The 275,790-nt window shown below is 54.0% G+C and overlaps 11 protein-coding genes and 4 long non-coding RNA genes across 56 annotated transcripts; 9 read left to right on the plus strand and 6 right to left on the minus strand.

The window, feature by feature from the left end:
- Window positions 1–3,617: 3,617 nt before the first annotated feature.
- LOC140611016 (uncharacterized) lies at window positions 3,618–10,130 on the minus strand. 2 transcript variants are annotated; one of them, XR_012012403.1, is made up of 4 exons: window positions 9,953–10,130; window positions 8,697–9,695; window positions 8,004–8,101; window positions 3,618–6,622 (listed from the first exon to the last, which is right to left on the minus strand). It is a non-coding gene; the product is annotated as an uncharacterized lncRNA (long non-coding RNA). The 2 variants fall into 2 exon arrangements; XR_012012402.1 differs by having other exon boundaries at window positions 3,618–6,626.
- On the plus strand, window positions 4,104–9,731 carry DUS3L (dihydrouridine synthase 3 like). Of its 3 annotated transcripts, none has more exons than XM_072787682.1 (13): window positions 4,104–4,247; window positions 5,382–5,655; window positions 5,893–6,405; window positions 6,949–6,990; window positions 7,093–7,245; window positions 7,531–7,647; window positions 7,868–7,933; window positions 8,021–8,131; window positions 8,376–8,472; window positions 8,662–8,737; window positions 9,093–9,281; window positions 9,359–9,487; window positions 9,579–9,731. In XM_072787682.1, the coding sequence occupies exons 2-13, from the start codon at window positions 5,605–5,607 to the stop codon at window positions 9,649–9,651; spliced, it is 1,617 nt and encodes a 538-aa protein (XP_072643783.1). In that variant the 5' UTR covers window positions 4,104–4,247; window positions 5,382–5,604; the 3' UTR covers window positions 9,652–9,731. The 3 variants fall into 3 exon arrangements, with proteins under 3 accessions (XP_072643783.1, XP_072643784.1, XP_072643782.1); XM_072787683.1 differs by having other exon boundaries at window positions 4,151–4,274; XM_072787681.1 differs by lacking the exon at window positions 4,104–4,247 and adding an exon at window positions 4,505–4,717.
- Window positions 9,874–12,091, plus strand: PRR22 (proline rich 22). 2 transcript variants are annotated; one of them, XM_072787684.1, is made up of 3 exons: window positions 9,874–10,432; window positions 10,535–10,597; window positions 10,904–12,091. In XM_072787684.1, exons 1-3 carry the CDS (start codon window positions 10,325–10,327, stop codon window positions 12,071–12,073), a joined length of 1,341 nt encoding a protein of 446 aa, XP_072643785.1. In that variant the 5' UTR covers window positions 9,874–10,324; the 3' UTR covers window positions 12,074–12,091. The 2 variants fall into 2 exon arrangements, with proteins under 2 accessions (XP_072643785.1, XP_072643786.1); XM_072787685.1 differs by having other exon boundaries at window positions 10,950–12,091.
- A 1,673-nt stretch (window positions 12,092–13,764) lies between these two features.
- On the minus strand, window positions 13,765–66,253 carry CATSPERD (cation channel sperm associated auxiliary subunit delta). 9 transcript variants are annotated; one of them, XM_072787674.1, is made up of 23 exons: window positions 65,675–65,830; window positions 63,842–63,896; window positions 62,926–63,002; window positions 55,761–55,833; window positions 54,905–55,019; window positions 51,840–51,907; window positions 50,607–50,720; window positions 47,278–47,361; window positions 45,246–45,396; window positions 44,250–44,345; window positions 41,136–41,218; window positions 38,512–38,688; window positions 33,660–33,773; window positions 32,923–33,012; window positions 32,726–32,782; window positions 32,094–32,152; window positions 28,439–28,517; window positions 26,188–26,240; window positions 24,070–24,144; window positions 22,698–22,826; window positions 21,440–21,623; window positions 15,200–15,357; window positions 13,765–14,043 (listed from the first exon to the last, which is right to left on the minus strand). In XM_072787674.1, the coding sequence occupies exons 1-23, from the start codon at window positions 65,746–65,748 to the stop codon at window positions 13,815–13,817; spliced, it is 2,394 nt and encodes a 797-aa protein (XP_072643775.1). In that variant the 5' UTR covers window positions 65,749–65,830; the 3' UTR covers window positions 13,765–13,814. The 9 variants fall into 9 exon arrangements, with proteins under 9 accessions (XP_072643775.1, XP_072643773.1, XP_072643779.1 ...); XM_072787672.1 differs by having other exon boundaries at window positions 65,612–65,824; XM_072787678.1 differs by lacking the exon at window positions 65,675–65,830 and adding an exon at window positions 64,162–64,515.
- On the plus strand, window positions 26,135–35,604 carry LOC140611017 (uncharacterized). The gene is made up of 3 exons (XR_012012404.1): window positions 26,135–26,351; window positions 34,695–34,799; window positions 35,366–35,604. It is a non-coding gene; the product is annotated as an uncharacterized lncRNA (long non-coding RNA).
- A 149-nt stretch (window positions 66,254–66,402) lies between the features above and the next one.
- LONP1 (lon peptidase 1, mitochondrial) lies at window positions 66,403–87,599 on the plus strand. The gene is made up of 18 exons (XM_072787686.1): window positions 66,403–66,849; window positions 70,250–70,338; window positions 70,918–71,037; window positions 72,769–73,000; window positions 74,667–74,728; window positions 75,287–75,416; window positions 75,853–75,936; window positions 77,403–77,623; window positions 78,401–78,539; window positions 79,237–79,415; window positions 81,515–81,602; window positions 82,014–82,136; window positions 82,215–82,331; window positions 84,625–84,765; window positions 85,158–85,323; window positions 85,990–86,207; window positions 86,302–86,466; window positions 87,246–87,599. Exons 1-18 carry the CDS (start codon window positions 66,418–66,420, stop codon window positions 87,420–87,422), a joined length of 2,883 nt encoding a protein of 960 aa, XP_072643787.1. The 5' UTR covers window positions 66,403–66,417; the 3' UTR covers window positions 87,423–87,599.
- An 86-nt stretch (window positions 87,600–87,685) lies between these two features.
- Window positions 87,686–88,524, minus strand: RPL36 (ribosomal protein L36). The gene is made up of 4 exons (XM_072787687.1): window positions 88,392–88,524; window positions 88,119–88,223; window positions 87,899–88,033; window positions 87,686–87,815 (listed from the first exon to the last, which is right to left on the minus strand). The coding sequence occupies exons 2-4, from the start codon at window positions 88,209–88,211 to the stop codon at window positions 87,726–87,728; spliced, it is 318 nt and encodes a 105-aa protein (XP_072643788.1). The 5' UTR covers window positions 88,212–88,223; window positions 88,392–88,524; the 3' UTR covers window positions 87,686–87,725.
- A 1,294-nt stretch (window positions 88,525–89,818) lies between these two features.
- Window positions 89,819–95,610, minus strand: HSD11B1L (hydroxysteroid 11-beta dehydrogenase 1 like). Of its 11 annotated transcripts, none has more exons than XM_072787709.1 (9): window positions 94,611–94,869; window positions 93,494–93,945; window positions 92,827–92,922; window positions 92,613–92,739; window positions 91,882–91,993; window positions 91,439–91,530; window positions 90,942–91,035; window positions 90,669–90,834; window positions 89,819–90,589 (listed from the first exon to the last, which is right to left on the minus strand). In XM_072787709.1, exons 3-9 carry the CDS (start codon window positions 92,842–92,844, stop codon window positions 90,299–90,301), a joined length of 900 nt encoding a protein of 299 aa, XP_072643810.1. In that variant the 5' UTR covers window positions 92,845–92,922; window positions 93,494–93,945; window positions 94,611–94,869; the 3' UTR covers window positions 89,819–90,298. The 11 variants fall into 11 exon arrangements, with proteins under 11 accessions (XP_072643810.1, XP_072643808.1, XP_072643805.1 ...); XM_072787707.1 differs by having other exon boundaries at window positions 92,613–92,743; window positions 94,611–94,866; XM_072787704.1 differs by having other exon boundaries at window positions 89,819–90,426; window positions 92,613–92,743; window positions 93,494–93,675; window positions 94,611–94,860.
- On the plus strand, window positions 94,973–96,974 carry MICOS13 (mitochondrial contact site and cristae organizing system subunit 13). The gene is made up of 4 exons (XM_072787712.1): window positions 94,973–95,459; window positions 96,026–96,203; window positions 96,323–96,374; window positions 96,742–96,974. Exons 1-4 carry the CDS (start codon window positions 95,431–95,433, stop codon window positions 96,837–96,839), a joined length of 357 nt encoding a protein of 118 aa, XP_072643813.1. The 5' UTR covers window positions 94,973–95,430; the 3' UTR covers window positions 96,840–96,974.
- Window positions 96,975–99,512: 2,538 nt separating this feature from the next.
- On the minus strand, window positions 99,513–134,525 carry SAFB (scaffold attachment factor B). Of its 4 annotated transcripts, none has more exons than XM_072787692.1 (22): window positions 134,145–134,486; window positions 131,973–132,122; window positions 131,191–131,275; window positions 121,832–121,896; window positions 121,546–121,752; window positions 118,379–118,441; window positions 115,684–115,711; window positions 114,232–114,742; window positions 113,759–113,808; window positions 112,840–112,934; window positions 110,979–111,128; window positions 110,815–110,897; window positions 110,341–110,480; window positions 110,084–110,172; window positions 108,065–108,171; window positions 105,626–105,916; window positions 104,218–104,355; window positions 103,957–103,999; window positions 100,950–101,068; window positions 100,542–100,642; window positions 100,059–100,125; window positions 99,513–99,851 (listed from the first exon to the last, which is right to left on the minus strand). In XM_072787692.1, exons 1-22 carry the CDS (start codon window positions 134,331–134,333, stop codon window positions 99,722–99,724), a joined length of 2,901 nt encoding a protein of 966 aa, XP_072643793.1. In that variant the 5' UTR covers window positions 134,334–134,486; the 3' UTR covers window positions 99,513–99,721. The 4 variants fall into 4 exon arrangements, with proteins under 4 accessions (XP_072643793.1, XP_072643792.1, XP_072643795.1 ...); XM_072787691.1 differs by having other exon boundaries at window positions 100,542–100,648; XM_072787694.1 differs by lacking the exon at window positions 131,973–132,122 and having other exon boundaries at window positions 134,145–134,525.
- A 179-nt stretch (window positions 134,526–134,704) lies between these two features.
- SAFB2 (scaffold attachment factor B2) lies at window positions 134,705–167,841 on the plus strand. Of its 7 annotated transcripts, none has more exons than XM_072787697.1 (22): window positions 134,706–135,001; window positions 136,127–136,214; window positions 139,584–139,648; window positions 139,729–139,932; window positions 142,078–142,140; window positions 143,061–143,088; window positions 144,002–144,512; window positions 144,938–144,987; window positions 145,490–145,593; window positions 150,642–150,791; window positions 150,881–150,993; window positions 155,719–155,849; window positions 156,898–156,989; window positions 159,523–159,659; window positions 160,997–161,287; window positions 162,297–162,437; window positions 163,742–163,804; window positions 163,936–163,978; window positions 165,222–165,352; window positions 166,829–166,941; window positions 167,082–167,148; window positions 167,449–167,841. In XM_072787697.1, the coding sequence occupies exons 1-22, from the start codon at window positions 134,816–134,818 to the stop codon at window positions 167,603–167,605; spliced, it is 2,928 nt and encodes a 975-aa protein (XP_072643798.1). In that variant the 5' UTR covers window positions 134,706–134,815; the 3' UTR covers window positions 167,606–167,841. The 7 variants fall into 7 exon arrangements, 6 of the variants coding, with proteins under 6 accessions (XP_072643800.1, XP_072643798.1, XP_072643799.1 ...); XM_072787698.1 differs by having other exon boundaries at window positions 145,493–145,593; XM_072787700.1 differs by lacking the exon at window positions 134,706–135,001 and adding an exon at window positions 135,259–135,316.
- Window positions 167,842–174,283: 6,442 nt separating this feature from the next.
- LOC140611386 (uncharacterized) lies at window positions 174,284–180,469 on the plus strand. The gene is made up of 2 exons (XR_012012622.1): window positions 174,284–174,723; window positions 178,742–180,469. It is a non-coding gene; the product is annotated as an uncharacterized lncRNA (long non-coding RNA).
- Window positions 180,470–182,121: 1,652 nt separating this feature from the next.
- On the plus strand, window positions 182,122–202,411 carry TINCR (TINCR ubiquitin domain containing). Of its 2 annotated transcripts, none has more exons than XM_072787689.1 (3): window positions 182,122–182,686; window positions 185,378–185,491; window positions 202,062–202,411. In XM_072787689.1, exons 1-2 carry the CDS (start codon window positions 182,427–182,429, stop codon window positions 185,379–185,381), a joined length of 264 nt encoding a protein of 87 aa, XP_072643790.1. In that variant the 5' UTR covers window positions 182,122–182,426; the 3' UTR covers window positions 185,382–185,491; window positions 202,062–202,411. The 2 variants fall into 2 exon arrangements, with proteins under 2 accessions (XP_072643790.1, XP_072643789.1); XM_072787688.1 differs by lacking the exon at window positions 202,062–202,411 and adding an exon at window positions 186,334–189,071 and having other exon boundaries at window positions 182,126–182,686.
- A 44,522-nt stretch (window positions 202,412–246,933) lies between these two features.
- On the minus strand, window positions 246,934–251,511 carry LOC140611022 (uncharacterized). Of its 10 annotated transcripts, none has more exons than XR_012012413.1 (6): window positions 251,255–251,511; window positions 249,826–250,194; window positions 248,840–249,063; window positions 248,462–248,746; window positions 248,177–248,269; window positions 246,934–248,076 (listed from the first exon to the last, which is right to left on the minus strand). It is a non-coding gene; the product is annotated as an uncharacterized lncRNA (long non-coding RNA). The 10 variants fall into 10 exon arrangements; XR_012012412.1 differs by having other exon boundaries at window positions 249,826–250,277; XR_012012407.1 differs by having other exon boundaries at window positions 249,826–250,418.
- Window positions 251,512–251,602: 91 nt separating this feature from the next.
- Window positions 251,603–253,047, plus strand: ZNRF4 (zinc and ring finger 4). Its single transcript, XM_072787690.1, has one exon. It carries the CDS (start codon window positions 251,861–251,863, stop codon window positions 252,950–252,952), a length of 1,092 nt encoding a protein of 363 aa, XP_072643791.1. The 5' UTR covers window positions 251,603–251,860; the 3' UTR covers window positions 252,953–253,047.
- The last annotated feature ends 22,743 nt before the right edge of the window (window positions 253,048–275,790 follow it).

A 275,790-nucleotide genomic window follows, 5' to 3' on the forward strand; every position in this document is an offset into this window, starting at 1 on the left:
CAGGTGCACCCAGAACCCAGGCCCTGTCACCTGCCCGCCCTCCGCGGTGTTTGCCTGGCAATTAGTTCCGCTCCCTCGTCGCCTCCTCGGATGCCCCCCACCCCCACCCCCCACCAAGGTAGTTCCGGGCGATGCCCCCGCCCCCGAGTGGCACTGTGCTCACTTGGCAGTTGTGAAACCTGGAGATCAGAGTAGCCCAGACGCTGGCCCGAGGTCACACAGTAGGGAAGAGGCTCAAACCTGGGGCTGGATGATTCTGGAACATTCAGCCACTGCCTTGGCCGCTCCCCCCACCCCTGACCCCCGAGGCTGGCCCCCTGCCCTTCCTGCGCGGTCACTGCTCCCAAGGGGAATGCTCCGTTCACTGGTGGAGGCCCAGGCCGAGGTTCTGGGAGGCCAGCGGCTGCTGGCCAAGGCATGGACTTGGCTGGTGGAGAAGTTTCCATCTTAGCACCAGGAGCTGGTCCAGGCCCTGCGGGCCCAGGGCTGTACCTCACGACCCCCAGGAACCAGCGCTGCAGGGGTGGAGGTGGCCCGGAGCCCTCCGTGGCTTCTCTCTCCCGCCACCCCCAGCTGGAGCAGCTCCAGACCTTCAGCGTGCCCCCCCTTTTGTGAGCTGGTAACGGAGATTGCCGGGCCTCAGTTTACTCATCTGTGAAATTGCTCCCACATTCTTTCTGTGCCCAGTGCAGACCCTCAGGGAGTGGCAGTGTCGCTGTCACTGAAGTGAGAGGGCTTGCCGGGGGGTCCCTGGGACAGCACAGAGCTGCCCATGGCTAGCCAAGAGGCTCCCCGAAACTAGACTTCGGGGTTCTTAACGTGACAGTAGTCATCCTTGCCCCCAAGCTGGACCACGCTGAATGGAGAGGGGCCTCAGCCCTGACAGGGGACACAGCCCAGGGGCAGAGCGAGGGCCCTGGGGGCCAGGAGGAGCTGGTGGCCTTGGCCAGAAGGGGCCTCTGAGGCCCGTGGGCGGCAGGAAGATGCTGGCCGGTTCCAGGCAAGGGAGGATGGGAAAAGCAGGGCTGGCGGCCGTCCCTGTAGGGCCATTTGCAGCCACAGGCCACAGGCCAGGGGCCTTGTCCCCAAGGGCCGCAGGTCAGCAAGGCGGGAAAGCCATCAGGCCAGCCCAAGGGAGCCAGGGCAGGCGGCCGGGTGGGGCCTGGGCCTGGGGTTGCGCGGGCACCCGTGGGGCAGGGCCGAGGCTCACAGAGGCACACGCTCACACACGTGCACAAAAAGCCACAAATGTGTACACACCGTCACACAAACGAGAAACACAGACACGCACTCACAGACACACACACTCCCCCACACTCAGAAGCAACCGTATTCACCGACACCCCCAGTCACACACAATCTCCAGGCACAGCTGCAGATGTGTGTACACCATCACACAGGCAAAAGCCATAAATGGCACAAAGTGTCACACGAACACATCCGCTCACATGTGCAGCAGTCCCAGCTGCCAAGGCTTGAGGGTGCCCTGCGGCACACACCCCCCCCAGCACCCTGGCTCTTGCCACCCGGCCGCCCAACCCTGCTGTCTCGCGTCCTTGGCCTGGGCTGCCCTAATCCCTGTCTCGTGTCCTGAAGCCAGAAGATAAGGGGCAGCTGCAGCCCCAGATAAAGGAGGCGCAGCCGCAAATCCGGGGTGGCCCCAGCTGAAACGGGCACTGAGCCCGGGGCCGCACCTGCCCTGCTGCTGCCACCCCATCCGGCCTGGCTAAGAGGGACAGGGAAAGGGTGAGGGAGAGACACAGGGAGGGAGCAGGGAGCCAGGGAAGAGGGACTCAGAGAGAGAGAGAGACAGAGAGAGACAGAGAGAGACAGAGAGAGACAGAGAGGTAGAGAAAAGCAGAAGAAGAGAGGGAGACGGAGACCAACAGACAGAGGGGGAGAGCGAGTGCACGCAGCGCACACAGCGCCTGGTCAGAAGGCCAGCTCCGCCTTCGCCAGGCCCTGCCTCCCCCCATCTGAGTGCCTCAGTGTCCCCATCTATAAGAGGCCCCTGTGCCACCTGCCTCCTTTCTGCTTCTCTAAATAGGTCAAGGCAGGGGATTCAGAGTTCGACTCAGGCCTGGTTCAGGGTAGGAGGGACATCTTCCTGAGTGTCCCCCGCACTCTCCAGGGTGACACCTGGGAAGGTCTCATCCCCCCGCCACAGCCTCAGTGAAGGCAGGACCCTCTAGAGCAGGTCTTGGCCCCTCTGTGCCTCAATCTCCCAGCCACAAGAAGATCCACTCACTCAGCAAATGTTCGTTGGGCACCTACTGTGTGCTGGGCCTGGTGCTGGGTGCTGGGGACACGGAGTGACTGCGGTGGACCCAACTCCCACCCTCTCTGAGCTAATAGTACAGTGGGGAAGATGGCATGTGGCCAGGTGGCACCAGGATGCTGAGGGCCATGATTCCCCGGGGCGAGGGGGGGGGGTGATGCTCAGATAGCTGCAGAGCCTGAAGGGGGCAGTATCCCCAGCGGGGGAGTTAGAGAGGCTTCTGGAGGAGGGGGGAGGAGGGACAGGGAGGGGGAAAGGAGGAGAGAACTAGAGGGTGAGTGGAATGAACAAGGTGGTTGGGAGCAGGGAAGAGACTTCCTGCAAAAGGGAACAGCACATGCAGAGGCTGAGAGGTCCGACTGGCTCACGGGAGGTCTGGAATGAAATTGGTGCTTGAGTTTAGGGAGTCAGGGGGTGATGAGGAATGAAACTGGGGAAGGCAGCAGGGGCTGGGTCCTGTAGGAACTTGGGGGCTCTGGGACAGGGCTGGGGCAGTAGGGAGACATGGAAGGATTGGGAGCAGGGCCTTGGTCAGATTTGTGGCTGGGAGGTGGGGCTTTGGGGGTAAGATGGAAGAATGAGGCCCTGAAGTGGGGGGCGGGGCAGTGATGGGAGAGGGGATGGACTAGAGAGAGGCTCTGGAGGACAGGGGGCAGGACACAGGAACCCACGGGGTATGCGGGGAGAGGCAGGGGGGGGACGTTGATGACCTGGTCTCTGGCTCAGGGCAGTGGGGTGGTCCCTGTCCAGGGACCTCTGGGACCCATGGATTCAGGTGGATTTGGGATGAATGCCTGTTCCCTCTGCACAAGGTCAGAGAGTAGAATAAGTGAGTTAATGCCAGAAAAGGGCTTAGGGGGGGTACGCCTGGGTGGCTCAGCCATTGAGCGTCTGCCTTTGGCTCAGGGTGTGACCCTGGAGACCCGGGATCGAGTCCCACGTCGGTCGGGCTCCCTGCATGGAGCCTGCTTCTCCCTCTGCCTGTGTCTCTGCCTCTCTGTGTCTCATGCATAAATAGAAAATCTTTAAAAAGGGGGGGGGGTGCTTAAGGGATGCCTGGTTGGCTCAGCGGTTGAGCATCTGCCTTCGGATCAGAGTGTGACCCTGGGGTGTCAGGATCGAGTCCCACGTCGGGCTCCCTGCATGGAGCCTGCTTCTCCCTCCGCCTCTCTCTCTGACTCTCATGAATAAAATATTTATTTACAAAAAAAGGGCTTAGAAGTAAATGTTGAGTAATTGTCGAGCTACTGGCAAACGATTTAAACCATATCGTCATACCGAGCAGTTAACATTACATTATTAATTTTAATTTTGTTGTCAACGGCCAGTCCACACACACACGCCCACCCCCCGCTTACAGGAAGCCCTCCTTGATTGCCACATACAGAAAGCACAGGCCATTGCAAGGCAGAGAGCCGGGGAGCCCTTGGAGGCCCAGAGAGGGGAGGCTACGTTCAGACAGCCCTCTGTGGGCCTCAGTTTCCCCACCCATCCCACTGCCTCCCCAGAGTGGCCGGGGATGCCTGTGGGACGGTGGGAGGAGACCCCTGGTGGAACCTCAGAGGGCTGCGGGGCGGGCACCTCGGGAGGGGACGTCTGGGGAGGGACGAGCGAGCTCCGTGGGTGGAGGTGCGCGAGCACAGCTGGCCAGCGGGGCCTCGTCCCCAGGCCGTCCTGCAGGGGGCAGCCGAGGCCCGCGACGGGAGCCGCCCCGCCCCGCCCCGCCCCTCGCGACCTCTCAGGGGCACGACCGGCCGCCGCAGGCACAGCTGCACGTCCGGCCTCGAGGGCGGCCTCCGGCACGCGGACAGACGCTCAACTAGGCATCTGCCGTTAATGCCTCGCGTCCGGTCGTCGGGGGTCCGTCTTTTTAAAGCTTGTAGAATACTCTCGTGGGCCGGCGGCGGCCGGTAGGGGGAGCCACTGAGCACCTGCGCGGCCCGCGGGCAGCTCCGCAGCGCTACCCTAGGTGCGACCCGCGGCTCCGTTCCCGTAGGTAGGAGGTAGCTCCGCAGCGCTACCCTAGGCGGGTCCCGAGGCTCCACCCCGCGGGCCGCTCCGCAGCGCTACCCTTGGCGGGACCCGAGGCTCCGCCCCGTACCCTAAGCGGGACCCGAGGCTGCACCCCGCGGGCCGCTCCGCCCCGTACCCTAAGCGGGACCCGAGGCTCCGCCCCCGCAGGCTCCGCCCCCGCAGGCCCCGCCCCCTCACGTCGACGCGCGTACAATGGCGTCCGCTGGAGCGCCCCAGGCATGCGCGTTTCCCCGGCACGACCGGGAAATCGCACTCGCGACCCGGAAGCCCTTCCCGCCGCACTCCAGAGCGGGCGTGAGGGGGGCTGATGGCGGAGGGAGCGGCGGAGGCCCCGGCAGAAAGTGGTGGCGGCGGCGACGCGGCGGCTGGCGCGCCGGAACGGGGCGTGGCGCCCATTAAGCCTCAGTGAGTCGCCGAGGCCGGGGAGACCCTCACGAGGCCTCCCCGGCACCTACAGGCGGTGCATGCGGGGCGGCGGGGCGGCGGCCCGGCGGGCAGCTCGCGGGCTCTTCAGTCCGGGCCGTTCCTGCGTCCGCGGAGTCGGAGCGGACGGCGCACGTTGGGGGCTGTCACGTGTGCGAAGGACACCGCGGTGCCCGCGGGGGCGGGCATGTTGGAGGCTCGGGCCGCAGTGCATGCTGGGGACTGTAGTCTCCGCCCTGGCGGGAGTAGCCTTGTGCACCTGCTGCCAGCCTCAGCGGCGGGCGGGGACTTGTGACCGAAGCGAGGGCCGTGGGGCACGCTGGGGAATGTGGCGGCCGTGGGCCCATTGCAAGGCATGCCGGGACATGTAGTTTTCTCTAGCCGGATGTGGCCAGGAATGTTCATGCCTGTTAGTAGCTTGGCTCAACCCCCTGGGCAGGGGGACACAGGGACAAAATAGGCTCTGCCTGTGGCCTTGAGGTGTGCCCTGGCTGGAGCTGGCCGTTCTCAGTATTTGCGGTACCCATCAGCAGAGGCACGGAAGCAGGGCCGGTGTTCTCAGCCCCTTCCCCCAGCATCCGTTGCATCTGAGCTGGAAAAAGGACTCCCTCCTCCAGCCCGGCTCCTTCTGCCTCTGTGCCGGCAGGTACCTCACCACCAAGGAGCAGTTCCACGAATTCCTGGAAGCCAAAGGGCAGGAGAAACCCAGCCAGGAAATCGAGGCCGGAGAGCCCGGTGGCAATGACCTGGCTGAGCCTGAGGCCAAGCGGATCCGACTGGAAGATGGGCAGGCGGGGGAGGCGGCCGAACTGGGGGAGCGGCCACAGGTTCAGAAGAGAGCCCGGGGCCAGAACAAGGGCCGGCCCCACATGAAACCCACCCACTACGACAAGAATAGGCTCTGCCCCTCCCTGGTCCAGGTGAGTGGAACTGCCGCTTGGAAGTCCTAGAGTCGGAGTCTCTGTGCCCCCGGACTCAGTGCTCAGGAAGCTGTGATGTGTTATTGTTCCCCTCTCCCAGATGAAGACACTCAGACTTGCTGGGTGCCTGACCTGCACACGCAGGACACGGAGGAGTGGGGGGAGGAGTTTGAGGTTCACACTCAGGCTGCCTGGCCTCTCCCTGCCCCCCCTCATGGCCCCGTGGTTCCCTCTCAGGAATCAGCTGCAAAGTGTTTCTTTGGCGACCGCTGCCGTTTCCTGCACGACGTGGGCCGCTACCTGGAGACCAAGCCATCGGACCTGGGCCCCCGCTGTGTGCTTTTCGAGACTTTTGGCAGATGCCCCTACGGCGTGACCTGCCGCTTTGCTGGGGCCCACCTGGGGCCCGAAGGGCAGAACCTGGTGCGGGAAGAGCGGGTGCAGGCCCCGCCAGTCCGCAACGGCCTGGACAGAGCCCTGCAGCAGCAACTGCGGAAGCGCCAGGTCCGCTTCGAGCGCGCTGAGCAGGCCCTACGCCAGCTGAGCAGGGGCCCCGGCACAGGCCCTTCCCCTGCTGCTGCCACCCCTGAGGTTTCAGGGACTGAAGGGGCCCCGGGGCAGGATGGTGGTGACACCCAGCAGGCCCTCCTGGAGCCAGGCGCTGGTGCCCTTGCCAGCAGCTCGGTGCAGACCTGTGGGCCCCTGACGGATGAGGATATAGTGAGGCTGCGGCCTTGTGAGAAGAGAAAGGTACGTGGTCAGGGCTCCCTGCTGAGCCCACTGGAATTATGGGGGCAGAAGAACTGCATGGGGACACCTGGGTGGCTCAGTTGGTTTAGCGTCTGCCTTTGGCTCAGGTCAGGATCCCGGCATCCTGGGATTGAGTCCCACATCGGGCTCCCTGCTCAGTGGGGACCTTGCTTTCTTCTTTTGTCTGCTGCTCCTTTTGCTTGTGCTTTCTCTATCTCTGTCTGACAAATAAGATCTTTTAGAAAAGAAAAAGCTGGACACCCCCTCCCCAGCCCCAGGGAGTCAGGGCGGGGGGTGGAGAGGGTGAAGGAGGGGCACCAGGACCGTGGTTTTGCCTGTTGGGTGGAAGCTGTGCTGCGGAGGAGAGCACGGGGAACAGAACAGTCCTCACACAGGGAGTCGCCGCCTGGTGCGGAGGCCCCGAGGTGCAGGAGGCTGGAGAGGCCGGGCAGGGCGGGACAAAGCACGTCCTGGCCTGGGGCGAGGGGAGGCCCGTGAGCCAGGGCCGAAGGGCGAACCTCACTGGGTTTCATTTGCCTCCAGCTGGACATCGGTGGCAAGCTGTACCTGGCCCCCCTCACCACGGTAGGTCGGCCTGGTGCCCAGTGTCTGCCCCCGCCTGGTGGGTGGTGCCGGGGGTCCCTGCCTGCTGCACCCTCACATGTGCGTGTCTCCTGCTGCCCCCAGTGCGGGAACCTGCCCTTCCGGCGGATCTGTAAACGCTTCGGGGCCGACGTGACGTGCGGGGAGATGGCCGTGTGCACCAATCTGCTGCAGGGCCAGACGTCTGAGTGGGCCCTGCTCCGACGCCACCCATGCGAGGACGTCTTTGGCGTCCAGGTTGGTGCCTCCCCGAGGGAGGGAGGTGGGAAGGGCAGAGGGGTCTTGGCTGCCTGGCTTTGGGGCACGTTCAGGGTCAGATCTCCCCAACCCCAGGCCTGACTCAGTCACTCCCAGACCCTTCTTGCCTCAGCCGTGGGCCCGAGGGCTGACCCGATGCCCCCTTGAGGGCTGCTGGCCGTGGCGCAGGGCCACTTGGGGGAGTCAGGGCCACCAGCTTGATCCCCATAGTGGGCAGGGGCTGTCTGGACCAGCCCCTCAGCCCCTGCCCGCCACCTGCCGCAGCTCGAGGGCGCCTTCCCTGACACCATGACCAAGTGTGCCGAGCTGCTCAACCGTACCATCGAGGTGGATTTCGTGGACATCAACGTCGGGTGCCCTATTGACCTTGTGTACAAGAAGGTAGTGGCCACGTGGCCCTGGGCCTCTACACTGTGGGGGGGGGACAGAAGCCTGGGACCTGGCCTTGCTCCCGCTTGTGGCTCTGGGGACCCGTGGGAGCCACTGTGCCTTGGTTTCCTCATCTGGACAGTGAAGGCAGAGAAGGGGGTCAGGGCCAGCCTGCGTCCTGCCCTCTGTTGCTCCAGCCCACCCCACCCCACCCCACCCCCGTTTCTCCCAGGGCGGGGGCTGTGCCCTCATGAACCGCTCGGCCAAGTTCCAGCAGATTGTCCGCGGCATGAACCAGGTACGTGCTTGGACGCCCTCCCCGACACTGCCCCCTACGCCCTCCCCACCTGGCCCCAGGGCCCACTGACCCCAGTCACCACCGCAGGTGCTGGACGTGCCGCTGACAGTGAAGATCCGCACGGGCGTCCAGGAGCGCGTGAACCTGGCACACCGCTTGCTCCCCGAGCTGCGAGAGTGGGGTGCAGCCCTGGTCACGGTGGGTCTCGGGGCACCGAGGGTGTGGGGGCCTCGGGAGTGCTCGGCAGCCCTCCCTAACGGTGTCTCTCCCCCGGCCCCTCCCTCCTGCTCTCTTGGCTCCCCCTCTGTCTCTGTCTGTCTCTTTGTCTCCCTGTCTCTCCCTCTCAGCCTGTCCCTCTTGATCTCTCTGGGTCTCTCTCTCTGTGTCTGATCCTCCGCCTCCTGGATCCTCTCTCCCTCCCCGTGCTTGGCTTCCCCTTCAGCTCCACGGTCGCTCTCGGGAGCAGCGCTACACCAAGCTGGCCGACTGGCAGTACATCGAGCAGTGTGTGACGGCAGCCAGTCCCATGCCCCTGTTCGGTGGGTCCCCTGCCACTCCACTCCAACCTCCCACCGGCCCTGCTCTCAGGGGCCGCGTGCCTGGGCCACCTCCCCCTGCCCTGGGACCCTGCCCTGCACCGCCCCACTGGGAGCCACTGGGCTGGCGAGAACTCCCCTGGAGCTCCTGCCTGCACACGGCTCCCTGAGACCCCAGCCTCTGTCCCTCAGGAAACGGGGACATCTTGTCGTACGAGGATGCCAACCGTGCCATGCAGACTGGCGTCGCCGGGGTGATGATTGCCCGGTAAGTGTGCTCTGTGCCATGGGGGGTGGCTATAGAGAACCAGCCGGAGCCACCGCCGAGCGCCCGGCCTGCGGTGTGGGCAAAGGTGAGGGTGCATCTGAGTCTTGTCCCGGCAGCCGCTGCTGAGCCCCAGCCTGTCTGCTTCCCTCTCCCTTGCGCTTTGTCCCTAGCAGGTGGCTCTGCCAGGATGGGGGGCAGAGAGACAATCATAGCCACTGGAGCAGAGGGGACCGGACACACGTGCACTTGTGGGTTGGAACTCTTGGGGTTAGAAAGTTGGCTGAGCACAGTGGGGAGGCAGGGACCGGGGCTCCAACTGCCAGGCCGCTGATGCCACCCTGCCCCGCCCTCCCAGGGGTGCCCTGCTGAAGCCGTGGCTGTTCACGGAGATCAAGGAGCAGCGCCACTGGGACATCTCGTCGTCCGAGCGCCTGGCCATCCTGCAGGACTTCACCCGATACGGCCTGGAGCACTGGGGCTCCGACACGCAGGGCGTGGAGAAGACCCGCCGCTTCCTCCTCGAGTGGCTTTCCTTCCTGTGCAGGTGGCTGCTGGAGGCCATGCGGGTGGAGGTGGAGGGTGGGGGCGCCTTGGCCTGACCGCGTGCCCGCCGTCCCGCAGGTACGTGCCCGTGGGCCTCCTGGAGAGGCTCCCGCAGAGGATCAACGAGCGGCCGCCCTACTACCTGGGCCGAGACTACCTGGAGACGCTCATGGCCAGTCAGAAGGCGGCCGACTGGATCCGGATCAGGTGCCAGGAAACCGAAGTCTGCGGGTGCGGGAGGCCGAGGGGCCGGTGGGCCTGACCCCAGGCCTGACCCTGTTCCCTGCCCTCTTCACAGTGAGATGCTGCTGGGACCTGTGCCGCCCAACTTCGTCTTTCTGCCAAAGCACAAGGCCAACGCGTACAAGTAGTCACCGGGCGGGAGGGGGCGTCCGAGGGCCAGCAGGGCTTCTTGCTGCACGAGAAGACAATAAATTTTATTCTTTTAAAACCCTGGCCTTTCTGTGACCCCTGAGCTGTCCCCTTCCTGCTCTGGGGAGCCTGGTCTCCACACTGGGCTGGCCCTGTCGCCGGCAGTTACTTTTCCTTTCTCGTTGACGAGTCTCCCAGCTGCCCCCATGGGCCCAGCCCTGTGCCTCCACTACTGTGGCCCAGAGAGGTTTTAGCCACTAAGAAACCACTAGGGCCCACGAGGCAGGGGCCTTGGCCTACGTGGGTGTGGATCAGGGCAGGCTACCGGGAGGAAGCAGCCCTGGAGCTGTCCAGAGCACTGCTGGCAAGGGCAGGAGGGAGCAGACTGAGTCCGGGCCTGCCCCGCCCTGTGTGAGGCCTATCCATGGCTGCCTTGGTTTCTCCATCTGCTCTCTGCCCACCCCGCCCCACCCCCCGCCTCCTGATACTCGGAATCCCGACCAGTGGGCGGGCCGCAGCCTGGAACCCGCCGCCCAGAGTAACCAGGCAAACAGAACTCTGTAGGACTCGGAACCTGTTGTCCGGGTGGGCTGCCTGTGCTCCCACCTGCTGCCCTCCTGGCCTCCCCAGGCCGGGCCCCCTGCCTCCCCATGCAGCACCCCAAACCCTTCTATGCGCCTACAGCTCCCCAAGAAGGCTTCAGCCCCCAGGGCCTGGATGGCACCGAGGGGCGAGGCAGCCAGCCCGCTCCCGCCTGCACGGAGCCTCTTCCTACTGTGGGTACGCGTTGGAGGATGTTGGTGTGAGGCGGGTGGGGGATGCCTGACGGGGTGGGGGCCCAGGGCTCAGGACCCCCACCCACCCACCTGCTTTCGTCCACAGGTTCCTCCAACCTGTATCAGCCCCCAAACCTGGATAAAGAGATCTTTCCAGCCCCTCCGGCAGGTACCAGCCTCCCCTCAACCCTTGATGCGACTCGGGTGGCTTAGAGGGATCTGGGCCTCTCTTGCCCATGCCCCTGGCCCTAGGAGGCCCCAAGAGGGTAAGGCCTGTGTCTCCTGTCCCTTAAACAGGTCTTCAAGGGCCCAGCTTGTACCTCCCATTCACTAGAAAGGTCCCCAAAATGATGCCGAGGGCCTCTGACACCTAGATGGGTCCCCAAAGGCAGAATTTCTGTCCCCATCCCACAGATGGGTCCCGGAGGTTTGGGCTGTGCCCCTCACCCCCTCCACCCTGTACTCCTTCCCCCAGGTGGGTCCCAGAGCTCCTCTCAGGGCTGCCCCTCCCTGGCCTGCAGGTTTTCAGATGGCACCCTGCGGGTGCTTCTTTGACCCTCGCATCTACCGAATCGAGTGGGCCACCACCGACTTCGGCCAGTCGTCCCTGTACAAGCTGACAGCAGTGGGCGGTGGGGGACCGCCCGGGGCTCCGGCTGGGGGCCCCGCCTCGCCAGGCACCTACCTCCTAGAGCCCCAGCACTACCTCAAGGCCCCCGTGGCAGCGCCCCCACCCCCGCCGTACCCCCACTACCAGCCGGCGCCCGGGGGCCCCCAGTACTTCCTGCCCTACTTCCCACCTGAGGGGCCTGGGCCAGAGGCCCTGGGCTTTGTGGGGGATGGGGGGCCCCCTGCCTACATGGAGCTGCCTCCACCCCTGCTCAAGGAAGGCCTGGGGCCGCCGCCCCCACCACCTGTCCCCAAGGATAACAAGTTACCTTCCCTGCTCATCACGCTCCCCACTGAGGCCACGCTGCCCCCCGGCGCCTATGGCCACCTCAAGGGCCGCCTCAGTCAGTTCCACGGGCCCAGTGAGCCCCTGGCCTTCCCCTCCAAGGAGCTGCAGGGTGGTGGGGCCGGGTCGGCCCTGCTGTACCCGCCGGGCGCCGCGGAGCCCAAGGTGGCTGAGGCAGAGGCAGCCCCACTGGGGGCGGGCGAGGCCAGGACCCCCGAGGCAGCCAGGGCCTTCGTGCTGCCTGAGAAGGTGCTTCTGGAAGATGCCATGAAGCTCTTCGACTGCTTGCCGGGCAACGCCGAGCCCGAGGGGTTCCCGCGCAAGGCCCCGGGGCCTGCCCTGCCGGACAGCAGGGGCGGCGGGGACGACTCGTCCAGTGACATCCGCTCGTTGCACCTGCCGGACGAGCTGCTGTCCTTTGACTACAGCGTGCCCGAGATCCTGGACACCGTGTCCAACGTGGACTGCTTTTTCAACTTCAAAGCCCTTGATGAGGAGCCGCCGCCCCGCCCGGGGCCTCCAGCCGCCAACATGGTGGCCCCCGTGGTGCGACCTGAGCTTCCCAAGAGGAAGGCCGGCTCCTCATCCAGCAAGAAGGGGAGGCAGGGAGGCAAGGGCAAGCAGGCTGTGGGCCTGGCCGGCGCCGCCCCCTCGGGGCCCAGGCAGGACCTGGGAGCCCCCCCCCATTAAAATGGATTTCACCTCTCAGCTCACTGTCCACTTGGTGGCATCAGGGCCCGGGGCCCGGGGACAGTGGGCTGAGGCTGGACATGGAGGACGATCCCCTCCTCCGCCCTGGCACAGTGGGCCGGGGTCACGGGGTAAGGCCCAGCAGGGTAAGGCCCTCCTGGGGGATGGACTTCCAGAGCTGAGCTGGGGAGCCCGGCCGTCACAGTTCTGAATCCCTCCTCTCCCAGCCCCAGAAAATTGGGAGTCAGCCTGCAGGGGTGTGGGTGGGGGCTGCTTCTGGAAGGTCGGGAGTCGCCATCCGGACTGCACTGTAAGGATCTCTTGCCCGCGTGTTTGGTGGAGAAAGGGCTGCCGGGAGAGGGACAGGAAGTTTCCTGGAGATGAGGCCTACCCTCCCCACCCCCAGCCCCACCCGTACTGCCACCTGCTGCTTTCCCCTGCAGAGGAGGAAGGGCCTCCTGCCCCAGGCCCTGGGCTGGGTCTCCAGGGCCCTGGTGGTCAGTCCATCGGGCTCTGCTGGGGCAGCCCGGGGACTGTGGGGGGGTGGCTGGTGTGGGGAGGCGGGCTTGGTAGCTGAACCATGAGCCTGCTGGGCTCACCTCCCCAAACCCTCACTCCAGAGCTCCCTAGAGAGACGGGCAGAGCCTGCGCTGACCCGCACCCGGTCCCCTGATCTGTGCCCAGAGAAGCCTGGAGCCCACTTCCCTCAGCTTCCTCCTGAGCCCCCTCTACCCGCAGCCACATTTGGGGTATTTTTGAGACTAAAGCCAAGTGCACACGTGGTTTCCTTGAAGGTTAATGTGAGGGTCTGCCTCGAGGGGAGGCTGGATGGGACAGGGATGCGCTCCGGGAGGGCGGGGTAACTGTCCCGGCACTGCCTGCGCCTAGAGGTTCTCCAGTCGGTTGGGATGACATCAGACCACTGAAGAGGGCTGTGGCGTATACTTGATAGCTTAAGACTAGTCGGGAAAGTCACAGGATCACCCTTAGGCCTCACCTAAGGTGAGGCGGCCGTCCCGTGCCACCTGGGATTCAGAGTGAGCTGTTGGTGGCGAGGGAACCCACCGAAAGCATGGGTAGAGTATACATATCCGTGTAAGCTGTATATACAGGCACACGTGTGTGCATGCACTCAAATGTGCGCACATGTGCACACGTATGTACAAGCTAGTTGTATTGCGTACATAGGTATGCATATCTATAGGCGTGTATATGTGTGTTCACGTCATAGGTAAATACACATGGGTGTGCATACATTAGGCGAATGCATGCACCTGCATGTATACATACACCTGTGCGTGTGCATCCATACTGTGCTTGCATGCATACGTGTGTGTGGGCACACGTACTTGTGCATGTGTGTAGCTATGGCCACACGTATGGACATGTGCATACACGTCTGCATGCCTCCACGTGTTTCTCCGTGTCTGTAGCAGAACATGCATGTACGTGCGTGTGTGTACACGTGAGGGTTTATACCCCAGAAATGGAATCCCGCTGCAGACCCCTCCCTGCTTCTCTAACAGGACACGTTGCAGCGTCTTAGGCTTTTCAGAGACTCGCCTCCTACCCCACGGGCTGCCCCGCACCCCCGTCGCAGCCGGCGTGGATGCCGCAGTGCCAAGAAGCTCTGATGTGACGAGGTCGCGGGAGGCGGAGGCCGGAGGACAGAACACGCTGCACGTGGCCACTGGCTGTTTGCCCAAACGCTTTATGACTGCCCTGCGCTCCCCTGTTGCGCTCAGTTCCCGCCTCGGAAACACGCCTTTCTGCACCTCCTGCACAGGTGAGCCCAGAAGCTCTTGAACCTGAGGCCTTTCTCAGTGTGCAGCAGTTTGGGGATCGCGTAGACCAGCCACACGGACAGCAGCATGACCACGAGCGGGATGATGATGACCGCCGTGGGGATGACGGACAGTGGGAAGGCCCCGTAGACGTAGACGCTGAAGGTCGTTTCCAAGTGGCAGTAGCTGCAAAGGGGCATTTGGTGAGAGGCCATGGGGCACTGCCTTTGGGGCCCTACCCTCCACCCCAGTAAGTGTGTTAAAACCCAGAGATAGGAGAGCCGGCCCCCAGGTGGTGAGTTGGGACACCAAGTCCCAGTTCCATCTGCTTCAATTCCTACCCAGTCTGAGTCTGCTGTCCTGTCTTCTGGCAACAGTCCTGTTTCCCCCCAAACCCCCCACCATGTTCCCCATGGTACCCTCCTCTGGGGACAGGGTGTCCCCCTGACTCCATGCCCAGGCTCAATCTAGAAGGCAAACAAACCATCCCATTGCCGAGTGGAAGCAGAGGGCGGGCATCCATGAGGTGGGCAGGAAGCGTCAGGTGTAGCAAGCCGCTACATCCCAGGAGAGGGGACCAGGGTATAGGGGAACCTACTGGGGCTCTGCTGGAAGCCATGCAGAGAGAGAGGCTGATGGGCCCTCTCCTAGGGGGTGCCACCCTGTGCCTTCCACCCATGGCCATCCCAGAGCTGGCCCCCTTAGGTCAGGGTGAGGGGTCTCAAGGGCAGGCAGGGTCTCCATGTGCTTTTGGGGTGAACTTTGGAGGGAATAGATGATGGGGGGGGAGGACATTGTCCCGTGTTCCCCCTTCCAGGGGGAGACCTTCGTAATGTAGGCCAGCACACCTAGAAACCTCTTCAAGCACGGGGGTAACTATTCCACAACCAGCTCTAAGGGGAAAGGCCGAATTTGTAGGTCGTGCCAACTCCCAGGGTGTAAAGTCTCCCGCCGTGGCTGCTTTCAAGCTACCAGTGGAAAGACGGCTTGCAAAATCCCTGGAAATTGAAGAGTCGCTCGTGCACACCACCAATGAGATGCGGCTTGAGAGGGTGATTCTGGTCCCCGAGGGCAGGGACGTGGCTGCTGCTCATGGCTATTTCCCCAGCAACCAGCACGGGCTCTGAATCAGGACTTATTTTAGTGAGTGAACAAATGTCATCTAGAACTTAAATAGCACTCTTCCCAGGGACAGTCTGGGCCGCTGGGAAAATTGATGTTTATCCAGCACCTGCCAAGGGGAGGGAGAAAAGTGGGGGCCCCTCCCATGCATGTGACCTGCCCCAGGAGGCCCATCCATCCCCCCGAGGCCTCTGGCACAGGGCGATGCCCCCCTGCTCACCTGTAGTACGGGTCCACGATAGAAATGTAGAAGATGTAGATTCCGTTCCTCTGCTCAAAAATAACCTTGTTTGCCGTCGGGCCTCCCAAGATCTGATAGGGGACATCTGGCCACATCAAGGGCGCGTTGTTGTCGGGGTCATGGCAGCTGACGTAGTTCTGGGGAGAAGGACAGAAGCATGTCCAGGGGCTGGGGAGGCCGTGCTGGCGCCCACAGATGCACCCCCCCTGCGTGCACGATCCCACCTGCAACACTTCTTGCCAAACACCCACAGCTGTGCGTCCAGGACCAAGTGCCTGGTGGGCTGGTGGTTTGTGACCTTCGTGGGGGACACTGACGGCTGCTCAGCCTTTACCCTGCCCTCCTGCGCCCGGGCCTTCCCACACGTCAGGGGCTAGTGGGCTTAGCCACTCCGCTCGCCAGGATCCCTTACAGCCCCGCGTCCTGGGTGTGAATCCCACGCTGCTGGTTTCTCATACGCTTGGTGGTGTGGGCTGAGGCATCCCCACCGCCAGTGAGAGGCTGGAGTCCTAACCCTTGGAATGTGACTTTATTCGGGAGAGGGTCTTTTTCAGTTAAAATGAGTTCATTAGGGTGGGTCCTGATCCAATATGTCTGGTGTCCTTTTTATAAGTGTCCTTATAAAAAGGGGGAGATTTGGGGGACCTGGGTGACTCAGTGGTGGAGCATCTGCCTTCGGCTCAGGGCATGATCCCGGGGTCCTGGGATCAAGTCCCACATCAGGCTCCCTGCAGGGAGCCTGCTTCTCCCTCTGCCTATGTCTCTGCCTCTCTTCTCTGTATAAAATCTTTAATTAATTAATTAATTAATATATATAAATATATAAAATAAATAAAATCTTTGTTAAAGGGGGAGGGGATCTGGACACGGACACACACAGAGAGAACGTCCTGTGATGACATGGGCAGAGATTGGGGTGTAGGTCTACAACCAAAGAACACCAGAGATGGCCAGCAAACCACCAGAACCTGGGACAGCCTGGAACAGATCTGCGCTCACTCTCAGAAGGAACCAACTCGGGACGCCCAGGTGGCTCAGTGGTGGAGCATCTGCCTTCGGGTCAGGGCGTGACCCCAGAGTCCTGGGATGGAGTCCTGCATCAGGCTCCCTGCAGGAAGCCTGCTTTTCCCTCTGCCTGTGTCTCTGTGCCTCTCTCTCTCTCTGTCTGTCTCTCATGAATAAATAATAATCTTTAAAAAATGCCAACATTGGGATCCCTGGGTGGCGCAGCGGGTTAGCGCCTGCCTTTGGCCCAGGGCGCGATCCTGGAGACCCGGGATCGAATCCCACGTCAGGCTCCCGGTGCATGGACCCTGCTTCTCCCTCTGCCTGTGTCTCTGCCTCTCTCTCTGTCTCTGTGTGACTATCATAAATAAATAAAAATTAAAAAAAAATGCCAACACTTTGGTCTCAGACTTCTGGCTTCCAGAACCGGGAACAGAGAAATCTCAGGCATTTAAGCTGCCCGGTGTGTGGTGTTCTTGTGACGACAGCCCTAGCTAATCGACATGCCCGAGAAATTCGAAGCCGGAAATGAAACAGAGCCACCTTCTTCATTGGCGCTGCCACCGACCATGGTCGTGGCGTCAAGAGGGTGTCAGGTGGTGGCAGCAGCTTTTCCAGCCCACCTCCGGATCCCAGGATTTCATACAAAGGGGGAACATCCTTGGGCTCAACGGTTTGCCCTGAACCAGGCCATCATGCTGCTACCCTGAGCCGAGTACTTTGCTCTTCTGAGCTATTTGCTGGGGGACTTAGAAGGGGAGGCGATGTAAAAGCAAGAAAAGTCAAAATGATGGTGAACCCAGCAACATAAAAAAATGAAGGGCTCCTTGTGCATGGTGTAAGCCAAAACCCAAAAGACACAACCGACCAACTGAGGGAGGTATTTGCAAACTGTCTTGCAATAAAGGATTAATCTCTCAGCACTATGGAGCATTCTAGAAGAGTGAGGACATCTGAAACCCCAGGAGAAATATGGGCATGGGCCATGAATGTGAACCCCAGGATAAAGGAGTGAAAGTGGCCCTCAAACAGGAAAAAGACTCAGCTTGGCCCATAGCAGAAGACAGGCACACGGACAATTTTGTCCCGGGGTGGTACACCTAGCTGGTGTGCCGTGAACATGGGCACGTGGTGGGAGGCACATGGTGCCCTCCCATGGAGGGGACCTTAGTGACCTCTCCCCAAACTGTGCATGCCTTGGCCTAGAACTCAGCCATCTCTTCCCTGCCTGCTGGCAGCCCCGCAGAACAAAGTGCCTCACACAGATGGATGGAAGTGAGGGACTGGGAACGGCCCAGGCCCATCAGGGGGGGCAGCTGAACAACCCCGGAGCACCCACTCAGTCAAAGGAAGAATCTCTCCATGCCTCCGCCCTGTGTGGAGCTGTGCCTCCTCCCCCTGTGTGGACACAGTTCTTTCCATCAGGAGGTGGGGTCTAGGTGGGCCCTGCAATCTGCTTCTGGCCAGTAGAATGTGGGGATGGGTGGCCTGAGCCTGGGCCTCCCGGGATCTGGAAGCTTCCACTCTTGGAACCCTGAGACCATGCTGTAAGGGAGCCCAAGCTACCCTGCTGGGGAGAGAGGCACATGGACAGCCCAGTTCCTGGCTACCAGAAGCCCCACATAAAAGAGCCTTCTCTGACCTCCCAGCTGAGTGCCCCTGCGGGGGCGGCCCCGGCCGAGGCCTCCGGTCTGACGTGCTGAACCACGAGAAACAATCCTGCTGAGTTGGGGGTGATGGTTCTGCAGCACTCGGGAATGGCTAGCCTTCCATCTTACTGCTCTTTTGGCTTTTCTGGGGGTTCTAAAGTTCTCAGAATTAAAAAACAACGTAAATGCAGAAGCAATGTCCACAGTGAGGATGGCCACCTGGGCGCACGCTGCCCATCCCCAGGCCCTGCCTCCGGGTCGAGGGATGGAGTGACGGCAGACACCTGATTTCAGCTGTGCCCTGACGCCAAGCTGCCCCTCAGATCTCAGCCCCCTGGGTGTTGGCCACAACAGGGCTTCCCGCTTGTCAGCGGCTCCCCATGGGGTGGATCTACACAGTGTCCCACAAAGCACCCCTTCTCTGGTCTCCCCAGCACAGTCCTCCAGTCACCCTGGCCCTTCCCCTGGCTTCACTGGCAGATGCATCCTTAAGTTAGCACCTCAACAGAGCTGGTTCTCAAACTCATGCCAGCCCTGACTTGTCCTTGGTGGCCCATGTTTCATTAGCCACGGGGCTCCTCCGTGCACCCGAGTCTCCCATGTGCAAACAGAGCTCTGCATTTCCTTCCGCTGCCTGCTTCATCCCTATGATGTAAGTGGCCCAAGCATCCACCCGCCTCCCGTTTCCACATGTTCAAGCTGGAAACGAGGGCAATGCTGGACTCTGCTCCTCTCATGTCATCTAGTCCCTCACCATGCCCTGTTGGTTGTTTTATTTTTTTAATCTTTAAAAAAAATTATTTATTCATGAGAGACACACAGAGAGAGGCAGAGACATAGGCAGAGGGAGAACCAGGCTCCCCTCAGAGAGCCCGATGTGGGACTCGATCCCTGAACTCCAGGATCACGCCCTGAGCTGAAAGCAGAGTCCAACCGCTGAGCCATCCAGGCATCCCGGCCCTGTTGGTTGTGTCCCTGTTAGGCACTGATGTGTCCCACCCCAAATTCATATGTTGGAGCCCTAGCCCACAATGGGTGGGTCCTCTAGGAGGTCATTAGGTTTAGATGAGGTCCTGAGGGTGGAGACCCTAGGATATTAGTGCTCTCCAAAGAAGAGACACCAGAGAACTGAAAGCAGAGTCTCAAGGCCGTATTTGTATATCTGTGTTCATAGCAGCATTAGCCACAACGCCCAGAAGGTAGAATGACCCATGTCCAGTGGCAGGTGAATGAGTGGTGTCCATCCACACACTGGAATATTATTCAGCCTTAGAAAGGAAGGACATCCTGACACCTGCCCCCACGTGGACGGACCCCAAGGATGCCAGGCTCAGGGAGGGGACCCAGACCCAGAAGGACACCTCCTGCAGGACCCCACTCCCAGGAGGTCCCCAGAGGAGGCCCATCCACAGAGACAGAGAGGAGGTGGTGGGAGCCAGGAGTGGGGCAGGGGGTGGGGGTCAGTGCTTTCTGGGGATGGGGTCTCTGTGTGGGGAGATAGATGGAAGGTTCTGGAGATGGAATGTGGGGTGAGTGCATGATGATGTAAGTGTGCTCCATGCCGCTGAGCTGTGCACTTAAAAATAATTACGAGGGTAGATTTTATGTTGCATATTTTACCACAATTGAAAAAACTTTTAAGAATCCTTAATTTAAAAAAAAAGAATCCTTAATTTTTAAGAGGAGTAAGGGGTGCCTGACTGGCTGAGTAGACCATGCAACTCTTGATCTCAGGGTTGTGAGTTCAAGCCCCACTTTGGGTATAGAGGTTACTTTTAAAAAATCCTTCAGGGGGTGCCTGGGTGGCTCAGTGGGTTAAGCATCTGACTTTTTTGGTTTCAGCTCAGGTTTCAGCTCAGGTCTTGATCTCAGGGTAGTGAGTTCAAGCCCCACATTGGCTCCATGCTGGGCGTGGAGCCTGCTTAAAGCAAAACTAAAAACCACCACCTTCGGGACAGTTCATCCAGTGACTACGCTGAAAATGCAGGCATTGTGGCTCCAACATGAAAGAAAAACCCTCACATCCAAAATTGCCACTCGCCGGGACTGATGGAAAAAACAAAACAAAACAAAACAGTAACGCAACAATCTCTTAAACGCACCCTTGCATCCTACTTTGAATGAGAGAGCTACTAAGAATGCAACACTACGTATGGACACACTCCGAAAATAATAAACGCAAATTACACATGTGTGGCTTTCTCCTAAAAAAAAAAAAAAAAAAAAAAGACCGGGGATCCCTGGGTGGCGCAGCGGTTTGGTGCCTGCCTTTGGCCCAGGGGGGGATCCTGGAGACCCGGGATTGAGTCCCGCGTCGGGCTCCTGGCATGGAGCCTGCTTCTCCCTCTGCCTGTGTCTCTGCCTCTCTCTCTCTCTCTCTCTCTCTCTCTCTCTCTCTCTCATGTCTACCATAAATAAATAAAAATAAATCTTTAAAAAAAAAAGATCAGGGATGTGATGCTTGCGCAGCATTGTGAATGCACGAAAGGCGTGAGTTTTGCATTTTAAAAGGGTTGGTTATACGTTAGGTTAATTTCTCCTCAGATTGGAAAGAAAAAAAAACATCGTCAGTTAACAAAATAAATGATCAAACTCAGGAGGAGTGTGAGAAAGCTTCGAAGGTGCCGACTAAGACAGGAAGCCCCAAAAAAGGAGCCAAGTGTCCGCACTTGGGAATGGGCTTCAGGTGTGGGGAGCGAGCGCCACCTGCTGGCGGCATCGCTGTGCTGCGCTGCGCTCGCGCCCCTGACACTGGGAGACTGAGGAGCCGCACCCAGTGAACCCCATGGCTCGCAGCAGGACCGGCGGCTTCCCTTCCTTACACGGACACCGTGCCCTGGTTTCCCCACGGTGCGCGAACCCGGGTGCACGATAGGAACGTGCCCGCGGCAGGAAAGACCATGACTTTTATCAGCCCCAAGACTGATAGGCATCTGGATGCTTCTGGAATTTTGCACATTGTGAGAATGCACCACCATCCACCCCGGATGCCTCGGTGCCGACATCCCCCGTCACTTGGCCACTTCCCGTGGGAGAGATTCCCGAAGGACTTGCTCACCTCCCATGCCCAGATGCGGTCACCCTTTGGCCCCCGGTGTCCTCGTGTGTGGTCCCACCCCCTTGCTGTGAACTGAGCCTTCATGTCCTCCCAAATCCATATGCTGAAACTTACCCCCTAAAAGAGATGGTAGGGGAGGTGGGGCCTTAGGTCATGAGCGGGGGAGCCCCATGAATGGGATGAGCACCCTCTGAGAGGCCCCAGAAGGCTCCCTGTCTCCCCCGCCCTGTGAGCACCTGGGGACAGGACAGTGGGCAGTGACCCAGGAAGAGGCCCTCACCAGACACTGAGTCAGCTAGTGCTTTCTTTGACCCTGGACTCCCAGCCTCCAGAGCCGTGAGAAATAAATGTCCTTTGTCCTAAGCCATCCAGCATGTGCTGTGTTCTAGCAGCCACCGCCCCCCAAGCACTGAGACAACCCCCAAGCCCCCACCCCGGCGTGGCCGGTCTGACCGGTGACCCACAGCGTGTTGCTCGGACCTGTTTGGGGAAAAGAGGAAGCGCTACCTCTCGGTTCCAGGAGAAGAGCCCTTTGTCGCCGGCGTCACTCATGATGGTGGTCCAGTTCTGCGGCTGCGACCTGCAGAGCGCCGTGTTTGCGGTCAGTGAGTACGTGTATGTGAACAGCCCGTTCACCTCCAGCAGGACGAACTCCGCCTGGATCACCTCCTGGAACTTCCCTTCCCGCCACCTGGAGGGACACGCACAGGGCTTGGCTGCAGGGGCCGCAGCCGTGCTGGGGGCGGCGGGGCGGGGAGCGAGGCGCGGGTCCTCCTCGTGTGGCCTCAGCAGGCTGACACCTCGCAGACGGCCCACCCCCAGATTATTAATCAGTTGCCATTAAGTAAAACAGAAAAGCCACTTCCTCGGCAGGGAGGATGGAACGTGTCTGTCACTCAGAAAGTTCTACTGGGCAGTGCTGGGCTGGTAGGAGGTAGCTGCTCCCCAGAGTGGTGTGGTTTGGCCCCACGGGCCGGTGCTTCAGGCCTCCCTCCCACCCATGGAAGTGTAGAAACCACACGCACAGTGGGGTGCGGGGGGCTGTGATGAAGAAGGCAGTAGAATCCCCGAAGGGGGCAAAGTGAGCGCTCTGGGCTAAGCTGTGTCCCCCCCGACTGGCTCCCAGTGTGACTGTGTTGGGGCATGCGGCCTTTAAAGAAGTGGCTGAGGTTGAGTGAGGTCGTAAGGGTGGCCCCGATCCCACAGGAGGGGACGGATCGGTGTCCTCCCTCCGCCACGGCCACCCGAGCACCCAGGGGGAAGGGGGCCGCCCATAAGCCAAGCAGGGAGCCTCAGGGAAACCCACCTTGCCGGCACTCTGACCTTGGACCCCGGGCCCCAGGACTGTGAGGAAACCAGCGTCTGTTAGTTAAGCCCTTTGTGGGGGGAATCGTTATGGCCGAGTCAGGTGAGACCTCACGAAAGAGGGGGTGCCTGGGTGGGTGACTGACTCTTGGTTTCAGCTCAGGTCATGATCTTAGAGCGGTGAGATCGAGCCCTGCATCGGGCTCCATGCTCAGTCTGCCTCTCTCTCTCTCTCTCTCTCTCTCTGTCCCTCCCCCCACTCACACTCTCTAAAATTAAAAAAAAAAAGAAAGAAAGAAAGAAAAAAAGACATTGCAGGGAGAGGGCACAGCATGGGCAGGGCCCAGAGTGAGGGGCGGCTGGGGGTCCAGGGTGTGCAGAGAGGGGTGGGGAGGGCGGCGGGGAGGAGGGAGCGCGTTCGGAGGCAATGGGGTGCTAAAGGGCCCGGCTGGGGACTTACAGCTCCACCACGGGCTTCCACGGGGTGTTGTAGTAGACGAGGTGGGGGCAGCCCAGCTTCTCGTAGTGGTAATGCACCACCAGGTCCTCACTGGCCTTCTGCCCCTGGAAGTTGGGGTCGTAGGCGTCCCTGGGGCAGAGATGGGGGTAGGCAGCGGGAGAGGGGTTGTGTTCAGAGCGGGGGTCAGCAGGACCCAGGGCCCCCTGTGATGGGTCACATCGCGGGCCCGCTGTGTGGTCAGCCGCGACTCTGGATGTCACTGTGTGGGCGCCGGTGGGTGAGACTGACATTCGAATCCGTGGGCTTGGAGTAGAGCGGAGGGTCCTCCCCGACGTGGGCGCGTGTGAAGGCCGCACAGAACGAGGACCGACTCCGGCAAGCCAGAAGGCCAGCACGCGGCCTCTGGACCGGAACGGCGACGCCCCGCTGCGCCCCAGCCTCCCCCATCAGACGGCGGATGTGCCAAACCTGTGCAGTTCTGTGAACCAATTCCTTACGATCTCTGCCTCTCTCTCTGTCTCTCTGTCCCTTGTTCTCTGTCTCTGTGTATCTCTCCACGTGCATCCTGTCACTCCTCTTTCCCGGAGGCCCTGGCTCTTGCCCCCACGCGGTCTGACTGCAGGCCTATAGGTCAGCAGGCCCAGCAGCCCCAGGTTGGGCCTTGGCCGTGAGTGTGGACAGGGGGCTGACCCCTGCCTGGTATCCAAGGGGCTGTGGTGTGTAAAACACACATGTGTCTTCCCGTGCTGGGGGTCGGGGGCTCCCTGTGCCCAGGGTGCCAAGACAGGCCAAGTCCCATCCACCCCATGGCACCTCAGTGGCCCTCGGGACCAGCCACCCTGCACAGAGGGCCGCCCTAGCCCTCACCCCCTCCTGCCGGGGCTGGCAGTGTCTGGCTAACTCTGCTAGCTCAGGCGAGCAGGTGCCCAGGCTCCAAGAGCTGGTGGCAGGCTGGCAAGATGGCAGAAGGGTGGCCTGGTAGGGGGCAGACCTGGGCCAGGGGCCCAGCCATGTCACAGTGGCTCCCTGCAGACCCAGCACCAACCCTCCCTGTCTTCTCCCTGCCTTCAGAATCCCCACTGTCCAGATATCAATTTAAAAATGGTTTTTGGGGGCACCTGGGGGGCACGGTCAGTGAAGCAACTGCCTTCGGCTCAGGTCATGACCCTGGGGTCCCAGGATTGAGCCCCACAAGCTCAGCAGGGAGTCTGCTTCTCCCTCTCCCTCCCTCTGCTCCTCCCCCTGCTTGTGCTCCCTCTCTCTCCTTCCCTCTCTCTCAAATAAATAAAAAGAATAAAAATTATTTCTGATTCGCCTTTGGGGCTCAGGGGCCGTCATGGGAGGGAGGGCGTGAAGGGAAACCCAGGCTCACCTCTCAATGACGTAGCTATAATTGTCCTGTAGGCCCACAGGGTCCAGGATGCCGTTGTAACAGGCTGAGATTTCGCTGCAAGTGACAAAAGGTGGTGAGAAGCCCCCCGCCCCCATGTGGCACCAAAGAACCGTGAATTCTTCCCTTGGACACGTATACTCCGCGCCGGTTTCATTTTTGAGAACTTTCCTACTTCCAGGCTCACCTTCCATCTTCCCCGCCAGGCCCAGAATCTCCCAGGAGCCCGAGTTCATGGGGGAGAATGATGATCAGAGGCCCAGACCTGGGCGCTGGGTGTCCTGACTCCTGAGACAATAATTTCCTGGACTTTCTTTGAAGGGTTAAATCTGTGCATGCTTCCTTAGGCGACGTGGTTCCTCTCTGCATGATTTGGGGTTTTAAAGCCTAGAATGGGGGTACCCGGTGGCTCAGCGGTTGAGCATCTGCCTTCGGCTCAGGGCGTGATCCCAGGGTCCTGGGATCGAGTCCCGCATCGGGCTCCCTGCAGGGAGCCTGCATCTCCCTTTGCCTGTGTCTCTGCCTCTCTGATAGTTGGATGCATCTGGCCACCGCACCTGTTTGTCCATCCTCCTGTCAATGGATTCGAGCTGGCTTGCTTCCAGCCAGGAGCTATTAGGAATAATACCGCCGAGAACACTCTGGAACCCTCGCCAATGTCCATGTACGTGATTGGAATTGCTGAGTCAAAAGATGCGTTCTCTAGAGCAGCTGAAAAACATACAGCCCCACTCGCGAAGTCTGTGCGCCCCGAAGGCCGCCAGGGGCTCCCCGTGCTTCCCAGTACTTGCCACTGGCCAGGCTTTGTCAATGTTACCACGCTGGTGGCGGAATAATGGCCTCTAAGGAAAGTTTTCGTTTTCCCTGTTAAATAAGTGAGGTTGGTCACGTTTTCAGCACTTTTTCATGGTTACCAGCCATGGGAGTTTCTTTCTTTTTTTCTTTTTTAGAAATGCCACTTCAAGACTTTTGCCCTTTTCTAAAAAAAAAAAAAAAAAAAAAAAAAAATTGTCCTAGGGCACGTGGGACAATTGAGGCAGTGGTTGAGCATCTGCCTCTGGCTCAGGTTGTGATCCCGGAGTCCTGGAATCGACTCCTGCATCGGGCTCCCCACAGGGAGCCTACTTCTCCCTCCACCTGTGTCTCTGCCTCTCTGTGTCTCTCATGAATAAATAAATAAAATCTTAAAAAAAATAAAATAAAAATAAAAATTTTAAAATTGTCAAAAAATTCTTAATTTGTAGGGATTCTTGATAAAGTCTGGACACGAGTCCTTTGTTGGTTGCACATGTGGCCAATTGGCCCACTCTCTTTGTGGCCAGAGCTATTTGTATATTGTTTAGAAAATGTTCCCCCCACACATGTCCTAAATATATAATTTATTGACTCAACAAAATGTTTCCATTTGGAGGGAAATGCGGTAAAATCGCCTGAGTTTATTATTGCCCTTGAGAGTGGAGCGATAGCTGGCCCCAGCCAGCTCCCTAGAGCCAAGCCTTAAATCTTCCAGAATTTTGCGGGCCAGCGGATCATTCACGTTGGTGCTTGACATGGACAGGGAGGGCGACTTCACACCACAGGAACTGGCACGTGCGAGGACCCAGGCCTCCCCCCCAAGGGTGGGAGATACATTTACCAGCACGCCACTGCCAGAAGGGGAAAAGTATGGCAATTTGGCCAGTCTCCTGGCTTCTTTCTTTTTTAATTTGGATTCTCATGGCTGCATTCCCTGGAGGGTAACTAACTGGATACCAGCGGCAAAGCTCCCCCCAAATGTCAGCAGCCAATTAAAACCAGAAACCCTAAGCAATTTCAATCAAAATGAGGAATTTGGGGACTCATAAAAGACAGAGAACAAAGAAACAATTGGGGAAGAAGAGAAAAAGTGTAAACGTCACCAAATTGGTAAAGGAGGGGAGGTTCACTGTGCCAGGAACACAAACTTAACCTATTAGTATTTGTTATTTAACAATCTATTATGGAAATGTTAAATATATGCACAAGTAGACAGGATGATGTCACTTGATTCTAACAGTCGTGAAGCAATTGTGACCAGGCTTGGCCCGTCCCCAGCCCCCACCCCGACATCAACACACTTACTTCTGAATGACGATCTTTTTCTCCTGGTCACAACCCACTGAAATGAGCGCCGTCTGCGGAGGAGAGAGGCAGGGATGCTGACCTGGGTCGGTGAGGGCCACTGATGGCTCAGCCACAGCAAAAATTCACATGGGGACACTGATACCCAGGAGAGACTGGACACGGTGCGCCCGGATGGTGACACAGTGACCTGGGTTCCTGGGGTTTCCTGTTGCCGAGCCTGGCCCCACAGAGCTCAAGCCCTAAGAGCCCGCCTCAGCTATGGGGTCCAGCTAAGTGTCCCCCATCACTGGCCTACGTCTTAGCTCAACCTGAAACCAATTTAGAAATGCAGAACGAGGGGCACCTGGGGGGCTCAGTGGTTGAGCATCTGCCTTTGGCTCAGGGTGTGATCCCCGGGTCCTGGGATCGAGTCTTGCATCAGGCTCCCTATGGGGAGCCTGCTTCTCCCTCTGCCTGTGTCTCTGCCTCCCTCTGTGCATCTCTCATGAATAAATAAATCTTTAAAAAAAAAAAAGGAAATGCAGAACAATACTTGGCATATAGAAGGCAGGGGAAGAGAATCAATGAGTGGACGGGCTTCGATAAATAAACAGAAAGGAGAAAAGAGAAAAAGCTATTTGGGGTTAGCCTGACAGTCTTGGGACATTGTTCTAAAACTGGAATATGGGGGCACCCTCAGGGATATAAAAGGGAGTCTAGGGGCGCCTGGATGGTCCCATTGCTTAAGGGTCTGTCTTTGGCTCGGATCGTGATCTGGGGTCCTGGGATGGAGCCCCCCACATGGGGCTCTCTGCTCATGAGGAGCTTGCTTCTCCCTCTCCCTCTACCCCTCCCCCTGCTTGTCCACTCTCTAAATTAAATAAAAATAATAAAAATATTTTTATTTATTTATTATTTATTTAATACAATCTTTTTATTTATTTATTTATTTAATAAAATATTTTATTTATTATTTATTTATTTAATAAAATATTTTATTTATTATTTATTTAAGAAAATATTTTATTTATTTATTATTTATTTAAGAAAATATTTTATTATTTATTTAATAAAATATTTTATTTATTATTTATTTATTTAATAAAATATTTTATTTATTATTTATTTAAGAAAATATTTTATTTATTTATTATTTATTTAAGAAAATATTTTATTTATTTATTATTTATTTAAGATTTTATTTATTTATTCATGAGAGACAGAGAGAGAGAGAGAGGCAGAGACACAGGCAGAGGGAGAAGCAGGCAGAGGGAGAAGCAGGCATCATACAGAGAGCCTGATGTGGGACTCAATCCAGGGTCTCCAGGATCACGCCCTGGGCTGCCGGCAGCGCTAAACCGCTGCACCACCGGGGCCGCCCTAAAATCTTTTTTTAAAAAAGTAAAAAGAGCTTTACATTAAGACAACACAGATTTACCGTGGTACAGAATGCAAGATTTGTATCAATTTTACAAAAATTGTAGTAGAATATGCATAACATAAAATTCACCATCTTAACTGTCTCTAGGCGCACAGCTCAGGGCGCGGAACACACTCACCGCACCGTGTACCCCCCTACCGTCTCCAGAACCTTCCATCTCCCCACACGGAGACCCTGTCCCCAGGAAGCACTGACCCCCCTACCCCCTGCCCCACCCCTGGCTCCCACCACCTCCTCTGTCTCTGTGGACAGGCTTCCTCTGGGGACCTCCTGGGAGTGGGGTCCTGCAGGAGGTGTCCTTCTGGGTCTGGGTCCCCTCCCTGAGCCCAGTGTCCTCGGGGTCTGTCCATGTGGGGGCAGGTGTCAGGGTGTCCCTTCCTTTTTTTTTTTTTTTTTAAAGATTTTATATTTTTATTCATGAGAGACACAGAGAGAGGCAGAGACACAGGCAGAGGGAGAAGCAGGCTCCCTGATGTGGGACTTGATCCTGGACCTGGGGATCACGCTCTGAGCCAAAGGCAGATGCTCAACCGCTGAGCCACCCAGGTGTCCCTGTCCCTTCCTTTTTTAAAAATTTTTATTTATTTATGATAGTCACATACACACACACACACACACACACACACACACACAGAGGCAGAGACACAGGCAGAGGGAGAAGCAGGCTCCATGCTGGGAGCCCGATGTGGGACTCGATCCCAGGACTCGAGGATCACACCCTGAGCCGAAGGCAGGCGCTAAACCGCTGAGCCACCCAGGGATCCCATGACACCACTACTCTTAACACTAACAACAATGAATATGGGACAGCAAGAATTAGGGACTTACCAGTGGCTTGAGGTCCACACACGAAATTTCTTTGTTGGCTATGTCCAGAGTGATGGTAGAGCTTGTGGGTCTCTTTATGCTGCAAGGCAATGGGAATGTGTGTTATCGCACATTCATGTCACAAGTAATGTCAGTGTTAAAAATAATCTCTGACCCATCGATTTATTTATCCATCCATCCATCCATCCATCCATCTCTCCATTTGTCCATCTGTCCATCCATCTGTGTCTGTGTCTGCTCATCCATCCTTCTGTTTTTTTTTGTTTTTTTTTTTTTTTTTTTTTTTTAGAGAAAGAGAGAATGAGAAGCGGGCAGGGGCAGAGGGAGAGAGAGAGAGAAACAGACTCCCTGCTGAGCAGGAAGCCCGATGTGGGGCTCGATCCCAGGGTCCAGGGTGTGATCAGGATGTGATCCCGGGGTCCAGGACCGAGTCCCACATCGGGCTCCCTGCAGGGAGCCTGCTTCTCCCTCTGCCTGTGTCTCTGCCTCTCTCTCTCTTTCCCTCTCTCTCTGTGTCTCTCATGAATAAAAAAAAATCTTTTTTTTTAAATAAAATCCTTCCTTCTTTTCTAAAAAAGAAAAAAAAAGATCTATCCATGTTGTCACCAATTGGCAAAATTTCATTCCTTTTATGGCTGAGCAACATTCCTTTGTGCATATACACCCTGTCTTCTTTACACATTCCCCTATGGATGGACACTTAGGTTGCTTCCTTCCATAATTCGGCTACTGTAAACAATGCCTCTATAAACATAGGGGTGCATATATCTTTTCGAATTAGTGGTTTTGTCTTCTTCAAATAAACATCCAGAAGTGGAATTGCTGGATTGTATGGTGGGTCTACGAATAACTTTTTGAGGAAACTCCCTACTGTTCTCCAGAGTGGCTGCACCAGTTGGCATCCCCCCAACAGTGCAACAGGGCTCCCCTTTCTCCGTGTCCTTGCCAACATCTGTTGTTTCCTGAGTTGTTGATTTTAGCCATTCTGACAGGGGTGAGGTGGTCTCTCACTGTCGTTTTGATTTGCATTTCCCTGACGATGAGCGCCCTTGAGCGTCTTTTCACGCACCGTTGGCCATCTGGACGTCTTCTTTGGAAAAACGTCTACTCAGACCTTCTCCTCGTGGTTTGATCAGATTGTTGCTGTTGCAATTGAGTTGTGTGTGCTCTTTATATATTGTGGAGATCGGCCCCAGTATCTTCTCCCCGTCAGCGGGTCGCCTTTTCATCTTGCTGGTGGTTTCCTTCACCGGGCGGGAGCTTTTGGGTTTAAGGAAGTCTCTCCCACTATTCTTTCCATCGCTCCGATGTCCATACTTTTCATTTTCCATTCCCATTGTTCATTTCAATTCTCTCTCTCTCCTCCTTTGTCAGGATTGCGGGGTCTCACCTAGTGAACTGCTCTTCTGAAGAACCAGCCTTACGCCTTACTGTGACTTTTTAAATATTTTTTTATTTGTCAAACAGAGAGAGAGAGAGCACAAGCAGGGGGAGCTTGTCAAACAGAGGCAGAGGGAGAGGGAGAGGGAGAAGCAGACTCCCCGCTGAGCAGAGAGACCGATGTGGGGCTCGATCCCAGGCCCCCAAGATCATGACCTGAGCCAAAGGCACATGCTTAACCCACTGAGCCACCCAGGCGCCACCTTTTGCTTTCTTTTTGTTTAATACATTTCGGATTGTACCATTGTTAATTCCCTTCTTTTTTTTTTTAAGATTTATTTATTTATTCATTCAGAGACAGCGAAGAGAGAGGCAGAGACACAGGCAGAGGGAGAAGCAGGCTCCATGCAGGGAGCCCGATGTGGGACTCGATTCTGGGTCCCCAGGATCACACCCCGGGCCGCAGGCGGCACTAAACCGCTGCGCCACCGGGGCTGCCCTGTGAATTCCCTTCTTTTTGTGGTTTCTGTTAGTCCTTTAAGTTAAATATTCAGTTCATGCATCTTTAGTTCCTGTCTCCCCTTAATAATAAAAGTGCTCAGGGTACATATTTTCCTCTGAGTATCCTCTAGCTGTCTTCCATGGATTGTAAGATTCAAGGACTATTTAGAAAAATGTTTCTTGGGCAGCCCTGGTGGCGCAGCGGTTTAGCGCTGCCTGCAGCCCGGGGTTTGATCCTGGGGACCCTGGATCGAGTCCCACATCAGGCTCCCTGCATGGAGCTTGCTTGTGCCTCTGCCCCTGCTCCCCCCCCCCCCCGTGTCTCTGTGAATAAATAAATAAAGTCATTTAAAAAAAAAGAAAAATGTTTCTCAATTTCGAAGGGGCTTTTTGTTGTTGGTTTTGCTTTTCTGTCTGTTCAATTCTAGTTTTGTTGGATTAAAGTCTGAGCATGTGGTCTCAAAATCTCTCCTGGGAGATCTGATGATCCTAATGGCCAAGTACAAAAAAAAAATTGAGTGATTTTTAAATAAATTCAACATAAGTGTGAGAGAGGAGCACATATTCTGTATTAATAACATACAGCGTACTTCTTTTTTAACCTTTCATTTCCATTTTTCAGCTTTACTGAGGTATAACTGATAAATTATAAGGCCACTAAAGTATAAAACGTAATTATTTGGTGTATGTACATATTGTAAAAGGATCTCCCTCCATGGAGTTAATTAACACATCCATCCCCTCACATATTTACTTTTGGTGGGGGAGGCTGAGAATATATAGGTTCTACTTTTTTTTTAGATTTTATTTATTTATTCATGAGAGAGAGAGGCAGAGACACAGGCAGAGGGAGAAGCAGGCTCCCTGCAGGGAACCCGATGTAGGACTTGATCCCAGGACCCTAGGATGACACCCTAAGCCAAAGGCAGATGCTCAACCACTGAGCCACCCAGTGTCCCTAAGTTCTACTTTCTTTTAAAAATATTTTTATTTATTTATTTGAGAGAGAGAGAGAGAGAGAGTGAAAGAGAGGGAGAATGAGCAAGGGGAGGGGCAGAGGGAGAAGCAGACTCCCCTCTGAGCGGGGAGCCCAATGTGGGGCTGGATCCCAGGACTCCAGGATCATGACCTGAGCTGAAAGCAGATGCTTGACCAACTGAGCCACCCAGGTGCCCCTCAAGTTCTACTTTCTTAGCAAATTTCAATTATATGATACAGTGGCGCAAAACTCTGTATCTAGAACTAAAACTTGTTGCTGAAATATATATACCCTGGGGACCTCCTGGGAGTGGGGTCCTGCAGGAGGTGTCCTTCTGGGTCTGGCTCCTCTCCCTGAGCCCAGTGTCCTCAACTGGTTTGTCCATGTGGTGGCAGGTGGCAGGATGTGTTGCTTTCTAAGGCTGAATCATATCCCAGTGTGTGGACAGACCGCGTTGTGTTCATGCACTCGTCTGTCTGTGCACACGGGGTGGCTTCCGTGTGTTGGTGATTGTAAATCATGCTGCTGTGGACACGGTGGTGCAAGTACCTGAGTCCCTGCTTTCCATTCTCTCGAGTGTAGATAGGAAGCAGGATTGCTTGATCAGATAATAATTCTATGTTAAATTTTTTTGAGGAACCCACTGCTTAGAAAGTGTTTTCAATTGTTCTGACCTCACTGAACTTGGAGGGAGGGAGTCTGGATCTGTGCCCCATGTTCCCAGACCCTGTTAAGGGAACCCCATAGACAGCCTGGGCTGCCCCCTCCCCAACTCCGGTAGAGGCGACCACGGACCTGGAGGTGAAGTTGGGGTCGGCTCTGCCCCAGTGGTGCTGCTGCCTCAGGGAAATGTTCTGTGGAATCAAGAGCAAAGAGAGGGCCGAGCCCAGTCAGGGCTCAAGGGAGATGGAGGCAGGGCTATGGGCATAGGGAGGATGACCCTGGAAAGTATCCAGGCCTCTCCTGATTCTAATTGTGCCACCACCAGCGACCAAAGACTTCTAGAAGCTCATGGAAATGACCACCCCAAGCTCCTTCATTTCCTTGCTGCCATTGTCTGGGGGACCTGGAGTGAGGGGTGACTTTGTTTCCCCTCTTCTTTCAGAGGTGGCAGGGACTGGTCCACAGACCCTGTTGTGGTGGACTGATGCCTTGTCCCTGTCTGTCTCCCAACCCCGCCCTAGGCTTCTGGGATCAAGTGCAAACCTTATAGTGCGGCCGTGAGGCCTGGCTTCACCCTACAGATCCCCCAGACTCCTGTTTGGCCAAGCCCCTCCTGGTCTCCCTAGTTCACCTCCATCCTGATGCCTCCGTTTACCCAACCACCCCCATTTCCCTAGAGCCGTCTTGGGCTCTCTGCCGTAGCCTCTGTGCTTATCCCCTGTGACACTGTAATGACCTCACTTGTCTGGGTGACAGCTACCTGCCTGGGGGGAGGGCCAGGGCCATGTCCTCTCCGGATTCTCCAGCACCTGAGGCCGCAGCTGCCAGGTGCAAGAAAGGAAAGGAGGGAGGAAGGTCAGGTCGAGGAGGACTCTAAGGTGGCCAGACCCAGTCAAGGCTGTGCCCTACATCCTGCAGACCTGGGCCTGGGGCAGGGGTGGGGGTGGGGGGCGCAGCTCACCAGTCTGTGTCTGGTGTTCCCGTCATAAGTGTAGCCATCCTCGTAGATGACGGCCTGCAGCCCCAGGGAGTGCGGGTTGCTCACCATTGCCTGGGGGGGCGGGGAGGAGAAGCACAAGATGTACTGGGCCAGCAGACATAAAGGGAAGCCACTGGGGTCTCACCCATAGGTGACCCCCATGCACCTTCACACTGAAACCCGAACTTGCTCTGCAAAGGCAGGGACCACTCCAATCCCCAAACGCGCCCCCCAGCCCTCACCCACCCCCAGCTGTGGCCTCTGAGCCCCGTGCTGCAAGGCAGCCTGGAGCTGCACAGCTGAAGGACCCAGACCCATCCCTGGTTGCATGGGGAGGCTCAGAAGAGAGCCCGGGATAAGAGGGAGCCAGCCTGGCTGCCCCCCTTGCAGGTGCAGGTCCCTGCTGGCTGGACTTCATCCCCTGGCCTTATATCAGTCATGCCCCACCTCGTTTTCAGATGGGGTCTGGCTGGGCTAAGGGGAGGAGGAGCTTGTGGGGAGCACGGGGCAGCCCGGCAGAAGGGTGGAGAAGGAGGCCCACGGGCTGTGGGAAAGGAGGCCAGACAGGCAGAGGCTCACCAAAGAGCAGGACCTGGTGTGTCTATGAAGCATCAGGGGCGAGGTCTCTCCCCGGGAGATCCCAGGGGACTCTCCGAGCCTGGCACACCGGGGAGTGCCCCGTATCAGGAGCGCCTGTCAAACGCAGGAGGTGGCCTTACCAGCGGGACCAGGGACATGCCCGGCCGTGGTATCATCAGGGCAGTCAGCTCCAACTCGCTGTTCATGTCAATGGTGTACATTTTGTTGTCAAATTCTCCTTGCAGAAGCTCTACCTAGGTAGAAACACCAAACCATCGATTAATTAAATCAGGCTCCCGTTCCCAAAACAGAATGGGGGCAGGTGTGAGGCCTTCAGGGGTCTGATGGATGGAACTTGTCAGTCTTTAGCTCACCCCTTGGTCTTTCCTGCTAGATCCTGCAGCCCCCAGAAGACCCTTGAGGTCCACCCATCACCCCGTCGCAGGCCCTCCTCTCTCCAGAAGTGCACCCCTGACACCCACCCACCTGACTTTTACCATCATTGCTTCTTTGCCCCGTGGGCATCCCTAGGTGATGAGACTTTACTTCTGTCCATTTTAAAATGTTGTTTTGATTAAACCTTTCAATTCCCAGGCTCCCCCTTCATCCCTTTCTTTTATTTTTTTTTCATTCCTTTCTTTTATATTCTCTTTATCTTTGAAGCACCCAGGTCACTGGATCTATAGTTCCCTTCAGCTTGGATTTTCCTGGTGCAGGTGGGCGCATTCCTCCCTGCCCTGAGTTTCTGGCAGGTCAATGGCGGCTGGATCCATCAGTTTGGGTTGGGTCATGGGTGGTTGATCTACCATCAGCAGCACCTAGGGCTGGCTATCCCTCTTTTTTATTTATTTGTTTGTTTGTTTATTTATTTATTTATTTATTTATTTATTTATTTATGATAGTCACAGAGAGAGAGAGAGAGAGAGAGGCAGAGACACAGGCAGAGGGAGAAGCAGGCTCCATGCACCGGGAGCCCGACGTGGGACTCGATCCCGGGTCTCCAGGATCGCGCCCTGGGCCAAAGGCAGGCGCTAAACCGCTGTGCCACCCAGGGATCCCTATCCCTCTTTTTTGATATTGGGGTTGTCACATGGCCATATTCTATCATTCTGTTTTCACGCATTTGCTGGGATAATCTCATAGACACTTTCCCTCTTCTATGTTTTTGCTCGTAGAACAGTTGGAAGGGACGATGGGATAAACGATGCCCAGCCTGCCCTGATGCCTGACATGGTGCCTGCCAGGTCTCTACACGACCAAGACTTTCCAGACTGTTCTTTGTAAGTGTGTGACTAAGTGACTAAGACCAGCCCACCCTCAGGCAGGGTGTTAAACTTCTCCTCCCGGAGGGAGAGTATCAAGGTATATCACTCGGAGTCATTCTGTAGGGGGAACATGTCTCCGCTCCCTTTATTGATTCAATCACTTATTTATATCCCAGTGGACTCGTATTATCCAATCAATTGTCCCAGCTTTTATCTATGGATATTTTTGTGTGTGTGTATGTGTTGTTGTTTTTTTATAGTAGACTGTGTGTCCCAACATCGGGCTTGAACTCACAATCCCAAGATCAAGAGTTGCAGGCTCTTCTTCTCTCCTGACTGAGCTGGCCAGGTGTTCCATCATTCATGGGTTTTTGTTATGCTATGTAGTTGCTGTTTTGGTGTTTTTTTTTTGTTTTGTTTTGTTTTTTTGTTTTGTTTTGCTTTGCTGTTGTTTTAGGTGGGATTTTGGAAAACTACTCGCTAGTGGCTCAACCATCTTCCTCAGAAGAGTTCAAGGAGCCAAACATTTGCACAAAAGCCTTATTCCTGCTCACTCTCACTCTCTCTTTTTCTGCTCCAAGTGTGCCTAAGTCAGGAATTTCCAGACATGTGATTTCAAGGACACGCAAGAAAATCCCCATGGTGGGAGATGGATATTTTATCATGGCAAGTCAAGAAAATAAGAAATTAAAACACTACCATTCATTGGCACCATTGTTTCATAAAAAGGTATCTTAATAAACCAATATACTCATATAAGGCACAGAGACTTTTATTTTCTCATATCACTAAATGCCATGGATCCAAAGGCTATTTGGCAATGGACACCCTAAAATCTTTATTTTTTTGTAGCCCTCCAGAAGGGAAGTGGCCCAGCAGACACATAACATTGAGTCTGCCCGGACTCCGTGGAGAATAGCACTGAGCTTATTTATGATTTCATGGATTTCAGAGCATTGAGAGATAAGCTTCTCCCTCTGCCAATGTCTCTGCCTCTATCTCTGTCTCTCATGAATAAATAAAATTTTAAAAAATTAAAAATATAGCTACCATATGACCTAGCAATCCCACTTCCGGGTGTGTATCTATAGGAAATGAGAATCACCATCTTAAAGAGATATTTGTACTCCGGTGTTTACTACATCATTATTCACAGTGTCCATGAATGGGTGGATGGATTAAAACATGTGATATAAAAAATAAAATAAAATATGTGATATATACTATGGAATATTATTCAGCCATAAAAAAGATGGAAATCCTGCAATTGTGACAACATGGGTGGATTTGAAGACATCGTGCTACATGAGATAAGCCAGACAGGGAGAGATACATAACATTTGAGCTCACTTTTTAAAAAGATTTTTATTTATTTATTCATGAGAGACACACACACAGAGGCAGAGACATAGGCAGAGGGAGAAGCAGGCTCCCTGCAGGGAGCCCAATATGGGACTCGATCCCAGAACCCTGGGATCACGCCCTGGGCCAAAGGTAGACTCTAAACCACTGAGCCACCCAGGTGCCCCCAAATGAGCTCACTTATATGTGGAATCTAGAAAAGCCAAACTCATAGATACTGAGAACAGACTGGTGGTTGCCAGCAGCAGGGGTAGACTGGGTGGGGGTGGAGGCAGGCAAAATGGGTGAAGTTGTTCAAAAGGTACAAACATTCAATTATAAATCAGTCCTGGGAGTGTCAAGTCCAGCAGGGTGATTACAATTAAACAACACCGTCTGTGTATTTGGAAGTGCTAAGAGAGGAGGTCGTAAAAGTTTTTTTTTTTTTTTAAGATTTTTAAAAATTTATTCATGAGAGACACAGGCAGAGGGAGAAGCAGGCTCCATGCAGGAAGCCTGACGTGGGACTCGATCCCGGAGAATCCAGGATCACGCCCTGAGCGGAAGGCAGACGCTAAACCACTGAGCCACCCAGGCATCCCTAAAAGTTCCTATCACTAGAAAGAACCAATCTGTAATTACGGAAAGTGAAGGATGTTAAAGAGATGGATTGTGGTGATCATTTTGCAATATTATACATCATTACACTATACACCTTAAGCGAAATAGGAAATAGGGCGCCTGGATGGCTCAGTTGGTTGAGCGTCTGCCTTCTGCTCAGGTCATGATATCAGGGTCCCGGGATCAAGCCCCACGTTGGGCTCCCTGCTCAGTGGGTAGTTTGCTTCTCCCTCTGCCTCTGCCTCTCCCCCTGCTCTCTGGTCTCTCTCTCTCTCTCTCAAATAATTAATTAATTAATTAATTAATTAAAAAATTTTTTTAAAATAAAAGGAATGGCGTTCTTTTGCACTTCTGATCATGTGATTGCCAGGGCCTGCAGGAGTGGACTGTGGACCGGCCCAGAGAAGATATTTTACTGCGTCTGTCCAGCAGCTGGTCCCCTTTCCCGAGGGTATCCTCGATCTCCTTTGGCCTATCAGCCCCTTTGCACATCCTTGGGCAGATGGCCTGGTGAGTCGACCTGATGACTCTCGAAGGACTGACTGGACTCTCATCGGCTCAACTCCAGCCATGTGATTGGTGCAGGCGTGGATAAGGTGGATGACATCAATCCCTCTGAGCCAATGAGATGTGGAAGACCCTGCAGGAGGAGGGATTCCTCTTGGCTTCTGCAGAACTGCGATGAGAGACCCTCTCTTGCCTGGGACACTGGGGAGGATGCCAGTCTGCACAGGCAGCTGCCAGCTCGCTGCCAAGATACCAGAACCCAGGGCTTCGCAGAGGCATCTAGATGGCTCTTCAAGGATGAAGCCTGGAGCACCCCAGCAGGCAGAGTGGACAGACGGACAGAACCCAGCTCCTTGCTGGCATGACCTGAGTCACTAAATCAAGCCTCACCTGAAGTGCCCTTTCAAGACTTCTTGGCTGCATGAGCCAACAGTTGTTTATCCGGCTCAAGCTCATTTGAGTTGAACTTTCCGTTACTCACAAAACGATGAATCAAAAGTGGTGCACATGTGTGTTTCCATCATCTTTCTATCATTTCCCCCCTCTTGGATCGGCTCATGTGGTGGGGGTCAAGGCTGACCCCCAAGGCTCAGGAGAAGCCTTGAGCCCAATCGGCTCTCTCTCTCCAGAGCTCTCCAGGTAAGATTCTTTTTTTTTTTTTTTTAAGATTTTATTTGAGAGAGATGGAGAGTGGGGGGAGGGGCAGAGGACAGGGAGAGAGAGAGAATCTCAAGCAGACTCCACACTGAGTGTGGAGCCTGATGTGGGGCTTGATCTCATGGTCCTGAGATCATGACCTGAGCCAAAGAGCCCAGCACTTAACCAGCTGAGCCAGCCAGGCAGCCCGTCTCTGGGTGATTGTGTAGAATGCTCGCTGATGGTTCGCTTGACTGCTTGAGGAGGGAGCAGTCCTGGCCAGCACACCCTTTGCTTTATTCTCCCCCAAACCATTGCAAGGATTGACCGGCTTCCTTGTTACAAAGAGAGTCTAACAACGTGATACATGTTTCTGTCTGAAATAAGGGGCATGAAACCATCTGAGGGTACCAGCCTTTGGGGCAGTTGGTGGCTGGGTGTCAGATTGAGCCAATTACATGCAATTCAAGTATAGCTGCTCATCCCTTATTTTGCCCGACAACCCCCCTTGGAGCCCTCATGCCTGGTTGTTGGTGACAAATGCCCAGCACTGGGTCTGTGTGATTTGTCTTTTTTAGAAAGAATGCCCGGAACGTTGACCGAAACAGTGACGATCACATACTTTGCAAACGTCAACTTGGAGTTGAGGATCCATGAGAATCGCCTGGATGTTGACGGGGCACTTCTCGAAATCGAATGCTGGAAACACCGGGTCGGACAGCGGGACCAGTATCTCCACCCTCCCCACGTCAGTGAACATGAGGGCTGCCTCTTGGGACCAGATGTTTTGGCCTGTAAACTAAAGGGAAAGCAGTTTCGGAGATCAGGTCATTCTTTTTTTTTTTAAGATTTTATTTACCTATTCATGAGAAATACAGAGAGAGAGGCAGAGACATAGCCAGAGGGAGAAGCAGGCTCCCCTCAGGGAGCCCGATGTGGGACTCGATCCTAGGACCCCGGGATCACTCCCTGGGCTGAAGACAGATGCTCAACCACTGAGCCACCCAGGCGCCCTGAGATCAGGTTTTGGGGATGTCAGTTTTACCTTACGCTTCAGGTTGAATGAAGGTAGGCCAAACAATCAGAGGCACCAGTACACTGGTGGAGATACCTACCCTTCAGCTGCATTCACTCGTTGGTGATCAATAATGGAAGCTCCATCTTTCCTCATCAGAGAGGATACGCAGGAAGTAGTCTAGACTTATGCACGGGTCCTGGACTGCCCTCGAGACTCAGACGAAGACTACAGACCCTCACCCAGAAAACGCCCTGGTCGCCAGAATGTCAGGGTGAAGCCTTCAACGATATGGTCCTGTTCCCCATCCTACCCTATTTCCATGCCAGGCAGCCTTCCAGAACATTGGCAGCTGCAGATCTAGCAGCAAAAGCACGGAGGGAGCGATCGGCATGCCTGGGGGGCTTTTCGGGCTCAGCTGCTAGTGAGTTATTGGGCCTTGGGAAAGAGGCAGATTTGAACTTCGGTTTTTCCTCCCTTGTAAAAGTTGGATGATATGATCTCCTTCCTGGGGCTTTGTGAGGATGAAATAAGATCAGAAATGACCTCTACCTACCACCACTTCTTACCTCTCCATGCCTCAGCTTTTCTGTCTGTCCAATGGGGACAATATAAGACTCTACTTTTGTTTTGGGTGTTTTTTTTTTTTTTTAGAGATTTTATTTATTTATTTGACAGAGACGGGGGTGAGAGAACAGAAGTAGGAGGGAGGGGCAGAGGGAGAGGAAGAAGCAGACTCCCCACCGAGCAGGGAGCCCAACATGGGGCTCAATCCCAGGACCCCTAGATCACGACCTAAGCCCTTCTTTCTGTTTATTTTTTTTAAGTTTATTTATTTATTTGGGGCACCTGGGTGGTTCAGTGGTTGAGCATCTGCCTTTGGCTCAGGGTGTGATCCCCGGGTCCAGGATCGAGTTCCACATCAGGGAGTCTGCTTCTCCCTCTGCCTGTGTCTCTGCCTCTCTCTGTGTGCCTCTCATGAATAAATAAAATATTTTTTTAAAGTTTGTTTTATTTATTTTTAGTAATCTCTATGCTCAACGTGGGGCTCAAACTCACGACCCTGAGATCAAGAGTCACAAGCTCTTCTGACTGAGCCAGCTAGCCCCCCCAAAGTTCCCCTTCTGAAGGTGGTGGTCGGGATTAAATGAGGTGACAGATGGAAAACACTCAGACCAGCACCTGCCATATTCTGAGTGCTCAGGAAATTTTAGCAGCTGTTGTCATAACTTTCATAACTACTAAAATCACTTATTTTTTCCAAAATTAATTAATTCAATAGTAATTAAAATTAACATTAAATTATTACTATTGTTGGGATGCCTGGGTGGCTTGGCGGTTTAACACCTGCCTTCACCTAGGGTATGATCCTGGAGACCTGGGATCAAGTCCTGCGTCGGGCTCCCTGCATGGGGCCAGCTTCTCCCCTCTCTGACTGTGTCTCTGCCTCTCTCTCTCTCTCTCTCGTGAATAAATAAATAACATATTAAAAAATAAATTATTACTATTGTTATTGAAGTACTACTACTATTTTAATAACCAAAGCAATTTCTAGCCTTCAGATAAAGGATCAGAAGTTTGAGAACAGGGATCCCTGGGTGGCTCAGCAGTTTAGCACCTGCCTTTGGCCCAGGGCGTGATACTGGAGTCCCAGGATTGAGTCCCATGTTGGGCTCCCTGCATGGAGCCTGCTTCTCCCTCTCCCTATGTCTCTGCCTCGCTCTCTCTGTGTCTCTGATGAATACATTTTTTTAAATCTTTTTTTAAAGATTTTATTAATTTATTCATAGAGATACAGAGAGAAAGAGAGAGGCAGAGACACAGGCAGAGGGAGAAGCAGGCTCCATGCAGAGAGCCCGACGTGGGACTCGATCCAGTGTCTCCAGGATCATGCCCTGGGCTGCAGGCGGCGCTAAACAGCTGTGCCACTGGGGCTACCCCCCCACCCTTTAAAAAAAAAAAGTTTGAGAACAATGCAGTGCCTGGTGGCTCAGTTGGTTAAGTGTCCAACTCTTGACTTGGGCTCAGGTCATGATCTCAGGGTTAAGGAATTAAGTCCTGTGTTGGGCTCCAAGTTGAGTGCGGAGCCTCCTCAAAATTCTCTCTTCCTCTCCCTCTGCCCTGTCTACTGCTTGCTCTCTCTCAAAAAAAAAAAAAAAAAAAAAAAAGTTTGAGAACAAGACCATTATACCTTACCAACAGGGTAATGACGCTACTTCAAATTTACCTACTTTGATTAGAGAAGTTGACAGGATTCCCAGGCTGCCATAATACAAATTGTTCTCCCGAGTTAAAACTGCCAGTTCATATTCATCTAGGAAAAAAAACGAACAACACAGAACAACATTGAAATGAGGGTCATTTCAATGGACAAAAGTATAAAAAGTATAGAAAGCTTAACAAAAAATTACCCCAGATTCCACCATATGGACCAGGGGTCAGCAAACATCTTCTGTAAAGGACCAGATGGTAAATATTTTCTGCTCTTCTGGTCATGTGATATGTTTATAATGTTTAACTCTGTGAAAACAGCTAGAGACAACTTGTAAATGAATGGGCGTGATTTTGTTCCAATAAAACTTTATTTACAAAAACAGGTGGTGGGCCACATTTGGCCCTTGGGCCATGGTTTGCTGACCTCTGACTTAGATAACCCCGGTTAAATGTTTTAGGAAACATCTTTTCTGGTAGTCTTGTATTCGTGGCATCATATTCTGGAACTCTCTCAAGCTTTCTAAGAAAAAAACTTAATTGTCTTCTTTTGTGTGTATGAATGTACCCCAACGGGACTATAACTGATTTACCCAGTCCTCCATGGATGGACATTGAGGTTGTTTTTGGTCTTTGGGGACACAAAGTTTCAAGGAACATGGGACACCATTAAAAGTTTCTGTGAAAAGGTCAACCGAATCCAGTGCATATTTTAATTATTTAAAAAAAAGAAGGGAAGCTTTCAGAAAGAGCAAGGCTTAAGTTGAAACTTGGGGAAAGCATCTGGTGTAGAAAAGCAGAAGTGTGTTTGCAGAGCAAGGAGCTAATGAACCCAGCTCAGGGCTTCCCAACCTTGGCCTGAGGTTTGGGACCAGATTCTTCTTTCGGGGGTGTTGGGGGGCGCCCCGTGTTATTGTAGGATGCTGGGCAGCATCCTGGGCCGCCACCCAGTGGCTGCTGATAGCTCATCCCCAGATCAGACAACCACAGTTGTCCCAGGTTGAGGAAATGTGGGGTTGCTATTCAACAGGTATAACGTTTCAGGGGTGCAGGATGAGTCCGTTCTAGAGCTCGGCTGTGTGTCATGTCTGTAGTTAATACTGCACCGGACACTTCACGATTTGTTAAGAAGGCAGATCTCCTGTTAACGTGTTCTCACCACAGTGGAATAGAACATGAGGTGTAGTGGAAGAGGTGGATGACAGAGGGAGTCACACTGTGACAGGACGCCACTTACGTACAAGCAAATGATCTGTGCGATGCTATGTTCTCAGCAGGTCCATATTTAGTACATGCTGTGTGTCTTTCAACGGGGTGTCTTTCTCCCCGAATTCCTAACCAGGTTTACCTCCAGGGAGCCAAAGAGGACCTGGGTTTAGGGAGCCACTCCAAGGGACTTTATTTTTTCTATTTTTATTATATATATATCTTTTTTTTTTAATTTATTTATGATAGTTACAGAGAGAGAGAGAGAGGCAGAGACACAGGCAGAGGGAGAAGCAGGCTCCATGCACCGGGAGCCCGACGTGGGATTCGATCCCGGGCCTCCAGGATCGCGCCCTGGGCCAAAGGCAGGTGCCAAACCGCTGCGCCACCCAGGGATCCCAATTATATATATTTCTTAAGAGACAGAGAGTGAGCAGGGTCGGGGGGACAGAGGGAGAGGGAGAGAATGACTCTCATGCAGATAGTGGAGTCTGATGTGGGTCTCGATCTCACATCCCCGAGATCATGACCTAAGCCAAAATCAAGAGGCAGGTGCGTAACAGGTGCGTAACTGACTAAACCACCCAGGAGTCCCAAGGGATTTTAACTGTACTTGTGATATTAAAAAATAACAATAATAATTTAAAGGGCCATGCACTACTAGTTTTAATTATAAGAACATTTTATATCATGAATTTCTGTAACTCTAAGTTCATTTTAAGATTTTTTAAAAAATTTATTTATTCATGAGAGACACAGAGAGAGAGGCAGAGACACAGGTAGAGAGAGAAGCAGGTTTCACGCAGGAAGCCCAACGTGGGACTCGATCCCGGGTCCCCAGGATCACACCCTGGGCTGAAGGCAGCACTAAACCGCTGAGCCACCCAGGCTGCCCTCTAAGTTCATTTTAAACAGCTACAGGGACATAGTTGGGAGGATATAACATGATGATCAGCAAACAGGGGAGACACTGACTTAGCACCCAAGTGACACCCCCGACCCCCCGCCCTCAGTGTGTCTCACTATTTGCCTCTAAGTTTCCAACTTGGGAGCTGCCGGGGGAGAAATATTAGTCTGGTGAAGTTCATCTTTCAGGACAGCAGCAGGACATTTTAGTACCAAAGAAAGCCTGAGATGCCGGCGCCTGTGGGGGCTCAGTCGGTTAAGCATCTGCTTTCAGCTCAGGTCGTGATCGTGTGGTCCTGGGACTGAGCCCCATGTTGGGCTCCCTGCTCCCCGGGGAGCCTGCTTCTCCCTCTCCCTTTGCCTCTCCCCTGCTTATGCTCGCTCTCTATGTCAACTATTTATTTATTTAAATAAAATCTTTAAAAAAAAAAAAGAAAAGAAATCCTGAGATGCCATCTGTTATAGGTTGAAATGTCCTCTCCAAAAAAGATCCTAACCCCCAGGACCTCAGAAGGTGACTGTATTTGGAGATCAGCTCTTTACAGAGATGATTCAGTTAAAACGAGGTAATCAAAGTACTTCCTAACCCAGGATGACTGGTGTCTTTGTAAAAAGGGGGTTGTTTGGACACAGCTGTGCACAGAGGGAGCACATGGTGGTGAGGACAGCCGCCTGGAAGCCAGGGAAACAGGCCTGGGGCAGATCCTTCCCTGGAGCCTATGCAGGGAGCACAGCCCTGCTGACAACCTTGACTTCAGACTTCTGGCTTCCAGAACCATAACAGTTTGGGGGCATTTGTTGTAGTGGCCCCAGAAAGCCAACACCCAATTCATATTTCACTTCATGGTGAAAAGGTACAAAAGTTTATGCCAAGAGTTTTCCTCAAATGTGAGACAATCACATTTTGGTTCAGGTCTTGTTTGGTGTGGTTTGGTTTTGGCTGGACTGGATCTAGCAGGTCAGTGGTTAGTAAGCCCGGTATAAGGCACTTCTAGAAAGCTACCCATAGGTTGGGCACGCACTGGCAGCCACGCTGTAGATGGTGACGTTGGCCTCAGAAATGGAAGAGAGCAAGGTGTGGGGTTCTTCTTTCACCTGGACAGGGTAAACCAGCTGACCTGTGAGACAATAGGGCAGAGTCGTGAGCAAAGGGACCCTCACTGCTGAAAGGCTGAGCAATCCCCGCCGCCTGCCCCAACCCTTAGTGCATGACTCACACGATGCAGAATGGAGGGAAACACAGCACCAAGGTGCTCGGCTGTAAGAGCATCGTGCAGAATGAGCTTGGGTTCGAGAAAACCAACCCTGTGTGCCCCATGGGACAGGAATGCAGCACATCGTTGGCTGCAGGGTTCACAGAAAATGCTGTCTTGCACAGCATGGAATGCCTTTTGCTATATGGGCAGCGTGTAAGGAATAAGAGCTTCCCTTCTCAAATGAGCTCCCCAAATGGAGGGGAGCCCTGAGCCCTTCTCTTGCACGGGGCATGGGGCATGGTGTTCAAGTGGCCTGGCTGGTGCTCTTGCAGCCACACCTGTGTCCAAGGGCCTCCCTGGTGGTATCCCTTCCCTGGGCAGGGTGGAGGGGCTGCTGTTTGCTTCTCATCTCGTGCTGGCTGGCGGGCAGGGGCTCACGCAGTGTGGGCGTTGCCCCGATTCCTCAGCGAGGCAGCCAGAGGTGCTGTGCCATTTCCCGAGTTCTCTCTGGCCAGGGGAAGTCCAAGTGGGCAGCCCCGAGTGACGTCCCAGAGTTGCTAACCTTGGCACCCAAACAAGACCTGTGGTTCCTGGAGGGGAGACTTGGGGCTCTGCCCTGGGTGACTGGAGGGTGACTTTCAGAACCTGCCCACGCGGCCCTAAAGACTCCAGGAAGTGGAAACTGGGGCAGGGAGAGAGATGGATGCAGTGAGGGCCCCGAGAGTGAGAACGGGCTGGTCCCCATCTGCTCGAGGCAGGGGAGAGACAAACCAGCTGTGCTCTCCCCGCCCAGAGGGGGACCTGGGCTTGGGTCTCACTCACCTGAGTTTCTGGAAAGCAACAGGCTCCTCTCAAACCAGAAGATCAGGATGCCCTTCTGGCCGGGGGTGATGAGGATGTTAAGGGTCCCGTTGTAGTCAAAAGGCAGCCCGAAACTGAAGTTCAGGGGGTGTTCTGAGTAGCTGAACCTAGCCTAAGAGGAAAAGCCCCCGCATCTGGGCCCGAGAAAGAATCTGGGCTCAGCAGTAGCAGGGGGCTGCGTGCTTTGCTACTGGATATCCTGCAAACATTATCTGGGCCAGTGGGTCTCAGTTTGGGGTGATGCTGCCCCCAGGGGATGCTGGGCAGTGTCCGGGGACATGTGGGGCCATCAGAACTGGGGGTGCCCCTGGCAGGGAGTGGGTGAGGCCAGGGGTGCTGCTCTATACCCCACGGTGCCCAGGATGGCCCCAAAGAACTATTCCTCCCACAACATGCACAGTTCCCTGGGCTGGGGAGCCAGAGACCCAGCGCCCAGGGCAGGATGGATGGTGCCCCCAGCTCAGGCTGTGTCATGCACCTGCTGCCTCCGGTCCCCTGTCTTGAGGGGCTGAGCCACCTGGTGGCAGAGTAGCCAACTGAGGTGACATGCCCAACATGAAGGAGGGCAGCCTTGGATCGCTGACAGGTGAGGCCAGAGAAAGCGCTGAGCCGGAGAAAGCGTCCCTCCTCAAGGCTGCTGGGTCTGGTGTGGGACGCAGCTCACTGCAGAGGGAGCCCCAAACCAAAGGCTCCACCAGTTTCAGGCACTAGGGGGCCGAAAGTAAAGGGAGACTGGGAGTGGAAAAGTACTGGGTACTGAGCTCCACACAGAGAGAAACCTGCCCTGCAGCTCTCCTCCTCTGTGAGAAGGCGGAGGCACCTCAACGGGCCCTAAGAATGCAAAAGTGCAGGGAGTGAGCCTCGAGGGACACTGCAGTGCATCGACACCCACCCCATCTCTGGAGTATGGAGACCTGCCAGCCAAAGCCTGTGGGCAGGCTGGGAAATCATGCATAGCCTGCAACCCTGGACGCTGCGGTCACTCCGGAGCAGGGCAAGGCCCCGGGCACTTCAGGCAAATGAGGGCACTCTGGGCAGGGACAGGACCTAGCAGAGGGTGGGGGCTTCAGCCATGCAGGTCAGCCCAGCATCTTCCTGACTGCAGGGCTCCCCGAAACTCCAGAGCTGCACATCCTACCTGGGTGCTGACCGTACTTAATCTTTTTCTGCCTTAATCATTTTTATTCAAATGTGGTTTACGTGGACTGACTCGTCTTCTTAACTTAGTCTTATTCTAAATGATATCTGTGAGGTCACAAGTTTCATGTACTGATTTTCTGAATACACATGAAAATAATCACTAAACAAAGACTTCAACACGAAGCATTTACAGCCATCTTGTCAGCGATATGTGCATCAAACTTTGTATTTTATCCCTAGTGTTCAGCACAGTGCTTAGCACCTCCTAGACACTACGTAAATATTGCCAAGTGCATGACTGTATCAGCAAATGAGAGGGGGAGGGGAGTGGTGGGTGTGTGAGTGGGTAGATGGGTGCATGGATGAACAGGTAGGTGCACAGGTGGGTGGATGAATGGATGGATAAGTAGGTAAATGGATGGATGGAAGGATGAAGGATGGATGGATGGATGGATGGTTGGATAAGTAGCTAAGATATATGGATGGGTGGATGGATGGTAGGATGGATAGATGGATGAATAAATGGATACATGAATGGATAGATGAAAACCTAGATGGATTTCAGATATGAAAATCCAAGTGTGTAACATAAAGACTCCTAACTCTGGGAAACGAACTAGGGGTGGTGGAAGGGGAGGAGGGCGGGGGGTGGGGGTGAATGGGTGACGGGCACTGAGGGGGGCACTTGACGGGATGAGCACTGGGTGTTATTCTGTATGTTGGCAAATTGAACACCAATAAAAAATAAATTTATTATAAAAAAAAAAGAAAATCCAAGTGTGTGACTCTTAACAAAAACCTGGCTTGGGGCAAAGGTCACTTAAACCTTTCTTCCCAGTCCAAAGTTACTCACCTTCCCTTGATCAATGAGAAGCAGCCCAACCTGTGACAAGGAGTGAAAGTAGAAGATCCCACCCAAAGACCCGACTAGTTCTGCCTGTGAAACAAACAAAAAACATCACATATGAATAAACCATTAAGGAGTTTGATTTAAACTCCAAATTACCTCATAAGCCAGAATGAGGGAAAGTCTTTTTAGTTACGATCTATTTCCCCTCTATGGAAATGTAGCATGTAGGACAGAACCTTGAATGAAAATACCTTGGTTTGGGGATGTTGGGAGGAAGTGGTGTGACCTCAGACTGCTAGACGCCTGCTTAAAGCCTTCACTCCTGCTGAGATTCCTTATTTTTGGTGGGTCTGCAAAGTGCCCAGAAGCCAAGTTGGAGCATGAGGCCACAGGCCCTATTCTAGGGACAGTGGGCTAGCCCAGCTGGCTGCCTCCAGACATCTTTCAGGTAAGAGGGAGAAAGACTGCTGTTTTAAGCCTCTTGGGTTCCTAGGGGGAGTTTTCCATCATAAACAGTGTTGTGGACTGAATTGCGTCTTCCCCCAATGTTCATATGTTCAAGTCCTAACACCTGCCTTAGTCCATGTTGGCTGCTCTCACAAAGTGCCACAGACAGAGTAGCTTAGAGACAATACAAGTTCGTTGCTCACAGTTGTGGAGGGCTGGAAATCTGAGATCAAGGTGCCAGCACAGCCAAGAGAGGGCCTGCTTCTGGGTTATGTTCTTCTTACTGTGTTCCCACATGGCAGAAGGAGGCTAGCAAACTCTCCATGGCTCCCTCTTTCAGAAGGGCACTGGTCCCATTCACTGGGACTCCATCTTCATACTCTAAACACTCCTGGGGCACCTGGATGGCTCAGTGGTTGAGCCTTTGCCTTCAGCTCAGGGCGTGATCCCAGGGTCCTAGGACTGAGTCCAACATCAGGGTCCCCTCAGGGAGTCTGCTTCTCCCTCTGCCTATGTCTCTGCCTCTCTGTCTCTCATGAATAAATTAATAAAATTTTTAAAAAATAAATAAACATGCCCAAAGGCTCCAACTCCTAATACAATCACATCAGGCATTAGAATGGCAACATATAAATTTGAGAGGGGGAGACAAACATTCAAATTAGCCCCCCGTGGGATGGCCCTTGGGGGTGGGGCCTGTGGGAACTACGTAGGTTTAGATGAAGTCATGAGGGTGGGGCCCCAATGATGAGGTTAGTGCCTTTATAAGAAGAGACACCTGGAGCCCCTGGGTGGCTCAGTGGCTGAGTGTCTGCTTTCAGTTCAGATCACAAGCCGGGGTCCTGGGATGGAGCCCTGTATCAGGCTCCCTGCTCAGTGGGGAGTCTGCTTCTCCCTCTCCATCTGCTCCAGCTATCTCTCTCAAATAAAGAAAATATATTAAAAGGAAGACGAGATACCAAGCATTCTCTCTTCGTCAGGTGAGGACACAGTAAGAAGGTGGCCATTTGCAAGCCAGGAAGAGAGCCCTTACCAGGAGCTAAATCCCCTATTATCTTGATCTTGGACTTTCCAGCCTCCAGAACTATGAGAAATAAATTTCCATTGTTTAAGTCACCCAGATCGTGGCATCTGTTACGGTGGCACAAGCTGACCAAGACATATGGTCAATCCATCCCAGCTGGCATGGGTTGCTGGGCTTCCCAGTGGCCTGCTCATCACCTCCCCAGCAGACACCCCAACTCCTTCCCTGCTGGTGGAACTCCAAGGGGATGAATCATGACTACTCAGGAGTCTCAACCCTCTGGCCTCGAAAACAACAATAACCCCACGTACGTGCACACACACGTACACATTCGCACACACAGCAGATAGACTGTTGTATTTATAACTGGTGTTTGAGTGAGAGGACATCAAGGAGAAGAGTAAACTTCACACAGGAGGAATGCCTTTTCAGTTGTACTGAGGACGGTTGGATTGTGTTGGGTGGAATTATGGCCTTGTTAGTGTCTTTATTTGGAGAGTATGGTTGAAGGAGATGCGGATGGCTGCCACAGCAACAAGGGGTGGACTTGTGTTGGTTCATTTTGTGTGTCAGCTGGACTGAGCTAAGGGATGTCCAGGTAGCTGGTAAGACATTATTTCTGTGTGTGTTTGTGAGGGTGACTCTGGAAGAATCATTTGATTCAGTAGACCCAGTGAAGATCACTCTCACTGGTGTGGGCGGGCATCACTCAATCCACTGGGGTCCTGCATAGAAGGAAGAAGGGGAGGTAAGGTGTGAATCTGAGATCTCTCACATTGAGCTGGGATGCCCACGTCCTCCTGCCCTCAGACATCAGAGCTTCTGTTCTTGGGCCTTCAGATGCCAGGACTTACACCAGTGGTTCCCTGGTCCTTCAGCCTTTGTACTTAAAGGGAACTATGGAACCAGACTTTCTGGTTCTCCAGCCCACATATGGCAGATTGTGCGGCTTCTCTGTCCCTTAACCACGTGAATCAATTCCTATCACCTATTTGTCTATCTACCTACCTACCACCTATCAGTTTTTTTAGCCATGATTGTTTTCAACTAAGCGCACATGTTAACTCTGAGTCCTAGGCCTAATTTGGATGAAAATATGTGGTCACTTAGGTTCTAGGCTCCCTTGGGCCTCCTGGGCAGGGCAGAGAACCTGCATTTGGGACACTATGAATGCTCAAGAGCAGAGCAGACTCTTTCTGCTTTCCTTTACACATCCCTCCCAAGTGTTTGGGGACTCCGGACTCTCCCTGCATTAGAATAAAACTTTTTCATCTCTTTGAGCTCCCAAGGATCTCGTCCACTTCAGCATGTCCTCTCCCTCTTCTAAGGATACCAGTTGTTGGATTTAGGACCTGCTTTGATCCAGTATGATCTCCAGTATGATCAACGCAGTATGATCTCTGCGTTGGGCATGCAACCCACTATAAACCCATTTTGTCAATCTGCAAAGACCCTATTTCCAAGTAAGGTTACACTCTGTGCTTCTGGATGAGTATAATTTGGGGAGGGTGGGAACTGACCCAGGACAGTTCTCTCATCTGTGTAATTAGAATGATGATGGCACCTGATGGTACTGATCTTTGGCTGGGCCTGGGGTTAACTGAAGACTTTACCGTGGCACCAGGTTTATTTACATAAGTACTCCTTCTTTTTTTTTTTTTTTACACATAAGTACTCCCAAAAAACCTCCTATGACCTAGAATTTTCCCTACTCTCCCAGCGCCTTAGGCTCCTAAAGAGAGAAGAGCTCTTGTTCACACAGTGATAGCTAATTATTCCTACCATGCAGATTACTCCTACCATGCAGAAGATAAACATATATTTGTTTTTGTTGTTCACTTTTTTATCAAATTGAACATACCTGTTTTTCATAGGCAAACTTCTGATATCTGAATCCCCCATTGTTTGAGAAATATATGTTGGTCTGAGATATTTGATCTCCATGCAAATAAGCAAAAACTGAGTTACTTATATCCTGGAATAACACACACAGAGAACAGTCTCTTTAAAAGGAGATACAGGGTTAGAGGGGTTGGGGAAATATTATCTAAGGGTACAAGCTCGCAACCGGTAGATAAATAAGTTCGAGAGATCTAATGCACAGCATAGTGATTACAGATAACAATACCATATTAATACATTTCAATGTTGCTAAGAGATTCATCTTAATTGTTCTCATCACAAAAAGGCAATGATGATCATGTGATGGAGGTTTAAGTAATACTATGGTGGTCATCATATTGTGGCCTATAAATGTATCAAATCAACACACTGTACACCTTAAATTTATACATGGTTGTATCTCAATTATATCTCAACTGAAAATAAAGGAGATAGAGGCCCATGATCACACTCCTGGGCATTTATCCCAGAGATGAAAACTTATGTGCAGACAAAAATGAATGTTCATAGCAGCTTTATTAGTAATAACCAAAAAGTGGGAACAACCAAACCCACTCCGTGGAATATTATTTGATAAGAAGAGGGAATGGATTAGTTACACGCTATTGGTGGGTTGAGTCTCCAGAGCATTTTGTGAGAAAAGCTAATCCCCAGAGTTCGATATTGTACGATCCCATGTATAGATAGAACATTCTTGAAATGATGAGATTATAGAGATGGAAAATAGATTAGTGTATGCCAGGGGTTAGGGACAGCAGGGCAGGGATGTAAGGAGAGCTTTGGGGTCATTGAACAGTCTAGTGTTTTGAGGGCAGTAGTACTTCTGTGACTTCACACATGTGATAAATAACACAGAATTAGATCCACCCATTATTTCCAGGTCAGCTTCCCAGTTTCAGTTTTTTATTATAGTTACATAAGACAGAACCATTGGTGAAGGGGGTGTGGGACTTCCTGTACGGTCTATAAATATTTCATAATAACAAGTTTAAAAAAGGAAGGTAGGTGGATATATTCCTAATGTGTCAGCCAGGTGATCCCATTATCTCAGGTCCTCTTCTGAACCCTGAGGAAGGGACACTGCCCAGGTCCATCAAGGAACCTGATGCTCCAGCCTTCATGGATTACTCTGTCCATGTTTTCATTCATTATCTATGTTTAAAATAGAGTAAAAAATTGACGGTCTACTCACCACGCAAAAGGGATGTCCACTATAACAACAGTTGTCACCAGAAACATGTGAAACAGGGTGTTCTATACCTAAAAGGACAAGATCATTGTAAAAAACATGAGTTTCCAGGACACCTGGCTGGCTCAGTCAGTGGAGCATGTGACCTTTCATCTTGGGGTCAGGAGTGCAAGCCCTATGTTGGGCATGCAACCCACTATAAACAAACCAACCAACCAGCCAACAAACCATGAGTTCCCTAAATTTCAGGGGAAAATATAAAGCAGGGTTTCTCGACCTTGACACTACTGACATTTGCGTCCAGATTGTTGTTGGTTGAGGGGCTGTCCTGTGTGCACTATACTATGTCTCTGCTAACTGGATGCCAGAAGCATCCTCCCCCAGTCTTAACAACTAAAGATATCTCCAGATATTGCCAGGTATCATCTGGAGGGCATTCCTGTCACAGTTGAGATCCAATGGTTTTGTGGGAACTCTTAGGACTCTGCCAAAATGGCAGGAAGGGCTCCTTTCTCTTAGGGAGGCATTCTTTTTTAATTCTATTGTAAAAGCAGAAGCTTCAGCTCCAAATAAAATATACACGTGGCCAACAAGACAGGAAAAGATGCTCTCAACATCACTGATCATCTCTGATCAGTCACCCATCTCTGTGGGTGGCCCCCCACAGAGAATGACCTGGCCTTACAGGTCAGCAGTGGTGGGGTTGAGAAACCTTGAACTGACTCCTTTCTTTTATTTTTTAGGTTTTTTAAAAATTATGATTTTATTTATTTAAGAAGGAGGGGGCCTTAAAAAGTAACGAGCTGCTGACACACACTAAAATGGGGAGGAAGCTCCAAAACACGATGCTCAGCAAGAGAAGCCAGCACAAAAAAAGTCACAGAGTGTGTGATTCCACGTGTGTGAGATGTCCAGACAGGCTCATCCAGATAGACAGGAAGAGGGTGTGTGGTTGTCAGGGGCTGGGAAGGGGGTGGGATATGACTGTTGATGGGGATGGTCTTTCTTCTTGGGGTGATGGAATGTTCTGGAACTAGATAGTGGTGATAGTTGCACAACACTGTGAATGTACTAAATGCCGCTGAATTGTACACTTTAAAATGGTTAAAATGGTCAGTTTTATGTGAGTGTTATACCCTCCCCCAAAAAAGGAAAAAGAGGCATGAAGTGTGAGAGAGAAAAGAACTGACGTGGAGGTCAGGAGGGGGATGGAGGACTGGACAGCAAAGCAAGAGCAAGCTCATGGGTGAATTTTGGAGGGAGGGATAGAGAGGGAGGAAGTTGGGAGGGCTAGGAGGCAGTTTGGCTGAGGGGGGTCGGTTCTGCTGAGAATGGATGGACTCGAGGTTTGGAGGCAGCTGCACGTTTGGTGTGGATGTGACAATTGAAGACATGGCCCCCAGATCGGTCAGAGCAGGTGTCTGTGGCTTGTTACTACAGACCCCAACAGGGATCCCTGGGTGGTGCAGCGGTTTGGCGTCTGCCTTTGGCCCAGAGCGCGATCCTGGAGCCCCGGGATCGAATCCCACGTTGGGCTCCCGGTGCATGGAGCCTGCTTCTCCCTCTGCCTGTGTCTCTGCCTCTCTCTCTCTCTCTTTCTCTCTGTGTGTGTGTGACTATCATAGATAAATAAAAATTAAAAAAAAACTACAGACCCCAACAGAAGCCCTGGGGGCCCACTCCACCTGGGTTAGGTACCTTCTCTACCTGCCCACCTGACACTGCACTTGTGCCCAGTTCCCGCACCCCCTACCTCCCACCCCAGGCACCATTCACTCAGCATCATCCGGTCACTTGGTTGTTGAGAGTCATGTCCAAACTAAGGTGTGGCTCCTCTGCTGTGCTTCTCTGTCCCTCCTGGGGACTGTCAGCCCCTCACCTGCCAGGGTTCAGCAAGCACCTGGCAGGGAGGGCACTGGCTGGGCAAGGTTCCCCTTCCTGGGATCCACAATCTTTCGCCAAAACCAATGTAAGTGAAGCAAAAGAATAAGGAACGAATTGCCAGATGGTGATCGACTAACCCTTGTGGCTCTCGACTGAGGAGATTTTGGCTCCCAGTGAACACTGGGTGACATCTGGGCACATTTGTGGTGTTAGGATGCAGTGGGAGAGAGGTGCTCCTGGCAGGGGGGTGGATGGGGCCAGGGCTGCTGCCCCGCATCCCTACAGTGACCAGGGAGGCCCCCCACAGAGAATGACCTAGCCCTAAATGTCAGGGCTGGGGTTGAGAAACCTTGAACTGACCCCTTTCTTTTCTTTTCTGGTTTAAAAAAATTTTTTAAGATTTTATTTATTTAAGAAGGAGGGGGCAGGAACAGAGGGAGAGAAACAGGCAGACTCCACTGACAGCAGAACCTGGTGGGGGGCTCAATCTCATGACCCTGAAATCACAACCAGGGCTGAAATCAAGAGTCAGACGCCCAACCGTCTGAGCCCCCCTCAGGTGCCCCAAACTGACCCCTTTCTCATCACAATGGGTACCCGAACATCCTTTTCTAAAGAATGGCACCTCCCTTGTCTTCATTCTCGACCTCATCCCCTTGCCTCCTAGTGAGGCTCCTCTTCTTTCACTCTCTTCATGCGGCTTATCTTCTCTCCTATTCCCTGTCCCTAACGGGCAGTAGGTGAGACCGAATATTCTTATCTCTCAGCCTTGTCACCAAGCTTGTATGAGTCATTCCCGGCCTTCCTCCGTCCTCTCTGGCATCCACTCCAACGCAATTCTCATCAATGTCCTTGACTTACTCCAGTCACATCAGAGCAGGCTTTTGTGGTTTGTAACTACAGTCCCTGACACTAGGTTCCCTACAACCCTATATTCATTTGAGCCCTACGTTCAGCCCTACAACCAATATTCATTTGAATGAATATTGAATTCATTCATATTGAATGAATATTGAATTCATATTGAACTCATTCAATATTCATTTTGAATTTTAAAGGACGAGGCAGTGTCTTGGGGCACTACATCCAAGTAGTGGCATTGTTTGCATTTCGAAAATGAATAACCTGTTCTTGGATGTTGGCGGGTTGCAAAAAATATTTTTAAAAATACAAAACACATGTACCTATAGATGTGTTCCAGTAATTGGCTTCATAATTGTAAATATAGACTTTTCGACTGACTACTAACAGCAGTACTGAGCCAGCGATGTGTGCCGATGTTACTTCCGGTAGGCCAGCCTAGAAATAATGACACACAGAGTATCAGCAAGTGCATCCTTTCAGACAATTCGGGAAGTAAGACATTGAGATGCAGATTTAAGAAACCTGTGTGCCAGCAAGAGCTGTTTGGTTCCTAGGTGTTGGGAACTGAATATTTGGGGTCAGCTGGAACAGAAACTGAGAGCCTGGAATTGGTGTTTGGTGCCCTCGGATACCTCCTCCTTCCTTATCGATTCTCCTTCTTCCTTATCAAAACTTTCTCTGAGGATAAAGCCTAAAGTGTAAATCATGGACGATGAAAATACATGATAAGCGTGTTGCTTATAAGAGAAACCTTGGCATTTGAATAGATGGCAAAGCCTTCTTTAGTGTAGGGGCCAGTGGTATAATTTTTCAAGATGTTACTGAGAGAGTAAATAAAGGTTTTTCTGTTTTTGTTTAGGACAATTTAGGGAGGCCCTGAGATTAGTGCACCTAATCTATCCATTCACAACACACAAACCATTACAAGGAGCATTTCCAACAACTCTTCTTTGGGGGGAGGGGGGAGCCTATCTTAGTAATAAGAGCAGAATAGAATCAACCCTTCTGGCTTAGAAATTGCTCTCAATGTCTTTACTTTGTAATGTAATATACTTTACATTGTAATATAAGCCCTCAAACTAACAAAAATGGACTAGTGTGATATTTCTAAACTGTATCTTCCACCAAATCTTACTTATGTTGAGAATCCTTCATATGATCCAGTAAAATAACTACCTTCATTGATGTAGGGATGGAAAGTGGAAGGAGACTACTTCTGAAATTATCTCTTGTGAAAAAAAGTCGTCTTCTGAAACAGACAATAAAAAGTTAAATTAGAACAATTTCACACAAGAAAAAAAGATGACATCAGGCATGCTAAAATGGTCTACTCAAACAAAATTCCTTTTTAAAAAACATTTATTTTAGGAGGGGTGCACATAGGAGCAGGAGAGAGAGGCAGAGGGAGAGAGAGCCCCATGTTTGGCTCCCCACTGAGCACGGAGCCAGACATGGGGTTCAATCTCATTACCCTGAGATGACAACCTGAGCCGAAATCAAGAGTCAGATGCCCAACTGAATGAACCACTCACGTGCCCTCCCTCCACCTTTTTAAAAATGAAATTTAGGGAACGCCTGGGTGGCTCAGCAGTTGAGCATCTGCCTTTAGCTTAGGGTGTGATCTCAGGATCTGGGATCGAGTCCCACATCAGGCTCCTTGCATGGAGTCTGCTTCTCCCTCTGCCTATGTCTCTGCCTCTTTCTCTCTGTGTCTCTCATGAATAAGTAAATAAAATCTTTTGAAAAAAACGACATTTAGGGCAGCCCCAGTGGCACAGTGGTTTAGCGCCACCTGCAGCTCAGGGTGTGATCTTGGAGACCTGGGATCGAGTCCCATGTCAGGTTCACTGCATGGAGCCTGCTTCTCCCTCTGCCTGTGTCTCTGTCTCTCATGAATAAATAAATAAAATATTTAAAAAATAAAAATAAAATAAAAAAATAAAAATGAGATTAGGTTAGGTTCTATCTATGTATTCAACTATCTATCATCTTTCATCTTTGCATGAATAAATCTCTATAGACCGGGTGTTTGACTTCTTGAAATAACATTTTTAAAAAGTCATGTCACTTGACCATGTCACATACAAAATTACATAAAATGTACATTAAGTGACAGCTTGCCTTACATAGGATGCACTCCACTTTTGTCACTTATACGGTTCTGATCCCACTAAAGTAAAAGGTTTCAGACCAGGAATGTGTATGCGTGAAAGAAACAATGTGTTCCCTCAGGCAGAAAACGTTTAAGAAGTGAAAGGCCATCCATGAACATGGTATATTGCTTCCTTCTCCAGATCTCTTTCTCCTGCTCCCTCCAGCAGAGTTTTATGGTTTTAGACAGAAAGGAATTGCTGAGTTAATTCTTATGCATCTTAAAGGTTTTGTTGCTATTCGGAATGATGCTTTTTCCTAACTGCCTTTTCTGAGCATCCATGGCTAGTTTATAAGAGAGGTGTTGATGTTTTCAATGTCTGTGCTGTATTTGGCCATCTTGCTACACTCAGTTGTTCCTTCTGGTAGCTGATACTCTTGGATTTGGCAAATGTTGTCTCTTCCTTTCCAATGTGTTTTACATTTCAAGTTTTTCTCCTGTCATATTGCACTGGCTGGGACCTTTGATATAAAGTTGAATGAAAATGATAGAATTCTCTGTTATTTTTACCTTTATTTTTTAAATTTTTTAAAAATTTTTATTTATTTATGATAGTCACAGAGAGAGAGAGAGAGAGGCAGAGACATAGTCAGAGGGAGAAGCAGGCTCCATGCACCGGGAGCCCGATGTGGGATTCGATCCCGGGTCTCCAGGATCGCGCCCTGGGCCAAAGGCAGGCGCCAAACCACTGCACCACCCAGGGATCCCTATTTTTACCTTTATATTGTCTCTTTTACAGGGTTGAACGCCTTCAGCAAGTATCCAGTTGACATCAAAATCAATAACACATTGGAGGCGAAAGGAACACTGAAGCATAAACTGTGGAATATTTTTTTACCTGTTTACTTATTTTTGGGTTTTATTTCTTTTTCTTTCTCTCTCTTTTTTTTAATAGGCACTATGTCCCACATGGAGCCCAATGTGGAGCTTGAACTCATGACCCTGAGATTGAGACTTGAGCTGAAATCAAGAGTCAGATGCTTAATGGCCTGAGCCAGCCAGGTGCCCTTGGGTTTTGTTTCTGTTTTAGAATCTGTCATTGAGGTGAGTTGTTTCTTCTTCTTCTTTCTTCTTTCTTCTTCTTTTCTTCTTCAAAGAGAGAAAGAGAGCATGTGTGTGCACAAGCTAGGGATATGGGGGTTGGTGGGATGGAAGGGCAGAGGGAGAGGAAGACAGAGAATCTCAAACAAGCTCCATGCCCAGCATGGAGCCCAATGCAGGGCTCCATCTTATGATCCTGAAATATGACCTGAGCCAAAATCTAGAGTCAGGTGTTTAACCAACTGAACCACCTAGGCACCCCTGAGGTGAGTATTCTGAACAAGAGTTTTCAGAACTACTACAAGGTTTTCACCTATTTTGATCTTTAAAAAAAGAACCAAAACCACTAATTCATTCATGCATCTGGCAAACTTTTATTGGATACCAGGCTCTGGGGACATAAAGATGACCAAGCCTTGCTTCTGCCCTACAAGACCTTCTTTAGTTCACTAGGAAAAAAAAAATACAAAGAAACAAGTTTGGGGTTGAAATCAATATATAGTGGCTCAGTTTTCCAGGAACTGGAGCTATTAGAAACTTAATTAAGAATCCAGAAGTAAAAAAAAGAAAAAAAAATCCAGAAGTAAGTAACGACAAACTTTAGAACACGCAAAACCAACACTATGTTGTTCGCAGGCTAAAGGTCAAATGCCTCACTAATATGCTTTCCTCCAAGGTTTATGTGGTCTGGATTTAGACACAACTTTAAAACAGTAAATTAGAGGGGCACCTGGGTGGCTCAGCTGGTTAAACATCTGACTCTTGGTTTTGACTCCGGTCAGGATGTCAGAGTTGTAAGATTGACCCCTGTGTCAGGCTCTGTGCTTCTCTCTCTGTCATATAAATAAATTAATTAATAAAATTAATTAATTAATTTAAAAATGTTTGAAACAGTGAATTAGAAAGTAGGGGACTCTCGTGCCAGTCTTGCAGAAGATGGCATGCTGACAGCACAATAGGATGTCTATAAACAAGGGAAAGAAAACGGGAAACATGTTTAAATTAGACATATGATATTATAGCAAAAAATAACTGTCAATTCCAAAGGCAGTGGCTGCTGGCATCAATCAGAAATCAGAAATGCTCCCACTCAGAAATCTTGAGGGGCTACCTATATCCTGTAGGATCGCAGGCAAGACATCTTAACTGGTCTACAGGGTGGTCCATGATCTGAGCTCTACCTGTGTCCCTACCCCAGGGCTCCCTGGCCTTGGCGCGGCTGACATTGGGACCACATGACTCTCACAAGGGGCAGTTCTTTGCACTGTAGGAGGCTGAGCAGCATCCCTGGCCTCTGCCCACCAGATGCCAGTAGCACCCCCAGTTGTGACAACCACCAATGCTTCCCACTGTTGTGCAACCTCTCCTGGGGGGGCAAGCCCAGAATCCTCCCCTCTCACTACCTTAGACTTCAGTTTTACACTCCAGCCTCACACATATTGCGTCCCTCTTTCACGCCACCTGATATGGCCTATGCCCCCTCAAAGCCAACTTGTATTCATCCTGGGAGGCACTCCGTCCTTACGCTGAAAGAGAGGAGGCCAACTCTTAGCCAAGTAGAGCTCTGTGTCCTTCTCTGGGCTGATGCCCCACTGTTTCTCCCCAGCCAAGGTTCCACAACTCAATTCATTGCGTAACTGATGCCCTTTCCTCCATGCAGCCTTCCTTGATTCCCTTCCAGACCCTTCCTCCTCTGAACCACTAGATTTCATGTACTACTTTCCTACCACTGTCTCCCTCCAATGCTGCCTCCCTGGTTTCTCACTAGACCACAGCCTCAGCCCCTCACTTGCATCCTGCTGCCATCTCCCCTCTCTGCTTCCTCTTTGTCACCCAACAATTAGTGGCTCTCTAGAAGAGACATCAGATTGCGCCACTCCCTTCCATACCCTCTGGTGGCTTCCCCCTAAAATCCAAATTTGTCACCACACCTTACAAAGTCCCATGTGATCTGATACTGTTGACATCTCCTTTTGCTCCTCCCCCAATCACTGCACTTGAGCTGTTCCTCCCAACAATTCAAGCCAGGTCCTGCCTTGGGGGCATTTGCACACGTTGCCCCTGCCACTTGGGATGCTCTTCCCCCTGACTGCAAGAAGAAAGGACATTCTAGGGAGAGGTTCCAGGTGGGACAAAGGTCTCAGGAAGCATACACATGAGCAACATAAACAAGTTACAAATTTAGGTTAACTGCCAAGAAATGGGATTTTTGTGTCTGAGAACATGTTCAACATTTTGACAGATTCTCCAAAACTGCCCAGATACACTTAGCCTCATCCCCGTTTGCCCTCATCCTCACCAACACTGTAGGTGAAAAGTAACATTTTCACCATTTTATTGGGCATTACAGAATGTGTCATTTCCAGAAGCTGTTGGAATCAGAATTTGTCTCACTCCAATGTGTTCTGGGTATCTCATTTAAGGATGTTATGCTCTAAACAGGGGGTCTGGCAAACTTTTTCTGTAAAAGGATAGATAGGAAATATTTTAGGGGCCACATGGCCTCTGTCTTGACCACTCAACTCTGCTATTGTAGCACAAAAGCTGCCATGGACAATATGCAACCCCTTGGATGTGGCTGCGTACCAATAAAACTTTACTATGGACATTGGGATTTGAGTTTTTTTGTTTGTTTAAAGATTTTATTTATTCACGAGATCCACAGAGAGAGAGAGAGGGAGAGAGAGAAGCAGAGACACAGGCAGAGGGAGAAGCAGGCTCCATGCAGGGAGCCCGACATGGGACTCGATCCCAGGACCCCAGGATCACACCCTGGACTGAAGGCAGGTGCCAAACTGCTGAGCCACCCAGGGATCTCGGGATTTGAGTTTCATATCATTTCACATGCCGCAGAATATGGTTCTACTTTTGATTTTTTTTTCAATGTAAAGTGTAAAGACTATTCTTTTTTTTTTTTTTTAAAGATTTATTTATTTATTCATGATAGACATAGAGAGAGAGAAAGAGGCAGAGACACAGGAGGAGGGAGAAGCAGGCTCCATGCACCGGGAGCCTGATATGGGATTTGATCCCGGGTCTCCAGGATCGCGCCCTGGGCCAAAGGCAGGCGCCAAACCGCTGCGCCACCCAGGGATCCCTGTAAAGACTATTCTTAACTCAGCAGCCATACAAAATCAGGTGGCGGGCTGAATTTGGCCGGGGGTGGGGGCATCATCTGTGACTCCTGCTCTAAAGCAGGTGTGATGATGGAAACACTCTGTTTCTGAACTGTCCGAGGTGGCTGAGTGCTTGAAACATGGTTAGTTTGTGTGGATTTTTCACTGTATTTAATTTAATTTAATTTAATTTAATTTAATTTAATTTAATTTAATTTAATTTTTTTTTATTTATTTATGATAGTCACAGAGAGAGAGAGAGAGGCAGAGACACAGGCAGAGGGAGAAGCAGGCTCCATGCACCGGGAGCCCGACGTGGGATCCGATCCCGGGTCTCCAGGATCGCGCCCTGGGCCAAAGGCAGGCGCCAAACCGCTGCGCCACCCAGGGATCCCTGTATTTAATTTTAATTAATTAAAAATGTTTTTAAATTGCAGTAAAACTACACAATATAAAGTGTGTATTTCACAATTTGTGAAAAAATTCATAAAATACATCATTATAATCATTTTTAAAGTGTCCATTTGGTGACATGAAACACCCGCCGTGCACCCACCCCCACCAGTGTCTCCAGAACCTTCCATCTCCCTATACAGAGACCCTGTCTCCAGAAAGTACTCACCCTTTGCCCCCTGCCCCACCCCCGGCTCCCACCATCTCTTGTCTGTCTCTGTGGACGGGCCTCCTCTGGGGACTTCCTGGGAGTGGAGTCACATAGGAGGTGTCCTTCTGGGTCTGGCTTATTTCAAATGAGCATAATATCCTCCAGGTTCATCCACATTGTGGCAGGAACTGGAATGTCTTGGCTTCTGGAGAGAGTGACATAAGCCTTGGGACCTCCGTGTCCCTGCTCTCTCTCCCATCTGCCCCACTGCTTTGTTGGCTGCTTCCCCACCGATGTGTCCTGCCTTTTCTGTGACATCCCTCCTCCCGGGCTCCTGCCCTCCTCAGCTTCTAGGTCTCCTGCTTTCCAATTTCTCTTTCTCTTCTCCCACCTGCTGTATAAAAATCAAGATTCACCAGAACCTATGGCTGCTGAACATGTGATCCCTGTGTGACTGCCCACAGCCAGAACCACCACTGACGTACAGATGATGACCTTGTGTTCCCGTCTCTGGCCTCCTGTGTCCTCGGTGTCTTGCAGGCAGCAAGCCATCACAAGCTGCCACCTCTCGCCCCCCTCCCTCCCACGTTCCTTCCACCAGAAATTTGAGAGCCATCGTAAACTGCTTGCTCACCTCCATCCTCCACACCTCAGGAGAATTGACAAGTTCTGCTAAGCTCCCTCCTGCTCTTCTGTATGGCCTTGCCTTCTGTTTAGGCTTTTTCTTTGGGGGGTGGGGGGGTGTTGGCTTTTTGTTGTTCTTTTTTTTTTTAATTTTTAAATATTTATGCTAGTCACACACAGAGAGAGAGAGAGGCAGAGACACCGGCAGAGGGAGAAGCAGGCTCCATGCACCGGGAGCCCGACGTGGGATTCGGTCGTGGGTCTCCAGGATCGCGCCCTGGGCCAAAGGCAGGCGCCAAACTGCTGCGCCACCCAGGGATCCCGGTTTTTTGTTGTTCTTGTTTAGGTTTTAGCATGTTGTTTTGTTTTTGTTTTGGCCTGGGCTTTTGAAATCCTCCTGAACACAAACTGTGTGGCCCCAAACCCTCCACCGCCCTTAGGTTTAAGGGTGAACATTTCAGTATGGTTTGCACACCTGTTGTTCTACCCCTTGCACAGTGATGATCCCAAGTGCACCCTGGGCATGGTGTTCCCAGTCCTTTGAATGCCCCCCGCCCCTGCTTCCACAATGATTAATTATATCCAGGATCTGTGACAGGTGGTACCATACTATTCACTCGTGATTTTATTTGCTGGTTTCTTCATTTCCCTTCCTCTGACCCCCACCTTGACTATGAACTCCCTACAGGCCAACAAGCAGCAACCCAGGACAGAGCCACCTTCCTTAATGTCTGTTGAATGAATGAGGGCAAATCTAATGCTTTAATAAAAGGGAAGGTAACAGTACATAAAATGGTCACTTACCCTAGATACAGGGCTATGTTTTTCTTGCAAGGATGCTTAATCAAGTGTGATGTCATAGACGAAAAATACAGTTGGTCCTAGAGAGATAGACAAATCTTAATTTCAATAATAACAAACAGCTGAGACAATTTCCTAACATATAATACTGAAAATGTAAAGATGAAATTGAGGTAGGTGGATAAGAGGAATGTAATGTGATTCTCCTATTTTCCTAGTACACTCTGGTGGCATCAGAGGTCAAAGGGGTGGGAGAAGCTGGGTGAAGGGTACCTGAGACACCTCTGTGCTATATTTGCAATTTGCTGTGTATCTATAATTACATCAAAATTTAAAAATGAAGATTCACAAGATAATTATTGATATCACATTCATTCCTTGTACAGGTTACTGCTTATTTGCAAATCATTAGTTATTTGAAAGAGACGCCAGAGGACGAGGAATTGTAAAGCTAACATGTTAGGGACCAGGCGCTTGGAGGGGATTTAGAAATGCAGATATCACTTCTGAAATAATGCCATGTCAACGGAAATACATTTTAAAAGGTGAAATATTCCTCCCTGTATTTTAGACACACATGGGGTGGGGAAGAAAAAAAAAAACGTTCCCTCTTGCAGGATGTCATGTGAGCAAAGGAACTCATGTGCTTCATGTTACTCCAGAGCTACAATGCAGCAAATGAACGCTGGAAAAAGGGAGCTGCGTTCTAAACCCACTTCCATCTCCTGGCTTCCTTCATGTTATGTGATCACTTCCAATTAGTTTTTTAGTGAAGTGGGAAAGATTAAGCCTGCTTCAAAGCGCAATGGTAGGGATTAGATAATGTTTTATGCCTGACACAAAACTGACACCTGAGAAATACTGGCAAGTGTTAGTTCCGAAAGCGAAGAGCGAGAGGGAGGTATATGGAGCCACGTACCCCTTGAATTTGCTGTCTGACATGAAACACCTTTCCTGTCCTCACCATGTGAGTACTAGAGGTAAGTGATGAGAGAGACCATCTGTCATTTTTTATTGAATATTCAACATGACTCCTACCAGGGTACCCCTGAGTTAATGCTCAAGTACCTGTTTTGATGCTTTAGGGTAACGGGAGCCCTGGGAAAATCTGATGACACTGTGGGCCTTCCTCTCCCTCTCTCTCTCTCACACACACACACACAAATATGCAAAAATGGAGATTTAATTCCTGAGAGCTCATAAAGGCTCATTTGCAGACCCCAGATTAGGAACTCTTACTCCAAGGATTTGTCTTTCTCTCTTTAGCTGTGGCCAGGCACAGGGAGGTGGATGGTATTGGTGGCTAGAGAGTGTTGGTAGTTTATAGCTTAGAGCAGAGATTCTCCATCTTGACATGTGTCAGAAGCACCTGGAGGCTTGATAAACTGTTGATCGCTGGGCCCCACCTCCAAGTCTCTGATACAGTAGATCCGAGGATCGCAAGTCTAACAAATTCCCAGGTGCTGCTGCTGGCGGTGGTGGTCTAGCACCATGCTTGGAGAACCCATGTGAAGATATGGGATAATTGGATATGACCAATATTTCCAAACTTTGAGACAAATCTCATTGGTAAATCTTACTGGAAAACTTTTTGCTTACTAGCTAGGTCTTTAAGCCAATGAGTAATTCCACTGGGTCTGTTTTCACATCTATAAGACACGGTTAAGGAATCACTGAACTGTTGTAAAGATCAAGTTAGGCCATGCACCGCAAGTGCACATTTACTATTTCATGGGCCAACGGGGGCCCTGCTGAGTATGACAGCTTACTCCAGGCAGCAGTTCCCTGAGGGATAAACCCTGTTAGCATTTATCTGTTTACCCCCCTTGGCACCTATTATACAGTATTCACTAATATTTACTGAGATTTAAAAATGTTCTGTACACAGTGAGATAAATACTCCACATCCTCGTGTAGCTAATCTACTGACAGCACTAGACAAAAAAAAGGGGTCAAAACAGTAACAGAAGTCAGTGACAGGAAAAAAGCCATTATGGGAATTGGGGCGCTTTAAATAAAGAGACGTGCTACTTAAGTCAGGATCAGAATGACTTAAACCAGGATCGGGAACCAGCCATGGAGAAATCTGGAAGCAAAGTGTGCCAGGCAGAGGGTGTAGCAAGTGCCATCTCCCCTGTCCCCAAGGCTGGCCGGAGTTGGGCTTGTTCAAGGGATGGGGTGACTGGAGCATTGACTCAGGGGTGGGCAGGTGCCAGATCCGTGCTTCTCAAATTTCCAAGGGACAGTTGGCAGTGCCTAACTAGAGACATTTCTGATGGATTTTCAAGCCTGGGGGAGGAAGGACTACTGGCATCTATAGCGAGTGGAGGCCAGGGATGCTGCCCCACCCCAGAGTGTCCTGAGTGCCAGACCGCGTGGGGAAATGCAGGCTGTGCCAGGAGCTTGGGTTTTATCCCTGGCGCCACACACAAACGGCCGGGGCATGTCCCATCGGATTCGTTTACACACGATCCCTCCGGCTGCAGGAGTGGGTCGGAGAAGAGCCCTCGGCTAGGGTGGCGGCGGCGCACGAGGCTCCGAGGGCGGGAATCGGGGCCAAGCTCTGAACGGCAATGGGGGATCCGGTGATGGGCTGGAGCAGTTGGGGTGAAAGAACGGGAAACACCGAGTGCAACTTCTCCAACAGGAAGCTAAGAAGCCTTAACGAGGTTGCGGAGGCTCTGCTCACGGTCGAGCTGGCGCCCGCTCCCCGACCCGGGGCAGCACCCCTCCCCGGGGAGGGCAGCCCCACCGGCACAGCTGCCGAGCGCTGGCAAACAAGCAGGGCTGCAGGGTCGTCGCCGCCACCAGCATCAACACCAGCATCTTGTCGGAAGAACCAACGCCACCCAAGCGCTTCAACCGCCGCTGGGCGCCGCCTCCCGTCTGAGCATGCGCAGACTGGAACCTGAGCACGTGGCCCGCACGCGGGAGGCCTGGCGTCTGCGCATGCGCACCTCATCTCCTGGGGACCCCCTCCTCGAGCGCCTGGCTGTGCGCGCGGTGACGCTCGCGCTCTCTCCAGTCGGAGCGTGCGTTGCGTTCATCGTCTCGCGAACCCTCCAGCGGGCCTCCGACTGGCGCACACGGCCCCCCGTGGACGGGCTAGGTTGGGCATGTGCACAGCGTGTCCCGGGAAACGCTGCTCAACCAACCGGGTCGCGCTCCAGAGCGTGAGCGCACGTCGCCCGCGCGCCTAAGCCCAAGTGTAAGCACCGGGCTGCTTATGCGTCCTCGCAACCGCGCTTGCAGCACCAGCGGCTCGCTTTCCAGGAGCCCTGGAGCTCGCCCACAGCCCTCCACGTGAGCCAGAGGCGCTTTCGGCGCGCCGGAAGCGCAACCCCGCCCCCACGCCCCTGTAAGCCCCACCCCCGCCGCGTTCCGTTCCGGGTCACGCCCCCCGCGGGCCCCTGGGTACGCGCGGGGCCTCACGTGCGCACCAGCCGGGCGAGGGGAAGTGACGCAAGTCCTGTGCGTCGCCAGGATGGCCGGGCCATGGCGGCGGGCACAGGCTACGTGCGGCTGTGGGGTGCTGCGCGATGTTGGGCGCTGCGGCGGCCGCTGCTGGCCGCTGCCTGGGGGCGGGTTCCGACTGCCGCCGAAACGTGGTTGCCCCGCGGCCGGCGGGCCTGCGACGCCTCCCCTCCCTGGGCGCTGTGGGGCCGAGGCCCGGTTGCCGCGGGCCAGTGGCGGGGACTTTGGGAGGCGAACAGCCGCGGCGGCAGTGGTGCGTTCTCCAGCGGCGAGGATGCCTCCGAGGGCGGCGCGGAGGATGGGTCCGCGGGCGCGGGGGGCAGCGCGGGGGGCGGGGAGGGCCCCATCATAACGGCGCTGACGCCTATGACTATTCCGGACGTATTCCCGCACCTGCCGCTCATCGCCGTCACCCGCAACCCGGTGTTTCCGCGCTTCATCAAGATCATCGAGGTAATGCGCAACCCCCGCCGTGGCCGCCAATTTCCCCGGCTCTGCAGGCAGCGGGTTGGACCGAGGGATCCTTGAGCACTCTCGTGTCACAACGTTTTCCAGGCATGAAGCTTCTTAAAAGTTGGATTTCGAGTTCCTGTCTTCTCACTAATTTGGTGAACTGGAGCCGGATCGCTCCCCCTTTCAGATCCCTGTTGAACCCAGTGAGCTTCGGACTGCCCAGTTAGAGTCCTGGTCATAGACCTCTCCGATGCTGGGAAGGACCATAACGGTCTTGAGGCCCAGTTACTTTTTTTTTTTTTTTTTAAGATTTTATTTATTCATTCATAGAGACACACACAGAGAGAGGCAGAGACACAGGCAGAGGGAGAAGCAGGCTCCATGCAGGGAGCCCGACATGGGACTCCATCCCGGGTCTCCAGGATCACGCCCTGGGCCGAAGGCGGGGCTAAACCGCTGAGCCACCGGGGCTGCCCCCAGTTACTTTTTATGTGGGTTTTGGTAGATGTTTCATAACACAGTCACCCGGGGCGGTCTGCAGTCTGATGGCCAGCCCATTTGGAATCAGGATGCATTCCTTCCCTAAACATTTCTTGACTGCTTACCAGGTGCCAGGTACAGTTCTTGGAGACACAGCAATAGCGAACAACACTGATAAAAATTTCTGCTTTTGGAGCTTACATCCTAGCAGGTTATAAGAAGCAGTGAGCAAGATTAGTAAGTCAGTTATGCATTGGAAGGCCGTGACTACTATAGGGATAATAGAGTCAGAAACTAGAGTACAGCAGACTTAGGAGGAAGGTAGGGGGGAAAGGATGTTCTCAGAGGGCTGCAACCGTGGTCTATTCATTCAGAGTGTTCTTGACCTCCTGCCACATATGTAGCAGGCACTGGGGATTGATTTAGCAGCAAATAAGTCACATGCACTCCCTGTGCCTAAGAAACTTGTATGTTGGTGGAAGAGACAGGAAGCAAGATCGTTTCAGACTAAGAGCCAAGGGGTGGGGAGATGGACCGGGGTGATGTAATAGAAAGCAACATGAGTGCAAGGAACTTGAGGTTTTTTTTTTTTTTTTTTAAGACTTTATTTATTTATTAATGAGAGACAGAGTGGCAGAGACACAGAGCGAGAAGCAGGCTCCACGCAGGGAGCCCGATGTGGGAGTCGATCCTGGGTCTCCAGGGTCAGGCCCTGAGCTGAAGGCAGATGCTCAACCGCTGAGCCACCCAGGCTGCCCAAACTTGAGTTTTTAGAGTAGGAAAGACCCAAATGCCTGCCTTCTTCCCTACATGTCTTTTTCTTTTTCTTTTTTTTTTTTTAATGATGTGGAAATGAGAGGCCACGGTGAAAGGTTATCTGTTAACTGAGCAAGGTCATATGATGAGTCAGCCTCTGCATTCACTGCAGCCTCTCACTCATACTCTAGTCTCTGCTAAACAAATCTGAGGCCTGAAGGATTCGCTTCCGTCTCCTTGCCCACCTGCTGATTGTATGTGTCTGGGCTACTCTTCCAAGGGCCTTCCTTGGTTTGGAGTAGTGGTTACTTAGAGGCCCGAGAGCCTGTAGGTTCCTATCTTGGCTCCACCACCCATACATAGCTTCTTCACCTTCAGAAAGCTGTTCCTCTGGGCCTCCAATTTCTCGTCAGCAAAATGGGCATCATAATCATACTTCAGTTCTTAGAGCTGGTCAAAGAGGTGAGTTCCCCTGTGTCAGGGATATAGCCTCCTACCTCAATCGGAAGCTGCTGCTGTTTCCTATGTGGTGGCTCTTGATGTTTCAGAAGCTTGCCCTGGAGCCTTTTTCCTGTCTTTGACCCCAGCCGGCCTCTGGGGTCAGGAGTGCTCAGGCACGGTCCCCTCAGCCCTGCAAAGTGGCAGGTGCCTCTTGTCCCCCGTGCCCAGAGAGATTATTGCTCCAGCAAATTCTGTCTGCCTACCCAGAGTTGGGAGAGTGAAATGAATCACTGTGGAAAGTGTGAGACTGGCACACGGTACGCACTTTGTTTCTGTTGTTACCACGTAAATGATGACAAGGAATCCTGCCAAAGAGAGGGGACAAGTTCAGGGATGGCAGCAGTCAGCTGTTCTCAGAGAGGAATTAGGGAAACTTCTATGGCACCGGGTAAAGGTTTCTGAACCTGTTAGCAAAGCTCTCTTGACTGGATCCTGTGGCGGACATTGCTTGCGGCTAACCTGCCCCAGTAGTTTCTCCCCTTGAGTGGCCTCTCAGTATAGATCAGTAGCTCTTAATTTTTGGTGGTCTTATAGCACTCCTGGTGGCTGTGTTGGACCTTTTCTCTGGGAAAGATACGTCTGTGGGGTCAGAAATACCTGGACCATAAGTTAAGAGCCCCTCTTTTTTTTTTTTTTTTAATTTTTTTATGATAGTCACAGAGAGAGAGAGAGAGGCAGAGACACAGACAGAGGGAGAAGCAGGCTCCATGCACTGGGAGCCTGATGTGGGATTCGATCCCGGGTCTCCAGGATTGCGCCCTGGGCCAAAGGCAGGCGCCAAACCGCTGCGCCACCCAGGGATCCCGTTAAGAGCCCCTCTTAAGGGAAGAGTTAGAACACTGGTTCTCAGAAGTGGTGCCGAACCCTGGGAGCATCACTTGGGAGCTCGTTTGAAATGCAGATTCTCAGGCCCACTCCAGACCGCCTCTGTCAGGAAATTCCAGGGCTGGAACCCAGCCATCTACGTTAGCAAGTCCTCCAGGTTAATTCCAATGCTTGCTGAAGTTTGAGGGCCCTGAAGTGTAATCAGGGCCTGGGGTGGGAATGAATGCCTGCTGGAAGGAAACCAGTGGAGCCTTATGTACATCTGTGCTCCTGCCCCCATCACAGGTTCCCTAGAAGATGTTAGCTGTCTCCCTGCCATTGAAATGACATCAGGATAATAGTTGTCATCCCAGGGCTTTCAGTCCTTGATGAAAAGGGTATAGATGTGATTGGGAAATACTTTCAACGCAAGTTGGAGCAAGTTTCCAGCCTGTGAGACGGGCCACTGTTGAATTACGCACATCTGTGTTGTCCTTCTGACATTGATAAATTAGAATAGCCTAGATTTTCAAATAGGACATTTCACCTCTGAAACAGCTCTTGAAATTGGATGTTACGAAAGATTTCTTGGTTCTGACCTTTGGTCTACTACTTTGGGTTTTCTTTCGGAAGGGGGGAACCACCAAGGAATGCAGCCCTGTCAACCTGCCCCACTACATTCTCTACATCTGTTGGGGGCGGGGGCCAGTGAGGGCTTGCTTCCTGGGCTGTGTTGATTAGTGTCCTGGATCAGGTTAGCATATCCTCCAGCATCGTAATAGAAAATGTTAGAGCTCTTGTCAAAACGTCAGCTAGAAAACCTGCCTTGTGTTTCACTTTGGGGTCCTTGTCATGCTAGGTTAAAAATAAGAAGTTGGTTGAGCTGCTAAGAAGGAAAGTCCGTCTTGCCCAGCCCTATGCTGGCGTCTTTCTGAAGAGAGATGACAAGTAAGTGTAACTTTACCTTCACTCCTTCGTTGAAGTTGCCCTGGAGTGTAGCTCACCACAAGTCCTGCCCCGTAGAGTAGTCTGGACCTTCGACCCGAAATCAAGCAACACCTGCCGAGCACAAGGCCAAGAGCCGAGCGTGCTTTTTTAGTCTGGGCTGAAGACTTGGCTCAGCTTCATGTGTTTTTAGGTTGTGGCGGGGGTGGGGGGTGGGGCAGATATTAACCTCCAATGTTAAACCCACCTGTGAGACCACTTCAGCGCAGAGCTTGGTAGGCAGATAGTACAGCTTCAGGTACACACCCACCTTGACTGCAGGGAGGAATCAGTCTGAGCAGGAAGGTACATTCTGAGCAGGCTCTGTAGTGGGAGGCGTGGATGAAATCCATTCTGTCCAATCAGGTCCTTGCAGCTGACTTAGCCAGGAGCTTCTCACCTGTGGGAGCAAGGAGGTTGCCCTTGGTTTTCATTGGAGGTTGGCAGGGGTGTTTCTCTTCTCTTCCTCCTCCTTCTTCACCTGAGACCTCCCACTGAGAATCAGGGCCTGTGATGATGTACCTTTGTGTCCCTGTCCCTCAGCAACGAGTCTGACGTGGTTGAGAGCCTGGATGAGGTCTACCACACGGGCACGTTTGTCCAGATCCACGAGATGCAAGACCTTGGGGACAAGCTGCGCATGATCGTCATGGGACACAGAAGGTGTGGGGCCCTGAGTGTGTGGGATGGGGCGGGAGGAGAGCCCCTGAGTGTCCCCAGGTTCTGGTACTGCCCATCCTTCTTGGTCAGCTGTACTGCCTTGTCACTGCAGGGGCTAGCCCGAAGCTGGAGGTGGCTGAGACAGGCCACCTCTGGGTCCTTGTTAGAGTGGCAGTATGGGTGGTTAGTGACCGGTTGTACTTCTTAAGCACGCTATTCACAAAAGCAATCACAAATATAGTGGGTTGCCTTATATCCCAAGTTTAGGTGTGTCTAGATGTCAGCTGTTCCAAGTGCCCTTGTCTGTGTCTGCCAGCAGACCGTGCTGGATATCCTGCTTGGCACCACAGTTTTTCACTCAACTGGACACATTTCCTTGTTGGTCTGTGTAGTTTCTATCTCCACTCCGCCAAAGGGCTCCATGCAGCCTGTGAGCTCAGTTGAAATACTTATCCTTTCACACTTATGAAAAATTTGCAAGAACAGCTGGGTTGAAGCTTTCCAGCTTTTCATGTGTGTTCCAAGAAATGTTGGTCCTCAGGGTGCTTGTCAAGAGTGCCACGATCACATCCACATGGGAAGCATTTCTGAGTCCTGAGCCATAACGTAGTAGATGTTGTGAATAGCCCCTCATCAGACATGCTCGTTGGCACTCACTGAAGCTAGAGTTCTCTGTCCTTCCCTTCCTGGAGCTCCATTCTGGTATCAGCAGGCAGCACCCCCAGAATACAGGGGAAATGGGGTAGGCCGGGCATTGGTTCTCTGAAACCCCAGTGGCCTTCCCACTCCATGAATCCCCCACACCCATCTTCCTCTGTTTGCATTAGAGGCTGTTTGTAGGAAAGAGGCTGCTGCTCTGCCTCCTGGGGGTGCCTCATGGGCTGGAGGGACTGGAAGGTGCAGACCAAAGAATGAAAACATCAGTGGCTACCAAGTGTTGGTCTAGCCTCTGAGGTGCTTTATGGAAGGAGTCTTCCTGGCTTCCAGATGCCAGGCCTACTTTTTCTGTGCAGCTTGTTTGTCATGGCCAGGCACTAGGTCCTAGTCCCTCTGGGGAGGGTGGCAGGCCGTTACCCTGTGGGGCGGGAGCCAGGTGATGTGGCATGTTTGCAATCACTTGGCCCCTCATGTCTGCAGGGTACTTGGGTGAGGGCAGAGAAACAGGCCAGGGGCCCGCACCCCACCCCCAGGAGGGGAGGACATAAGCCTCAAAACAGGTCACAAGCTGAATTCTGACGGTGGTGGGAGCTTTGGGGGGAAGCCAGGATGGACAGGGTGATGAGTAGGCATAGATGGGGGCAGGACCTCACATCAGAGGTCTGAGAGGAGTGGTCAGAGAGGGCCTCTTTGTGGAGGTGCCCTTCATTTGAAGCCTGAACAACACAAAGGAGCTACAGTCTGGTGAGCCCGAGGCTGAGGGAGGGACAGATGGAGTCCTCAAGTCAGGCTGTGCTTGGTTGAGCCCACAGCTTGTGATGGGCCCCAGAGCTGGTTACCACTGACTTACCCATCACACTTCAGATGTTTCTGGGTGACAGTGGGGTGTTGGCTTGGAACATGGAATGGCTGGGTCAGCTGGAGGCCAACAGTGCTGGGGGAGAATGTGCTAGTCATGGGGTCCTGAGCAGCAGCTCGGTCTCCAGTTCCCGGACCTCTGGCCCCGGTGCCCAGCGAGACCCTTTGTCATCAGCACCGGAAGCCCTGGCAGCTTCACCTCTGTGTTTCTGCCTTCAGGATTCACATCAGCAGACAGCTGGAGGTGGAGCTGGAGGAGGCCGAAGCTGAAAACAAGCAGAAGCCTCGCAGGAAGACGAAGCGGGGCAAGAAGGAGGTGGAGGAGGACCTGGGTGCCGGGCACCCGATGGAAATGGTGGTGGAGCCTGCTTCGGGGTCCCCCGGCGAGGTGCTCATGGTGGAAGTTGAGAACGTTGTCCACGAGGACTTCCAGGTCACGGAAGAAGTGAAAGTAAGTCTCTGCAGCTGCCCAGGGAGCTCCCTGGGTACGGGTACGGGTTCACAGAAGCTCTATCTAGCCTGTTATGGCTGTCAGGTTCTCGTGGAATGCAAAATGTGCTTTCACCCCAAAAGTCCTAGAAGAAACGGGCATCCAGAAGGCCAAGGAAACGTGCTGGGCCCCTTAGCTCCCGTGAAGGAGGCAGGGGTTGAACCTGGGTCCAGCCCCAGCCTGTGGCCACTGCACTGGAGCCCCCTGCCTTCTTTCCTTGCTGGCTCCTTCCCCTCCAGTCCGGGGAGGATGGGAGCAGGGCCTGCTCACCATTACCAGTGGCATCGAAGCCACAAAGCAGCAGCCTTCTGGCCCCCTGGACCCCAGAGGCAGGCTTGCCTGCTTCCTTCACAGCTTGCGAGCCATCTGTCAAGGTGGTGGGAGATGCCCTTTGCCCATTCTCCTAGTGTAAATTAGAGGCAGGGGCCCTGCTTCCAGTGGGTAGGGGTGAAGTCAGGCAAAGGCAAAGCTCCTTGCTTGAGCACCGACTGGCATTGTAGGCCTTCCTGAGGCCAGTGAGTGGTCTGCAGCTCGATCCAATCCTGTGGCGCTGTGCTGAACGGAGTTCTGGGGCTTCTGAGCTTGGTGGGCAGGAGTCCTGCCGTCTGTTATAACATCTGCCCCGGGGGCTGGGAGGGGCTTGGCTGCTTTTGCCACGGGCCCAGGCCAGCAGCCACACCCATGGGACTACACTGTCCAGGAGGACTGCTGCGCTGGTGGAAATGTTCTCTGGTTCTGCACCATTAGCCCCGCCGGTTATCAAGCACTCGATCTCTGGCTGCTACAACTGAGGAACAAAATATTTGATTTTGTCACGGTTCTAATTTATTTGTGCATAGCTGCCAATGGCTGCTGGATGGGGCAGCAGAGCTTTAGAGTTTCCTGTGAGGATCACGTAGTGGGAGAAAGACCAGTGAAATTCATAAATGGTGCAGGGAAAAGAATAGGGAGACTTGAGGAGGCTGTATGCTCGGGCTGGTCTGTGCAAGCACCATGGGGTCTCTACAGATTCCTTCTGGAAGGTCAGCCCTGTCATTTCAGGGGCGAACCCGCTAACCAGAGGCTGGGTGCTTGCGGTGAAGGAATGCATGGCAGTTGCTTTCTCTGCCCACCTGTGCCCTCACTGGGGTGTGGTATGTGGGGAGCTGCCTTCTGGAAATCATGAGGTTCCGGTGGTTATGCCATAAACTGTCCGTGGTCCCACCAGCATTACTGTCCTTGCTGTGGCCATGATACCCATGGTAGCCACAGCAGAGGGGGTCCTCCACTCCTCGGGGAGCCTGGGCCTGAGGTTCTGGAAGGGGACAGGCTGAAATCCCTGCTGACTCGTAGGCATATCCCCAGAGGAGAATTCAAACCAGGGTGTGCTGAGGTTGAGACAGTGTTGGTTGTGAGACACATGCTTGAAATAAAGGAGCCCCCTGTTACCCCCCTTGTCCTGGAAATGGCTCATTCTGAGGTCAAGTTTCAGAGTGGTACAGGGAGGTAGGTGTTGGTTTTCGTTTTTACTGTCTTGATCCTGAGTCCCCATGACTGGGGGAATTGGCCTGTGCTCCTGGGCGTCTGACACCAGGCCAGAGGGGCTCCTCGGGCCCCAGGGACTGACGTCATCCTCCTTGTTTGCCAGGCCCTGACCGCTGAGATTGTGAAGACCATCCGTGACATCATTGCCTTGAACCCGCTCTACAGGTTGGTCCCTGGCGCCACGCCCCAGTCCCTGTGTGTGGTCCACCCTCTGTGAGGCCAGGCTGGGGTCTGTCTGCCTCTTTCTGCAACTGGGTTGGTGGGAGGCTTTCTCATAGCGTCATCCTGATGGAAAACCTTGCCAGGGGCAGATATCCAGGGTCCAGGGCCCAGCCCTGTGAGTAAACCCTGTTTCTGTTGTGGCAGAGGGGCCCTGTGGTGGGAGGTTGGAGGGACATAGCTTGCCCAGTGCAGGTTCTTTGCCCAGTTCGTACTAACATGGGCTTGGGTTTGGCTGGAAGCCTTTTTGTCATCAGCTGGGGTGGAAGGAGGGAATCTCACAGAGGGGGGCACTGGAGGGGGTTTGTGTGTGGCCCTGGGGTCGTTAGTTTTGTGGCTCTAGGACGGGTGTCCCCACTGGCCCTGCACCTGGCTCTCTGCGGGCATCCCAGGGCCTGGACCCTCACTGCTGGGGAAAGACATAAGCCAGTGCTCCTGCCTGCGCCCAGCCCCTGCTGCTGCAGCACCCCTGTGCCTCTGGCAGCATCGCTCTGTCCCTTCCAGGGAGTCTGTGCTGCAAATGATGCAGGCGGGCCAGAGGGTGGTGGACAACCCTATCTACTTGAGTGACATGGGCGCTGCCCTGACCGGAGCCGAGTCCCACGAGCTGCAGGACGTCCTGGAGGAAACCAATGTGAGTGTGCCCCAGCCCTGGTGCTGATTTGCATGGCGGGCAGCCTCCCAGCCTGGCTGCTTGTCCGCCACTCCTTTTTGTGATTTCATTTCACATTAGCCCTGGCCCGTCAGGCCGCGCATAGCTCCCTGTTCTCTGTCGAGGCTGCATGGCGTTCCTCCAGGAGGTGACTTTTGGTTAATGGGTGGTGTATTTGGCTTGCGAGCAGCCTTTTGCTGTTATAAACAACAACACTCAGAATGTCCTCGACCATGGCTTGCAGACGTCCAGGAGTTTATCTGTCTGTGGGACGTGTTTGTAGAACTGGGCTTACTGGTCAGAGGTGGTGGCGTGCCTCCAGTGGTGACGCATGGCCAGGTCGATCTGCCCTGTTTGTGCTCCCCGACACCCGAGAGATGCCGACTTCTGACTAACCGCATCTTCCCTTTCTTGGCAGATTCCCAAGCGGCTGTATAAGGCCCTCTCCCTCCTCAAGAAGGAGTTTGAACTGAGCAAGCTGCAGCAGCGCCTGGGGCGTGAGGTGAGCCTGGGCTGAGGATACGCCTCTGTAGGGAGGGTGGCATGCAGGTGTCACTCTCATTTGGGGCTGGGAAGCTCTGCACCACAACACTTAAAGCTGGTCCCAGCACTGAGCCCAGAGCCCGCGGTCTGGGGATGGCCTCCATTGGGGCAGAGCTTGCTCTACCTTCGGGATCGTGGGGAAATGCTGCAAATTGCGAACCAGCCCTATAGGGTTGAAAAGACTACTCTTTGTGGCCTGCCTTCCTGATTGTGGGCAAAGCCATGGGCTACCTGGATTGTCAGTTGATTACCAGTCATGTTTTTCAAATTTGACTCAGTTTTTCCATTTAGCTTTATTTTATTTTAAGATTTTATTTATTTATTTGTGAGAGACACAGGGAGAGGCAGAGACATAGGCCGAGGGAGAAGCAGGCTCCATGCAGGGAGCCCAATGTGAGACTCCATCCTGGATCCCGGGATCACTCCCTGAGCCAAAGGTAGATGCTCAACCACTGTGCCACCCAGGTGTCCATTTAGCTTTATTTTAATTTATTTATTTTTTATTTTTTTTTTAAAGATTTATTTTTATTTATTTATGATAGACACAGAGAGAGAGAGAGAGGCAGAGACACAGGCAGAGGGAGAAGCAGGCTCCATGCAGGGAGCTCGACGCGGGACTCGATCCCGGGACTCCAGGATCGCGCCCTGGGCCAAAGGCAGGCGCTAAATCGCTGAGCCACCCAGGGATCCCCCATTTAGCTTTATTTTAAAAAGAAGTTTCACATTACATTTTTAACTGGAAAATATTTAATGCTTAGTTATTAGCTCAAGGCAACTCTTTTTTTTTTAACTTAAGAAATAGCACTAGGTGGGGAAGACAAAGGGAAAGGGACAAGCAGACTCCCTGCTGAATGGGGAGCCCAACGTGGGGCTTGATCCCAGGATCCTGAGATCATGACCTGAGCTGAAGGCAGATACTTAACTGATTGAGCCAGCCAGGCACACTGCTCCTCACTTTTAGTATTTATGTTATGTCTGCTCACAATGTGGGGCTCCGACTTACAACGCCAAGATCAGGAGTCGCATGCTGCAGTGACTGAGCCCTGCAGGTGCCCCAGCACAAGGTACTTCTTTCTTAATGCACCCCGGACGGGACGCAGGAGTGGGGGTGTAAGCGGCAGTGGTCTTGGTTGGCCTCTGAGCCCTTGCCTGCGGCCTTGTCGGTCCAGGGGAGCTCCGTGCCCATGGGAGGCACCCTGGCATCAGGCGAGCTTCACCTGGCTGAGTTCAGGACCAAGAGCGAATCCCCTCCTCACCTGGAACTCTGCATGGTTTGTTTCCAGGCCCCACTGCTCAGGGAGCCACGGTCAGAGGGGAGGGAGCTGGAGGTGGCCACACGGTCTCTCCTCTCCCTATGTCCGCAGGAGGCCACTCCCTATGTGACCCCCTGTGACCCTGTGTGACCATGGCCTCATGGCCCTACAGGTGGAGGAGAAGATCAAGCAGACGCACCGCAAGTACCTCCTGCAGGAGCAGCTGAAGATCATCAAGAAGGAGTTGGGCCTAGAGAAGGACGACAAGGACGCCATTGAGGAGAAGTTCCGTGAGCGGCTCAAGGAGCTTGTGGTCCCCAAGCATGTCATGGACGTGGTGGACGAGGAGCTGAGCAAGCTGGGGCTGCTGGACAACCACTCGTCAGAGTTCAAGTAAGCGCCCTGGAGGCTGTGCCCCGGTGGCCCCCCTCCCTCTCGTGCCCGGCCTCAGCCAAGCCTGGTGGGGTCTGGGAGGCTGGGTCCCCTGGACACTCTGGTCACGCTGGGGCCCTGAGAAGCACCTGGCCTGGGACGGTCCTCTCTGGGCGCCCCTGTGCAGAACACACTTTTCTTTGTCACCCATTTTCCAGGGAGAGTGTGTGTCACCCATTGCCTCAGTGTGGAGGGTTCAGAGAAGTCAAGTCAGGGAACAGGGTCTCCAAGCTGGTACAGGGATTTGAACCCAGGGATGTCTGGCTTTAAGCAGTGCTTCCAGCCGGGACGCTTGCCCTGCCTTCTTTGCGTGGCTTTGAGAGCCTGGAAGTCAACACGTCTTCCTGGGGGCCCATACTTGCCCAGCGAGTGTGCGGCTCCCTCTCTGGGGTCGCTTGGGGCAGTGCTGACCTGTCACCAGCCAGGCTGGTTTCACATGTGCCCTGGGGAGGTCGTCTCCCGTCTGCACCCCTGCCACCCCCGTGGTATAGGATTTGAGCAGTTCCTGTGTTCGCCACATCTGATCCCGGAAATAGGCTGAACACCTGTGCTGGGAGCTATGCCAGTTCCCACAGTGTGGCCTTTACCCAGATGGCTGATCGAGGCAGTTCCCAGCTCCTCCAGCCGCGATGTGGTTCGTGCTTCAGGCTCAGTGGGTGTCGGCAACGTGAGTTTGTAACAGCAGCACTGGGCAGCTGGCTGGGCCCCACTCACTGGCTCCTGTCTGTCCTGTGGCAGCGTCACGCGTAACTACCTGGACTGGCTGACGTCCATCCCGTGGGGCAAGTACAGCAACGAGAACTTGGACCTGGCCCGGGCCCAGGCAGTGCTGGAGGAGGACCACTATGGGATGGAGGATGTCAAGAAGCGCATCCTGGTGCGGCCCTTGCACCCCTCCCCTGGGTCCTATCCGCCCCCCCCCCCCATCCCATTGAGTTTCTCTGCACCCTTCCTGTAGGTCCTTGGGCACAGGCTGCTCTAAGCCTCCCCTGGTCACTTGTTCCATGCTCCCAGGGTGGGCAGAGAGAGGCAAGGTTTGTCATCTGGATTTGGGCACAGGTGGTGGGTGCCCCAGAGCCTGGCACCCAGGCTTCCCCCATACTGGGGTAAGGGGGGGTTCCTAGAGGAGCCCCTTGGGGAATTTCTGGTCTATGGTGTGGGAGGGCCTTGGCTGAGACAGGGCTGTGGGGATCAGCAGAGGCTGAGGAAGGAGGGGGAAGGGTTCCCAGTGGGGGGACTGGCATTGGAGCAGCTCAGGGGTGGTGGCAAGGGCAGCCTGGGCCAACCTGCCTTCTCCGGGGGCCTCAGGTTTCCAAGGATTATCGATATGGCCCAGAACGTGGGAGGAAGGGGTTACTACAGCTTGGGGTCATGGTCACCCACAGTCGGCCACTGCCCTTCTTGGTGCCAGTGACCCTTCTAGTCAGCGCAGGCCCTCTGGGATATACCTTGTCCCTTCCACGCCCCCAGAAACCTGAAAGGCAGCGTGCCAGTGGCGAGCCTTGCATCAGGCCGGGCCCTGGCCCCACAGAAAGGGTGGCGCGTGTCTCATGGGAACCCACCTCGGTCCGCAGGAGTTCATCGCTGTCAGCCAGCTCCGAGGCTCCACCCAGGGCAAGATCCTCTGCTTCTACGGTCCCCCTGGCGTGGGCAAGACCAGCATTGCTCGCTCCATTGCCCGTGCCCTGAACCGAGAGTACTTCCGCTTCAGCGTCGGGGGCATGACTGATGTGGCTGAGATCAAAGGGCACAGGTAGGCTTGGCCTGTCTCAACCCATGGTTCACCCACCTCCTGTCGGGCTTCATTCCGGCTCCGTCCTGTGCTCGTTAGAGGGGTGTCCTCGGTGCGCGGTGATCTGTGCTCACTCTGGGGTTCGTGACTGACAAGCCCCGGTGTCCACGGACTCCAGGCCGACTGCAGCTAGCACTCAAACGTTGGCTCAAAACCTTGGCCTCTCAACCAGCAGGAACATTTCTTCGCCAGGCCATTGGCAGATGGTCTCCACTACTTCAGTTCCCGTCTCCCCAGCTCAGCAACCCCGGCGCTGTGGCCAGGGTTCCGGGCCAAGGTGGTTTCCCCACTGAGAACGGGGTGGCGTGCCGTTGAAGCCCTCAGCAGCTCTCCTGGTTCTTCAAGCTCTTGCCAGGCCCAAGCAGAGGCTGCTGCCCTGTGTCCAGGGTCTGAAAACCGCCTGGCTGTGCATATGGCACCCTGACGTTGGGGCATTCATAATGAGCTCTCTTGGGGCTTCTTGCCACACGGCCCCTGCTTGGGGTGCTGCTTTGGGTGGCTTTGGTGAGACACAAGTGTATTAGGCACGCAGGTGTCTTGTGAGCTCCAGATCAGAGGCGGCACCTGGAATGTGGCAGGGCCGTGGGGCCAGAGGTGGACGAGGCTTCCATGGTGTCAGGTGAGGAGCCTCCAGGCTGGAGTGGTGCCAGGCACCCAGGCGGTGTGGGGCCTGCTCAGAGGGCAGCGGGGCAGGACAGGCGTGTGGGTTCTTGGCTCCCGGCTGGAGGATGAAGGTGGGGAAAGCAGAGGCAGGTCCTAGCGACCTCCGGGCTCCTGGCTCAGAGAATGCCCAAGAGTGTGGCCAAACCCCACTCATCCAGGCCAAGAAGAGGCACTGGGTGAGTTTGTTAACAAGTACACGTCCGTGACTTTGGAGGCTGTCATCAAGGGAGAGGGGCCCAGGAGGGCAGGGACAGGTGTTCTGTGCTGATGTTGCGCTGGGCTCCCCGACAAGGATAAGAACAGGGAACTTCCTGCTCTTACCCTGTTGGTAACAGTGAAACCCTCCTCTGCCCACAGCCCTCAGGGCTCCCTCCTTCCTTGGGGTAAAAGCCCAGATCCACACTGAGGCCTGCAAGGCCTGGCATACTCCACCCTTTTCACTCCTTCCCCTCTTCTCTTCTCGTTACTCCCTCTGCTCCAGCCAGATGGGCTTCCAGCACACCAGGCCTGGTCCTGCCCCTGCCCCAGGACCTTTGCATAGGCTGTTCCCCTGACTCAGAAAACCCTCTTCCTTTGAATACCCAAACGGTTGCCTCTTCACTTGTTTTGCTCAGGGCCTCTCCCCAAGACATTCCCTGTCCTCCCACTTAGTGCCCCGGAAATGGCGTTTTAAATCCCCTATCCTTATTTTTATAGCATATAAAGTTTATCTTACAATTTTCTCCCCCATTTGACATACTGTCTGCTCACCCCGCTGGGCCTTAGCTCAGGGGCACAACACTGGTGTCTGCTTTATGCTCTGTGAGTGCCAGACACCCGCAGCTGAGCTGGGACAGTAGAGCAAGGTCATCAAGAGACACTCCAGCAAGTGCCAGCTGGGTCCAGGCCCTGGGCCCAGTGGCCCCGAGGCCTGGTAGGCCACACTGTGCCTGGGAGGACCTGGGTGGGGGGAGCATTTCTGCTGCCAGCCCCGGGCTGCTCCTGAGCTTCCTTGTTCTGTTAGGTTGGGCAGTGCGGGCTGGGTTTCACCGTCTGGATAGGAGGTGCTGGCTCGGGGGACAGGTCTGAGTGAGACCTGGTTCTGCATCTGTTCCCCTGCCTCGAGTCTGAGTGGGGGGACAATGCCCACATTCTCATTGTCGGAGAGCACAGGCCACTGGGGTGATGGTGCCCCGCAGACTCGCACAGTCGGCAGCTACCAGCATCTGTGCCGCCTGCACCAGGGCCGCTCTGTGTGCGTCTCGCCGTTGCCGCCCCTTGGCAGCCCTGGAGGGTGTGCGTGGGTTCCCTGGGGTCCTGGTGCTGCCTGCGAGCTGGGCCTGTGGGTGCTGGGGTGCTGGCATGGCCAGCTGCAGACAGGTGAGGAGCCGCCGCTCCTGCTGTGCTCTGCCCTCCAGGCGGACGTATGTGGGTGCTATGCCAGGAAAGATCATCCAGTGCCTGAAGAAGACCAAGACGGAGAATCCCTTGATCCTGATAGATGAGGTGCGCATGGACGGAGGGCTGGGCGTGGGGCCGGCCTCGGAGCTGACAAGGCAGCACGGCTCTGTCCCTAGCACCCTTCCCCGAGGTTAGACACGGTCCCTTGGGCCTTCCTAGGTCAGAGCTTTGGCAGATTATGTATCCAAGATGAGACCTGTGTTCCCTGCCATTTTGGTTGTCCCCAGTCACTGGGTGGCCTCACTGCAGCGTCTCTCCTGCCTCAGCAGATCCCCTGTGTGCCCTTGCACCCCTCGCTCAGGGCTTGCCTGGTCCCCCTTCCCATCCCTGCACCCCACCACCCTGGTGCTGGTGATATCTGGTCCCACCCAGCCACCTCCCACCAGGAGTGTCTGGCAGGCAGACGTGAGGAGCGGGCAAGGTACCCAAACTACCTGCCTTCTGCTGCCCCTTCAGGTGGACAAGATAGGCCGAGGCTACCAGGGGGACCCCTCGTCAGCACTGCTCGAGCTGCTGGACCCCGAGCAGAACGCCAACTTTCTGGATCATTACCTGGACGTGCCTGTGGACTTGTCCAAGGTGTGTGTCCTGCCGGGAGCTGGGCCCAGTGGGGAGGGGCAGGGTGGCCAGGCCATACCTCCCTGCCGCCTTCCCCAGGTGCTGTTCATCTGCACGGCCAATGTCACCGAGACCATCCCAGAGCCACTGAGGGACCGGATGGAGATGATCAACGTGTCTGGCTATGTGGCCCAGGAGAAGCTCGCCATCGCAGAGGTGAGGGCAGGACCCTCACCCCAGCTCTAGACAGAAGAGGGTACCCCCAGCAGTGGGGGCTGGAGGCATGTTTGAGCACCCCCAAGTGCCAGGCTCCTAAGCAGAGCTGGGGTTTGGGAGGGGGGGCAGTCCACAGTGGCCCTGCTCGGAGAGGGGATGGCCAGGCTCTGCCCACTTCTGTAGCCTGAGCATCGCCAAGAGCAGAGGTGAGCCTGCTGTGAACCATGTACCAGCACAGCTCTGACTCCAGCGCGGGTGTCCCACCCTGCCTACCTCTCTGCCTGGGTGTCCAGGAGCTCAGAGTCCGGTCCTGCCTGGAGTTGGCATCAGACCCTGCAGGCGGACGGCTCAGGACCACCCGGCTGCCCCTGCCTCAGATGCCAGTTGCGCATCCCGGGGCTTCCTTTCCTCTGCCCTGCTGGCTGTGGGTGGGGCTTTCCCACAACCTCCTCTTGGGGTTTGATGGCTTACTGTAACAGCTTCTGGAACTTAGGTCACGTAGTTACTAGTTTATCATGAAGGCTACAACTAGGGAACAGCTGAAAAAGCTGTATCAAGCCCAGCAAGGGGGCAGGGGCTTCTGTGCGCTCCCTGGGTGCGCCACCCAGCACCTCCGCTTTCTCCCAGCTCCACAGCCTACGAAGTTTATAGAGGCTTCATTCCATGTGCATTGTTGAGTAAATTCTAGGCACTGGTGACTGGCTCCCCCTCCAGCCCTCCTCTCTCCCTGGGGGTCAGGGGTGAGGCTGAAGGTTCCATCCCTTTGACCATCGAAGCCCTGGTCCAGGAGCTGCCTCACTGTGCAGGCTCAGGTGTGGTGGGGAGGGGCCGTAGCTACCAGCAGCCGCCCCGCTCTCCCTGCCTCTCAGAGAACTCCAGGGTCTCGGGGCTCTGGTGTCAGGACCTGGGGTCAAAGTCCCACCCAGTACAGATTTCTGCCACCCCATTCTCCCGGGGCCCAGAACAGGAACAAGGGAGAGACTGCCCCCAAACGTGACAGAGAGAACAGTCTTTCCTGGGCTTTCAGGGTTCAGGCCTACCTGTGCACTGCTGGGGACTGTGTGCTCAGCCCTGATCGTCACCTGCCCCATCAGCACATCACCCCCGTCCCGCAGCACATGTGTCGCTGGGGTGGCCCTGGGGTGGGGGGCCCTGGGGCTGGGCGGCCGGGTTCAGTGCAGGCACACCTGCCCCCATTTTCCCACCAGCCGTGGGTGCCCGAGTTCTGTGACCGCATAACATGTGTCCTAGGCTGAGGCTCACCCGGGATTCAGGTGTCTGTGTTTCCTAGACGTCCGTGATCTCCCTAGGCTGGGGGCTGGATTTCTACCCTGAAGGATGCTAAGCAGAGCAGAGCAGATTCCTTCCAGAGGAAAGGGAACGTGTTTCTAACCCAGTGTTTCTGTAAAGGGTTGAGCACTTTCTCCCTGAGCTCGGGTGCTGGGTCCCAGCCCTTGGGGCTTGACAGTGGCTTTTGTCCCCTGGGTTGGGTGGGGAGCCAGGTGAGCTCTAGGTGGATGTAGTTACAGGGGTTCTGGGACCTCCCCACCTGGCCAAGGAGGGGCGGGCTTGGGGACCTGGACAGGGGACTTTTAAACCTTTAAAATGATGACAAGAAGAACACGGACTCCCAGAGGCTTCAGGGCCAGGCCATGTCAGCCGCCCCATGTACTGGCGTGCATGGTCGTGCCCCTCGTGTCTCAGGTGCCCTCCGCCCCCAGTTAGTGCTCAGGACTGTCTGTCCCTTGACTGTCCCTTGACTGCCGTGTGGCAGGAGTTGGGCTGGACTGTGGGTGTGACCTTGGAGCCTCTAGTGACCTTCCCATTCTTGGCAGCCGCTTACCCTGACTCAGATCCTTAGTGGGAATGGGCTGAGCCCAGGGATCAGGGGAGACCTTCCTGGAGGAGGGGTGTCTCAGGAAGGGCAGGAATGGAATCTGGGCAGTCGATGCAGCAGGAGCAGAGGCCTGGGAGCTTCTGGAAGAGGCAGGCTGGGCACGTGTGCATTCACTATGGGGCGTCCTGGCACCTGCCGTGCTCTGTGCCCAGACCCCCTGCCTCCCTCCTTGCCTTGCTGGTTCCTTACCCTTGGGTCTCAGCTTTGGTGTCACCTCCTGGGGCAGCCTTCCCCTGGCTCACCCCCACCCAGGGGGCTGGGTCGAGCTCCCTACAGGCAGGTGCTGGGCCCACCTCCATGGTCTTAGCCAGCCAGAGGTCTTGGGAAGGTGTGGTGGTAAGTGGGGCCATGGAAGAGGCCCCGGGGTCCCAATGGCAGCATTCTCCTCCCTGCCAGCGGTACCTGGTGCCTCAGGCCCGTGCCCTGTGTGGCTTGGATGAGAGCAAGGCCAAGCTGTCATCAGACGTGCTGACCCTCCTCATCAAGCAGTACTGCCGGGAGAGTGGTGTGCGCAACCTGCAGAAGCAGGTGGAGAAGGTGAGCTGGGCAGACAGACCAGGAGGGCAGGGTCTGCAGCCTGTGCAGGTGGAAGGAGGGCCTTGAAGACAGGACGCCACCCCAGGCAGGGCACATCCTGCAGATCCCACCTTGGGGGGTCCCTAGAGGCATCTTGTCCACAGAGACAGGTGGTGGGAGCCAGGGGTGGAGCAGGGAGCCGGTGCTTCCTGGGGACAGGGTCTTAGTTTGGGGAGGTGGAAAGTTCTACAGCTGGACGGTAGAGATGGCTGCACGACCACGTGAATGCGCTTCATGCCGTGAAGCCGTAAGCTTACAAAGGGGTGAAATGATCATGTTTTGTATTTTACCACAATGTTAAAAATTAACTGGGGTGAGGGCCCATGCCCACTCGGCTGCCTTGCCTGCTCCAGGTGTTACGGAAGTCCGCCTACAAGATTGTCAGTGGGGAGGCGGACCTCGTAGAGGTGACGCCAGAGAATCTGCAGGACTTTGTGGGGAAGCCCGTGTTCACTGTGGAGCGCATGTACGATGTGACGCCCCCTGGTGTGGTCATGGGACTGGCCTGGACTGCCATGGGTGAGCAGCCTGGGCCAGGAGGTGGCCTGGGGCTAGGCGGGGTGGGGGGGATGGTGCCGCACGTCCTCCCTGGGAGACGCAGGAGGGCTGACAACTGCAGATCCCGAGTCCTGCAACACCCCCCCCCCCCCCCCCCGGTGAAGGGAGTTGAGACACCAGGGGCTGATCAAGAAGGGTTATTTGCGTTGAGAGAAATCCCTTTTGCCTTGTGGGGGGAAAATGACACCCAGCAGGGGGCTTCCTTGTCCAGGTGACCTCACTCAGCTCAGCAGGGAGGCTGGTCTCAGCTCCAGGGTGGTGGCAGGGTGGTGCTGTTGGGGGGCCTATGGGAAGCACGCAGGCTCTGAAGGGCGAAGGGTCTGCTTACTTAGACTGGATTTCAAGGAATCGGGGTTTGGAGCTGGCAGACTGCGCACTCGCGGTGTCTGTGTACACGGGGGCAGGCCGAAGCAGAGGCCAGGGCAGTCTGGCTGCGGGGCCAGTGCAGGGGCTGGGACGTGGAGGATGAGCAGGCAGTAGGCCAGGGAGAGCTAGGGGAGGGACAGTGTTGCAGGTGGGGGAGGGGTTCCTAGTGGCCCCACTGTGGGGGGGGGGGGAGGGGGGAGCAGCTGTCCCTGGAATCTGAGGGGTCCCAGTGTTCACAGTCTCTGCCTGCTGGTCTCCCAGGGGGCTCCACGCTGTTTGTTGAGACCTCCCCTCGGAGGCCACGAGACAAGGACAGCAAGGGGGACAAGGATGGAAGCCTGGAGGTGACAGGCCAGCTGGGGGACGTGATGAAGGAGAGTGCTCGCATCGCCTACACCTTCGCCAGGGCCTTCCTGATGCAGCATGACCCCACCAACGACTACCTGGTGACCTCCCACATCCACCTGCACGTCCCTGAGGTGAGGCCTCACCTCCCACCTCTGCCCCCAGCCCCCTGGCCTGGGCCCAGCCCCTGTGCAGCCTGCCCACCCCCCACCTGCATCTCCCCACCAGGGCGCCACCCCCAAGGATGGCCCAAGTGCCGGCTGCACCATTGTCACGGCCCTGCTCTCCCTGGCCATGGACCAGCCAGTACGGCCCAACCTGGCCATGACGGGCGAGGTCTCCCTCACGGGCAAGATCCTGCCGGTGGGTGGCATCAAGGAGAAGACCATCGCAGTGAGTGTCAGCCCCTCCCCCTGGGGCTTGGGAACCCCAGCCCCTTGCAGAGAATCTGGACCAGAGACCCCACGCTGTGGCACTGTCCTGTGACCTTGCACCCGTGCTGTTGGCCTCAAGTGGCAGGGGGTGGCCGTAGCCCCAGGTGGAGTGGAGTGTCCCAGCTGACGCTGCCCTGTAGTGGTCCTCAGCTCCTCAGGGCTCCTGCTTCCCCCTCAACCAAGCACTGAGAATGAGGGGTGCAGAGAGCAGGACGGGTGGGCATATGGGGCTGCAACGAGGTCTACCCTGACCAGTTGACCCTCTGTTGGACTCCATCCCTCTTCGTTGAGCCCTGCATCTCCTGCCATCTGAAACCTGGCCCTCCCGTGTCCCCCACCCCTTGGACAAGGCAGGGTCTGTGGCTGGGACATGCACAGGCCCTCCACCCTGAGCCTTGCTTTCCTCCCTTGTAAGGAGGGGGGAGGGAGTCAGAGGCAGCAGCACAGCCCCTCACAGGCGAGTCACCTCTACCTCCACAGCAGCCGAGGGGGTGCAGTGGGAATGTGCTGGCCTTGGTCTGGAGACTCGGCCCTTCCTAGGCCAGCTTCTCCGTTAGGGGAGCTCAGGAGCTCACAGGTGCCGGCAGGACGTGCACAAAGCCTCCCGGGGCCCTGGGAGAGCAGGCTCCAGGACCAGAGGCCAGGCGTGGGGTCCAGCTGCTGCTGCTGGGAGCCCTCAAGCGGGGGAGCCAGGCTGGGGCCCTTCCGCCAGGCCGACCTGCGGCACCTCCCTTCCAGGCAAAGCGTGCGGGAGTGACCTGCATCGTGCTGCCAGCCGAGAACAAGAAGGACTTCTACGACCTGGCGGCCTTCATCACCGAGGGCCTGGAGGTCCACTTCGTGGAGCACTACCGCGAGATCTTCAGCATCGCCTTCCCCGAGGAGCCCGCGGAGGCCCTGGCCGTGGAGCGGTGACGGCAGCCCGGGCTCCGCTGGCACGGGCGGCCCGGTGGGGCCACAGGGCGCCGGGCCGGAGCTCTGGGCAGCTGCGCCGCCAGGAGGCTCAGGAGAGGCCCGCGCGCAAGGACTTGGCTTAATCACGGAGTCCGGCATAGATGAACTATTTAATGATGATTAAAACCCTTTCCAGTACTGCCCGGCTGCCCGCGTGTCTGTGCAGCGCCCCGACCCCGACCCCGACCCTCCCGGTGCGCCCGGACCAGCACAAGACCCCGAGGTTCCGAGAAGGCTTTATTGTTACGGGGGTGGGGAGGGGGGTCAGTCCTTCTTGGCGGCCGCTTTCCGCATGGCCGCCAGCACGTTGCTCAGCTCCTCTCTCTTCCTCTTGGCGCGGATGTGCGTCCCGACCTGCGGCGCGGGGAGAGCGGTCGGCGCGGGCCCGGGGTCTGGGTCCGGCTGCCCCCCCCCCGCCCCCCCCGCCCCCCACCTACCCGCTTCTTGATGAACTTGAGGGCGCGCTTGTCCTTGGACACCTTGAGCAGCTCCATGGCCCGCCGCTCGTACGGGGCGAAGCCGCACACCTCCCGGATCATGTCCCGCACGAACTTGGTGTGCTTGGTGAGGCGCTGCGGGGACGGCGCTCAGGGCTCAGGGCTCGGCCCCGGTCCGCGCCCGCGCCCGCGCCCGCCCCCCATCCCCGCCCGCACTCACCCCGCGGCGGCGGCTGTGCCTCGGCTTGCTCACGTTCTTCGTCACCTTGTGGCCCTTGTTGAGGCCCACGGCCATGGGGTAGCGCAGAGCCATGGCTGCAGGCGGCTGGGGGGACGGACGCGGAGGTGAGTCCGGGCTCGGGCCCCCGCCGCCCGGAACCCCGCGTCCCGACTCCCCCGGACTCGCTCGCTGCGCCCGGCCACGGCCCTGAGCCGCCCCGGGGCCCCGGAGAGGGGATGGCGGCGGATCCTACCCGGCCGGCGCCCCACTGACCTGCTGCTGCTCGATGCTCCGGCGGCGGAAGGGCCGTGGGCCCGCGGAACTCTGGGATATCTAGCTCCCGCGGGGCGGGCGGGCCAGACGGGCCGGGAGGCCGCGCGCTCCCCCTGGCGGCTGGAGGCCGCGCGGCCCCTGCGCGTGCGCGCTTGCACCAGCCGTCCCAAACCACGCTTCAGCCTAGGCTGCGCGTCCTTTCCCGGTGGTTGGGAGTTCGAATCCTGCTTCTGCAGCTGGCTGGCTGGAATCCCACCTCGGCCGCTGGCTTGCTGACCCTGCGCCAGGGGCTTCACCTCCCAGGACCTGAATTTCTTCATGTATAGGCTCAGGACAAAAAGAGTACCCATTCCAAACTGTTCGGCTAAGATACAATGGCACTCGGCACAAAATAAAACCCATAAACAGGTATTGGTTTCATTCTATATGACGCCAAACTCTGTGTTAGAACTCAAGAGGGCGATTTGGTATAGTGCCCTTTAATACATTTGATATCATTTGATGTAATTTCAGATGGTGCAGGGACTGGAGGCCCGGTAGAACCATAAAAAAAATTTTTTTCCCTGGTTTTTATCTTTCAATCCTACTTATCCCCCAAACAATGGTCTGCCATTTGGAGCTAGTCTGTTTGGGGTTAACCCTTCTGACACTTGCTCGTTCTAGACCCTTGCACAGCCAACAGTAGCCAGCATTTTGTAATATTGCACTCATTCTACAGTTTTTATCTGGACAGCTGCTTTTTCTTTATCAAACCACGCTGATTCATCATTTTAAAGAGAGGATGTGTCGATTTTTCACTAGTTGATGTAAACATCAGGGGATCCCTGGGTGGCGCAGCGGTTTGGCGCCTGCCTTTGGCCCAGGGCGCGATCCTGGAGACCCCGGATCGAATCCCACATCAGGCTCCTGGTGCATGGAGCCTGCTTCTCCCTCTGCCTGTGTCTCTGCCTCTCTCTCTTTCTCTCTCTGTGACTATCATAAATAAATAAAAATTAAAAAAAACAAACATCAGTGACGTGCAGATAGATACAGCCCACACTTGGTTTAAAGTCCCGTGTCAGAATCCCAGCTCCTATCACGGACTGCCTTTCTCCCTCTAAGCAAATGTCCTTAGTTATAAAATGGAAACAACAGTAGCACCAACTTCCGGTTCTGAAGATGCCACGAGATCACCAAAGTCAAGTGCTTGGTGTCTGATACACATGATTATTGGTGCCCAAACCACCATCCTTCATACTGCAAACAAGGCCTTCAGCCCACCAGTACTTTTCCTTCCCCCCCGCCCCCCCCCGCCCGCCCCCGACTTCTCCAGTGAGGTGTCCACTGTGAAATGGAGAAATGGAGGCTGGAGGAGTCTGCTCCCCGCACACACATCCCTCTTTACCAGCTCGCCACCAGCAAAATGGAAAAACTAAGCAATCTGAACCTATGTGCAAAAGAAGGGTTTTTATTGTGAAACAGAAGGCTGGGTCCAGCCCAGAGCACATCCTTTCCCTCCTCCGCGCCCGGGACCCCATCCGCAGAGGGGCGGCCTCAAGGCTGTCACCTGCGGGGGCAAGGGGAGGGGCCGCTCCAAGGTTGAGCGAGCAGAAAGAGACCAGGGATGCGGTGGTTCCAACAAATGGCCAGGGTTCCCCGGGTGCCCTCATGGATGCAGCCTGGGGCCTGGGGAGAGTCACACCCCCTCTCTTAGCCTCAGCTTTCTCATCTGCAAAATGGAAGCAGCAACCATGTCACCCACAGTGGCCCGGATGACTGAGGAAACGCCTTCCAAGTCGGTGACCAGGTGCCTGGCACACGATCAGCGCTTGCAAACTCGGAGCTGCGGCTCTTTCCAGGTGCTGGCAAGTTTTTCTCAGTTTTCCTTTTCTGTCTTGATGACTCTGGCTCGGGCCTCGGCCACCGGCTCAGAGGTGTCTCGATGGGTGTCGCCGCTCTGGGACGGCTGGATGGAGGGCTCCCCTCTGGGAAGACGAAGGAGCGCCGCCCCGGGAGCTCAGGCAGCGGCAGCGGCGACAGCGGTGACGTTGAGCTCCTGGCGGATGAACCAGGCCCTCGGGTGCGGCAGCCATCCCCGGAGCAGGCCCAGCAGGTGGAAGCGCCACGGGTAGAAGACGCCGGGGGCGCGGGTGGCACCGCCGCGGATCACCGCCAGGGCCGCCTTGGGCCCCGGGGCCGCCTTGGCCCTCGTGACTCCCCTGGGGACGGGAGGGTGCGCTGGGGACTGCGGCCGGGCCGCCCCCCACAGCCCCCTGCCCCTGACGGCCCGGGCCTCACCTGACTGCCTCGGCGGCCGAGGCGCGGTCCCGGAGGCCCAGGACACACATGGTGATGGCCACGTTCACGTCCTGCACGTCCAGCTCCCGCCGCAGGGAGCCGAAGAAGCCGTCCAGCGCGAACTTGGCCGCCGAGTACGGGCTGGAGAAGGACGTGGGCACACGGCCTAGGAGCGCGGGGGCGCAGCCGCTCGTGACCACACGGCGCTCCCCCTCCTCCGGAGCCTCCCTGCCCTGTCCAGGTCCGCCCGCCTCCCCGGCCGCGGGCACGCACCGAGCAGCGAGGACACGACCACCAGGGAGCCTCTGCTGTCGGTCAGGCTGGGCAGCGCCAGCGAGGTCAGCTGCACGTAACTCAGCAAGTTCACCTGCAGGTGGCGACGGCGAGTCACCGCAACGCGAAGGCACGCCAGCCCGGCAGGGGCGGGACTTGGCGCTGTGGGCGGGGCCAGGGCGGGCCGGTGGGGGCGGGGCCTTGGTGCTATGGGCGGGGCCTGCGAGGGGCTGGACCTGAGGGTCGGGGCCTTGGCGCGGTGGGCGGGGCCTGGGAGGGACGGGACCTTGGCGCTGTGGGCGGGGCCAGTGGGGGCGGGGCCTTGGTGCTATGGGCGGGGCCTGCGAGGGGCTGGACCTGAGGGTCGGGGCCTTGGTGCTGTGGGCGCGGCCCCGGAGGGGCGTGGCCGGAGGGGCGGCGCCTAGGCGCGGTGGGCGGGGCTAAGGAGGGGCGGGGCCTGACGTGGGATCAGAGGGACAGGCCGCTGGGCGCCGCACCTGCAGGAGCCAGCGTGTCCCCTGGATGCTCCGGGACCGCGTGCCTGCCGGGGTGGCGCCGAGGTGGTTCAGCACGAGGTAGTCCAGCCCTCCTGGCCCAGAGAGGCCCATCAGCAAGGAGCTAGTCCTCGAAGAGACCCCTCCCCTGGGCCCCGTCACCTTGAACTCGGGAAGCTGCGGCCGGAGCACTGACCCCGTGCGTTCCGCCCCGGGAAGCTCCCGCCTCCTACCGAAGAGACCGGACCCTATTCCCTGGCCCTGCCAGGCTTGGTCCGCGATCCAGTGAGACCCAGTCCAGAGTTCCGCCCCCTGGAGGCAGTGAGGCTCCACCCTGGCCAAGCCCCAGACCCCTAAGCTCCGCCCACCGAGACCACGGCCCCACCCCCTCCGAGTCCTGCCCCAAGGCCTAGGCCCCGCCCCAGACGCCAGGCCCCGCCCCTCACCCAGCTTGTCCAGCGCAAACTGCACCACGCGCCCGGGCACCTCGGGGGAGGCCATGTCCGCAGCGATGTAGAAGACCTCGGGAGCGCCCAGCTTCCGGCAGTTCCCTACCACCTGGGGGGCCAGAGCTGCCCGTGGGCCGGTCCACCCCGGCGGGCCCCCCTCGGCCTGCTAGGCCTCTGGCGCCCCAGCCCAAAGCCCCCCTCCCCCCACCAACCCCGTGCTTCGGGTTACATTCCACATTATTCCCAAAGCTCTGCCCCGGGGGTGGGGGGGCACATTGGCAGCCCGGGGGCTACAACAAGGGCCCTTCTCTTTGCTCAACACCCGCATTTAAAACTCAGATTTCAGGTCAATCTCGAGACGTCTGGCCCCTCTGGGCATCGTGCAAGGTCCGTTGCAAACACTACGTTTTCTTGGAGCTACCATGGGCTAAGAAGCGTCCACCCACCACCCCTCCCTGGAGTTTGGCACAGGCTCTGGACACCACCACCAATCCCATTTTTTGAGGAACACTCCCTGTCTTTCACTGTCTCACTGTATTAACCCAACACCAGAACCCAGGAGAAGGTACTTTTATTGTCTCTGGGGGGCGAATGAGGAACCTAGGCTCAGGGTTAACCTACTTGCTACAGGTCACAGACGAAGCCTGGATCTTTGGGAGTATTTGAACCCAGGCCCGGTTTTCCAGCCACTCCCGCCCCCACCATTCCACTGGAAATCGGCGTCTCACCTTCTGCAGGAAAGCCTCGGTGTGGGCTGTGAGCACCAGGTGGGAGCCCAGGCGAGCGTAGTGATAGGCCAGCTCCTCCCCGACGCCTGCGCTGGCCCCGGTCAGCAGCACCCGGGCTCCCTGGAGGCTGGCTAGCAGTGTGCACCGTGGTCAATGCTGGGGATGCCCCGGATGGGGGGCCCAATTCGTCCCTCCCCCACCTCCAGGCACTCACCAGGGTCAAAGTTGTCATCCCAGTAGTAGGAGAAGAACAGGGCTCCCAGCCCCGTGAGGAGCAGAACCTTCATGGCCGGCTCTGAGTCTGCAGGGTCTGCAGCGGGAGAGAGGATGGCAGGCACAGCCTGGCGCACAGCCTGGCCCACAGCCACCCCCATTTCCCCAGCTGGGCCTTTGTTTGCTGACGATGCTCCCTCCAGGCCCTGCCCTCTCTCCTCCATCTCCGCAGCCAGCACCTGGTCCAGGTCATATAGCTTCCCCTCGCCTCTTCAGGTTGTTCTCCCTCCTAGAAGCAGCCAAATTACATCTTACCTCCCCCTGCTGAAAACCCTCCCCATCTCATTTAGGACAAAAGCCAGGCTCCTTGATGCTCAAAAAGGCCCCACGAGGACCAGCCCCTCTTGCTCTGTTTGCCAAAACAGCGCCTCTTCAGCATTCCTTAGAAGGAGCCAGACTCCATCCTGCCTCAGGGCCTTTGCATTGGCTACTCCCTCTGCCCGAAATGCTCTTCCCAAATATAACCCAATGAGTTGCTCTCTCACTTCTCTGAAGTCAGCACAAAACTGACCTTCTCCAAGGAAAACCCCCTGGCCTCCTTTCCTAAAGTACCTCCTGGTCCCTCTCCCTCCTCTTGCCTCTAAAACTTCCACGCTCTCAGCACTTGCCATGATCTGAAATCATCCTGATGATCTGTTACATGCTCCCTGTCCCTCTCTCCTCTTAGAGCGTCAGCTCCACGAGGCAGGAAGGAAACGGAAACTTGCTTCTGCTTTGTTCGCTGTTGGGTCCTCAGTGGCCCCCAAACTGCCAGACATGGAGCAGATGCTCGACAGACACGAGACTGGCCCTGAGTGATGTGACGAACATTGGAAGTGACAGCTGGGGGGACCCGGAGAGATGACTCTGGAGACACCAGGAAGGAGCCTGTGTCGTCACGGTTAAGATGTGACTTGAGCTGTGGGAGTGGATTTACTTGTTCCGGGGAGAAGGTGAAAGAGAGAAACAGGCCAAGGACTTCACGATTCAGGGGGGCACGAATCTTCCCCCAAGGAAGGCACAGGCCCGTCACATCCTGGGGTTTCTGTTCTCTGAACGCAGTAGGGGTAGAACTGTAGAACTGAGAGATGGTGGGGCTGGGGTGCCCTCAGCTCTGAGATGTCTAGATCCTTCGACCTACTGCCAACTTCCAGCTGCCTCCCCCTGCCTCCCCCACCCTCCCACTCCCTCCTCCGCACCCTATGCTCTCCGGGCAGCCCAAGACATATTTACCCAAAGAAATGTGACTGCCCCTTGCTGCTGCAAACCCTCTCAGGGCTCGCCACTGCCCCTCGTGGAGACCGAGCTCCTCACCCCGGCCCACAATGCGCCGCGGGCCCGGCCCTGGCCCACCTGTCCCTTCTCATCTTGCCGGGTTCCTGTCTGTGACTCTTTCTCAGCTCTCCGAAGAGTGAAGTCCTCGCCCTTCCCCAGTCACGGCAGCCATCCCACCTCTCCCCGCTTTCCAGGGGACGCCCGTGAAGTCCCGCAACTTGACCCTCTTCCACCCTGACCACAGCAGCCACGCGGCGGGGGCGGGGGCGGGGGCGGGCGGCCGGCTGGCCGTCTGGGTGGATGGGTGGGTGGATGGATGGACGGAGCAGCCGGCCGGCGTCCCATGGGGACGGAATTGGGAGAACCAGACCCTCGCAGAACGCACTGGTCCCCTGACCTCACAGAGCCTCAGTTTCCCCTCTGGACAAAAAGGGCGTGCGACGTGCCGCGCGCTCCCAACCTCGTACTCACCCACTCGGGCCTCAGTTTCTCCCGCCGTCCAGCGAGGCTGGGGTCCGGGCCTGGGAGCCCGGCGCGCACCCCTCGGACTCGCACCTCCCTACGCTGCCGGCTCCGCCGGGCCCCCGACCGCGCCCCCTCCCGTAGGGTCCGGGTCACGTGACACCGAGCCCACCTCCGCAGGGGGCGGGGCCTGGCGGGGGAGCGCGGCGCCCGGGCGTTGCCCGGCAACGGCCTTCCGCCCGGCTCGCCCTCGCCCCGCCGTGGTCCTGGGCCCGCCCCCTGGACGAAAGCCCCGCCCCCGAGGCAGGCACGTGACCGAGGGCCCGCCTCCCACGCACAATTCCGACCTCGCGTTGCCGTGACAACCAACCATCTTATTGGCACACTCGCCCTGGGCCGGGGCCCTCGGTCCCCCGCGCGGGCGCGGGTGGATCTCCCGGACTCCGACGCCTTCTTGGGCCACTGTCGGGCCTCAGTCTAGACGCCCGACTCCTCTTTTCCTCGCACGCCGCCGGAGCCGCGCCAGACCGGACTACATCTCCCAGCAGTCTCGGCGGCTGGGCGAGCCGTCCGGCGCCTCACGGGGGTTGGTCCTGACTCCATTTCCCAGGCAGCCTAGCGGCGTCCGGGCTCTGAAGATTACACTTCTCAGAATCCTTTCGCTGGAGGGCTGCGGAGCCTCTCCGGCGTTTTGCGGCCGCCGCGCGACTTCGACTCTCACAGGCCTTTGCGGCTGAGTCGGGCGACTACGTTTCCCAGAGGCCTCTGCGGCGCAGTCACCGGAAGCGGCGGGCGAGTCGAGTGTCCTTGCGCGCGGAGCCGAGCGACCATGGTGCCCCGAGTGTGGTCGCTGATGAGGTGCGTGGGGCGGCGGGGCGGGCTCCGAGCCCCCGAGAAAGCCCCTCCCGTGGGCACCCCCCGCCGGGTTTGCTTCCGGCTGGGTCTTGGAGTTCCGTGGCGTCGGGTCCCGCCTCGGCCTGACCTGAGGGTCAGGAGGGGAGGGGCCTCCCGCGATCCGGGGCCGCAGGTGCCTCCCCTGGACGGCGGGAGTGCCGCCCGCGCTGCGCCAAGACCCCGGGTGCCCGGGGCGACGCGCGACGTCCAAGGAGCGCCCAGGGCCGCGCGGGACCCCGCGAGGCACAAGACCGGGGGTCTAGGCCTTCCCTCGCCGCGCCGTGTGCGGATCACGAGTGGGCCTCAGTTTACCTGTTAAACGGGGCCGAGGGGCTGTGCTCTGTGCAGTGAGGGGAGCGTTGTGCCAGGCGGTGCCCGGCCGCCTCCTTGTTCTTCCGTGTCCGCTGCCCGGCCTCGCTGTGTCACTCCCCGGACCCAGGCGCCCCGCGTGGGCCCGGAGCCCGGGGCTGCCGGCAGTGCCGGGGAGCTGCTGAGCCGCCGCCCTGCCTCCCCCCCCCCCACCACCGCAGGTTCCTCATCAAGGGCAGCGTGGCCGGGGGTGCGGTCTACCTGGTGTACGACCAGGAGCTGCTGGGCCCAAGCGACAAGAGCCAGGCTGTGCTCCAGAGGGCCGAGGAGGTGGTGCCCCCAGCCATGTACCAGCTCAGCCAGTACGTGTGCGAGCAGACCGGCCTGAAGATGCCCCAGGTAGCCCCCGGCGGCGTGTCCGTGTCCGTGTCCGCGTCCTCCCACGGGCTCGGTCCTGCGAGGCTGGGGCCGCGGGGCCCTTCCCCTTCTCACCTGCCCCTTCTCCCCTCTCTTCCCAGCTCCCAGCCCCTCCAAAATTTAACTTTCACTTCCGTGACACCTGGAACTCAGGTAGGCCCTGGTCCCCGTGCTGGGGGGTGACCCCTGCCACCGCAGCCTCACAACCCTGCCACCACTTGCTTCCTGGTCACTCCTTCCCGTGGCTCCCTGTGCTGCCCTGCACCCCTGCCACGGATCTAAAGGATCTAAAGAGGGTGGAGATTTCAGGGAGGGGTGAGCCAGAGGGAGCCTACTTTGAGGACAGGTGATCTCAGACAACATGAGGCCCTGCCCCCCCCCCCGCCTCAGTTTCCCCATGTGGGACCGATGGCGCTGGAACTGGTGCCTCTCAAAGCCTTGTGGAGCTCGGGTTTCCGGGGGGCTGGTGTGGGTGGGCGAGACGCGGTGGCTGAAGGCGCTGGGGCCTCCCTCTCCACAGGGATCCTCACGGTGATGTCAGCTCTGTCGGTGGCCCCCTCCAAGGCCCGCGAGTACTCCAGGGACGGCTGGGAATACCTGAAGGAGCGGATCAAGTAGCCTGCCAGAGGCCACCTGCCCCAGTCAGGAACGGGGGCAGGGGCACCAGCGACCTGGAGACTCCAGACTGGGACTGGGACCCCACTCGAGGGCAGCTCCCGGCCTTGCCGGCCCAATAAAGGACTTTGGAAATGCTCCCCGACCCGTGTGCTGGCCCTGGGGGCTGGGGGTGGCCCGGCTGGTGCCCAGAGCAAGGGGCCTGGGCTAGCAGCTCCTCAGGGCCTGACCTGGACCACAGGTGTTGGTTAACCCCTTTGCCGTCCGGACCCCACTGCTGAGTCTCCAACCTGGTGCGGGGCTGGGGGCAGACATTGACCCTGGAGCTCCACGGACAGTGCTCAGGGGCCCAGGAACGGGTTGAGAAAGTGCCGATGCCGGCCTTCCTGGAGGGCTGAGCCCAGGGTGGGGGCTTTGCGGGGCTGGGGGCCTGGGGAGGGGCATGTTCATCTCCCCGCTGTCTGCGTGGCCAGGAGTTCCCGGGGCCGCTCAGTGATCACCGTGTGTAGAGCTGCTCACGAGAGCGACTGCAGTCCCCGCAGGACGGGCCTGTGTCCCCGGGGAGGGGGTCATGACGTGGGGGCTGCAAAAAAGCAGAGATGGCCAGGTGTGGCCCAGGGGCGCCGGGCAGGCAGGCAGGCAGGGCTTCAGGAAGCACCTGGCCACCCCCAAGGCAGCCGCACAGCGAGGACGAGGGTGGGCCGTGTGGTTTCCAGGTGAGGAAAAGGGCGGAGATAGAGGCACCTGTCTGAGGGCACAGGGCAGGCAGGGCTGCGTCTCTTACAGACGGACACACGTACCCCGAGGGCTGCTGGGGCCTCAGGCTGCTCCAGGCCCTGCGGGTCCCTCAGCAGCTCTGAAGAGATGCCTTCCCCAAGCCCTAGGTCTGTTTGCACTGACGCCCCCCCCCCCCCGCCCCCCGGCTCTCGGCCTTGTGCCCTTCCATCCACTTCCCAGGTCCAAGTCTGAACATGTCCCTGCCCTCCTCGGAAACCCTCTATGGCTCCCTGCTGCCTTCCCCTTGAGCCCGGACTCCTCCAAGGGGCCCCATTCCCAGAACGCAGTTGGTCTTCACCACTGGCCTTGGCACCCACTCAGCAGGCCATCCTCCCTCCTGACTCTGGCTCATCCTGCCTGCAGCTTAGCATTGGCCTCCTCTGGAAAACCTCCCGACCCCTTCCTCCCAGCCTGAAGTCAGGCACTCGGCCCAGGCCCCCCGACTGCCCTGTGGGTGTCCTATCAGGGCCTTAGCACTGCGAGGCAAGGTCGCCCTACCTCAGCCTGGGCACAGTAGGTGTTGAACAGCATCCCTGCCTCCACCCCCGAAATGCCAGTGGCACTCTGTCCCCTGGTCCTGACGGCTGCAGACGTCTCCAGTTGCTGCCAGGTGTCTCCTGGGCAGTCATCCCAGCAGACGAGCACTGCCTTGGGAGTTTGCTAGTCTCCCGTGACAAATGACCAGATTCAGGGGCTTAAAAGCACACGTCGACCGGTTCACAGATCTGGAGGCTGGAAGCCCACCACGGGTCTCACGGAGCTAGGAGGACAGGGCTGGCTCTTTCTGGGGACAGTCCGTATCTGGCCTTTTCCAGCTTCTAGAGGCCACCACACTCAGCAGGAGTGCCCCCCCCCCATCTTCAAAGCGAGCTGTGGAGCGTGTGGGTGTCCAGCCCCCCCCCCCAGCTCTCCTGCCTCCCTATTCCCCTTATAGGACCCCAGTGAGGACACTGGGCCCCAGAAGGGGCTTCTGGCCCTTTAGGTTACCATGCGCACAGGCTTGGGGATAAGGGTGGGTGGGGTGATCTGTGGCCCAGGTGGGAGGGGGTTTTATTTGCTGCCCCTGCCCCCCACCATCTGAAGGCTTGGTCACGTGTCTGTCTCCCCCCACATACACCCATACCCCATTGTGGACCCTGCGGGAACAGGGGCCCAGGCTGCCTTGGTGGTTAGTGTGTTCCCAGCCCCAGACAGGCTTGGACTCCACAGTGATGTGTCAGGGAGGCAGCCGGCCTGTCACCACTGCTCCCCTGGACGGGTGGACCCCAACATGAACACAGACCAGGGCCCACAGAGACGGAGCCTGGTGGACCTGAGGAGCAGCATGGCCCCACGTACGGGCCTTAGCACCACGCTGCTGTCACACCTTACCCCACGGGCATGCTGCTCCACTCAGGAGATGCTACGAGCCACAGACACAGGAAGTAGATGGTGGTGTGGTGGGCGCAGGGCAGTTGGCGTTTGGGAGGATGAAAGGTTCTGCAGGCGGAGGTCAGTGATGGTGGCACAACACTGTACGATACTAATGCCACCAAGCTGTACACCTAAAGTGCTTAAAATGGGAAATTGTGTGTTATATGTATTTTGCCACATCAAAAAAAAGGCACAGCAGCCTGTTCAGCTAGGCTGGGCCTGTCCTGGACACGGAGGCAGAGTGTGGAGGACAGAGGGCCCAGGAGGGGGAACAGGGACAAAACGGCCACGACGCAGAACGCAGACGATCCCACAAACCCCAGGTCCAGGTTCAGGCAGGCCAGGAGCGTGTGCTGTCAGTAAAGGGCTTCCGGGAACCCGGACAGCCCCTTAAAGCTGCCCCTTCCCCCCTGAAGAGCCATGGCTCAGCTATGCCAAGTATAATTTACACAAATATGTGAAATAAAAAAGAGAAAACACTTTAAATAAAGGGTATGTGAACAGAAACACATTTATTACAAAAAACAAAAACCAAAAAAAAAAAAAAAAAACAGAAAAAAAAAACACAAAACATTCACATTGTATTGAGCTACAATATGGCAGCAGATAAAAAAAAATTATTGTACACAGTTGAAGAGAACTCCTAACAGAACATACTCTTGTTGCCACGGGACAGAACACAGGAATCCAAGCACTTAGTAGCGGCGAGTGAAGCGGGTGTCGTTGGGTCGGCTGCCCCGGTTCTGTCCCCCGAAGCCACCCTGCATTCCGCCGCGCGGGATCACGTGGCCCCGCGAGGCCCCGCCAGGGGCGAAGCTGCCACGCCTAGGACCGACACAGATCCCACGTCAGAGAAGTCCGGCCGGCACGCCCCCCGTGCACACCCCCCCGTGCACACCCCCAGCTGCCGGCCCTCTTCTGGGAGCAGAGCCTCCATCCAGCAGACAGGCGGTGAGGGGGGCAGACTCAACTTTCTAAACCTCCCAGGCGAGCCAACACGTAAAGATGGACAAGCAGCGCCAGACACCTTACCCTGACATCCCTCCCCGGTTCATCATGTGACCTGGCCCAGAGTGACCAGACATACTTCTTTCGCCACCTACAAGACAAGAGATACTTTTCAAACAGCTTGTCTGAGCACAGCAGACGGAGTTCCGAGGACACCAACACGAGGCTCATGGGACTCCAGTCCCGTTCCTGAGCCACGCAGTCAGCCCAGAACCCACAGGTCCCAGTGATGCATCAGCACGCAAGCTGCACGCACCTGACGTCCTGGCTAAGTCGAGGCAGAGTATTAACCAAAGCCCACAGCAGTCTTCTGTGCCAGACCTCATCTGTTCCCTCCCTCCCTTCCCACATCCGGTCAGTGATGAGCAAGACCCCATGGTCTTAGAGCAGAGACAGCTCTTCCTGCCCTCAAGACAAGGCAGACAGGCTGTAAAGCAGGTGCAGCTTGAGCTTTCCAGATGCTTCTCCAAAAAAAAGAGACCTCGCCAGCTGAGAGTCAGCCCTTACCTTGCCACCTCTTGTGGTCCCTGTCTATCATGCCTCCATCAGCAGCACCCTGCCACGCACGGTCATCCTCTATTCTTCGGCCATGATCCCCCCAGTCACGTCTGCCCCTTGGAAAAAGACATCTCTGATTTGGATTGCCCCTCTCTCTGCCTTTCAGAGTAGGAGTGGTGGTGGGCTCTGGAAGGTGGGTTTAGCATTCTGTGTGCCCAGTCCCCATCCCTTTGGGTGGTGGGGGTCTACGGGAATGTTGCTCAAAGCTCCAAGGAGGCCTGAGGTGTGGCCAGTGCTCTGGGTCATGGGGCCAGCACTCATCTTTCCCTGAGACCCAGGGTCCTCAGTTGGGACACATTCAATCCTGCCTACGGTGCATGAGGCCCCAGCAAGCAGTGTGGGGTGCATGACACAAACCTGGGTGGAGGAGGCAGCCCCCGGCCCTCGCTCATCCTCTTGTCAGAGCCGTATCCGCCCCACCCGTCGCGAGAGTCCCGCCCATGGCGCTCTGGTCCTCCATGGCGTTCGGGGTAATGCTGGATGTTAAAGAGCCAGAATAAGAAGGTTTCAGTGTCAAGCCTGGATCCCAAGGCCTTTGGGGCAACAAGCTAATAACAACAAGGATAATAACAGAAGTGCTGGCAAGCGTTCAACACGTGGTCTTGTGCCACACGGGCCTTTCAGCTTGAATGACAGCCAGGCCCCCAAAGTCTGCTGGTTGTCTAGTGAGGAAAGTCAAAGAATGGAGTCACAGAACAGAGGACAGAAGCCGAGGCCTGAGATGCACCCTAATCCAAACAGAGTGAATTCAGGCACCAAAGGAGAGAAGAGTACTGGGCCTGGTGACTGCCCTGCACCAACAACAGACAACAGTAGGCCAGGTGCCTGCTGTACTCCAGCCCCACAAGGGATCCTTTATCGCAACTCAGCCTGGACCTGGCACCTCTGGCACAGGCCACACGAATGCTGGACCCTGTTCAATGCACTACCTGAAGGAAGGATGGAAGAGAAAGCCTCCCATTCTAGGAAAAGATGTTCTGTTCCAAAGATGTATTTATTTAAGAGAGACCAAGGACATGAGGGGCAAAGAAAGAGGCAGTGAGAATCTTTTTTAAACACTGAGCCCAGGGCAGCCCCGGTGGCTCAGTGGTTTAACGCTGCCTGCAGCCCAGGGCGTGATCCTGGGGACCCTGGATCGAGTCCTGCGTCAGGCTCTCTGTATGATGCCTGCTTCTCCCTCTGCCTGTGTCTCTGCCTCTCTCTCTGTCTCTATGAATAAAAAATAAATAAATAAAAATAAAAATAAAAATAAAATAAATAAATAAAAAAATAAAATAAAATAAAATAAACACTGAGCTCAACGCAAGGCTCAATCTTAGGACCCTGAAATCACAACCTGAGCCGAAATCAATAGTTGGATGCTCAACAACTGTGCCACCAAGGCGCCCCTAGGAAAAGCTGTCTCAAATGCCCACTCATCTTTCACCCGAGCCCTGCCCCTGCTTGCTGGAAGAACGTCCGAAGCTCTTAGGGAGCTGACCAAGTGCTTTTGGTTCCACTGTCCCACAAATCCAACCTGTGGCCCTGGGGTCTTTTGCTCCAGGATCACATCTAAGTAAGAACACCTAAGAAAGGGAGCCTGGTGATGAAGCCCCTCAGCTGAAGGCGCCAGCTGCCCTGTTGCTGCTCACGCCCAGACTTACCTTACCCATTAAACCAGGGTGGGCGTGTGCTTACACAGGGAGTCCTAAACACAAATGCCTCCATGACCTGCTTCCTCTGGCCTCTCATTCCCAGATGTGTGCGGATATTCCCTCAACAAAGGGGCAGGGGCAATTGAACAAGATGGACAAAACCCAGCCTCATTCCTTCTAGGAGCAAAATAAAAAGTCAGAGGGCCCCAGAAAGTCAGTCCTTCCAAATGGAGCAAGAGCTGCTTAAATGAGACCCCAGAATAATGTTTCCATAAAGAACCTTCAAAACAAAACAACCTTCAAAACATACCAGCTTTTAGAAAAATTACAGCCTGTGATTTAGACCGCTTCCTATACTTTTAGACAAACACAAATATTTAATAAGGAGTATTTGGGGCGCCTGGGTGGCTCAGTCAGTGTAGTGTCTGCCTTTAGCACAGGTCATGTTCCCAGGGTGCTGGGATCCAGCCCCACATTGGGCTCCCTGCTTCTCCCTCTGCCCCTCCCTGCTTGTGGTCTCACTTGCTCTGTAATGTAAATAAATTCTTTATAAAAAAAAAGTATCAGCCTTCTAAAAACACAAAACTGACAGAGAACACTTTGTACAAGGGCCACATCTAGCTCTTCCTGCTATTTCATAATGTAGCCACGCTCTTCTATCCAACTGACCAACCCACGTAACCGTTCAGCAAGACCCAGGAAGCCTGTGCCAGTGCTTCCCGTCTGTGTCCCCTATCACACCACCTGCCATCTAGGACAGCACTGATATCAATATTATTGAGGACACTGTATGTGAAGAAAAGCAGTCTTCAGGTTTCCAGAGTGTTTTAGCTACCAACGGTGGGCAAAGGAACCCGAGAGACTGTACTAGACACAGCTAGCAGCACCTTCGGCCCAGCTCCTCATGCAGGAGGAAGCACCCTCAATTTCACAGCTGGAGACACAAGCTCCACACAAGTGCTGGACCAAGATGTGACCCTCTCTGGCTCTGTGGCCTGGAATTTAACCACCGCTCTCAACTTTACCAAAGAGGAACAGAAGACAAGGTGCACATTTAGCTAACATCTCAGATTTACCTCTAGGAGTAGAGAAAAAGGAATCACGTGAAGATGCCTCCAGAGGTAGCAGAGAAACCCCCTCAATGTGGCCAAGGAATACCACCACCCCCAGTCTTACACTCAGTCTGTACTAGATGCAGGGAAAGGAAACTCACAGGGCGGCAATTCTGGCCAACAATGCCCTGACCACATCCTCCCTTCATTCCCCCCATTCTTCCAAGTAAACCCATGAAAGAATCAACGCTCTTGGCGGAAGTTCTCAAGCTAAAGCTAGGACAGGAAAAGGGAGCACATCAAGCATATTCTCTAACGCGGTCATCCTGCAGAGTGTGGGTGTGGACCAGAGACTGAATGGCTTTCCGACACTTGGCGGGCAGGTGGACCCAGAGAGCACAGCACTGCTTGCTTTAGGTGCCCCTGGACTTGCAGGTGCTCAGCCGGGCAGGTCACGATTGTCCAGCAGAGCCTAAGAGACGCACCCAAGGGTCTTGAATCGTCAGTACAGGGTGTTAGTTACTCTCATTTAGAGGCGGACAGAACCTCAGGGTCAAGGCTGGAAGAGGTTCAGGATACACTACTCTTTGTTCACCTCGGCTGAGGAGGGAGAAAGCATGCTGAGGAGAGAGTCAATCCCATGGCAAAAACTGATGAAACTAGAGTTTTCGGACTTACCTGTCCTTCTCTTTCTCCCATCATGGATCTGGAACCTTCTCTCCTGTGAAAGTCAATTTAAGTTAAAGCATTAAGGAAAGAAAGATTGGTTAGGCACCCTCAAATAAAATATTTCCCAAATGGAACACAAGTAATTCATGCTCTGATGGTTCGAATGAGCCCACAAAGCCAAGAAAGGCCAACCCTATTTCTTCAGGATTCAGAAAAAGAAGAGAACTGAGAGCAAGCAGGCAAGGTCGGGGGTGGGGGCGGCTGGCTGACCTGTCAACAGAGTGGTCGGGGTAGCGGCCCCGGTCCCTGTGGTCAAAGTCGTGGAAGCGGTCCTGGCGGTTGAAGTCAGAATGGTAGCGCTCATCCAGGGCAGCCCGCTTTGCTTCTGGCCAGTAGGCATCATCTCGCCTGGAAGAGGAAAGGAGTACGTGCAATTTCTCCCTCAACTTCATAACTTTTGTGGAGATGATGAACTGAACCCCCCCCCCCTTTTTTTTTTAAAGATTTTATTCATGACAGAGCGAGAGAGAGAGGCAGAGGGAGAAGCAGGCTCCATGCAGGGAGTCCAACACAGGACTCGATCCCAGGTCTCCAGGAATAGGCCCTGGGCTGAGGGTCGTGCTAAACCACTGAGCCACCTGGGCTGCCCGTGAACTGAACCCTTAAACGGTCCTTGGCTCCTACCACGTCACAAAATGAGAACGGACTTTAGTAACAAGGTCTTCTTTGCTCCATGAGCTGGCAGGGTGATGTGGGATCCGAATGAAAGACTTCCATTCTACTCTGACATGCCCTGCTTCCCCTAAACAGAATAGCTTTGGTTTCCCTAATAGGAGGGCAAGAGGGCACACATGCACACCTGCAGGTCGCCTCTACCATCTGCACATGGCCTTGATCTATCAGGACAGCAAGTGAGAGCCGTGACCCTGAGTTCTCCTCCAATGTGAACTAGACCCAGCAAAGACCTGCGGGGGGGGCGGCGGAACACTGAGAAGCACCTGAATCATACTGTTTCCAAACATTTATGACCATAAGGGACTCACAGCATCAGTATTTTGCACAGAGGCAGAAAGTACTAAAATAAAATAAAATACTAAAAGCTCTCGAAGTCGTGCTGGATATTATCACGGGGACCTCTTTAACCTGTGCTGGAGAAAGATGATGAACATAAAATGTGTTTTTTCCCAAGTGATGCATGCGGAAAAGCTTTACTAGGACCAATGCTGGCCCTATCACTCCAGACTCCCAATAAGCAAGGTCTGAAATTAGGTCTAACACTTTAGTATTCACACATCATGCACTGGCATGTCCAGGAAATAAAATGGTTACTGGAGTAAACCAGAACAAATCACTACAGTTGACTACAAAGCCTAGAACAGGGATCTGAAGATGTTTTTTGATCTCTGGCCACCTGCTTAGCACTCGCACTTCATGTGCAGCTCTGGGTGTCCGCGCCAAGACTTGAACAAGACACTACTAGGCACTGCTTTGCATAACCATTTTTCCACCGACCCCTAACCATCTGGTTCCTGATGAAGTAAAGGACATCAAATTCGGATGTAGCATGTACTTGTGCTGCCTTTGAAACAAAAATCTCACATTAACATGATTCAGGGACCTAGAACCCAATTCTAAATGCCATGAGCCACCTAGAAGGTGGGCTAAGAACTGGACTTACCGGCCATCCACGTCGTAGGGCCTCCGCACCGCGGGCCGCCGCTCCTGCTCGTAGCGCAGCTCCTGCTGGCGCCGCAGCTCCTCGCGCTCTCGGTGGATGCGCTCCTGCTCCCGCCTGCGCTCATGCTCCACATGCATGCGCTCCCGCTCCAGCCGCTCGCGCTCCATGCGCTCGCGCTCCAGGCGGTGTCGGTGGAAAGCCAGCCTCTCGCGGGCAATCTCCAGCCGCTCACGCTCCTCACGCTCCCACTGCGCCTGCATGCGCTGCTCCCACTCACTGCGCTCACGTACCCTGCAGGAGAAGAGGCCACAGAGCTGGCGCCACCCATCTGGCTCTACAGCTCTCACCTTGGGGAATGCAGATCAGCCCAAGCACAACAGAAAGTTGGACTCAGGGCTGTGCCCGCCCCTAAGGAACTATAGCTCTAGCCGACCCACTGATGAGAGGGAGAGCACAGCAGCAGCCCCGGAATGCCAGCATGGGCTCTGCTTCCAGCTTGGTTCCTGCCCGGCAGGTACTCGGAGCATGAAAGCGTGTGCATGTCAATGGTCAGCTGAAGTATGAGCTGAACCTCACTCCCTGAAACTTTTTCTGGAGCTCAACATAATATTCCACAAATACCTCATTAAAAATAAGACTAAGAAACAACATTCTTTTCACTGCAAATTAGGTCTCAATGAAAATCTCTGCTCCCTAAGGCATGGGCTTCAATTAATCACCACGGAATGGGGCTAGTGCTCTCGCATCGAAAACTTACACGAGTTTTTTCTAAAAACATCTTATGATGTTTTTTCTAAGCTCAGATGAGTGTACCAACAAGCTGGGGACTGCAGCTACTGAGTGAAGGATGGGCAAGGCTGTAGGACCCTCGGCTCGGCCCAGAAGGGCTGCCAGCCACTCTCCTGATAGTGATACCAGCCATACCTCAGCACGTTTCCTGCCCGTCTCTATACATGTGCCTCACTGTGCCTGTGGCTTGGAGAACAGCTACTCTTGGGGCGCCTGGGCAGCTCAGTTGGCTAAGCATCTGACTTTGGCTCAGGTCATGATTCCTGTGACCTGGGATTGAGCCCTGCATGGGCCTCCCTGTCCTCCCCACTCATGCTCTATCTCCCATTCATTCATTCATACATACATACATAAATAAAACCTTAAAGCTACTCTTTTCACGTGCACTCCTGATGCCTTGTAAAGCGGAGCCACGTTGCAGGACTTGTGGCAGGGGCATGCATGACCTGTCCCTTCTGGTGACTGTCTTCTGTTTTCCTGTCAGGTTACTTTTCCCTTATTACATTTATTTCAAATCACATTTATTCCCCTCTCTCACGTGTCTTTCACATACAAAAGTTACATTTAAATTTAGTCATCTCCTTCGTGACATTTTGGGCCCTCCAACCTGAACTCGTGAATATACTTACTTTCATTTTATCCAAATGTGGACTTTAGGTTTCTGTTCAGTCACCAGCTTATGGGGACTGTTTTGTCACAGATGTGAGCTGGAGCCCCAGAGCACTATCTAAAGAACAGCAAAGAGACCTAAAGCTTTTTGGGGAGAGTCCACCCTTTTGTCACTAGTTAGAAATGTCAGTTGCGACATATTAAATTCCCACACACTGGACAGTTCCCTGCTCTATTTGCCAGTTACTTCAACAAAGTGTCTCTTGCCCACTGCCTCTCCCTTGGAAGCAGGAAGTCATGAGCAGGCACTAGAAAAAGCAATACCTCGCACCCTTTACTCATTCTTACTCTGGCAATTTTACTGATTTTTATTTTTTTAAACTATTAAGCTTAGGGGTGACGTGAATGGCTCAGATGTTGAGCACCTGAGTCTTGGTTTCAGCTTAGGTCATCACCTCTGGGTCGTGAGATCAGGGCCAACATTCAGCAAGGAGTCTGCTTGAGATTCTCTTTCTTTTTACACCCTGCCCACCCACGTGCCACTGCGAATAATTAAATCTTAAATAAAATTTAAAAAAAGGAATTATTTCTTGATTGGAAACATTAACTACCATTCAACGTGCTCAATATAACTTGTGTTTAGTTTTTAAAATTTAGGGAGACATTTTCTTCAGCTATCTTAAGGATGAGGATCTCTCAATTGTCTCCCTGCACACGTTCCACTGTTTCTCTATTTCCCTTTCCACAGCTTCTGGAGCACATTTGGTGTTTGTTAACTAGCCCTACTGCACCAGGAAGGCATTCCAACTCCCTGCTGTTATCTTCCAAAATCTTCAAGAAGTGACAGGCCTATTTGTAGGAGATGATCAATTGGAAAAAAACAAAAACAAAAACAAAAACTACAGGATCAAAGCCAAAGGCACCAAGAAATTTAAAGCAGTATTCCACACATGGGGGACTTTGAAAATATCCCCCTAGAACACAGCTTTCAGCAATACAGAGATAGAACCAAACCAGTAACATTCCTGGACAAGGACTCACCTACGGGACTCTGAGTCTCTTGACTTCCGAGGCTCTTTGACTTTATCAAAGGACACAACAGATCGCTTCTCTCTGCTGGCTGATTTGCGATCCTGGCTCTTAGAAACCTGGTTCACCAAGAAACATCCATAAATTAAGGCAGAAATGACAACAGGAAGAATCAGGCATGTCCAGGTCCAAGCATCCAAAGTAAAGGTTGGAAAAGGACCATCCATGTTTAATGGAATAACCAGGTAACAAGGTGTTCCCTCCTAAGAAACAGGTTTTCGTTATCCTAAGTCACAACCTCATCACGATGCTAAACTATATACTAAGTATTTCCAATAGGGTCAAAATGGAAGTAGTCCCCCCACTAAAACTTTTTAAATGATCACAAGCATGCTTTTATACTTTGCTTTCTGTATCCAAAAGAAACCCCTCACTCTTGTTCTTTTCCTTCCTAATTAAACACGCAACGGGTACCTAACCATGGCTACTTATGGTGTCACTGGGGATTCCTAATTTGTGTAGCTGCATGATTTTTATGAGATCTACTCATCTTATGCCTGGAGCTCGTACTTTAGTTTTGCCATTTTCCAATTGTTTTATATAAAATAAATGTAAAAGGTCACAGGTCTAACATGTGCACACACACAGAGTGAAACCTGCCATCACTGAAATGCTGGCTTGCAAGAGCTTCACTGTCTGTCCCCTTGCAGCACGAGGTAACACGGTAGGCCTGACGCTGGTGCCCAGAATATCTCCACTTAACCGTTCATGCTAAGGGTGGTTCACTATGCCTAGACCGTGGCAAAATGTGCTTTGTGCTGACCACCTGCCCTCCTCCTGGGAGTCAGGAGTCTCAATATGCCTCTGGCAGAAAGCCATGTAACCAGTCCCTGATAGAACCCTTGGGTGCTGAGGCTCTAATGGGCCGATGGGCTTGCCTGGGCAGGAGCATCACCAAGTGTTGCTACATTTTCATTGCTGCATGAGCTCACAGGCAGGACAGAGCACAGGGGAGCCTGCATGGGTCTCGCGCACACTCTGTGTCTCTTTCCCCACGACCTCATCTGGCTGTGTGTCTTTACTGCACCACTGGGGCCAATCTTTGCTGTGACTACCACCACAGGCTCTCTAAGCCCAGTGGTCCTTAGAATGAATCACTGAACGTGGGTGGTCTTGGGGACCCTGGACCCACACCTACTGAAGTTGCAAGACTGCCAAAATTTGAACTTATGGACAGCGACAGCTGCCTAAGACCAGAAGAGCAGGCAGCATGAAGCGGTAAGAGCCTAAGATGCATCCTCTGTGAATTCCGTGTTCTGCGGAACATCCCTGAAGAGAAAGAGTATTGAGCTGAGCCAAAGTGGAGACCTGACTTAGAAAGGCTGGCAGGGCTGCATGTGAGCTTAGGAATGCACGATGGAGAGCTGCTGAAACTTTCAGGGGAGGTAATGAAAATAGCCAGCTACAGGATGATTCGGGAAAAAGAAAAGAAGCCAACCAGTCCCATATTTGAATTTCCTAAGACCAGTGCTCTAACCCCTGAGCTATTATAGAACATTCAACACATTTGAATTTTAAAAGTAGCTTTAGGAAAAAAAAAAAAAATTCTCATCAAAAAAAGTTAACTGTAAATTAAAGCTTTTAAACTCAATTTTTTAGAATATCAAGATCTCTACATTTTAAAAAGATATACCACCCTTCTTTTTTTTATTTATTTTTTTTATTTATCTCTTAATTTTTATTTATTTATGATGGTCACAGAGAGAGAGAGAGAGAGAGAGAGAGAGAGAGAGAGAGAGATGCAGGCAGAGGGAGAAGCAGGCTCCATGCACCAGGAGCCCGACGTGGGACTCGATCTCGGGTCTCCAGGATCGCGCCCCGGGCCAAAGGCAGGCGCCAAACCGCTGCGCCACCCAGGGATCCCTATACCACCCTTCTTAATTAAACTCAAGAACTCCCTTAAGATATACAGAAAAATAAATGAAAGAATATGGAAAAACACTACACTCTAGTTAGAAAATTAATACTCACTCTCTCTTTGGATCCTGATGTTTTGACACTAATAACAGGCACACCTTTAGATTTATCCATCACTACAGTTCGCTCCGTTCCTCGACTTCCTACAGGAAGTAAAGGAGTCATGTTAAGGTAAGAAACCAGAAACATCCAAATTAGAGAAAGTACCCAACTCTATGGAAAAGAGATCTAGTTTGTGTTGCTGACTACAGCAAACCACGAACCACACCAACTAGGAAGAGAACACCAGCTGGCATCTCTGGTGACAGTACCTGATTTTGTAGTTCGGGATCGCTCTGAGGGGCCAGGTTTCTGATCGTCCTGATCTTTACTCTTTTCTCCACTTCCATCTTCACCCTTCTTAATGTCCTCTTTTCTATCAGCTTTATCTTCCCTCTTAAGGTTCGCAGACCTAGAAATAACATCCCAGGACACACAGCCTGTTAGATACAGTATTTAGGGAAGAAAAGCAGCCCTGACCAGGCCTCTTGCATTGAGCACCCCAGGACCAGGAGGCTGCCTGGGCTGGCATCGATGGAACGATCAACAATAGGGAGTCCCATCTGGTCTCCCCAAGCACCCCTGAAAGAGGGACTGCAGGAAGGAATCATCTCAGCTACCGGAGGTGAAACCCTTCAACCAAACGTAAATGAAAGGATGAGTCTCCCCTAGCTATGGAAAACGTGCAGAACGGGAACTACAGAAAGGACAATCTTGGCCGCAGCTCCCTCAGAGAACAGCAATACCTGTCGCTGGTGCTGGACTTCTCCTTTTTTCCCTCACCCTCTCTCTTCTCAGAGGCTTTCTTCCCAGTAGGCTCATTTTTCGCCTGAAAAAGAGAATCAAATTCAAGTATTACCTTATTTCCTTAAAGAGTCATATCCCTGGGGGGAAAAAAAAAGCCACTTACTTTTTCCACTGAGATCATCTTCCCATGGAGCTCTGTTTTGTGCAAGTGGTTAATGCATTTTGTGGCCTCTTCTGCTGTGGACATTGTAACAAAGCCGTAGCAGCGAGCTCCAGGACTCCGGGCATTTGTTACCACCTTGGCACCCACCACCTCAAAGGAAAATACAAAAGTATGGCTTAGACAGGAGCCCCCTCAACCCTGCCCTGACTGCACATAAAATGCACAGGGCATCACAGGTTCATGCTGTTCCTCAGATCCGCGAGTCCTGGTGCCTTCCTAGGGTGAGAGGACCATGGGGAATGCCCTGTCACCAGGTGCCTGACAAGTGGCACCTGACAACCAGGAAAGCTAATACTACTGCCTCACTCTGACTACTCAAAGGCTGTGCCCCACTTCCGGCCCCTCCCCCTGGGAACCAGGATGGCAGGGTGGAGGGGCAGAGAGGAAAGTGGAATGAAGGCAGGCCTCTTCAGGCATTCTGTGAGCCATGTAGGCAGTGAAGCAGGAAGACAGCTCTGCAGATGGAGACTGACAGCCCACACTTACTCAGAGCAGTAACAAAATTCAGTGAGAGGTTTCTGGCGCTACAGGCACTTTACACAGCACTTGCTTTTCCTAATGACTTTGGCAAGCTGACATTAGGTACCCTAGCTCAGGAGAAGTCCCACATAAGCCAGTATTCATTCCTAACTAGGCTCCACAGAGACTCAGATCCAAGGGAGTTTCTGAATGGGCTGGTCCCCTACCCAAACACCCGAAGCCTACAATATGCATCCAAGACACTGGAGGCTCTAGGTGACACATCCCTGCTGAGAGCGCCCATCTGCTCTGAGGGCCACAGTGGAATCATGAAAGGGGCCCACTTCATATACTGAAGCTCAGGAAATCACCAGTTATTTCTACAACCATGTCATATTTAATTTTGCTGGTTAGTTCTCTGACATCAATAACCAAGATAAGTACTATTGGTCTTTTCTGTTGTGATTTGTTGATCCCTTACTACAAAGGCCTATGCCTTTGGCTTGCCCCAAAAAGCTACTTCGGAGACAAGGAGCCCAGGATGCAGCAGCAGCTGATTTGGGAGGGGACTCTAGAAAACACATGGTGGGGGTGGTGAAAAAGAGAAGGGAAGAGACCAGATACAGGTGCTCTGAAACACACAGGAAACTGCAACAGGCCTTGGGGGTGGGGGTGGGGGGTGCAGGTGAATCTATCTATCCCTGCCACAGTTTGTGGGCTGAGCAGGCAGGGAAGACAGGCAAGTGTTGCAGAAGACCAAAGGCCAGAGCTGCCCCAGCTGTGGGTGAGAACAGGTGAGCTGAGAGTGATGGGGCAGAGGCACCAACAGCTCTACTACAGCTACACACACCATCTTCAGGAGGCAGCCATTCTGAGGGCCCCAGGCATAGAGGTGAGGTTCACATGACCGAAGTATCCAGCTCCTGGCCACACAAGTGTGAGCGGCATAGCTGTGGCCTCCAGCTACCCAGACCAGTCTGACTCTACAGCCCCTGTTGACAACCCCTTCCCATGGCCACACTCGTCGTCTGTCATCACCACCACTCCAGAGAAGTGAAGCATCTCCCCACCCTACCCTCTGCTACAATCCCCAAAGCCCTCCCTGGTGGCTTCTGGCTGGGGAAGGGGAGTAAAAAAGCTGACAAAGGCTGACGTGGGCTCTGGGAGTTTCCATCTCTCTCACACCTAGCCAGGGAGAGAGAGACCCTCCAAGTCCAATGTGAGCTGAAAGAACGGCATGATGTCATTCAAAGCAGTCACCAAGAGGACAATCACCTGTATGTAAAGGCTATACTACATTGGCTTCAAAACATTTTTTTCTCCAGAAAACCCCTGATCTTACCTTCCCATATTTGCTGAAAAGATTCTTCAAATCTGTAGCTCTGGTGGTAGAAGAAAGTCCGCTAACCCAGAAATTTCTACCACAACTGCTACGACCTATTTCAAAAGAAAAGTCTGGTCAAAAACACCATACTCACAAGATCCTGAATCTTAAAAGACTGAAGTCATCCCAAACCAGATACTTTCCCCACTTCTCCCAGATGTCAGCACCACCAAAGTCAGCTAAGGCAGGAGGGCCTCATACCTGTCCTCACACAACCTGTGCAAATGCACACCAGGCCCATCAGGGCTTCGAGCAATGCCACTTACAATAGTCAGTCAGGGGCTATTGGGAGTAGGGGAAATTTGTTCCCTTAAAAAGTCACCAAATGGCAGCCCAGTGGGTTGGCTTCTGAACATAAAACAGCTGCTATTCGGATGAACTCAATTCAGATGCTTCTCTTTCTTGTCACATGCACCTTCCCACCTATCCTCTGTTTGTATTCTAGGCTGCTAAGGAGGAATCTAAACCAACAAAATATCTTCTCCATTAGCGATTTTAATTAAGAGATATGGTGTTCATAAATCTGAAGTACCAGGTAACCCCAAGATTTCTGAAATCAGAAAAAAAATTTCCATTTACAAGTATCACTGAGGCTAAGGAATCTGCAAATTAGAGGTTCAGTCAGGATCAACAAGCTCAAAGTGCTCTAGTGAAAGCAAGAGTACTTCAGATCAATACCTTAACTCTGAGGACCTGGCTCGCTCCCTATAACCCAGAACCTGCAGAGTGAATAGCAGAGGAGTGGAGAAAGGCTTCATGAAAGGCTCAGAGGCAAATCTGGGTAAGAAACGCAGTATGCAGTGAACTAGAACCAGAAATCCCACTGTTGCCAAGGCCAAACATGCTCCAAGAGACCAGTGTTGCCCCAGTCACCTACCCTTTTCCTCTTTGGAAAGCCTTTTTGTATCCGAGTCATCTTCGACAGAACTAGAGACAAAAGATAATGTCACTCCAGAAGGAAGAAGCAGAGAGGAAACAAACTCAAAATCATAAAACACGTGCTGAGGTTGCATACCTACCCGAAATTTAGTTCTGAAAAAATGATACCCCGACAAACTTGTATTGGAAATCTGACCTAACCATAAGATTTCAGACCCATAGGAGTTAATTAATTCTGCTGGGCTAAAGATAATTAGGAAGAATTAAAGAAAACAACCATGATAGGTTGAGAAAAGAAAAAAGATTATATAATCAGTTTAAAATAAACAAAGAGAAATAAAACATTGTTTAGAAGTAAACTACAATTGCATCAGTCTGGCTGGCCAATTGCAGAAAAAACAGCTTATGTGTGTCATTAAATGACCAATGAAAAGGAGATAGCGTCTGGTCTAAAACTGAGAAAAAACAAACCTCATTTTCTGATCAGCGCCCTCACTGGCTGAGGACTCTTTAGGAGCCGGAGGGACTTCATTACAAGCTTCAAAAGCAAACTTCTTCACGTCTTCTTTGCTATCTCTGGGGTCTGGGCTTGAGGCTTCCTGGGGCGCTTCCGCGGCCTCCTCGCTAGAGGCTTCCGTGTGCTCTGAGGCTTTACTACTCTGCTCAACTGGCTTCTCTAGCCCTACAGGCTCACAGTCCGTCCGCGCGCCATCGCCTGGCTGCTCCACGGGCTCCCTTTTCACTACCGCTAACAGGGTGTCTGCCCTGCTCGACTGAGCTTGTGCTGTTGACTCGCTGGCCAAATCTAAATCACCCTCCTCCGGATGGGCGCTGCCAAAAAGGTCCTCTTCCTCCGCAAGCTTTCTGTCTGGCCCCACGCTACTTGTATCCTGTGCCAAGGGCTGCTCCAGCTCGGAACCTTCTTCTTTTACTGGCTCAGATTTACAAGTTTCCCCCAAAATGTCGAGTATTTTCTCATTTTCTACGGATTTAACAGGAATAGAATGGCACAAGGTTTAATTACCAGGGAAATAAAGCAATCACAAATGCGGAACTGGCACGGCTGCCATACTAACACGAAGAGAACCGCTAGCTACACAGAGATTGGAAAACCCGCGGGTACACAAAGTGACAGTGGTTACACTACCTGCGCTCCGACTGCTACGGTAAGCCGCTACGCTACATGGAAGAGAAAAGCATCCCAGAGATTTAACCCCCAAAACCTTCTGGCTGATTCTTGACAGTCTTCATTCTGTCGTCGTTTACATAGGACTCTTCCGAATTTAGCTTCCAAAGTCCAAGGTGCTTAACTGAATGTATCACCATTCACTGAACAGCTCAATTTCCAAATTTCTTTGAATTTCTTTTAACAGAACAGTCCAACATGAAAACCAGAATCTCTTCCATCGGTGCTCTGAGATATTTGCAGTCCAGAAAGTGAATAGTATTTGTTTGGAATTCTCATGAAGAAACTCTTTCCTCTTCTGGAATCCAGTTATGTCTCAATGTTTTAAAATGCATCTCCCTACAACTACCTGCACTGCCTGAATTAAAAACCACAAAGTTAAGACACTGCCCAATATCACAAGATCTGTTTTGTGGGGTGCAGAGGTATTAGCTCATGAGAAGCATCATGCAAACTCTTTCTACATATGTTTAAGTGCCATTTATGTTTAAAAAGGCATGAGATCGTTTCATCTCATCAATACATTCTGTAACGTGAGAAGTTAGCCACTTTCACAGATCTGGTGATATGGCTGGGTTTCCAATCTCTATGATCCTGGTATGTTCTGGATCGTAAACCTTTAGAACAATGTATACTACAGTAAGGCAACTTTTTAAAATTAAAGAATTTAAATTAGAGAAGGTGGAAAGCTAGAATAGTTCCAAACCCCCGCTGGTAAGTTTTTCATTTAACAGTACCTGGCTCCAAGGAAGGCTCTTCAATTTCCTGCAACAAAAAACATAAATAAGATGGTGCCAGATGAATGAAACCTACAGTTTCTTTACACCAAAAACTGTCACTAAAAAGGTGATTTCTAAAACATGTACTAGTAAACTCACAAATCCAACAGGTAGAGTATCTGCTCACATTCAGGACAGAGCCCACACATGGACATAGCACGTCACCTGCCTCCGCTCCCCCCCCCCCCCCCCAATCTGCCCGAGCTACTCTCAAGGGGCCTAGGACCTGGTTGCTGCTTCTGTTTGCGCTGCCTCGTTTCCCCAGCTCCTGGCAACATTATCACTTCCCATGGTACTGACATCACATGCTCAACCGTCCCCCTGGACTGAACTCTTAAAAGCCAAGAGAGCAGTGTTTTTGTCTACTTGTAATGTGTAACACAGTGCCTGACATTTATCATTTCTTCACATTTTTTTTTTCATTTCTTCACTTAACATAGATTAATTTCTGAAAATTTCAAAGAGTGAGGGAACATAGGCACAGGTGGTTTGACCCCTGTTCTGGGTTCCTATGGTCCTACCATGTCTGCACCTGGTCGCCTGAGCGCTCTCCAGGAGGACACAGTACTCCTCCCTGATCTCTTCCACTGACGTTCCCACTGGGCCACCTCTAATTACTAGATATCCCCCAAACCCTTCCCAGGAAGCCCTGCCGATCCAGAGCACTGCTATTCCTCACCTCCAAGAGCACCTGATTTTACTGTCCCTTCCCCATCTATCTGCCACCATAGTGTGCACAAAGTTCCTCTGCGGACTACAGCCTTCGGGCAATGGCCCCTCACACCATCTCTCTCCTGACAGCTCCGTCTGTACTTTCCCTCATCCCCAGCTGAGTCCTACAAATCCCCCAGCACTTAGCTCAGGGGCCATCTCCTCATGGAAAGGCTTCTCCTAATGGCTTCAGAGGCTGCCCCACTAAGGAAGAACCTTTCTCTCACCATGGGGTCCTTCAGCGCTCTACACTCTCTGCCTAAGGCATGTTATCCTGGAATTCCAGTCAATACTGATGAGCACTGACTAGGTCCCAGGCACAAATTTAAGCCTTTTACATACATGCGTTAATCACCAGACAGCCCTAACTGGTTGGTACTATTTGTATTAGTATCATCCTTCCTTTCAGACTGGGAGACTGGCAGAGTGGCGGACAAACTGCCCCAAGGACACACAGCAGAGCCATGTTCTATGCTATGGCAGTGTGAATGGGAGTGGGCATCAGCCCAGTCTCTTCCCAACATTGCTACTGTGTCTTCACACAGGGATAAAGGGCCCTGTGAAAATGGTGACCACCCTTCCTTCTCATTCACATCTGCATATATACCTGACACATCACAGGCACTAACACACACCTGGGATGTGGATGTGGTGGTGGTGAGGGGAGTCTGCACCTTCACTGGGAGCTAGTCCACCATTCTGAAAAGCCCCAGGAAACTCTACACATTCTTCATACTTTCATCCTACCTATTTTCTTTCCATGAAACATACCCCACTGTGGGACTTAATCCTACAACTAAAGCCAAAGAGCATTCTAGGCAGAAGAATCCTCTCCTTAACGTTCTCTGGAGAGAATTGAATCTATCCCCACTTATTTCTGCAAGGGTTTATATATGTTTCACTTTAACACAGGAATCTTGGACCTAGAAGGACTCAGGAAAATGATAAGACCCAGTTCCCCCTATCCTTTCGGAGCCAGGAATGGGTGGTGTCACTTTGCAGCTGGAGAGACATCAGCCCTAAAGGTAGGGTGGGTTCCAGCACAATTTCTTGATGTTTGCACCCTCCTTGAAACTGGGATTCCGGCTTGCCAAAAAACCAGCCTTGTCCCTGCCTGGCAGAAGCACATGGAGATTGTGTCTCAAAGATGATTTCTAATTAAGTAGTACAGGTGAATGAAATAGGACCAAAATAACCCCAAAACAAAAATAAAGACTGGCAAAAGCTGACAGTATTTTCATTTCCTCACAAACTTTCCATGAAAATCAGACCGCTATGCAGGTAAGTTTATTCCAACAGTTTATGTATCTAGGCAGGCTGGCAGAAAAATTAAAAGGAAACTCAAGACCCACATTTATGTAAATCCTACCTGAAAGTTAGTCCACATCTCATTTGTTCTCATCTAAGATTTAATATTTACACAGATGATATAGTCAAGATGATAAAGTCATCAAAAGAAATCTGTGCATTTTCTGTGAGAAAAATTCCCCAAAGCAGAACCAGGCCTGAGATCCCACCTTTCCCAGCTGTGGTGTCAGTGCTCTGGCCACCCCACCCTCCTGTGTTCTCATCTGGACCCCATTAATATCTCTTGGGGAGGCAGTGCTCCCCCAACCCTTGCCACCATCTCCCCTTAGTGTCTTTCTGCAGAGGATGCCACCCAGAACAGATCAGACAGGCAATCTCTGCCCCAGCTATCTGATCAACAAGAACATTCCCTCCTCTTAGTTATAGATAAGTCACAGTGCTTGTAGGGGAAGCCAAGACGATGAGTAATAGGCACGCTGTATTTGGGGAAAAGTGGAAAGCAAAGCCCTCTGAAGATACCAACAGGGCAAACAAACCTTGCAATGACTTTTACTTGGGAATGTCATACAATATCTGGTTTCCAGAAATGGTAGTCTAACCTTTGATTTTAAAGTTATTGAGACATACTATTTACCTGTAATATAGTGAAGTCAGATGATGAAGTATCTAAATTGTTTAGAGTTTCCTTGTCCTCTATCTGTAAAATAAATAAAAATAGTTTAAAAAACATCAATAAAAGGTAACACAATGGTACAGCTGTATAATGAAAAGGAATAGCCATGAAAATCAGTTATGATTGAATTCTAAACACAGTGCAGCAATCCAAACAGCAATATTAGTTTCACTTCACCTTGATTTAAAGAAATGTTATAAATATATAAAATAGCTGCAAATAGATTGGGAAACCCACTAAAATGGTACCACTGAGGTTTTAAGATACAAGCCAAACGAAGAAAGAAAAAGTTTAAGCAGAAAAGAGATCAAAATTAGGTAGTACGGTCTCTCCCAAGTCAACTGAACACCAGGTTTAGGGGCTGCTCTTCCATGAACGACATCCAGAATTAGACTGCAGAATGAATTTTTGGATTTCAGGGGCCACCACGTCTCCCAAGTCTGAATGCTACTGCTACTGAGCCCGCTGCCCCAAGGTGACTCTGGCCCAGACCAGCATGGCATCTCGGAGTCCTAAGCCTCCTAGCCTCATCAATTTCCAAACTGGAGTGCAGAGAGAGGAATAAAGGACTGCCAAGTCAGGTGATCCACTGAGGCGCCTCTGTTGGGGACAAATGTCTGGTATGTTGACCTTCTATTCCAAGAAAATATCCCCAATATCTATCCCCAAATAAGATGGGAGGTTCCCCAAACATATAAGGGAGGTTCATAAAATTATTGTTGTGAGAACCGAAATAATTTTAATTGCTTGCTGTAAAGCCCTAAGGTTGTTATATTTTAGGGAGGGGGATCATTTTTCAAATATTTTATCAACAATATATATGGCTATTACGTTTCTGACTAGGAAACCACCCTTGCACCACTCCTTCCTTCCCCTGATGCAATCGCCTTCAGAGAGTCCACGCATGCTCATGACAGTGCAGCATGCATGTATGCAAGACCACCTCTCCCATGTCTCCTTTCTTTGTCCACATGAGTGGCAGCACATTCTGTCCCCTGCCATATTTACACTTTCTTCTTGTAGACATGAGTCTACTTACTAGTTCATTTACATGGTAGTATAACAGTAGTAACTATTACTGGAACTAGTAATAAAACTTTACAGTAACAGCAGCAACAGCCCTATTGTGTTGCTATATGCTAGGCATGGCTCTAAACTAGGGTCAGCATAAACCTTTTCCTATCAAGGGCCAGATAGCGAATATTTGAGACTTTGCAGGCCAGATGGTTTCTGTCATGATTATGTGGAGAGATCAGCTACCGCAGATGATTGCCACCAACAGGTATAGCTATGGGCCAACAGATCTCTGGCCAGTTTGAGGACTTTAGATGGAAGATAGTAATAAATGTTCATCTACTCAATCCTCCCCAAACCTACTATTTTTATAAATGAGGTCCAGAGAGGTTAAGTAATTTGCTCAAGGTCACACAGCAAACTGTCAGATGGCTAGTGAATGGTCCTAATTCTTAACCTAACCTACTTCCATTAATTATAATTATTTTAACCATCACTGGCAGATACTAGGATGTTTCCAGGATTTTACGGCTGAACATATTATTTTCTAATCGGGGGGTGGGGGGAAGAGCCTTCAGAAAAATCAGCTAATAAGGATGGGTTTGTACTTTGTGTCACTGCTCAAGTGTTTCTGGGTACTTTCTACAAAACCAGTGAATGATACTCACACCAAAACATAAAATTACACGTCCTATTTTTATCAAAATGACATTCATTTCTCAAAATCAAACACCCCATTCAGAGATGACAGTCTGCTACCTCTAAGGATACTCAGAATCAGTTCCAAGAAATGCAAAAATATTTTGAGGAATGGCAGAAGCGGATCCAGTAGCAGAGAACAGGGCTTCCTTCCCTTGGGGCAACTCGGGACCCTCACTGCAAGAGATCTGAAAGCCGCTATGAAAACAAGGTACCTCCCAGGAATCAACACATAAGGATTTCTAACAAGATGCCTAATGGCTTCTAATTTTCACTGCCTTTTCAGTCTACCCAACAAACGCTGATCCTCACAGAAATAAAATAATGTAATAAATTATTCACACCAAATCAACACAATATTTGAGTTAAGCACACAGACTCTGGAATTAGTTTGGTCTTAATTCTCTTCTGAGCTGTGTGCTGCCTGGAAATGTTTCTTTACACCCTGATTTCCTCAAGCAGAAAATGGGCAAGATATATATATACATGTCATTCTTATTAAAAGTACTGAAAGACACCCGCATAATGCCTGACAAACAGAATTCAATAAATAGTACGTATTATTATAATTAAATTTGTTTCTAAAATGAAAAACAAAACAAAAAACAAAAAACAAAAAAACTAAAGCTTTTGGGACGCCTGTGTGGCTCAGCGGTTGAGCGCCTGCCTTCGTCGGCCCAGGGCATAATCCTGGGGTCCCGGGATCGAGACCCATTTCGGACTCCCTGCATGGAGCCTGCTTCTCTCTCTGTCTCTCTCATGAAAAAAATAAATAAAATCTTTTAAAAAAACAAAAACAGGGCAGCCCGGGTGGCTGAGCGGTTTAGTGCCACCTTCAGCCCAGGGCCTGATCCTAGAGACCCGGGATCGAGTCCCATGTTGGGCTCCCTGCGGGGAGCCTGCTCCTCCCTCTGCCTCTCTCTCTTTCTCTCTCCCCCACTCCTCTCTGTATCTCTCATAAATAAATAAAATCTTAAAACAAAAACAAAAAACTAAAGCTTTAAAGACAATGTCAAAGCCTATTTTATGAAAGGCTGACTAGGAAGGCACGATTGGTTCTTTATCAGGAAAAAAAAAATCAACTTCAACCTCTCTTTTGGTATTTTCAAGGCATGCGAACCGTTACCACCACAGACCAAGCTCCTGTAATTGGAGAGTTTCTGATAGTGTCCCTGAAATGTTTAATGCTGCATTCTGAAAACAGCACATATTCCTGGATCTCATCAAGACACTTCTCAATAAAGCAAAGTGTATTTTCAAAATTGTCTAGATTTTACACATTAACAGATTAAGTACAATCCCACTGAACTAGCATTAAAAGACCTCAACTCCAAACATAAATTTTATCTCTCACGACATTTAAGGAACTGATACATTCATGATGCATCCTAGAGAGGTGCTGCCGAGTTACCTACAGCATGTTCTTGAAGCTGCTCAGGAAGCTCTTTCATCTCTCCCTCGACTAGCTCTCTACTATCAGACAGGGACTCTGGGAGATTATCCGCATCATCGTCTTCTACACAGTCTGCAACACTTCCGTTATCGATTTCTGCTTCATCCAATACACTGATATCCATCATATCGATGTCCTGCAAGTTCTCCAAACTGGTTTCAACATCCTCCTGTGACAAAACAAAATAACAACCATCACATACTGCCATAGGTCGATCCAAGCTGATTCACTGACAAGGCTGCACATACCTGTCCATCCCCAGAGTTTTCCTCCAGCCCGTTATCTTCCACACCCTCTTCTTCTGGCTTACGCCCTGAAGAGAGAATAGTTTACAGCATCAGATCAATGACCTGCATCTTCCAAAAGCAGTGACTTTTATAGGCCCTAAGCATGACAGAAGCTGACACCAACACCCGTGGTACTTCCCAACTTAAGAATGGTAATCCTGGAAGAGTAAGGCCATTTGTGACAGGGCAGCCTGCTCCCACCCCAAGCAGAAGAGGTTCTATTCTCATCAAGTGGCTGTGCGGGTGTAAGGAGCTGGAAATGAGTACTTAATGAGGTCAAGGCAGATAAAGACCCGTTTTAAGGCCTGGCCTTTTTGTCAAGTAGCTTTGGCTGTGGGGGAAAGAATATTCCATACAGCATGCTGCTTTTTAGTTAAGAAACATGGAACATATTTTCCCATAGAAAATGACACAAAACAACATATAAATAAACAATAAGAAAAGCCATTCATAATTTTACCACTAGAATCAGCCCCTATGTTATACTGACATACAGACATCCTCCTCTGTTCTGCTATACATACACCTGCACTATAATTACAAAAATGACACTGTACCATCATTTTGTGATCTTGTCATGATGTTATGAACTTATTTCCATATTCTTTAATAGCATTACGTAGAGATACCATCACTGATCTAATTTATACTCATGCATGGGAATCCAAGAAAATACTAAGAAACATCCTGGCAATTCTTTGCATACACAGGCAATTACCATTTTAGAAGATACTTCTAGAAATGCCAATTCTAAGACAAAGGGTATGTGTATTTTTCAGGCTTTTATTAAAAACAAAGAACCCACATATTATGAAGATGCCCCAGAGGAAGGGTTGTTCCAATTCATACAGTTCCATCAACAAATAAAAGTGCCCATCTTTCTGAATCTTTGTTAAAACCAGCTATTATTTCTTATACTTGCCAATGTTCTAGACAAAAAAGGAATAAGTTTTCAACCTGAATTTATCCTTAGATTGAATATTTTTTGTTCAGGAGGCTAGACTCATTTTCTGGCTCACATTTCAGTTTTTACACAAATCTGACTCTGTGCTTTGAAAATGAGGAAATCATTTCCCCTTAACTCCCTTCACTCAACCTTAGTATTTCTTACAAATAGATTATTTTAGAACATTCACAATCTGTTCTGAAGACGACAGTTCAAAGTGGGCAGGCACGTTGTTGGCACACCCATTTAAATAGCATTTATGTGGCCATTTGCCTTTATTTTTTTTGGTACAAATTATAAGGATGAATAATAAAAAAAAAAACAGAAAATGCAAATGATAACAGAAATGACAGGGCTGAAGAGAAAATGGAAATCATTACCCCTAATAATGAAATATGTAGGGGAAAAGTGATATGTTTGGTCTCAGAATAGGCTTGCTAAAATTAAATTCTTTTCAGTGTGAAGAATAAAATCCCATGTATGAAATATGAAAGCAGGCTCAAAAGCAGACTGCAGTGTAGTAAGGCTCTGTGCTCTGGGAGCTCTAGCTCCGTATCACGAAGGCGCTGCTCCACCTCTCAGAGGATGCAGGGCCGGCCACTGATAGCAGCCCTCACTCAGTCACCAAACAGAAAACCTCACTTCCTACAAGACCCTTCTCCCAACATGAAAATGAATTTCTTAAGGTTAAGTGTTTTTTCAAAGAATGTAAGAGAAATAGACATTAAACTTGCTTATATTTAAGGATTAAGCTTATTAAGTGTATGAAATGTGTAACATTCAGGGGGGGAAAAGGGGGGGGTGGAGGAAAAACTCAAACCATTTATACCAGAATTGAGTTTCTTAAAAAGAGAAAAAAAATCCTCTCTCAGGAATAAGAATTTTTTTATTACATGTGTTACCTGATTCTAATTTCATTCAGGAATATCTAACAGGAAATCTGAAGGGTTTTTCAGGAATACATTATTTAAAAACAGAATTTCATGATACTAACAGTAGAATTCAATACATTATGTGCAAATAGCCTTAGTGGCTGGCTGGGAAAACCACTGCCATTTTGTAATATCTCTGACAAAATATGCCTTGAGCTTCAAAAAATGTCTGGAACTCAACACAATGGTCTTTATATATAACTATACCAGGAAGAGGCACCAGCAGCATTTCCACAGATTTATTATACTTGATAAAGCTGGTATAATTCTAGAATATATACATTGGTTTTTGTCCAATTCTATCCTAGTTACTAGGAAAAATCTAAGTAGGTCACCACAAACTTGCAACCCTTTTCTCTCTCAGAAAAGGAGAGGCAGCAGGTTTCCAAAGAGCAAAATCAATTTTCCACTTTCACAACCATCTTTGCTCCACAGCAATAGCACAGGCCCGCTGTAGCCCAAACCCCTTCGGGGACTAGGGGGAGAGGGGTGAACTCTCTCAAAAAATGACCAAAAATGTAAAAAAAAAAAAAAGTGTGCTCCTAAGAACATTTAGTCTTCAGTATAGAAAGTACAACCCTGGATGGGAAGCTTATCAAGAAGCAGTATTTAGGAAAAGGAACCATACTTTCTCAAAAGAAGGAAAAAAAAAATGTGTTTACAACAATGCAGGAATGATGTAAATGAAAAATATAGCTCTCTGGAATAAATCAGAGTACTGGGAAAAGGTGCTCATCAAAATCTTCATCCAGAGTAAACATCATCCTTATTCACAGCCTCCAAACTCAAGGCATTGCTTGGACATCCCTAACTTGTTCCTAGTTCCCTTGCCTGGGATTCCATCTCCTCTTCCTCTCTGCTCAGTTTCTGCCTCAGGGATCATGTCCAAACTCACTGGTTAGACTACCTCCTCTGACTTCTGCAGGGATTCCTCCACTGCACCCCGAGTGGCCTGATGCGTGTGGGCAGGTCACTGCTTTTAAAATGTATTCGATTATACAACCACATTTATGCTTAAAGAGTCACACTCATTTCACTGTCAATTTTACTCCACTAATAAAAGATTCACATTCTTATTTTCTTGCACCACATATTAATCCACTTCCATCTTTAATACTGTGAATGTTCCTTAGTTTAGTTGCCCCAGTGCAAAGAGGCTTTATTAACTTACCATGTCCAACAACTGCCTATTTCCTCACATCCCACCTATACAGGATTATTAGAAACGGTTTAAGTTCTTAAAAGAGTGAGAGTTAAAATGGTAATTCTATTTTTATTTGCTTTCCTTCAATTACTAGCAAGAGAATCTTTTTTTTTGTATACAGGTTATGTTTGTTTTTCCTTTGATCTGTGAACTGTGTATTCATAGTTTCTACTTTGACAACCAGAAACTGCATGTTTTCCTTCTTGATATGTAGGAATAGTTAGCATTTTCTGGATATTTACATTCTATAATACTTTTTTCTCAGTCTGTTGCATCTGAATTATTTATGATGTCTTTTGCTGAAAAGATTAAACCTTTTGTGCAGCAGAGTTTATTATTTGCCTTTTTGTCTTGCCTTAAATGTCATTTCAGGTCTCCCTCACCACAGTGACTATGAAAGTACTATCCTAGCCAGAATTCCTATTTGCCATGGAAGGAGGAAGAACAGACCTTTTCCCACCGTCAGACAGTCAACTGTTCCAACATCATCTACTGAAAATTCCTTAATGCCATCTATTTTTTTTTTTAAATTATTTTAAGTAGGTTCCACACCTGACACAGGGCTGGTTTTGAACTCACGACCCTGAGATTAAGAGCTGCTCGCTCCAATGACTGAGCCAGCCAGGCAACCATAGTAACACCTTTAAGATGGACAGATCTGGGGATCCCTGGGTGGCTCAGCAGTTTGGCACCTGCCTTTGGCCCGGGGCGTGATCCTGGGGTCCCAGGATCAAGTTCCGCATCGGGCTTCCTGCGTGGAGCCTGCTTTTCCCTCTGCCTCTGCCTCTCTCTGTCTCTCGTGAATAAATAAAATCTTAAAAAAAAAAAAAAAAAAGAAAGAAAAAATCTTCACACTTCCCACTGTTTCTGGTATCTTCCTATTAAAATGAGAACTCTTATATGACTGATTCTTCACAATTTTATTCTTATACACTTTCTTTTTAGATTACACTGGGGGTAACTGACAACTTTCTAATATGAAATCATCACATCTAGGAAAACTTTCTCAAGATTAGCCATGTCATAGGTCTTGAATAGTTCCTTTCATTTTTATTTGTCATCTAAGAACACTAAACTGTTTTCTTAATATCTACCTTAAGTCTTTGACTCACAAGTATCACTGCCACCTCTAAAATTCAAAAGAATCAATTAATAAACAATTTTAACTAGCTAGCAGATTTGGTTGGTGCACTGCTCACATTAGCCAGAGCTTTATTTTTTCACATTTCTGAAGCTGTCATTGGCTAATTTGATTGCTTCACCAGGATTTAATTTTATGAGGCATATTCAGTCCAACAGACCTTATAAACCTAGCACTGGCCTACAAGGTACCACTCTTCACAAGTACAACCAAGGGATCTAGAAGAAATGACTGATACCCAAGGTACAGCAGCAAAGTACAAGAGACTGGAATACCTTCCTCTGCCAGAAAGTGCCCGAGGAGTGATATGGATATGTCAAAAAGACACGTAAGCCAGCTTGAAGAGTTCTTACTGGAACAATCTGAACGTCAAAATAACTACCAGAAAGTTTATAACCACCAATAAGTTTATACCTTACTTAACAAAATAAGAATATCTAAGTTCACAATGCTAAGGGAGAAGGGCAAGCCATCCTCCCTCATGGCAGAAAAGCAACTAATAAACTTATATAGGATAAAAAATTTAGAAAATCACCAATGGATAACTAATGGGTGCTTAAAACTAGTGGAGGAGGAACAAGGTATTTACAGAAGTCTCAAAGTATCTTCCTCATAAGATACAATTACAAAGGGTAAGATAGTAACTTTCCAGAGAAGAAACCTGACCAACTTAGCACTTAAACTCAGTTACTCAAATAGACAACATGTGCCTGCCTCCAGAGAAGACATGCTGAGGAAGAGTAACATTTCTGGTGGTACTGCTGACAAAAGTGAAGGATATGAACCTAATGAGAGAGAAAAATAAAATGAACAAACCGACCAACCCTAATTTGAAAAACAGCTTTCAAAACAAATGGTCTGTCCACTTCCAAAATGATAATACAGGAATACAATACAAGTCTTAGAAACTGCCCCAGATAAAAGGAAACCAGAGACATGACAATTCAGTATAATGCATGACCTTGGATTATTTTTCCTTTTGAGCTATGAAAAACCTAATAACTAAAGAAGGTCTCATTTTAGGCAACTATATCCATGTTAATGTCTCAATTTTGACAACTAGGCCTCTGTAATACCGGCTGCTGTCAGGCAATACTGTAGTAGGTAGGCCAGAGGGGCACCTTGCCAGCCATCCCTTCTGAAGTAGTTCAAAAATTTAGTAAAATGCCAATATCTGGGGGGTCTGAATGAAGGACACATGAAAATTTCTTCTGATTCTTTCATCTGTTCTCTAATCTTAACCTGTGTCAAAACAACCCAGCGCACAGTTAAGAACTAAAATGCAAACACATCAACTTTTCTTTTCTAGTTAAGTTTACTTTTCTGATTAACTATTTTAAAAGATTTTGCTTAACAGATTGCTGGTATCAAACTATTCTGGAGAAGTGCTGAGATTGCCTGACACAGTCTAGGATTGTGATTAAAATAATTCGTATGCAGATTTCAAAGCATTTTCAGTTTGTTCACTAAAAGGAGCAGGAAAAAGAAACTTACTTTCATTGAACCCTTGCTAAAATGTAGTAAGGTTGTTGAGAGTTTGTACTGAATGGTTGGTTCCATTTTACATGAGGTTCTAGAACAGGCAAAACTAATCCATCATGGAAGTAATCACAACAAACTGTTTTCTGGGGAATAGGGGGTGGGTGTTAGGGGGCTTAAGGGAGTATGATTGGGGAAGGGCATAAAGAATCAAACATGGGACGCTGGGTGGCTCAGCGGTTGAGTGAGTCTGCCTTCAGCTAAGGGTGTGATCCCAGAGTACCGGAATCGAGTCCCACATCAGGTTCCCTGCATGGAGCCTGCTTCTCCCTCTGCTTCTCTGTCTCTCTCATGAGTAAATAAAATCTTTAAAAAAAAATTTTTTTTTCCTATTCAGAGAAAAAAAGATTGCACAAATGCACATGAGTGGATGGGAGGAGTGGAGGGGGAATGACAGGAAGGGACAGAATCTCTTTCTCCATGCGGGGAGCCCAATGCAGGACTCGATCCTAGGACTCCAGGATCATGCTCTGGGCCAAAGACAGGCACTAAACCACTGAGATACCCAGGGATCCCTATGAAGGGAGAGAATCTCAAGCAGAATCTACAGAGAGCCCAAGGCAGAGGAGTTCCCTCCCAGAACCCCAAGATCACGACCAGAGCTAAAACCAAGAGTGGGATGCTTAAACACCCAGATGCCCAGGAGGGCCTTTAAAGACAACAAAGTCTAGAATCCATAGGTGGACAATGCAGCCTGTATTAAAGATTAAAACTTGAACGACCTAAAACATCACGAACAAGTTAAGTCAAATGACAAACTAGAAAAAGCAATTGCGACATTTTGATAGACAGCAAGCCCTCAAGTCAGTAAGACAAACTCAGCAGAAAAGTGGGCAAAGGGCAATGAAAAGGCAGTTCAGAAAATACAGAGGGCCAATCACCAGAAGCTGTTTAACCTGTAAATAGATGTAAATGAAAACTTTACCTGTGCAGAAATGTAGATAAATGTAATACTTCTACGTAAGAGGCAACATATAAAAATATAAATACATTCAGTGAGAATTTAAATAGGCACCCGCTCCCAGTTGTACAGCACAACCTGTTGAAAAGCTACTTGTCAGCAGCTACTTCAAAATAAAATGCACATATCCTTGACCCCAGAATTCTACTTCTAATTATGTTAGCAGAAAATATATTTGTTTACACAGACATATTTCTGGTTCATGGCAGCACCGAAAACTGGAAATGCCAAGCGAAAACTGGAAAATGGGTGGCTGCGTGGCTCAGTCGGTTAAGTGTCTGCCTTTGGTCATTAATTCCAGAATCCCAGAACTGAGCCCCACGTTGCACTTCCTGCTCACCAGGGAGTCTCCTTCTCCCTCTGCCCTTTACCACACTTGTGCACTGGTGCTCTCTCTCAATGTTGCTTGCTCTCAAAAAACTTTGAAAACTGGAAAAAAAAAATCTTAACATCTAATAACAAGGAGACCAATGAGCTAAACTGTGGTACATTGATAAGAAACATTACAATTAAGCTATTTAAAAAGACTAAGGTTACAAAAAAAAGACTAAGGTCTTTCTATACTTGTAAGCACTATGGAAATATGTCCTTGACATGATAAGTGAAAGAAAAAAAAAACCAAAACCTAAAAAATCTTTTGTGAGCTAGGATTTTCCTAAAAAAAATTAAAAAAAAAAGAAAGAAAGAAAAATACATTCATAGCTGTATATGTATCTCTATAAACCCCTGGGTGGCTCAGTGGTGTAGCCCCTGCCTTCAGCTCAGAGCGTGATCCTGGAGTCTTAGGATCGAATCCCGCATTGGGCTCCCAGCATGGAGCCTACTTCTCCCTCTGACTATGTCTCTGTCCGCCCCACCCCCCCGTGTCTCTCATTAATAAATAAATAAAATCTTAAAAAAAAAAAAAAAAAAAAGATCATATACATACAGAAAAGTCTGGAAAGTATGCCCAACCTTTAATAATGGGTGCCTCCTTACCGTGGAAAAAAGAGCATCTACAGTTTACTTAATACCTGTTTAAAACACACACAAACAACAACAAAACACCTACAATAAGTATTCCTTTTTTTTTTTTTTATCTAAAAGAAAAGGGAGGGCAGCCCGAGAGGCTCAGCAGTTTAGCACCGCCTTCAGCCCAGGGCGTGATCCTGGGGACCCAGAATCAAGTCCCACGGGCTCCCCGAATGGAGCCTGCCTCTCTCTGTGTCTCTCATGGATAAATAAAATCTTAAAAAAAAAAAAAAAAAAAAAAAAAAAGGAAAAACATAAAAGGAGGTCCAACAAACTCTATTTTCCCCAGTATGACTGTGATTTTCCAGGACTCTACTTGGGCAAAGCCAAAAATGCACAATGTACTATGGACCACAGAAGTGACTTCATTCCAAAGTTAGGTCGCCTGACTGCTGTCGTCCAAGAGCTTACACCACACACTGTGGCTGACTTTGGTCCCTGTCTCTTACATTCCAAACCCAATTTTTCACCACTGGCCAGGTAATACGAATATTTCATTTTGTTTTGGAGCCTGAGCAAGAAAGCCACCAATTATCAAGTGAAGTTTTAGAACAGTTCAAATGCCCAGTTTTAGCTGATTCTTTCTTCAAACAGTAGTTGAAGATTACTAAATGAAATTACTGAGTAAATACTAAAGAAGACAAGAAGATAGAGCCTACATGGGGCAGGGTAACATAAGTATTCAAGCAAGGTCTAAGGAACCAGGTCATCACAGTGCAGAGGGCTGAAGACAGAAGGAGTTGCTGTTGACAGGATCACAAATCCTGTTGATCATAAAGGAGGACTTGAATGCAGACACATGAGGGGTAGGCAGAGCACAAAAGTTTAAGCAAAAGGACCAAGAGAGGGAAGCACATGTTCAGGGCCTGATTAAAACCCCAAGATGTAGTAGAGGAAGGCTGTAGGGGAGAAGAGAGAAATGGAAATTGGAGTCAGATGGTGGAGATCACTAATACCACGTGGAGCATGGCATTTATGCAGCAGGCAATTTTAAAAGCAACGTCTGTGGAAAAGACAACTCTGTTTTGGCCAGGTGATATTTAAAAGAGAAGTTATATTTTGCAAGTCAGAGAAATAGGAGACCCAAGCAGTCCTAAATACTCTATGTAAAGAAGGATAAGAGTCTAGATAAACAAGGGCTGCTGAGAGGCCTAAAGATCATTATGTAAATATCCCTTTCATCCGGTCTGAATTCCTAAGTACAAGAGAAACAAAATACACTAGAAAAGATTTTTTTTTTTAAGATTTTATTTATTCATGAGAGAGAGAGAGAGAGAGAGAAGAGAGAAAGACAGGCAGAGACACAGGCAGAGGGAGCAGCAGGCTCCATGCAGGGAGCCCGACGTGGGATTCGATCCCGGGTCTCCAGGATCACACCCCAGGCCTAGGGCAGCGCTAAACCACAGGGCCACCGGGGCTGCCCTTGAAGGGATCTTAAAGGAAATGCACAACTTCATTCTAGGCCTTTTGGAGTCACAGGGTAGTCCACAGCTCCCAAACACAGCCAAGTAAACAGGCTCATTAGCAAAGGAAGCAATTGTGAAGAAAGTCCTCAACATTTGCACCATTTATAAAATCCTTCATACCTTTGCTGGATCTCTTTGAGGTCTTCTTGTTTCCTTCTGAGGTAATTTCAATTTCATCAGGATTACCCCCTTCATCTTCAATTGCCTGAAGGGAAGGGTAAAAAAGTTCACCAAAAAAAGCAGCATACAGACTTGACTTTCACAGAAACTTCAGGTTGCTGATCTGGAAAGGGCCTCCCCCTACCCACTTGTTGTCTTGCTCTATCTTGGAACAAAGGCTCTGAAGTCAACTTATTTCTTAATGCTAACGTCACCACAATCTAGTTCATCCTATTCCTGGACCCAAGGGAATTCAAAAAGCACAGTCTTCCATTTCCTATGATTTCACCCAGCAATATGCTGCTTCGACCCTCTGTGACATCCTCTCTATCCCCATGCCTACTCTTGGCACTGTCTGGACAGAACGCTTACTCACTTGGCTGAGATGTACTGTGTGTGCCATGAGACTGGACATGACCCATACCACCTCATCAGATCACCCACATCTATGACTGACTCCAAAGGTCTTGTTCTTAACCACTAGGGGACCTACCTGAAAGGATAGGGAGTTATAACCACCTCTTGGGCAAGCCCCACCTCCCACCCAAGAGCTCATCATTCCCTTGAACAGTCTGCACCCACGCTCAGCACAGGGCGTAGCACCAAGGAGGTGAGCAGCAAATGTTTACTGAGCATGACATCAGTGATATCCTTGAATACTGGGCTTTGCTTTTAGGCTTTACTGATAACCCTTTTTCTTGTTACTGTACTATTCTATAAACACAAGTTCTGTTTAAACCCACTTCAGGGCAGCCCTGGTGGCCCAGCGGTTTAGCGCCGCCTTCGGCCCGGGGTGTAATCCTGGTGACCCGGGATCGAGTCCCACGTTGGGCTCCCTGCATGGAGCCTGCTTCTCCCTCTGCCTGTGTCTCTGCCTCTCTCTCTCTCTGTGTCTGTCATGAATAAATAAAATAAAATCTTAAAAATACACTTCAAACAGCATGTTTAATTTGTAGATAGTTTAAAAAATTTCAGATCCTCAGCAGTTTCTTAGTGTGGAAGTCTCAATTTGCAATGGGGCTTATGGGCTCCACATCTAATCTGTACCAGGAACAGAGAAAATTTCTCCCTTTTCTCCAAAGCCAGCATGAGGAAAAGGAATTGGGAGTTCTGCTCTGGAATCAAGGAAAGCACAACCAGAAAGTCCCTCCCATTCTTGCTGGCAAAAGAGGACTATGGAATACCCCTAGGAGAAGAGAGAACTGCCCCAGACAAGAGCTGTACCATTTTGCCCCTCAATAGGTCTTCTCTGGGTGCAGTGTTTACAGGATCATCCCTAGGGACGCTGTGGGCTATGAGTCATCTTTATAAAGCTTGGGAAACTACACTCTTTGTGTTCCTTCAGCCTTTTCCTCATTTGCCCTTCCTGGAAAAATGACCAGAAAAAGGACCCTAACTATATGCCAGAAGTAGAAAAAGAAAAAATGACCAACAATTCCAGATGCACTCGATAAGAGAGCAGATAAACGTACAGACCAATGATATTTACATACTACGACCATACCTCTGAGAAAATAAACAGAAAAAAGAAATGTAAAATGCCTCAGAAATGATAGGGAGGATCCTTGAAGTCACAGGCCCGTTTCCACTACCAATCTGACGGGAAGATTCTCAATGCCATCCGAAAGAGATAAAGGTCCCAATTTGGCTTTGCTGACCGGGGGCCCTGGTGGCATCCTTTCTAGAACACCTTATTGATGAACTACCTGCCGCAACCCGAGTAGTAAAGGAAGTTGGTATCCACGGTGAAACAAACACAAGCTCAAGCCAGAAAAGCCCAACTGACTCTGAACTTAACCAACCCACCGTTCTGAGCCCCAGCTTTCTCCTTCAGGAAAATGGAAACAATCCCTACTTCCCCTTAACAGTCACCAGTAAGAATTAATACCCTGCCTGGGTCCTCAGATCGGGAGCCAGGAGGGTGGAAGGAGTCGCAAATCACACTGCCTGCAGGGGTTGGGGGTGGTGAGCCTGAGATTGCACGGGAGAAGGCTCAAGAAGAGAAAAAAAAAAGGGGGGGGGGTCTGAACGACAGAAAAAGCAAAGAAGCCAACAAGGATATGAAAAAAAAAAAGGGGGGGGGGAAGCAGAGCGACCCGAACATTGAACTGCTCGAGCTTTTCACCCCCCCCCCCCAGGATAGGGATGAGGGCCCCGGTTTTGCAGATAAACGGTGGCACAGAGGAGGGCGGCCAATGGGGACAGGGATCCTCTCCGTCCTGTGCCAGGCGGCACGCCAGGCCCGTTTCATGCAATCTCGCCTAATCCTATAGCACGGAAGCGCGCTCTCCCCTTTTCCCTGCAGAATACACGGGCCGGAAGGGCGCTAGGCGCCCTGGGAGCGCTGGGAGCCCGGGGCCAGGCCGCGGAGAGCCGCAGGAGCCGGAGCCCAGGCGCGGGGACGGGGACGGGGACGGGCCGCTCCGCCCGCCGGCGTCTGTTCCGTCCCCACTCGCCATCGCAGACAGCACTTCCCTTTCCGCGCCACTTCCCCGACCCACGGCTGCAGCATTCACATTTATAAAAAACAAAAAACAAAAAACCACCTCCGAGCGTGGGCCCGGCGCGTCGACCCTGCCGGGCCCGGAGGGAGCCCCGCGGCCGGCCCGGGTCCCAGTCCCGCCGCCCCGTCCGCACGGCCGTGTGACCTTGGCCGAGGCGCCCCCACCTCGCCCGGGAAGCCGGGGCGCGGGGGCTCCCCGTCATTTTCGGGGGCGGCCGAGAGCCAGGCCCTCCGCGGGCGCCCCCGCCCGCCAGGCCCCGCCGCCCGCGCCGGTTCGCGCCCGGACTCTCCTCCCTCCCCCGGAGCCCCGCCGCGCGGGGAGATCCCGCCGGGGCCTGGCAGGAGCCGGGGGAGCAGCCCGGAGCCCCCCCCCGTCCCGGCCGCGGCCGCCCCCGCAGGGCCCCCGCTCCACCTTCTTGAGCCGCTCCATCAAAACGCTCTTGTTGCCGCTCGAGTCCAGGTTCCGTTTCTTCAGCTCCGCCCGCAGATCGATCACCCGCAGGTCGCTGAGACGCCGCGTCCCGGTCTCCGACGAGGCAGAGCTCAGAGCCGCTGCGCCCGCCGCACCCGAATCGCCTAGGCCTGAGAGAGTCTCCGCCATTCCAGGGACCCTGGCTCCGCCGCCCACTTCACACAGAACCGGGCCGGTTTTATCTCGGCACCCAGCACAAAATGGCGCCGCCTGCGAGGGAACCGCTCCAGCCGCCCTGGCGCGCCTCTCTTCTGCGCAGGCGCACCCGGCGCGGAGCCGACGCTGCCGGTCGCGTGTGCACATGCGTGGTGAGCGCTCAAAGGGCTGTGCGCAGGCGCGTTGCATGTCGACAGCCTCCCGCCGCGCACGGCCGTCACGCATGCGTGCTGCAGTTACGGCGCTTGCGCATTGCGGCGGGGAACGTGCGGTTGGTCGACGCGCGAGGGCGCGTGCTGTTAAGAAAGCTGGCGTGTGCGGCACGCATGCGCGGCCGGAAAGCGGGGCGGGAGGAAGCGAGTGCGTTTTCCTCTTAGGCGGCGCCATTTTGTGCTCAGAGCCGCTACAGCCGCCGGCGGTGTGGGAAGTGGGTGGCGGGGGACGCGGAACCTGGGATGGCGGAGACTCTGGCAGGGTCCGGCGAGTCGGGTTCTGGCACAGCCGCTGTGGGATCGGGCGCCTCTGAGGCCGGGACGCGGCGGCTGAGCGACCTGCGGGTGATCGACCTGCGGGCGGAGCTGAAGAAGCGGAACCTGGACACGGGCGGCAACAAGAGCGTCTTGATGGAGCGGCTCAAGAAGGTGAGGCGGCCCGACGTCCCGGGGCGCAGCGGGGGGCCGGGGCACGCCCCCGCGCGGGCCTGTCACCGCGGCGCCCGGACGCGGGCGCCTCTCCTCCACCGTTCCCGCCCGGGACTGAGCCCGCGGGGCCCCGGGGGCCGGGCCGGCCGGGCTGTGTGACCTTGGCCCGTCACCGCCCCTCTCTGTGCCTCGCCTGTGCTCCCGCTCCCAGCTGGTCGCCTCGGCAGTGCTGGCAGCGCGTCCTTCGGGCCACCGGGCGGCCCCTCGGCTCCTTCCGGGCCCCAGCGCGGGGGGGACCCGGGTCCGTGACCTTGGGTAGGTGCCTTCTGCTCCCCGCGCCTCAGTTTGGAGAACAGAGGAGTGACGAGGCTTTGGGATCTTCCCGGAGAGGGAGTCGTGCTTGTTCCCCCTGCAGGAGCTCCGCTCCGCTGCTCTTCTCCTGCTCGGCGCCCTGAGGTCCTAGCGGGTCTCCCCAGGGTCCTTCCTGAAGGGTGCGCCTTCCCTCGCCTCCCACCCTGCACCGTCCTGCGTTGATGCCCCGCTTGGCCGCCCTCAGCCCCAGGTTGAGTGTGGAGGGATGGTCTTGCCCGACCCAGACGAGCTCCTTGCAGAGCTGGAGTTGACCCCGGAGTGCCCAGGCTGGCGGCAGTCCTGGGGAAGAGCCGCCTCCCTCCCTCCCCACCTCCGCCAGGCACACACCCCCTACCCCATTTGTCTAGTGGGTTTTCTCCCCAAGTGTCAGACCGAGCTGGTGGAACACCACTCAGCCCTCCTCCGTAGGTGGTAGACCCAGTGCCTTGCCCCTTCCTGTTCACCTTACTAAAGCGGAAGGTGGGGCAGTTTCTAGCTTAAGGGCCAGCTTGGACCTGGTCATTGACCCGCACCTTGGAGCCCCCACTCACATCCCTTTGTCTTCTGCGCCTAGGGCCCAGAGAGAACCAGGTCGTCCCGGGTTCATCCCGTGAACCCGTGCCTGTTGGGCTTGCCTCCCAGATACCAGACCCAGAGTTGCTCTTTGCGAGGGAGCGCGTTTGACTTTGTCTGCTGGACGTTGTTGCTTAACAAGAGAACAACCCGTGCCCTGCAGCTCTCCACGAGTTGTAAAGTTCCATCTCTCCCTAACAGGCGGTTAAGGAAGAGGGGCAGGATCCTGATGAAATTGGTGTTGCACTGGAAGCCACAAGCAAGAGGACAGCAAAGAGGTGTATTAAAGGTATTTGCTTGTACTTAACTATTGCTGGAGGCCTGAGTGTGTAGAGAACTTACTTACACGGGATCGAGTTTTTTTTAACACCGCTTCTGTCCTCCAGGCCAGGAGGATGTCATTGCTCTTCGTTGTTCCCATCTAACAAGTAGGCTTCATTTACGCTATCCTGCAAGTAGTTCTTTGGGTGCTGGGAGGAGTAGAGAGATGTGCAGGTGCCAGGTAAAATTGAAGCGTGTGTTAAAGACATCTCAACTCTTGTCCTGGGATTCAGAAAGAACCGGAGTGAGGCACATTCTTAAAGCTGCTCTGAGCAACCAGGTTCGCTACGTGGCTTCCTTCCTGGTTCAAAAACGGGACTTTAAACGAAAGAAGATGACACCAATCTGAGACAGACTAGAAGCCAGTATCTCTAAGGATCCAAAATAGATTGTTGGAGTATTTGCACCCACCCTATTTTTTACCAGTGAGGTTTTGTGGGTTTTTTTTAAGATCTTATTTTTAAGTCCTCTCTCCACCCAACATGTGGCTCAAACTTACAACCTTGGATCAGGACTTAAAAATCACAGAATCAGGAGTCATATGCTTTACCCACTGAGGCAGCCAGGTGCCCTGCAGCGAGGTTTATTGTTTTTTTAATTAAGGTATTGTTTACATACTGTACAATTTGCCCATTTACAGCGTATAGCTTGTTGCTTTTGGTGTATTTACAAAGTTATGTGATTGTCAACCCTATCAAATTCTAGGTTTTCATCACCCCAAAAACAAGCCCCTGTGCCTGTTATCACTTGCTCCCCATGTGCCCCTCCCACAGCCCCTGGCACTACATAGTTGACACTTCTGTGTCATGTAAATAGAACTCTATAACATGTGGTCTTTTGTGTCTGCCTTATTCTACTGAGCGCGTTTTCAAGGTTCCTTCACTTTGTGACATCGATTAGTGCCTTGTTTCTTTTTGTGGGTGGTACTAGCTATTTTTGGAAGCATTTAATTTCATGAAACTTTGAAACCTTGTTACCCGCATTGGCGTTCATCCTCATTAGGTTTTATGTGAGTAGGGACAATGTAATTAGGAACTTCTGGGGGATGAGGATTATTTTCTTGAGAAATGCCAACACAAAAATTGTCATGGCTGGACATAAACCCATGTATTTAGGCCTTGGAGGACAGATGCTTAGAAAGGGAAAAGAAATTACCTTGTAGCATTTTCAGTGATTTTTTTTTTTTTTAATTTTTATTTATTTATGATAGGCACACAGTGAGAGAGAGAGAGAGGCAGAGACATAGGCAGAGGGAGAAGCAGGCTCCATGCACCGGGAGCCCGACGTGGGATTCGATCCCGGATCTCCAGGATCACGCCCTGGGCCAAAGGCAGGCGCTAAACCGCTGCGCCACCCAGGGATCCCTTCAGTGATTTTTTTAACTTTTTATAAGCACTTTTCTAGAAGAACTTTCACATGACTTGTCTGTTTAAAACCTTGTATGTGTGTTCTGAAAGGCTAAACTGTTTAGGTTTTAAAAGAGATTTATTTTTTAAGTTGAATTTTAACGCGATGGGATTTTGCCGCCCCTAGAGTGGTCAGGTATAAATGCTGACTAGCAGAGTGAGGGATGCGTATGTGTTCATTCGAAAGTTCTTAATGTAGGTGCTCATTTAAAACCTGAGAGGTTCAAGGCTTACTAATTAGTGTTCTTGGCTTAACAGGGATCTTTGCATCCTTAGACAAACTAAACCTTAACCAAGTGCTACCAGCACGTGTCCAAATGTCTGGATTACAATTTAGGTGACGGTAAAAGTGCTTGGACTTACCGTTTTGTCAAAAAAAGCTTTGGTAGTACTCTGTAGATGAAAAGAAATGTTGGTGGCAGTAGAGCTAGCTGTAGCTGGGAGGAGAAGGACACCAGTCCCTTCACCTTCCTTTTTTTCTGAGAGGTCGCCAGAGGCTCAGAGGAAAGGGGTGGCCTGGGCCCTGGGGCAGAGGACAGCTCCGGTGGGCTGTTGAGACAGTGTCATTCTCTGTAGGTGTCTGCACACATGGTTAGTTATATGAAGCATTGGGCCCTCACGGTGTCCTGGTCAAAATTAGGTCTCCAAGGTTGCTTAAAAGTAAAAAGTTGTGAAGCTTTCTGAGAAAAAAACATCGTCATGAGTTAGAACAAGAAACCTCCTTCTAACTAATTCATATTTAAATAGGCAAAATTTTTGAATTTTGTGGGTGTGTTTTGAAAGGTGACAATTTTGAATCAAGAGTTTCTAGCATCTTTGTCCCACACGCCTTCAGCTTTTAGGTAGCTGAAGCCAGGCCCTTAGGATCGGTGTCCAGCCTCTCTGCCCAGTGTTTGTCAATCTCCCTCTCCTTGAGGGCACTTTTTGGTCTCCATCCCTACTGCCGACATCCTTTGTGGGTATTGCTGGATACTGTTTAGAGGCCCTGAAAGTGGGTGCTGCTACCAAACATCTTTAGAGTGCTTTTAAGAGCTGAACCAAATTCTCCTGTGTCAAGTGCAGCTGATAAACCTGCTGGTGTTTTGGAGAGTATTAACTTAAAGAGCACAGAGCCATTGTTCATAACGATGGTGCAGAAGATGCTTCAGGGGTACACACTACAGTTGGCATCTGTACTCAAAGACTGATTGATATCTCTTCTGTTTAGCTTTCTCATTTCAAAAATCTATAGAAAGCGTACCTTTGGATACTTTAGAAAATGTAAGAAGTATGCACGTGAAAGTAGAATCATCTCTAATGTTGCTGCCTTGTATTTTAACCCCTTTTGGTGACTGCCTTGAGTCGTTCTCGTGTGTATATTTTATAAATGCATCTTTACACTTGATTGCATACAAACAAAAATTAGGTCTACTCTGTATGTTTTTTTTTTTTTTCTGGTGGGCATTTTCCAATATTGTTAAATATTGTTTAGAAGCATGAGTTGTTTTAAAGTTGTAAGACACTCTTTGGTGGGCCGCAGTGTTTTGCAAACTTGGCACTGTTGGCAGTTTGGGGTAAGTAATTCTTTCTGGCAGGGCACTATCCTGTGCACCATCTTATGTTGGATAGCATCCGTGGTCACTACCCGCTAGATGCCAGTGGCATCCGTGAGTTGTGACACCAGAAATGTTTCCAGTCATTGCTAAATTCCACCCCACTTCCCTGTTGAGAACGACTGGCATCCCATATAAGAGCAGACTGTTGTGATTTGTTTCCCTTTTGAATGTTTGGGCTACATGTAGTTTCTAGATAGATGACTTATGTTCTTAATTCCTTGTCAGACATTTTAGCATACGCCCTTCCTTGGGAGGGGGGTTCTAGAATAAAAGATTTGCACGTTTTTAAGGCCAGAACCTGAGTATTATGTGACTGAAAATTTATTTTGTAATTAGGACAAAAGATGGAAGAAGAAGGTACAGAAGACAACGGCCTGGAAGAAGATTCCAGAGACGGGCAGGTATGTGGCATCCACAGTAGAGACCCCAGCAGTTCTGTGATCAGCCACCTGGTTGTTGACACCTTGCCTTCTCTTTACAGGAGGATATGGAGGCAGGTTTAGAGAGCTTGCAGAACATCGATATGATGGATGTTGGTGTGTTGGAAGAAAGTGAAGTTGAGAATAGCAGTGCTCCCGACTTTGGGGAGGACGGTGCTGACAGCATTCTCGGTTCCCTTTGTGATAGCAAAGACTACGTGGCAGCACAACTGCAAGAGCTCCCGGCACAGCTCACAGAGCATGCTGTAGGTAACTTGAAGACATAGTGGAATATGCTGGTAGCCCTGAGGGAAAACACGCTGGTGGTTAATTAAATAGTTCACTGCCAAGTCAGCCATCACCATAAACACGGAGTCCTGTGTCTAAAACTTCATGGTAAATTATATCTATTTAAACTCAACGTAAGTCAGATGTTAACTAACGGTTCACTTCTCTACGATGCTGGGGAGTTTTATTTATTTGACAGAGCACACATGCATAAGCAGGGGGAGGAGCAGAGGGACAGGGAGAAACGGACTTTCTGCTGAGCAGGGAACCCGATGCGGGACTCAATCCCAGGACCCTGGGACCATGAAGTCAGTTGAAGGCAGAGACTTTAACTGACTGAGCCACCTAGGCGCTCCTTCAGTGCTTTTACAGAAGGGTGGGAGGCTCTTTCTAAGCATAAGTCATAAAAGGTTGACCCCATAGGTGAGAGTGTTTTCTTTTGGAAAACATCTTAAAAGAAAGTGTGGAAAAAGAAACAAAAGCAGTTCAGAATCTCATCAGTGGGTTCATCCCATTTTGTTTTGTTTTGTTTTGTTTTGTTTTTAAGATTCATCGTATGCAAAGGGTGGTTATAGTAAAAGACAAAAGAGTGAAGGAGAGTATTCATGCCCTCAGAAGTACCCCCTCCCATGAAAGGAAAACATCCTTGTATGTAAAAGAGGGCTTGAATTCTGTTAGCAATGTTGCTTTCTCAAGCTTTCACTTCTAGCATTTGGTGGAGAATTCTGCTGGCCGTCCTAAAACCGATTGCCATTTCGATCCTACTTCTTGGCATACTCAGCCCTCTTAGTTTGGGTGGTATTTTTTGTATTTTGGTTTGGTTTTCTGTTATCTCTCTTTTTTTTTTTTTTTTTTTTTTAATCTCTCTTTTTTAAAGGCATTCTAGCTTTGAATTGGAAGGAGAAAAAAGTGCTTTCATAGGACTGGACTTTAAACCTTAAAGGTCAAAAGTCACAAGCTCCAAATATCACTGCCCCTCGGCCTAGCATGTCATTGAGCAGCTGACTTGCTGGCCTCTCTCAGAATGATCTTATGTGTTAATTATTTCCAGAGCACAGATTTGGTTTCTTACCTCATAGTTTTTTTTTTGTTTGTTTTTTGTTTTGTTTTCTAAAGATTTTATTTATTTATTCATAGAGACACAGCTAGAGAGAGAGAGGCAGAGACACAGGCAGAGGGAGAAGCAGGCACCATGCAGGAAGCCTGATGTGGGACTCAATCCCGGGTCTCCAGGATCACGCCCTGGGCTGCAGGCGGCGCTAAACCGCTGCGCCACCGGGGCTGCCCTTCTTACCTCATAGTTAATCAAAGCATCCAGGTCATAAACTTCAAACGTGGAAAAGGAAAAAAAAAGAAGTCTGGGAAGGCATGTTTTTGTATTTCACTTAAGGTAAAAAGCTTTCCAGTTGAGCGACGTTTAAGATACCAGCTCAGTGGGGAAAAAAAAAAAAAGATACCAGCTCAGTGGGGTTTTTTTCTTGTTTATTTTCTTAAAGATTTTATTTACTTATTTACTTACTTATTTACTTATTTATTTATTTATTTATGAGAGAGACAGAGTGGGGCAGAGACATCAGCAGAGGGAGAAGCAGGCTCCCTGAGGGGAACCTGATGCAGGACTTGATCCCAGGACCTCAGGATCACAACCTGAGCTGAAAGAAGATGCTCAATCACTGGATCACCCAGGTGCCCCTCAGTTAAACGTTTTAAATAAAGCACCCTAGGAGAAAGTGCCCAAGTATTATTTTTAAAAGTATTGTTACCAAGTGAAGTCAGAGAAGTATGAAGTTCTTCATTTTCCATTTGAGTCCTGCCCTGAAATCGTGTCTGGTTCACGAATGTGGACGACTAGGAAATAGTCGCTGCTTAGGAACTGAATATGTACCTTCCTGGGCCAGTACTGACCGAGCACCTGGTGTCTGTGAGACCCTCGCAGAGGTGCGGTACCACCCAGTCCTGGAACAGGCAGGAGGCTGGCAAGATACTGAATAATCCAACAGTGAACTTGCAGGTGGTGGGTGGGCACTTGAGGGAAGTAGACATGTAGGCCACTTAGAAAGTAGTGAGTTGCAGGCCTTGGCACAACTCTGTCTCCACTAAGTGGTCTTCCATTTGCCTTTCAGGTGGATGGGGAGGGCTTCGAGAACACTTTGGATGCTTCATCATTGGACTTCAAAGTACCTCCGGTAAGGAACTGTTGTTTGGTGTTACGTGGTTGGAAATGTGACGAGAGTGGTTGATCTTCTGTAGTGAAAAAGGATATGTATCTGTGTGTAAAAATGATTCGTTGAGTGCTGATTCTGAGCTGAGTGCCTGGGGTAAGAGGTCCATCCAAACAAGTATGGTCCTATTTGCCTTTTAGTGGGAGTGCTGTAATAACCAACAAGAAGGTAACTGGAAGGGGAAAAAAATTCAAGGGAGAAGTTCAGGTCGTTGGGCTGTCAACGCTTCCTCTGGGAGGAAGTTCCCCAGAGGAACCCCTACCCAAATTGAGGTCAGACACATGGGTCAGGAGTTAGCCTGGTGAAGGGGAGTACCTTGGGCCAGGAGGGAGAGGGACTGAATGTAGGCATGCAGGACACAAGGTAGGGGCAGAGAGGCAGGGGTGAGGCTGTAGATGGGGGGGGGGGGTGTGGGCCAGACTATCCACGTCTGTGGGTCAGGGAAGGTATTTGGCCTGTTGTCTTAAGTACAGTGGGAAGTCAGGGGAAGGTTTTGAGAGGAGGAAACTACAGGGTCTTGTTGGCAGGTTCCAGTTACAAATAACAGCTCATTTGGGGAGAAATAGATCTTTCTCAAGTCAAGCATGGATCTAGAAGGCGGTCGCCATCTCTGCAACCTCTCACTGTGGCTATCTTTGCCCTCTCCAAAGGCTGCTAGGTCAGCTCAGACTTGAGGTAGGGTGGCCAGACCCTCAAGAGAGGGAGAGGCCAACAACATGGGCTGGTCCTCACTGAATCATCTCAGAATGGAACATGTTCTAAGTGGAGAAAGTTGTTTGAGACAGGTATTTGTTCACACGTGATTGAAGCTGTATCTACCAGGGATGTGTATTTGCCCAGTTCTTAAGTGCCCTGTGGGTTTTTTCTTTTCTCTTTTACAATAGGATATTGAAGAACCTCTATTGGAGCCAGGTACTGATAAGAGAAACACAACAGTTAATGGTTTGAAAGTTTTCCCACTCTTTTTTTTTTTTTTCAATCTATATATTCTAAGCTATGTATGGTGGTGTAAATTATTTTAATGGTGGACAATCCAGATCGTACAAGGATCAGAGATTGGAAACCCACTCGTATCACCAGATCTGTGGAAGTGCCGTTCTGGTTTCTGGAGGTCAAATATATTTGGTGAGATGTAGCGATTATTTTCATCTCTCTGACCACGTAGAGTGGCATTTAAGTAATCCCCCCCTGTGATTCTTCCATGTGTTTCTACACATGAAACAGATCTTGTGATATTTTGCCACAGTCGTTTTGATTAACACAGTTAAGGCAGGGTAAAGCGGTTGTCAGGGCACTTATGACCCGAGAAGTGACTGGATACCAGAAGAGGAAACGGAGCTTCTTCAGGAAAACTTGCAACGTGTTCTTCCCCTTACGGACTGCGTTGCCCTCCTGCCGTCAGAAGAGTTTCTGGTTTGCGTTTTGGACCGTTGCGTTAAAAGAAATGCAAGGAAATTGGGAAATTGAGCTGTTCAGTGAATGGCGACCGCGTTCGATTCAGCACCTTGGACATTGGAAAACTAAGCCTGAAGACCCACACTTGAAGACAAACACGAAGAAGACTGTCGAGAAGCAGCCACGTGGTTGTAGGTGTCTGAGTCTGTGGGGGCCTTTTCTCTTCCATGTAGCGTAGCGGCTTACCGTAGCAGTCGGAGCGCAGGTAGTGTAACCACTGTCACTTTGTGTACCCGCGGGTTTTCCAATCTCTGTGTAGCTAGCGGTTCTCTTCGTGTTAGTATGGCAGCCGTGCCAGTTCCGCATTTGTGATTGCTTTATTTCCCTGGTAATTAAACCTTGTGCCATTCTATTCCTGTTAAATCCGTAGAAAATGAGAAAATACTCGACATTTTGGGGGAAACTTGTAAATCTGAGCCAGTAAAAGAAGAAGGTTCCGAGCTGGAGCAGCCCTTGGCACAGGATACAAGTAGCGTGGGGCCAGACAGAAAGCTTGCGGAGGAAGAGGACCTTTTTGGCAGCGCCCATCCGGAGGAGGGTGATTTAGATTTGGCCAGCGAGTCAACAGCACAAGCTCAGTCGAGCAGGGCAGACACCCTGTTAGCGGTAGTGAAAAGGGAGCCCGTGGAGCAGCCAGGCGATGGCACGCGGACGGACTGTGAGCCTGTAGGGCTAGAGAAGCCAGTTGAGCAGAGTAGTAAAGCCTCAGAGCACACGGAAGCCTCTAGCGAGGAGGCCGCGGAAGCGCCCCAGGAAGCCTCAAGCCCAGACCCCAGAGATAGCAAAGAAGACGTGAAGAAGTTTGCTTTTGAAGCTTGTAATGAAGTCCCTCCGGCTCCTAAAGAGTCCTCAGCCAGTGAGGGCGCTGATCAGAAAATGAGGTTTGTTTTTTCTCAGTTTTAGACCAGACGCTATCTCCTTTTCATTGGTCATTTAATGACACACATAAGCTGTTTTTTCTGCAATTGGCCAGCCAGACTGATGCAATTGTAGTTTACTTCTAAACACTGTTTTATTTCTCGTTGTGTATTTTTAATGGGCGAATCTATTCCTTTTCTTTTTCTCAACCTACTATGGTTGTGTTCTTAAATTGTTAACTGCTATCTTCAGCTAAATCCAATTGACTTTTAAGAATCTGACGTTGTATCTTGGGGGTCAGATTTCCTATAGAAGCTTGCAGAGGTGTCTTAAAATTTTATTTCAGACTAATTTTCTGGTAGGTATTCAGTTTTAGCACATACCATACTTTTAATTTAGTTCTCTTTCGTTTTCTTCCCATGTGAGTAACATTCACTTTTGTCTCTAGCTCTTTTAAGGAAGAAAAAGATATAAAGCCAATCATTAAAGACGAAAAAGGTATGATTTAACTTAATGTGGCAGGGAGCTGCCTACGGATCCCTTATTTGGGGAGGGAGGGGCCCACAGGTACCCACACTGGGGATCCTTGATTTCATTGAGGATTACCGGAAGTAACCACCTAGCGGTATCTTGAGAGACTAGATTGAAATGTTGGTGAGCTTCTGTGGTTTATGTCTCTGTTGTGGTTGTCATTTATGGGATAGTGAAAATCCTAGTGCACTACATCCCATTACGGTCCCATTCTGCCCATTATATTAACGGAACAAGATTGTAGAAACTGCCGTCCCGGTTGAAAATTGGTCATCCAACCTTGATGATTCCTTGGGTGAGGGAACAGTTTCTGCAACACAATTTTTTTGTTTTCCATCCTATAAATGCTTAGACTGGAAGAGGCAAAGTTGGATGTAGTTGGGGTTGAAGGGTGGGCTGCGTGTGTTCCGAGGCAGGGCGCGCTTCCCATGAGGTCTGGGGATAGAGCCTGATCCTCTCCCTTCTGCAGCAGGTCGCACCGGCAGCAATTCCGGCAGGAACCTGTGGGTCAGTGGACTGTCGTCCACCACTCGAGCCACCGATCTGAAGAACCTCTTCAACAAGTATGGGAAGGTGTGTACCCCCTGCCCCCAGCATCTGCCTCCCAGCCTCTATGGGGTGATCAATAACAAACTCAGGAATTGGCAGAGTTCTTTCTTCTGTTGTTAATTTCCTTGGTGGTCCTTTCTGTGTGTTTTGGAGGTTTTTTTGGTGGTGGTTTTATTTTTTTATTTGTTATTTTGGTGCTGGTTTTTAAAGGAAAAAACAACCACGAAGGAGAAAAGGCCCACATGGTCTGGTGTAGTGTGCCTTGTTTTCTCCTTGAGAGAGGATAATAAGCAACAGGTAGTTCATTGTGTTACAGAAAACATATGGAAACAGCTGCAGTCTAAACATTCTTATGCTTCATTTTAACTTCTCTTAAGGAAACTGCTTGGTCTTTAGCCCATCCAAAACTTAAAGCTGGCCTGCTGAATTTTTATCCTTAATAGTAAGTGAAGAGTTGACCTTAAATATTCCCACATTTTTAAATATACGGTCCAAGAAGTGGAACAGGATAGTGATTTAAAAATAAATCAACAAATAGGCAGTCCATAGGGGCAGAAAGAAAATAACACAATTCAGAAGCTTTGCAGGGACTTGGATGTTTAAAGCCAATTTTCATTGTCCCGGAATTAGATCTTGAAGCAGTCTGACCTTAAGCTGGGGGGAGTGCCCTGGTCTGCTGGGTGCTGGGGCGAGGGGTTGGGGAGGTGGCGACCCTTGGCAGGGAGTCCAGGCAGAGCTTCGGCAGCATGTCCTGCCTGCCCTAGGCATTTCTTTGCTCAGATCTGTGTCCCCGAGTAGGAGTTGGCAAATGCATTCGTGACTTGAGTGGACGGGACCCAGAAGCAGTATTCACAAAACGAGTCTTCACAGAGAAGGTCTTTGAGGAGGGCTCTGAAGCTCGTAATGCGGTCATCAGTTATTTTGTTGACTGACTTCTGGATTTGGCCACCGGATACGAAGCAGAGCAGCAGCTGTAAGGGCTCTGTCCTAGATCTTAACAAGCTGCTGGAGAGATCACTTACGTAAATGCAGTGCGTTGCAGTGGATTTACTCAGGAAAGTTACAGCCACCATCAGTGTGTGAGAGGGAGACCAAATCTAGTGAGGGGTCTTGGATTCAGTGCACCTTGCTGAATAAGTGCTGTTTAAGCCGAGGCCTGAGTGATTATAGAGTTGGCCTTGCCACTGATCTCAGCACTGGACCAATGCCGTGGGATTTGGGCCGTGTTGGGGGACAAGTCTGTCATTTGGATGAACTACTCAAAGGCTGCCGTGAAGGTAGAGGGCAAGGCCAGGGACAGGAAGGTGGTTTTGGATTCTCTTCTCAGGGCCATCAGAAGTGATATCCTTGCAAGGATAATTAGTTTGATGGAAAAATTATGTGACCCTGTAATTGGCTCAGCCCCCAGCCCTCTGACCTTGAAGAGAGGGAAGAAGGGGAAGCTTCATTTCTGAGAGGCATGGCATCTGTGTGTCTCAGGAGGGTCTGTCCCCTTGGGCCCTGGATGAGGTGCTATGAATAGATGGGGGGCTTTCCTCTGCAGGGAGACAGCACACCTTCATCTCTACAAGTGGAAACATGGACCCTAGGGTCTGCTGGGAAGGTGGAGATGATGGATACTGTCCCCACCTGAACCTCCTGCCCCTGTCCAGTCATCCCATAGTCGGGGATTCTGAGGTCTGGAGAGAGGAGGGGACTTGCTCACATTGAGCTACTGAATCAGAGGTGGTCAGAGCCAGATCCAAGGCTCTTGTGTCCTGATCAGGGGCTCTGTACTTATGTAGGTGCTGGCTTGTACTTTCAGTTCTCCAGAGTATCCGATGAGTTTACGTTTAATGCGAGCATTTGTTTTTGTTTTTTTGGGTTTTTTTAAAGATTTTATTTATTCATAAGAGAGGAGGCAGAGATACGGGCAAGAGGGAGAAGCAGGTTCCCCACAGGAAGCTCCATGAGGGACTCAATCCTAGGACCCCAGGATCACAACCTGAGGCAAAGGTAGATGCCCAACCACTAAGCCACTCAGGTGTCCCTAACGCAAGCACTGGTATAGTGGGGTTTCAATTTGCCATCTGGCTCCCTGTTTTCTCTCTGTTCTGTTGCTTGGATCCCTTCTCTGTATTTACTGCTTTTTGCATTGAGTACTTTAATGATTTGTCGCCAGAACTAGTATACATAACCAGTGTTGCTGTATCTTGATTTCTTGAAGTGTAAAGTTAGCTCGTTTGAGCTGTTTTCTTGTTTCTTGATGTGGGCCTCAGTCACTGTGAACTTTGCCATTTACTGTTTTTGCTGCATCCATACGTTTTGCTGGGTTGTATTTCCTTTCCATTTGTGTCAAGATATTCTGTCTTTTGGTTTCTTCCTTGAGCTGTTGGTTGAACTAGAACATTTTTCTTTGGTGACTGTGCTTATTAGGAATTCTGTTACAAGACTCAGCACAGTCTGTCCTTCAGTAAGATTCTCGTTCCCGAGAGGGCATGTGAACCTGCTAACAGTTCCCCACCATCCCTTCCTCCCAGCCTTTGTGGTGGTGCCATCACAGCTTTACTTCTGATTCATAAGCAACACAGTACATTCTTGGCCTATTAATATGTTTGTTTGGCTTATTGGTTGGGTTTTGACGTTTTTGGGTTGGGGGAGGCTTTCTTGTTTTTTTGCTTTGAACTGTTTTGTTTTTTTAAGATTTATTTTTAGAGACAGAGAGGGAGAGGGGCAGAGACACACACACAGGCAGAGGGAGAAGCAGGTTCCATTCAGGGAGCCTGATGTGGGACTCGATCCCAGGTCTCTAGGATCACGCCCTGGGCCAAAGGTGGTGCTAAACCGCTAAGCCACCAGGGCTGCCCTGAACTTTTTTTTTTAAGATTTTATTTATTTATTTATTCATGAGAGATACAGAGAGAGAGAGGCAGAGACACAGGCAGAGAGAGAAACAGGCTCCATGCAAGGAGCCTGATGTGGGACTTAATCCCGGGTCTCCAGGATCATGCCCTGGGCTGAAGGCGGCACTAAACAGTTATTTTTTATTTTTTATTTTTTAATTTTTTTTTAAAGATTTTATTTATTTATAGACAGAGAGAGAGAGAGGCAGAAACACAGAGAGGGAAGCAGGCTCCATGCAGGGAACCCGACGTGGGACTCGATCCCGGGTCTCCAGGACCACACCCCGGGCTGCAGGCGGCACCAAACCGCTGCGCCACCAGAGCTGCCCTAAACAGTTATTTTTTAAAGAGTTACATGAATAAGAAGGGCTTTTAGTTATCTCTGTGTTCATCTTTAGGGGCGCTCTTTATTCTCTTGTTGACATCCAGGTTCCCATTGGGTATTGTTTTCCTCCCTCTTTTAACGTTTCCTAGAGTACAGGGTTGCCAAGGATGAATTCCTGCTGCTTCTGTAGGTCTGAAAATTGTCATCCTTTTGCTTTCATTTTGAAAGCTGTTTTTGCTGGGGCAGAATTGGGTGGGGGGAGCAGACAGCAGTGCCACCTCCATGTTGCTGTCTCATGTCGTCTCACTAGTTGGCTGTGGATCTCACTTTGTTCCTTAGGACACAGATGTCTTTCCCGTCTAGCTTACCTGAAGGGTCTCTTTGTCACTGGTTTGGAGCAGTTCGTGCTGCAAGTGTGCTGTGGTTTCATCCACTAAGTTTTTCCTGTGCTTCTTGCTTTTAATGATGCCACGGGTGGTCCTGCAGTCTGCTGTTGCTCTGGTTCTGTTTTGGTTTATTTCGTCTTTCTCCTCTTTCATTTTGGGTAGCTTCTGTTGCTACGTCTCCAAGTTCCCTCATCCTTTTTTTTGTAATATCTGCTGGCTGTCCTATTTCCAAAATTTTGGGTGGGCCATTTTTAAATATTTCCCATGTGTTTACCTAACGTGCTCAGTGGTTTCTCCAATTCCTTGAATGTTTAGGATATAGAGGAAGTAACTTTAATGTCATAGTTCCTTAATCCTATTACTGGAATCTGTTCCTGATCTCTGTTTATTGGTTGGTTTTCTTCACTAGAGTCATTTTCCCATTTCTTGGCCTACCTGGTCATTTTTGATAGAACACCAGACATTGTGCTTTACGTGTTGTATTCTAGTTATTTATGTGTCCCGGTAAACATTCTTGAGCTTTTGCTGGGACACAGTTCAGTTACTTATTCCTCCTTGGGTTTGCTGTTAGGCTTCATTAGGTCTGAGCAGCCTGAGTTCGGGGCTACCTTTGTCTACTCCCCGGGCAGCACCCTTCTGAGGTCTCAGCCTAATGCCCTGTGAATTGCAAGCTCTTTCATCCTGGCTGTCAGGTTCACTCTGGAAAATGAATTCTTTGAGGCGTTGAGCCTGGGGATTGTTTGCTCTGCTCTTACAGGTGGTTTTCTCCCTAACCTCCAGGGGATACTTCACCTGGGTGCTACTTTGGGGGCCCTTTGCAGCACTCTGGAGCTGTTTTTACGCAGCACTTCTTCTCCAGTACTATGATTTCTTGCTGCCTTGATTTCTTTAGATGCTGACTTATGCTCAGCTTGCAGATACCACACCCTGCCCTTACCTCAGGTCCTTCTTTCCCCGACTATGGCCTTGGAACCTCTAGGAAGTAAACTGGGGCAACCATATGGCTCAGTTTACGTGTCGTCGTCCATTTCCCCCAACCCCCCGCCACAAGAGTCACCATCCCGTCCATCTGTCCTGGTTTACGGTGTCTGAAAGCCCTGGTTGACCATGTTTCCTTTAGTTTGCAAGGTTCTTTTCAGGCAGCAGGAAGGATACATGCTTGGAGCACCAACCTGTCTTGAAGTCGAAGTCTTGTTGGAGAAAATGATCCAAGTGGGAAGGACTTTTAATTAATGAATGAGTTGTGGTTTGTGAAGTTTTAAATGTCTCTAGCTTTCCCAGTTCAGCTGATCTTGTATCAAAACCAATTTCATTTTGATAGTGAGGATGAGTTAGAACCACCTTAATAACTAATTCTGGAGGACCATTTGTGAAGAAGTAAAAACTAGAGAAAAGAATTGTGACAGTTAACCGCTAGTCATTTTTGACAAATCGTATGGTGATGGATATGGGAAAATGAGAGTGTCCTTTCTCATAAAGGTTGTCGGGGCCAAAGTGGTGACCAATGCCCGCAGTCCCGGCGCTCGGTGCTATGGATTTGTTACCATGTCGACATCTGATGAGGCCACAAAGTGCATCAGCCACCTCCACAGAACTGAGCTTCATGGGAGAATGATCTCCGTAGAGAAGGTGAGGTGATTCTTGCCTGTTGTAACCCATCGAGTTCACGTGCAAGAATATCTGGGCCAGGAGCTATTTCTATCTGTGTTGTATTTTAGGCAAAAAATGAACCTGCTGGAAAGAAGTTGTCTGACAGAAAGGAGTGTGAAGTGAAGAAGGAAAAATTATCTAGTGTTGACAGACATCATCCCGTGGAGATCAAAATTGAAAAGTAAAGTGATTATTTAAAACTTTTCTCTTAAGCTTTCCCTTGGCAGGGGGGTGGGGAGGGTCAGGAAGAGTGCAGGTGGCAGCCACAGGGTCACTCAGGAGGCAAACACATGACCTCCTCTCTCCACAGGCAGCCTCACCAGCCTCTCACTTAAGTATCACGTTTGTGCATCTTGCTTCCACTTCCGTGTTCAGGTTTCAGTAAGGGCACCTAGTGACTGTACTCCCAGGAGCCTTAGTGTTTACACCCAAATGACTTAGTGGGTTGGTGAAAGAAAATGACACACGCAAGAGGGAAGAGTAATAATTTTCATTCCTCTCACTGTTCTGGGTCCTTGCACAACCACTCAAACCGTGGAATTGTTTTCTCATCCAGACTGGTGTGTATGCAGTGCTTGCTTTCTATCACAACTTTTTTCTTTTTTTTTTTAAGATTTATTTATTTATTTATGATAGACAGAGAGAGAGAGAGAAAGGGGCAGAGACACAGCAGAGGGAGAAGCAGGCTCCATGCCAGGAGCCTGATGCGGAACTCGATCCCAGGACTCCAGGATCGTACCCTGGGCCAAAGGCAGGCGAGCCACCCAGGGATCCCCTATCACAATATTTTATTTTATTTTATTTTATTTTATTTTATTTTATTTTATTTTTTTTATTTTATTTTATTTTATTTTATTTTATTTTATTTTATCTTATATTTTATATTATATTTTATTTATTTATTTTATTAATTAATTAATTTATTTGTTAATTTATTTATTTTTCCCCCTATCATGACTTTTTAAAACTATAGAAACGTTCACAGGAACTTAACATGATCTAATATCAAAAAGAATGAGCTCAAGCAAATAGTTTGTGCAGCATCTGACAGTTGTCGAGTATTGAATTTCACTCAGAAACGTAAAGTATCCCAGGTACCTGTGAATTCACTGTGGCACATTGGGGGTACCTTGCATAGAACTTTGGGATCTGTGGGTCTGAGTTACTGTCTGTAAAGGAAGGAACCAGGGACGGGTCTTTTAGAGCAGGTATTTCTCACAATTTTCTCAAAGTTGAGTGTGTTCTGGAGAAGGTAGATTTTGGTGATGTTCCTCATGGTGGTGCTGAGCACTCTCAGTGCTGAGTACAGTAAGTGTATCTTGTCAGAACAATTTACTTGCACTTTTAGGGGCACACTCACTCTAGTTGGAGAAAATGATCCAACTAGATCCAAATCACTAGAAAATGATGTAGTGCAAAGATTGAACCCTTTGCTGAGAATCTGTCATAGTGATTCCATTTTGTCCATTTTGCCATTGTTGTTTACGTTAAAATTTGTAGTTGAGTGGATTTGTGGACTTCATTGATATTCCTAAATTAACAACTCCATTTTGGAAGGTTTAATTGCTGGTCTTCATTTCAAACTGGAACCCATAGCCCAGTGAGCAATGGATGTCAGATTAGCCTTTGCATATTTACAAGCAAGACCTCTACTTTAATCAGCGGCTTCTCCAGAGAAGTATTCTATCACCAGTGCTTAAAAATAAACAAAAAACACACCTGTATTTGTCATCAGGTGGTTCCTTTGGTCCCTGGAAGAGTCCTAGGTTGCAGAGGGAACAGACTCCAAAAAGGGAAGTGTCCAACTAAAGAGCACTCAGCCCAGCTAGGAAGTGGCAAGGCCAGGATTCAGTCCGAGCTGGCTGCCCCAGCAGTGGGACACATAACCAGGCGATGAACTTGGGATATTTATTTTATTTTTTTAGGATTTTTTTTTTCTTTTTATTCATGAGACATAGAGGGCCAGAGACATAGGCAGAGGGAGAAGCAGGCTCCCTGTGCAGAACCCAATGTGGGACTTGATCCCAGGACCCCGGAATCATGACGTGAGCCTAAAGCAGATGCTCAACCACTAAGCCACCCCCAAATTTGGGATGTTTAAAACCAAACTACTTTCAAATGGTTTGGCTAGGAGGTTGAGCAATTCAAAATGTTTGAACCATATTTTTTCCTTCCAGTAAACACCCTTGTTTAACTTGTCTTTAATTTTAAGAATATCTAGGTTCAGTAGTCCCCCCTAAGTGAAATAGAAACATCTTTCCAAAGAAGCAGCTAGTCTTCCTAGGGTTGTATTGGTGGTGACTTTTATGGAGTTGCCATTTGGAATGCCATTGGAATGTTTATGTATATTGCCATTTGGAAAGGCTCCAGCCTTTATTCCTACTCCTATGTTTGTATTTTAGAAATTACTTTGTAACTTAGTGTTGAGAAGTTCCTTTGTCTAGGAGGTGCCATGAGTACAAAACAAGTAGGGGGGGGTCTCCTTGGGGAGAGAAGGTGCCACCCCAGAGCAGCTGGGAGAGGCACATCAGATGTGATTCATTGTGGCTTTATTTGCAGCCATGTAGTCAATAGAAGTGATCTCTGTCCCTGTTAGAAGGGGCATGAACTGCTGTAGCTGCTGAGGGGAACCAGATCTGTGTGTGTTACCTGCAATAATCTGGAGGTGAGAAGTGTTGGAGGGCAGCATGTCCAGTGCCGTGTCCAGTGCCATCCCAGTCTAAAAAAGCAACAGAAGCCTCACAAAGCATCGGCACAGGCAGTGGAACCCAGTGATTAACAGTAAAGGCCCTTTGGTTGTTGTCACAGGGAAATTTTTTGTTTGAAAAGTTGGTATATACACAATGTTTGGGGTTTTGTATTTTGTTTTTGTATTCTTGTTTTTTTTCTTTTAAGCAAAACCAATATGCTAAAAATAACAATTCTTGATCTTGGTACACATCATTCATTATGGTGCATGTTTATATTTAAAAAATTTTTAAGGGTGCCTGGTGGCAACTCTTGGTTTCAGCTCAGGTCATGATCTCTTAGGGTTGTGAAATCAAGCCCTGCGTTGGGCTCTGCGCTCAGCAAAGTCTGTTAGGGATGCTTTTCTTCTTCCCATTCTCATTCTCTCTCTCTCGCAAGTCTTTTTTTTTTTAAATTTTAAAGTTTTTCTCAGGGCACTTGACTGGCTCTGTCAGTGGAACATTTAACTCTTGATCTCAGGGTTGTGGGTTGGGCCCCACATTGGGTGTAGACAAAAAAAAAAAAAAAGTTTTTCTCCAAGTGAATATTTTTTAAAAATTTAAAGGTTTTATTTATCCATTTGAGAGAGAGCAAGAGAACATGAGCATGAGGGAGAAGAAGAAGCAGACTGCGCTGAGTGCAGAGCCCAACATGGGGCTCAATTCCAGGACCCTGAGATCGTGACTTGAGCCAAAGACAAACACTTAACCAACTGAGCCACCCAGGCACCTCAAAGTGAATATTATGTTATTTTTTATTTTTTTAGAATTAGATTTATTTATTTATTCATGATAGAGAGAGAGGCAGAGACACAGGCAGAGGGAGAAGCAGGCTCCATGCAGGGAGCCCAACACGGGACTCGATCCTGGGACTCCAGGATCGCACCCTGGGCCAAAGGCAGGCGCCAAACCGCTGAGCCACCCAAGGATCCCCTGAATATTATTTTAAAGATGACAGCTCTGGGGTGCCTGGGTGGCTCAGTTGGTTAAGCATTTGACTCTCTCTTTTTTTTTTTTTTTTAAGATTTTATTTATTTATTAGAGACACAGAGAGGCAGAGACACAGGCAGAGGGAGAAGCAGGCTCCATGCAGGGAGCCCGACATGGGACTCTCTCGATCCCGGGTCTCCAGAATCACACCCTGGGCTAAAGGTGGCGCCAAACCACTGAGCCACTTGGGCTGCCCAGCATTTGACTCTTAATTTGGCTCAGATCATGATCTCTGGGTTTGTGAGATTGAGCCCCAGGTCATGCTCTGCCTTGGGCATGGAGTCTGCTTAATAAGATTCTCCCTCTCCCTCTGCCCCCCCCCCATCCAACCCCTACCCCCCAAAAGAAAGAAAGATGACACCTCTGTACTGTGGAAGTTGAGAGGGGAAGAGTGAGCTAGGAGAGGTTTCCTTGAACAACCTGAGCTCTGCCTGCATTATAGGGAAGAGAGGGCAGGGAGCGCTGGTAAGGGAACCCAGAGGGGCCTGGCTTTCCCATCCTGGACCCAGGCCTGCGGTGGGCATTTAATAAGTGCCATTTAATTACCTGAGACAAACAACATTAGGGAATATGGGAGACCTGTGTGAGTGGCAGTGATTTAGTTCCCTGCTTAGAATAAAGTTGTCTTCGGTTGAAATGTTACTAACAGCCTCCATGTGAGCTGGAATGGAGCATGGTTTTGGTTCCCCCAGGGTATGCAGAAATTACCAGGTGCGGTGTTGAGGGCGGATGGCCCACTGCTTCGTGTAGCAGGTACCTCACATCCGATTCATGCTGTGTCTCCGTCCTATGTTTATACTGTACTTACTTTGAAAAAATGTTTTCTTCTACATAAACTTAAAAATTCCACACAGTGAAGCACAGAAAATCTGTTTTTCCCAAGCACCCTTAGATGGTAGAGAGTGTGTCTCACGTATGGCCGTGAGCTGGTCTCGCAGAGCAGTGCATCCAGCAGTTTGGAACAATATCCCCGAGCCCACAGCTTTGTGCTGCGTATTTGCAGGTGTAGCAGAGGACTCCGGGGGAGTGAGGCCTGGGTCTCATGAGGGTGTTATTATCACCACGGTTTCCCCATAAGTCTCCCCAACCGCCTGCTGCCCAGCTGGTTGGTTTTGTGTGGAAGTCTGAGTGAGTGTGAACTGCCACCAGAGTCCCAGGAACTCAAGTTTGATGACCGTGTTTCTAAATAGAACCGTGATTAAGAAGGAAGAGAAGATGGAGAAAAAGGAGGAAAAAAAGCCTGAAGACATTAAGAAGGAAGAAAAAGATGAGGATGAGCCGAAACCAGGACCTACAAATCGGTCCAGAGTCACCAAATCCGGTGAGCCAAGCCTACCAGGTGCTCCCAGGGAGGGTAGAGGGCGGGGGTCTGGCTGGGGGGAGGTGTGCTCTGGGCTGGGCTGAGCTGTTAAAGCAGCAGGGCCACGGGCTGAAGTGGCTTGGGGGAGTTTCTGGTGACATCACACGCCTAAGGGTTCCACTCTGTCTGTAATTGATGGTCACTGGCGGCTCAGGGACTGGGCTTCTTGCTCTTCCTGCATAACTTTGGCAGAACAGCGTCCAGATGTGCGAGGGAGAGGTGTCCTGGTTCTTGTCACGGGTTTGATGCCGTTCTGCAGGTTGTTCTGCACCTTCGGATTTGCATGAGGCTCCACAGAATGTTTTGTGGAAAAAAACAAAACCAGTTCTCCCTGCCCATGTTCCCCCTACCCTTTAAAACAAACAAAACTCAGCCATCTGGAGCATTGGAATTTTGTACAGCGCATTACAAATTAGATCTTAAGTGTTTGGGATAATTTACCGGCGGCCTCATGAGGAACGTGTTTTTAAAATGTTCCTCGAGTATTGCAAATCTCCCCAAATCAGTAATCCTCGCGGTGGTTAGAGTCTGGTTATTGTGTCGTCGAGGAGAAGAATCCACTTGGAAGCCTTTATTGCCGTAGATGAAGGAAGGGAAGCCCAACCATCCGATTCAGAACACAAGGGCCTGAATTCTGCAGAGCTTTCCAGAATGTGAAGGAGGATTAAAAAATGGAAATTGGTTATTCCGGAGCCCCTAGGATTTAGCCTGCGGGTAAAGGCGGCTTGTGGGTGGGATGTCTTTATGTTGCAGAACCCACCTTGACTTAGATTTACATTATGAAATGCGAGGAAATCACAGCCACTTTATTCCAGGTGAGCAAAGACCTGTCAAGGTACTCCAGCTGCTTCATGTTGGTAGTGCTCTCTTCAGGCCACAACAAGGAGAGAGAGAGGAGGTGTGGGGGCTCCAGGGCTTAGCACGTGTCACTCGAGAGAGCATTGAGAGCATGCTGTCGGGAAGCGGGGGTACCCACAGATGTTCACAGATGGCTGTTTTTTTCCTGAAGGAAGCAGAGGAATGGAACGGACGGTCGTAATGGATAAATCGAAAGGAGAGCCTGTCATTAGCGTGAAAACCACAAGCAGGTCAAAAGAGAGAGTAAGTGTTGCTCCTGCAGCCACAAGTCCTGCTGATTCGAGGGCGGGTTAATGACCACTTTGGTTTGTATTATGAAAACAACATTTTGCCTTTAAAAGTTCAATAAGAGTTGTTTGAAGTACTTAGAAGGTGTGTGATTAACTGTCAGATTGTATATACACACACAAAGTTGGGTGCTACAACTTATTTCAAGACGGCACTTAATATTTTTACTTTCCATGATGTGTTGTTGACCCTTTCCTGATTCTTTGTCAGGTTATACCATCTTGTAGAAGGAAACTGGTTCACAGAAAGCCCACTATTGGGTAGGATGGGCAGGACCCAAGCTATCCCAAGTCAGAAGGCAGGTTCTGCTCTTTGGTTAACCTAGTGCTAGTTGATTTGTTCATCTTCTGTTACATTAACCGGAGAGAAAAGCAGGGTCTGCTGCAATATTGACTTTCACGTTGTCAGAGAACAGACTTCTGTTTCTTAAGTGTTACACAGCTGGACAAAGTAGTATCTTCTCATTTTGTTTTTTTCTACTCTGGAAAACACAACCCTCTGCTTACCAGCTGAAGGTACTAGCTAAAATGTACCTGAGGAGAGCTATTCTCTTAGAGTGTACGTAGAACTACTAGCATTCATCCAAGAACACTGTTGTGGAGGACCTAGTTTTCAAATAAACATTTGCGTTTTCTTATACGGTCATTCATAATGGCATTTTTCTTATGGGCTAAGAGGAAACTGTTTAAAAAAATAAAAGAGAAACCTAAAGAAAAAAACACAATCCATAATCTTACCACCTAAATAATTCTGATGTTAAAAAAATAAATAGTAGTAACATCTGCCTGACTAGAACCTTGAGGTCGTATAGGAGGATGACAGCAGAAGTGGAGCAGCAGCCTCTTTGTTTTCACGTGGACTCCTCACACTTCCTTTCCAAAGGCATTGCACTCACAAACATGGTGTGTACGCCTTATTTCCAAATACTTGCAGATTCGCAGGAAGTTGCCAAAACAGTATGGAGACCTATGTACCCTTCACCCCACTTCCCCCAGTGGTTACATGTTACTAACTGCAGTCCAGTTTCAAAGCCACAACAGTCCCATTGGTCTGTAGGGTGTGCGTACATGGAGTGCTAGGACTGTCTGTTACTGGTGAAGTCTCATGAGCACCGCCACCGTCAGAATCCAGGGCCAGCCTGTCACTTCAGAGATCTGCTTGTTACCCCATCATTGTCAGATCCACCGCACCGGCCCAGCCCCAGGAAACTGGTCATCTGCTTTCCATCTCTGGAATGTTGTCACAGTGGGAACATAGCACAGGACCTCTGCATGGTGCCCTTGAGAGCCATCCAGGTGCCGTGTGTACGCTGTTTCTGTCATGAAAGCTGTATTTATGCCTGCACTATAGTCCTCTTACCCAGTCCCTTGGTCAGGGACACTCCCTCGTGTCCCATACCCTATTGAGGGTGGAGCAGCATTTGCACACGCTGTGGCAGACTCTGGGTTTCCAGGTGCCAAGGAGCACATGCATTACTCTGACAGATGTTCTCAGAGTGCCTTTCAGAAAGGGCACAGGATATTACAGTTGCTGGGTGTGTCCAGTGCCCAGGGCCTCACTGGCCTCTACCATGCTGCACCCTTGCCTGGGCAGGTAGGGTGGCAGTCCTTCCGCCTTCCAGCTAGTAGTGTGTGTGAACAAACTCAAAACTCTGTCCATCTCATAGGCAAAGAGTGTTGTCATGGTGTTTGGGCTTCTGGACCTTTCTCTGTGATGAGATTGTTCTCTCTGTGCTTCCCTCTTTATTTTGCAAAACAATCTGTTTGTAACTATTGCTTGTTTTTCTATTGAGTTCATCTTCCACCCCCACCACCTACGAGGTGATTAAGAAAATAACCTGAGGACATTTTTAAAATGTCACCCAGGCCCCTGCCCTGGAGACTGATGTGGTGGGTCTTCAGGAGCCCCTGTGTCCCAAGCTGTAGAAGTTCTTGGGAGACTGATCATGGCCGGCTTAGGTGTCCTAGCTCCTGAGAGCCTCAGAAATGAGTCAACGATTAATATTTCGTGCCTTATCCTGGAAACGGAGTGGCTCAGTGGTTGCGTGTTTATACTTTGTAGCTGGTTAGGATGCTCTTTTACAGCAAAGTTTTGGCCTCTTGGATTTGAAGGCCACCTGCCTGAGGCTTAAGTCAGCAGGCGAGAAGTGAGAAGTGCAGTCCATCATCCCTTGTGCACAAGCCCCGTGGCTCTGTGAGGCCTTGTTCTAGATGACACAGCTATCCTTTGCACTAGGATATCTGCCTGTAGGTCTTGTGGGGGTCATCCCTCCTTCCTCTTCCAGGACCTCCTTTATTTGCAATGTGTGAAAGCAGCTCTCTAGAGTGAGCAGCGTCTCTGGGCTGTGGTGGAGCTGACCTGTCCACTGGGCCTTCGTGGAAACCGTGTGGGATGGAAGAATTTTAGTCTACCCCAGATACGCCTATCTGACTTTCACCATGCAATGGTTGCGTTTTTCTGATGTTAATAAACCAATTTTGGTAAACAGAGCTCCAAGAGTCAAGATCGCAAATCAGAAAGCAAAGAGAAGAGAGACATCTTGTCATTTGATAAAATCAAAGAGCAGAGAGAGCGTGAGCGCCAGAGGCAGCGGGAACGGGAGATCCGAGAGACGGAGAGGCGGCGGTGAGTGGGGCCCGGCAGGCTGGCAGGTGGGTGGTCTCCTGTGGCGGCGCGGCCTTTCTCCCCAAGCAAGTGTCCTGCCCAGCCCAGGCTTGCTGACTGCCTGTTTCCCAAGGCAAAAGGCGAGGATCCTGAGGGGTCATGGCCAGCCTTGGCATGATATTCATCAGAGCTGGATTCTTTAGAGACCTAAGTTGATACCAAGAATCTGACGCTCAATCCATTGAGGCCCCCCAGGCGCCCTGGTCATGACGTGGTTTCTGCCACTGGCCCTTGTAGCAAGCTTACCCACATTTGGCTCTGATGGAAGGGTCCCCAGAATTGAGGTGTTTGTCTTCCCTGCTGAAACCTCCCATAAATAAGATCAAGAATGCAGCCAAGGGATGTGGCACTTGTTATTCACGCGAGTGGCGTCTTCACTCCTGAAATGTCTCACACTTAGTGGCGATTTCAGGTGGCCTTCGTCACACGCCACATCCTTTGCCACGCCTACCTTTTGTTAAGGAGACAGTTTATGGAAGTAAGCCTGTCATTCCTAGTTTCACCTGCCATTTACTGTCTAGAGTGCCCTTGTCATTTTCGTTTATCTACCACTGCAAAACGAAAGCTTTACATCATAGTGTTTGGAGAACTTGGTTGAGCAAAAGTGGGTCTTATGGAAACTTCTGCAGTTATGCTATGTTTGCTTTCTCATGTAGTAGGATTCCAGCATGCCTACTTATGTAGCTTTCAAAAAGCAAAAGCACCATTCGCTGTCTTTTGTTTCCCACTGGCTTATGCTGGCTTTGGAGGCTCTCTGGTCACTGAGGGCAGGTGCAGGGAGTGGCAGATGCGGAGGGGGCATCCCCAGCCCTGCTCAGCTCCTAGTGTGTGATGGCTGGTGATGTGAGCTCCAGCACCCTTGGCTCAGGCCTAGCCTTCTGTGCCCACAACTTCCCAGGTCAGCTGGAAACCATACTGTGATTAGAAAATATAGGCTTCTTTGGAAGTGGAAGTGGTGTGGAGAAAGAAGGCCCATCACACTACATTATGCCAGCATTCCTCCGGGGTTTTCTCTGTGTTAGTAGTAGCAGTTACCCTTGGCTTCTCTAACTTCTCTCCCCATTAACGTGTGGCTTCACTTTGGTGCCTCTGAGCCAAGTTCTGGCCCCCCAGACCCCAGGCTGTGTCTCCTGGCCCATGCCCCCCCCATCTCCCTGCTTACCCCTGCAGAGTCTGGAGGTGGGGGTTCAGGGGCAAGGCGAGTGCAGCGGCCCCAGCCCCGACCCATTGGGAGGACAGTGCCCAGGTGCCTGGTGCCAGCATGGAGAAGTCAGGGAGGCCTTCCCGTGTTCCCACAGGGAGCGCGAGCAGCGGGAGCGGGAACAGCGCCTGGAGGCCTTCCACGAGCGGAAGGAGAAGGCGCGCCTGCAGCGGGAACGCCTGCAGCTTGAGTGCCAGCGGCAGCGCCTAGAGCGGGAACGCATGGAGCGGGAGCGGCTGGAGCGCGAGCGCATGCGTGTGGAGCGGGAGCGCCGCAAGGAGCAGGAGCGCATCCACCGTGAGCGCGAGGAGCTGCGGCGCCAGCAGGAGCAGCTGCGCTATGAGCAGGAGCGGCGGCCGGTGCTGCGGAGGCCATATGACGACGGGCGGTAAGGACCCAGCCCAAGGTCGCGGAAGTCGTGCCGCTTCAGTTGCCTAATTGCTCTCCCCTGTCCTCCTTCCCTGGGGAGCTGGGGACGTTGACAGGCCGAATCTAATGCCTCCTGTATGGGACTCAACAGTTGCCACCACCTGAAGTTTATGCAGTTTCTCCATCTGGGGGCTCCACAGCCTTGTCCCTGAGTCATGCTGCAGAGAATCTTGTTAGTTGCCACTCATTGAGCAGTTTGTGGCGCTCTTGCTTAGAGGCTGCCCCATTATTCACACTGTGGTTCCTGGTGGAGCATGACCGCCTGCCAGGTACCTGTCATGGGGCCTGCCAAGCCTGTAGTTAGGCCCGTGGGCACCACAGCCGCCAGTTCGCCTGGTAGAGGGAGAGGCACAGAATTGCACTGTAGAAAAGGAAATTGCCTTCCTGTCCAAAAAGTAGGTTTATTGGTCTCCAGCCCCTCTGAGCTGTTTAATTGACGGTCACCCATCACCCCACCACCCATGAGCCCAGTATTCTGGTAAAAAATCAGGAAGAAGATAATTGGATGCCATCCTGAGCTGTATGTAGTTCACTATCACCCAATCTAATTCCCTTTGCTTTTGCAAAAAACTCAGAGGGAGGTTCAGGTTACCGTAGAAGACAGGAAGGTGGAAATGTGGCAGCTCGGAATGGCATTCCAGAGGAATCAAATATTTCATTTCACTTGAATCTGGGCTCATGCGGGGATCAAGGTATTAACAGCCTTGTGATACAATTAGCTCCCAGCAGCCCTCCTTTCAGGACTGTCAGATGAGAATACCGGCGTGCCTCTTGGCAGTTTGGGGGATTTTAATTTATCAAATCAAAGCAGTAATGATTGAATGTTTAGAGATTAGCCCTGCAGGACATTTTAAATGATACTGGGTCTGGAGAGAGCTCCCCTCCCCACTTCCACTTCTACTTCCTTTCCTTTTTTTCTCATTTTCTGTCGTAAATGAAATTCACGTCCTTTTGAAAATAAAAAATAGGCGAGATGATGCTTATTGGCCAGAAGGCAAGCGTGTGGCGATGGAGGACAGATACCGCCCAGACTTCCCTCGGCCTGATCACCGCTTCCATGACTTTGACCATCGAGACCGGGGCCAGTACCAGGATCATGTGGCTGACAGGTCAGCACCCATCGTGTCCTGCAGCCGTGGATGAAGCCACCTCAGCCTGATGCAGGGATAGATCTCCCATCTGTTCTCTGACGTCTGATCTACTTGTGAGGCTCCCAGTGTCTGGCTGACCCACTACTGCATGTGGGATTTAGAAGCACACGGCCTTGATTGACCAGGATGTTGGACTCGGGACATCCTCATCTTGTGGGGCGGGAGGGCCCACAACTCCGTTCAACGCACTGCCCTCTTCACAGATGAGTGGGGGTTTGGGGGTGATTCCTGAGTCTCAGCAGCCCCCTGCTCAGCTCTCTAGGGCCCACACTCTGGGCCTTACAGCTCCCTGGGGCTCTCTTCCAGCCATGCTTCTTCCACCTCATCCCTCCACCAGCACAAGCCTCTTGGGAAGCAGAGGGTTTCGAGAAGGGCACGCCTAGCCTCCTTGTTTATACGGAGAGGAGGCCATTTAGAAAAGGGGTGTGATCCTCTGCAGGCAGAGCGGGCCAGAGTCCATGTCCAGGGGGTTCACTGACCAACATAAGTATCTGTACCAGCACACCAGGGAGAATAGACCGTAGCACTCGGGAAAGTTCCTACTAGGTTTACTGGCTTGGTGTTTTGAAGGTTTGAGATTTTTTTTAGCCAGGCCCTTTTGGGGAAAAAAAAAAAAAAATATATATATATATATATATATATATTTATTTATTTATTTTAAGATCTTATTTATTCATGAGAGACACAGAGAGAGAGAGAAAGGCAGAGATACAAGCAGAGAGAGAAGCAGGCTCCATGCAGGAAGCCCAATGTGGGACTCGATCCCAGGACTCCAGGATCACGCCCCGGGCTAAAGGCAGATGCTCAACTGCTGAGCCACCCAGGCGTCTCAGTTTTTTATTTTTCATTTTTGTCTTGCCAATGTCTTTTTAAAAGAGGAATATGTATCTGTATAGTTTATTAGAAAGGCAGCCCTCAATTTTCTAGTTTAAGAATTTGCCATCTGGGTTTCTCATCATGCTCCCCTGGGTTGCATATTCCTGAGCCATTTCACTGTTGATTAGCTCTTCTGTAAGGAAGGGAGAGATGGGCTGAGCAGCCACTCATTTAATGAATGGTGGCTAGAGGTGGTTTGATTTGGTATGAGTCATGTGTTGGGTTAAACCAGAGGTTAGGAACCCTCTAAGGCTTCCCTGGCAGACCCTGGATTTTGTCACCAGGCCATAGATCAATTAGGCATTGGCTTCCTGGTGCGGGTCTCTACCTCTGAGATCACTCCAAGGGATTTTAGTTCAGTAAAATCTTTATTCCCACCTTCTTAGGATCCAGCTTCACTCCAACCCTCAGAGAGAAGGCTTTAGATGCAAGCCAGCTTTTTTCCACAGGCCAGTAAATTACAGTTCTTACTGGGTGAAATAGCATAAGTACCCCAATTGTGGAACTCTTGTGTGTGGCCTGTTGTAATGTTGTCTAGTGCCGTCAGCTGCCGTTGGAATGAGATATTTCCCTTTTGCAGGAGGGAAGGTTCAAGGTCAGTGATGGGAGAGCGAGATGGGCAAGTAAGTAAAACCCAGAGCCCAAGCGTGGGGCACACCTACTTCTGTTGGGGTGGGCGGGGGTTTTTGGAAGTGTCCATTCTGCCCAGTGAGTGGAAGTATACATCATTGTTTTCTGATTAGTGAGTCTTTGTGTCTTTCAAATATGTAGAGTGTTTCTGTTTAATTGCATTCAGTAGAAACTGCAGGTATCTCAGCGTTGCCCGCTTCCTTAGATTGTCTTTGAGTCTTGGTACCTTGGTATGTGAATATGCCCCATGATACCCCACTTGGGGGCTTAGCCTGTTAGATGTTTTGCCCATATTGGGGGGGGGGGGGCTCCTTATGTCTCTGGTACTCTGCAGGCACCCTGTGAGGGATGCTCAGAGCAAAGGGGAGTCTCCAGGAGAAAGGTAGGGAGTGGGTATCAGAATCCTGGCCTTTTAAAACAGTGGTGTATTTCTTTTTCTTTTTTTTTTTTTTTTAAGATTTTATTTATTTGTTCATGAAAGACACACAGAGAGAGGCAGAGGCAGAGGCAGAGGGAGAAGCAGGCTTCCTGCAGGGAGTGTGATGTGGGACTCGATCCCAGAACTCCGGGATCATGCCCTGAGCCAAAGGCAGATGTTCAACTGCTGAGCCACCCAGGCGTCCCCAGTGGTGTATTTCTTGAGGGAATGTGATAGAATTCTGTCTTGGTAAGAAGATGTGCCGGGTCCTTGAGCACAGGATTGGTTGGCCAGGGGCACAGAATGACTCCCACCTGCAGTACTGCTTCCAGTGTCCCATAAAGAGGCCTGTGCTGCCTCCAGAGAATGATGCTTAAGGGGATCGGCAGGCGCTGACCGCCCCAGGGGGTGTGGGAGGGACCCTCCTATCTTCAGCAAGGAGGAGGTGTCCTGTTCTTCCAGTGAAGACGCTCAGTGACTCCTCTCAGAGGACCCTTCAGAGCTGTCAAGCGCAATAAAGTGAGGGGCTCTTCATGCTCACAGGCCAGAGAGGCCTCCACTGGCACTTGGTGTTGGTGCCAGAGATGGAGCTTTAGGGGTGCTCAAGAGTACTTAAAACAAGGAGGGGATCAGGAAGCAAGGGTCGCTGCTAGGGTTCCTATGGCGTTGTCAGGATTGGAAGAGCGCACCTGGCGAGGTGAGGGCCAGAAGGGGCCTGGGCAGGTCCTCTTGGAGCCACACTCTGGCCAGCTGCAGCAGGTTCACTGCCTGTCCCAGAGTGACGTGGCTAGAGTCGCCCTGTCTCTTGTGCCTTCCAGCACTACTCAGACGACCGCCACGGCCATGGAGGACTGCCAGAGCGCCACAGCCGGGACTCCCGGGACGGCTGGGGGGGCTACGCCTCCGACAAGAGGATGAGTGAGGGCCGGGGGCCGCCTCCTCCACCCAGGTTAGCAACGGGCCCGGCTGTGTGCACCTTGCTCATTTGACTGAAATAGCCCCTGCCTGCTGAAGGAGACTGCCCTGGAGCCTTTCTTACACTTGCCTTGGGGACCTAGAGAAGCTTTATGCATCCTCCCCTTTCCCCCAGTCACCTTTAGGCGTATTTAAGGTGGGTGTGGTGCACATCAGAAGGTTCTACCTCCTAAGTGGGTTTTCAGGTGTGGAGTGAAGAAGCACCACTCAGAGACATGAATGTAAAGCCGCCTTTCCAGAGGGGCCTACTTTGCACTCGGTTCTTGCATACCATTTAGTCCATTTTGCCTTAAATACCTGTGGGAAATGTAACCAGGAGAACACATCTGAGGACAAAAGATAGCCCTGAGCCCTGTCACCGTCCGGCTGGGTGGCTGTCACCCAGGGCCAGGCATTCGTGCATTTGTCCTGGAGGACGTGTGTTGGAGGGCTCTGATGGGCCTCTGGTCCCAGGCCTCGGCGCACTGGTCAGCCTGGCAGCCGGTGTGCTGGCCGTTCCAGACTCAGCCTGGACAGCTTTCCTGGTCCCCACTGGTGGCTACTGGTGCCCATGTGTTGAAACCCGGTTTGGATTTGTGTACCTGGAGTTTCTCTCTAACTTTTACTTTTAAACAACTTTTTCAAGCCATATTCACATGCCATAGAGTTCACCCATTTGAAGTGTACCGTTCAATGGCTTGTAGTGTGTTCAGAGCTATATATTCATCACTGTCATCCATTGTAGGACATTGTTATCACCCCAAAAGAAGCCCCTTTTAGCAGTTGCTCCCCTATTTGCCTCTCCCGACCCCTGGCACCGCTGATCCACTCTCTGCCTGTTCTGGGCATTGCACACAAATGAAATCACATTATATGGCCTCTTGTGTCCAGCTACTCAGCATCGTGTTTGCAAGATGCATCCACGTGCTCACGTGTCAGAGCTGCATTCCTTTTTATAGCTCAGTAATGTGCACATGTGGAGAGGCCATGTCTTGTTTCTCCATTCATCAGCTGGTGGACAACAGGGGTTGTTTCCACTTTGGGGCTGTCACAGAGTTGTGCTAAGAATGTTCTTGCGCAGGTTTTCCCGTGAACACGTTTCCCATTCTCTTGTGTGGATAAGTGAGGGTGGACTTGTGGGTCCCCTGGTCGCTGTGCTGTATTGTTTTGCATTCTCACCAGCCACGTGTGAGGATCCCTGTTTGTCCACATCGACATCGCTAAACCGTCTGTCAGTCTGCCATGGGTCAGCCGCGTGCGTCTTGAGAGGGGTCTCCCCACCTGATACATGTGGCTGTGCTGAGCTGCTCCTGTGCTTGCTGGCCTCCTGTGTGTCTTTGGGGGCATATCTGTCTTCATTCTCTCCCTCTTCTCCCAGAAGCCCTCGACCTGGGGCAGGATCAGCCGTGCCACGGCCTCACTGTAGAAACACAACAGGACACTTACGTATCTACTTTTTGTTTTGACGAAGGGGTGGACGTGACTGGACAGAGCATAGTCAGAGGCTAGAGGAGCATCAGGAGCGCGCATGGCCAGGTTCAGTGGACACAGGCACGGCAGGCCGGGAGCACGCGCGGTGGCAAGGTACGGGCCAACTCGCACCCACAAGTTAAAGGAAGGCCGCACATTTCCAAGAGACTCCAGGGGCCACTCCCTCCACAGTCACAGAGGTATCCAGGAACTTCCAAAAAGGGAGTGTGTGCAACCTTTTTCTTCTCTTCTAGGTGGTGAGAGGGGCCTGTCTGGGCCCTCGGGGCCAGGACACCTGGCAAATCGGGGCGGGATGTCGGGGTAAGAAGTTTTGTCTTTGGATAAAATTAATTTGCTCCTGCCCCTCATTTCCTCTTCCCCTTTTTGCATGTTTGATCAACTTGCTGGGTTGAATGTTTTGAAAACGAGCCCCCAAAGTGGCTCTTGGCAGCTTCTGCAAGTTGCACTCCTCAATTACCCGGAATGCAGTCTATGATTATGATTTTTCTCACCTGGAAAAAGCCAAACGGGCTCTAAAGGCTGCAGAGCCATATGCTGCACCACGTAAGGAGGAAAACTTAAAGCACTTCAAGGGGACAAAACATGTGCCTTTGTTCCTAGGCGAGGCGGCTTTGCACAAGGCGGGCATTCCCAGGGTCACATGGTGCCCGGTGGCGGACTGGAAGGTGGAGGACTGGCCGGCCAGGACCGGGGCAGCAGAGTCCCGCACCCACACCCACACCCCCACCCGTACCCCCACTTCACCCGCCGCTACTAAACCCCACTCACTCCGAGTGTCCAGGTAGGAAGATGCACTGTTGAATCTCAGCCAGAGTTACCTTGAACTTGTGGAACCTTTTAAGAAACAAAAGCAAATCCTGCCACCATGTTGTAGCTCAATACAATGTGAATTCACTTTTTTTTTTTAAATAAACGTGTCCTCTGCCATTTTTAAGATAAGATTTCTGTTAACAAGGCATTCCATTTTCCATTAATAAAAATTTATGGTTCGCATTCGTGTGTGTCGCAGTGATTCCAGAGCAGAGAGCAGTACCCACGCCAGCAGCACCTGGTGCATCTTGGGTAGAGGCTGTAAGCCCATGTGAGCGAGTCCTCCCAACCACCAACCACCCTGCACATTCCCCTTCTTACGAGGATGAGGAAATGAGTGCCTGAGTGCCAGTCATCTGCCCAAGGTCACAGGGCTTGGCAGTAGGTGGCAGAGCTGGGATCCAAATTAGGAATTCTTTATTGGGGGAGGGGAGTGTGCATCGTGGGGGCCTCAGACCAGTTGCTTCACCCCTTTGCTGGTGTGCCTGGGGTGGGGGACGTCCAGTGATGGTGTGCAGGGTTTGGAGGTCTGGCTAAGGGCAGGTGCTGCTTGGTACAGGACGGGTGGTGCCTGACCCACCCGTTTCCCTGGAAATGCAAATTAATACATGTAATTTCCTCTTTTGTGATTATAAATGATTCTAATTTTCTTCATTAAAGACTGCCAGACAAGGCACCCGGCTGGCCCTAAGTGCTGCACTTGAGCCCTCGATTCAGACTCCTCTAGTATGGCACCACAGCAAGGTGCTTCTCCCAGAGAACAGCTGAACTGCCAACAGGGAGCTTGGGTGACCGCAGCCACCTTGGGGCGTCCAAGGATCAAGCATGCCCCCCCCCACCTCCATGAATGGGGTAGGCCTGGGGACAAGCAGGAGGGCCCGTGTCCCACAAGTCCTGGCCCTGATCCGGAGTAGTGAGAGTTAATCCCCCAGTGTCCCCTGCTGGGAACCTGGATTCCCTCCCTCCATAACTAGGACAACCACCCCACAGGCTACCGAACAATTGCCAATTCTCCCGGAGTAGCCTGTGTTCCCGCTGGGGTGTTTAGTTTTAAAAGAGCAATCTGAAAATCCTACCCAGCTTGCCGTGGAAGCTGGAGCATTAAAGGCAGGTCGGCTCTGGCCCTTGGTGTCCTCTTTGAATTGCAGTGAGTAAATACCTCATGAGCTTCCCCCACCACAGGGGCTTTCAGAGTCATTTCCCAATGACAGGTTGACAGGATGCCATCTCCATGTTTCCTCCTGCATGGGGCCTGTCTCTTCTCCGCAAGCCAGAGTCTAGAAATCGGGGTTTGGGTTTAACCATGTTTGGTGATAAAGGCCGTGCTGGGCCTGGGGTGTGGGTGAGACCCGTTTTGAGATCTTGTCACCTAGCTGCAGTGGAAGGATCACCCTCCAGGAGGTGGATTGACGTCCAGGAGTGAGACTGAGCTTTGGGCAGCCTGTGGGTGTGAGAACAGCCCCTTCCTGACAGCTGGGCCTGTTTTACTATAGGTACATAAAATCCGTTTGCTGGGGCTGCCGTAATACAGTACTGGGAACAAATTTATGCTCTCAGGGTCCTGGAGGCCAGAAGCCTGGGGCAAGTTTCCTTCCGAGGCTGTAACAATCTGTTCCATATTCTCCCAGCTTTGGGGGATCACTGACAATCTGTGGTGGCATCCCTTGGCTTGTTGACACATCACCTTGGGCTCTGCCTCCGTCACTGAGCCTCCCTGTGTGCCACATTTCCCCTTTCTGTAAGTACACTGGTCATGTGGGTTGGGGCCCACCCGAATGACCTCATTTTAACTTAAACACCTGTGGAAAGGCCTTGTCTCAAATACAGCCACCTCTGAGGTCCTGGGACCAGCACCTCAACATAGGAATCTTGCCAGGATCACGCCCTGGGCTGAAGGTGGCGCTAAACCGGTGAGCCACCTGGGATGCCCTATAACAACCATCTTAATGGTGTATGGTGGTGCAGATAAATAGTGTTGTCCGTCCATACACTGAACACCTGCCATGACATGGACAGACCCTGAGGACACTAGGCTCAGGGAGGGGACCCAGACCCAGAAGGTCACCTCCTGCATGACCCCAGTCCAAGGAGGTCCCCAGAGGAGTCCCACCCACAGAGACAGGAGATGGTCTAGCCAGGGGTGGAGCAGGGGGCAGGGAGTCTGCTTCCTGGGGACAGGGTCTCTGCATGGGGAGATGGAAGGTTCTGGAGACAGATGGTGGGGGTGGGTGCATGGCAGGGTGAGTGTGCTTCATGCCACTGAGCTGTGTAGTTAGAAATGGTTATATTTTACATGTATTTTATCATAATTAAAAATTTGTTTTAGGGATGCCTGGCTCAGTGGTTGAGCATCTACCTTCGGCTCAGGGCATGATCCCGGGGTCCTGGGATCGAGTCCTGCATTGAGCTCCCTGCAGGGAGCCTGCTTCTCCCTCTGCCTGTGTCTCTGCCTCTCTCTGTGTAGCTCATGAATAAATAGATTTAAAAAAATCTTTAAAAATAAATTGTTTTGAAGACTCTGGGTTCTGTAGGATACCATCGGAATGAGAGGCACTGGGTAGAGGCTGGGAGGACAGGCTCGGGAGTTAGACCCTCTCTGCCTCGGCTTCCTTAACCAGCGGAAGGAAACAATATAGTATTTACCACAAAGGGTCTTGGTAAAGATGAAATCAGTCAAATACGTGAAAAACTCAGAACTGTTACTTGCATACAGTAAGTGCTTAATGTTGTCGGGCGCTGGGAGGCCTGTGGGGAAAGGTCCTGGGGCCCTTGTGCTGTACAGGGAAACAGTAAGACATCATGAGGCCTGGAGAATAGGAAGGAAGAAATCCTCAGCTCCAAAAATAAAGAAACTGCAAAATCAGAATTAATACCTTATCAAATGTCTCCACATCGACCAAAATGTGTCAACTTCATCAATTGCTAAATTTTGTACTCATACAGATTTCATTACATTTCAAAACAGTTGCTAGGTTAAATTTTCTCACTTTGCAGGAATTCCCAAGTCTGCATGATGATTGCCAGTCTTAAATTGCGTGTGACTCCTAGTCAAAAAATCTCAAACACAAAGTTATAAAAAGCCCGTTTGATTAAAAAAAAAAAAGGAAAAAAATAACAGCCGTAAAAGTTGTCAGCTAGCAGGGACAGGGTGCCTCTTTAAACTGACTTGCCAGGCTGAGGGGCAGGGTCCCCAATGACACTCATGGTGTTCACCCCCCCTGCCTCCCCACCCCGCAGGTAAGACCACCTCTCCCTGGGGCACACCGTCACAGGATGGTGAGCCAGGGTTTGGACTCGGGCTCCCACCTGCCAGGTGGGTTCGCACCTCAGTTCCACCCCTTTCATCAGCTGTGTGTGCTTGGTAAAGTGACTCACCCCCTCTGGAGCCCACTGCTTTCCTGTTTCTCAGAGGGATGTGATACCCTCTTCATCCTGGGAGGATTTGTTGGGGGACCAGGGCAGGTCCACCGTGAGTGCTGGAAGCTTCTTTTGCTCGGTGGGGCGCTGGGTCCTCAGGACAGTGATTTCCTCCTCCCCAGAGTGCTGCGCTCATTCTAGGATCGGAGCGTTTCACACAACACTTGCAGGATAATGGGGTGTGTGCATTTCCTGTGGCTGCCCCCAACAAATCACACAAACTTAAGGCTCAAAACAAACTTACTCTCTCGGTTTGGGTGGCCACAAGTCCTACAATCCAGTGTCCCCAGGGCTGGATCCTTGTGGAGGCTGCAGGGGAGGAATCGAATTCCCTGCCTTTGCAGGTTCCCAGGCTTCCGGCCTCTTGGCCTTGGCCCCTCCCCCACCTGCAGATCCCCGCATCTTTCCCGTCTTTCCCGAGTCCCATCTCTGACCACAGGCGGTAAAGAGCTTCCAATTTTAAGAATTAATGTGAAGGGGATCCCTGGGTGGCTCAGTGGTTTAGCACCTGCCGTCAGCCCAGGGCCTGATCCTGGAGTCCCGAGATTGAGTCCCTCATCAGGCTCCCTGCATGGAGCCTGTGTCTCCCTCTGCCTGTGTCTCTGCCCCTCTCTCTCTCTCTCTGTGTGTCTCTCATGAATAAATAAATAAAATCTTAAAAAAAAGAATTCGCGTGAAGGGAGCACTTGATGGGACAAGCACTGGGTGTTACACTGTATGCTGGCAAATTGAACTCCAATAAAAAAATATACCAAAAAAAAAAAAAAAGAATTTGTGTGATCATGGGGCACCTGGGTGGCTCGGTTGGTTAAGCGTCTGCCTTCGGTCCAGGTCATGATCCCAGGATTTTGGGATCGAGCCCCGCATCAGGCTCCCTGCTCGGTGAGGAGTCTGCTTCTTCCTCTCCCTCTGCCTCTCCCTCCTGCTTGTGCTCTCTCTCTCTCAAATGAATGAATTTTTTTTTTTTCCAAATGAATAAAATCTAAAAAAAAAAAAAAAAAAGGTGTGTGTGACCAGATTGGACCTATCTGGGAATCTAGAATCTTCTTCCCATCCCGGGGTCCAGGAGCTCAATAACATCTGGCAAAGTCCATCTTGCCACGTTAGGGATCATTGTCACGGGCACCAGGGATTGGGATGTGGACACCCATGGATGGGTGGGGGGATTAGTTTGCCTATCACGCTGGGACATGACACAATCTGCTTTGGGGGAGGAGGTCACAGATGTGAAGACTGGCCAAAGAAGGGGGGCCTACTCATGTCCTGTGGCCATGAAGACATCCCCAAGGCCAGACGTGCTCAGCCCCAGCTTCCCTGCGAATCAGAAAAGTGACGGTTCCTCTGGGCACTAATGAACAGGCTGGACTCCACGGTTACCGTCCACGCTATTCCGTGTGTGTGACCTTTTGAGTTGACCTCCAGGGTAGCTTGCTGTGTCCCTGATGCCATCAGAGACTGAAGCGGCCCCAGCAAAGGTTGAAAGCAGTACCCGGCGGCAGGTGGGGGTGCCCAGATCGCTCTCCGCTCTCCGACAGGCAGGAGCGCCCAGGAGCAGCAGGGTGGCCCCGGGGCTGTTGGCTTGTTGCTGCACAACCTCGAACCCACAGCAAACCCACAGCAGGCTCAGCCGCCGTGTCGCCTCCGGCAGCAAATGCCGACACAGCACACACCGCGTCCTACTACACGGAAGGTACTTGGCTCGATGATGTGGGACCCGGTGAATTAAGGGTGGTGGTGTGGCCGGGCCCTGGGGGGACAGTGGCCGCGAGACAGCTGCAGTGTGGGCTCCGTGTCAGTGAGTGTGCTTGTGAAAGGCCCACCAGGGTGAGTGGCTAGCGACCTCGGGGGATTAGCTAGCCCTGGGTGGGGGTGGGGTGGGGGCTGCCCTCCAGGCTGAGGGAGGCTCCCTGATGTCAAAGCATCAACCCTCAAACTGGGGGTGGGGGTGGGAAATCTAATTTGGTGTCTGTCGGGGGTGGGGGTGTGTGTGTGGGGGTGTGGACGGGCGCAAATCCTCGTGTCTTGTGGCGCCTTCAGGAAACACCAGTGGCAGGCAGTCCCTCCTGAGATTGGGAGGGAGCCTGCAAACCCTGTTGGGACGGAAGCAGGAGTAAGGCTGCTGCCCTGGGAAAGGACGGAGGAACCCCTCCAGCCAGAGTCCCCCGGGGCGGAGGCAGGTGCTAGTGAAAATGCAGGCTCCCGGGCCCCCAACTCAGAACTGCTGCCCCTGTGACTCAGGCCTTGCCTCCTGTCACCCCTGGGGTCCTGCCCAGTGACAAGTGCCATGTGATTGGCTTCCGGGGTATCCTCACAGCGGACCCTGCCAGGAGGGCCTCCAGGAGGGTGGGGTGACTCCCTGGAGCCCAAGCCCCGTGAGGAGGTCGGGATCACAGCCCTGCCCCTCGCCAGCCGGATGACCTTTAAGCCAGAGAGTCACCTTGAACCCCCCTGACTTTTCCCCTTGTCAGCTGGGCTGGGTGCTGAGGACACAAGGGGATGCGTTGAAGGTGCTGTGCACACCGCTCATCCTACAGTTGGTGCTTAGTCCTTTAGACGACCCGTGTCTACACCGGGGCCGGCCTTGCACCTCCCTGCCAGAAATCCCTCGCCCCTAAGGATTCAGTGTGTCCTTCGGACTTGGGAAGGGAGTGGGCTCTGTCTCCCGTTTCAGTTCCGGCTGTGATCTCTAATGTTCCATGAGCAATTTTTATTTTATTTTATTTTATTTTATTTTTGTTTTTTTTTTGTTTTGTTTTGTTTTTTCCATGAGCAATTTTTAAAACAAGAGGCCCAGGGATGCCTGGGCGGCTCAGTGGTGGAGTGTCTGCCTTCAGCTCAGGGCGTGATCCTGGCTGGGATCCTGGGATCAAGTCCCTCATCGGGCTCCCTGCAGGGACCTGCTTCTCTCTCTCTGCCTGGGTCTCTGCCTTTCTGTGTCTCTCATGGATAAATAAATAAAACCTTTTTAATAAATAAATGAATAATAAAATAAAATAATAAAATAAATAAAATAAAATAAAATAAAATAAAATAAAATAAAATAAAATAAAATAAAATAAAATAAAATAAAAAAATAATAAAACAAGAGGCCCGGTTGTGGCCTCGGGATGCCGCACACTGCAGGGTTAAAGGCGCCTGGTGGCTCCTCGCGGCCCCAAAGTCTTCCCCACCTTGTGCCAACCAGCTGGGAAACTGCCCGGGCGCCCCACATACCCAGCCACAGAAACCTCGCCTTGGGCCCCCACGGGGAGGCTCGTAAAAGGCACTGAAGCTTCCCCCTGCGTGGACGCCGCTGGCCACAGCGGACCAGGTATTTACACACGCGGCTGAAATGAGACCCAGCAGGGTGGATTTCTGCAGCGGCCCAGAAAAATGTTCCCTTACCCGCTGTCCCCGGGAAACAGAGCAGGAAGCCGGCCACTCGGCCAGGGGTCGCCAGCAAGGCAGACGAAGATCTGGGCCTAAGAGCACCCCCTGAGCCTTTTCTCCCGTGCTCACGTGTCTAGCACACGCTTCCCAGACACTTGCTGTGTGCCAGGCTCTATGCCAGGGACACAGCCACGACCATGACCGAGACACACCTGCTCTCAGCACCCAACGGATGGCTCCAGGTTGGAGGGATGGGGAGAGGCTGGCTTCCTGGAGGAGGTGAGTGGAAGGGCATCTGGAGAGCAAACAGAATGTGCACCCCCCCCCCCCCCGCCCCAGGAAGGAAAGGGTGCGGCACCTTGAAGGAACCAAGTGGGTGGAAGTGTGGGAGGCTTGGGGTCAGGCTGGGCTCTGAGGCTTGGGCTGGCCAGGGATAGGCCGTCAGCCTGTAGGCGATGAGGGGCCCAAGGGGGGTTTTCAGCAGGCTTCGAGGGGGACCGTCGGTGTCTTTCCCTAGGCCCTTCCTTGCGTGGGCGCCCAAATCCTCATCCTCTACCCCTGCGGCCAGCGCTTCCGCCTTCAGGGAGCCCGCATCAGCCAGCCCGGGAAAGGGTGAGCCAAGGTGGGCTCAGGCACCCGGCGCGGCAGGGGGGACCCTGTCGGCCTCCTGGCATGAGGTCTCCTCCCCAAGGACCAGAACGTCTAGGCTGTGGGAGCGACGCCCACAAAGTCATCGTGCCCCACCCGGACTGAGTCACACCCACAGCCCATGGGGCGCAGGAAATGCCAAGATGCCATCGCGGGACAGGACGCGGGCGGGCGACCGTGCTGATAAGAGGGGTGGGCAGGGCGGGGTCATCGGAGGCGCTCAGGAAGGGAGAGGGGAGGGGGGGTGGAGGGGAGGGGGGAGGGGGGAAGAAAGAGAGAGACACAGAAGACACAGAGCAGCAGAGAGGGACAGAGACTTACAGAGCGGGGACACGGAGGCTGACACCCAGAGAGCTAGAGACACAGACTCAGAGACGCAGGCACACACGCGGACCCAGAGGGACCCACAGACCCGCACACGTGCCCCACTGAGGGGGCTGCCGAGCCCCCTGCCCCCTGTGCCCGCCGGGTGGCGCCCGAGAGCCGTGCTCTGGGCCCTGGGCCTCGCCTGCCTCACCTGCAGCCCGCAGCCCAGCGAGTCCCTTTCTCTGTGCCTCCGCTTCCTGCCCCCTTTAGTAGGAGGCCCTGGGCCGGGGGTGATGGGACAGACGGGGTGCTGGGGCTGAGGCTGGGGTCCAGGCGGTCCAGAGCCTCCCTACCTCGCCCTACCAGGCCGGGGCCCCGGGTTGCATGTGTGTCTCTCCTGTGTCTGTCTGTCTTGGGGGTGTTTGCATCTGGTCAGGATATATGTGTGTCATTTTTGTTTTAAAGATTTTATTTACTTATTCCTGAGAGACACACAGAGAGGCAGAGACACGGGCAGAAGGAGAAGCAGGTTCCATGTGGGGAGCCCGATGCAGGACTCGCTCCCAGGACCCCGGGATCATGCTCTGAGCTGAAGGGCCCCCCAGGTGTCTCAGCTATGTGTGTCTATGTGTCTGCTTTGACTGGGTGCAGCCAGCAGGTCTCTGCCTGGGTCTTGTTTTGTCTCCAGGGCTGTGTGTGTGTGTGTGTGTGTGTGTGTGTGTGTGTGTGTGTGTCTCAGCAGCTACGGTGTCTCTGCGTTTGTCTTGGGGGGGTTGTTCATGTGTGCCCCCGTGTGGGTCTGGGGAGAAGGGGCGACTGTATTGTGTGTCTCCACACCCCCAGAAACAGGCTCTGCTCACTTTCCCTGGCAGCTCTGCTTCGAGTCCCCCGAGGAATTTAAGAAACAAACAGGAAGCGTTTACTGGGGCGCCACGGCAGGACCACAGTAGGGCCCTAGAGGAAACACTTCCCATGGAGACAAGAACCGGCGTTCACACACTCACTGAATAAGATTTAGGTTGTAGTAAACCCAAGCACTTAGTATGCGCCAGGCCCTGCCCAGGGCCATGTCGGGGACTCAGTTTCCTCATCTGTGAAATGGGCCTAACATCAGCACCTAAGTCATAGCTTTGCTATTAAGTGATCGAGCTGAGTTTGGTAAAGCTCTTTGCACACTGTCTGGCACAGACGAAGGACGAGCATCAGAAATCGTCTCGATCCTCAGAATTATATGCACATCCATTGAAGCGTGGGTCAGGGGGGAGCCCCTGAGAATCCTCTCCGCACTGCTGGGGAATCGATGGTGGTCTTAAAGACCTAAATAAGTTGGATGCTCAGGTATCTATCTGCACCCAAACTTCCCTTTTGGTCTAATCTGGCTCAGTGGTTCTGTAATTTTAGCTCATAGGAAAATGAGCAGATGAGATGGTGCCGGGTATATAAATCAGATCCAGGCGCTGTTCCTGGCGCCAGGGACCCAGCAGTGAACAAAACACACCAGAATCCCTGCCCTGGGGGATTCTGTTCAAATGGGGAAAAATATCACAAGTGAAGCTGATTTGTTACTCAGCAAAGGTGAGTTATTATAATTGCTTATTATCATCAAAGGCTTTCAATACACCTCACTCGCCATGTCGCCTTCTGGAAAGATGGTACTAACTTCTACCGGCAATGGACATGAGTACCCATTGTCTTGCATCCTCAAAAAAATCTAATATTATCAGATATCAGGTATCTTTCTCAACTGTGAAAGTGAGGAAATTCTAGGATGGTTAAACACTTTTTGCATAGGAGCCCCCTTTTTTTTAATTGTAGTTTCCCACCAATGTCTTCTGTGTATCCAAGATAGCATCCATGTTCTTTGCATAGGCTGCTCTATTCTTATTTATTTCTAATGACTCTTTATATATGAAGAATGTCGTTCTTGAACATGGTGACAAATAGCTTTTGTTTTCAATTTTTTTCAATTTTTGTTTTCAATAACTTTTGTGGTTTTTTTTTAATATTTATTTATTTATTCATGATAGACACAGAGAGAGAGCGAGAGAGGCAGAGACACAGGTAGAGGGAGAAGCAGGCTTCATGTCGGGAGCCCGATGCAGGACTCGATCCCAGGACTCCAGGATCACACCCTGGGCCAAAGGCAGGTGCAAAACGGCTGAGCCATCCAAGGATCCCCTGTTTTTTTTTAATATATATATTTTATTTATTTATTCATGAGAGAGGCAGAGACACAGGCAGAGGGAGAAGCCAGCTCCCTGCAAGGAGCCCGATGCTCCTTGAGATAGACTTGAGTAACACAGTTTACCAGCAGGGACCACCATGAGCCCTCATTGGCCAGACATCTTTGCAATGAATTCCTTATGGAATTTCATTGGAGGGGGACAGGGGCCCCAGAAGTAGTAGCTATGAAGAGAGCACTGTCACCTGACATAAGGCCTTTCTTGGCTAAGGATCAATGTATCCCTCTTGTGAGGTAGACTCAGCACAGAGGGACTTTTCTAACAAAAAATAGATCTTGCCACTCCCTTGCTTCAAGCCCTCCCAACAGCTCCCCATTGCTCTAAGTAGAAAATCTGAACTCCTTTCCATCCCCATCTCAAAGCTATTCCCATCCCCACACCACATTTTCCTTTTTGCTTACCCCCCAGGTCCAGAGGGACCTGAGTGCTACCCTTAGTTCACTCCTGCCCTGTCCCAGGGGGGTCTGCTCCTGTCTCCTGGTGGGGCTTGGGGGACAGGGTTTCCCTCTCTGAGCCATTCTCATCTGAGAAATGGGATAACAACAGTATCCCACTGCATAGAATTGGGGACAGGGACCCAGTGGGATAACTGTTTGTAAAGCAGGGAGGCAGTGTCCATTTGGTTCCCGCCCCCCCATCTCTCCTGGGGGCGGAGTGGGGGGATCTTGGCAAACAGCAAGCAGCTGCCACCAGTACTCACTTTCTTGGTCATAAAACAGGGCTACAAAAGTTAGTACTGGGGCGCCTGGGTGGCTCAGTGGTTGAGCATCTGCCTTTGGCTCCGCGTGATTCCGGGGTCCTGGGATCGAGACCTGCATTGGGCTCCTTGCAGGGAGCTGGCTTCTCCCTCTGCCTGTGTCTCTGCCTCTCTCATGAACAAATAAATAAAATATGTAAAAAAAACCAACAACCACAAAAGTTAGTACTACCACGGGTCCAGTGAGAGCAAGCACATCCTTCAGGGGTCAAGGCATGAATGGGAGCTGATGGGGACCGTGGAGAACGTCACACCCACAGAGCGCCCACAACTGCTACATGGATGAAGGCTCCAATGGAGCTCTGACTTCTTTTTTTTAAGATTTTATTTATTTATTTGACAGAGAGAGAGAGAGAGGGAGAGAGAGAGAGCACAAGCAGGGGAGCTGCAGGCAGATGGAGAGGGAGAAGCAGGCCCCCCACGTGGGGCTCGATCCCAGGACCCCGGGATCACGACCTGAGCCCAAGGCAGAGGCTTCACCGACTGAGCCCCCCAGGCGCCCCGGAGCTCCACTTCTTACCTGGAAACACTCACACGCCAATTCTTTTTTCACACGCGGGTCACGCGGCCCAACAAGCCGGATTCAGCCTCTGCGCTGCGGTGCGAGAGACCTCTGATCCGAGGGGATAAAACTAGACAAGAAATCTTTTCCGCAGCATGAGAGCGTCTGTGATTCCAGAGTTTTGCGATGTCAAGGTCAGCGCCAAGCCGAGCGCCCGCCCAGTCTTCCCACGGCCCGCGGCGTCGGTGGGACACAGGCCCCCTCGTCGGGTGCCCCCGCCCCCACTCTGACCACCCGCCCTTCCCGCTTCCCCGCCCGTTCTCCGAATTCCCTGTGGGGCCTTCTGTCCCAAGACGGCCAGAAGTGACACGTGCTGTTCTCCGTCCTAAACCCTGGCTCTCCGACTCTAGAACGTTCAGAGGGGGACATGCCCCGAGAGTCCAGAATGCCGGGCATGCCGAGGCGCCCGCAATGTTGGCGATCCCAGGACTCTGAGGCTTCCCCGGTTTCCAGAGCTCAGGGACTCTCCAAGCTTGTCACCACCAGCCTGGGTCTCCATAATTGCCCGCGACAGATAATATAGTGTCTGGAGGCAGAAACCATGATCCCTCTAATCCTGTGGCCCAGGCGGAGGGCGACCGCCTGCGGCCACCTGGCTTTCCTAACCGCTTAATGAGAAAGTCCGAATTAATTGGAAGTGGCACCCAGCACTCACCGGGCTCGGCGTGGCAGGCTCGGCCTCGGTGTGCTGAAGCCCGGCGTCCCCGGGCCTTGCTCGGACCTGTTCCAGACACCAGCGGGTGTGATGCACGAGGCCTGCCTTGGGCTGACGAGGGAGGCGGCAGGGACCTGGATCTGCAGGTAGAACCAGCCCGTGCACCTGCCCTGGAAAGAGTACACCCCAGCCCGCCCTCATTCTGGCACTTCCCCTCCCCGGGCCTTAGTTTCCCAACTCTGTTCCACGCACTCGGCCTCGTACTTCGCTAGGGATGACGTGCAAGAGTCTCAGCACTTGCACCATCATCCACCCTTGGGTGCGTGGAGAGCCTCCCAGGAGGGATACAGCTGGCTTGTGTCACTAGGTCTTCTCGGAGAGATTACCCCATTTCACAACCCTGAACCCCGATGCCTGAGACTGCCCTTTCCCCCAGAACGGGGGCCCCGCAGCATGGTGAATTACCCAACTTTTCATCTCAGGCAACCTGCTGGATTTAGTTTTTAAGAAGGGTGTTCTACGGTGGTTTGATTTTATATTTAGCTTAGCACGAGTGAGAATAAGCTCCTTTCATGTGTTTAGAAGACATTTGTATTTCTATTTCCCAAAGCCGTATGTGTTTTTGGCTGCTTTTTCTATTGGGTCGTTGGTCCTTATTGATTTCTGGAAGCTTTTCATATATTAAGGAAATCAGCTTTTTGTCTGGCATGTCTTGGAAAAAGTTTCCCTAACTTTGTCTATTGACCTTCTAGCATTTGTGTATCTGTGTGTGTGTGCAGGAATTTTATACTTGTACCCAGTTAATTACTAATCTCTTAATTAAAGGCTTTAGGGCTTAATGTCATGCTTCAACACTCTGGGATTGTTATTTTGAACTCCCATGTTTTATTCTAGTAGTTTTATAGTTTCTGTCTTTTTTTTTTTATGGGGGAGGAAGCTTCGGTCAGGGGGTGGGGAACCATCTAAAATTTATTTTGCTTTTAGTTACTTTTTTTTTTTTTTTTTTTTTTTTAAGAGAGAGAGAGGGAGCACCAGCAGGGATAGAGGAAAGAGAGAATCCTAAGCAGGCTGTACGCTCAGCGCAGAGCCTGACTCGGGGCTCATTGTCACCACCCTGACATCATGACCTGAGATGATGACATCAAGGGCCCAATGCTTAACCAACTGAGCCACCCAGGCTCCTGGCTTTTAGTCACTTCTAAAATCCGCATCTGAAATCTGATGATGCCTGGGGTCTGGCTCTGTCATTTTTCATGGCGTATCCTTAGGGAAGTCACTCATCCTCTGTGCCTCAGTTTACTCATTTGGAAAATGGGAGAGAAAAGTGTCAGTGCCTTTTGTTTGCTTTTATCTGCTTTCCTTTGTGGAGTCAAATTGCACTTCTCTGTGTCTACTCGGCATCACCAATTAGCGAGTGACTCCACTTTAGGAACATTCTAAGTGCTTCACCTGCAGCAACTTGTCCTCCTAACAATCCCACTGGCAAGAGGGGGACCTCGAGGACTAGGGAGGGTGGTTCCTTCATCAGGGACTGTCAAGGGTCGGGGTCAGGATTGGAGCCACTCTCTCGTCCTGCTCTGGCCTCCCTCCCTCCCTCTGTTCTACCCTCCTGGCCAGTGCTGGAGCAGGAGGAGGAGGAGGAGGAGGACTTCCCAGTGGGCCCAGTGGCTTTTAAGTACAGACTTAGGGTCGTTGAGGTCAAGCAAGAATCCTAGATACACAGAACTGGTCAGTCCTGTTCTGGCAGGTATGACAGTGAGTAGGAACAGGCAGCAATCAGGGAAGGCTTCTTGGGTAAGTGTGACTGGAGAGGCTGGCTGGGCCCAAGAAAGGGTGGGAGAGGACAAGCAAGGAATTGGGTGGAAGGAGATCCCCTGATCACAACCTCCCGTGGCTGCTACTTGTAAGTCTTGATTCCTGCTTTTCCCCATTAGGCACACTCTGAGCTGAGCTGGTGATTGTGGGCAGGTGCCTCCTTGGTGGGAGTGTTGAACTCCTACTCATCTGCCAAACCCAAGCTCCAGTGCCCACCCATCTGGGAAGCCATCCCCACCTACTGGCCTTTCCCAGCCCGGGATCTCCTACTTCTCAAGCCTTGACCACGTAAGGCTGGGAGTGTCCCTGTCCTGCTCTCGGACCTGACCTCCCCAACTAGGACTCCCGTGAGGGCGTGGCCTTAGACTGACATTTCTCTGGTGCACAGCACTGCCCAGCCGGGCGCAGCCACAGAGCAGGTGCTTGCTGAATGTGTCCTGAAGGAAATAAGGAGCAACAAATATAAACTTCAGCCGCTTCCCTCCTCTGCCCATAGCCTTGGAGGGCTCCCACCTCCCTCGGGGTGAAAGCTCGCGTCTCTCTCCCTGCCTCCAACCTGCCTTTGTAACCTCCCGCCCTCCCCTGCTCCCTCTCACGGGGCCACCGGCCTCCAGCAGGCCTGGCGGGGGGCCTGCCCCGGGGCCTTTGCACTGGCCGCGCCCGCTGGCCTGCAGTTCTGTTCCGGGGCTGGGGCTGGGGCTGGCGCACGCACTCGGCGTCCTTCACTCGGTCCAAACGCCACCTCCCGGGAGAGGCCGCCCCTGGGCCTCATCTCGCTCTAAAATAGCGCGCCAGTCTCCTCCCTTCCGCCTCGCCCGCCCGGCCCTTCCCACCAGCCGCTGCACCGCGCGTCCCTATCCCGACCCGTCGCGTCCTTCCCCGGCGCAGGAGGGGAGGCTCCGCCGCGTCCCGCCCTCCGGGGTCCCCGCCCGCCGGCCTGGGGAGCCGGGGAGGGAGGGAGGGCCGGGCCGGGCGCGGAGGCAGGGCCGCGGGGCCATGGAGGGGCTGCGGCGGGGCCTGTCGCGCTGGAAGCGCTACCACATCAAGGTGCACCTGGCGGACGAGGCGCTGCTGCTGCCGCTCACCGTGCGGCCGCGGGACACGCTCAGCGACCTGCGCGCGCAGCTCGTGGGCCAGGGCGTGAGCTCCTGGAAGCGCACCTTCTACTACAACGCGCGGCGGCTGGACGACCACCAGACGGTGCGCGACGTGCGCCTGCAGGACGGCTCGGTGCTGCTGCTCGTCAGCGACCCCAGGTGGGGGCCGCGCGGCCGGGGCGGGGACGGGCTGGCGGGGAGGCGGCAGGGCCCAGGTAGGGTCCCAGGTGGGGAGTGGGGCCCAGTTGGGGTCCCCGGTGGACAACAGGGCAGGCTGGGGTGAAGGCCCCGCTGGGGTCCGGGGTGGGGTCTGGGGTGGGGAGTGGGGCCCCCGCTGGGGTTCGGGGTAAAGAGTGGGGCCCCGGCTGGGAGAAGGCAGGAGGGCCCGCCTGGGATCCAGGGTGGAGAGTGGAACCTGGCCCGGGGTCCAGGGTGTGGTCCGAGGTGGGAATGGGGCCCACTTGGGGCCCGCGGTCCCTGGTGGGAGGCCCTGGGAATGGGGTGACATGGGGGCAGGAGGGTGGACCAGGGCGTCCCCAGGGCCTGAGCTCAGGCTATTCTGGGAAGCAGCTGACAGGAGACAGCCAGGTGCTGAGAGGCCTGGACAGGGGCTCCCCTGCCTGATTCCTTTTCCTTGCTCTGTCCCCCCCCTCTGACCTGCCCAATCCCTTCTACAGTCCCCCTGTCTCGGTGCCTTCCTCTGTCAGGGGTGCGCTTCCGGTCGCTTCCTGTCTCTTCATCTCTGTCCGTGGCGTCCCTGTGGCTTCTCCGTGCACGGACCCCTGTGTCTGAGTCTCTTGGCCTTCCCTTCCCTTCGTCGCTTCTGTCTCCTTCGCCACCTCTTCCATCCTCACAGTCCTGCCCTGATGCTTGTTGCCTGCACTCTGACCTGGTCGTGTGACCTTTCCAGAGAGGCCCCTAGCCCTGGCGGAGGTGACATATGAGGGGACACCTCTCTGCCCCAGGAGGGCTCTGCAGAGAGCTCGTGGGGAGGCCCGGGGAGCTCTGCGAAGTGGTGGAGGCCGGTAGGTGGCCACAGGGACAGTGAGCTGGTGGAGATGGGCAGGGGGCGGTCCCAGAGCCGCAGATGCCACCTTGGAGGTGTAGGGCAGGGGCTGGACCCGAGCCAGGATGCGTAACCCCAGAGCTTCTGGGGGTCACACTCGCTGTGCTCAGCCCTTAAGGTCTGATCTGGCGAGCTTGAGGTGACGTTGAGAGTGGAAGCCTCGGAAACCCGTCCTGGGGGCTGGAGGTGGGGTGGGAGAGCTGCCTCCCCAGGCCCTCAGGGATGATTTGGGAGTGGTGGGGTGAGAGTTGTCATTTTTTTTTTTTTAAGATCTATCTATTTATTTGTTCCTTTGAGAGAGAGAGCAGCAGGGGGCAGAGGGAGGGGGAGAAGCAGGCTCCCCACTGAGCAGAGAGCCTGGCCTGGGCTGGATCCCAGGACCCTGGGATCCCTGACCTGAGCCGAAGGCAGATGCTCTTAATATAAGCCACCCAGGTGTCCTTGAGAGTTGTCTTTTTTTTTCTTTTTTTTTTTTTTTAAGATTTATTCATTTATTTTAGAAAGAGAGAGAGTACAGCGCGTGTGTACGCGGGGTGGGGTGGTGGGGAGGAGCAGAGGGAGAGGGAATGGGAGTCCCAAGTGGACTCCACACTGAACATGGAGCCCGCTGCAGGGCTTAGTCCCAAGATCCCAAGACCATGATCCGAGCTGAAACCAAGAGTCCAATGGTTAACTAACCACTGAGCCACCCGGGTGCCCTGAGAGGTGTCATTTTAAACAGGGTTGTAGGGACAGCTTCACTGACAAGGTGACGGTTCGAGCAAAGTCCTACTGTATGTGAGGCAGGGAACCAAGTGGTTATGTGGGGGAAGAGTGGTCTGGGCAGAAGGCACCGTCTGTGCAAAGGCCCTGGGGCAGGACCAAGCCTGGTGTATTAGAGGCAGTGAGGAAGGGTGTGTGACCGGAGCAGAGTGAGTGAGGGGGAGAGAGGGAGGAGAGGAGGGTGGGCCTTGGGGGCCAAAAGGAGGATTTGGGTTTTTACCCTGAGGCAGCTGGGAGCCCTGGGCTGTGGGCAGAAGAAGGCAGGACCGGGCTCGGGAGCTTACAGGCGCTCTCTGGGGGCCACTGTGGGGCAGACAGACTGGGGGTGGGAGGGTTGGGGACAGAAGCCCAGGGACCAGGGCAGAGTCCCCAGTAAGTGATGGCAGGATACTAGGAACTAGGATAGAGCCGCCTCACTGTTCTTCCAACTGTCTAGGCGGGGTTCTGCCTCGGGCCTTTGCACTGGCTGTTCCATCTGTCTGGAAATGCTTTCCACCCACCTCCCTCCCTCCCTCCCTCCCTCCCTCCCTCCCTCAGCTCTTTTTTTTTTTCTGGGCCTTTGCTCAGATACTATCTCAGGGCAATCTCCCAGGACTACCGGACTACCCCCAGCTTAAAATTGCATCCTGCCAACGTGCCCCACCCCCACCCCTGCTTTATCTTTCTTCCAAGCACTTCTCAGGCCACTTCTCAGGCCCAGCACTTCTCAGGAACCTGCTTCCTGATGTTTTATTACATTTTTCACCCCATCTCCTCCCGTAGACCCCATAGACCGTAGGCTCTTCGAGGGCATTTCTGAGGGCATTCCCTGCTGTCACTCCTGGGTTCCCAGGTCAGCGCGGGGCACATAGTGTGTCCTCAGTAAACTCGGGTTCAGTGGATGGTTCGTGGAGGTGAGGGCGGGAGGGTGGCAGGGCTGGAGGTGAGGCACTGGCCCGACCCTGAGCCCATCAGGGCTTTGAGCGCCAAGGGGAGGGTTGTGTTTGGCCTGTAACCTGTGTCTTTGTGTCCCGGTCCTTCAGGTAGTTGGAGGAGGTGGAGCCATGACCCAGGGGACTGGGGGTGCTGGCTGAGGAGCAGGCTGGGGTTGGGGTCACCTCTGGAGGTGCCTCCTGGGACCCCTGCCTTCACTCTGGGTAAGTCTCTAGTACTTCTTTTTTTTGGTAAGATTTTTTTTTTTTAATTTTTAAGTAATCTCTACATGCAGCATGGGCCTCGAACTCACAACCCTGAGATCCAGAGTCGAGTGCTCTACCGACTGAGCCAGCCAGGGCCCCCTAAGTCTCTAGGACTCTTTTTTTTTTTTTTTTTTTTTTAAAGATTTATCAATTCATTCATGAGAGACACAGAGAGAGGCAGAGACAGGCAGAGGGAGAAGCAGGCTCCCTGGAGAGAGCCCGATAAGGGATTCGATTCCAGGACCCCGGGGTCATGCCCTGAGCCAAAGGCAACCGCTCAACTGTTGAGACCCCCGGGCGTCCCTAAATCTCTGGGACTTCTAATGCAGAAGGGACCTTACAGATGATAGAGACCACAGAGAGTGGAAACTGAGGCCCAGAGATAGAAGAGACTCACCTCTGTTGACTCTCACCCCACTCCACTCCTCCGGGATTCCTGCCCCTTGAGTTAGGACACGGGCCTTACCTTCTGAGTTACCTTCAGACTAACGTGTGTGGCCCCAACAGGAATGACATTGCCCTGACTCGCCCTGCAACTTTGGGCAGCGCAACGCTCCCCCCGCCCCGCCCCGTTACCCTCTTTGCACCCCTGGGAAGGGAAGTGGGCTTTGCTTGGCCGCTTTGGTTGCCTTGCACTCTTTGCCTGCTGTCCCTGAGGCCGTGGCCACGTGGCTCCAATCGGCCAACCCAAGCTCGTGCCTCGCTGTCCCCCTGGAGGCCCCAGGGCCCCGGGACGCAGGAGCCGGCCCCTCCACGGCCCGGTTGACCGCGTTTTATTCCCTCCCTGCTGCCCTCGCAAGTGCCGGGCTCCGGGGCGTCCGGTGAAGTACCGGCCTGAGAGCCTGACCAGAGGCTGCCTCCGATCCAACCTGCCGCTGACCCGGGGGGGCGGGGAGCCTCTGTGACCCCGAAGCCCTGGCTCCCCGCCTCGGGGCCTGGAGCACCCAGTCTGCAGTGGGAACCAGCGTGCCATCGCGGAGGGCTCCCCAGCGCAGCCAGAGGGTATGACACAGAGGAGACGAGCTCGGCGCCACCATCCCACACCTGTGCCCAGGAGGTGTCCCCCTCCCCGGCCTGAAGCACCTTTCACACTCCTCTGTGCCACTCCGACTCACCTGGGATTCAGCCTCCTCCAGGAAGTCTTCTGGGACTCCCTCCTCACCAGCCAGTGAGCGCTTTGTCCTCTTTGGGGCTCACAAGCCCCCTCTACTGTGAACAGCCTTGGCTGGCAGGGGTTGTGGGGGTGCAGCCAATTACTGCTGAGATCTCCAATGACTGCAGTGGGGACACGGACCCCAGCCCTCCCCTGGCTCTGCAGCGTCACACGGTGCATGCCCCCAGCCCCAGACACCTCCCCACGGTGGGCCTGTGCCCACTCCGTTGGCGGTGTCCTCATCCCCTGAACCCCGCTGCTTTGTCCACTGCATGGGGTCTCCTGGTTGGGTGTGAAGGGCTCTGGGTAAGTGGGCGGGGCCAGGGGAGCTGTGTCCCTAAGGCCATGAGGCACTGGCGGTGACTGGTGATTGTACGGTGTGTTGTGGGGACTCTGGGGACAAGACCCACCAGGTAGAGCTCTGGGCCCCCGTGAGCCCCCTGCCTGGCGCCACCTGTGGTCAGGCCCTCTGCACAGGGCCACCCCGGGGCAGCAGGGGGGTGGTTGGGGGAGGCGCGGGTATGTGGGCTCCCCAAAGGGCCACGTCCACGGTCCAGGTGCTGGGTGGCTCAAGGCAGGGGCCTCAGGGGGCCTGTGAAGAAATAATGTTTTAATTAAGAATAGTGGTGGCCGCAGGGCCCCGAGCGTGGACGGGTGGGTGACAGATTGACTACACGCCCCGGGGACCTTGGGGTGCCAGAGGTGCAGTGTGGGGGACCCAGGCTCCGCCTGTCCCTCCGACTGCCTGGTGGGCAGTCCAAGACCAGGTACCAGAGACCCCAGTGCCCCGTTCCTTGGGGCTCCCCCTAGAGCAGGGCCTCCAACTCCCTCTTTTGTAGCAGGTAAACTGAGGCCTCAGCTGCTTGCAGGGCATGCAAAGGGGAAAGGAGCCCCGACCCCTCCTCCTGCCTGGTTTGGGTCTCTTGATGGTCACCCCGCTCCATTCCTCTGTCCCTACCAAGGCCAGACCCTGGGCCGCCTCCTGCCCCTCTGCAGGCTTGGGCTTGAGTGATAACTGCCCCGTGGTGGCTGGGATTCTGGCCCATTTTACAGATGGGGTGTCCAAGGTCAGCCTTCCCTGGGCTGCTGCCCCAACAGCCCCTGAACTGAGGGGTCTCAGCCCACGCGGGGGTCCCCGATAGAGGAAGGGGAGGGGTTCCTGCTTCCTGACTGAGGGTGGGGGCAGGGGATGGGGGGCAGGGGAAGCCTTTCAGGCCATTTTGACATTTAACAAACAATATGCAAATCACATGCAAATCACCACCCATTTCTTAAGCCACGACAGCCCAGGCGTGTTCTGAAATAATAATGTTGGACCTGTCGGTCGCTGTCTGCCTCGGCCTGGAGGAGGAGGGCACAGCCTCTCCTTCCCCCTCCTCCCTTCCATTTCCCTCCCCCTCCTTCCCTTTATTCCTTTCACTGCTTTTCTTCCTTCCCTGGTTCCCAGGAGGCCTCCTAGTCCCGAGGCGAATGCAAAAAGCCGCAAAAAGTGACAAAAGTAGCTCGCACACGCAGTGCTCCCATTTTCCGGATGAGATACAGGGAGGCGCAGGTCTGGCCTGAGGTCTCAGAGCCACAGGTAGAAAGTGGTGTCCCCACCAGGGGAGCAAAGTGGACAGAGCCTGTGACCCAAAAAGGAGAGAGGACAGTGGCCAGAGCAGTCGGGACTTTGATTTGGGGGCTGGGGCTCCGGGCCTGGCAGGGCTTGTCAGAGCCCCCGGGAAACCATCCTGGAGTTTTTTAGCCTCAAGTAGCAGGCTGCCCCGAGCTTGGATCTGGAGAGATCTGACCGTGCGGGACTGGGCTCCCCCCATCCTCCTTTCTGGTGCTTCTCCCATCAGCATGCTCTTTGACTTCTGGCCACCGCCAGTTCGCATGCCCTACCTTCTCTGTTTGGCAAACTCCTATTCATCCTGCAAAGCCCAGCTGCAATGCCCCCCTTCTTTGTGCAGTCATTTCTGATCCTCCAAGAGGAGGCTCTGCTTCCCTCTGGTTTTCGGCTACCCGAGATCTCTCCATGGTCCAGCCTCGGGTGCTTGAGGGCCGCAGCATCCCTGCCCACTGAGCTGGTTATGACACCCCTCCGGACCTTGGCATATGCACTTCTCTACCCACAATGCCCTTCCCGGTCTTTTCCACATGGCACACTCCTAGATCTTCAAGGCCCCAGCACTAGCGACCCCCTCCCTGTGGGCTCTGCGGTCCTGGGGCTTCCCGTCCCGCTGGCTCGGGCCTGACGCAGGGAACTGGGAAGGGTGTAGGTCCTGCCAGCCTGGTGAGTCTTGCCTGGGACCCCCGGGTCACGTCACCACCCGGTTGGGACCAGGTATAGAAGGGCCATCTTTGAGTGCATATGAATAAAAGATGAAGTGTCTCAACACGAAATCAGTTCAAGCTCCCTAACTTGGGCCTTGGGTCCTCGCCCTGCCCAGGGGAGCGCGACTTTGGGCCTCCCCTCGCTCCCTCCCACCCACCCTCCAGGACTTTGTGCAAGCTCTGAGCTCCTGCAGCGATACCTTGTCTCTGGACTCAGGTTCTGGCTGACCCCAACCGGACCCTCCCCTCCCTGGGCCCTGAACAAAGGGGCAGCCCGCCCCCACCCACACCCCCACCCACACCCGGCCTCTCTCTCACTGGGGCTCCTGGCTCCACCCCGGGAGCAAGTCTGGGCTGCAAGGAGTTTCGAGTGAGACTTGGCAGCCACCAGCTCTCGCTGGGGCCCAAGGCGTCCTGGGGAGAGGCCGCCTCCTGCCTCCCGCCTCCCGCCTCACCGCCCACCTGGCCTGAGCTCCCAGAGTCCTGGGGGTGGGGGTGGCTCCTGGGTGGCCAGGTGATGTCGTTGGGGAATACAGGTGAGGTTCTGTGGGGTCTGGAGCCAACGGCCCAGGCCAAGAAAGAGTTCTTGAGACATCTTCAGTGCAAAATGGTGTTGTGGGTTGTTTTTTTAAAGATTTTATTTATTTATTCATGAGAGACCCAGAGAGAGGCAGAGAGACAGGCAGAGGGAGAAGCAGGCTCCCTGTGGGGAGCCTGATGGGAGACTCAATCCTAGGACCCCGGGGTCACGGCCTGAGCCACCTAGGTGCCCCCGAAATGATGGCTTTATTGAAGCACAGGGACACGACAATGGTGGGCACAAGGAGCACTGCTGCGCCGGGGTCGGGGTGGGGGGCAGCTGATTATGTACTTTGGGGGCCGGGGGGAGGTTCCCAAAGGGTCCTCATAGGCTAAAGACACAGGCTACCACAGGCCTTGCTACTGTCAAACCAAGGTGGCTCTTCCAACCAGCGAGGCTTTGACACCAAGACAGGTGGGAGCTTCCCGGATGGCAGCCTGGGGGGCTCAGGGGTTTAGCGCCGCCTTCAGCCCAGGGCGTGATCCTGAGACCCGGGATCGAGTCCCGCATGGGGCTCCCTGCATGGAGCCTGCTTCTCCCTCTGCCTGTGTCTCTGCCTCTCTCTGTGTGTCTCTCATGAATAAATAAGTAAAATCTTAAAAAAAAATAAAAATAAAAAGGAGCTTCCCGGAGGAACATTCCACCCTGCCCGCCTGGACTACCTGTCAGTGGGCCCGTTACACGAACATCTTATCCACATTTCCTTCTGCCCCTGTTTCCACGTCAGCAAGTAAATCTAGGTGGTTCCCAGAGGAGGCATCCGAGGCTCAGCCAGAAACCGCCAGTGCCTAGAGCCCCTCAGAGTCACTCCTCTTCTGCCCCCACCCGCCCTCCGTGACTCCAAGCAGGGTCTCGGCATCCTCGGACTCTGCTCCTTTGATCACTGGGCACACTGCCCTCTGTGTGCCTGGCGCCCGGGTGCTGGCTGCTGGAGATACCCACACGGACCCTGCCTCCAGCTGCCACAGACAGTGGGGCGGGTTGTTGACTGCACCAAAGCACCCAGCTGAGGGGAAACGTTTTGTAACTCACACAAAGACTCCTATTCAGGTAGTGGTGGCCCTGACACGGCGCACACACACACAGACACACACAAACACACACACACTCTCTCTCTCTCTGTCTCTCCAACTCTGCGTCTCACTCAGTTCGCTGCTTTTCCTCTCTGTCTCTTGGTCTCTGCCTCCCTCCAGTATCTCTCTCTCTCTTTTTTTTTTTTTTTTTTAATGATAGTCGCAGAGAGAGAGAGAGAGAGAGAGAGAGAGAGAGAGAGAGGCAGAGACACAGGCAGAGGGAGAAGCAGGCTCCATGCACCGGGAATCTGACGTGGGATTCGATCCCGGGTCTCCAGGACCGCACCCTGGGCCAAAGGCAGGCACTAAACCGCTGCGCCACCCAGGGATCCCATCCCTCCAGTATCTCTGTCTGGGTCTCTCTGGTTGTCTCCAGCTGTGTCTCTCTGTCTCTGTTTCTCTCCATATCTCTGGCCATGTATCTCTTTCTGTCTCTCTCTCTCTCCTTCCACATCCCTGTATATCTCTCTCTCCTGTCCCCTATCAAAGAGGGACCCTCTTTCATGCCCAGAGCATGACCTCTGGGGCTTTATCAAGAGCTACAGGAAGGATGAATAACAATTGTTGGCCAAACACTTGCAACCTGCAGGGCGCTGGGGACAGCGTGGTGACCAGGACACCCACCTGCTGACCCTCAGGAGGCTGGAGGCTCCGCAGAGGACATGAGAGCTATGGGGTGGGAGGCTGCCCCCCTCCGGGCTAGGCCCACGGTCCTCCTCCGCTGCACCCCCTTGGGGGATCCTTGACCTCCTGTGCACCTCCGTTTTCCCAGCTGTCCAAGGATGCAGGGGTGTCGGGTGGCTGGGCCAGGAGCTGCTCGCCTGGTGTGGACTATCTGTTGGCAGAGCAACCCTGACTCATCCCTGCACTTTCAAATGGGTTTGAAAGAAGCCTCCAAGGGAAAAAAAGGGGGGGTTGTAAGAAGAAACAGAACAAAAGAATCTCGCAGAGCCTGCCATCTGACTCACCTGAGGTGGAAGCAGCCTTACTGCTGTCCACCAGAACATTAGGGAAACGCGTCTGTCTCTTCCCCTGATGGCTCCTGGTATCCGCTGAAGGCTGCTGGCCTCCCCATGAGGGCTCCAGGCCTGGCTCTGAGGGCTCCTGACTTGGCACTGACCTCACACGAGCACTCTGAGCTCCAGACCCATGCAACCTTTTGCTGGGTCCCTCATGGGAGAAACTCTTCCTAGCCGCTGGGCCTTTGCATGTGCTGTCTCTCCGTATACAGCACCATGTTCCGTCCTCGCTTTTCGTCTTCTGATTTGCGTGTTCGATGGCACGTCCTTGAGGAGGCCCTAAACAAGTCATGTCCCCCAGTTTTGTATTCTCACACCATCCCGTTCTCTTCCTTTGTGGCATTAATTATTTATATTCTTATTTATTCAATGTGTATTTTTCCCACCAGCCTGTGGGCACTGAAGGCTGGGATGGCCACTGCTGAATCCCGCAGCATTTAATAACCCAGTGCAAGGGAGTGGGGAACCAGGAACACCCTCCCTTCCTGGACTCGGGGCGGGGGGCTACCCTAGTTGCTCTATCACCACTGTGTTCAGCTCCAGGTGGCCAAGGGGCACGGAGGTTTGGGATTAGGATTCCGCACACTCCGGCTCCTGCCACTGTGATAAATGGGGAAAATTCAGAATTAATTATTGACCGCCCCGCTGAGCTGGCCCGATAGAGTGTCCTCGCTGCCATGTCTGCTCAACACTTCTCAAGAGTTCCCAAGAGGTTGAGAGGCAGCTCGCTTGGGGGACAGGCCCAGAAGGCACTGGAGCCAGGGGGACTCTAGTTGCTGGGCTCTCTTGGGCAGCTCAATTTCCTTCTCTGAGCCTCCGTGTTCTCATTTGGGAACAGGAAAAAAAATCCTCGTCTGTTGGATGAATTCGTTGCAGAAATCACCTTAGATTAAACGAGCGTGACGCATAAATGCGTCAATACAATAAATGCTGCACAATCTGCGAGTTCCCTCTGGAGGCCTAATTCCTCCCCCCTCACCCCCTGCCCACCCTGGCCAAATCAAATGAGGCAGACTCCTCACCCACGGGTGGCTCTGTGTCCCTTAGCGGGTGAGCGATAGTAGATGGCAAACACAGGTCTAAGAGTCCTAAGAGCTGATCCAAGCCAGCAACAACCACAAAGGAGCAAGTGCCTGAACTACTACTTCCTTTAGATTCATGATCCTCAGACCCCATCGCAGGGGCATAGCGTCCCCTCGTGGGCAGTGAGTGATAACTTAAGTACCTAGCGTTGTCTGGCGGAAAGGTTACAGAAGCCACACGTGTAATTTTAAAACTTCCTGGTAGCTGCAAGAAAAAAAAAAATAAAATAAAAAGAAACAGGTGAAATTAATTGTAATATGTTCTATTTATTTATTTTAATTTTTATTTTTTTTTAATTTTTATTTTTTTAAAGATTTTATTTATTTATTCATGAGAGACACACACAGAGAGAGAGCCAGGGACACAGGCAGAGGGAGAAGCAGGCCCCATGCAGGGAGCCCGATGCAGGACTCGATCCCAGGACCCTGGCATCACACCCTGAGCTGAAGGCAGACACAACCACTGAGCCACCCAGGCACCCCCCCAAAAATCACTTTATCATGCAACCAATATAAAAAACTGCTAAGGAGCTATCTTAACATTCTCTTTTTAATACCAAGGTTGTTTTTTTTTTTAAGGATTTTATTTATTTATTTGAGAGAGACACAGCAAGAGAGCACAAGTAGGGGGAACATCAGAGGCAGAGGGAGAAGCAGGGTCCCCGCTGAGCAGGGAGGCCGCTGCGGGTCTCGATTCTTGGACCCCAAGATCCTGACCTGAGCTGGTGGCTGATGAGCCACCCACCCGGGTGCCCTATCCTACCTCGTCTTCAGACCCCGATGTGTTTTATACTTGCAGAGCAGGTCCGCGTGAACTAGGCACATTTCCGGTGCCAGAGGCTCGCATGTTGGACAGCACAGCATCAGGTACGGGGTCCAGCCCCGCTGGGCCTGCGCAGCCCCCTCCCTGGCACCCCCATCTCCCACCCCTCGTCTCCCGTCCCCGCAGCCACCAGAGGGCGGCCGTGAGCACGCCAGTGGGTCCCCTCCCTCCTTGGCCTTTGATCCCACTGCCCTTGGGCACAGGTCCTGCGGGAGCCCTGGGGGCCGCAGGGAGGGTTTGGGCTTTCACCCCAAGGGAGGTGGGGCCCTGGAAGGCCATCAAGGGTTCAAATCCTGCCTCTGCCTTCTCTCAGCCAAGCGACCTGAGGTCAATGACTTGCCCTTCTGGGCCTGTTCCCCATCTATAAAATCAGTCCTAAGTGTAATATTAGTTGAATACCACATTTTAAAAATACAGTGAATGCACCTGAGTGGCTCAGTGGGTTAAGCGTCTGCCTTCAGCTCAGGTCATGATCTTGGGGTCCTGAGTTCCAGCCCAGTCCCCCACACCACGAGGATGCGTCTCCCTCCATCTCACCCCCATCCCCTCCCCCACCCCTGCTCAAGCTCATTCTCTCTCTCAAATAAATAAATGACATCTTTAAAAAAAAATACAATAAATGCAAAAACATCCACAGTGAACAAAGTATCAAAGTGTGAAGTATGGACAGACCCTGACCCTGCTCCACCCTGCCTCACCCGAAGTATGGACAGACCCTGACCCTGCTCCACCCTGCCTCACCCGCCTCACCCTATTCCGGGCCCTGCAGCACCTGGGAGGCCATTCCTCCGCACAGCCTCCCCTCCCAGCAGTAAAAGCTTCTGATTAGACCTTAATTCTCCATGATTAAGCCCAGGGATCTGGGGGCCCAGCAGCACCGCAGGAGGGAGGGCCTGGCAGGGGCAGGCCAGGCTGGGCCTCCCTGGGGGCTGAGGGAAGACCGGGAGGGAGGCCGCTGAGTGGCTGGAGCAGAAGCCGGAACTTAATGAGCCCCTCAGGATTAATTACGGGCCCAGGAGCGGGCTGAGGAATCTATTAGCCGAGCCGTTCCGACTCCAGGCTCCCCTCCTCCGCTTCATCACTTTTTCTCTACAACTCCTCCCCGTCCTTGCCCAACAAAATATATTTATTTTAAAAATGCACCTTCGTGTCCTACCATGAAAACCCAGATATAAGTTTTTTTGAGCGATGTAGATGGTATATATTTGGGAGGATACACATTGAAATGAATGTCTAACTGTTGAAAAATGATCTGCGTGGTCCTGTTTGGAACCATAGTAACAGCAGCCACCCTGTGAGTACTTGAGTATGTGCTGAGTGTTTACACACTTCTCTTCACTCATCTCTTCCCCACAGTAGCTCTGGGGGTGCAAGCTATCATTACCCTCACTTTGCAGGTGCTTATCTGACTCTAGGGTCTGTGTTCTTGAGCCCCACCGTGGACATCAGGGTGGGTTCTGACTTGAGAGCTCATCCTGCAAAGCCTGGGCAGGCTGCTTCTTCCAGGGGAGCCACTTTGGGCTCCAGATGAGACCAGAATTTGTGATTTTTTTTTTTTTGAATTTTGATTTTAATTTTTTTTTTTTAACTTTCTGCCTCCGAGCATTTGCCTCGGCCATCTGCTGCACCCGGAATGCCTCTCTTTCCCGCGCGTGAATCCTCCTTGGTCTTCAAAACTCAGGGTAGGTGTCTGCAGGAGGCTTTGGGAGCCCCACACTGAGGCTTCACCCACTCCACTGTGGGCACCCGGTCTTCTCCCGCCCAGCCTTACCACTCGGGGTGCAAGCGTGCCTCTGGTTCTGGCTCCCCCAGCCTGGGATCCCCTCCAGGGCTGGGTCTCCAGAGGGGGTAGGCTATCAGTAATGGGGGCGGAGGGGGGGGGCCCTTGGGAGTCCCTGGGGAGCTAGAGGAGACTTGTGAAGGAAACATCCTTCTGCTCTAAAATCTCTGCAAATTGATGGCGGATTTTTTTTTTTTTTTTAAGATTTCATTTATTCATTTGAGAGAGAGCACGAGTTGGGGGGAGGGAAAGGGAGAAGCAGATTCCCCGCTGAGCAGGGAGCCCTATGGGGCTGGATCCCAGGACCCCAGGATCATGACCTGAGCCAAAGGCAGACGCTTAACCCACTGAGTCCCCGGGGCGCCCCTTGATAGCTGATCCTATATCAGTTTTTCTCAGGGAGGGTAGTTGTCCTCACACCCAGACCGGCTGCAGACAAGGCTGGTGGAGCAGAGGGTCTTCCCGTCTTACACGGAGGAGACGGGATGGGAGAGAACCCGCGACCTGTCTGAGTCACATATGGGGGGGGGGGGACGGGCACAGAGCCCAGGCTCAACCCGGTCGGGTGTGTCATGACACGCCTGCCTCCCTGGTCGGCTGCCCCTCCCCATGGTGTAGATGGGGACACTGAGGCACTGATGGGGAAATTGGCCTCGCTGAGGTCACAGGGCTGGTCCTGGGGGTGGAGCTGGGGACAGTCCCGCCGTTGGACGGGGTGGTGGATCTGGAAGGGTGAGGTTCCCTGCAGGGCCGGCAGGGGTGGGACAGGGCGGGGGGGGGGGGCAGGGGGGGCAGGGTGGGCGTGTCCACCGGGGAGACCTAGGCCCCCTCCCCACCCCTGTCCTGCTGCCTCGCCACCTCCCTTCTGCATGTTGCTTGTCACCAGGCTGGTGGGGAGATGTCACCAATTCCTGGGGTCAAGGGAACTAATTTCGCTGGTGCAGGGGGAGGCAAGGTGACCCCTGAGGGAGGGCCCGCCAATCCCCCGGGCTTGCTCTGGCGGCCAGGGGTCCACAGCGCAGGTGGGGAGGCTTAGGTCCTCCCTCTCACCCCCCGCACAGCACCCCACCCGGGCACCTCTCCTCGCCGCCACCCCCAGCGCTGTCCTGGGGAGCTTCGCAGGCTCAGGAAGGGGTGAGCGGCTACCCGAAGTCATGATGGTGGAAAACTCAGGCGTGTCAGCTGCCACCAGAGCCAGGGGTTCCCAGGAAGGTGCCACGCGGTCGGCAGCTTTGCTGACCCGGCCCTGCCCGCTTTGCCCCTTCAGCTGGGTCTGCTGAGCCTCCCCCTTCTCCAAGCCCAAGGGCCAAGGCTGCTCCCCAGGACACACACACACACACACACACACACACACACGTAGACACACGCATGCACCAGCCGCGGACACGCAGATGCCATGCATGCCCCGCGTGCTGTTCCCCCGCTACCACCCCCCCACACACACATCAGCCCCCCCTCGGTCTGCTGCCTGGGTCCAATTATAGTGTCAGAGAGCTGCTGCCACCCCTAGACGGCAGCGGCTTCATGTTTAATTCATCTCAGGGCTAATTATAGCCAGGCTGGGGGAGGGGCGTGGGAACCTTGGCCTCCCCTCCCCCGCCTTTCCTGCTGCCTGGGGTCAGTGAGGGTTGGGGCTTTGTGTCCCCCTCCTCACCCCCAGCCCTAGGCCGGGGAGCCAGCCCTTGGCACCTCCTCCCAGGACACACCCTTGGAGGCAGCGCTAATGGCACAAGCCCCACTCGGGGCTGCCAGGCAGGATGGTGGGAAAGAGGCCAACCGGTTGCCAGCCAGGAGGCTCCCCCCTCCCTCCCACGGAGCGGGGTCGATCAAGATACCTGGGACGAGCAGGTTCTTCGGCCACCTTCCGGGCGGGCCCACCAGGGCCTGAGGTCCCACGCGGAGGGCTGGTGTCAACAAGGGTGCGTGATCGTGATCACAGGACGCTCCGGACTGTCTGTAGCGTTTGGCTCCCTGGAGACGTTCGCCACCCTCCTGGCCGCTATCCTTGGGTGCTTACCAGGGACCAGGCACAGTTCTGAGCGACCCTCCTGATTATCACCGGGCCAGGACTAGGGCAAGACAGAACTTGAGCAGGTGCCAACTAGCCCGGTCAGCAAGATAAATACTATTTTAAGTCATATTTTCAAAAATTCAAACCGATGCAAAAAAAAAAAAAAAAAAGATCCATGCAGAAGGAAATATCCACTGGTAAGGGCGGGCAGACAGGTGCTCCCCGGAACCCCCTGCACCGGTAGGACTCGAATGGAAGTTCCAATGGTCCAACAGCCCCTGGGAGGGGGAACTGTGACAAGCCCATTTTACAGATGGGGAAACAGGCGAGGAGGAGCCAGGCGCATGTTGTCGCCCAGTGTGACCCCCGCGTGCCCTCCGCACCTCTTGGCCCTGGTGGGGCTTTGTTCTTCCCTCCCCAGCTCCCATGCCTCCTGCGTGGCTCCCAGCTTGTCCACCTGCCTGAGCACCAGGCCTGACAGAGCCGTGGGTAGCAGCTGCCGGCGGGCGCCCCCGTGTCACCCACCCAGGGCCCCCCACCATAGCTCTCAGGGATCAGCGACCCAATTCGCGCTGCTCCTGGCGGGGCATCGATGTCCCCGTTGGTCCCCTTGTGGGAGAGCAGCGTCTCACCTCGGGGATCCTGTAATGCAAGGTGGGGGGGTAATAAACCTCAGAGGCCACCATCCTGTGATGCCTTCCAGGGCGGATACACACAAACCCTCCAGATCCCAATTTCAATATATACACGGTGGGGTGGGCTGGGGTGGGGTTAGTGCTCGGAATCCGTAGCCAGCTGCTCTGGGTTCAAATCCTCGCTCTACCGCCTGCGAGCCGGGGACTTTGGGCAGACCGGCTAGCCTCTCTGCAGCCAAGACGGCCTGCGTCAGACGCCCCTGGATTAAAGGACTACCAGCAACGCATGCAAAGGCATACAGTAGGTGCTCAGCGAGTGGCTGGGATCACTGGGGCCGGCCCGGTTCCAGAGGCGAGAGGCCGAGGCTGCACGCAGGGGAGGAGGGGCGGGCGGCCCGGCGGTGGCAGCGTTTCCATGGCAGCCTGGCGGGAGCCGGCCGGAGCGATTAGGCGTCCCGAGGAGCTGCTGCTAAAAATAGCGCGCGCCGCACCGGGCTCATTAGCTGCCGGGCTTTTGGCTGCCAGGTACCCCCTCCCCGCGCCCCTCCCCGCTCGCGCGCGGGCGCAGCGAGGCCGCAGGGGACGCGCGGGGACGCACTGCCGGTCCCGGCCCCCCACCCCCGCCCCAAGTCCTTCCCGGGCTCCCCATTGCCCTGGGCTCCCAGGACCTCCCCGACTTCTTCGGTGCGCACCCGCCGCACCCCCCGCCGCGGCTCGGCCCGTGCCGTTCCCTCCGCGTGGGGCCCGGGCCTCGTCCCCGTCGCCTTGCCCGTGTCCGCTTGCGCATCCCCCCCCCCCCCCCCGCCCCGGGAAGCCCGACGCCCAGCCCAGCTCGGGGACGCCAGCCCGTGAGCTCTCGGAGGGAGGGGAGAGTGCGCTTTGGGAGAAGGACGGGCGCTCAGCCATCCTTCCGAGTTTGTGGAGTGAAGCAGGGGACGACCTGACCCCGCGCCGCGCCGGGATTTCCCGGGGGGGGGGGCGCCCCCCGCCCAGCAGCTTCCTCTGCAGAGCACGACCTCGCTGTGTGCCGCGGCCGGGGCGCTCGCCCTCTCTGGTCCCCTCCCCACGCCTGTTGGAATCTGCAGACACGCAGGGCGCGCAGCTTGAAAGGGCCTGGCTGGGCCCTCGCGGAGCTGCCAAAATTTGGAAGGGAGATGGAGGGAGAGACGAAGGTAAAGAGGCTGTAGGAGAGACCGCGCTCATGAAAACATCCGAGACTCGAACCAAGTCTTTTGGGGGAAGCAGTGGGCGCCCCCCACCTCCCGCCCGCCCTGGCAGGATTTCTCCGGGAGAGCCTGGAGGGACGCTTTCCCCGCGGCCACATGGGGGCGCGTGTGGCACCGTCCAGCTTGGTTGCAGCAGGCTGGGAAATGCAGGGCAGAGGCTCCGGAGGGCACCTCCGGAGGGGGTGTTGGCCTCCCAGGCTTGTTAGCAGGAGAGGGGGCCAGTCTGGGCCTCGCAAAGTGGGCAGTGGCCGTGCTCAAAACTTGGTCATTTGAGATCTACGTTGCCGTGAGTCTAGGACCGTGTCCGTGAATCCGGAAGACGATGGCTTACAGGAAAGAGAAGTTCCATGGCTCCTGTCCTCACTGTCCCGGCATCATCCCCAGGCTGCAGGGGTGGCCTCACAGTCACCAGGGACCAGACTTCTGTCCCCCGTGGCTCCACCTCCTCTGCTGAACTTCCATCTGCGGCCCATCCTGGCTGCTCCAGCGCCTGCCATCACGACCACCTCCCAGATGAGGGGCGGGGAGGGAGGGAGAAGGGGGGAAAGGAGGGTCTGTCCTTATGTTCTGAGGTTACAACCTGGAGGTTACATGGATGATTTATGCGCACACCCTGTTGTCCGCTGTGTAGCCACATGGTCACACTGAGCCGCGAGGGGGGCTGGTTCTGTTTGTACAGGAGAAAGCGGAGAGTGAATATCAAGGGCCAGCCCACAGCCTCTGCCACTCACTGGGCCGGGAAGGAGGAGTGGACATTGGTCACTGCCTCGGGGATCCTAGCAGGGTGGTGCCCCTTCCCCTCTATCTCTGCACAAGGAGGCCTGCATGACCCAGTCCTGCTCCCTCTCTGCTCTCCCCTCCTCCCTCTCTCCCCCTTGCTCACCCTGCTCCAGCCGCGTGAGCCTCCATGCTGTTCCTCTGGCACGCCCGACTCAGTCCTGCCCCAGGGCCTTTGCACAGCCTGTTCCCCCACCCCCTGCCTGGGATGCTCTTCCTCCACACCTCTCCATGGCTCCCCGCTTCTCCTCCTTCAGATCTCTGCTCAAATGTCCCCTTCTCAGAGGCCTTCCATGAATTTCCTGTTTAAAATTCCAACACCCCCCCCACCCAACTGCTTGGCCCTTCCTGAAGCCCTCCCTGCCCTCACGGTCTTCCTAGCACTTTGTAGCCCCTAAAGCCCTGGAGATCCGTTTGCTCATTGTCTGCCTCCTCACTAGGCCGGGAGCTCGGGAGCTTGACCAGGGCAGAGGTTTCTGCTGTGTCGTTCACTCAGTGGCGTTCCCAGGGGCTAGGACAGCACCCGGCCCTCGCTGGGGCTCAGGGAATATCCCGAATCAGTACGCTGAGGGAACAAAGCAGGCGCACCCAGTCCCCTTTCAGAGACCTGGCACCTGACGTCCTGGTGGAAAGGTGCTCCACCCAAGGGCACATGCTGGTGGGTGGCAAGATCGGGGTGTGTCACCTGCCCACCCCTCCACCTTTGTCCCCTACCCCGAGAGTCACGTATCAACTTTGGTTTCTGTGTGTGTCTCCTGGAGCACCTTTCTGTTGCCTGCAGCCAAGAGCCTGGGATGACGGAAGAGGCACCATCATGCCGGGCACGGTGCCTGGTTCCACTGGCCGCCAGGTCGCATTTAGTTGCCACCCAAGTATGAAAACCTTTGCAAACTGAAAACCACACCCGAGGGGGACGCCTGGGTGGCTCCATGGTTGCATGTCTGCCTTCGGCTCAGGGAGTGATCCCGGGGTCCTGGGATCGAGTCCTACAACGGGCTCCCCGCAGGGAGCCTGCTTCTCCCTCTGCCTGTGTCTCTGCCTCTCTCTGTGGGTCTCTCATGAATAAATAAATTAAATATTAAAAAAAAAAAAGAAAACCACACCCGAAGGGCTCCTAGCCCCAGTTTTGGGGGCACGGAATGATGAAGCCTAGTGTGGGGAAGGAATGAATGGTCTTGGTAACACCCAGGACCAACAGTTCCATCCTTGCTTCCCCCCCGTTCTTAGATGAGGCTCCCTGCCACCCCGGACAGTGCAAAGCTAACGGTCTTGGGTTCGAATCCTGCCTTGAGGGTCAGTGGGGGGCCCATGGGCATCTTCCTCTCCCTCTCCACGCCTCCGTGTTCTATAGAGATTTGGGAGCCTAAGCGCTGTCCTGGGCATATGGCACAGAACGCCCCACTGTGCACAGAGCCTGGCATACAGAAGGCGCTCCCGCGAGGCAGCAAGGTGAGGACACCCGCTGGCTCCCCGAGGCTGCACCCCCCCTCCAGACCCTCCCCACATTCCCCGCCTCGCTCCATATTCCCCTGGCCGTCCCGTGCCCGGTTTCTGTTTAGTTTAATAATCTCCCGAAAGTTTAATTGTTGTTTTATTCATCCGTGACCTTTTTCTCTCATCTGGAGACGTATTATTGCTAATCTACAAATTTCAAGAACCAGATTTATTTGCAAAACCAATTACCTGCCTATGCAAATGACCTCTTTCGGCACCCGCCTCCCAGGCCAGCTGGCTGGTGGGGGGAGAGGGGGGAGCCGCTGCCCGCCCCCTTAGAGCCGCTGCTCAAACACTTGGATGCAAACTTATCTATAATTCCTCCGAGCGGGGCAGCCCTCTCGGCCCAGGAGTTAATTAGAATCGCAGTAATCAAGGGAGGCCCTGACCCCACATCTCTCAGCTCTGACCTCCTGGAGGGGCCTCTTGGAGTGGCCGGAGCCTCTGATTGCCTTCCTACCTGGCCCTTCGGATGGGAACGATGCCTGTTCACTCGTTCGTTCGTTCAATCATCCATTCACTAATTCAAAATCACTCGTGAGTGTGTACTGTGTTCCAGGCTGTGTACTGGAGGCCAACGTGGGGAACTAAGAGGCCAGCCAGAAAGAAGGAAGCTTCCATCTTTGTGAAGATGACCGTCGGAGAGAAAGCAAACAAGGCAAATAAGGCAAAAGTAGAGCCTGGCCCACGGTTTGGCAAAAAAGTGCTGATTTTTGAAACTCCCAACTTGGTCCTGCCTCAGGGCCTTTGCATTTGCTGTTTCCCCCAGCCTGGAGTGCTTTCCCCAACATCTTGGCCGAGCTGATGCCTCTTTGCACTGTCTCAGCTCATGTGTCACCTCCTCAGGGAAGCCTTCCCTGATTACCCCAGCTACCAGGCATCTTCACCAAGCCATTGTGTTCCCGTTTCCCTGCCTTATAATTCATCCTGCTTCCTGAAATTAGAGTAGGCGTTGGTGTGTTATTCTCGGTCTCCTGCTCCTTAAATATCAGCTCCTCGAGGAGAGAGGAGCTGTGATTGTTTTGTTTACGGCTGTATCCTCAGCACCTGGGCACTCAAGAATTCTTTGTTGGATGGATGGATGGACGGATGGATGGGTGGATGGATAAATGGTGCAGGGGCCAGGAGGCCATGCTAGTCACCGTGCAGGGGACACGATAGCTTCTCGCTGTGGTCACCTCGCCCTTGGTGCTTCCCCACTGCCTCTGGAACGGATGAAATGTTCCCATTTCACAGCGAGCACGTGGAGGCTGTGGATCAACAGCTGAGGGGGGTCTCCCTCCGTGGTCCTCGGGGCCCCAGCAGGTGTCCAACAAGAGGAAGGGACAGAGGGGTCACTGGTCAGAGCCCAGGCTGGAGGCAGGGCCTTAGTTCTCAGTCTGATGGTCTCGGTGGGGGGAAGGGATGGTTGGCCAGGCCCAGGTCTCCTCCCCCCTGGCTTCCCTCCCATGTCTCTGGCCCCCTCGTGTCCTGTGTCTCCCTGTCCCTTCCTTGGACCGATTCCTGCCCATCCCCCTGGAGACTCCAGCGGGACCCAGTCTGGGCGCAGCAACTTCCCCTCAAACCCACTCCTTGTCCAGGGCCCTCGCCTCCCGTCCACGGCCCGCTTCACAAGCCCTGCCCACGAGCCGAGGGGCATCTGTCTCTTCTTTGCATGTGCTGTTCCCTCTGCTGGTGACACAGTTCCCCTTTGGAGGAACCAGCCCTGGAGTCCTGCCCGACCTAACGATGCCCCCTCCCCGTGTCAGGTACCCCGAGCACATCTCACAATTGAGATGGCACAATTTCAACGATGGCGCCGTTTGTCCAATTGTTGGCTTAACCGTTATCTTCCCCACACTAGCTGCTAAGCTCCAGGGGAGCAGGGGCCTCAGCTGTCCCAGCAGCTCGAGAGCCCAGCACAGAAAGGGGCACTCAGCAGGGGCTTAATAAGTGTTTGTTGAATGTTTGACCAGGGTGGGTGGGAGGGAGGATGGGGGGACGAGAAGGGGCAGGATGGTGGGGGGCTGGGTGGAAGACGGATGGATGGAAGGGGAGGGGAGGAGGGGGAGATGGGTGGTGGGCTGAAGGGTGGCCGGGTGGGTGGAGGATGAGGGAACCGGTGGAGGGGTGACAGGTAACGGAGCCTCTGGTTGCTGAGCTGGGCTGCCCCTGGCAATGGGCTCCGGCCAAGCCCCCATCCCCAGCCCCGCCAGCCCACCACTCTTGAGGCTCTGAGGGCTCCGCAGGCCGTGCGTGGGGTGGGCAGAGACGGTGCTGCGGCCCTCTGGCTCCTTCCGCAGGGCTCAGACGTCTCACGTGGAGCCGGGGGAGCCAGGCCCGCCTTTGAGATTTATTTCACAGCCCCCCCCACGCCCCACGCCTGTAGCTAAGCGCATCCTCCTGTCGCCTGGCGGCTCTTAGCCTGAAAGCAATCCCCCCCCACCCCCCTGGGCCCAGTCCACCCGCCTTTACCCTCTCACTTGATTCAATCCTGGGCCGCCCGCGGATTCAATTATTCTGCTGCTGGGGTGGCCGGCAATTTTCTTCTGGGGCTGGGAGGCTGCTTTGGTATCTGTGTGACTTTGAACAGCACAGCGACCCAGAGACAGAAACACAGAGACAAAAAGACGAAAGGAGAGAGACAAATGGAGAGACAGACAGAAGCACAGAGAGAGGGAGAAGGGCGGCTCACCTCACTCTGAAGGCCTCGGGCTTTCAACTGGTTCAAAACGGGGGCCACTGTGCAACGATTCCAGAATTTCCCTCATGACCTCGTTTCACTCCCCTGTCCTTCAACACACACAGAGACACACACACACACTCTTCAGGACACAAAAATCAAGACAGTCTTTGTTGAGGACACTGTTAATGGCCAGAACAGCTCTGAGATGGAACCGGAGCTTGTTGGAAGGTAGTGAGCTCCTCATCCGGAGCGGAATCCAAGCAGAGGCTGTGCACTACAAGTTCCTTTCGGATTCCAAGTGTGTTCAGGGTGCCCACTTCTTCTGCATCGAGGCCTTTAGTTTTTTCTGAGCACCTGTTAAGTACTGAGGCCTGGGATGGAGGGAGTGAGGGGACAGAGAGGGGACAGGGACATGGCAGGTCGTTCCGGGCCTAGTGGGGCCATGGGGTTGAGCTTCTCCCCCAGGGAGGTGAGAGCCCTGGAGGACTGTGGGCAGAGGGAAGGGACCTGAGTCGGGTTCCCCCCTCGGTGGCTGCCAGGGAGCATCTTGGCCCCCCTCTGGCTTTGGCTGCGTGACCTTGGGCTTGTCCCCGCCCTGCCCTGGCTCCGGGGGCCAGGCAGGGCCCTCTGTGCGCACCCCCTCGTCCCCACCATCAGAGCCTCCTCGGGGGACCGTCGGTGACTCCGGTGCCCCGCATCTCGGGTGATTATCTGTGCGCCAGCCCTCCCGGGAGCTTGCACACAATAATGAAATCACCGAATCTCGTGATCGGAGACTTAAGCGGGGGCGTCCTCGGCAGCCGTCGCCTGTCCCCGGAGAGACGTTCCCAAGGCTCCCGCAAGGAGAGAAGACACTTCCTCCTCATTCTGCCTCCCCTGCCAGGAGCTTGAGCAAAATCAGCCGCTCCCTGGAGACGGATCTTGTGGGACTTTCTTATTCATTCGGGCTGTGTCGTCGGAGTCTCTCCGGTCCTGGCCACGCGCCCTCCTTGCCGCGCGGCTCCGGGCAGCTCCCCTCCTGTCTGGGTCTCGGTTTCTCCAACCTGGTTCCTGGCTTCTAAGCTTCCTGCGAGGGGCTGCATAAGGTGGGGTCACTCCCCGAGAGGCACAACCTTTCCCTGTGCTCCCCCACCCCCGGTTTTTAAATTGTGGTCGGATACCTATAATGTAAAATCCACCATCTGAATGATTTTTGAGTGTCCGGCCCAGTGGCATTAAGTGTCACCCCATCCAGCCACAGAATTTTTTTTTTTTTTTTAGAATTTTTTTTTTGATCATCCCAAACAGAAACTATATCCATGACTTTTGCTTTGTTGCAAAACTGAGTATCTTGGCAATGCTGAGGTCCTCCATTGTTTTACGGGGTCGCACAGGACGCGGCGCAATGGGTGGATCATCCTTCGAGTTCTTTTTTTTTCATTTTAAAGATTGTATATATTTATTCATGAGAGACACACACACACAGAGGCAGAGACAGAAGACAGGGAGAAGCGGGTTCCCAGAGGAGACCCCAATGCAGGACTCGATCCCAGGACCCCAGGATCACGCCCTGAACCCAAGGGAGAGGCTCAACCACTGAGCCACCCAGGCATTCCCATCCTTCAAGTTCTAATCTTCCCTCATTCCTCCCGGGTTTTCTTTCTTTCTTTCTTTTTTTCCTCCCGGGTTTTCTAAGCTTCCTACACTCTGCAGTTTATGCTCGTGATCACTAAGCGGTGGTGGGGCCGAGAGCTTGTTTTCTGGGGTGACATCAAGCATCCTTAGCTGCAGGTAGGGCGGCACCCGCCAATGAGACTGGATGTGGGGGGGCAGGTCCCGGCAGCTCTGTTCGGGGCTACACCGTGAAGGAGGTCGGCAGGGGTGGGGGGCTCAGGGATGGGCCTGGGCAGTGGGCAGGAGACATCCTCTCTTTACCAAGCGTTGCTGGCCAGTGACAAGCGCAAGGTCACGGCTGAGTCTGCAACGCACCTGCCGGTGCCTCGGCCTGAGGCCTCCTGATGTCTGTCTGCTGTTCTCAGCGGGGCTTTTTCCTTTGCCTTAAGAGTGCCTCCGGTTGTCGGAAAGGAAAGGCCAGCAGATCCTCAGCGAGCCTCCCTAGCAAGGGGCCGGGAATAGGATGGCAGGGAGGGGGTGCTGTTCTGAGGGCCCCCGCCGGTCCCCCCTCCAGCCTGCAAGGCTGGAGGAACATCCCCTGGCTCTGAAGCCCTCCCGAGAAGGTGGATAGAAAAGGAGGTTAATGGGATGCCTGGTGAGGTGGAACTCAACAGTTTTTAATCAGGAGAGGCTGGCAGCCACTTTTCGTTGGTCGAGGGGAGGCAGCTAAAGTCTGTGAAGCAGAACTTCTTTCTTTTGGGGACAGCCAGCGGAACGATTCCTCCTACTTTTATTCATATTTAAGTGCGAGCGCGTCGTGGTGTGGCGAGCGGTGGTGATGGTGCCGTAGCAGATCGCATCTGTCAAGCCTGCCCCGAATCCAACCGCCGGAAGCACGGGGTGCTGGTTTTTGCTCACAGGGCTGCAGATGAGCTGGGCGATCCTGCTCGTCTCTTTCGGCCGCAGACCCGCCTCTAAGGTCCACTTGGGGCGGAGAAGGCAGCTCCGCGGGGCTTGGCAGGGCTCTCTTGTTCGGGGGGAGGGGCAGCTGGCCGTTGGCTGGGACAACTGGATTTCCTTCCATGAGCATCTTCTGTGAAGGGCAAGGATGACCTTCTGGCAGACTAGCCTGGGGCTGCTCGCACAGGAGGGTGACCAGAGATACGCAAGGCCTCTTGAACTTGGAAGCAGATTCTGTGCCTGTGGAACCTGGTGACGACTGGGGCCTCCGCTGACACTTGGGTTGCAGGCTTTTGAGAAATCCTGAAGCAGAGAAGCAGCTAAGAGACTGTGAGATGATAGGCAGGTGTTGCTGTAAGCTGCTAGGTCTGTGCGCATTTGTTACGCAGCACTAACTAGCTGACACACCTCTCCCCAGACTCCTGGATGTGCAGAGCTCCTTCCCAGGTCCTCTCTGACGGGTTGAGGTGGCCCTGATGGAGATCTAAGGGCAGGAAAGGGCACTCGGTGGTGTCCTGGTGGGAACCCACTCCTAAGGAAAGAGGGAGGGGGCTGGATTCTAACACAGGGCTCAGTGGGGATGGAAGAGCTACCTCACTCACTTTGCCTGTCTTGCTGTCTAGCTTGGTGATGGGGACCTGAACTCATTTGTGAGCAGAAACCAGGTGAGTGTCACCTTGAAGCCCCGCTGGGGTCTGCGCAAGGATCGGACTTAGGACAAGATCCTTGTCCCTGAAAGGAAGCAGAACTGCACAGAGCGGTTGTTCAACATCGCCGCCTTGGGGCGGCCACAGAAGCAACAGCAGGAATGGCCCATCCACCTCACCACCCCGCCCTCTCTCCGTCAGATGTTTGAGAAAGCATGACTGAGCCGTGGACGCAGAAGGGTCTCGGGGGTCCTGGACAACTTGAGGGAAACGTCAAGAGGCAGCCAGTGGGAACCCGTGAGATTTGTGGGAAGAATGATGGAGGACGGACTGTATCTTGACCATCTTCGCTTTAGCCTGTCCCGCATCCTTTCTTCTTTCGGGACGGCACCTTGGACTTTCCTTGGTGGGGGGGGACCTCCCGTGTCTTGCTTTTGGTTCACGAGGTTCAGGCAGGCTTGGCTTGAGCCTGGGCACCAGGCCAGGAAGCTATGGCCCAGGGAGCAGCCACACTCATATCCTCTTGAGCTCACCTTTGTGTGCAAAGCCATTTATTTATTTATTTGTTTGTTTGTTTGTTTATTTATTTATTTATTTATTTATTTATTTTTGTGCCTCAAGACACTTATTTATTGGGGACACAACTCTGCGACAGGGTTTTTTATTTTTATTTTATTTTTAACTTTTTTTTCAGAAGGCAAAATTTTTCTTCTTTCTTTTTTTCCAGAAAGCAGAATTAATGCAGGACTCAACCTTTACACACGGGACTTGGTGAGTAAATATGCAGCCACCTGGCCCTACAGCTGGGCTAACCCTGAGGTGCATCCTCCTCCGCAGTATCCTAGAGCCCCCTCCCCTCTGCTGCCACCCGCTCATCCGCGCCCCTGTGTTGGCCAATTTCCTTCCCGGGCTCACTTTTCTCTTTTCTCTCCTCCTTGATGCCTCCTGGGATCAACCAATACACTATCTTCCCTGCCCCACCCCCCAGATCCTTGCCTTGGGGTCCCTTTTTGGGGAAGCCCAGTAAAGTTAACGCAGGGCTGGCCCATCAGAGGATGCTGAACCTCTCTGGCTTCAGTGATTGGCTCAGGGTCACCCATCATGACCCAAACTGGCCCCAATCAGAGTGAGCTTCTGAACATTTGCTGGGTTAAGGGGGGGGAGGGGGAAGTTCTGCTATGGGGGAGGGGTGGGGAAGACACTTGTTTTCCTCCGAGTTGCTGGGCTGATGGGTCGGTCCCTAGTCTTCCTAGCACCTATCTGATCACCAAGAGGGAAACACTTCCCTGAGAATGGAGCGAATAGAAAGGAAAATATGGTCTGGCGTGATTCGAGCACCTGGATCAAACCATGCCTGCCGCTCTACAGTTTGTTATAAAAGCCATCTTCTTGCTTAAGAAGAATCTGAATCGATTCTTTTTTTTTTCTTTGTCACTTGCAGACCAAACAGTCCCGGCTATGGAAGATCTGGAGCTGGTACAGCTGTTCTCCTGGGCACCATATGAGTTTGCTGGGGCTGCCATCACAAAGTACTAGGGACCGGGCAACTTCCACACCAGATATTTATTTTCTCACAATTCTGGAGGCTAGAAGTTTGAACCAAAGTCTTGGCAGGATTGTTTTTTCTTTTTTTTTTTTTTTTTCGGAGGCCTCTCTCTTTGCCTTGTAGATGGCTGTCCTCTCCGTGTCCTCGCGTGATCCTCGCTCTGTCTCTGTCCTAATCTCCTCTTCTTCTAAGGACACCAGTCCTATTGAATCAGGGTCCCCCCTAATGACCTCCTTTAACTCAATTAGCTCTTTAAAGACCTATTTCCAAATACAGTCACATTCTGAGGTCCTGGGGGTTAGTTAGGGCTCCCACGTGTGAATTCAGGAGTGGGGGGAACAAGTCAGCCCATCACGGGCAACAGGCGGGTGATCTCTATCATGGAATGAACAGAACCCGTCTCTCTGAACAACTGTCTTGACTGGTCCCAGAGGTGGAAGGTCCAGGGACTGTTGGGGTGATGGGCAGGGGGCGGGGGGCGGGGGGAGTCGCTAAGCCTCAGAGCACCAAATGCTTCTCTTATTCCTCCAGCCCAAGTGCCTCATTGGGTCACAGCCCAGCCCCAGGCACCCCAGAATTTTTCAAGGCTCCTCATTACCTACAGCAGAGCCCTGACTCTCTCCACCTGGTGTTCAGGTCTTTTGGTGGTTTATTCCCCCTCTCCTCTTGATGCCCTAACACCCTTGTGTAGCGTCCAGCCCCCATGCTTTTTGTGCAAGTCCGTCACCCACCAGGTCTTTTGCCTCCCCCTCAGTTCCTCCAAATTCTCCCAGTATTTTAAGCCCCAGGTCAAATGTTACCTCTTCCAGGAAGCCTTCCTGGGCTACCCTTGAAATCTCGTAGGGCCTAATAGAAGATTTATCCACTGCCGATATCTGGAGGGCTTGGCATAGTTAACATAACCCTCCCGTCAGCCCTACAGTGCAGATTCCTTTTTCCCAAACCCATTTTGCAGATGAGGAAATGGAGGTGTAGCAAGATTAATCCCTGACCTGGTATTACAGGAGAGGCTGAGCGGAGGACCTGGCGCGCGAACCCCACGATCTGTGCTCCTATCCCCTACTCTCTGGTTGGTGAGTGTCTCCGTGATGGATGGGCTGACCTTCCTTGCCTGGGTGGCCCTGGCACGATGCCTCTTCCAGGGTGCAGGAAGCTGGGCAGACACGGGGAGAGGGAGGGATGAAGGGCGCCAGGGCGGAGGAAGGAGGGTGGCGGGCAGCAAGAGGCTAGGGCGAGATTGATCATCTGCAGAGCTCTGGGTCCGTGTGGCCACGTGGCCGGTGGCTTTTGTGGAGATACGTCGTGTTGCAGACTCAGCACTTGGCTGGCTTCCTGTCACTGCCGCTGCCCCAGCCTCTGCCAGGAAAAGGGCCTAGTGGGGCCTGGTGCTGCGGGGTAACCCAGGCCGGGTCCTCTGGAGCCTCTGTCGGGCAGCGTGGCTTTCTCCTCCGTGGCGGGGAGGGCGGTGATCTGTGGCCCGATGGACTTGGGTTCAAGTTCTGGCTCTGCCGCCTCCTGGGTGCCTTTGGAGTGCCCTTTGACCTCCCTGTGCTCCTCCATGCTCTACTTTGTCACACCTTTCTCGGGGCCGGGGGGGCTGTGTCAGCTCATGCGGGCGTCCTGGAGGCCGGTGCCGACGTCATAAGTGGCCAGCGAGTGAGACCCAGAGTAATAGTAATGATGGTGGCAAGGGGGGCACAGGCTTTGCCATCACGCTTGCATGGGTTCGCCTTCCAGCTTTGGGAATTCCAGACTGCGGGCAAGTTATTCTGTGTCTGTGGGCCTCAATGTTCTGATCTGGGCAATGGGTACAGTGGGGGTGTTTCCCTTTTCGGAGGCCTGAGAAGGTGAAGGCCGTGATGCCCGGAATGCGTCCGATGACATGGCCAGCAGCAGTGGCGCAGATGGCGTGAGGGTAACTAGCCTGTTGACTTTCAGAGAGAGAGTGTCCCTGTGGGCTCAGTGTAACCCATGGGGTCCTGAGACTCGGAAAGGGGGGGGCCGGAGAGGAAGAGGCGGGGAGACGGCAGTGGGAGGGCTCCGCCTGCCTTCCCTGCCTGTGAAGATGGAGGGAGGGGCCAGGGCCCAAGGAACCTGGGCGCCCCTGGAAGCTGGACGGGTGTCCCCTGGGGCCTCCAGAAGGACCAGCCCTGTGGACCCTTTGGCTTCAGGGCCACCCCGAGCCGTGTCTCGCTTCCAACCTCCAGAAGCGTAGGGTAGTAAATTTTACTGCTGTTCTTTTATTAAGAGCATCATACGTTGTGGTAGTTTGTTACAGGAGCTGCAGGAAAGGAATCCGGGCATTGAGGGCCCGGCGGTGTCCTCTGTGCTCTGCCCCCTTCCGTCCCCCCTGTCCTTCCTCACCTGCCCCCGGCTGCCCTATGGAGCAGGTGGAGGGCCGGCGCTCTGTCAAAGACTACATTTCCCAGGCTCCTTTGCATCTAGCTGTCCAGGTGTGGCTGTGTGATGGGGTGGGGTGGAGGCGGGGTGGGGGTTCCTGGGAAGGTCCCTTGAAGGAGACAGTCCTCTCTGGAGAGAGCCTTTGTCCTTCCACCCTTCTTCCTTCCTGGGGCTGGAGCAAGGGTGTGATGGTCACTTTTGGCAATCATTTGGCAGTAGCTGAATATATCATCCCTGAATTAATAGAAGTAAGCCATACATATATAGGAGAGAAGAATGGGGAGGGGTGATAGGAGAGGGGGAGAGAGAGAGAGAATCTTAAGCAGGCTCCACGCTCAGCACAGAGCCCAATGCAGGGCTCGATCCCACACCCCTGAGATTGTGACCTGAGTCGAAATCAAGAGTCAGATGCTTAATGGACTGAGCCACCCAGGCGCCCCAAGCCATCTGTTTACTTAACAAGCATCGAATGATCACTTGTTGTGCGCCACTGAGAGCACGTGAACAAAACAGATAAAAATTTCTGCTCTTGGGGAGCTGACACTTGGAGCAGGTGATGAACAAATACAGAGTCAGGATGTATTAAGAGCTAGGGAGAGAAAAAGGGAAAGGGTATCAGAGAGAGAGCGCAGAAGCATCAATCAGCCTGGTTCTTGGGAGAGGTGCTTTTTGGGGACGCCTGGGTGGCTCGGCCGTGGACGGCTGCCTTCGGCTCAGGGTGTGGTCTCAGGATCCGAGATCGGGTCCCCAATCGGGCCTGCTTCTCCCTCTGCCTGTGTCTCTGCCTCTCTCTCTCTCTCTCTCTCTCTCTCTGTCTCTCATGAATAAATAAATTAAATCTTTTTTTTTTAAAGGTGCTTTTGAGTAAAGACCTCAGTGATTTGTTGTACAACAAGAAGAATGCTTTGCAATGTTGAGGCAGAGCCATTTGGGGTTTCCTGTTACTTGCAGCCAAAAGCATCACCGGGAGCGTTTCCTTCTGAGTTCCCTTCCTTGAGTTCTCTCACCACATCCACGGGTGAGGCAGGACGTAGCCAGCCTACAGATCAGGAGACTGAGGCTGGGGCGGGGGGCGGCGCTGACATGTCCAAGATCCAGCACCAATAAGAGGGAGAGCCAGGACTGGAAGCCTGGAGTGGGTGCTGGGGGCCTCAGGAGGAATAAGGCAGTGACCGGCGTGATCGGGGTGGTGGGGGGCAGGACGATGCAGGAAGACACATGTCCTACCTCCGCACCTTCTGCTTCCTCAGTCTCCACTGGCTGTGATGCCTTCTGCTTCCGATGATCCCAGCTGCAGCCACACCTCCTCCGGGAGGCCCCCCTTAGATCCCCATGATCGCAGTGGGATCGTCATGCCCTGCGGCTGAGAGCTCAGGGTGTTGGGGGACAATCGTGGTCCCTCCTCCCTTCCCAGCCTTTGTGCCATCATGTTTATGCATCGCGCTGGAAAAAACTGATTACATTCCAGCCTGACCTTCTCCCTGTCGGCGGCGCCCATTACCTCGTCAATCACACGGCTCAGAGGGGGAAAAATTATTTTATCTTTAACGATACTTAAAACTGCTCGGCAGGGCCATCGCGGGGACTGAGTGCGGGCGGCCGCTGGGTGTCTGGATCTCTGTGTCCCAGAAACGGCTCGAACGTTCTGATTTGTAGACTTAATTCCCACCCTCCGTGGCCACCCCATCTCCAAAGGGGGTGCCCGCCTCTCTATGGCTCTCTCTTTCTCTCTCCACCTTGACTTGTCTTTCTCTCTCTGACTCCCTCTCTTGCCATCCGTCTCTCTTTCTGTCTCTACTTCTCTGTCTCTTTCTGTCTTTGTCTCTCTCTGACTTTGTTAGTGCTCGAGGAGACCCAAGGGACCTCCCCAGGACTGAGGGCTCAGCCACTGTGGACGCCCACAAATCATCTTACCCTCCCCACCCCCCCAGTGGTGGAGATACCACAATCACACCAGTTTTACGGTCCTGGAGACTCAAGCGCAGAAGAGAGGCAAGCCTCTTTTGTCAAGGGCACCCGGCAGTAATAAGGCTGAGCAGGTGACAATGGAAACCCATGTCCATTTGTCACCAGACCTGGTCCCTGCGAGCAGTCTAACCTGTCCCTGCATAGAAAGGAAAGACTTCCCTCCGAAAAGCAGGTAGGATCTTGAAGGCTTTGCAAGGCTCAGACCCCATGGTTGGGTTTGAATCTCAATTTCAGCCACTATGTGGCCTTGGGCAAACATTGAACATCCTCTTGCCTCCACTTCTTTGTCAAGGGGATGGGCTGTCGTGGGGCTGTTGGGAGCTGCGGTCCTGAATATCATGGGAGGACTGTCAGATAAAATACAAAATGCCCAGAAACATCACAAATAACTCTTATGTATAAGTATGTCCCAATATGGATGGGTGGGACATACTTATACTAAGAATTCATTTGTTGTTTATCTGAAACTCAGACTTAACTGAGCCTCCTGTACGTTTATTGCTCAATTTGGCAACCCTCGCATGGGGCTGTGAAGGAATAGAAGCTTCTGGACACGGTGGGGCGGACTCATTTCCATACACGGTGCCAGGCTCTCATGGCTGCTGTGGGTGCAAGCAGGAGGTCTGCAAACCCCGAGCAGGCTGAGAGACTTTCCGGCAATATAGCACCCTTGCCTCTCAGTCGTTTGGAAATGGCCATGTCCGTGGGACTTGCCTGTCTTGGGCAAAGCTGACCAGACACCCAACGTCTCGAGAGGTGACAGCAAATGCGGTCGGACTCAGGCCACCGTCTCCCAGGCCTGTCCCTCTGCCCCCCTCCCCGCCAGGGCTGGCCCGCCACCAGCCACCTCGTCGCCGCCCATCCCGAAGGCTGGTGGCACCTTTCTCAAGGTGTCAGTATCTCGTGTTCTAAATTTCGCCCCAGAAATCAATTAGGGCTCCGGGCGACTTGATTATAAATCAGCTATTTTCATAATTGTTATGTCTTTAATAAATCAAAGCCATGCACGTCGCCAGCAAAATGGAACTGATCTCCGGGGGTCATCCATTCCCCGGGGGAGACAGGGCTGCGGCCACGCTGCCCGTCCTCCTCCGGAGCTGGAGCCGCGGCCCGCCAGCCCAGCCAGGGAGTTCCTGGACCCGGGCCGGACTGTTCCATTACAGAATTGCTTAAGCAGCGTTTTAAATAACAAAAAGGGATATCATTTAATTTTTTCGCAACGTGGAGATCAATACACTGTCCTTCAGATGGCATGACGGATCATCTTGGCCGGCTTCTCCGAGTTAATCCAATTTCCCCTGGTCTGGCTGCGACGGGGCAGGCCGGGCCAGGCCTCCCGCCTGCCGGCGCTACCCAGCCCGGGGTGCTCGGGCTCCCCGTCTTCCCATCCCAGCCTCGGGGGCCCGTGCTACATATGGGGGTGTGGGAGGCAGGGAGCTGGGCAGGGACCGCACCCAGGAGATGCTGAGTGATGTCCGGGGACATCTGGTTGTCACATGGAGGGGGACTCCTGGCATCGAGGGGGTGGGGGCCAGGGGTGCTGCCCCCCCGAGAATGAACGGCCCTGAATGCCAGCAGCGCTGAGATTCATGGAGGGCAGTTTGGGGTGCCCCTCCCTGTTGTCCATCTTCACCCCTGAGCCCTGTGTCCTGGTTGTTCCAAAGCTGAGAGGGATGAAGTGGAGAGACCCGGGTTCGAGTCCTGCATCTGCAGCCGATGGTTCTAATCCAGAGAGAATGGGCTGTTGGCTCTTTCCACCATCATGGGGGGCCTCTAGGTCCCCAGAGCCTGGAGTCAGTGATTCAATCCACCTACTGTATATTGAGCACCTACTGTATACCAAGCACAACTCTAGGTACTAGGAACTCAGCCACTGAAATGGAGAAAATGCCTGTTGTCCTGTGGTTTAGATTCTGGTCAGGGGAGAAGGAGTCAGAGTGTAACTACGGGAAGGAAGAAGGTGATTTCAGAGCTCAGTGGAGGAGATAAAATGGAACATGCGTGGAGGTGAGGCGCCCGGACAGGGAAGCCCTGGGTGGTGTCTCAGTCAGGCTTCTGCAGGGGAACGAAATAGGATGGATGCAAGTCTAGAGAGAGGAATTTGTTGTAAGGAATTGGCTCCCAAGATTATGAGGCTGAGAAGTCCTAGAAGCTCGAGAGCAGGAAAGCTGATGCTGTAAGTCTCAGTCAGAGGGCAGGAGAAGACAGATGTCCCAGCTCCACTAGTTAGGGAGGGAGGGGAGGAGAGAGGGAGACAGAGGGAGACCGAGGGAGACAGAGCGGGGAAGGGGAAAGAGGAGGGGAGAGAGGGAGGGAGGGAGGATGGGAGAGAGAGAGACAGAGGGGGGAGGGAGGGAGGAGGGGAGAAAAGGAGGGAGTGAGATAGAGGAAGAGAGTGGGGGAGAGAGGGAGGAGGGGAGAGTAGGGGGAGGGAGGAGACATAGGGAGGGAGGGAGAAGGGAGAGAGAAGTCTCTTTTTGTTCTGCTGGGACCCTCAGTGGTATGGACAAGTCCCGCCCACCCTGGGGAGGGCCATCTGCCCTACCGAGTCTACCGATTCCAATTCTAGTCTCTTCTGCAAACCCCCGCTTCCCCCCAAATACACCCAGAAATAATGCTTAACCAACTGTCTGGGCTCCCTGGGGCCCCATCACCTTAACACCTGAAATGAACCACCCCAGGAGGGCTGCCCTGAGGAGGCGTCAGGGAGCAGGAGCCCTCTGGTGGCAGCCGCGGGGAGGACAGGCTGTGGGCTGTTGAGGGGGGGAGGGGGGATATGGGGGATCAGGGCAGAGGGCCCTGGGCTGTCCCCGGAGGGCAGGGCGGAGGGCGGAGGGCAGAGGGCGATACTGGGGTTTCAGACCAGAGCAGAGGGAGAGGAGGAGAGAGGAGCCGCCAGGCTCTGGGTGGGTCTGAAGCAGAGGGCTCAGGACTGACTGACAGAGCGGATGTCACATGGGCCGAGGATAGAGGTCCTAGGGGCACAGGGCCCGTCACATATGGGAGCCAGGGGGAGTGCCCCTCGCGGGCCCTCAGCGTTCCAGTTCAATGGGGCCCAATCTCCTGTCTCACCACAGCCCATGACTGTGTGACTCCAGGCTCAGGCGTCCCCGACACCTGGATGCTTGCACGCCCGGTTTCAAGGTCAGTGTGCAGCCCACAGCAGGGCTGCAGGTTGACGCGCGTGTGAGTGGCCTCTCCCAGCTCGAGGTGGCACCTCAACCTTGCTCTAGTATCCCTGGTGGGGGAGGTGGGAGGGGATAGAGGGGCCTGAGTGGGGCGGGGGAGGTGAGATCTGACCTGAAGCCTCCCTGGATAAGGAGTAGAGAAATTCTATTTTCTGGGCTTTGGGTGGGTTTGGGCAGGGGCAGAGTTAGGGGAATCCTATGTAACAGGCGCAAATCCTGGAGTCTGATGGAAACGTCTTCTAGTTTATTCTTGTGGCTGTTGCAATAAACTATCACAGACCGGGAGGTTTTCTTTTTAAATTTTTACAAAAATTTTATTTATTTATTTATTTATGAAAGACAGAGATAGAGAGAGAAGCAGAGAAACAGGCAGAGGGAGAAGCGGCTTCCTGCAAGGAGCCTGATGTGGTACTTGATCCCAGGACCCTGAGATCATGACCTGAGCCAAAGGCAGATGCTCAAGCCCTGAGCCACCCAGGTGCCCACAGACTGGGAGTTTATTTTTTTATTTTTATTTTTTTAAAATACTTTATTTATTTATTCATGAGACGCACACACACACACACAGACACACACACACAGAGGCAGAGACACAGGCAGAGGGAGAAGCAGGCTCCATGCAGGGAGCCTGACGTGGGACTCGATCCTGGGTCTCCAGGATCACGCCCTGGGCCGAAAGCAGGCACCAAACCGATGAGCCACCCAGGGATGCCCCCAGACTAGGAGTTTAAACAACAGAATTGTATTCTCTCACAGGTCTGGAAGCTGCAAGTCTGAAATCAGGGTGTTGGCAGGACCTTGTTCCCTCCAAAGTCTCCAGAGAAGCCTTCCTGCCTCTTCCAGCTCCTGGTGGCCCCAGGCATCCTTGGTGTGTGGTGACAGGCCTCCCATCCCTGCGCCTGCCCTCCCACGGCCGTCTTCCCTGTGTGTGTGTGTGTGTGTGTGTGTGTGTGTGTGTGTGGCTTCACGTGGCACGTCCTCTCTGGGTGAGCATCCCCATAAGGACACCAGCCACACTGGACTCGGGTCCATCCTAATGACATCATCTTAATTCAATTTTATTTGCAAAGACTCTATTTCCAAACGAGGTCACGTTCATAGGTGTTGGGTGTTGGGGCTTCAGCATATCTTTTGTTTTATTAAAGATTTTAATTTATTTATTCATAAGAGACTTACAGAGAGAGACAGAGACAGAGAGAGAGAGACAGAGACACAGGCAGAGGGAGAAGCAGGCTCCACGCAGGGAGCCCGACGTGGGACTCGATCCTGGGGCTCCAGGATCAGGCCCTGGGCTGAAGGCGACCCTAAACCGCTGAGCCACCCGGGCTGCCCAATTCAGCGTATCTTTTCGGAGGGGACACAATTCAAGGGGTAACACCTGGCCTTGGGACCTCCTGCCTCTACGGGGCAAGCTCCTTGGACCTCTCTGAGCTCCCGTTTCCACATCTGTAAAACGGGGTTGTGAAGAACACCTTGACGCTTGAAATGACAACACTGGGGTAAAGCACACAGCACGGGCCGGCACGGTCAGTTCCTGGCAAGCGGACTGCAACTTGTGCTGGTGTAGACACCGTCCTCCCTTTCTGCTTGCATTCCCTCGGCTCTTCGGCGATCTGGGGCAGGCGGGAGAAGTTTGGTGAGTGTCTAGGGGCAGCCAGGAGGGAGATGGAGGGCTGGATGACCCCACTAGGACCCAGCTGGCCCACGTGAATTCGTAATTTGTGGTGGGTTGAATAAAAGTACTATTTCTAAGTAGGCCCCACACCCAGCATGGAGCCCAATGCGGCCTGAGCTCATGACCCTGAGCTCAAGATGTGAGGTGAGGTCAGGGGTGGATGCTTAACCAACTCGGCCCCCCTAGAGGTACTATTTCTAGAAGGGTGCTGGAGGTGAAGAGAAATCCCTCAGGGGTGGTTCAGCACCCTGGCTAGCGGCAGCGGAACGGCCTTCCCGCCTAGAGCCCAGCAGGCGAGGGCACGCGGGTCCTGGACCCCAGGGAGAGCTGTGTGGGGAGGGCCACCTGGCCACTGGAGCCTCTGGGAAGATGGAGCAGCCCTGCAGGGAGAGAGCCGGGGGGACGTACCTCCCCAGCCCCCTGCAGCCCGTCTCACGCCTGCCAGGTTGCTTGGTCCATCATGTGCTTTGGGGGAAGCTGACTCAACCCTCGGTCCCAAGAGAGAAGCACCTTCTGGCCTCTAGGACAGTGAGGAAACAAATTTCCAGGACGGTCTGAGCCTCTCGGTTGGTGGTAGGTACTCTGTCTACTGCAGCCCTTGCAAACCACCGCACCTGCCTTTGGGGGAAATTTTTCTTTTCTTTTCTTTCTTTCTTTTTTTTTTTTTTTTTGAGAGAGAGAGAGAGAGAGAGCATGCATGAGTGGGAGGAGGGGTAGAGAGAGAGCGACTTCAAGCACACTTCCGGCTGAGCGTGGAGCCCGATCTGGGGATCAAGCTCACAACCCACGAGCTCACACCCTGAGCCGACACCAAGAGTCGGAGGCTTCACCGACGGCACCACCCAGGCGCCCCATACACCCGCCTTTGGAAGTGAGGTGTGGCTTCGTGAGTTGCTCTGGCTGATAAGCTGCGAGCAGAGGTGGTGTGGGTTCCCTCCAGGTGGGAGCTTTCAAAAGCCGGAGGGCAGCTCCCCACCCCACCCCCCTGCCTCAGGGACCACTGGCGCTTTATCCATCCGCCCCGACAACCTGCACATGTAGCGCGAGTCATAAATAAGCCTGGGCTGTTTTAAAGCCACTAAGATCTGCGGACTTGCTCTAGTTACTACGGTTGTGTAGATGCCTGAGAACGTAGTAGCTTCAAATCACAATTTATTGCTGCTCACGGTTTTGTGGGTGAGGAATTTGGGGGCTGCGTAGCTGAGCAGTTCTGGCTTGGGATCTCTCGCGAGGTCACAGCCAAGCTGCTGGCTGGGGCGGCCTCATCTGAAGGCTGGAGCGGGGCTGGAGGAGCTGCTGCTTGGGAGCGGGCTTCCTCGCTCGGCCCCAGGCAGGAGGCCTCGGCTACTTGCCACGCGTGTCTCTGTTGCTCTGCTTGAGCTTCCCCTCCCCGTGGTGGCCGGCTCCCCCCGGGGCAGCCGATGCAGGACACAGCAATGAGGACGCTGAAGCTGATGCTTCCACTATATTCCACGGGATGACACGAGTCAGCCTTGATTCAGCGCCGGAGAGTCTCCACGAGGTCACAGATACGGGGTGGGGGTGTGTGTGACTCTATAGGGTGGCTTCTCACGGAGCCACCAGCCCGTCCTGAGTGACAGAGACACTGGCAGCACCGGCTGGCTACTGAGCTTCCGGAGATCACCTCCGCCTCGTGAACCCAAGTTTTCCCATCTTTGAGAGAGGGAGGTCGGTAAGGTGGGCAGGCCTGCCGGGCAAGGGGGACTCCCCAGGGGTAAACCGAGTCCGCGGACTCCATCGCAAACCTGGAGATAGGTTCACAGGGGGGAAATCTTCTCCCCCTTCAGCCCCTATCCTGGTTGCCTAAGTTGAAGATTGAACCCAGGAATCTTGGCCAGGAGACCCAGCGGTGCTGAAGCGTGGGCGCCAAGTTTGTAGGGTCTGGATGACATCCGATGTCTCGTCCCGGCTCTAACCACCCACCAGCTATGCGGTCTTTGGCAAGAGGCTGCATGTCTGCAGTTTCCGTTTTTCTTAAATCGTGAAGCGGTGCTGATGCTAGTGCCCACCTCATGCGGGAGCCGGGGACTGACACTCACCTCATCACAGGCCCAAGGAGCTTGGTCCTTACCAGCCTGGCCGACAGGAAGCATTGCTAATGTCCACTGTGAGGACCGTGGCCAAAAGGGCCATTGGGGAAACTGATCCCCACTCCCCGTGGGGGCCCAGACTCACCGGACCCTAGAGCTGCCAGAGGTTCTAAGGATCCTGCACTCACATCCTCTAATTTTCTAGGCGGGGACCCTGAGGCCCGGGAGGAGGAGCAGACAAGACTGGGCTTGGGTAGCAGACAACTCCCTGACCTCTCTTTCCAGGGACCCCACAGCTGTACTATCTTTGAACATGACATTTGAGCCAAGGAATTAGGGGAACGGGACATGGGTGGTTAGAAGAGTGGAACAGGCCTGCCAGGTGTGGGCGAAAACCCGGGGGTGGGGTGGGGTGGAAAAACTTGGGGAGTCTGGAGAAGAGGCTGGGATTCGATCCCAGAAGAGACAGCGCAAACTTGGACTCTCAATGAACAGCTAGAATGCTGGATCAAGCCACTCTTGAAGTCCACCCCGCTTCAGAATTAAATGCAAACCCGATCCCCGTTTGCCTCACAGGTTGCTGAGGCTGGGGGACATTCAGGAAACCCACAAACTCTGTGGGAAGAGAGCTGGCGAGCTGGCGAGGCGAGCTTCCTCTCTGGGCTGTTGCTTGCCAGGTTGCCCGGTTTGGACTGAAGTCTTTGGTGGCCGGGAGCCATGGAAGGTGCTGGAGCAGAGCACTAACTCCCTGAAGCCCTTCAGTGATTTCACTTTTCTTTCCGTGACTGGCTTGGAGAGGGCCTCAGGCCGGGAGCCGGCCGGCTGGGACCCCCCAGTCCCCCCCAAGACTGGCTGCTGGGCTGTCATCCCTGCGGGAGAGCCTGGGAACCGGAGGAGAATGACCCTTGATTGTCACAGAGGCCTCTGCTCTAATTTCCCAGAATGGGTTTTGAGCGGCTAATGCGGCCCCCGCTGGGCAGGAGATGGAGCTCCCGGCAGGGCCTCCAAGCCTAGAGCTGGAGGCTCAGCCACTGCTGGGGCCTTACCCCCAACCCTCTCGCTCACTCGCTCGCTTAGTGCCCCCCGGGCCCATGGAAACCTCCAGTCCCCGGAGCTCTGCGGGGCCGGGCGGGACCCCTGCTCCTTTGGACTCAGCTGAGCCAGCGGTGGGGGCGGGTGGGGAGTGTGCCGCCCCAGGCCCTGCGGTGGGACTTAGGTCCGGGTTTAGGATTTAGAGGTGGTGGGTCTGGGAGCAGCCCAGTATCTCCTGGGGCTGGATGTGGAAACTGAGGCCCCGAGTGGGGCAGCATTCAGCATCCCAGCCTGGACCAGGGCTCAGCTGGAGCTGGAGCTCTCTGCCTGGGTCCGACTTACTCAAAGGGGGCAGCAGGCCAGTGTTTGTTAAATGAATAAAGGAACTTCCCGATGGCCTCCATGAGGCCCACGACAGTCACCATGGTTCTCGGCATGCTCCACTGCTGGTAGGACTGATGTGGCTGTGACCTTCTCCCACCAGGTGCCCAGAAACTAGGTGGGGGCACTGGAGCTATGAGGCTTCTCTCCTAGTCCCCCCAATCCTGCCCTGGCAGGTGGAGGCCGCTGTGGGGGTGGAGGGGGAGGGAAGGGCTCCGTGTGTGGGGCCTGAGCCAGGTTGAAGGTGGGGGGACAGTGTGGGGGCTCAGCCAGGCCAGCTTGGGGTCTGGGGTAGGGCAGGGCCTTGGTCAGGAAGGGGATGCCGGGGACACGTGGGAGGTGAGGGTCATCTTGTCTTCCCAGAAGGTTCTTTCCATATGAGGTTGTGGCTGTGACAGTTACAAAGACCCAGGAGGGACAGATGTTTGTGGAGACCCACCGGGATGCCCATCTCCCTCAGGGTAAAAGCCCAAAGCCTCCCGGTGGCTCTTCTCCAGCCACATGCACCTCCTCTCCCTGGTTCCAACAGGACCTTTGCATGCGTTGCGCCCTCTGCCCAGCGATGTCCACGTAGCTGGCTCCATCACAACTTTCAACTCTCTTAGTGCAAATAACACCTCTTCCAGGAAGCCCTCCCCGACTTCCCTGACTTAACTAGCATTCCTGGATTCCTCGACTTCATCGTTCTATGTGTTTTGGCCCTGAACTTAATCATCACCTGACATCCTGTTGTTTGTTTATTCGCTTGGCGTTCCTTCTCTGTCTCTCTGCTGCGCGGGACGAGGGCCGGGGGTGAGACTGTCTTGGCCACCCCCCACCCACAGCGCCGGGCAGAGTCCCTGGTACACAGTGGGTGCTCGGTGCATACCTGCCAGTGGAAGGTGGGTCCTGCCTTTGGAGCACCTTCAATTAATCATTGAGAATAAAGCGGCGCCCGAGCGAGGAGCACACTTGGCGCCGGTGTGGGGCGCAGCCGAAGCTGCTGCACCTGTGAGCCACCCTCTGTCCAAAGACACCGGTGCTCCCGATGTTTCTTCACTTTTTGCTTTTCTTCCGGGGCCTTGGTGGCTGGAAACGGCAGGGGTCTTGCTGGCGTCCGAGATGCTGGCCCGGGCACAGCCTCCGGACACCAGGCTCTCGGAGAACCGCATGGGATTGGACGCCTGGCCAGGAAGGGTCGCCCGGAGGGCCGCATGGGGGGCCGGGGGCACCGCTGGGTGCTGGCGCTGGAAGCCAGGCGCAGGGTTCCCGCAGCGGACGGGCCCGGGGTGCTGCACAGGGGGGCCGGGCGGGGGTCGGACTGGGGCAGGCGGGCCCCACCCTCACTCCCACCCTCCCCGGCTCCCCAGGAGCAGGCGGGTACTGGCCACTGGCACGTGGGCACCCGGAGGGGCTTCCCGGTGGAGGTGTCCCCCAGGCATGGAGGGAGAAGGGCGTGTAGGGTGGGTGGAGGCTTTGGGGGAAGGAAGTGTGTTCCAGGCGGAGGGAATGGCAGCGCTGCCCCGAAGCAGGGTTCCGACCAGCCCAGGCGCCCCCCCTTCTCCTGGGATGCCCCCCCAACCCGCGGCCCCACCCTGGCCCCCCTCCATCCTCAGGACCCCAAGTGGGTTCCCATCTCCGAGGGCCCCACGTGCTCCGCCCCGGAGCCCCGGATGTTGACCTCGCCCTGGCTCTCAGCACGGGCCCCCAGCGTTGGCCTGCCCGCCTCCCAAAGCCTCTTCCGTCAGCCTCCTCCTTTCTGCCTCCACCGGGGCCCCCACCGCTGCCTCCTCCCTGGCCCCCCAGCATCCCTCATGCACCCTCTCCTATTGCCCAAGGGGGTCACAGTCTCCCCTCCAGCTGCACCCCCTCAAATCCTGTCCCTTGCTCCTTCCCACACATCCTTCAGGTCTTTGCTCCCAGTCGCCTCCTCCAGGAAGCTTTCCACGGTGCCTTCCCTCGCTGGGTTCAGGCCCCCTTACCCGAGCGCCTCCCTCCCACATCGGCCCCACCACCCCGTTTCTCAGGCCGTCCCTGTCCTTACACAAGGGCAAGCGTTTTTGTTTTTTTAAATCTGTTTGTGTCTCTTCTGTGTCCCGTGGGCTCAGGCACACAGCAGGTGCTCAATAAATATCTAGTGAAGGAAGAAATATCCGCGGGAGTGAGAGCGCAGGGTCGGATCCCAGCCTCCAGGCACTGCCTGGCCCCTTGCATGGCTCATTTCCTCGGTACCAGGGACCAGCGGGACCAGTGCGCTTGTGTCCCGACAGGACAGGACAGGACAGGTCGCCGCGGGGCAGACCCAGAGGGGGGGTTAGAGCGACCCGAGCCCGTGGGCAGGACGGAGGGGCAGGGGAGCTCGGGGACAGCCCAGCCCTGGGTGGGGCGCCTCACCCTCTGGCTTGAGCCCAGAAGGGGGGGGCCCACACCACAGCCTCCGATTCTGCCCTTTCTTTTGTTTTTTAAGATTTTATTTATTTATTTATTTATATTTTATTATTTTTAATATATATATTTATTGAAGTTCGATTTGCCAACATATAGTGTAACAGCCAGTGCTCATCCCATCAAGTACCCCCCTCAGTGCCCGTCACCCAGTCACCCCATCCCCCTGCCCACCTCCCGGATTTTATTTACTTATTCATGAGAGACAGAGAGAGAGGCAGAGACACAGGCAGAGAGAGAAGCAGGTCCCTGGGGTGGGGAGCCTGATGCAGGACTCAATCCCGGGACCCCGGGGTCACGCCCTGAGCCAAAGGCAGACACTTCACCCCTGAGCACCCCCGGACGCCCCATGATTCCTCACTATCTTAGGAGAAGAAATGACATCTGCGCAAACTGCCTCCTTTCATTGCCTCTGGGCGACAGAACGGTTTGGGGCGTTATTAAATGGTTTGCAAGCACAGGGGCGCCCCCTCTGCCCCCGGAGCAGAGCTGTCATGAGTCCTGCCCCCCCACTGAGGCTTCTGTGCCCTGCCCCCTGTGAGCAGATTGGGGGGTGGCACAGGGGTGGCTGTGTTGAGCTCAGGCCCTAGGGGCTCATCTCCTGATGACACAAGACTCCCCACCCCGAGAGTCATCAAAGAGGATAAAAACCAGGGGGCGGGACAGGAGGGGGCACAGGAGCCTCAGGGGTGCCTTTTGCCCCGAAGGGAATGACCCTTTGGCATCTGCCGTCTTGTGCCCCGAGCCCAGAGCTTGGGGTGAATTTGCTCGTTTCATCCTCCTGCTCCTCGGTGGTGTTGGGGCCACCATTGTCCCCGTTTTACAGATGCAGGAAACGGGGGCCCAGGGAGGGGAGGCGAATTGCCCGGGGCCACACAGCATGATGGTGGCAGATTTGGGATCCAGAGGTGGGCAGGCTGGCATCCACCGCTGGAGGACCCTTCCTGCTCACAGCCCTCCTGGCCACCCCTCCTGTCCCCAGGGCCACTGGCAAAGTTGAGGCTCTGAATGCTGGAGCTCCGTGAGCTTGCCTCCGGCGCCCCCCATTCTGTCCACCAGCTGCCCTTGGGCTGCTGCACCACTTTGTTCCAGGCTGGTCAAGCTCCCGGTCTTTGCCCAGGCTGCAACCCTACATCTTTCATGAATCCTTGAGCTATTCCTCCCTGGAACAATCTCTCCTGTCTCCTATTTGGTCCTCAAACCTGCTAGGCAGTAAGCTGCCTCAGGGCCTTTGCACTTACCATCCCCACTTCCTGGCACACCTTTCCCCCACGTCTTTATATGGCTGTTCCATCCCAGGTTTCCCCTTTCAGAGAGGCCCTCCCCGACCCCACTCTGCTCCACCCCACCAGCGTCGCTCATATCCCCCCATGTCCATCGTCCTGCCCGTGGGCGCAGAGGCCGTGCACGTGTCTTGGTCACGGCTGAATATCTGGTGTTACATGGTTGAGCGCGACTTCTTGACGACCCCAAGGGTCAAGGTGTACCACTGATGCCCATTGACAGATGGGGAAACTGGTCCCCATCAGAGGTCCCCTGATGCCAAGGCTTTGCCCGGACCCCCTCTTCCGACCCCGTCTGGGCCAAGCCCCCTCAGAGGGTGGGCGGACCGTGCTCCCTTCCGAGGGCCAAGGGACTTCGCAGGTGGGATCAGGCTAAGGCTCTTCAGATGGGGGTTATCCTGGGTGCCCGGGGCGCCCGATGTCAGCACCAGAGTGCTTATCAGGGGGAGTCGGGGGGTCGGAGTCACAGGAGACGGGAGGCTGGAAGCAGAGGCTGGAGGGAGGGGCCGGGGGTGCCGCCTCTGGAAGCCGGGAAGGGGCGGGAGAGGGTCTCCCTGGGGCCCTGGAGGAAGCAGCCCTGCCCGCACCGGGGTCCAGCCCCGGGACACTCAGGTTGGACCTCTCACCTCTGCGGCCCCCACCTGCACTGCGACCTTGGTCCCCGCCTCGCTCGCCACTGAGCTGCCTCTGTTTTCCCATCTGAGACAGGGAGTGGACGTGACTGCTATCCTCGCCCCCCCCCGGCGGTGGAGAGCCCCAAAGAGAAGCCGGCAGGGCGACAACACGCTCCGAGGCAGCCAAGGCGGCATCAGGGCTGGGCTCCCCTCATCTTTGTCTCCACTCGTCCAGGTCGGCTGTGGCCTCTGTTCTGTGCCCTGAGCGCCTCGGCCATCATGTCCTGGGGACTTCCTTCCTTCCTTCCTTTCTTCTTCCCCTCCCTCCCTCTCTCCTTCCTTCCCTCCCTCTCTCCTTGGCTTTTTCTTGCTCACCGAGGGAAGACCAGGAAGACCAGTCATTCCCCGCCCCCCACCCCCGCCCCGGGGGACAGTTCCTGATGACTCGGGTTACTCCATATGTGCCTGTGCGTCCCCAGGAAAGCCCCCGTCACCCTGGAGCTGGAAGGCTGGGCCCTTCTGGTCTCTGTCCCTAGTGTCCAGCACGCAGCCTGGTACGCGGTAGGAGCTCAGTCACTTTGTGGCCTGAATAACTGAACTAATCGACATCCAGTGGATGCATTATTATTATTACTTTTTATTTTTTTGGATGCATTATTATTACAGAGGGGGAGGGGAGGCTCCAGAGGCCATCTGGGAACCATCCTTGTGATGATGCTGGAAAGGTGGCTTTTGTCCTCAGTGGGGACGCCCTGCCCAACCTCCGTGGCCTCTCCTCACGTCCTTACCCTAAGGAGCCTGAACAAAGGGCTTTCCTCCGGGTGGCTGGCTGAACTTGGGCAAGCACCTTCCACTCTCTGCTCGCTCCCAGATAGCACCTCCCTCCAAAGTGGGGACATCAGGGGTTGCTTATTAGCAAGGCACAGAGACCGCAGGCAGATTCTTCAAGGTCACACAGCAAGCCAAGAGGAGAGAGGACACTGGCCCCCAGGGGGTCTCTGCTTCTCAAACCTCTGATCCAACCTCGGGCTGGTGCCCACCCCGTGCAGCCTGCCCGCCTTCTCCAGGCCCCGGAGGGGGGCGGGAGGACGGTGGGCGTCCCTGGCGCGCGTTAACGAACGTCTGGTGGCCAGATCTTGCGGAGACAGGCCCGATGAATTTGTTTTTGTGACTGTCTGGCTGCAGCTGCCAGGCCCGGTGCGCCCGCCCGCGCGGCGCCCCGACCCCCACCCACCCCCGCCTGCGCCGCACCCCGCGCCCGCCTTTGTCGGTATCTCAAAGTGCCAGGCGAAAATCCCCTTCCGTGCAACCTGGGCCCGAAGCTCGGAGCATCTCTTTTATTTTACCCTCCACATTTATTTATTCTCGCCAACCCCCCCCCACCCCCCTCCTCCCACAGCTCCCGGAGGAAGCGATGAACGCAGACAAGGCCAAGAAAAGCCGAACAAAGGCGCCCGCGTTCTGGGCTGGCCGCGCAGAATGGGGGATTTTGAGGCAAGAATGTGGCAGCAAAGGTGGAACGTGGCCTGAAAGGAGGCCGTGCGAGCAGAGCAGAGGATTCCACCGGCTTCGGGCACAAAGGCAGCCTTGCAGCCTCCTGGCAAAGCTGCCGGCACCTGCTCCCCTTTCAGAGGCCACAATAGGGCAGTTAAGCTTTAGCCCTGGCCTCCTGGAATCGGAAGGCCTCTATCTAGCCCACGGGGCTCAGCTGTCCCCAGAGCTGCAGGGACACCAGGGGGATGAGCCAAAGGGGCGCTCAGCTGGGTGGGAGGCTTGGGGTCACAACAACCTGGATGCCAGAGTGTTACCTGGCTTGGAAGCCCAGCTCCGTTCTCATGCACCTGCTATGTGTGTGTGTGTGTGTGTGTGTGTGTGTGTGTGTGTGTGTGTGGCGGGGCGGGGTACAGGGCCCCGGGGCGGAAATGAGAGGGAGGCCACATTCCTTGTCCTCGTGTGGCTGACCTTCTCACAGACTGTGTAACCTTGGGGACCTGACTTTGCAGCTCCGGGCCTTGGATTTCCCGCATCTGGAAAATGGGTTGGTGTTTCTGCCCACCTCGCCGGACGTTCAACTAGAAAAGCCCCCGGAGAAGCCTGGTGCGGAGTGAGCATCCCTACACGTTAGCTGGCGTCAGGGACCCGTCACCTCCCCTTGACCCTGCAGGGGGCTGTCGCCCTGGGTTCACGGAGCAGCATCCCTGACCCCTGCAACCCCATGACACACTTGATGCCAGGAGCACCCTCAACCCAGTTGTGACAACTACAGAAACCTCCAGACACTGGCCACTGTGCCCGGGGTTGGGGGGGGGGGCATAGTCAACCCTCCCCCCCACCGCCCCATCAACCCCATGTGAGAACCACTGCTTTACATTATTATTAATTCTTAGAAATGTCTTGGTCGGGCCACAGTCGTTATGCTTGTGGTTTAAACACTCGTAGATGTTGTCAGCTGGTCCCTTTGCATTTTCCACCCCGAATGGCAACGTTGTTAGGTTGTGACTGTGACCCTCGCTGGAACTGGATGGATGCCCAGCAGCAGCTCCCACCTCACCTCTGCTGGGATCCAGCCGCCTCCTCCCCCCACCCCCTGCCCTCAGCCTCCCGGGCACCAGGGCCTGCACCCCCCTGCAAGGGGGACTGAGGGGCTGGCTCCGGTGGGGGTCCCTGTCATGGGCTGGGGAAGGAGGGGGGCTCTAGGCCTGCAGGTGGTGAGCCCTAGAGCTGAGCAGGGGCGGCTCTCTGAGACCCTGATGTCTGGGGTCCCTGGCTCCTCCCGCGCCAACACACTTGTTCATTCACTCATTTATTCATTCTTTTTTTTTTTTTTTTTTTATGTCCTCATTGCCATGATCTGTTCTAGGCACTGGGGGCAGCAGCAGTGACCACAACAGACCCAGCCCTGTCCCCCCAGAGCTCCTGATCTGGGGGAGGGAAGGGGACACATGACTGGGCAGTGAGAACATAGATGCTGAGAGACAGAACTGGGGGCGGGGAGCGCACCAGCAGCCCAAGAGCCCACAGGAGCCCAGGCCTGGAGATCAGGGGAGCTGCCTCCTTGCAGAGTCTGGAGGCGGAAGGAGGGGCAGCTGGGTGAAGGTGGGCAGCGGGCAGCCCGATCGGATTTGGGGAGCCCTCTGGAAAGGCTCCGGACTGGAGGCTGGGGCCCAGGAGGAGAGGGTAAAGCCCGTGGTGGGTGGCGGGGCCAGGTGGGGGCCAAGCAAACCTACGGGCATGCCCGAGATGGGAGCAGGCTTGGGGCGACGGCCGGACAGGGGTCCCTCCGGGTCTGGGCGCCGCGTGGTCGGCGGCGGTAAACAGCAGTGGGGGAGCCGAGCAAGCGGGGCCTGAGCAGGCCGACAGCCCGAGTGACGGGCCTTTATTAGCTCGAGAGCCTCGTGCGTTTAAAATAGCATCGTGAAGGCAACAAAAGCAATTTGCCTTCTGAATTTTCATTCTGAACGGATGATCTGCTTTTAATCAAGCAAGGCGTCCCAAAATGCTCTTAATTACCCGGAGTCAAGGGCTCGGCAGTAATTTCGATGTCGACTTTCAGGCGGGCGTGATTTGGTTTCCACGAGACAGGTTCTGGGGAAGCGTGGCTGGCGGAGCAGGGTGTTGGGGCGAGGCTGGAACCAGCAGGCGGGAGGCCGGCCTCAGCCGGGAGGTCAGTCTCAGGCGTGATTGTGTGACCTTGGACGAGTCACTCTCCCTTTAGAAGCCTGTTTCCCCTCGGAAAATGCAGAGCCCCACGGTCTGTGCGGCGAGGATGACGTGAGACCGTGCTTGAAACTCCTTGGCATCAGGCCAGACACTTCACTCATTCATTCAGCCAGCATGTATTGAGCGCCTGCTGTGTGCCAAGCCCTGTGTTTGGTGCTCAGCGACCATGACAAGCAACATCCTGCCTCTCGGGTCTAGCAGGAGAGACAGTCACGAAGCAATGAACACAACATGTTTCACTGAATTGATGGTAAGCAATTTTCCCGTTTTAACGTCTCTGCAATCAGGATGTGTCTTCTTCGCCAGGGCCGTGATTTAACTGGGCAGGGCTTTGCAGGATATAAAATAAAGGCAGGCTTTCTTTCTTTCTTTTTATTTTTTTAAAGATTTTATTTATTTATTTATTTATTTATTTATTTATTTATTTATTCATTCATTCATGAGAGACACACACAGAGAGAGGCAGAGACACAGGCCGAGGGAGAAGCAGGCTCCCTGCGGGGACCTCAATGTGGGACTCGATCCCAGGACCCCAGGGTCGCACCTTGAGCCGAAGGCAGATGCTCAATCGCTGAGCCACCCAGGTGCCCCTAGTCCATGTTTTTCTGACCTCCCTTGGATTAGTGACTCCTCACGACATGGACACCTTCGTCTCACGGCCAAAGGCAGGAACACAAGAGGGCGTGCGGAAACACGCAGTCCTTCTTGGAGCCTAGGCTCCGCATTGTCACTCTGTCGCTTTTGCTCGTATCACCTTGGCCAAAGCGCATCACAGGGCAGGGCCTGACATGAGTGGCGCCGGGAAATATATGGCTCCCTGTGGCATTTGGGAAGAAGGCGCATGAAATTTGTTGAATAATGAGGTAACCTTCCATACCCCGGGAGGTGAAGATCAGGAAATACTACTTGGCGAGAGCATTATTTGTTACCACTCATAAGCCGTAAGGATAAAAACCCAGGTTGCAAGTGAAAAGTCCGGGTGTACGTGAGTTTCAGGCATGGCTGGATCAAGGAGCCCACGTCTCTCGGTCCCTCCGCTCTGCTTTCTCCGCATTGTTCTGTTCTCAGGCTCCATGTAGACGCCTCCCGAGATGTCCGCAGCGATGCTGCCTTCACAGCAGCCCGGGTTTGTGCAGAGCAGAAGGGCCTGCACGGTGACATTCCCTTTCCAGGTGTCAGATCTCTCCCACGGCGTACGACAAAGAAACAGCAAACTTCATTACTTGATTGACAGGCAAAATGAGCAAATTATAGCCTTCTTTTCCCACTGCTCCCCTCACACTGCCAGTCCCAGCGAGCAGTTCATCTTGTGCGGATGAACGGGCTCCCGTCTCCCGGGGTTAACTCACACGGCAGCCCCCCCCACCTTCCCCACGGGGGTTCAGATTAGATGATCCAATATCGAGGCTCCCAGGGGCCCGGGTCTGGGTTCTCTGGATGGAGTCCTGATCCCGCAGCCCCTTCGCAGATCTGCCCACAGATGCGTTTGCTTGAACCCGACCACGTCCGCCAGACCCGGAGCGTGAGCCCCTGGGCTGAGGTCGGAGAAACAGGGCAGCAGCCGCCACCGAGTTTGTTTAATTGATTTGCTCCTAATTGGCCATCTTCCCGGATGGTCCGGGGGAAGCTTGTCTTGCGCACTTGCTGACCACCCGCTTCCTCCGTGGGCTCCGGGGGTGGGGAGGGGGAGAAAGAGCTGGACCCAGATGCTCCTGGCCCTCAGTGCTGAGGAGAGGGCTGGGGGGCCCGAGCAGGTGGGCGGGGTGGGGAGCTGAGAGTGCCACACAGGCAGTCCAGCAGCCTGGGGTTCCAGTCCCTGCTTGGCCACTCATTCCCTGAGACCGCAGCAGAGCCGCTCAACCCTGTCTGCCTCAGTTTCCCCAAAGAAAGCAATAGCATCTAACTTATAGAGCTGTAATAAAGGAGTGAGTACACGAACCGCAGGGACCCTCGAAACCCCGCAAAGGGCCAGAAAGTCAAAAGTTTGGGCTTTGCAGGCTGTGTGATCCGCTCTGGCCTTGTGCAGAAGCTGCCATCAATCACACGTGAGCAAATGGGCATGGCCGTGTGCCAATAAAACTTTATTCACGGGCCCTGAATCTTGAATTTCATATCATTTTTGTACATCCCAAAATATTATCCTTTGATATTTTTTTCTCCTCCAGCCATTGAAAAATGTACAAAACAGGTGCCGGGCTGCATTTGACCTTGGGCTGACCCTGGTGTGTGTACAGCATCGACAGTAGGACTTGGCACATAAGGCTCAACAGACGTCACGGCTGGCACGATTGCTGCTGCGATTGTTAACCTTGAGGTCATCAAGGGGGTGTCAGAGTGAGGGTAGGAGGGCAAAGCAGGACTTCAAGCATCTGTTTCCCAAATGGGGCTGCTCCTCTTCCCAGCCATGTGACCTGGAGAAAGTGACTCCACTTCCCCGGGCCTCAGTCTCCCCCTCGGTATGATGGGTACACTGTGGCCTCCCTGAGAAGCAATGTGATGCCTCAGGCCCTCGCCCCCTTTGCACGACGACACAACTCTGCAGGTGCATCTCTCTCCCTAAAGCTTCCAGCACTTTGTCCTTGTAGGTCCCTCCACCCAGAACCTGCCATCGCATCTCACTGTTGCCTCCATCCCATCCTTAGCGGGCAGTGCAGGGGCTTCCTCCTCTAGGGAACCCTTGCTGACGCCCACTCCTCCGTGGTGAATCAGACCCTCTTGGGCCTGGGAAAATAGGGACTGACGAAAAATATGTTGGGATTTAATGTCTTTCTCCTAATTCCCAATCACTCTTACCTTCAGCTCCTCCCGCCTCCTCTTTTTCTTCCTTCCTTCCATCCCCGAAACCCCACTGGGGCCCAGAGCCATTGCAAGCACTCTGTCCCTTTGTTTCCTGTAGCAGACAGAGCCTCAAGAGGTTCTTAGGATTCCTGTTCCTGGCGTCCACACCTTTGTATGACCCCTCCCTTTGCATGTGGGTAGGACTTGTGACCTGCTGCTGCTTCTTCTTTTATTTATTTTTAAGGATTTTATTTATTTATTCATGAGGGACACACAGAGAGAGGCAGAGACACAGGCAGAGGGAGAAGCAGGCTCCATGCAGGGAGCCCGACGCGGGACTCGATCCCAGAACCGTGGGATCACGGCCTGAGCTGAAGGCAGAGGCTCAACCGCTGAGCCACCCCAGCACCCTTGTGACCTGCTTCTAATTGGTAAACTACAGCAGAGGGGCCAGGATGCCACATCCCTGATATGTTACCTTATATAAGCCTCTGTCCTGCTAGCCGACCCGCCACCTTTATTCTCTCTTACTGGCAAGCGGTCATGTTGGGAACAGCCCGTGAAGAGGGCCGTGTGGCAAGGAACTGGGTGGCTTCCAGAAGCTGGGGACAACATCCCGCTGACAGTCAGCAAGAATCCAGGGACTTCAGGCTTATAGCCATAAGGAAATAATTCCTGCCAACAACCTGAGTGAGCTTAGAAGCAGATCCTTTCCTAGTCGAGACTACTGTCCCGGCTGACACCAAAATTGCAGCCTCATGAGAGACCCGAAAGCGGGGCACCCAGCGAAGTCGGGCCTGGATTCCCCACGCACAGAAACTGAGATGATAAATGTGTTGGTCGCTGTTGCTGTGTTTCGAGTACTTTGTTACGCAGCAGTAGCTCACTGATACATCTCCACTTAAGCATTTCCTTCAGGGCTCTTTTCAGGTGACATACAAGGAGTGCCAGATTCCCCCACTCAACCTCCCCGGGCACCCAAATGAGGCCCATGGCCACCGGGTGGGGTGTGGTCATGCTGTGGGGTGTGGCAGGGTTGGGTGATAACAGCCAGAGAGGGGTGGCCAAGGACACGGTGGCCATCACCTCAGGCCTGTGGGTCCAGACCTTCCCTGGGGAGGAAAAAGCCATGGGCCCAGGAGGCCTCATGTGGACATGGGCTCTTCCACTGTCTCCAAAGCCCTTGGGCTGTGTCCACCCCGGGCAATAGGTTATCGTGGGGGATGCTAATAAACACGGGTGGCTTGTAAGATGTCATTTTGGCCCAGACGGGGTGTCATATTACACAGAAGAATGAGAACATTTACTCTCAATTCTCTTTCAATCCTTCTAGAGGCACACAGTGCAATACAGTAGCCAGTAGCTACATGGGGCTATTTAAACTTAATTAAAATTAAATACAATCTGATTGACAGCAGGGACTCAGGCAGGTATTTGGACACCCAGGTTGATGGCAGCCTTGTCCACATTGGCCAAAAGGTGGACACAACTCAAAGGTCCATTGATAGGTGACCGGATAAATAAAATGTGGGATATATCCCCACAACGGAGTATGATTCAGCCTCGGGAAGGAAGGCACCCCGACACCTGCCCCCGTGTGGACGGACCCCAAGGACACCGGGCTCAGGGAGGCGACCCAGACCCAGAAGGACGCCTCCTGCAGGTGTCCCCACTCCCAGGAGGTCCCCAGAGGAGGCCCGTCCACAGAGACAGAGAGGAGGTGGTGGGAGCCAGGGGTGGGGCAGGGAGCCGGGGGGGTCAGTGCTTCCTGGGGACGGGGCCTCCGTGTGGGGAGACAGAAGGTTCTGGAGATGGATGGTGGAGGTGGGTGCACAGCGGGGTGAGTGTGCTTCGTGCCCTGAGCTGCTTGCGTAGAAATGGTCAAAATGGTGAGTTTTTTGTACGTGTTATCACAATCTTAAAAAATTAATTAAAAAATGAAATAAATTAGAAATGCAAATCCATAGGTGCACGAGACACATTCACTGCTCTGAAGCCCTGCCTTCCACGGGGGGCGCAGCACCGACACCCCGTTTCTGCTTTCACAGAGGGTCCGCCCACGGTCTTTTAACACCTCTTCACACCCGCTAATTTTCCTCTTCAGGAGGCAGCGAGGGGGCCCTGGGCTCACTCACAGCTTGGGGAGAATGTAAGATCCGGGTCGTGTTTTCATTGCGGATCCCCCACACGTTCTCCTCACGGCGGCCAGAGGGCGCCCGCGAGCTCCCGAGCCAGGCCCTGGCCTCCCCTGACCAGGGGCCTCCAGAGCTCCCACCTCCCTCGGAGGGTGGTGCTGGGCGGGGGGGGGAGCCCAAGTCTCTATCAGGGCCCAGAAGCCCCTGCCCTCCCCTCCTCCCTCTCTTCCCCTTGCACCTCCATCCCTCTCCTTGTGGTCCCTCCCACACACCAGCAAGGTCCTGCCCCAGGACCTTTGCACAGGCCGTTGCCTCCGCAGGCAAGCTCTTCCTCCCTTTTTCACTTCCTGTGTGTGTGTGTGTGTGTGTTTTGCTCAAACGGCTCTGCAGTGAAACTCTCGCTTTATCCTAATTACAAACCGCAAACCCCTGCCGCCCGTACACTCAGAATGTCGAGCCATCATCTCCTCTTCTACACTCCCGACAAGAGCCCTGGGGCTGGGAATCCGGGACTCCCCGGACAGTGCTCCTCGGATTGGGGGTCCAGAATGCTCCCGCCCGCCCGCGACCTTGTCCTCAGCCTCGCCTGTCCCCAGCTCGCTCTGCGCCCCCCCCCACCCCGCAGGAGCTCAGAAATTCACCCGGCGCACAGATGCCAGACGGGAAAATTAATTGGGCCTTGCTAGGGCTGCTCTCCTCGCTCCCCGTCAATAACAGCCGTAAAGCGGGATTTATGCGGCGGTGCTGGCTCCGGATGGAAACCAGGAGGAGGGGCGACATTCTAGAAAAGTCAATCCCTTGCCATGAGAACAGGCAGCAGCTGGGACTCCAGGACCAGAGCCATCTTCCCGTTGCCTTGCTGGAGGTTGCACCCTTCCCTGCGCGGGGTGGGTGGGCAGCGAGGGCGGTGCGCCCCCGCGGCCCCATCCCTGGTCAGGAATCACCGAGCTGATTAGATGCCACATTTTTCTAAGCACCTGCTGTGTGACAGGCCATGTCCCAAGTGTTTCTGGAACAGTAACTGTCCTAATGGGGTCGGGGGGAGGGAAGGTAGAGATTGGGTTTTCTTTTCTATCTTAACCAACAGGGAGTGTGTGGCACAGAGAGGTGAAGTGACTTGCGTGAGGTTGCACAGCTGCCGCCACAGTTTACCCCTGGCTTTGGGGTCTGTGGGACTCGGATGCGACTGGGACGATGTAGGCCGTCGAAGAAGGTGTGAGGGCCAGCTGGTGGACTCCAAGAACACCCCGTCCCCATTACCTTTGTGGCTGTGGGTGAGGGGGGTCCTCTCCCCAGATGCGGCTTCTTCCAGGCTCCACATAGTCACAGCCCGATTTAACTGAGGGCTGCTGGATGCAGCGGAAGCTGTTGAATGGAACGTGCTGGAAGCCCCCTGCATCTGCTGGTCCCTCGGCCTCTCTTGCCTTTCCTCCCTTCTCTGGTCTGGGAGGGAGCCCCTTCCGGGCATCCTTGGGGAAAGCCGGGGAGGGTCTGGGTTTCAAATCTGGACTCTGCTGTGTGACCTTGCAGGGAGAGGGGGATGTGTCTTCCTGTCTCTGGGCTCTGCGTCCTCATCTGGAAAATGGGGATCATAGGCCTCGTGGAGCTGCTGCGGCGCGGGGGAGGCGGCGCGAGGGGCATCTGGTCCTGACCCAGTGCTCAGGGGCAGCCCCTATGTTACTATTATTCTTAGGGCTTTTGTGGCGCCCCCCAACTGCAGCGAGAGGCGAGGCGGCTGCCTCTCCCCTTCCCCGGAGCCCTTCTTGCGATCCCCGGACCAAATCCAGCGGCCTCCTTTTCCTGCAGGCACCGCAGGGACGGTTTTGATGGACATGTTTTTTGCACAGAAAAAAAAGCAGGAGCAATTGTATTTTGCCAAAAGTGTCAGCCGGAGAGAAAATATTTCCCGCATCTCTGGCGAGTGTTGATGTGCGAGAGCTAGCACATTGGTAGGGGGTGGGGGGCCCACACGACAGCGCCCCGCTGTCCCCACCCAGCCCCGGCAGCCTCTTCGGCCTCCCACTCCCTCTCTCCCTACACCCTCACGCGTGGGGGGCCCGGGACCCCGCTTCCCACCCCCTCCTCCCCAGTCTCCGCCTGGCTTCTCCCCTTGGACGGGCTCACATTCTCTCTCAGACACCCTCACCTGTCGCGCTCCCCTCCGTATGTTTGGGATGAGCAAATGGCATGAGAGCTGCGATTTGCAAAATGAGGAGTTGGCTTGGAGAAGCGGGTGGGCAGAGGGTGCAGCTCGTGCAAATGCCCTGGGGCAGGGCCCTGCCAGGCATGAACTGGAGCCCCAAGTGTCTGGAGCAGAGGGAGCCAGGTGGAGGGAGGGAGAGGAAGCTGGGTAGGTCATGTGGGGCCTTTTGGGCTGCAGGGAGGACTTGGGGTTTTAATCCAGGGGCGCTAGGGAACCCTGGGAGGACTTTGAACAGGGGAAGAAGGGAGATGACATGGAACAAGCACGTTCACACACGTGGGGACAGTGGGACATGCCAGCAGCCCTCCGTGGAACTCAGAATAAACCGAACTGGGCCCCTACCCCCTCCTATAGCGACAGAGATGTGTCCCATCCCCTTTGCTTGGGCGTCAAGGCACAAAGCACCAGAAACCCACCGCCAGGGGGTGGGCGGCCCCTCGCGACCTGACTGAAGGAACCCTAGGCAGGCGTGATGATGATTGAGGAGGGGTGGGCCATGGGAGCCCACGTGGATCCATGTCTGGGGCACGCAGCTGGGGCGAGAGGAGGAAGCTGCAGAACAGTGACACGGGTCGAGAAAGTTCCGGAAGCATTTGCACCAGATTGTCCATGGGGCTCACCCAAGGCAAACAGGTTGCTGCTGCAGGATTTTAGTTTGTTTTATTTTATTATTATTATTATTATTATTATTATTATTATTATTTTTAACTCCAGGGAAATTAACCATAACATGAAATTAACCAGTCTAGTGGGGTTCATTCCCAAGGTCGCCCTAGTTCTCTCTCGTTCCAAACCATTTCCATCACCCCAGAAGACTGAGTCCCCCTAAATATTAATTTGTTTTATATTTCAAAAGCGTTTGTTATTGGGGTGAAATGTGGGTAACATAAAATGTCCCATTATTGGCAATTAGTATCTTCACAGTGTTGTGCGACGACCACCTGTATCTAGTTCTAGAATATTCCATCACCTAAAGGCAACCCTGTACCCGTTAACAATCACGTCACATCCCCTCCCCCAGCCTCTGGCCCCCACGAGCCCCCTTCCTGTCCATGGACGAGCCTGGACGTGTCACACACGTGGACTCACCCCGTGGAGTCTTCTGTGTCTGGTTCCCTCTTCCAGCCTGTCAAGGGCTCGGGGTCCATCCCCGGGGCGGCAGGTGTCGGTGCCTCGATCCTGTTGGGGCTGAATAATATTCCAGAGCGTGATGGACCACGTTTTCTGCATCCACTCACCAGCAGGTGGACATCTAGTTTGGCGTCCCGACCAAACTAGTATTAATGCTCTTAAACCAGGGGGAGTCCTTGGGTGGTGCAGCGGTTTAGCGCAGCCTTCGGCCCAGGGTGTGATCCTGGAGACCCGGGGTCGAATCCCACGTTGGGCTCCCTGCATGGAGCCTGCTGCTCCCTCTGCCTGTGTCTCTGCCTCTCTCTCTCTGTCTCTCATGAATAAATAAATAAAATCCTAAAAAAAAAACACCATAAAATAACCCCGTCCGTATGAGCTCCCTGTGGCTGCTGTAACAACTGCTGTAACCACACACTTCGTGGCTGAAACAACACAAACATATTATCTTACCCCCTGGCGGCCAGAGGTCACAGTGGATTCAGGAGGCTAAAAACGCAGGCATGGGCAGGGCCGGTCCCCCCACCTCCACCCAGGGCCCTAGGGAGACCCAGCTCCAGCCTCCGTCCCGCCCCCCCCACACCTTCCAGAAGCCCCTCCTCCATCCTCCCTGCGCAGGGTCTGCCCACCTCCGGGCCTCCCACCCTCTGCCTCCCTCCCGCGAGGACCCAGGTGATCATATTTGGCTCAACTGTTAATCGAAAAGAATTTCCTCGTCTCAAAATCCTTAATCTAGTCACGCTTGCAAATCTCTTTTTTCCTGAAGCTGCTGCGACCAAGAACCCGCAGACTGGGTGGCTTAACACAGCAAAGACTGATTTCTCCAGAAGGCGTGGGTGGGGCCATGCTCCTCCACCCCAGGCTCTAGGGGAGGGTCCCTCCAGCCTCCTCCGGCTCCCCGGGCTTGGGGGGAGGTGACCCCGGCCATTCCTGGGCTGTGACCGCGTCCCTCCATCTCCGCTGCCCGCTTGTGTACTTGTCCCTGTGTCCTCCCCTCTTCTTATGTGGACGCTAGTCATGGGATTTAGGGCTCGCCCCGGACGCAGGCTGATTTCGTGCCGGGGTCTTTAACTAGTTACATGTGCAGGCCCCTGGGTGGACCCGAGTCTGGGGGGATCCTACTCACCCCACTATGCCATGGAAGGTGTAGCCATAGGTTCCAGGGGTTAGGATGCAGACGTCTTTCGGGGGATGCTGTTCGGCCTCCCACACCCTGCTCTGTCCCTGCCCTGCTCATAGCCCCCCGCTGCTCCCCGGCTCCCCATTGCCCTTGGGGCCATGGGGCTCCAGGGGCCAGGATCTGAGTCCTCCTCCCATGCCCCCCCCACCTCACTGCACCTCCGTGCTGCTCTTCACATAGTCCCCGCATGTGCCTGCCTCAGGGCCTTGGCCCTGGCTGTGCCTTCTGCCTCAATGTTCTTTCTTACCCTGGATCTCTCCTCGGTGGCTTCTCGCTCCCCGAGCACTCAAAGCTCTAGGCGTCTTCCCAGGACACCTGTGCTAAATCTGCGCCCTCCTCTGCTTTCATTGACTCATGTAACTGTCACCCATGGGGGCACCCTCCCTGACCAACTCCCCACGGCCTCCCTCCCCGCGGTGGCCTCCAGGGGGCGCCCGTGAGCACCCGGGTCAGGTCCTGCCTCCTCTGCCCTGGGGCTCCCACCTCCCCTGGGGGAAAAGCCCCAAGTCCTCCTCGCTGGTGTACTCTCTGGTGTCCTCAAGGCACGACCTGCCCTGTCCCCCCTCTGCCCTCCCGGCCTCTCTGGCTCCTCGCCCACTCGCTTACTCGGCTCCAGCCACAGGGGCCTCCTCGCTGCTTCTGCGACACACCAGGCCCAGCCCTGCCCCAGGACCTTTGCACGGGCGGACTCTCTGCCACAGTGCCCTTCCTCCGGGTACCCACGTGACCCCTCTCGTGACCACCCTCAGGTGTCACCTCCTCAGTGAGGCCTCCTCCTCTGTTTATAGCGTCCACTCTCCTCTGTCTCTGGCATCCCGTACCCCTCTTCCTGCTTTTCCCTGTAGCATTTATTACCAACATGCCCCACAATTATGTATGGTGTTTATTGCTTGTTGCCCGTCCTCCCCGCTGGACAGGGGCCCCAGGAGGGCAGGCCCAGGTCTGTGTCGGGCTGCTGGCCTAGTCCCCCACCCGGGGCCCGGCATTCGGGGGGACTCAGACAAGTTCTCGTGTGACCCAGGATGGCTTACTTCCTGTCCTAGAGCCTCAGTTTCCAAATCTGCCTGGTGGGGCCCTGATCTGTCCCTCCCTGGGGTCGGTGAGCGGCCCTAGCGGTCCCCTAAGCGTGTGGAAGCACTCGGCCAGCTGGGCCCTGGCAAACGGTAAAAGCCCAGCTCACGCTCCCTCGGTCCATCACTCAGACCCGGGGTGGGAGGTGACAGGCCTGCAGATGCCACTGGCTCAGGCTGTATCATCGGGGCCAAGACACTGTCACATTTAGCAAATTGCTGGCAGGCGGCTCCTGAGGCCGCAGGGCTGGAGGCAGCCAGGGACGTGACTGGGAAAATGCGGAATCCCTCTTGAGGGTGAGGGCTGGGCTCGGAGGGAGAGGCCCGGGAGCCCTCCCTGCTCCTCACGGGGCTTCAGTTTCCCTATCGGCAAAAAGAAGAGCCATTGAGATTGTCGAGGCCTCTTCGAGTTCTTTCTTCCGCATTCTTCTGCATTGATTCCCCGTGAGCCTCCATATACAAAGTGCGAGGATGAAAGAAGAAGAAAGTAAAGTCTGAGCATGGGGCTGGATATAAGAGCAGGGACTGTCTCCTTTGCTGTTCCATCCCCAGCTCTCCGGGTAGGGCCCAGAGCACAACGAACAGTAATAATGCCTCCCTCCTGGTATGTGGAGCATCAGCTGTGTACCTGTGGATGCACACTGAGAGCTTTATAAGGGATTTTATTTTTAATTTTTCAAAAGAATTTATTTATTCACTCATGAGAGACACAGAGAGAGAGAGGCAGAGACACAGGCAGAGGGAGAAGCAGGCTCCATGTGGGGAGCCCGATGTGGGACCTGATCCTGGGAACCTGGGATCACATCCTGAGCCAAAGGCAGATGCTTGAACACTGAGCCACCCAGGCGTCCCTATAGGGGATTTTAGATCTTATTTAGGCCTCGTGGCAGCCCCGTGAACTGCCATTATGCCCATCTTGCAGACGGGGCAACCGAGACCCAGACAGGGGAAGGCACTCACCCCAGGTGACACAGCCCAGGAGTCATGGGGGCTGAACTGGCTCCGGGGCCCCGATCCTGTCTGCCCCCCTGACCTGCTACCCTCTGAGCCCCAGCAGACTTCTGTCACACGAGTGGGGAGGGGAGGGACGGGGGCTCTTAGCCACTTGTCACCAAGAGCAAGGGCATGGTCACGACCCCTGCCATCTCTAACATCTTCCTGCACGGCTGCTGTCTCACACAGAGGCATCCAGGGGAACCGCTCCCTTCCTTGAACCCCGAGCTAAAGGCTCCCCATCCCCTCCGTGTCCCTCTGGCAGGGGAAGGAATGAAAGACAGGCAGCAGAGGGGAGTGGTAGGGGACTCCCCACATTGACGGCCTGCAGCCTCCTTTACAGACCAGCAGAGTGTATATATATAAAAAAAACCCCCAAAACCCAGAGTCAGCCCGCTGGCTGCGTGCGAGCGTGTGTGTGCAAGCGTGTGTGAGCACACACACAGATCTATGAAATATTTAGGTGGTGCCCAACGTGTTTGGGGCCGTAATTAATCTTGTGTCTTGTTGGCGGAGGGCGGCACGTTAAGAAATTACTTTCCGCGGCCTCGGGGTACAGCGCAGGCTCCCCGGGCTGGGGGTGTGGGACGAGGAGGGCGGGGGCAAGCTGCCGGCCTGGACCAGCTCGTCCCCACCCCACCCCCATGCCTGTGCCCCGTTACAGCCATGACGTCCCCACCCCACCCGGCCGAGCCCCCCGCGCCCTGGGCTCTGGGCCAAGTGAATGTTTTGTGGTGATTTCGTTCCGTTTTTATGGCTTTATGAAGGTGTAGCCGGTGTGCAGTCACCTGCAAGTGTCGGAGGTGTGCAAGTGGGTGCATTCTCTCCCTCCCCCTCCCTCCCCTTCTCCCTCCCCCTCTCCCTCTCTTTCCCTCCCCCTCTCCCCCTCTCCCTTCCTTCCCCTCCCTCCCTCTCCCTCCCTCTCCCTTTTTCCCTCCCCCTCCCTCCTCCTCCCTCTCTGTCCCTCCCCCTCACTCCCTCTCCGCCTCCCTCCTCCCTCTCCCTCTGTCTCCCTTCCTCTCCCACTCCCTCCCTCTCCCACCCCGTTTCTCCCTCCTCCTCCCCCTTCTCCCTCCTCCTCCCCCTTCTCCCTCCTCCTCCCCCTTCTCCCTCCTCCTCTCCCCTTTCTCCCTCCACCTCCCTCCCTCTCCCTCCCTCCCCCTCTCCATCCCTCCCTCCCCCTCTCCCCATCTCCGCCTCTCCCCCTCCCTCCCCCTGTCTCCCCCAAACACCCACACCCACACCCGTAAAGCCATTAGGACAGTGATCAAACCCATCACCCCCAAAGTTCCCTGGGTTCCCCCCCCCCGCCGTGGATCCTCCCTGCTGTCCCATGCACCCATGCATCCCCTTTCCAGGCACCCCCAGCCTATTTTTTTTTTTTTTATAAATTGATTTTTTATTGGTGTTCAATTTGCCAACATTTAGAATAACACCCAGGGCTCATCCCATCAAGTGCCCCCCTCAGTGCCCGGCACCCAGTCACCCCACCCCGCCCACCTCCCCTTCTCCCACCCCTAGTTCGTTTTCTGTCTCCCTTTTTTTTTTCTGTCTCCCTTTCTGATATTTCCCACTCATTTTCTCTCCTTTCCCTTTATTCCCTTTCACTATATTTTATATTCCCCAAATGAATGAGACCATATAATGTTTGTCCTTCTCCGACTGACTTACTTCACTCAGCATAATACCCTCCAGTTCCATCCCCGTCGAAGCAAATGGTGGGTATTTGTCGTTTCTAATCAGCCTATGTTTTTGATTATAAATTAGTTTGCATTTTCAGCTGTCCCGGAGCGTGCACCTTTTGCGCCCGGCCCCTCCCGCCCGTGTCGGACTCTGAGGACTCTGATGTTCCCCTGTGCTGTCGCAGGCCGAGCACTCTTGTGTCTTCTCACGGCCGAGGAAAGTTCCACGGTGCGCATGAACCACCGCTTGTTTCTTCGTTCGCCGCCGCTTGACGGACCGTGGGCAGCTCTCAGGCGGGGCGATGGCGACCGCTGCCCTGAACACAAGGGCTCAAGCCTTTGCGTGGACGGGGGCGGGGGGCTCTGGTTTCTCTAGTGTAAATCCCTGGGGGGGGTGAAACCGCGGGGCCATATGGTTGGCGCCTGGTTCACTGTTGAAGGGATTAGGGCTGAGCGTGCGTGTGAAGGTCTAGGCGTGCACCTTGCCCCGTCCATGAGACAACTCAGTGACAAGAAGGGGAAACTGAGGACAGATCCTATGGTAGGACAGTGGCAGAGCTGGGATTCCACCCCAGGGCTGTCTGTGCCCAGAGTGTCACTGGGGGCTGCTCCATGTTGAACTGGGATGGAAGCACGTGCGCGTGCCCAGCGTCTCCCTTTCCCTCAACTTGGCCACGCGTGGGGTCTGTTCCTGCCTATCATCCCCGGAGGCCCAGGTGTCCGGTAGATGCTCACACAAACGCCCAGATGAGAGACATTACGTCTGGCTGCAGATCAGATCTTGCTCCCTGCACCCCCCCACCACCCCGAAACCACCTCCATAGTGCCTTTGGGATAAAGCTCAAACCCTCTTAATGCAACTGAAGCCTGGTGCGAATTCTGGCCCTACTCCTGCTGCAGCCACGCTGGCCTCCTTGCTATTTGCACATAGTCCTGCCTCAGGGCCTTTGCACCTGCTCTTCCCCCTGCCTGGAGGGCTCACCTCCCTGACCTCCCTGACCTCCCTGTGCAAGTCAGCCCCACCCAGACCCTCTGTGGGATCTGTCACCCTCTTCTGTCCTCTCCCTAGCCCTCTTTGCTCTTTCAACTTCTATCCACCCTCTACCAGGCACCACGTTTAACATGTGGCAGCTCATCTAAACTTTTTCCCGACTCCCTGCGTGAGGCACTGTCCTCACCTCCATTGTCAGACGGGGACACTGAGGCGCAGAGTGATTCAGGCCACATGGCCGGGAAGCGTGTGAAGCCCGGGGGTCTGTTCTCACGGGCCTGTCGCACCCGTAATGGGGGGGGGGCCCGCCTGACAGCTGCAATCCCGGCGCGGGGTGCCGTTTGGTGAGGCGGGCAAACAGCTCCCTCTGTGCAGAGAAATCCCGGGGGTGGGGATGGCTGGATTCGAACCCACATCCCAGGCCATGTCTCCCGCCGTCCCCGGAGCTGCCACCAGGGCCCCGGAACCGTGAGCTCAGAGGCTCGGAGTGGCCTCCGCGGGTGCTGGCTCAGACGGCGAACAGATGCTCGCTATTTTAAACCCACTGTTTAACTCATTAAGACAGCTGTTTCCCATCCCCAAAGTCGGCGGAATTAGAATTAAATTCATTCCAGAATTAAATACACACATACACACGCGCACACCCCGCCACCATTTGGAGGCAAAACTTGTTAGCATTTAGGCAAGCTGTGCCTCTGAGCCTGGGGACGCGGCTCCGCGGCCGCCTGACAAGTCACACCCCGGCCCGGCAGTCGCCAGCTGGGCCCGAGCGCCCCGCGATCCCAGGGCCGCCCTGGGGCTGCTGCTGCGACCGGCCACCTGCCGACAGGGCGGCCCCCTGGGCTTCCCCTGACCCCCCAGGTCAGCAGGGCCCAGACAGAGCGCAGGGTCTGTCCCTGAGCTGGCTGCTTCTCCAGAGTCGGGGGCCGTCCTGCCTCCACCTGGGCTTGCGGCAGAGTCCGGGTCCCCCTCTTCCCCCTCAAATGGTCAGGACTCCCTGGTGATGCTGCTTCCAAACAGCTCTGCTCCGCCCCCGCTGGCTACTGCACTGGTCTGGGCCTCTGCTCCCCCAAACCCGGATGCTCGCCCCCTGCATCCTCCCTGCGCTCCCAGATTCCGCCTCCGTGAACCCCAAACTGGCTGCTTTTCCTCAGCAGCGGAGGCCTTTTCCTAGACTCGCCGTCAGATTGCGTCCCTCTCTTTGTTTAAAATTCCCCAGCGCAGGGCCGTCCAATACAATTGTTGGCGATGACAGAATGTTCTAGACCTGTGCCCACCCAACACCGTCCCTCCCCCCTTCCCACCCCATGTGGCTACAGGGGACTTGAATTGTGGCAAGCGGGAGTCAGGAACCGAATTGCTAGGGTTCGCCTCATTGAGGAGCACTCGGCTGGCTTGGTGGGAGAAGCGTGTGAGTCTTGATCTCGGGGTTGTGAGTTCGAGCCCCCTGCTGGGTGTAGAGATTCCTTAAAAATAAAATCTTTAAAAAATTTGCCTCATTGAAATAATTTTTTAAAAAATTGTATTTATTTATTCACGAGAGGCAGAGACACAGGCAAAGGGAGAAGCTGGCTCGCTGCGGGGAGACCCCGGGATCAGGCAGACGCTCAACCGCTGAGCCCCCCCGCTGCACCCCCCAGGCGTCCCTCCAGTCTTGGCTTAAATGCCAACCCACTCAGAGAGGACTCCCCTGACCACCCTCCAGCCACCGGCTGAGGCTCTTTCTCTTCCTTCGTCTTCTTTTCCTTAAGGCTGTCTGGGTCTTTTAAAAGCTTTGTTATGAAATAATTTTAGATTTACACGAGGGCTTCATGGAGACCCGCCGCAGGGAATCCAGAATCCCTGCACACCCCGCACCCAGCTCTCCCCAGTGGTGACGTTTTTACATAACTCGGCCTGATGATCAAAACCAGGAAACTGGGACGCTTGGGTGGCTCAGCGGTTGAGCGTCTGCCTTCGGCTCAGGCCGTGGCCCCGGGGTCCCGGGATCGAGTCCCGCATCGGGCTCCCCACAGGGAGCCTGCTTCTCCCTCTGCCTGTGTCTCTGCCTCTCTCCGTGTCTCATGAATAAATAAATAAAATCTTAAAAAAAAAAACCACACAAAACAACCAGGAAACTAGTGGGGGCACAGCATTGCTAACAAACCTACAGGACTCATTCAGGTTTGACGAGTTTCCCTGTGGGGGTCCCCTTCCTGACCCAGGATCCCACCCAGAGCCGCTCCCTGTACCTTGTCAGAGCATCTGCCCGGTGGCGCCCTGCGCTCTGGGACAGTGTCCTCATCTTCTATGACCTTGGCACCTAGGAAGAGCACTGGCCACGAGTTTTGTGGGACATCCCTCAGTTTGGGTCCATCTGGAATTGGCTCACGATGAGCCCAGGTTGGGCATCTCCACCCGGATCCCGCGTATGGCAACGGGGTGGGGGTGGGGCAGGCAGGGACGACAATGTGTCCCCCGTGCAGAAGGCCAAGCCCCTGGAAGCGGATGCGTCTCCTTGATGTTAACCTTGATCCCACGGTGACCACCGTGTCTGTCCCCGCCCCCCCAACGCAGGCTCCCCCACTGGAAAATTCCCGTTTTACTTTCCGAATTCCTAAGGATCTCGGGAGCGCTGCTTTGACACCCTGCCAACACCCTGCTTGTCCTCACGCTCTTGCCCACGATTTCTTGTCTCGCAGACACTTGATCGCGTCTCTTCGTTGTCTTACTTCTGTCATGGGACTCGCCACCACTGTTTGAAATATGCTTGTTCATTTGTTTGGAGGCCCTGCTCCTCCCCTGGACTGAGCCCCGGGCGGGTGGCGACTGACTGGGTCTGTCCTGGTCACTTCAGTGTCCCCAGCGTCCAGGCCCAGTGCCTTGCACACAGTGGGTCCCCAGCAAACATTTGATGAGCAAATAAAATGAAATGACGCCGATCGGCAAACCCCAGGTCAGTTTGGTGGAGTGTGATTTGGTGGCGCCCCAGGAATGTTCTAGAAGCAAAGTTCTTCCCTCTTCCCATTCAAACGTGCGTGCCTCAGGGAGACTTTCCTTGAGCGCCCCCCCACTCCACCCCCGCAAACGCTGCCCCCCCCCCCCCCCCCGCTTGATTTCCTTCGCTGCACGTCACACCCTGAAATGATTCGTCTGATGGCTGCTTTATTCATTAAGCTAATTCGTTGTTTGGCTGTCTTCCCTCTTCTCAGCTGGAACAGAAGCTCCGTAAGGTCAGGGGTTTTGTCTTGGTCACCATGGTGCGTCGTCGGGCGCCTCGCACGTTGTCCCAGGCAGACAGACAGACAGATCCCTCTGCTCAGAAATGCCTTCTGCGGGGGGATGGGGGGAGGTAGGAAGAGAAAGGGGGGAGTCTGGCCAAACAGCGAGGCCGCTGTTGGTTTGCAGCCGACGCCGGGCCTGCGGGGCAGGATGACCCGGGGCTCTGGGGCCAGGAAGGCAGTCCGGCCCCCCTCGTCGGCTGCAGCCTTTGGGATGATCGTCTCCTCTCTGCAGGCTCGCTGGCTCCTGGGGGCCACGGGGAAAAGCAGAGTGGCAAGCCCAAAGGGCAGTGGGTGGCCCCTGGGGGACGGTGTTCAGAAGGCCTCTGCTGACCGTGCATCTGTCCCCCCGAAGGTGAGCGGTCCGAGGGGAGGAGCAGCCTGCTGGGTCAGCGAGGGCCACTGTCGGGCTCCAAGGGCGCGGCGGGGGGAGACGGAGGCCAACCACATCATCGCGGGGCCGAAGGGACAGACACGGAGCCACCGAAGGAAACACGACAGGCAGGAGAGAGTAAGTGAGAGAAACACAAGGGGAGACGGGAACAGAGATGCCCGGAGAGGAGAGACCGAGAGACAGAGGGGCCCGGGTCTGGCTGCGGGTGGACGGCTTCTCCCTGCCTGACCCCTTGCACACCTTGCCCCCCCGCCCCCCAGGGCATTCCTCGCAGAGGGGGGCAAGTTGGACACTGAGTGCAACAGGGGATGCGGGGATGCGGGAGGAAGGAGGGAAGGACACGCGACTACATGTGACTCTGAGCTCCGGGACACATCCCGTCACCCCATCTGACATGTGTTTTCTAACAGCCTGAGGAGCCGGACACCTTCAGCGTGCCCCCGCCAGCACCGCGAAAGGAGGCTCCCCCTGCAAACATTGGGTGGCAGGTAGAGGTGGGTGAAGCAGAAATAGAATATCAGGCTTACAGTTGTGCCGGGTGTCCCTTCTCGGGTGAGGTTCTGGAAGCCTCACCTCTTCCCTGGGAGGTTAATTGTGTGGGGACAGAAATCTCCTTTCAGCCAAAAAAAAAAGGGGGGGGGATGTATTATTTCATCTCCCAGGTGGCCTTCAGGCTCAGCTCGATCCAGATGTGCAGACGATGTTTCTAGCACCTGGGCGTCTCTCGGTCTCTTTGTTCTGTTTTCTTATGCACCGGCTCTGTTCTCAGGCGGCCTCCTAGTTTCGGCTCCCCTCAGAAGCAGATCCTGAGACAAGAATTTGAAATGAGATTAGTGATGTTGGCAGTGATTTCAGAAATCCCTGGGAGGGGAGTGGGGTGTGTGTGTATGTGTCAGACACAGGAAAGGGAGGGCAACTTCAAGGAAGCACAGTCAGCATGGGGGCAGCTGGAGCTCAGTCCCACTGGGGTCCTCAAGGAGGTGGTGAGGGACACGCACCCCAAAGCCATTTCATCTGATCGCCTGAGGAGCGCGAGAGATGGAGTGTTGGTCCACGGGGTCCCACCGGTCGTGGGTCCGGGGCCGCTCCCAGGGGTGCTCACTGGCTGGCTCACGTGGGCAGAGCAGGTTCCAGCAGCTAGAGGAGCCCTCGAGGGGGTCGGGGGGTGGGGGAGGTACACGCTGCCGACAGGTTGATCGTGGACCTCTGGTCTCCAGAACTTGGAAAAAAATAAATTTCGGATGTTCTCAGCCGCCCAGCTCGCGGTGCTCTGCTGCGCAGCCCTAGGAAACCAAGACGCCTCGTTATCAGCTGCCGTCTTTGGAGAACCTTTCTCTGCCTTTTCCCCCATAATCGTCCGTCATTCCTCTACTTACCAAACATCCCCTAAATATCCACGCTCCCATCGTCTTCCCTTAAGGCCGTGGTGAGAATCACAACATAAAACCCCAAGTCTCTCACACAAAGGGCTGGGACTTGAAAAATGCAAAGACACAGATGTAGGATTCCAGCGGGGCCCAGGCCCGTCCCTTAGGGAAATGAGCAGTGGCTTGAACAAGACGACAGCCGCCAGCACCAGTGACTTCTGGGAATGATGCTCCTGTGGGTGGGGGGACAAGCACCTTCAGTCCCCTTCGCTTGCTCACTCGGGCTGCGGTGTCCCCTCTGAGCCTGTCTCTGCTCCCCGGACTCTCCGTCCTCCCCTCCGCAGCTTCCTGGCCTCCTGGTCCCTCTCCAGTCTGCCCTCCAGCCGGAACCGTCTCTGGTCAGAAGCACTAATTGCTTTTTATTTCAGGAGCAATGAGGGACTTGGTTCCCCTCGCAAAAGGGCCAAGCGGTGCAGAGATGTGGAGACTGGGGGCGGGGAAGCACCTGCCCTTGTCCCGCATCCTCTGGGCCTTGCCCGGGCCTCTCCAGCCCTTGAGTCAGACCCTCCTTCCAGAAGCTCAGCTGGTAAGTCCTCCCTCCCCATCCCCCATCCCCCCCTTCCCTTCCTCTCTCTCCCCCTCCCTCCCTTTCCCTTCCCCTCCCCCTTTTTTCTCTCTCTCCCTCCCTCCCCCTCCCTCCTCCTCCCTCCCCTCCCCCATTCTCCCTCTCCCTTCCTTTCCTCTCTCCCCTCCCTCCCCTCCCCTTCCCATCCCTTCCCCTCCCTCCCCCTCCCTCCTCTTCCTTTCCCCTCCCTCCCCCTCCCTCTCCCTCCCTTCCTTCCCCGCCTTCCCCTCCCCCCATTATCTCTCCCCCTTCCTTTCCTCTCCCTCCCTCCCCCCTCCCCTCCCCCCCAACCTCAGGACCTTCTCACTCTCCCTTCCCATTCCCAGCATGCTCCTCTCCGCCCTCCCACACCCAGCCCATCCTCACTCACCCTCCACTCTGGGTGGGGTGACACCTTGCCCCGCTGGCTCCCCTGGACGCAGACCTGGGGCAAGGCTCCCAGGGAATGTTCCTTGCCTGCAGCGGCTGCTGTAACAAGGAACCACCACCCCGGGGTGCGGGGCTGGAGGGGGGGTCATGAAACCACTGAACTTTCTTCTCTCCCAGCTCTGGAGGCCAGAAGTCCACAACCCAGGTGTTGGCAGGGGGCGGTTCCTCCTGAGGCCCCGGGGGAGACTCTGCCCATGTCCTGCTGCCTGGGCTCCTGGCGAGGCTGCCGCCGGCCTCCTCCCCGTGTCCCTGCCTCTCCCCCGTGGCCAGATGAGGGCTGCCCAGGGAGGCATCCGGCCACCGAGGAGACCTGAAGGGTAAGTAGTCAGCCTGGCGAGGTGCCACGGAGGAGACGCTGCCACTCCTGGCGCTGGAAGCAGCGTCTGCAAAGCTCTGGAGGTCAAGGACTCGAGATGCATTTGGAGCATCCAAGGGCCTCAGGTGGAAGAGATCGATGGGCAGGGTCTTGACCATCATGGGGGGTGGGGGGCTTGTGGGCCGGTGTGTGGCCTGCATCTGGGCGGCAATGGGGAGCTGTGGGAGAGGCCGGAGGACTGGGACTCTAGAAAATTCCCTGACTGGAAAGATTTCAAAGTGGAGGCAGGGCCAGTCCGGCAGAGAGAAACGGTCAGACCCCAGTGCTGGGCGCAGATCACGGGTCATCTCATTCACTTCTCTCCCCGCCCGGCTCCTAAGCTGGGTTCCTCATAGTTATGCCTGTTTTTTAGGATCTGGAGTCGGGGGCCCAGAGAGATTGAGTGATTTACCTGCTGTCACACAGCTTGTGAATGGCAGACCCAGCAATGAAGCCGGGAGCAGGCTGCCTGGCCTGGCAGGGGGCAGACTCCAGGTGGGAGGTGTGGGGGATGAGGTGTCCTGTGGCTGAGGAAGGGCCCGCGGGGGTGGGGGTGGGGTTGGGGACAGCTGGGGACCCGGCTGGAGCAAAGGCACAGAGAATAAAGCTGGTGCAGGACTTGAGGCCTACCAGGCGGTGAAGACAGGGACCACCCAGTCCTGCCAGCTCCACCCTGACTTGGGCACCTCTCTCCCCCCAGATCAAATCTAGTTAGACTCTGAGGACGTGCAAACTCAGACCTCAGTTGTGAGAAAGAGCCGGCCCTGGGAAAGGGCATTTCAGGCAGAGGGCACAGCCTGTGCTAAGGCCCGGGGGCAGGACCGCGCCTGGTGTGTTGTAAGAACCATGAGGAGGTGCCCGTGGCTGGAGCAGAGTGAATAGAGCGGGAGAGACGGAGGAGCTTTGCAGTTCGGGTTTTGAGACCCGACCTCATGGGGGAAGGGGTACCCTGAACAAGTCTGGGTCCTTCTGTGTATCTCTAAAGGGTGGGGGGGGGGTGACATTGGCACCTAACCTTGGTGGATCTTTGGTGGTCTCGGGGAGATGACACTCTAGAGGATGGGTATAGGCGCCGGATCCGCGACCCTGGGGACCACCAGCCACTTTGTGGCACCCCGGAGCCTCGTGAGGTCCAGGACCCGGGGGTGCTCTGAGCGTTCCACAAGTTTTCTCAAAGGCTGCTCAGGCCCCGAGGTCAGAGACCCAGGAATGCTGTCCTGGCCCCAGTCCTAGGCAACTGGGGGCTCCTGGGGACAAGATGTAACAGGACGATGTCACAGAGGCCGGGGGCATCTAGAACCCTGGGGCTTCCTGGCCTCAGCGTCATCCGCCCGCAAGGCCGCCTGGGCGGGTCAGCTGCTCCTGAGACCAGCCTTCGGAGACACGATGCGCGCCGGGCTGCCGCCAGGAGCAGCTTCCGCCTGAGGCCGCCCTGGTCCCGGCCGCCCTGCGAACCCGCCTCGGAGCCCCCCCGCCCCGGCGCGCTCACCTGCCGCCCGCCCGGCCACGGGCCCCTGGGAGGCCCTGGAGATGCCCGAAGGCCTCCCGTCCGCCGTGCCCAGCGGGACCTAGCTGCCCGCGGCGGCCGGAGGAGGGGCAGGGGCCGGGCTGGGGGGCGGCCATGGGGTGGCCGCGGGCAGCCCCGGCCCTGGGGGCCGCCGAGGCCTCGCTGATCCTGCTGGCGCTGCTGGTGCCGTCGGAGGCGCTGGTGCGGGCCGTGCTGGACGGCAACGCGAGCACCGTGGACTTCGCCGACCTGCCGGCGCTGTTCGGGCTGCCGCTGGCCCCCGACGGCGTGCGGGGCTACCTGATGGAGGCCAAGCCGGCCAACGCCTGCCATCCCATCGAGGGCCCGCGGCCGGGCAACGGCTCGCTGGGCGCCATCGTGCTGATCCGCCGGTACGACTGCACGTTCGATCTCAAGGTGCTGCACGCCCAGCGGGCCGGCTTCGAGGCGGCCATCGTGCACAACGTCCGCTCCGACGAGCTGGTGCGCATGGCCCACGTCTACGAGGACCTGCGGCGCCAGATTGCCATCCCGTCGGTGTTCGTGGGCGAGGCCGCCTCGCAGGACCTGCGGGTCATCGTGCGCTGCGACAAGGCAGCCCACGTCCTCCTGCTGCCCGACTACCCGCCGTGCCCCGACCTGGACTGCCACCCCGTGCTGGCCATCTCCTGGGTGCTGGGCCGCGCCCTGGCCCTGCTCACGTCCGTCCTCTTCGTCCTCCGACAGCTGTGGAACTGGCTCTGGGCCTGGTGGACCCGAGGGCCAGCGGTGAAGCCCCAGCCCTGCCAGAGAGCCCAGGTCCGGACCTTCACTCGGCGGAACGACCTGTGCGCCATCTGCCTGGACGAGTACGAGGAGGGCGACCAGCTCAAGATCCTGCCCTGCTCCCACACCTACCACTGCAAGTGCATCGACCCCTGGTTCTCCCAGGCTGCGCGGCGCTCCTGCCCCGTGTGCAAGCAGTCCGTGGCCGGCACGGAAGACGGCTCCGACTCCACCGTCGATAGCTTCGGTGACGAGGACCCCTCGCTGCCCGGCCACCGGCCCCCGATCTGGGCCATCCAGGCCCGGCTGCGCTCGCGAAGGCTGGAGCTGCTGGCCCGGGCTGGAGGCTCCCAGGGCTGCTGCAGCTCCACCTCCGTGGGGGTGGCGGAGGCCGTGGCGTCCTCGGAGAGGTCCTCGGAGAGGCCCCCGGAACCCCGGTGAGGCCGCGGGCCCCTGGCCGGCCAAGATCGGGGTGGGGAGAGTGGAAATACGGAGTGTTTCTAGTCTAGAGAGAATAAAGTGGGTTTGAAAGCGGATTCTTGCCCTGGCTGCTGTGGGGCTGCCAGGCTCCTGGCCCCTCGTGCCTCCCATGTCGCAAATCCCAGCTGGGCCCTAAGAGTGGCTTCCAGCTTCCCCGGGTGAGTGAGGAGATGGGGTGGGGCGGGGGCGGGTGTCTCCAGAGCCGCTGTGTGGTCACACCGGCGGTGGCACCGGGACACGCCCCGCGCCTTCGTTCCACCCTGGGCACGCGGGCTTCGGATCTCTGATTCGCTTTTTCATTCTGCGTTTCAACGTGGTTTTTTTTTTGTTTTGGTTTGTTTTGTTTTTAATAAAATGTTTACTTTGGACTGATTTTATATTCCCAGAAAAGTGGCAGAGGTGGCACAGGGAGCTCCCACGTACCCCCTCACCCGGCTTCCCAGAATGCTCACCTCCCACCTGGGCCCAGCACGCTTGCTCGTCCCCCTCCGAGAAAGCAACGTGGGTGCGGACGTTCGGGTGAACTCACCCCCGGCTTGGATTTGAACTTCCCCAAAGGCCAAGGAGACGGGAGAGAATAACGATCCTCCCGCACATGCACCCGTTACTCGGATTTGACAAGTGCCTATCCAGGGCCACTCTCCCCGCCTCCCTCACTCGTCGTTCCCATGAAAATGCCAGATGGTTTTTAGGGGTAAACATCTGGTGTTTCTAAAGCAGCAGTTCTCACCTGGGTTGGGGATTTTGTCCCCAGGGGACTCCGGGCCGGTGTCTGGGGACACCTTTGGTGGTCATGCCTGGGGTGGGGGGGCTGGCATCAAGGGGGTGGGGGGCCGCTCAGCCCACCCAGCCAGCGCCCCTATGATGAGCAGGCCCCAAGGTCACCAGTGCCAAGGAGGACGGCCCCTGCTCTGAGATAAGACTCTCTCTCTCTCTCTCTTTTTTTCTAACACGGGGCTTTATCTCCTGACCCTGAGATCATGACCTCAGCGGAGACCAAGAGTCAGATGCTTAACTGACTGGGCCACCCAGGGTGCCCCTCAGATCAGACCCTCAAGCCCTCACAGACTTCAGTATCACGTTCAAAATAACGATTCCCTCGTGGCATCAGCTACCCAGCCAGCGGGCGTGCGGCACCGTGCACGCTTGTGAGGCGGGTTCCCTGGTGTGGTCTGGGCCACGGTCTAGATAAAGTCTGGAGTCGGCGGCGGTCTCCTAGGTCTCCATCGACAGCTTCCCTGTCTCCGGCTCTCTTACTCCTGCCTTGCAATTTATTCATTGAAGCCACTGGGTCGTAAGCCCCGTGGCGACATCTCCCACCTGGCTTTGCCCAGCTTGTCCTCTTGGGGCCACATAGCCTGCTCCTCGGTCCCCTGGGTCTCCTGCAAGTTTGCAGCTGGATTCGGAGGCCAGCTCAGATTCGGCTTAATGTTCTGGCGAGCAGATGAGGTGCCCCCTTCAGGAGGGTCAGGCCTATCAAGGGGTCCTCCGGGAGATGAGGGAGGGGCAGTTGCTTCGGCCTCGTGAGGAGGAAGGTCAGGGAGGGGACACTGGATCTGACGCTGCTGACCCTGGAATGGCGAGAAGGAGGGGCATGTGAAGGAAGAGTAGTCCAGGCCGAGGGAATAGCCCATGCAAAGGCCCTGGGGCAGCACCAGGCCTGGCATGTTGGAGGAGCCGCAGCCAGGAGGCCCTTGCGGCTGGAGCAGCAGGGAGGAGGTGAGGGCAGGAAGGGGACGGAGGCAGGTTGTACAAGACCTTGTAAATTTGGGCAAGGAATTTGATTTTTATTCTGAGGGCTGAGTAAAACCGCGGGAAGGCTCTCAGTAGCTCAGAGAAAATCCTTCGCAGCAGCACTTCTAGGTCGCTGCTTTCCAGATGAGGTGGTCCTGGCCCAGAGAGGCCAAGTAGTGGGTTGGGGTCACGCAGCATGAGAGCCATGGTAGGATTCGGGCCATGCAGTCTGGTGTCGGGAAGCCCACAGGGGAATACGTGTGCGTGGTGGGAGGTTTCCCGTGTTAAACATATGAAAGTGTTCTTCACCTGTGCTTTGCTGCCCACACTTCCTGACCAGGCTGGAAAACTTCGAGGTGGTTTAAGGAAAAGAGTCTCCCTTCTTGGATTGATGATGGCAACGGATAGGCCCTTGGTCATGGCTCTGGGGTGCACGTGTGTGTGTGCACATGTGTGCATGCGTGTGCGTAGAGGCAGGCTGAGGTCTTTGCATGGGATCCCTGAGGGGCTGCGGCTCTGTGATGAGGACTCACACCCACCTCCTGAGGGACCTGCTCCCAACTCTCTGTAATGTCACAAAGAAATGCCTACATTGTCCAGGGCTCCCTGCTTGGCCACGGGGGATGCCCATTGGCTCTGCCAAGCGAGGACAAGCATCTCCATCTAGCAGGCACGAGGGGGGGGTGAGCATGGGGATATGGAGACTAGGAGGGACAGACGTAGCAGTCAGGACTGGGGTTGGTGATGGGATCCAAGACCCAACCAGAGAAGAGTAAGCACACGGGGCTATAAATCTGAGCAGTCGGTCGGTGCAGGGATGGCATGGAGGCTCTACGGTGTCCAGGGCCTGGGCTCCTTCTATATTATTGCTCCATATCCTTAGCAAGTGGCCACCTCCTCCTGGGACAAGCCAGATGCTTGAGCTCCAGCTATTGCATCTGCAATTCCAACCAATGAGGAGGAAAGGGTGAGGAAGGGCTTCCCACTTCCCTTTTTTTTTTTTTTTTTTAGATTTTATTTATTCATGAGAGAGACACAGAGAGAGGCTGAGACACAGGCAGGCTCTTCGGGGAGGCCGGTGCAGGACTCGATCCCAGGACTCCAGGATCACGGCCTGAGCTGAAGGCCCATGCTCAACTGCTGAGCCACCCAGATGCCCCTCCCCACTTCCTTTTAAGGATGCGTGCCTAGGAATCCCATATACCACCTCGGCTCACACCCCATTGGCCAGAACTGAGTCATGTGGCTGCACTTGCCTAAAATGACATTGGGAAATGTAGTCTTTTTTGTGAGTGGCCCACAGTCCCGCTGAAGACCAGAGGTTCCACTGGTGGTGAGGAGCGGGGAGCAGGTAGGAAGGCTGGCCAGCACCACTGGCCACCTGCACATGCTGTGGAACCTGGCTCCCGTGTTGGTTGACGGAGTGAATGAACGAATGAAAGAATGAACGAATCCCCTCATCTTGAGCTTGGGCCTCCTTCAAGATCACAGGCACCACAGGGAAGCAGGCACCCCCCAGGTCACAAGACAGATGACTTTCCTCGCAACCAGGCTGCCAGGTGAAGGAGTGAGCTCCCCGTCACTGGGGACAGAAACCAGCTCTCACTGAGGCCCTGCGGTGCTCCAGGACTCAGGCCACGTGGCTTCCACCAATAACCCGTCCCAAGCCTCAGTTTCTCCATCTGGAAAGTGGGGGCAGCAAGAGCAACGGGCCCCGGAGGGTTCCCACCGCACAGTGCCTGACACGAAGTGCTCCGTTGGTGTTTGTTGATGGACTAAGTGACCTGCCTCCAGCCCCTGGCCTTGACGGAGATCAAGGGGGGAGCTCCGGCACCATTTAACCCAAAGGGAGGTGCTTGCCCCAACCCAGAGAATGTGAGAGGCTTCCTGGAGGTGGCGTCTTCTAGACCGGGAGCAGAGACAGTGGGAATCAGCACCGTGAAAAGGAAAAGTGATCCCGGCAGCTAGAAGGGCAGGGGCAAAGGCTGGGTCCGGCATCCAGTGGGTGCTTAATAAGTGTGCATAGAGCCCTTGTGCCCAGTCAGGACCTGCCCCGTCCGAGAAGGGGCCTCGGCCTCAGCCCAGCCTCCCCAGCGGCTGCTTCGAGCGAGCCCCAGCAGAGGCCTCCTCCCGCCCATCCACCGGTGTCCTCTCTACGGGGCAGGGTGGCCAAACGGGGAAACTAAGGCTCGGGGCTGGGGGATGGGGAGCAGCCTCGGCGCAGGGGTGGAGTATGGGATGGGAGAGGCCACCAGCACGGCACGTTCTTTCCGCACGGACTCCTTGCCTCTTGAGCCGGGCTCCCGGGCGATACCCCGCATGTTCCAGACGAAGAAACAGTCTGTGAGAGGACATGGTTTGCCCAGGGCCACACTGCACGCTGTTTAAGTGGCTCTCACTTTTATAAAAAAAAAAAAAAAAAAAAGGGACGCCTGGGTGGCTCAGCAGTTTAGCGCCTGCCTTTGGCCCAGTGTGATCCTGGGGTCCTGGGATCGAGTCCCACCTCGGGCTCCCTGCAGGGAGCCTGCTTCTCCCTCTGCCTGTGTCTCTGCCTCTCTCTGTGTCTCTCATGAATAAATAAATAAAAAATCTTAAAAAAAAATACGTGGCTCTCACTTTGAATTCTGCAGTCAGCTGGCCTCCAGGCCCCCTGGGGCGGGGTGGTGAGGACGGTCACAGCTCCGACTGTCCGGACAGCAGTACGCATTGGCCACCTACTCGTCCATCTGGGTCTTTCTGGGCGAAGGACAGAACGGAAGCGGGCGGGCAGGGGTCCGAAGGGTGTTCCAGGGGGAGGGAACAGCACACGCGTTTTTAGTTCTAGCGAGTGAGGACCCTTCCGGTTACAGCAAGGCTCTCTCCAGGGGCCCCAGAGTGCGTGGCCTCGACCATTCGAGAGAGACCAACGGAAGTAGGTCCTCTTATAATCAACCCCATTTTTCAGATAAGGAAATTGAGGCCCAGAGAGGTTTAAGCGGCTCAGAAGGGACAAAGCTGGACTTTGAACCACAGAAGTTCCCCTCCGGAGGCGGTTTGCACCACTTCCATGCCATCCTCAAGGAGAACGGTTGGAATGACGAGCGTGAGTGCTGGAACGAGGGGCAGAGTGATCCGGTTCTCCCAGGGCAGGTTTCTGGGGCCATGCGGCACCCCTGGCTCTGTCCCAACTACCCCTCCTGACCCCCTTTGGTGGATGCCCAGGACTGTGCTCTCTTCACCTCCTCTACTCCACACCCAAAGCTCCTTGTGATATGACCAATAAGGAGCAGGATCCAAGGAACTTATGGCCACACCCAGCGGCTGCTGGAGGCAACCGCAAAAACAACAACAAAAAAAATGGTAGAGGCTTGAGGAGGAGGAGGCCGAGCGCCAAGTTCTCACCCCCGACTGCCTCTGGAAGAGGAGCGACAAGGCTCAGATGTGTCACCTGGTCCTGCTTCCTTCCTCCTCCTCTGTCCCCGCCTCTCCTCCACGCCCTGCCCTCTTCGTTGCCCACCCCTCCCCGCCTCCCAGCCGGGGCCCAGGAGGGGAGGACGTTTTTTAGGAACAGATGGCTGTCTTCCTCGCCCAGCATTCTGTCAGTTAATTAACGCCGCCTGTAATTAAACTTCCCACAAATTAGCTGTCAGCTACGCTAAAGGGAACCGTCCCTCTCAAATGCCACCTTGACTTGCTGAATTGTGAGCCTTGTCGACAAAATAATTAAAGGCAGAGGGAGGCAACCAAAATTTGGAGCCTTTCTCCCCCCTAATATCTCTATCTGTGTCCATGGCTACACGCTCCCGACCAGGAATCTGGGGAATACAACCCGGCTGTTGCCCGAGTTTCCGTGAATTAAATGCCCTCCTCCGTGGTGGGAGGAATGATTATTGAGCACCTGCTTGCTGTGTGCCGGGCACTGTGCTGGTAGCTGGGCACCCAACGGTGACCAAGATAAACATTGTCACTGCTTTCTCGAAGCTTCCATCCTTGACATACTTTTTTTTTTTTTTTTTAAGCAAATAAGTGATTAGAGCTGTGGGAAGAACACTCAGGGAGCAGGAATAGCCAGTGCAAAGGTCCTGAGGCAGCGCTCGCCACGCCAGAGGCTGGACCAGGGAGAGATTGAGGAGGGGGGAGAAGTGGGTGGATGTGGGATTGATTTTGCAGGCGGAGGCCACAGGGGTGGCTGATACATGGAGGGGGAGAGAAGGGGAGAAAAGGGGAGAGAAGGGGAGAGAAGGGCGGTGCAGATCTCTGGCTCAGGAAGTAGAAGAAACCGATAGTTGATCCACAAAGTTGCCGGATCTCCACAGGGGGAAGCCTTTTTTCAAAAAGAGAAAGTCTTCAACCTCAGATAGGCCGGTCGTCAAGGCAGGGGGGTGTGGTTGGATGGAGTAAGGGCCCCCCAGTGCCAGCACCCAGCCCCCCCCCGGAGGGGGGGTCTCCCTGGCATCAAGGGTGTCGGTGAACACGGCCTACACCTGTTAGAACATGAGGAGGTCCTCACAGCTGCAGAGCTGAGCCCCGAGGAGGCCCCATGGGAGACCAGCGATGCACCTGCCGGTCACCCACCTGCTGCAGAGGCTCAAGCCCCAGCTCACTGGGGTCAGAGGAGGGTCTGGGGAGCTTGGCCTGGTGGTGTTTTTACCTTTCCCAGGATACTGTGTTCCCGCGGGACAGATTTCAAGCTGCCTCCCTCACTACCCCTTCCTTAAATGTCAGGTCAATGCTCAGGTAATGCCTCCTCCAGGAAGCCTCCCTGAGGCCTCAGCCTGAGGCCTCCGGACCCCCTGCCAGGCCTGTGTTCTCTCCATTGTAGACCTAGTCACTCCCTGTTGGGTCTACCCGGCTCCACGTCTGCCTTATTCCCCTACTGGACTGTGAACCCGGGGTGAGGGGCGGGGGGCTGGGACTGCTTCGCTCACTGTAGTGTCCCCGCCCAGAGGAGAGTTGGTGGCATGCTGTAGGCTCAACATATATTATTTAGGAGGTAATGGGCAGCCCGGGTGGCTCAGCGGTTTAGCGCTGCCTTCAGCCCAGGGCGTGACCCCAGGGTCCTGGGATCGAGTCCCGAGTCCCACATCAGGCTCCCTGCGGGGAGCCTGCTTCTCCCTCTGCCTATGTCTTTCTCTCTCTGTCTCTCATGAATAAATAAATAAAATCTTTTTTAAAAAAGTTAATAATAATAGGGTGCCTGGTAGCTCAGTGGTTGAGCATCTACCTTTTGGCTCAGGTCGAGATCCCGGAATCCTGGGATCGAGTCCTGCATCAGACTCCTTACAGGGAGCCTGCTTCTCCCTCTGCCTGTGTCTCTGTCTCTCTCTCTGTGTGCCTCCCATGAATAAATAAAACCTTTTTTAAAAAAAGAGTTAAGGGGATCCCTGGGTGGCTCAGCGGTTTAGTGCCTGTCCTTCAGCCCAGGGCATGATCCTGGAGTCCCAGTATCAAGTCCCGCACATGGAGCCTGCTTCTCCCTCTGCCTGTGTCTCTGCCTCTCTCTTTCTCTCTCTCTCTCTCTGTGTGTCTCTCACGAATAAATAAATAAAATCTTAAAAAAATAAAAATAAAAATAATTAAGAGTTAATAAGAGCAGAGCTTATCTGAAACCCTGAGAACCAGATATTTTGGAATTCAGAATATCCTAGATTTTAAGACACTGACAACAGGTACTCAACATATATACTGTGTCGCACCCCCAAGCAGGGCCTGGGCAGCCCGTTCCCCTTTCTGGTCAAACACAGGACCAATACGATGGGAAAAGCCTCCATAAATGGGACAGGGAAAGCTATATAGATGACACCTCGGAAATCCAAAGGCCCCGAAGCCGGGCTCACAGGCGCTCTCCCCCGCTGCTGGTGGGAAGGCAAAGATGGTACAGCCACTCGCAAAGACCGCTTGGCAGTTTCTTAAAAAGTTAAACACACACCTACCATTTGACCCAGGCATCCTCCTCCTGAGTGTTTGCCCAAGAGAAATGAAAGCATATGTCCACACGGAGACGTGTGTGGCAATGTTCATAGCAGCTTTATTCGGAGCAGCCAAACACAGGAAACAACTCAACTGCCCAGGAGCTGGTGGTTAGAGAAGCAATGACAGCAACGACAAAAAATGAGCTACCCGGACGTGTCACAACTTGGAGGCACCCCGAGAGCATCGGGTGGGGCGAACGAAGCCAGGTTCCAAAGACCGAGTCCTGTGTGATTCTACTTACATCAATTTTTAAAGTAGGTGGAGTAATCTGTGATGATGGAGCTGAGTTACCTGGGGGAGGTACCTGGCAGGGCAGGGGTGGGGTGGGGGTGGAGACTATTCCCTGGGAGCCCCTACCCGCACCCCAAGCCTTCTGGGTGGTGGAATGTTCTATGCAGGGGTCAAGGTGAGCTGGGGGAGGCCTGGTTCTCAGGGACAAAATTCAAGGAAGCGCCAAATATTTCAGCAATCAGGATAAGTCATATTTGACAGCCATTATTTTAAAAAAATCAAAATTAATGCCAAAAAAAAATCCAGGATGAACAAAATATCAGACTTCCAAATAAAGGCAGGATTCCACGGTGCACTTGCAAGATGCATCTCCACTTCCCCCCTCGCCGCTGGGCGCTGGCCGCCAGAATCTGCACGGGGGTAGAGCTGGCACGCAGCTGTACGCCTCACGTGTGCATCGGTGGCGTGGACGCGGCACCTCAATAAGCCAGAAAAAAAAAGCAGATGAGACCCTATCTAGTCTCAGGAACGCCTACAATTAAAAAAAAAAAAAGTGCCCATTAGATCGGTTTGGGAGGAAGGAGGACAAAAGAGGAAGAAGTAAATATATAAAAGAACCAGTAGGGTGAGTGTGTTGGGGGGCTGTCAAATGTTTGTTGAGTGAATAAGGCAGGGAACAAAAAGGCAGAGCCCCCAAGGTGGGGGGAGCTCCCCGTAAATAAACAAGTGGATGTGATAATTTAGGGGAAGGCCCCCCTTCCTCCCCCCCCCCCACGCCTCCCCTCCTACCTCCCCCTGCCTCCCCCTCCGCGGTCCCTGCCAGCCCCTTGGCAGCCGCAGATGGTGCGGCCTAGCTGCCAGGACACCCCTGCGGCCGCTGCCTGCCCCGCCCCCTCGGTCCGCAGCCGTGCTGGCTGGCGAGGGGACGGAGAGGTGACTGCTGGTGTGTCCCCCGTCCCCGTTATTCTGGGGAGCCCCTGAGGACAGGGGCCCGGGTGCGATTTCGTCACCTCCCTATCCTCAGGGGGCCCTGGGCTGGCATCCAGTGGATACTCAGTGAACGTGCAATTAGGAGCAATTATGCAGAGAGGTCGATCAAAACTCTGGGGTCTCTTGATTGCTGGGGGTTGGGTGGGGTGGGGATCATCCATCCATCCTTCCGACCTTCCCGCTCAGGCGCGGGGAGGGGGGCGGGGGGCGCCCCTGTGGGCAGGAGGGGGCGTGCAGGGGTCCCTAGGTGCAGCCTGAGCCTCGGGAAGGGCAAGGGCAGGGAGGGTCCCAAGGTCGGGAGGGGGCAGGTGTCTAGGTGGCGCCGGGGGCAGTAGGGACCCCTTCCCGCGCCTCGCACGGGCGCCGCCTTCCAGGGCCGAGGAGAGCCCGGCCTCCAGGCCAGCCAATGGGAGCGCGGAGGGGCCGCATTACCTCATCAGGCGGCGCGGCCATTGGCTGCGGGCTCCCGGGGGGCGGGCGGCGGCCTGGGCTCCCGCGGACCCGCTGGAAGTTGCTGGGGCCTAGGCGGAGGGGGCCCGCGGGGAGGGGGGGAGCGCGGGGGAGGAGTTCGCAGGCTCTGCTGGGCTGGGAGTCTTTATGATGAGCGCCTTGCCCTTTACTCGGGGTCGCCCCTCGCCCGGCCACCCTAAGGCCCATCGCAGGGAGGAAGCAGAAGGGGAGGGACAGCATCCTCTCCACTAAATTAGAGCCCCCGGGTTAGCAGCCCCTCCCCGCACGCACACACAGGGTCCCCCCGCCCCCCGCAGCGTGGACTACCCTGCCCCCCCAACACCCCCCCACCTCCATCCTCCGTCAGACAGAAGCTCTGTTTGCTGATCTGTGCCTGAGACACCACCCCTGGCCCCCCAGGGTTCGGGGCGCACCCTCCAGCCCTCGACAGCATTAGAGCACCCGCAGCCTGCAGGCGGCCCCTCTCGGAGCCTCAGGTCCCCCCTGGGTGAAATGGGGTTGCAACAAGCCTCCGCAACCGGGGAGGTGCTGTGAAGATTCATTCAGTGGGTCAAAAATCAAGTATCGACCACTTACTGTGTACGGGACCCTGTGCTGAGGACTGCGGACCCGGGGGGACCAAGGCAGGCCTCAGCTCAGCATCCTGGGCCGTAGGTGAGGAAAACAAAGGTAAACAGGTGAGCATTCGTTTGAGAGGACTGTAGTGCTGCGAGGAAAATAAAAGCAGGGGAGATGATGGAAGGAGAGAGCGGGATGGCACCTTAGTGGAAGGATCCAGAAGGGCTCACTGAAGAGGTGATGCTCCAGCCGAATAAGAAGAAGCTATGAGAAGATGTGGAGGACTAGCACTCCAGGCTGAGGGCCAGCATGTGCAAAGGCCCTGAGGCAGGACAGAGCCTGGCATGTGGCCAGAACAGCCAAGAGGCCCTGCGGCTGCGCTGAGTGAGCCAAGGGAGGGAGAGAGGAGGGGAGGGCAGAGAGGGGCCCCGCGTAGGTCATGCAGGGTCTTGGGGCCGCCGGCGGGGAGGACTTGGGCTTTTCCTTCTAGGGAGGTGGGAGCCCCTGAGGGCTGTGGGCACAGGAGGGTGGCACCTGCCCCCAGGTGCTCCCGGGCGCCCTCTGGTGGCCACTGTGGGGAGGACAGACTGTTGGGGGGTTCTGAAGTGGGGAGCCAGGGTGCCAGGGTTGGGGGAGGTCAGTCCAGTGATGATGGAGCCGAGCAGGGTGGGGGCCACGGAGGCAGTGACAAGTGGAGCAGGGGAAGGTGTCTCTTGGAGTCAAGAGGTTTCGTTCCAGAGGCATTGGGCCGCAGGGAGGCGGGAGCCTGGGCCCGGGGCAGGTACTCAGCAGGAGCAGGGAGTGGCAGCGGGGTAATCGGGCGGCCTTCTCCCCCGCGTCCCCTGAGCCTCCACACTCCAGGCCAAATGAATGAGTGAGTCACCCCGGGCTGAGAGCGGCAGGGAGAGGCACACACTGGGCACTGACTCAAGCGTCCCACCCAGGCATCTTTGACTCATTCACACCCCCCCTCCTCACTGTGGGCCCAAGTGTGCCCCCCAAGTGAGATGAGTAACACATTGCACCCCTATCTACAGGGGCCTCCCACCTTCCTGGCAGAGAGCCTCCACCTGATACCAAAAATCTCCGCCCGGTCCCTGTGGGTGGCTCCCGGCCTTACCTTGCATACCTTTGGGACTGGGCAGCTCACTCTTTGTAAGTAAGTCGGAGATCTCATGACTGACCCCCAAATCTGCCTCCATCTGCAGGGATATCTTTTTAAGATATAAGTCAGGGGGCATCTGGGTGGTTTAATCTTTTGGGCATCTGCCTTGGGCTCAGGGCGTGATCCCGGGGTCCTGAGATCGAGCCCCGAGTTAGGCTCCCTGCTCAGCGGGGAGTCGGCTTCTCCCTCTCCCGCTCTCTCCAATAAATAAATAAAATCTTAAAAAAAAAAAAAAAAGTAGGGACACCTGGGTGGCTCAGCAGCTGGGTGTCTGCCTTCGGCTCAGGGAGTGATCCTGGAGTCCCAGATCGAGTCCCACATGGGGCTCCCTGCATGGAGCCTGCTCCTCCCTCTGCCTGTGTCTCTGCCTCTCTCTCTCTCTCTCTCTCTCTGTCTCTCACGAATAAATAAATAAAATCTTTAAAAAAAAAAGTAAAATAAAATCTAAATCTGAACTCAACCCCACGACGCTCGGATCAGCAAGATCAGCAAGGTCTTCTCGGGATCCTTAAAAGGCCCGGTGGGGTCGGCCTTGTGCAGCTCACTCACACGCAGTGTTGTCTGCGTATTTCCTTCCCAACCTTTGCACAAGCTGTTCCCTCTGCTTGGGAGCCCCTTCTCCCTTCCTTCTTCCCTTGCCTGCCTCGTTTTAGCACAGTCTAGGCGGCAGCTGCTCCAGGAAGCCTTTCCCCCACCCCCCGGGGAAGAGTTAAGAGAATCGCAGGGTCCCTCGAGTGGCTACATTGTATCCCCCTCCCCCCCCCCCCCCCCCCCCGCGGGCAGATGAGACTTGCTACTCGCCCAGGCAGTCCCCTCCGGGCTGGTGGCTGCCTGCAAGGCTCCGAAGCTCCCCCGCCAAGGCTACGGTGGCAGCGGCTCCCCCCGGAGCTGCCCCTCGGGCTCTCCCTTCGGGCATCATTAGTTTAAAACCATCTCCTCCGCCAGCCTCCTGCGGGCGACCCCCCACGCAGCCACAGCGGAGCCCCTTTTGAAGAGTGATTGACTAACAGCCATTAGATTAATGGGCAAGGCGCGTTCTCATTTCTGCAGCATCTACAAACTAAATGTTCCCGTGTCATTACAATTAAGGACATGTTGGCGTGTGACGGCTCCTGGCTTCCCCAGGCCACCCTCCCCGCCTCACTCAGGCCCTCTGCCGGCCCCTTTTCTTCCTCGGCCTTGGGGTTTCTTCCCAACTTCCTCCTTCTTCCCACTTTTCTGCCCTGAAAACTTTCTCCTCTCTTCCTTTCTCTCTGTCTCTCTCCCAGGTCTATCTCTCTATTTCTTCCTCAATTTCTCATACTTTCTGTGTCTATCTCAATTTGTTTCCATCCCTTTCCTTTCCTTTTTTTTTTTTTAAGATTTTATTTATTTATTCATGAGAGACACACAGAGAGAGGCAGAGACACAGGCAGAGGGAGAAGCAGGCTCCCTGTGGGGAGCCCGACGCGGGACTCAATTCCAGGACCCCAGGGGACCCCTGAACTGAAGGCAGGTCCTCAACCACTGAGCCACCAGACGCCCCATCCCTTTCCTTCGTCGCCTGTCTCGCTGTGTCTGTCTCTCAGTCTCTCACCCTTTTGCTTTCTTTCTCTGTCTTTGCCGATCCCTCAGAGGTCTTTCCCTCCTTTTTATCCATGCCCACCCCAAGTTAGAGAGGGCATCTGGACCCAGTTGCATTAGGACCCAGGCCTCCTGGGGACAGGTCTCTGTCCTGAGGCCTCCAGTTGGCTCCTTCTTTTGTGTAGTTTCTGTTTCCGGGTCTGTGAAACGGGAGCCAGGGGTGCCGGTCTCCAGGCTGTGGATCCGGAGACCCTGGCCCCTGCCCCACGCAGGTGGGCAACACGGTGGGAGCAGCAGGAGGAGCTTTCTTCCTGCCTGTGAGGCCCAGGGCGGGACATGGGCTTCCCAGGACAGAGGCAGGTCATAGCACTGTCTCCCATGGGGGCCCTGGGGTCATGGATTTGTCAGCACTTTCCCTGGGGAAACAGGATGCAGGCTGGATACCTTTCCTTAGAGTCAAGGCGGGGCCTCGGACCAGGAATCTCATGCTGTTTGATCCCATCTGGAGCCCAGATTCTCCTTCACCTGCCTAGCCTCAATTCCTGTCTGGTGTCCTGTCCCCAGTACATTCAGGTCTGGGTACCACTTCCACTCCTTTGCTTAGGCCAGTATTTCCCTCTCCTTCCCTGTCCTACCCAAAGCCTCCAGGCCTTTGAAGTCATGGCTCAAGTCTGACATTTGTTTTTTGTTTTTTGTTTTTTTTGGTTTTTTTGTTTTTTTTTTTTTTTTTTTAATGATAGTCACAGAGAGAGAGAGAGGCAGAGATACAGGCAGAGGAAGAAGCAGGCTCCATGCACCGGAAGCCCGATGTGGGATTCGATCCCGGGTCTCCAGGATCGCGCCCTGGGCCAAAGGCAGGCGCCAAACCGCTGCGCCACCCAGGGATCCCTGACATTTGTTTTTTGCCTCCCCCCCACCCCCCGCAGTGACCTAGCACCGGTCTGGGCCTCTAGTCTGGGTCAATTAATGACAACCTCCATCGTTGTTGTCGTCATTACCATCATCATCATCATCCTTGCATTTACTGAACATTCAGAAGGTGCCAGACCTTGTGCTGAGGGCCCGACCTGAATCGTCTCAGATAATCAATGATTCACCAGGCTTCTGAGACCAGCACAACCACTGTCCCCATTTCACAGATGCATACACCGAGGCACAGAGAGCGTGGGGGACTTGGCTCAAGGGCACAAAGCCAGTGGGTGGCAATGCTGGGATGGGAACCCAGGGTGACCCCAGATCCACCCTCCCACCCACTCACACACTGGAAGTGAGGGTCAGAACCTAAATTCAGCTTCTCCTCACCCCTCCTTGTGGCTGAAACTGAGTTCGCAGACAACAAACGAACACAGGCTGTCAGTAGCTCCTCTGGCCTCTGATAAATCGAGAGAATTAAAATCCATTTAGAGGGAAATCTCTAAATAGGTCTGTGTTGTGTTTTGTGTGTGTGTTTTTTTCCGTCTTTTTTTTCCCCCCTGCTGTCTCCAGCTGGGTAATGTATTCCAAGAGCAGAACTGAATCTGACTTAATTGAATTTAAAAGCAGGTATTACATCTGCACCGTGTATAAGGGAAGGTAGGTGGAGGGATCGCTCGCTGCTGAGACAGTTTCTACCCAGCAGCTCTGATCTGTGCACGGGAACAAGTGCCATCAACACCCCCTCACCCCATCGGGGTTCCTTGCACGGGGGCTCCCCGGGCTGGCCCATGAAGGGTGAGCTTCGCAGGGGAGAGGCTTGGGGGACTTGTGGGTAAGGTGGGTGGCCGGGCCTCCGGAGAATGGGTACAGTGAACCCCACTGCCTGCAAAGGCCACCTTTGGAGGTGGGGCCAAAAGGAAGCTGGCATGGCACCTCCTCCCGGCCGCCTGGCAGCCCCACTTCCAGAACACGCCCCCAGACGCCCACTTCTCACCCTCTCCCCTGTCTCCACTCTGGTCTGGCTTGTACTCGCTGCTCCATCCCGGATCTCCGGCAGCAGCCAAAATGTTTCTTTTTTTTTTTCCCCCGTCTTCTTCTTCTTCTTTTTCAATTGTAGCTCTTTTTAAAAAATGTGGTAAAATATACATAACATAAAACTTACCATCTTCACCATTTTTAAGTGTACAATTCGGTGGCATTAAGTACATTTACAATGTTGTATAACCATCCCCACTATTTCCAAAAAATTTTTGTCACCCCAAACAGACACTCTGTACCCATTAAGCAGTAACTCCACTGTGTGAAATCACACGAATTTTTGTCCTTTTGTGGAAAAAAGGCGTATTTCACTAAGCATAATGTTTTCAAGGTTCCCCCTGAAACCTTGTTGTACCATGTACCAGTACTCCGCTCTCTTTTTTAGGCTGAAAAATACTCCACCGCACGGTCAGGCCGTGTTTTGTTTGTCATTCATCCATCAGTGGACACTTGGGTTGTTTCTACATCTTGGCTCTTGTGAATAGCGCCGCTGTGAATATGGGTTACAAATATTTCTCTGAGTCGTTGCTTCCAATTCTTCTGGGGATACATCTAAGAGCAGAATTGCTAAGTCATGTGATAATTCTATGCCCAAGTGATTTTTACCAAATGTCACTCCCTCTCCTCGTTCTAAATGCTCCCATGGCTTCCTGTTGTTTACGGGAAAGTCGAGACACCCTCCCGTGGCCCCCAACGTGCGGCCAATGTGTCACTCCTCTCTCACTACTCATGCTTGCACCCTCCAACCACAGCAAATCACCCTCACCTGCCCCTGGGCCTTTGCACATGCGGTTCCCTCTCCCTGGAGCCCTCTTCCCCTTCTCATATTTTGGTTTGACATCTAACTCCTCCTCTGCCTTCAGCTGTCAGGTTTTTTTTTCTGACTCCAAGAGGTCCTCCCTGACCTCTCAGGCTGAATGAGGCACCCCCGCTGTGCCCCCAGAGCGGCCTGAGCAACCTCCGTCATGGCCCCGATCATGGGTCACAGGGGACCTGTGTGTCTCCCGCATTGGGAGGGTAGGGTGGGGTCTGTCCTGGTCACCGCTGTGTCCCCAGCACCCAGCAGGTGCCCATTACGTGCTCACTGAATGTTGCCATGATTTTTTTCTCTTCTCCCGCAGACCCCACGTCCTTGAGAAATGAGACACAGCCACTTCCAACTTCTTCCAACTAATGGCAGATTTCAAACGGTATCTTAGGCTGTCGATTAGAAATAGATCCAATCAATGTGCTTGTTTTTCATTCTGTGGTGCGTCCGTGATGGATGGGCAGGAGGGTGGGAGTGCTATTAAGCTGGGAGAATTTTCTATATGTTCCAGGCTCTGGGCAGACTTTCTTCAAAAAGCTGTCTGGCCCCATCTCAAAATGAGAAAGTCATTAAGCACGCACACACTCACGCACGCGCGCGCACACACACACATTGCAGACATTGCAGGAGAACATCTCATTCTCGGGAAAAAAAACCACAATTAATACGCAACTGCAAATGTCGCGCTGTGTGTGCAGACAGCAAGGTTCACAGCTGACAGGGAGCAAGAGGCAGTGGTTTTGTTCCCCCCCGCCCCCCGCCCAAAGCACGTCAAAGTTCTCCCTGGAAGTGCTGCCAAGTGAGTTGGGGCTGAGAGATTTTCACTGCAGCTCTGAGGTTGGGTTGCCTGGAAGTGGGCCGAAAGGAGGATTTGGGGGCAAAGAGTACCCGTGGGAGGTGATCCCAGGAAGAGGCAGGAGGGGCGGTGGGGACAGTGGGGACGGGAGCCGAGGAAGGAAGGAACCGCCGCTCATGAGCAAGTGATTGCTGAGGGCAGCCGGGCTTGGTGGCACTGGGAAGCCCAGAGGGAAGCGTGCACTGAGCTGTCCCTCCTGAGGGGTATTTACCCCCCTGCACCTGTCTGTCTCCGGCCCAGGGCTGCCTCCTGGTGCTAAAGCTCCCTGACACTTCCTGCCTGCCCTGGACCCAGGCTGAGCAAGCCTCAGCTAGGGAGTAGCAGGTCAGGACAGAAAGATGCTGCCAGCAGGGACCTCCATGCGGGCGCCGAAGCATGTGGATGGGGCACCCACGGCATCTGCCATGCACGGCGGCATTCTCTATTTCCAATCGCCATTCATTCATTCCAGAAGATTTATTAAGCCTCTAGTGGGTTTAACGCGGTGCTGCGTTGGTGCTGAGTTGGGGACCGGGGACAGTGGTGAACAGGACAGAGCCAGCCCTTGTCTCCTGGAACTCAAGGACATGTACCCAGGCAGTTGCACACCCGCGATGGGGAAAGCTCAAGCAGCTGTGGCAGCTCAGAGACGCTTCTTCCCCACCCCCCCACCCTCCCCACCACCACCACCCCACACTGGGGAGGGGGCCAGGGGAAGCTTCCTGGAGGGATGACATTTAAAGATGAGTTGGATGAAAGAGAAGGAGTGGGGCAAGGAAGAGTGGAGTGGCTAGGCTGGGAGGCATTTTGGAAAAGAACTCGCACTTTTTCCTGAGAGCACAGGGGAGCCACGGAGAGCTAGGGAGGAAGAGGAGCTGGTGTGGTGATAAAGCGATGCGCTGGGGCTTGGGTAGGTTGTACCTGGTGGACCTCCGCGAGGAGGTGTCCCAGGGGAGAGGGCTCTGTGGCCACGTCTGGTTGGAGATGGATGGAGGTCAGGGCATCGTCAGGGTGGTCAAAGCTGCAGAAACAGGTTTCTGAATTTGGACCTTCCAGGACAAAGGCCAGAGCATTAACAAAAATAATAAGCCATCAATTAATATTCATATTTATAATAGCAAAAGGAGTTCCCTTTTCTCTCCCAGTAGCAAAGGTGAGAAGCCCCATTCTCTGGCTTTGGGGACTCAGCCAGCAGCCTCGGTGTTCCCGTTGGTGGTCCCTGGAAACCCAATCTCCCCAGCTGCATCCTGCGGCCACGCAGCCTCGGCTGACCCAATCAGGAGGCCAGTAGGCATGGGATTCGGGATCTGACATCACCTACGCCTCACCTGTTGCTGGGGGTGGCGCCCATTAAACCATAGCTCCGGAAAGTGGGAAAGGCGCAGGTTGGTTAAGGTAACCCTCTGGGCTGTAATCAACCGGCACACCTCGGGGACTCGACACGACACAAGTGTGTTGCCCATGGAAGGTGCAAACAGGTGTTCCTGCTTAGCACGCAGCTGTCCTCCACTCGGTGACTCAGGACCTCGCCACCTACCTCTGTCTCGTGGCTCCTTCATCTTTGACGTGGAAAAGAGCTTGGCCAGGACTGGAAGTGACGGAGTCATCGCTTCCACCCACATCCCACGGGCTGAGTTCCGCTGCCCCAACGGCTGGGGGTGCTGGGGATGTGGTCTGGCTGTGTGCGTAGAAGGAAGAGCACAGGCATTTAGCAAAGGCTCTAGCGATTTGAAGCAGGTGGGGCAGCCCCCAGGCAGGGGCAAAATCCGGGTGCTGCTGCCCCCTGAAGGCGGGGGGTGGGGAGAAGAAGGCTGCTTGGCAAAGGCCACAGATGTTCACCAGGATGACCCCTGCCACCAAACAACGTAGTGAAATTCTCAGCCCACCTTGTGATGTTGCTCAAGGGATGGAAGATGTCCTCGCTGGTTGAGAAGCTCCTGTTGGGTAAGAATGAGATTTGTCTTGGTCACGATTGTGTCTCCAAGCCCTACAACTGTGCCTGGTATACAGCAGGCATGAGAGTGTATATTTACCGAGCAGATGAATAGGTGGCTGGGTGGGAGGGCGGATGGGTAGATGAATGGGTCGGTAGACGGGTGTAAGGCGGGTGGGTGGGTGGATGGATGGGTGGGTGGGTGGATGGGTGGATCTACGTATGAGTGAAACCATCCCTTCTCAGTGATGGGGCTGCGCTGATATGGCTGGAGACTAATTGCAGGATTCTAGGGTATCAGGACCATTGTCTGTCTTGCAGATGGACACCAGCCTGGTGACCATGACATGGTTTTAAATTATACGTCAAGCCATTTTAAATGACCCTCATGGCTAGAGAGTTCTTCCTTTCACTTCTCTTGGAAGAAGAAAGTCTTAATTGGGTGCTGCTAATCAGCCTTTCACACCTCCCTGACACCTGGGACTCTCCCTGTTTGGATAAAGAGAGCAAACCCCAGTGCAGAGCCTCAGAGACAAGTGTCTCCAGGCAGAAATTAATAATACGATTTTGCTTCTATTGAGTTAGCTTCTACTTATGGTCGTTGATGCTGGCTTTTCATTTACAGTCATGATAAACAATTTCGTTTTAATGAGATTTAAGATTTTAAGAAGTGGATCCATCTGAAGGAAAATATTCAGGAAATAATAGCTGTGGCGGTGGAGAGGTGGGCTAAGGTGGGCCACACTTTGGGAATTGGTGGCGTGGGTGGTCTCGCGGTTGCTGTGTGGCTTGGAAATGTCGCTAGCCTCTCTGTGGCCCGATGCTTTCAATACTCCTCATGTCATGGGATAGCTTTGTTGATTAGGTGAGCTTGCACTGGTGTGACCCTGGAAATAGGTCCTTCCCCTCGCTGGGTCTTCTTTTGTCTGCCAGCCTCAGGAGAAAAAAAAAAAAAGCAGGGGATGGAAATTTTCTCCTGAAGTGAAGGAGGGTATATATGGAGAGGAAAAAAAGAAAAAACAAAAACAAACAACAACAACAACAAAAACCCAAAAAGCCTCTTATCTGTCCAGGTCCTTGGGAGATTTGGGGGTGTTTTTTGTTGTGGAGGATACTCTGTGGCCCATCACCCATGCTGGATTTCTGCTCCTGAGTGTGAGCCTGGGCACTCACGGCGGGACAGAGGGATCCCTGGACAAAGGTTGCACCTGCTGGGCACAGTGTACCTGGGGACAGCCTTGGATAGAGAGCCCAGGGGTCTGCCCAGGACGGGACTGGGGTCACCCTGGAATAACGTGTGTGGAACGCATCACAGGGCACACAGGGTGCACAGGGCACAGAGGGCACGCGCACCTGACCTTCCTCCAGAGTCCGGGCTGTGTCCTCTCCTCCCGTCCCCACCCTCACCCTCCCAGCCTGGACCGACGTGTTTTCCCTCGATGACATTTGGAATCTTTTAATAGTTGTCACATTAGCATACATTTACATACCTTATGCTAATCAGGCTATTTATTTTTGAAAAAGCACTTTGACTTGTGGGGCCCTTTCTCACGGGGATCTCAGGACGTCTTTCCTGGAGACTGGCTGCTTCCCCTGGGGTGGGGGTGCTGCTCCGGCCCCCAGCCCAGCCAGGGGCGCCCACCTCACAGGTGCACCCCCGGGGCAGAGGAGCGTGTCGCCGGGCCAGCCTGTGCGGGGACGGGTACCCATTTTGCAGACAAGACTGGCAGAGGCGGGATGGACACGGGTCAGGGGTCCCTGGGTGTCATTCAAGGACATGACTCCAGAAAGGGCCCCTCGTCCTACACTGCCTCTGGCCCTGCAGGACCCTTCTTGTCTTACAGGGTCGTGTTCAACTCTCCTGCCCCTCTGGCCGCAGCCCACTGCTTGGCCTCTTTCTCTGGCAAAACTCCTTGAAAGAGTCGTCTACACTCGCTGTCTGCATCTCTCTCTCACCCCCATCCCCAGCTCTATCCCATCAGCTTCTGAACCATGTTCCTCATCCCCCCCACTGGGCAGAGTCTGACCCCTCTCCCCAGGGACCCTGCACTCCTGGCATCCCTCCTGTCTCCCCCTCCAGCACCTCCCATGCTCCGCTCCAGCATGGTCCACTCTCGGGGCTCTAACCCCCTCTATGTCCCCAGGACACCCACAGTCTTGTCTCCAGCCCCTGCCTCCCCTGAGTTCCAGGCTTGGGGTCCAGTTGCCCCCCCCCCACATCTCCATGCAGGGCCCCTCCACTGGGATCCTGCACTCAGCACACTGGGCCCCAACCATACCCCCAAACCTGCTCTTCCTACAACCCCCTTCTTGGCTGAGGGGAGCCCTCAGCCAGGATCCTGGATACACCCTCCAGCCCCACATCTTCTTGGCCTTCCACCTTTAAGAATTACGTGGGGTTCTCTCATTCTCCCCTGATTCCCCTCTGCTGACCTCCTTGCCCTCATCTCTCCCCCCAACACCCCTACCTGCACTCTGCTCCAGCCTCCCTGCTCCTCCAACAAGCCGGGCACTGTCCTGCCCAGGGCCTTTGCCTGGAGTGACCTTCACGTAAGTCTATTTTGTTTCCTCTTGTGTCCCCGCCACCCACAACCGTGCCCAGCGCACAGTAAGAACTCAATACACATCTCGCTCACGAGTGGACATGTACGCACAGAGAAACAGCTCTGGACGGACATAAGCCCCAACATCGGATGTTGTTAGCTTGGAGATGGCAGGCGATGACAACGTTTTCTGAAGACTTATTTGTCTTTTCTAATTTTTACCACCAGGAATGTGACTCCACCAGGCACCGAATATCTCAAAATATCTCAGTGCAGTTTTGATGCAGGGCACCACCCGCTGTGTGACCCTGCGCAAGTGGCATCCTCCCTGACCAATGGGTTTCTCATCTGGGAAATGGGGATGATCCTAGCACCAGCCCCAGAAAGTCCCATGAGAGCCAACCCTCCCGAGTCTAGCAAAAAGCGTTGAATCCAATCCGGGGCGGTGACATTTGCAATGCATGAAGTTTAAACATTTTCAATAAAGAAAAACAAATCCGGGCCAAAGCCTTTTCTGATTTATAGTAATTGCAAACCAGCAGTGGTTAATATAATTGACCAGTGGAGGGGGTGGCGGGGGGGCGGGGGGGGGGGGGCTCCACACGGGGTCCAATCAGCCCCGGGTGGGATGTGGCTCCAGTCAGGTTAAGCAAACGCATTACTTTAATCACCTGGGGAGGCGGCTGGAGCCATTAGTGAGAGGGGAAAATAAATATTATCCCAAGAAGCTCCAGAATCGGTGGTTTTATCACCGAGAATTGTCCCCGTGCTATTTACTTTCAATTTAGATTTTCGGGAAAGTGGCTCTTGGCAAATTTTATGGATGAAAGAGAATGACTGGAATTGAAAAATGACCTGATTTTGCTATGTGGGAGGAGAGGAGCCCTGGTATTTCGGGGTCCCGCCCCATCCCAGTGAGTCACCTTCCCTCCTGGTCACTCTTAAAATCTGAGCACTGGGTCCCCAGGCTCTGGCACATTCTGAAGGTGCTGGGGTTTTCCCTGAGTCTGCTTCAGAGGCCAGGCGAGCATGGAGTCAAATATCCAGGGACCCGGTCTCATTTAGTTACAAGTGACTTTATCTGTCCTCTAGTCTGTTCTGTTTGCTTACTGGTGGGGGAAACTGAGGCCCACAACACGGCTGTCATGAGCTACCTGGCTCTGCTTGCCTCAGTCCCCTTCCTTTCTATACCTCCTCTCGCTCAAGAACCCCCCTTGGCTCCCTTTGGTCCTCAGGGGTGAAACCCTCCCAGGCTATTCGTCACACTCCGAATATAATCCAAAATGGATTGTAGATCTACACGTAAAATGTTAAACCATTACATGTTTAGAAGAAAACAAGAGAAAACCCTCAGCATCTGGAGTTAGGGGAAGATCATAGGCATGACACCAAAGGATGATTCACAATGGGGAAAAAAAGATTGATATTAGATTCCATCAAAATTAATAACTTTTCCTCTGAGAAAGAGACTGTTAAAAGGATGAAAAGACAAGCTGCAGAATGGGATAAAACGCGTGGAAGGATCCAACAAAGGATGTGTATCTAAAAAACACGGAAAGGACTCTCAAAACTCAACAGGAAGAAAACCAACAAACCAGCTGAAAAATGGACAGCAACAGGAGCAGACATTTCACAGAAGGAGATATGCAGATGGCAAATAAGTGCAGGGAAAGATGTTGAACATCATTAGCCATCAGGGGGATGCAAATTAAAACCGCAGTTGGCATATCACTGCACACCTGTCAAAATGGGTGAAGAAAAAAATATGATAATGCCAAATGCTGGTGAAGATGCCGAGAAATGGCATCACGCACACGTTCTGGTAAGAATGTATAACAGGACTCTGGGAAAGAGTCTGGCGGAGGTTTTGGGGGTTTTTGTTTGTTTGTTTTGTTTTACAAGGCTAAGCACGTGCTTGCCCTATGACCCAACAGTTGCACTCTTGGGCACTTATCCCAGAGTGATGAAAATTTATATGTATACAAAAATCTGCCCAAGAAGGGCCAGAGTAGCTTCATCTGAAATCGCCTAAAGCTGGAAACTACCCCAATGTCCTTCCACAG

This window comes from Canis lupus, chromosome 19 (genome assembly GCF_048164855.1).
Source record: "Canis lupus baileyi chromosome 19, mCanLup2.hap1, whole genome shotgun sequence".
NCBI lineage: Eukaryota > Metazoa > Chordata > Mammalia > Carnivora > Canidae > Canis > Canis lupus.

What these genes read in the sequence shown, in the direction of transcription:
- DUS3L (XM_072787681.1), top strand. Translation starts at nt 4,620, where the DNA reads ATGGCGGAGGGAGCGGCGGAGGCCCCGGCAGAAAGTGGTGGCGGCGGC. An exon ending in AGGACGTCTTTGGCGTCCAG is followed by an intron (nt 7,246 to 7,530) that starts GTTGGTGCCTCC and finishes CACCTGCCGCAG; the next exon opens with CTCGAGGGCGCCTTCCCTGA. An exon ending in GGGGTGCAGCCCTGGTCACG is followed by an intron (nt 8,132 to 8,375) that starts GTGGGTCTCGGG and finishes CTTCCCCTTCAG; the next exon opens with CTCCACGGTCGCTCTCGGGA.
- PRR22 (XM_072787684.1), top strand. Translation starts at nt 10,325, where the DNA reads ATGCGCCTACAGCTCCCCAAGAAGGCTTCAGCCCCCAGGGCCTGGATG. An exon ending in GGAGCCTCTTCCTACTGTGG is followed by an intron (nt 10,433 to 10,534) that starts GTACGCGTTGGA and finishes TTTCGTCCACAG; the next exon opens with GTTCCTCCAACCTGTATCAG. An exon ending in CTTTCCAGCCCCTCCGGCAG is followed by an intron (nt 10,598 to 10,903) that starts GTACCAGCCTCC and finishes TCCTTCCCCCAG; the next exon opens with GTGGGTCCCAGAGCTCCTCT.
- CATSPERD (XM_072787672.1), bottom strand. Translation starts at nt 65,748, where the DNA reads ATGCTGGTGTTGATGCTGGTGGCGGCGACGACCCTGCAGCCCTGCTTG. An exon ending in TTACTGGAACACATCTATAG is followed by an intron (nt 51,908 to 54,904) that starts GTACATGTGTTT and finishes TTGTCCTTTTAG; the next exon opens with GTATAGAACACCCTGTTTCA. An exon ending in ATCGTGGACCCGTACTACAG is followed by an intron (nt 14,044 to 15,199) that starts GTGAGCAGGGGG and finishes GCCCCTTTGCAG; the next exon opens with CTACTGCCACTTGGAAACGA.
- LONP1 (XM_072787686.1), top strand. Translation starts at nt 66,418, where the DNA reads ATGGCGGCGGGCACAGGCTACGTGCGGCTGTGGGGTGCTGCGCGATGT. An exon ending in ATGTCAAGAAGCGCATCCTG is followed by an intron (nt 78,540 to 79,236) that starts GTGCGGCCCTTG and finishes CTCGGTCCGCAG; the next exon opens with GAGTTCATCGCTGTCAGCCA. An exon ending in CCTTGATCCTGATAGATGAG is followed by an intron (nt 81,603 to 82,013) that starts GTGCGCATGGAC and finishes CTGCCCCTTCAG; the next exon opens with GTGGACAAGATAGGCCGAGG.
- RPL36 (XM_072787687.1), bottom strand. Translation starts at nt 88,211, where the DNA reads ATGGCTCTGCGCTACCCCATGGCCGTGGGCCTCAACAAGGGCCACAAG. An exon ending in GGCACAGCCGCCGCCGCGGG is followed by an intron (nt 88,034 to 88,118) that starts GTGAGTGCGGGC and finishes CCGTCCCCGCAG; the next exon opens with CGCCTCACCAAGCACACCAA. An exon ending in TCAAGTTCATCAAGAAGCGG is followed by an intron (nt 87,816 to 87,898) that starts GTAGGTGGGGGG and finishes CCCGCGCCGCAG; the next exon opens with GTCGGGACGCACATCCGCGC.
- HSD11B1L (XM_072787704.1), bottom strand. An exon ending in GTTTGCGCTGGACAAGCTGG is followed by an intron (nt 91,531 to 91,881) that starts GTGAGGGGCGGG and finishes TCTCTGGGCCAG; the next exon opens with GAGGGCTGGACTACCTCGTG. An exon ending in GGACACGCTGGCTCCTGCAG is followed by an intron (nt 91,036 to 91,438) that starts GTGCGGCGCCCA and finishes CGCCACCTGCAG; the next exon opens with GTGAACTTGCTGAGTTACGT.
- MICOS13 (XM_072787712.1), top strand. Translation starts at nt 95,431, where the DNA reads ATGGTGCCCCGAGTGTGGTCGCTGATGAG. An exon ending in CGAGTGTGGTCGCTGATGAG is followed by an intron (nt 95,460 to 96,025) that starts GTGCGTGGGGCG and finishes CCACCACCGCAG; the next exon opens with GTTCCTCATCAAGGGCAGCG. An exon ending in CCGTGACACCTGGAACTCAG is followed by an intron (nt 96,375 to 96,741) that starts GTAGGCCCTGGT and finishes CCCTCTCCACAG; the next exon opens with GGATCCTCACGGTGATGTCA.
- SAFB (XM_072787693.1), bottom strand. Translation starts at nt 134,507, where the DNA reads ATGTGCACACGCGACCGGCAGCGTCGGCTCCGCGCCGGGTGCGCCTGC. An exon ending in CATCAGGATCCAAAGAGAGA is followed by an intron (nt 108,172 to 110,083) that starts GTGAGTATTAAT and finishes TTGGTGAACCAG; the next exon opens with GTTTCTAAGAGCCAGGATCG. An exon ending in CCCGACCACTCTGTTGACAG is followed by an intron (nt 104,000 to 104,217) that starts GTCAGCCAGCCG and finishes TGACTTTCACAG; the next exon opens with GAGAGAAGGTTCCAGATCCA.
- SAFB2 (XM_072787697.1), top strand. Translation starts at nt 134,816, where the DNA reads ATGGCGGAGACTCTGGCAGGGTCCGGCGAGTCGGGTTCTGGCACAGCC. An exon ending in GTCCAGAGTCACCAAATCCG is followed by an intron (nt 155,850 to 156,897) that starts GTGAGCCAAGCC and finishes TTTTTCCTGAAG; the next exon opens with GAAGCAGAGGAATGGAACGG. An exon ending in CAGGATCATGTGGCTGACAG is followed by an intron (nt 162,438 to 163,741) that starts GTCAGCACCCAT and finishes CCACCTTCTTAG; the next exon opens with GATCCAGCTTCACTCCAACC.
- TINCR (XM_072787689.1), top strand. Translation starts at nt 182,427, where the DNA reads ATGGAGGGGCTGCGGCGGGGCCTGTCGCGCTGGAAGCGCTACCACATC.
- ZNRF4 (XM_072787690.1), top strand. Translation starts at nt 251,861, where the DNA reads ATGGGGTGGCCGCGGGCAGCCCCGGCCCTGGGGGCCGCCGAGGCCTCG.